The sequence below is a fragment of the Pipistrellus kuhlii genome, unplaced genomic scaffold, assembly GCF_014108245.1.
Source record: "Pipistrellus kuhlii isolate mPipKuh1 unplaced genomic scaffold, mPipKuh1.p scaffold_m20_p_6, whole genome shotgun sequence".
Classification (NCBI taxonomy): Eukaryota; Metazoa; Chordata; class Mammalia; order Chiroptera; family Vespertilionidae; genus Pipistrellus; species Pipistrellus kuhlii.
In genome coordinates this window covers 20,073,369-20,361,726 of record NW_023425562.1, presented here as the reverse complement: position 1 = coordinate 20,361,726, position 288,358 = coordinate 20,073,369, and the positions used below count along the sequence as shown (strand labels likewise).

General features: G+C 41.4%; 1 protein-coding gene and 1 long non-coding RNA gene across 3 annotated transcripts; one reads left to right on the top strand and one right to left on the bottom strand.

The window, feature by feature from the left end:
• Positions 1-82,376: 82,376 nt before the first annotated feature.
• LOC123651534 lies at positions 82,377-88,800 on the bottom strand. The gene is made up of 2 exons (XR_006740320.1): positions 88,356-88,800; positions 82,377-83,043 (listed from the first exon to the last, which is right to left on the bottom strand). It is a non-coding gene; the product is annotated as an uncharacterized LOC123651534 (long non-coding RNA).
• Positions 88,801-90,151: 1,351 nt separating this feature from the next.
• ASXL3 (ASXL transcriptional regulator 3) lies at positions 90,152-263,263 on the top strand. Of its 2 annotated transcripts, none has more exons than XM_036419042.2 (13): positions 90,152-90,328; positions 128,173-128,255; positions 131,564-131,566; positions 166,849-166,957; positions 168,335-168,443; positions 186,026-186,147; positions 198,134-198,251; positions 199,192-199,311; positions 210,495-210,658; positions 241,787-241,883; positions 244,414-244,519; positions 249,446-251,402; positions 254,545-263,263. In XM_036419042.2, the coding sequence occupies exons 1-13, from the start codon at positions 90,275-90,277 to the stop codon at positions 258,310-258,312; spliced, it is 6,810 nt and encodes a 2,269-aa protein (XP_036274935.1). In that variant the 5' UTR covers positions 90,152-90,274; the 3' UTR covers positions 258,313-263,263. The 2 variants fall into 2 exon arrangements, with proteins under 2 accessions (XP_036274935.1, XP_045430445.1); XM_045574489.1 differs by lacking the exons at positions 90,152-90,328; positions 131,564-131,566 and adding exons at positions 149,770-149,978; positions 162,238-162,240 and having other exon boundaries at positions 128,172-128,255.
• Positions 263,264-288,358: the final 25,095 nt, after the last annotated feature.

The window sequence follows — 288,358 nt, the reverse complement described above, 5'->3', positions numbered from 1 at the left end:
TGTAGCACTGTTTGTTCTGACTTTTTTTTTTTTAATAAACCTTGTAGGTTTTAAAGGTTGGATAAAGGTTGTTTTAAAGGTTGGGTCTGAGTGGATTCCAGAGTTTTCCCATAAGCGGTATTTCTAAAATTATATTGAGAATTGCTACCTAGTGTGATTTTCCTGTTCCTGCAAGAAGAATATCCATACATTAGCATGGAGCCTCCAGAGTATATCCAATTTTTATTCATCCAGATTCCCTAAATGATCTTTCCCAATATGCAAGCTACTGAATTAATGCAAAGCATATGTTACTAAATAAGGAAGAATCCTAGTTCATATGAGCCACCAAATTAAAATTTAATAAAAATGGAAAGACTAACTCTCCCTTGAATATGACCTTGCAAAGGTCATTTTTCTCCTCCTCTGGCTCTTCAAACACTAATTGAAAACAGGTAGCGCATGGCAGCCATTCACCCGCCACCCACTCTTCACTCAGCGTCCCTCCTCTACGTTCTTTCCCAGAGCCCAGTAACTTATCCAGAGGGAAAGAAAATATGAGACAAAAACCAAAGGAATATAAAGAAGTATAGAGTGGAGTTTGACAATAAAGCTTTATTTCCCTCTGACTACAGCTTTAGGCTGCTACTTGAGAAAATTTAATAAAATACTGAGGTTTCCTATTACAGGATTCATTCTGAACAGCAATGCACCTTAATAGATTCTCATTCCATGGTTGGCCAATAATTCTACAGGAATGAGTTCTTTGTATGGAAAGGTATACTTTTAAAAAAATCAAAATGGATGTCACTATGAGGGAATCATTGTACATAAGGGGGAAAAGTAAGTAATGCTTCCATTAATGATTCTATTTTTGAAAGATTTTAATGTATAAACGTTTGGATTTTTCAAATTACTATGATTTAGTAAAATCTCAATACCAGCAATAATTAGTATATTTTCTAGGAGTTGTATTATTTTCACTACTAAATTATTTGAGTTATTGATGTGCAGTAGAGAGATCAAAATTTATCCAGTGGCAAAGCTCTTAAGAAACATTAAATCACACTGAAAAATCAAGCTTTCCTCTAATTTCTTATTGTCCTTGAGTTACCAGTTAAGAGAAACAGTTTTTGATTGCTTTAAGATCAAACAAAGATATAAATGAAAATAAATCAATAATAGCACCCAGTAAGAAATCTGTACATAGAGAAATAACAGACAATTAGAGTGCAAATGTGTAGCCATCTGGAGAATAAGAAAAGCAAAAGTAATAAGCAGCATTCGAAATCTATTACAAAGGAATTATGCCAGGAGCTTCTTATGGCAGTTTTCTGTGGAAATGCTCAAATTAGTGGGTAAAGAAATACATCATATACTACATATATGGGTCCTACTGATATCATTTTATACATGATCTCATGGCATAATATTTGCTAACTGATCTACGTTAACATGGCTATAAATGTTGTCATACTGATTGAAAACTTGATATCATGCCACAAACAGCTAGTTATAATGAATGACACAGCTTCTTGGAATTGTCTAGAGCCAGAGGGATATGATATTAGGTCATCTTTGATATTATACTAGAGGCCAAGTGCATGAAATTCGTGCGTGGGTGTGTGTGTGTCCCTCAGCCCAGCCTGCCCTCCCCTGCCAGCCATCTTTTGTCCACATGGGAGCAGCCATCTTTGATCACATGGGGCAGCCATCTTGTGTGTTGTAGTGATAGTCAATTTGCATATTATTCTCTTATTAGATAGGATTACAGAATGCAAAAAAATTAATAAATCTGAAAGCAATGAGATATTAAGCAGATGCAAAATAGAGGCTTGAAAAGGGGTAATACATAACAAAAACTAAGTGAGTCAAATAAGCCAGCAAATGTTCAGCATCACCTTACTTCTGTGAGGTATGAGGGCATTGGACATGGTCCTCATCATCACAAGTATAATTCTGCCAATTCCACTCCCTGCACTAATTCAGGAAATAGGTGTGGGAGGAGGAAGGAAGAGAGAGGGAAAAGTAATTTAAAATGTTCTTTCCCATAGTCTTACCTCTTAAAAAATGTCCCCCAAATTTCAATATTTTAGAGATAAATTCCATTACCAGGTAGGTAGCATTTTTCTGCTGCATCTCTGAATGTACAAATTATGTGCTTATTTTTTCTTTTAATCCACAGTGCCTGGCAAATATTGAGTGCTTAAAAATACTTCTTAAATGAAATTATTTAATTCCATGTGAGAGAACATCTCCAGAATTTTTGTTAGAAGTGGTAATAGTTCTAATGTAACAAAATAGAAAACTTCTTTTAGTTTATTTCACTTAAGAGTTCATTCAACATGGTTTTTATATGGCCATTTCTGGATCTATTTTCTAGAGTTGTGTGGTCCTATACTATAGACACTAGCCATATGGAAATTTAAAATTAAAACTTCAGTTTCTCGACCACACTAGCCCGCTTCAAAAACTCAACAGCCACGGGTAACTAGTGGTCACTGCACTAAACAACCATTCCATTATTCCAGAAAACTCTTTTAGACAATATTATTCTCAAGCACGTCGATACCGTGTTACCATTTTCCATACATATTTTCTAAACTTTGATTCATTTATTCACTAAAAAAATGTATTAGATCTAGAGAATAGGCTAGATGCTGAGGATACAAAATTAAGCAAGCCTTCTTTTTTTTTTTAACACTTAGGATTGTTTGCAGGAAGACATTAATGAAAAAATCATCAGAATGCAGTGCCATGCCCTGCGTGGTTAACTGGAAGAGATGAAAATGATTAAGAAGAAGACTACTGAAATAATCAAGGTAAGTGGTAAGTGGTAAGTGTGAGTTTTTTGGTTTGTTTGTTTGTTTTGTTTTGTTTTTTAATTAAGCTAGAGGAAGTGGAAAGGAGGAGAGGAAGAAGAAGAAGGAACCAAAATGTATTTCAGAAGCACCAATAGCAGGATTTGGTGAGAAATTGCATGTGGCAAGAAAGGGAGGACTCTAGAATGACTCCCCTGTTTCTAGCATACCTGAGTGAATAGATGGCTCTGCCATTATCCTAAATTGGGCTTGTGTATAGAGGGTGCTTCTTCATGTTTGTAATATACGTGCGTCCAATATTCCTGAGGAAGTTTGAGACTGGAGCTAGAGGTTTGGGTATTACCCTTCTGAAGCCGGTAGTTGGTTACAACCACACAACAAAAACAAAAAAGGAATGTTGACAATGCAGAGCCAAGAAAATGAACATTAGCAATCTTTAGAGAAGTTGCTGGCAACACAGAAACTGAAATGAACTGGGCCATAGAAACCTAGAAAAAGGCCAGAAAGAGCCCAAAGAGCTTCCAAAAAGGTGACATAAGATAAAAGCAGTAGGCCATGGGTGACCTTAACATGACCGTTTACCTTAAGTCATGGTAGCAGAATTTACCTTAAGTCATGGTAGCAAGAAACTCAGAGTGAAGGAATTGAGGGGGTGGAGGAGAAAGGCATGGTCAGACCACATTTCTTGGGGTGGACAGAGCTGCACATGAAGTGATGTGTAATGCAGAAGGGGACGTGGATTTGTTTGCTGGTTCTGTGTGGAAAAGGCTGGAACATTTGGTTTGAAAGTTGCTGTGTCCATAGGCTGTGTGCACACTGGGTTCATCTTAGCTGGTTTGGATTAATTGCACTTATCTCTCGAGCTGCTGACCCTTGGCTAATGCTATGGAATGCATTAACTAAAGATAAATGATGTTTTGAAATCACGGGTCTGTAAATTATTTAAGAGCAGGATGTATCTCATCTGACAGCTCTGTTTAGTAGTGCTAATAAGTGGATTTATATTTGCAGCTAATTTTGGTAGAGCCTGGGGGAGGGGGACTTTCAAAGTCTGGTAATGTAGCTAGAATATGTCTATCTGAGGAGCTCATTGTCAGAGGTCTCAACTGGGAACAGACTTGGGCTTCATGCCACAGAGGTGCTGCAGAGGTGGACCAGTAGTGGTTACAGACCTGTACGGACCAAGAGCATCAGTGTGATCCAAAGGTGGGAGAACACAGAAACCTGTGCCTGAGCCTGCTGAACAATTTCCCAACCATATTTTTCTTCTGTTGTATCTGTGCTAAACCCTTTGCCTAAATAAAGTTGATCTGAGAACACAAACTGGGTTCCATAAGCATGGACACAGAAGATGATTAACACGTAACTCGCCCTGGCTAGCTATTTTATTAGCAAAAATACTCAGAGTTTTTAGTATCTTAAAGAATTTGTCACAAGTGTAATTAGGGGACCCAACAATTACAATTCCTGAGGATGTGTGTGTGTGTGTGTGTGTGTGTGTGTGTGTGTATGTGTTTCTCAAGGAAACAGAAGTAAAGTCTCATTTCCAAAAAAATATATTTAAAAGAAAGAAAAACTAATGTCTGTTTGTCCGTGAGGCATCTTACCATCAGCATAGGAGTATCTGAATAACTGATTTCCCATGCAAACTATCTGAGCAGTTCATTGAGAGAAGCAATTCATGTTAGATCCATGTTATCATACCCTCTAGGTTGTATTCTTTCACTGTTTTGTTTTTTTTCCAATCATGCCATCACCCCTCCACCTTCACTTCACATGCCCAGGCATCTCATTCATTTAGTTGGTTTGTGGGTAAATCCAAAACTTTTTCTGCATTCTAAAGGTAGGTTGAATCCCTTCAGTTCACAGGCAAGGTGTTTGTTTTTGTTTGTTTTTTTAATCCTCACTTTAATCCTTGAGGATATTTTTTTCATTGATTTTGAGAGAGAGTAGAAGGCAGAGGAAGAGAGACACACAGAGAGAAAAACATCCATGTGAGAGAGACACATTGATTGGTTGCCTCTAGCATGCACCCGGACTGGGGCTGGGGATCAAGCCTGCAACAGAGGCACACACATGCTCTTGACCAGAATTGAACCTAGGACCCTTCGGTCCACTTAACCAAACTAGCCAGGGCAAAGCAAGATCTTTTTGTTACCTTTGATAACACCAACATCCTATAAATACCCAGGAAAGGAGGCCAGATGGTAACGCTCATAGATTGGAACTAAGGTGAAATAGAGTGAAACAGTGATCAAAGTTGGAGTTGATCAGACAGTTTAATCAAGTGCCAAAAAACAGAGCTTTAAAGGCAGATGTGGGATTCAATTCCAGATGGCCGCCTTCCTAGCATGATGACCTGGAGAAGCATACTTACTGTCTTTGAGCACCGTCTCCTCCTCTGAAAAAATGGTGAAAACAGTTATGCCTCACTGTATGACTGTGAGGATTAAAATAACATATGCATACAAACCATTTAGTCCACTGACCAGCATATAATAAGTGCTTAATAAGTGGCAATGGTTTAAAGTCAGTGAATGAGGGCTCATTAACAAATTAAGTGTACGTGGACTCAATACTTAACCTGCCCACAGAGCTCCATATGTCAGTTTTCTAAAATAACTGTAACATTAAACGTAACCTAACAGAATTTTTATGAGCATTGGGAGACTGAATATACAAATGGACAATGGCCAGCATATCTATAAAAATACAATTCTAACCCACAGCCTCTGCACCAAGCAGGCCCGGAAGCCAAACCACAACCTCCACAGTAATCAGCCCAGAACAATCAGCACTTTGTCAATGACTGCTGGCTTGCCTAATATTCGCCTGTGCTTCTGACGCAGGACCCACCAGAGAAAGCCAAATGAGCTCCCAAGCCAGTCACTGAGAATGCCCCCACTGCTAGCCACCCCACTCCCGCATCCCCATGTCAACAGACTCCAGTCAGAGCACACCTGAAGCCTTCCCTTTTTCCGCTATAAAATTGGCCCGCTCCCCAGTTTGCCTTTGAATGTCTGCCAGACACAAGTGATGCTGGCTGACTTCGTTGTTACAGCGAGCTCTAAATAAGTTGCCGCTGTTTGCCTTCATTTGGGTGGTCTTTGTTTCTATAGCATTATAACTGAGGGTAAATGTGCAGCACCAATTTCAAAATGCCTTCTCCTTCTATATTCATTAGTAGTGTTCTTGTGCAGAAAACAGACATCCTGATCATTAAGGCTCACCCATGCAACCATCTGCTTGTGGACGTATAATACAACTTCTTGTCCAGGTACCTAACCCAAAGGCTTCTGAACAATCCAGTTCTCTCCCTGCATCCTCACCTCCGCACACATTCCTCTTCTACGTCGAGTATTCCAGCTTAATCTCTATGCTTTTCCTCTCTTATCAAACATCCTCTTTCCATGCTCCTGGACTCCCGTGTCCAGCACCTTGGCAATTCTGTAGCCAGTAGTCTCATGAAGCTCCAGTGTCATATGCCCCGATACACTCTAGAGACAGACAACTATTGTTGCTGACTCTCCTTCCTTTTAAAGAAAGAGGGCTCCTTTCTTTTGAGGAATTGTTCTCCTACTCTCTTCAAACAAGGTTTGATTGATTGCTGCCAATTCCAACAAGAATATTCTAGGGACAGGCAGGTGAACTGAATGAGGTTAAGGAGTGTTGGTCCCAGGACCCTTCTGGATTCCCATGTTAGGGGTAAGGTCAGGAATTGTGTGTCCAGAGCTCTTGGCAGTACGGTTCTAGCCTGGTGGAATTAACCAATGGGAACATGAAGTCCATATCCAAAAGGAAAGAGAATCATGTATGTAGGTACCATTCCCAGGGCTAGGGAATGGGGCCAGGAGAACAAACTCGGAGGACGTAGTGATAGGTCAGGTGAGTCTGAGGCAGGAACAGAGAGCAGGCCGGGCTGTGGATAAGAGCTCTGGCAGTAACCCATGGAATGGGACTCCTTCACCCGTGGAGAACGAGTGGATTTACTCATGATTTTTATAGTTCTGGTAATTATCTGGATACGTTACTAATAAAGCTTGCAACAATAAAATGAGAAGCACAACGTATTCAAGGGAAGAATGCACTGTCCTCCCATGCAAATGTTTAGATAATAATTCAGTGTAAACTAACAACTTTAAATCCTTCAGACTGTTGGATGTGTCTCACAACTGGTCAGCCATCCACTGCTGAGTTCTTAACTTGGGTAGGTGATGTCCTAAACCTGTTGCCATAGTATAACCCAGAAACAATGATCAGGGACAGGGGAGACCTTAATTAAGAATGCTACATTTGGGTCAAGATGGCCAGACTGATCATGCAATAAAAACTAGGCCTGGGAAGTCAAACCCCACATATTTATTGAACAGCCAGTGAATGTCAGGAAAGAAAGAATAGCAAATGCTTTGACTTGGGAGTCTGGAGACCTTAATGCCCCCAGGCTGCAGCTGGGTCAGGTGTCAGCCCTGAGCCTCATTTTCCCCATCTGCAGAAGGGAGGAGCTGTGGCTCAGTCCTCTCCCCTGGGTGCTAGAAAGCCAATAAAGATGCAAAATCCCCAGCCTCTCCCACAAGAAGGAGGGAAGTATTTGATGGGCAGATATGTGAAAAGTGAAATATCAGAAAGAAGAATTAAAGAAACGGTTCAAAGTAATAACGGGCGAGCCGCCACAAGGAGGCCTTCAGGCCAAATAAACGGTAAGACTAATAGTTTTAAAAAGCAGGCAGTGGGGGCTGCCAGAGGAGGCCAGAGGAGGGAGGCTTCCCATCCCTCCCCAGCTGAGGTTACCCCCAAACTCCCCTAGGGGCGCCCGCCTCAGCCCGCCTGCAAGGACTCTGAACCAAGGGCTTGATCCCAAGGGGGTGTGAACCCGGGAGGCGACCCAGGATGCTGAGGTCTGAATGCTGCTGCCCACCGAACCATACAGGAGGCCAGAGGGGCGGTGCCGGCTGCACCCTGGGCCAGGCACCTCTGACTCACCGGCTCCCCGGTCTCCCGCTGCGCCTGCCCACCCTGCGGGCTTTCCGGAGGCCCAACCGAGGCCCTGGGGTCCGTTACTGGTTGTCCAGGCAACCGCGCTGCCCCCCAAGCTCCAGGCGTGCGCTCCTCTGGCCTCTCAGGGTCCTGCCCTGTGTTCTGGTCCAGCCCAGGGCATCCCTGTGCCGCCACCTCGCCGCTCTTCTTTTCTTTCTTTTTTTTATTTTCTGTTCTTTTCTTTTCTTTTCTTTTTCTTTTCTTTTCTTTTCGTGTTCTTTTCTTCTTTTCTTTTCTTTCTTTTCGTTTCTTTTTTCTTTCTTTCTTTCTTTCTTCTTTCTTTTCTGCTTTCTTTCTTTCTTCCTTTCTTCCTTCCTTTCTTCCTTCCTTCCTTCCTTCCTTCCTTCCTTCCTTCCTTCCTTTCTTCCTCCTTCCTTCCTTCCTTCCTTCCTTCCTTCCTTCCTTCCTTCCTTCCTTCCTTCCTTTCTTTCTTTCTTTCTTCTTTCTTTCTTCTTTCTTCCTTCCTTCCTTCCTTCCTTCCTTCCTTCCTTCCTTCCTTCCTTCCTTCCTTCCTTCCTTCCTTCCTTCCTTCCTTCCTTCTTTCCTTCCTTCCTTCCTTCCTTCCTTTCTTTCTTTCTTTCTTTCTTTCCAAGAATGGGGACCAGTCTCCACCCTCTCCTACAGTTGTCAGGTTAGAATAGATAAGTCACAGGCTTATTTGAACACAGGGCAGAGGGACCTCATCTCTGTGTCCTTCGTGAAAGGCTTTCTGATGTCCACCCACCATCACTTCTCTCCAGAGGGTGCCTTCCTGCCTGTTACTGACTCTCAGGGACTCCGGGGTCAGCTCCCTTAGGTTTGGTTGCTGGTTCTAAGGTGGCTGGACAAAAATTTGGGCAACCGTCCAGGAGGAAAGGAAGCCCTTTCTGTGCGTCTGGAGATTGAGGTGGGGAAAGTGAAGCCTTTAGTCTAAGAGTCTAAAAACACCTGTTTGAAGCCTGATTTGTCTCAGAAAGTAGTAAGTGATACACAGTGTATTCCCAAACTTGGTTTCCTCTTCAAAGAATAGAGGATGTGATCTGCAATAGGCTTCAGAGAAAGACACTCCCCTGTTCTTCCCCCCTGCCTTCTGGGTGAATCCAAACCCAAGCAGAGGAACTGAAGATGGATGTAGATCGGGGCTCTCGCACAGACAGACCACACTTCCAGTCAACACCGGGGCCTGCCAAGGTTAAGCAAGCAGAATGGATTACCTTCCCAGGCAATTCAATTAGTCATCCTTTTTAATGGGGGACATCAGCAAGGCTGTACCTGGAATAAGATACTAATTTCAGCCAAAGATGTGAATGGGGAACCAATTACAAGCAAACTGGATAGAGTTCTTAATCTTAAATTAATATGTGCGGAAGCAGAACTCTCTCTGTGATTGAAAAAGATTCCAAAATGCACTCTCCACTTTCCCTTCTCTCTCCATTCATTATTTAAATTCGACATGTTAGCAATACAATGTTAAAATGTAAACCACATGAAAAGTTTGCATACTGTAAATATGTCATATATTCCTTTTATTTTTGGAACCTTCTAGTGTAGCTCTCTTTTCCTATTTTTTAAATTCTGTTCTGTCTCCTTACATTGACTATTGTAATAGTTCCTTTTATCTCTACCTATATCTCCATGTGGTAGTCCCTGAAACACTGCATTTAAGATTCTCACCCTGCTTTCGCCTCTTGCTGTCTCTGACAATTTTTAGTGTTTCATCAGTCATCCTTTTTGATGTTTCTTTTCTTTTTACTTCTGGCATTGTCTTTTCTCATTCTTCCCTTCTAATATTTCTACTTGCTGTCCACCGTTCTACTGGTTCTCGGTCAATTTAATTTAATGTGCAAATCTGTTCTCTACGTGGACTTTAAATCCATCGAGAATGTTATTTATGTTATGTTTGGGCACTTCAATTATTTTAGTGCTCTTCAGCTTTAACTCTAATGTTTGATACTAACAGTTTATGGCTGGTACCACAATCTGCTCCTGGTCTTGTCTTGGCAGTGAAAAAACATCTTCTCCAGCTCCTGCTTCCAATTACACAGTCTATTTAATTTCTGTATCGGCCATCTGGTGATCTCCATGTATACAGCTCGGTTGTGTGAAGCGTGTGTTGTGCTGAACAAGTTGTTGGCCTCAGAGATTCGTGAACCTGCTTCATTCTTGACCCCTCGTTCAGATTTCCCGATGACACCTGCTTGTATTCCCAGTTGCTATGGATGGACAATGAAGAAGGTTGATAGGACAAAGAAATGATTCATTTGAAGGACAGTACTGCTGGAAAGCTCTACAGATACACTGGGCCATCAGAAAGAGGAACAAATGGGCTCTAGAGCAGAGTAAGGCTAGGACATTGCTGAAGGCAAAAATGAAAAAACTAAAGCTGTTCTACGTCCTTTGGAAAATATAACAATGCTAAGAAAAATAGAAGGCAGCGGGAGAAAAGGAAGACAAAATATAAGGTAGACAGACTCCATCAAGGAAGTCATAAGACCGGTGTCTACAGGAGTTGAGCAGGGCTCCTGAGGACAGGGCATTGAGGACATCACTCATTCTTAGGGTTAGCAGGAGTCAAAGCCAACTCAAGGGCATGTAACTCACATATATATTCATGGGAGTTCAAAACAGCTGAGTGAACATACTAAAACAATGGCTAGATTTTTCTCCCCAAACAAAATTTTAACTACTAAAAATGTCATTATTCAACAATTTTCTCTTACTTAATTAGAACTCATGGATAATTGCTATACACCTTTTGTAGTAGGCAGAATTCTATAATAAGATGAACCCCAATGATTCTACTCCCTGGTAAATATGCCTAATCCTCTGGATTTGGGATATGATGGATTTTATTCTTGTGATTAACCTGTTATGTGATACAATTGACTTTAAAAAGGGATATTACCCAAATTGAGTTGGACCTAATTGGGTAAACCATTAAAAGGGACATGCCTCACCCTAGCACGGTTGGCTCAGTGGATAGAGCATCAGCCTGTGGACTGAAAGGTCCCAGATTTAATTATGGTTAAGGGCACATGCCAGGGTTGTGGGTTCAATCTCCAATGTGGGGCATGTAGGAGGCAGCTGATCAAAGATTCTCTCTCTCTCCCTTCCACTCTGAAATCAATGAAAATATCTATAATAATGAAAACAATATGCAAATTGATTGAATGCCCAAACAACAGAATGACCATCCAGATGACTATGCTATGACACACACTGGTGCCAGGCCAGCAAAGGCAGGTGCAATGCGATTGGGTTTGGGGCCCCACCGGCCAGTGGAGCAATGATTGGGGAAAGGGGCTCCATGATCAGGGGGCTCTGCAATCAATCACCCCAAAGAGGGAGGCCCAGGCCACTAACTGGGGGCTGTCATGGGTGGGTGGGGCTCTCCTCTGTAGGGTGAAGGATCACAGGGCTCCCAGACTGCAAGAGGGTGCAGGTCCTGAGGGACACCGCCCAAGTGCATGAATTTCTTGCACCAGGCCTCTAGTATTTTTAAAAAAGGGATATGCCTCTTCCAGGATTTAGAGAATTGAAGCATCAGAGGAATCTGACACCAGGGATATTCTCTGTGGTCAGCTTTGAAGGTTGAGGGACTGTGGCAAGCAATGGAGGCAGACTCTAGGAGATAAGAATAGACCCACCTGAAAGCCAACAAGGAAATGAGGATCTTAGTCTCATAATCTCAAGGAACTGAATTCTACTAGTGACCTGAATGATCTTGGAAGAGAACACTGTACCCCCTATGAGCATACATCCTGAGAGCAACTTGATTTCAGCTCCATGAGACCCAGAACAGACAACCTCATCAACCTCACCTGACCTGACCTACAGAACTGTGAGCTAGGGAAGGGATGCTTTGTTAAGCTGCTACATTTGTGGTGATGGATGTGGCAGTAGAAAAATAATACACCCATTAACTTCAAATAAACAAAAGTGAGAATTTTTGGATAAAGATGCATGGGAATCGCAGGAACTCCAAGGCAGGATTATAGCTGAACCTCAATTAGAACAGATATCAGATACCGCAAAATTAAATCAATACTAGATCTATTGTTATGAACAAGAGCACAGTAGATAGGCTATCTTATTAGCAACTAGGAAATCTGATCTTTTATAAAAATATAACAAATAGAAATAGCTTTTTTTCCTAGAGCAATAATAAAAGTCAAAGAGAATGAAATATTAACAGTACATAAAGGAAATAATGACTAAATAAAAATACATTCACTGCAAAACTATCATTCAAAAATACGACCTCCAAAAACATATTTTGAAAGAATAAAAAGCAAGTTAACCATTAGCAGAGCCATACAGAACTATGTATTTTTAGGAAGAAAGAAAATAGTAGATATTAATGGGTGGTTAAATCTAAATAACCTTTCACTATAGAAAAACATATCAGTTTTCTACTGGTGTTTCAATTGGTTTTGGCTTTCTCTTCCTAATTATCCCTAGCCAATTAGTCCTTAAGACCTGTGCATATGACAGCTTTAATATATTTCCTGACAGTGCTAGACCATTTCAAGTATTAGACTTAACAATGGAATATTCTGGGCCCCTTTTTTACTTACACAAGAATTCTTTAGAGCTGCTTTTAGATTAACTAAATGTATACCACACCTGCCATAGAGAATTAGCTGAATTCTCCCCTTTATTGATTGTAATGTTTTATTAAGATGCACCAGAAGGGTCCTCAGTAGACAATTGGAACTGGTATCTAATTATATTTGAAAGAGTGGCATGACATCAATTTCTCTAAATTAAAAATTATTGTCTTTGGCAGGCATTCTCCTAAATTCAATTTGCTCACATCAAATTACTTCTTACAGCAACTTAATTCATTTTATATTGTAAGAAATTCATATTGATGTTCAATGAAAGAGTAAGAAATTCCAAAAGAGCATTACTATTGTTTTTCTATAATGACATATGATTTAAAATATTCCAAGATCAGAACCATTTTGCTCTATCATTATGGTATGGAATTTTAAGATAATCTTAATGCCTTTTCATGTGCTAAAGATTATTATGGCAGCTTTCTAAAGAATATTTTAAATGATCCTCAATAGTAAAGTTCTTACAGATAACCCTACTGTCATCTTCTGTAAGTTGTAGTCATTATTCAGGCAAGTCCCCTGAGTGTTCATCATAAGATTCCATTCCTTCATCTTCTTGTCATAAAGTGTATGGATATGTTTTCAGTCCATATGCTTTATAGAATACCTGCAGTCTTGGACAATGTTCTATCGGCCCATGCACTGAAGGGTCATGTGTTCGATTCCCTGCAAAGGGCATGTGCCAGGGCTGCAGGTTCAAGCACTGGCCCAGGTCAGGATGCATGCAGAAGGCAACCAATCCATGTGTCTCTCTTACATTGATGTCTTCTCTCTTTCTCTCTCACTCTTAGTTTTCCTCCCTCTCTCTCTCTCTCTCTCTCCCTCTCTCCCTTCCACATTCTCTAAAAATCCATGGAAAAAAGTCCTCAGGTGAGGATTAACAAAAACAACAAAAAAGGATACCTATAATTTAATACTTCACTATAGTACAAACCTCAATCTCTCTCTCTCTCTCTCTCTCTCTCTCTCTCTCTCTCTCTCTCTCTCTCTCTCTCTCTCTCTCTCTCGGCAGTTTTATCAAAAGGAAATAGATGGAATACTCAAGTGAGGACACTGAGGAAAACATAAAGAAGGCACTATTGACCCAGCACACTCCCTAGGAAGCAGCACAGAGTATTTGAAAGTAGACTTAGGTTAGTTGTAAATTGTACCACAAAGTCTATGGCGACCCCTGAAAAATTTTTTAATTAGTATGCTTGATATCGTAAAAGATAAGAGAAAATGGAATCATACCAAATGATCAATTAACCACCTCCACAAAAACAACTAGGCAGAAACAAAGGGGAAGGTAAAAAAAAGAAACAAAGAACTAATTGAAAACTGACACTATCTAACTTCAAGACTTATTATAAACTTGTAATAATTAAGAAAATGGAGTATTAGTGAAAGATTAGACAAATAATTCAATGGTACAGAAAGAGAGCCAGCATAGATCAAAACGAAATGTAGTCAATTAATCTTTGACACAGGAGCAAAGCAATTCAGTGGAGAAAGATAGTCTTTTCAACAAATGGTCCTGGAACTTCCAGAAATACACATGCAAAAACAAAAAACAAAAACAAAAAAATGAAACTATAAACCAACCTTGGGCCTTTGACACAATAAAATTGGCTCAAAATTGATCCTAACCTAAATGTAAAATGCAAATCTATAAAACTTCCAGGAAATCACAGAAAAAAGATCTAGGTGACTTTGGGTTCAGTGATAACTTTTCAAATATAACACCAAAGGCATGATCTATGAGAGAAAGAAAGATGTTGGACTTCATTAAAATAAAGAGTGTCTGCTCTTTGAAAGATTATATTAAGAGAATGAGAATTCAAGCCACATATAAATAATTAAGAAATTATTTTTAGCCGAAGCCGGTTTGGCTCAGTGGTAGAGCGTCGGTCTGCGGACTGAAAGGTCCCAGATTCAAAAAAAAAAAAAAAAAAAAAAAGAAAGGTCCCAGATTCGATTCCGGTCAAGGGCATGTACCTTGGTTGCGGGCACATCCCCAGTGTGGGGTGTGTAAGAGGCAGCTGGTCGATGTTTCTCTCTCATCGACGTTTCTAGCTCTCTATCTCTCTCCCTTCCTCTCTGTAAAATATCAATAAAATATATTTTTAAAAAATTATTTTTAAAACACATATCTGATAAAGGACTCATATCCAAAATATACAAAGAACTTTTAAAACTCAACAATAAGAAATTAATTATGTGTGTGTGTGTACACACACACACACACAAACACACTGAGTGCCCAGAATATTATGATCTCTGAACACATAATAATCTGGCTACTCAGTGTACTTACATACAAGGGAAAGCTTGCAAATCTTGATATATCAAGGGACCAGGAGATAGTGGCCCCCAGCCTCTGGCTAGTAAAGTCCTCTGCTTCTTTCTAACTACCTAGAATGCAGTTTTATACATGGAAAAGCCTTATTTTAAAATCCCAACTCTATGGTCAGTCTACACTGAGTGGCCAGGTTATTATATATATTTTATGGCCAAAAGATCTGAACAGCGCCTTATGAGAGAGGAGAGTGGTGAGAGAGCCCCCGGCTGCAGTGCAGCTCTGAGGAGGTCTTAGACAGTGGGGCAACAGTGGTCCACTTTAGGGGTTCCATGTTGGGGAGCAATGGCCTGGTTCTAGAATCACTGCCATAGTTCCCCCGTTCTCTGTCAATGGCCAGGAGGAGGCTTGGGAAAGCATGGCCGTGTGGATGCTACGAGGCATCCTTAAATTGCCTTGATTAGAGGCTGCTAGGTATTTACACTAAGTAAGTACCCTAAGAAGCTTCCAGAGTATGGTCAAGCCCTTTCTCTCAGGTATATCTGAGTTGGGCATATCACATAATTGCTTGGTGTCCTAATTCAGATGTTCAGTAATAGTCCAGGAAATGCCATTCAAATAGATAATAGTTGTCAGCAGGATTGATCCTGACATTTTACAAAATGCAATATGACTTCTTGTGCCAAGTCCCCGAGAGAAGTCTCTGAAACTAACATGGTGTGATAACAGTAGATTGGAAATTTTGATAACGTAATTTCATGCAGAGATCATCTGAGAAAGTGCAAATGAAAATGTCCTACGCTCTTTACCCTCTTTTAAAGGGTTATGGGAAGTCTAAAACGGCTGACAAGAACCCGCAAGCCACCCAGTAAAAGCCACAGTAGGACTAACATATCCTTAGATGGCGGTGGGACTAGATGCTAATAGCCAAAGACCTAATTCCAACAATATATTTTATCCCAATGGCCCACTGGGTTCATCGGCACCATTCAGCTTAAACTGTGCAAGTGTTCTCTTCAACACACATATTTCTATAACTCAGTATCATCAAAAATATATCTTTAAAGCAGCAAGGACATTTACAGTTACTTTCTTTTATTTGTATCTGAGATTAATGCTAATCGATTGTACTTAAAGTGCATACATTTTACAAAAGGAATAGCACAATTACCCTAATGAAGCCCCTGTGGTGTGTCATTCCAACCAGAGACAATTTCCAATATTTATTTGGCCTTCAGATTTTCCTTCTGCCATGCCATGCTATTGCTAAGTCCATTATAACCTAGAATCCCCATTAAGTGTATGTGCATGTGTTGCCTTGTTGCGGTCTTTAAAAATTAATCATAACTTTTAAAACAAAAAATTTAAACTTTAAAAAATTGTACTTTCCACTGGAGTTTAATAAATTATAAAAACAAAACTACTGTTTTTACTGCTTTTCAAAATACAGCAATAAACATGTCTAACTAATGGAAAGCCAATTTATGCTTTAAATGAAAACAACACATGGCCACGTTTCAGCCCCAAGTTAATGTTGATGACCAACACATGAGATCCTGAAAAGAAATGTTTATAGTAGAAATGTTGCTGCTTAATATACACACAGTAGTTTCAAGGCCTTTGTTACATTAATTATTTTTGTTAATAATTTGGAGGCTCAAAAATTATTCTTGATTTCAGTCATGATTTTTATCTTTTATATCTTACTAGAGGCCAATGCATGGGGGGGGGGGGGGGGCCCTCAGCCAAGCCTGCGCCTCCTCCAATTCGGGACCACTGGCTCCTAACTGCTCACCTGCCTGCCTGCCTGATCATTCCTAACTGCTACCCCTGCTGGCCTGGTCATCCCCAACTGCCTCTCCCACACTGGCCTGATCATCCTTTTTTTTTTTTTTTTTTTTTTTTTTTTTTTTTAATATATTTTATTGATTTTTTACAGAGAGGAAGGGAGAGAGATAGAGAGCTAGAAACGTCGATGAGAGAGAAACATCGACCAGCTGCCTCTTGCACATCCCTACTGGGGATGTGCCCGCAACCAATGTACATGCCCCTGACGGGAATCGAACCCGGGACCCTTCAGTCCACAGACCGACGCTCTACCACCGAGCCAAACCGGTTTCGGCTGGCCTGATCACCCTTAACTGCCCTCTCCCCCACCCCCGGCCTAGTTGCCCCTTACTTCCCTCCCTGCCAGCCTGGTTGCCCCCAACTGCCCCCCCCTGCCAGCATGGTTGCCCCTCACTGCCCCCCTCTGCCAGCCTAGTTGCCCCTCACTGCCCCCACTGCTGACCTGGTCACCCCCAATTGCCACCCCTCCCTCCCCCCGCTGGCCTGGTCACCCCACACAGCCTGCTGCTCAGTCATTTGGTCACCCCTCTCTAACCCCCTGCCGGCCTAGTCGCCCCATGCAGCCTGTTTGGTTGTCCGTTTGGTTGTGATGGCTTTTATTATTATAGATTGTCTATTTTTGATCATAAGATTTCTGCACCTCGCTAAAAATACACACCAACAAAAGAAGTGCATCTCAGGCTCCATGGCCTAATGGCTTTCTTCAGGAAACCATTACACTGTAAAGATTCTGTTCTTCTTCATTTATTATTTAAAACATGGGGTGTTGCCATTGACTTATTTAATAAGTGGCTTGTATGTACAGTAGCTGTTGCTCTTTCTGGCATTCTTAAATTCTTTGCTACTCACCCCCTTGCTCTGCAAGCTCATTGAGGAGGAAGAATGAAATCTGACAACCACTTATTACATTTTACAAATATGTATCACAGACCAGACACGGTTCTAAATGCTTTACATTTATTTAATCATCACAACAGCGTCGGGCTGGTTACCATGATAGGTGAATAACCAAAGGCATTCTTCCCCAAGTATCACAACCGGGAGATGGTGGAGAAAGCAGTCATGTTCAAGCAGCTGTAATACTGTTACACTCTTAGCCACTCTGCTGTACCACCTCATATCTGAGAAAACACAGGAAAATACAGAATGTCTCCTCTGTTATCACGGTCTTCTAATAGTTAAGTACAAGTTACGTAATCAAGTCCTATGACCTCCCTCACCTATCTCTACTTTTTTCCTGCTTTAAGCTTCCATGCACCTCTACTCCCACCCACATTCCTTAGAGGTCCTCAAGGAATGTGTAAATAGATTAGTAAGTTCCAGGATAACTCCAATCCTGCTTGGTGAGGGTCAAACCTTTAGTTCCCCTAGAATTTTGAAATATGGGAAATGATAGCCCACTGTTCCATTTGACACAGGAAGAATAAGGAAGATTAATAATGAGTTAACTGAAATAGGTTGTGAAATCCAATCTCGAAAGAAACAAATAACGGCAGAAATTGGTTTGGCTCAGTGGATAGAGCGTCGGCCTGCAGACTAAAGGGTCCCAGGTTTGATTCTGGTCAAGGGCATGTGCCTTGATTGTGGGCACATCCCCAGTGGGGTGTGTGCAGGGGGCAGCTGATTGATGTTTCTAACTCTCTATCCCTCTCTCTTCCTCTGTAAAAAATCAATAAAATATATTTTTTTAAAGAAACAAATAACCAAAGAGATTGAGTGTTTGCATCTTCTAGTGCTGATTCTTCAAATATCTCATTGGAAAATAATGTATGTAAGTAAATAAATTTGTGACTATTACTGCACTCAGACAATTTTTTTCTGATTTAAAGATTTGGCATTCCTACAATGGCATAGAGCTTTAATTTACTCTCTTAAAATTATTAATGACAACATTAAGCATCATAAGGCAATTTTTTTAGTTAAAAGAATTTTAATAATTATATTTAAGTTGTTGATTTATAGCTAAATGTATTAACTCATGAAATTACTTTCACTCAGGATTAAAATAATTTCTTTTATTTAACATGTATAATACTTGAAAATGAGATTTTTTTTTTTTTTTTTTTTTTTTTTTTTTTTTTTTTTTTTTACCAATGTAGTCTGCATCAAAACTATTTGTGGAGCCCAACTGACCTGGATCAGTGGTTAAGCATCAACCTATGAACCATGAGGTCATGGTTTGATTCCAGGTCAGGGTACATGCCCAGGTTTCAGGCTCAATCCCCAGTGGTGGGCATGCAATAGGCAACCAATCAATGATTCTCATCATTGATGTTTCTCTCTCTCTCCCTCTCACTTCCTCTCTCAAATCAACAAAAATATGTTTTAAAAATATTCGTAGAAAAGGTGTCTATTATAAAAAGAAACTGTCCAAACATTGTCATAATTTTATTAATTCAATAAATGTTTATTGAGCACTTAGCTATTTGATGAATGTTTTTACTGCAGTGAACAAAACACACAAAGGTTCTACCCTAATGGGGCTTGCATTCCTGTGTGATAAACAGACTATTAATATATACAGAAATGAAAATATAATGTCAGCTGCTCAGAAGAAAGTAAAGAGGGGTTAATGGGCTAACCTAGCCACTAGAGTATCGAAGAGTGGGTGTTATTTTTTTAATATTATTTAATTGATTCCAGAGAGGAAGGGAGAGGGAGAGAGAGATAGAAACATCAACAATGAGAGAGAAAAATTGATGAGCTGCCTCCTACACACCCTCCCCACCACCACCACTGGGAATAGAGCTCGAAACCCAGGCATGTACCCTGACCTGTAATTGAACCATAACCTCCTGGTTCATAGGTCAATGCTCAACCACTGGGCCACACCGGCTGGGTGGTGGGTGTTATTTTAAATATGTTGGGTAAGAAGGTGTCTTGAAGAAGTTGTCATTTGAAGAGAGACTGAGTTCCCTTCATTGAGTATCTATTTGGGAATATTATTTACTGAATAAACCACACAAAAAAAAAAAAGCAGCAGCAGAACGAGGTGTGCCTGCTGTTTTAAACATTTATACTAGTTAGAGGACAAAACTATGTTCTGCAAAATAAAGGGGAATTAAGAATAAGAGAATATCATGCGAAATCTGTATAACTCTGGAACCAGAGAATGTAAACAGTCATTGATACCACAAACAGGGTCACCCACATAGGTAGTTAAGCAAGACCAGAGACCACCAACAGGAAATGTTCAAAGTTCCCCAAAGCAATCAATTAGAGATCAGTTGGCAATGCTTAACATCAAAACAGCTGAGAGAGGGCAGAAGGAAATGAAGTCCTAAGAACACCGGGCCCCAGTGAAGTGGGCTTCAATGACACTCCAACCATTGGTTGGCTGCCTCCTGCACACCCCCTACTGGGGAGCTGAGAGCTTTGCAAGGCTGTGGACACCTGGCTGAGGGGAGATGCTGGCACAGAAGACTTATTTCTTACAGTGGATTTTTATCCCAAGTGCAGCAGGTGAACAAAGTAAAACTTTCTCCTCCTGAAGTAGTTACACATTCTTCTTGATATTTTGGCTCTCTTAGGGAAAAATGACTGATAGACCCAGTGCAACTTTGTATTACACTATCATCATTACTCGGCTCATGGAATAGAAGCTAATCTGCATTGTTAAAACATGAAGACAAAGACAAAACTTGATGTGCTTATGGAAGATGGATTAGATGTGATTTCTGAGAAATAAAAGTCAAAGATGACTACAAAGTGATGATTGCTGCTCTCCCTCTCCCTCCCCAACACCTCTCTCTCTCTCTCTCTCTCTCTCTCTCTCTCTCTCTCTCTCTCTCTCTCTCTCTATCGCTCTCTCTCTCTCTCTCTTTCTTTTGATTGAATCAACTGGATATAGATGCCATTTATTAAGATGAGAAACACTGGGGAAGGAGTAATTTTAATAGGGATTCAGAAAGGAATCAACAGTGCCATGATGAACATGTTAACATTGAAATGCCAAATAGAAATTCAATAGGGAGTGTGGGGTCCCACATGAAGAAGAAGGGTTGGACTGGAACTATAAATCGCTGCACCAGAATTTGTAGTTATTATGGCATTTATAGTTATTATGGCATTTGAAAATATGGGGCTGGACTAGAGAGGAAGTGTAATGACGGAAGATGTCTGAATTTGATTCCTGGGAAAATAGATGTCAATATGATCAATAAGTTTGACAGGAGTGCAGAAAAAGATCCAGGAACGACTACATAGTGAGCCAAGGACAAGCAGGAGAGAGTAGTGTCACCAAATTGAAGTAAAGAAAACGTTTTATGAAGGAAAAAGTGACCAACTGTGTCAGAGGTTCTCAGTATGAGCAGAGGACTAAGAAATAATGGGTGAACTGAGATGTGTAGGTCACTGTGATCTTGACCTGCATGGTGTCATTGAGGACAGAAAGGAGGTGAAGAGATGGAGTTGGCCAGTACTGACAATCATTGTGAGCTGTGTGATGTGAAGCAGAATAAGCGTGTGAGTGCGTGCTGGAGGGAGATGTGAGGGGAAGGAGGGCGTTCAGTAAGATGGGCTATGTTACATGCTGCTGTGATAGTGGATAGTCCCGCACAGAGGGCCCTCGATGATGCAAGAGGGAGATTAATGTGGGTCGGAAAGAAGTGAGAGTAAAAAAGAAGGGTAAAATGCATGATGTATTTACTTTGAAAATACTACTAGGATATAAATAGAGGAAAGTTTAAAAACATAGCAGGCCTCACAAACACTAAAAATTTCTATTAGGTGAAAAAAAGAAAAAATGCAAAATGATTTTAGGAACCAGTATTATAAGTTTCCTGGGTTCCAGAAACCAACAAAAGTACCTGGAAATTAAGTATAATAAATAATAGGAAGTAAAGTTGTTTTTTAAGAGTCAGTGACCGACCCAGCTGGCATGGCTCAGAGGTTGAGTGTCAAACCTACGAACCAAGAATTCACAGTTAGATTTCTAGTCAGGGCACATGCCTGGGTTGTGGGCTCAATCCCCAGTGTGGGGTGTGTAGAGGCCGCTGATCAATGATCCTCTTTCATCCTTTATGTTTCTCTCTCTCCCTTCCTCTCTGAAATCAATAAAAAATATATTTTTAAAGATATGCAAATCAAAGATACAAACACATAAGGAAATATAATAAGAAAGAACCAACAAAATCAACAATTAGAATGGTCAGGAAAAAATGCTTCACATAAGTATACTTATCTTAAATCTTAACTGAAATTCAACGAATACCTATGAAATGCCTATTTGGTGTCAAACACAGTTCTAGATGCTGGGAATAGAGCCAATAAAACAAGAAGCACAAAAACCATTGCCTTCCTGGAGCTTAAATTTCAGTGGGTGAGATAATTGGAGAAATTAATCCATAAAAGCATGCAAGAAACTCTGAAACAAAACATAAAAAAATGAGTCTACATGAAATTGTTCGGTCGAAATGCTGGAAATAAGGAGTCATTGAATTTTTTAAATGCAAAAAAGGAATAACTCTAGATTGGACATTTTAAAAGAACAGATGGGAAAAATAAGAACATGTACAAAAATACAACATCGTTTAAAAAGATGAAGAATTAATTAATATATTTATAGTAAATGTTGTGTAAACACAGATTGATTACGTGTCCTTGAACAGAGGTCAGCAAACTTTTTCTGTAAAGAGCCAGATGGTAAATATTTTAGGTTTTGCAGGCCAATCTCCACTCTGATACTGTAGTGCAAACCAGCTTGGACAAATATAAGCAAACTAGAGGTCCAATCTACAAAATTCGTGCAGGGGGCTTGGCGCTCGCAGCCATGGTGGCTTGCCTAGGCCCTCCCAGCCCCAGCTTCATCAGGAAGGTTGTCTGGAAGGACGTCCGGAAGGACTTCCAGAAGGTCGTTTGGCTGTCCGGTCTAATTAGTATATTACACTTTTATTATTATAGATGGATGGCTAATACAAAAATAGACAATAGACTAGTTTGGATCTTGAGCTTAATTTGCCAATTTCTCTTTTAGAAGAAAAGGAGGGAAACTGGTAAGGATACAATATTTTGAGAGGTAAAAGTAAAGAATTTTGCAGGAATAAGGAAACGTATTCTAAGTACTCCATTCAAAAGAATTATCTGAGAGCTAAGCAGGCATAACAAAAATAAATCAACTTATGTAAACATAGTGTAACTGCAAAATATCAAAGATAAAGAGAAGAATCTGAAAAGCCAGCTGAGGAAAAAAAAAAAAAACTAATGACTTACAAAGGAACAATAATTATACTGACAGCATTCTTCTTATAGCTCAATCATGCCAGGGAAAAAATAGAATAATATATGCAAATTGTCAGTTACCCTGCCCATATTATTGTACAAGAAGGGCAAATCAAATCATTTTATAGTAAAATAGATGAAGGTAGCTTGCCAGTATCAGTTGCACACTAAAATCTAAAAAGCGTAAACTTCAACAAGAAAATTCAGTACAAAGTGAGGGAATGGAATTAAAAAGATACATACATGTTGATTCTCATTCACAGTAGCTCTGTCCTATAAAGTCAGTGTAAATAGTCAAAGCTGGAATTCTGAGCTATTGTCCTAGGAGAGATAGACATATACCTCAAATAGATTATAATCTTAAATCTTAAAAATAGCTCATTCTGGTAGATTCTGCTTTCTTTGTTTTACAAAATAAGAAAACAATGTCAGAAGTATTCAGTGACTTGCCTGAGGCCACCCCACTAACTGCCGCCAAAGTTGGGACTCTCAGCCAGAGCTTCCTGCTTGCACCACACTGCCCCCTCCTGTCATCTCTACATGAGCGCTGACACAAGAAGGTAGAGACAGGCCTTATTTGACCTCAGCTACAGATCTGTGCTGGTGGCCCTAGCTGATTTGGCTCAGTGGATAGAGTGTCAGCCTGTGGACTGAAGGGTCCTGGGGTCAGTTCCAGTCCAGGGCACTTGCCCAGATTGCAGGCTAGATCCCCAGGGAGCATGCAGGAGGCAACTGATCAATGATTCTCATTATTGATGTTTCTATCTCTCCCTCTTCCTCTCTGAAGTCAATAAAAAATATATATATTTAAAAACCACAAATATATGCTAGTGGACTCAGATTTCCCACCACTAAGCACATATCCACAAATGACCATGAAGGCGGAGGGTATGGAATGAGGGCTACAAATAAATTTTAGCACATAGGTGAATTCACAATGTGAAACCTGGAAATAATAAGGATTGACTGTATATTTGTCTATGTATATTCAATAATATCAGTATATTTTATTTGTATTTGCACAAATTTGACTTATTTTGTTCTTTAAAAACAAACTTAAAATTCTAGGCAGAGAAACAAGATAGAGCACTGACCAGTTTGGTTCAGTGGATAGAGCGTTGGCCTGCAGACTCAAGGGTCCCAGGTTCGATTCCTTCAAGGCCATGTACCTTGGTTGCGGGCACATCCCCAGTGGGGGATGTACAGGAAGCAGCTGATGGATGTTTCTCTCTCATTGATGTTTCTAACTCTCTGTCCCTCTCCCTTCCTCTCTGTAAAAAAAAAAAAAAAAAAAAAAAAAAATCAATAAAATATGTTTTTTTGTTTGTTTTTTTTTTTTTTTTTAAAGAAACAAGATAGAGGAGCATTGTTCATGAAATTGGTAGATCACGTTTTGTCTCTCCTTGGGGAGTAAATTAGAGATATCCAATTATGCAGGAAAGAGCTAACATAGTAAGCCTGAGACTGCTATTCTTCAGTACTAGCAAAGTTGACCATTGGCTGAGGTCTGGGGACGAACATTTGAGGAGGGGTTCTGCCATTCCCTGAATGATCCCGCAGCTCATGGAGCCCAAAGTGTTTGTGCAAGAACGAGGTTGGCGCTGAACACCTTTTTCCCTCCTGGGACTCTGAGGCTTTGATACATGCAAGGCAGAGGGCACTGAGTCTGAAAACCCTGGGCCCTGAATTTCCAATGAGCCTCCTGGGGAGGCAACATTTCAGTGGTGTTGTCACAGCTCACTGCCGGAGGGACCCCTGGTCCTGCGGGACTGCGTTGGGAGAGCTCTGCTGGAGCCTGGGGCCTGGTCTCCTGCCGTCTTTGGCCTCCACGCCTTTCCCTGTGCAGATTCCACTTTGCATCCTTTTGCTGTTATGTCAGGAAGTCGTAGCCATGACTTGTGAGTCTTCCTAGTAAATGGGCAATTCTGCAGGTGGTCTTGGGGACCTCTGCACACAAGTAAATTTTTATACTTAAGGAACATTTACTTGTTCAAGTTTTATAGTCTTAGGGGAAGTTGCTTTCAGTCATGATGGCATAGCTACTAAAGGTTGCCTTCCCACCATAAACAACCATATTAGTTAAGTAGACAAAATATACAAGGTGATCTCGCCTGGTCTGTGTGGCTCAATGGTTGAGCACTAACCTTTAGAACAGGAGGTCACATTTGGGCACATGCCCAGTTTTGGGCTTGATCCCCAGTGTGGGTGGTGCAGGAGGCATCCAATCAATGATTCTCTCTCATTATTGATGTTTCTCTCTCTCTCTCTGCCTTCTGCTCTGAAACCAATAAGACATATATATTTTTTTTTTAATGTGTATAAGGCATCTCACTCTTTGAGGATTATAAAATAGGCCAAGCAAAATCATATTCCATAAGAGAAGGGAAAAAACGTGAGGTGGGGTGCACATTTGCCCAGTTCTCAGCCTAGAATTTTCCCTCCTGTGCCCCCGGGGACCCAAAGCCCATGTATGAAGGCCAGAACTGGTACGAAGCTACTGAAGCCATTCAATTTGTGGATCAAGGTAGTAGAAAAAGCAGAGCTGCGTGGAGTGGACAGAAGTCTGTCCTTCCATCAGGGGCTCATAGGTTTTGGAGAAGGTGGGAAAATCCACCATGTAATTGTAATGTGATGGACATGACGACTCATTGCCAAACACAGAAGTCATTATTCAGAGTTCAGAGATTAGAGCTATGCATGGTCCCAAAGCAGTAAGGACTTAGCCAGGGAGAACCAGGAAAGTATAGAGCACAGAATGAAACATGATATGCCCTGATAGAAACTCTCCAGATATTGAAAATGCCTGGTTTTAATAACAAGTAATAATTGGCATGAGAGAAAGGCCTGCAGTTGACCGATGGGGAAGCCATCCTTTTTATTAAAAAGTGCCATCCTTGAATTCCATTTCTATATGACTTCCTGTCCGACACTAAAGTTTCTGTCTAATATTTCATGGTATTTCCTTTATTGTCTGTTTCCTTTATTATCAGCATCCATCTATGCAACGTATTATATAACAATTTGTTGAAAATATACCAGTTTATGAAGTTTAGTAAAGCTGTTCCCCTCCTCTGCTATCCCCCAGGGCCTGTCTTGAACTCAGATCCAGTGTCTAATACTCTGCCCAAACTGTTACATTGGGTATATTCAAAACACATTATTCTCCCTAAACTTGATGTCCTCTGCTCCCCTTTTGTAATGACTACAAGTTAATATTCATAGCACTCACAACTCAGGACCTGGGAGCCACATCTGAAGACTCCAAAAAAGTCAAAATCCAAAAGATCATGCCACCTCTGAAGACTTCTTGCTTTACCACCTCCCATCTCACCCTGCTCTGTATCCAATCAGTTACCAAGTAACGTAAATGCCACTCTGTGCTCCATCCACATCCTCACAGTTAATGCTCCTGCAGCACAGCTCTTATCACGTCATTCCCCTGCTCCCAAACCACTCCTCACCTCACGCACATCACTTCCATTGAAGAGGCGCCATGGAGAAAGAAGCAGTCCTGTAGAGTAAAATCATAGTCTTAAAGATAGCAAGGGCAGTGATGTTGTGAGAACCTTGAATCATCACAGCACTTTAGGTTCAGGAAAGCAGTGTGTATTGTAAAGTTACTAATGATGTTCAGTAGACAAATTCAGTTTCATCACAAAATAGCAATAGTATAAATAGCGGCAGCCTGTTTAAAATGTACATAGTAAATTTTGTCCCTAGGCAGACTATGGTTTCTATTTGTCGATTCCCAAAATCATCCAAGATAACATTTACATTATGTATGTGTGTATGCATGTGTGTATGGAGAAAAAGCGAGAATTTCATTTATTTTTAGTAATCTGTTTGTTTTTCACAGCAATGCCCATTGGCAGATTTAAAAATACAAAGCATATATCACCAGGCAAATCCGTTGGAGATGAAAGGATTGCTCTATGTATAATTAAAAATTTAATTCAACAGAGATACAATGTATGTTCTTAATCTTATGATTATAAATTCAGACTGCATTAGTGTTCCATGCTAAAGAAAAGGAGAGGAAGAGAAAAATGTGTTAAGAAAAAAAGGCTACATTTCTATTTAACTTTTTTATAATAATGTAAAGAAAGAGAAATCTCTCTAAGAGCAAATAATATAAGGGTTGGTGCTAATTTACATCATCGTGTTCATGTCAGCTGAGCACTCAATACCACTCAACAATGATAGTATTTATCCTTTCCCATGCATATCACCACGACTCATCTAAAGCTACCTCCAGGACCTATAATCCCTTAACTTCTTTACTAATTAATGGAAAAAAGGTGAGATTTCCAGTACAAGCATTCTCACATTTCTGCCACCTTCTCTCCAGAAAATTACCCACTCCTCCTCTTTTTCCTACCTACATACGAGAGGGAGGTAATGTTCCTGAGATCAAGCCCTCCACTGGAGTTTTTCTTTTCTTTTTATAAATAATTTCATTCTTATGGAAAAAGTAAAATATAAATGTTAAAATAAAAAATTCAAACTACACTGTAAATATGACCCCCATGTACAGCACACAACCATAAGATCCACTATTCAATCAATACATTTAAAAAGGGTCACACATTTTTGTGCTTTGAAAACCTGACTTCCTGCTCATTTTCCCATGACCTCCAAACAGTCAAAACCATACTTATTCTGTGTGCTTTTTCTGTACTTTACATTTTTTCTGCCATAAAAAAATTGCCATTGAAACATATCTTTTAATAAAATTATATAGAATTTTGTGGATAAACTTGTCTGTGAAAATGTCAAGAAGTCATTAGATATAGAGATAAAGAACTCATTAAATATAGATAGCCCATATAATAAAAGCCCAATGTGCAAATCAACTGAACAGTGGAACAACTGGTTGCTATGACTGGCACTGACCACCAGGAGGCAGATGCTTGACTCACGAGCTGCTCCCAGCCCACAGGACCCAGGCCAGCCAAGGCAGGTGCCAGCAGGGGGTCCCCCAATCACCTCGCCAGTTGCCCCACAGTTGGTGGCAGCAGCTGGGGGGGAGGGGGAGGATCAGTGAGCTGGCAGCACCAGGCTGACCAAGGCAGGTGCTAGTGGGGGGCCACCTGATCACCCTTCTGGTTGACCCCGGTTTGGCCCTGATTGCCAGCCAGGCCTAGGGACCCTACCTGTGGATGAATTTGGTGCACTGGGCCTCTAGTATATCTGTAATAAAAGAGAGAGAGAAATGTTTGATGAGAAGCTATTTTTCCTGTATATGTGCATACAGAGTACAGAGGTGTGTGTGTATATACACACACACACATTAAAGGCCTGTGGGGTCTCGCAGTGGACAGGGCAGGGCATGAGCATTACTAGCTATGAGCAGTGGAGGGCAGGGCAGCGAGCTACTAGCAGCAGAGAGCTACGAGCAGCAGAGGGTGGGGTGCAAGCTCCAAGCAGCGACAGGCAGTGTGGCCAGCTGAGGCAAACGGAAGCAAGTTACTCATGCACAATTTCATGCATGCTGGGCCTCTAGTGCATGCAGTCTCTTCCCCTCCACCCCCCACTGGTCATTCTGAAAGGTCATTCTGCCATCTGGTCTAATGAGCATATTAGCTCTTTATTATATAGGATACAGAGTTTTTATGCATGTATACATATATATATTTTTTTTTAAATATATGTTTTTATTGATTTTAGAGAGACAAAAAGAGAGGACGATAGAAACAGCAATGATGACAGAAAACCATTGATTTGCTGCTTCCTGCATGCCCACTACTATGGATGGTGCCCAGCTTGTGGAATAGAATTATGACCTCCAGGTTCATGAGTCAATGCTCAACCACTGACCACACTGGCCGAGCAGATATATACATTTATACTGGGTAGCTTTACAGTTATTAATATGGACGGTAATATAATAATCCTATATAATAAAAGTCTAATATGCTAAGTGTCTGGTCATCCAGTTGGCCATTTAACCAATCAAAGCGTAATATGCTGATGTTATGCCAAAGCCGATCAACCACTCTCTATGATGTGCATTTATCACCAGGGGGAAGACCCTCTGACCTGTAGGTGAGTTTGCAGCTGGGGTCTGGCCTATCGGGACTGAGTGAGACAGGCCAGGCATGCCCTGGAGCCCTTTCTAGGTCCTTCCCTGCCTGACCAACCTTCTCCATCCCTCCACAGCCCCAATTGTGCTGGGGAGGGCCCCTCAGCCTGGCTTGTGCCCTCTTGCAATCCGACACCCCTCAGGGGATGTCAGAGACCCAGTTTTGGCCTGATCCCAGAGGCTGTGCCAGGGGACCCCACTGTAATAAATAATAGGCCTCTAGTTAATAAATAATAATATAAGAATAAATTCTGTGTGTTTTGCATACTCACAACTATAAAACCATCTTCGCCCCACCCTGTAGAAAGAAAAATAGTTTCTTATTAAATATACATTTAATTTCTATACATATATATAAGTACAAATATATTTCATTTTTTGACATAATTAAAACTCTTGAAATAATTTCTTTAATTTAACACTTTGTTTTGTATTAAAGCCCAAATTGATTTTCACTCCCAAAATTTTATTTCCATAGTTACTAAAATTATGACCTCACAATTATTTTTATACTCACATAAAGTATCTATTATCTTTTATCATTCAGATTTAACACTACTATTTTTTTCAATTTTTCCTACTCCCCTGAACTTACCACTTGGGCTGCTCTTATTAATTAGCTAATCACATTTGGAATTAGTTTGTAAGTATGTATTTTTCTTTCACTATAGAAAAAAGACACTGACACTTCCTATATGAGCTAAGATTTGATCTTGGAAACAAAGAAATATAAAATAAAAAAATTGGAATGCAGAGAAATGTATATGATAAATGAGAGAGAGATATTCATCTACCTAGGGCTGAATAGACAATAATTCCAGAAAAAAAAAAAAAAAAAAAAAAAAGAAGAAGAAAAAAAGGAAGGGATATTAAGAAGAGTGATCTCTGATGTGATGTTTACAATTTTAACCAAAATATATCCTGGGCCCATTATAATAAAGAGAACTGTCACTATTATTTTATATTGAAAGCTCCTAATGTATAATATTTTAAAATTCAATTTAAAAAGAAATGTCAATTGAATTGCACTTCTAGCTTCTCTAAACATAAGTACTAAAGTGAAGGTGCTTTGCTTACCAAGTTATAACCAATATAAGGCTATAAAAGTTTTTCAGACTTTATGATTTGCTTGTTTTGAATACGTCAAAATATTGAAATATTTCAGTTTTAGATTCCTTGTTTATGGAATGATGATTAAATTTGCAACTGCCTGTTGAAATGTACTTGGCCTTGGTTGCGGGCACATCCCCAGTAGGGGGTGTGCAAGAGGCAGCTGATCGATGACTCTCTCTCATCGATGTTTCTGACTCTCTATCTCTCTCCCTTCCTCTCTACAAAATCAATAAAATATACTATTTAAAAAAAAAAAAGAAATGTACTTGGAATGTTGATACTCTAATGTGGTTTAGAGTCCAGTTGGTTAAGATAGTATATAAGTAGAAGAATAAGAAAGAACTGGAGGATTTATTTTTTACATCTACAGAAAAATATATATATATATTTTTTTTCAGCCAAATCACAAAGAGACTATTATACTTAGATTACAAAAACAATTCTTATGTTTAGGACAGAAAATACTGTTTTGTAGGGTTTTTTGGTTTAACTTTCTCTTAACTTCCTCTACAAATGTTGAGTAAGAAATATGGAATCTAAAATATGACCTGAGGTGTAACATGTAGAGTGTAATTTAATTGCTGAATGATTTCACGGGGGGAAATTAATGCTTGGGATACAAGGAGGTATTTTTATTCTAGGATGTTACTCTTTTGCCTGCATTCTACAGTTGATTGCAAACATCTCAAAGGAGCTTAGATCTGTATCAACAGAACCTTTAATGGGAGGAAGAAAATACACTTCATTGGCTCAAAATGTCTAAGAACTTTGTAATTTGAACCCTGGAAGGTGGCTTACCCAAGAAAGAAATCACAGAAAAAGCTTAGCAGAAACTATAAATTGTGTCCAGATAAATCTTCAAATGTGGTTGGCACCTCTGCCATTTGTTTACCTTCCTTGAAAATGTTTTTGTAAGATGAGAGTGACCTTGATGAATTATACCTTAAAAATAATATGTTGTAAAGTTTTCATCTTACACAGCAATTTTCATGTTAACACAAGTGCAACGTTATTGAAAGAGGAATACTAAGTGACTAAGGAAAAGAAGAAATTACCTAAATAAATTACCTAAAATCTTTAGTTAAAAATAAACTAGTGCAAATAAATTACCTAAAATCTTTAGTTAAAAATAAACTAGGAAATACACTTAGTAGCTCTTAAAGATGAAGCAATTTCTTCTATTTAGACTGTGTTCCCATATCCGGGAGGGAAACAAGATGCTGAACCATAATTAATCAGATTAACAAGGACCACATTTTAAATAGAAGCATGTCCAGTACAATAATTTGGAGATACTTATACCAAAATATTAATAGTTGTTTATCTAAAATTCTAATTTAACGAGTGTCCTTCATCGAGCAACTCTATTTTTAAGGAATTAAAAATACACACACATAACCTTCATTTGGGTGTATATGTATTTAAATTAAATTATTAAATTATTTTCATATTTTCTGCTAGTCACCGGCCACAGAAAATTTTACATATTCAACTAAGTGAGCATTCTTACAGAATAGTTGTCACAAATGCCTCAGAGCCTCGGCTCAATCTTTCGAATTAAGTATGAATCGGTATTGCCTGCTCTTCTGTAAAGTGGGAACTTTCTTGATCAACAAAGCAATACTTCCTTGAATCTCCTCACTAATCAAGTGTTAGACTCCATATCTACACATATAAGAATCACTCTTAAATAATGCAAATGAGTAACAACAACAACATCAAAAGAAAGCATATATACATCTTTGACAGATAGTTATAGTTAAGAATATGTACAAAACATGTCATTTCTTCAGTTTTGCTTTATATTTCGAACTAAATTCAACCTATGGGTTAGAGGAAGGATGTGAACGATCTGAAATTTCTCTTTAGTTCTTTTCAACTGAGAGTCTTCATATGTGAAGGTTTCCCTGTAGTCTCTGCCTGGACTGAGAGCACGGCTGTTATTACTACAGGTGCTGGAAAGCTGGGCCTTCCTTCCGGAATCTCTTCCTCTTCTCTTGGCCGTGTGGTCTCTGTCCCTTTACCACCTTTGCTCCTATTTGGAAGCATAATTTTCAAAAAATATTTTTATTGATTTCAGAGAGGAAGGGAGATGGAGGAAGAGATAGGAACATCAATGATGGGAGAGAATCATTGATTGGCTGCCTCTTGCACCCTCCCCGCATCCAATGGGCCAGAGCCAGAAACCTGGGTATGTGCCCAACAAGAAATCAAACCATGACCTCCTGGCTCATAGGTCAATGCGTAGCCACTGAGTCCTGCCAGTCGGGCTGGAAACAGGATTTTTATAGTGGACCACCAGCATGGGGGAGGCTTTGATTTTGTGAATAATGCTTGGATTACACAGCAAAGATTCTATATTATGAAGAAGGGCTCCTCCTTGACTATCTCTTTTACTGTCCTGCTAAATACTTCTAACTCCTTCTTTGTTTTGGCAACAATGACATAATGTTGTCATTGCCTTTGAATTTGCCTCCCTTGAGATGGAAGAAACAAACAAAAAAGTAAAAAGGTGTCACTCCCTAAGGATGCATATTGGCTTGTTATCCACTGAATATTTTACTCTTGTCTGAAGAATGTTCTGTGATTAGATAAACCATCAGGTACATCTCAAGCACTTACTAGAAATTTACAACTGTGACTTCTTTAGCAAATGCATGAACACTGCATTTCACAACAACAGAACAAAAAAGATAATAAACATGATGAATTCTGCTATTTGTGACCTTGAGTTTTGGCGCCAGATATAATATAGTGCCATGAATTTCATGTTACAACGATAATGGAAAAGAATCAAGACCTAACATGTTTATATTGATCTTACAGACTCATAGCAACTTATGTAGATCAAATTAGGAAGAGATGTTAAACATTAATTAAACAATGAGGTCATTGATTAAAGTGCCTACAGTCCCTTTGTAGTACCCAGGTAATTCCTAAGCCTGTAATTCCTCAAGGGTAAGAAATAAAACCCTTAGGGCAGCCTATCACAAACAGCCACAAAGGCTTTCCCCTGTAATGTGATTGGTTAAGCTCCAGCCAAGCAATTAACGTCCTTGCTATTCTCCCACCTCTTCCCATAAACGTCTTTCTCCCAGCTCCTCTCCATGGAGGGCTTCCTAACAGTTCTCATCTGTTGCTGCCTGATTCCAACAGACTTTTAAACAAGTAAACCCATAAAATTTTAATATGCCTCAGTTTATCTTTTAACAGGGAGAACTGTTTGTAATCCTTTAAATCCCCCAGAAGTGGGACTACAGCCATAGTAACTGCCAGAGGGCAGACAAATTCTAAAGACAGAATGAGTCCCAAGGACACTCAAATTCAAAACAGGCGCTGACCAACAGGTAGCAGGTGGGGAGCTCAGGCTTGTCCTCTGAGTTTGCATTCAGCTTGGCTAGAGGCTGCGTGACCTTGGTCAAATTATACAACCTCTCAGACCCTCAGATTCCTTAACTGTAAAGCGGGGTAATTATAGTACCCCTTTTATAGGGTTGTGAGCAATAAATGATTTAATTCATGCAGAGTAACTTAAAACAGTCTTAGCAGATAGTGTTTTATAACGGTTAGCTCTTATCTTTAGTTATAATTTTTATTTTTACTTTTCTCCCCCTCTCTCTTCCTTTCTCTTCCAACAGAGCTACTCTCGTGTTATGTCTGGCTCTCCTCTTCCTTACTCTTGTCGCCATAAACCCTGATCCACCGCTACTGACACTAGTGCAGCCCTGGGTGGGAGACAGTCCGAATGGGGGCGTGTCCCAGGTAGCCAGAGACTGTCACCCACAGATTAGCCAATGCATTCCCAGCAGGCCATGGCCAACCAGCCTAGTAGCTGAAGCATCTGGTCCTGCAGCCAATCACCTCCTGGGAGAGGTTGCTTTCCCAGCATGGGGGCAGAGAGAGTTCATGGTATTTTGCCTTTGAAATCCTACCCCAATCCCTCCTTCTCCCTCCTAAAGTTCATGCCAACAGCCTACCTAGACTCCCTGCTGGATCAAATTCTCTGCTTGGCAAGAACATTTTTCACTTCGTGGTCAGTGTTTGGTCTCTAATAGTTTTTATATTTTCTTTAACGGTCTGAGTAATAATACCAAACCCTTTGATTTATTGGATTTATTTTCTTTCTTGAAAGCTGTATTAGATTGGACTTGCTCTCGCAACAAATGTCCACAGAGAGTGGTTTCACATAGCACACGTGTATTTGCTTATGGTTCTGGAGGTTAGGGGTCTGAATCAGGTTCACGGATCAGAGTCCTCAGGACGGTTCCTTTGGGAGGCCCTAAGAGGGAGTCTGCTCTTTGCCTGTTTCAGTTTTTAGTAGCTGCCTCTCTTTCTCACCTCGTGGACCCTTCCATCTTCCAAGCACATCACTCTGCCCATCCTTACCTTATCTTCTCCAGCTCCGACTACTGCCTGCCCCTAGAAGAACCTTTGTGATTAAACTGGGCCCAGCTGGAGAATCCAGGGTTATCTCTCCATCCCATGGATTTTAATCTAATGACACCAACAGTCCCTTTTGCCATATAAGGGGACACTCACAGGCTTCAGTGGGTGTTTTTAGGTAGTTGTTAGACAGCTTACTATAAAGGTGCTTTACCAGAAAAAAAAATGAAAATGAGAAAAGAAGGGAGAAAAGAAAAAAGGGAGAGAGAGAAAGAGGGAGGGAAAAAGAGAAGAAGAGAGGAAGGGAGGGAGAGAAGGAGGAAGGGATAGAAGGAAGGAGGGAGGGGAAAAGAGAGAGAGGAAGGAAACAATAAGGAAGACTTTGTATCATATGGATCAAAGCAAATCAGGCACAGCCCTCTTTTGATAGAGCATTAAGAAGCAGCCCATCATCATAACCAGATGGATTCCATGCTTTAAAGCAGGGGTCTTCAAACTACTGCCCGTGGGCCACATGCGGCCCGCAGAGGAGTCTGATCCGGCCCGCCAGGTTTTTTGGGCAGTGAGCACAGCCGAGGTGTTACAGTAGGAATTAGTAGTTCATATAGTCCAGCCCTCCAGCTCTCTGAGGGACCGTGATCTGGCCCCCACTTTAAAAAGTTTGAGGATGCCTGCTTTAAAGGATGTGATTTGCTGACATAAAAAAAAAAAAAAAAAAAAGAACAGGTAGGAAGTGATTCAGTTGGAAAAGTACCACAATCAAGAAGAGTATGAATGACATAGGGACAGATTTTGGAAGGACCCCACCACAGAGGTTCAGGATGAAGGCGTATATAACAAACCCCGCATTGGGCTTGGGGACCTCAGGCCATGCTCCCCATCCTGGTGCTGGGCCAAGGGACCTGAGGCTTGACAAGGATGGGACTGGCCGGGTCTGGATCTAGCCCAATGGGGGAAAAGGGAGGCGGCCGGGTCTAGGTCTCATGCAATTTTGAGGCACATGTAGGTAGGTGGGGACTTGACGCTGGGTCCTGTGGTGCGTCCCAGACTCTGCCATGAGGAAGGTTTTTCATATATATTTTACTAATTTTCTTTCATTTCTGACACTTCTACTTAGAGAAAGGGCAAATAGCAATATTAAATTAATTCCTCTAATCCCCTTTTAATGTACACAAATTTTGTGCACCAGGCAACTTGTTTTCTTATAAAAGACTCATTCCTTCCCATATGGTCATGCAGGGAAATCATAGAAGTTCATTGGAAGGAATTACAGCATATATTTTAAATCCTGGCTAGAAATTATGTTTTTTAAGCTTGTGTTTTTAATAGAGCAACCGTGTTAATTATTTATAATACCTAGGTATCTGACTTGAGCTATCTTGTCATGTCATTAAAGTAATCATGAATCTGTGTCTGTGACATGTATTTGCAACGTCTCTCGTGATTTACAGATGCTTCTGCAAGTGCCTCTCGTGCAGTCTTTCATTAACATTGCTGAGCTAAATGCATGTGCAAATTAGAAGTCTTAAAAATAACATGAGATGTAAGTGAAATAACTTAATTTTAAAAGAACATTTTTTTAATGTTTTTATTAATTGTAGAGAGAGGAAGGAAGAGGGAGAGAGAGGTAGAAACATAAATAAGGAAGAATCATCAATTGGCTGCCTCCTGTATGCCCCCCACTTGGGATCGAGGCCACAACCTGGACATGTGCCCTGATTGGGAATCAAACCAGTGACCTCCTGGTCATGGGCCAATGCTCAACCAATTGAGCCACATGGACTAGGCACTAAACTAAATTTTAACACGGAAGTTTGTTAAATGAGGATTATGAGAAATATATTTATGGAGTACAAAATGGGAAGACTTTTATTCAAGTAAAGTATAAAGAGCTTCTAATTCTGTTCACAGAAATTTGCCAAAAAAAAAAAAAAGGAAATATTTGAAAGAGGAAAATAAAACTGCTTGAAGTTTTTCTTCTCAATAGAAGCAATAGTATAAGATCTAGGAAATGAGACACGTTGTTCCCATTGAACGCAAGTAATAGTCACAATTGTTAATAGAATGAAAGTGGGAATAGGGCAGTTAGAATTCCCACACAAGCACACAGTGCTACAAATTTCAGTTAGTAGTACCATTTGAAAAATGAGCAAGAATGATTAATCAGAATGTGTATTAGACTAGCTCACACTAATGCAGAGTATTTGGTTTTGATAACATGTCATTCATGTAAATTAACTTATTTCCAGGAGCCAAAAAGAAGGGGAGGGCACAAAATAGAGATGAAAATCTGAAAGTATGAGGTATCTGCACCTTTGTTTTCTCCATTCCTCAGGCCAGCATTTATGGGAAACCTGTCCTGTACTTACTATTGTAGATGAGCTTGTGAGGTTCCGCTCAGTGCAGGGGTTCAGTGCACCCTGGGAAGACTGTCTCCTTGGATTATCTGAAGGCAAAACCACAAAACACATGACACTAAACTGTGATAAGTAGTATCTCTAACAATCCAGATACCCAACTCCTGGGCGCTCTTCCCCCTCCCCCCACGTAGGTCAGGCCACAGGCTCAGGAACTTCCCTCAAGGCCCTTCGCAAACCCAGAGTTTGTAAATTTGTTCCATTTTCTCAGGGTCTTCCTATGTCACTGGCTGGTTCACTGGAAGATTAATTCCAGCTGTGAGGTGGTACGGACAGATAATACTGTGCTTGTTACATTGCAGTCTGGGTTTCGAGGGCAGGCAAAGCCACAGGACAACTATGGAGCATTCACCTTGATACTAAGTGCTCTCAAAATACTTCCATATACATCATCATAATTTTTGCCCTAGGAAAATCTTGTTGAAGACTGTGATATATCTCCTTTGGGAAAACCTGAATTCTATCTTACCTTTAATGCAATGCATTGATACCTGTGTTAGAAATAGTTATGTACTATAGCCTGTGATCCAAAATTATTTCAAGGACTTGTAAAATTATTATTTAATATAAAATTCTTTACTACTTAAAAAATAAGAAGTTTTATGCTGAGGTACCTATGAACTCTGAAAAAAAAGATATGTTTCTTCTAAGAGCACCAGGAATGATTGCTGAATTTAATCCTAGAGGAACCCATCAGTTGAGTGGTTCATCAAAATCCCAGGCAGAACAAAAGCCTACTGAAAAATAGGAATGTTCAACAAGAATGTTCAAAGATTGATAAATAATTGAAAAGTAGAATAATTTCTGCTTTATGAATATATTTGGTAGAATTGTGCTCTGAGAGTACAGATATTTTAAAGTTTTTCAGGGAAAAGTATAGACAACTTTCCCCCACATTTCAAGGAGAAGAGAGCTAAGATCCAAATGTGGACAACCGGGGCTGTTTTAATGGTCCATCCAATCCCAGCCTGCTTCCTAAAGTAGACTGTACCATATGGGATGGGCTTAGAAGCTAAACCAACTGAAAAGCAGTTGATTGGTTGGCATGGCCAGGCACAGCCTTAGAAGATACAGTCATTTCCCAGATTTTTATAGGGCTATTTCATTTAACAGAACCCCTAATACATAAAAATTTTACTAAAACCCAAATTGTGCATTATTTATGAGGAAAGGGCAAGCTAATCAAATTCACAGGTGAAGTTCCTAGGAATGTTTAATCTCTTTGCAACTGTAGTACTAACCCTTTGTACAGAGTAATTCATGTGCTAATTCCAGTGAATTCTCCTTGGAGTGGAGTCAGCAAGGCTCTGTCTGGCAGGCTTTCCACTTCCTTTAAAGAATTGAATGTGCTTAGAAAAAATACTGCATTTCCTTCCTTCCTTCCTCCCTTCCTTCCTTCCTTCCTTCCTTCCTTCCTTCCTTCCTTCCTTCCTTCCTTCCTTCCTTCCCTCCCTCTCTTCCTCCCTCCCTCCTTCCTTCCTTCTTTCCTGTCTTTTTTTTTTTAGCAAATGAGAAAAAATGCAATTTCATATGGCTGATTATTCCCTAGGTTTGGGTATCTCGCTCATCAAACTCACCCTGTGAAACAGCAGCTGCCTAGCACAGAGCCCGGTGGCACTATAAGTAATTTATAAAAACAGCTGAAATTCCTACTTTTTTATTCCTCAGTCTCATTTAAAAAAAGACTTCCACATGATTTATAATGCAAATGTTATGCCAGTTCCCTAATTGGCTAAAGTTTATCAAGCTTTACTGTATGAAGGGAAAATTGGTCTGTGGAATGATTTGCCCACAATCACACTGTTTATTTTTCTTAGCTTTAAATTTTTAAAACTCTGACCATTATCCCTAATGCTAGTATTTCCCCTAAGGTAAATAATGTCTTTGGTGCAAATTTCTAATATTTTAACCTTTTTTTTTTTGTATGTATGTGTGTTGTTTTAAATTGTTTTATAAATTTGTTTTTATTTTCTATCTACTGATACAATTTTCTATGTATTGAGCAATTTGTGACTTTTAGAGTAATATATTTTGATACCTGTGGACTGTATATATATTTTTTGAATAAATCTTTATTGTTCATATTATTACAAAAGTTTCTCATTTTTTCCCCTCCACCAGGTTCCCACCCCACTCTCTGCCCTTTCCCCACCCCCCATTGTCCTCATCCATAGGTGCACAGTTTATGTTCAGTCTCTTCCCACACCCCCCACTCCCCTTTTCCCCCGAGAATCGTCAATCCACTCCCCTTCCATATCTCTGATTCTATTATATTCAACAGTTAATATTGTTCTCAGGTTTTTTAATTCCCTTGGTTTTTAGATTCACTTGTTGATAGTTACATATTCGTTGTTCATAATTTTTATCTTTTTTTTTTTCCCTCTTCCTAAAGAACCTCCTTCAGCAATTCATATAATTCTGGTTTGGTGGTGATGAACTCCTTTAGCTTCTTCTTATTTGTGAAGCTCTTTTTCTGGCCTTCGATTCTGAGTGATAGCTTTGCTGGGTAGAGTATTTTTGGCTGTAGTTTCTTGTTATTCATCACCTTGAATATTTCTTGCTATTCCCGTCTGGCCTGCATGGTTTCTGTTGAGAAATCAGCTGACAATCGAATAGGTGCTCCTTTATAGGTAACTACCTGCTTTTCTCTTGCTGCTTTTAATATTCTCTCTTTGTCTTTTGCTCTTGGAATTTTAATTATGATGTGTCTTGCTGTGGTCCTCTTTGGGTTCCTTTTGTTTGGGGTTCTGTGCGCTTCCTGGACTTGTAAGTCTATTTCTTTCACCAGGTGGGGGAAGTTTTCTGTCACTATTTCTTTCAGTATGTTTTCGATATCTTGCTCTCTCTCATCTTCTGGGACCCCCATAATTCTGATGTTGGTTCGCTTGAAGTTGTCCCAGAGTTTTCTTACATTATCTTCAACTTTCTGGATTCTCTGTCTTCTTGCTTCTGTGGAGTAGTGTCCTCTGGCTCTTTATGTTCCATATATTTGACTTTATTCTTGTAATTTTCCATTCTGTTTTTAGGACTCTGTATAATATTTTTTATTTCAGACAATGTATTCTTTATTTCTAGTTGATCCCTTTTCATATCCTCATAGGTCTCATTTATTTTATCGGCCTTTTCTAGGAAATTCTTGAACAACCTTATAAGCGTGGTTTTGAACTCTATATCCAGTCGCTTTTTCTCTTCCATTTCTTTCGTTTGTGATCTGTTTCCTTGTCTAGGCATTTTTGCTGCTTCCCTGAGTTGGTAGGGTGACTTTTTGTGTTAAGGTGTCCTAAATGGTTCAGTGGGTCAGCCTCCCAGTTATCTGAGGTGGACACTCTTAGTGTACCCCTTTGTGGACTGTGTGTACAGCCTTTTGTAGTTAAGTCTTAATTGTTGTTGGTATCACTGGGAGGAACTGACATCCAGTCCAATTGGTAGTGAGGATCAGCTGTCTGGGCTGTATATTTTAATTCATAGATAATATTCTGTAAAATGTACATTCCATGTTTGATTTAACCTTCACTAAGTTTGTTTTCAATGTTTTGATAATTCAAATAATGCTGCAGTGAACATTATTTTGCCCCCAAGCAGAAACATCTAGAAATAGAATTACCAGGTCCCAGACCCACAGAATTTATTTTTAATTGTACTTCCAAACTTCTGCCAAAACTCAGTAAATCAATGTATTCATAACTTAAAAATAGCTTGGGAAGGGACCTGTTTTCCATGATTTTACTGACACTTTTTATTCTCAACCTCTTTTTTTTTTTTGCATAAAATAATTTCATTTTTACTTTTATATATATTTCTCTGATTAGACTAATTTAGGGAGGGCCAATATTTTCCTTATATTGAATATTGCCATTTATTAATGTTGTACAGTCTCTCTTTTTTGTTTTTTGGATTATTTAAATTATTGAGTAAAGGTTTATTATTTTCTCTATGAACATCTTGCATTTTATTAGTTTTTTTTTCATTTAAGCATTTTATGTTTGTAAGCTGTTGTAAACAGCTTCTTATTACCTAAAATAATTTTTATTTTTTACTGATGAAAAATAAAAAACATTATTTTTTCATGGGGAACTTTATCCAACCAACTTGCTAAGTTCTTTTATTATTTTTATTTTTATTAGTTGATTCTCTTAAATGTTATAGGAAGATATCCAATTTGTTAAATCTCTGAACCATTTTTTTTTCTTTGTTTTAGCTTTAGTCTTTAGGATATGAATCAGTGATAATAAATATTCTGTTATTTTTATATTACTGAGCATGTTTCTAATATTTCATTAAGAAATATGTTTGTATATTTTTATCAGATAGTTCTTAATGAATTAAGAAAGTATCTTTCTACTTCTCATTTTCAAGTAGTTATCATGAATGCATGTTAGAATTTATACAATTCTTAGCATTCACAAAATAATCATATAATTTCCCCCTTTTTTCTCTGTCAACAAAGAGAATTACCTTGATAGAATTTATCATATTGATCCATCTTGACAATACACGGTAAACCTTCTTTCCCGAACTTCAGTGCTGTCTGTGTGCACCTGGCCAGACCTTCCATGCCTCTGTCCCTCCTGCTAGTCTCCATGCGTCTCCACCTCCAGTCCTCGGCATCCCCAGCATGTCTTCCATTGATTATTCAGGAAGTTTTTCTGTATTTTAGTTGTAATTCCAGTTTGTTCCTGGGTGCGTGTCTGTCAGCATCCATGTTTACTCTGCCACCATGTCTAGTCTCTGATAAACCTTGAAGGGCATTCAGAGAGGCATACCAATCATGGATTCAGCACATGAGTGCTTATCGTTCTGAAACAATCAAGTGTCCAATAGAGCAGTTGCTGGCATTTGCTCAGCAATTTAAGGATGTAAAGGAGGAAGTCTCTGGCTTCTCTTGTTTTTTCCTCTTAGTCCCAAGACTACCACTGGCCATGCAGGCATCATCTCCTCATTAGATGCTGGAAAAATGAAAAGAGGAAAGTAGGGTGAGAGTGGGTTCCCAGAAGTTCTAACTCACAGTGTTTTCTTGCATTTCATTAGCCATCCAACCTCAAAAAGATCAAAAGGAATGTAATTTTTAAGCTGGTCATATTAGCAACTAGATTAAAAATAGTTGTGTGCTTTTGTTGTTATTTTGTGTTGTTAGTCTTCATACAAGGATGTTTATTTTCCATTGATTTGGTTGCTTCCCGCATGTGCCTGATTGGGGATTGAACCCACAACCTTGGTCTGTGTCTTGACCCAAAATCAAACCTGCAACCTCTGGGAGTACCAGATAATACTCCAACCCAAGAGCCATTTGGCCAGGGCTAACATGAGGCTTTTGTTACCAGGAAGTATAAAGCTGAGTGTTCAGTAGGTTACTAACTATCCTTGCCACAGTCATTCATAAAACATTGTTCTTTTCATGCATTGTTTGATTTAAATAGCTAGTATTTTATTTCTAATTCTGCATTGTCATCACTGATACAACCCATAGATATCACCAGTTTTATGTGTATTCATGTGTGTTTGATGGGTAGGAAGTATGGCTTTATGCAGTCCTATCACTTCCAGATCTTAAGTGAAGTGACCACTACCACAGTCAAGATACTTAATTGTACCATCTCCACAGGACGCCTCCTCGCTACTTCTTATGGCCACACTCACTCCAACTCCTCATCTTAACCCTGAGAAATTGCTAATCTCGTTTCCATCTATGCAATTACGTTATTTCACAAATGTTACATGAATGGAATCATGCAGCAATATACAATCCTGTTGATGTTAGCTTTTCCTCTCAGTATAATTTCCTTTAGGTTCTGCAAGATTTTGCAAGTTTCAATGGCTTGGTCCTCTTTTTGTTCCTGAGTAGTATTCTATGGCACAAATGGGTCACGTGTTACTAACCATTCACCCACTGAAGGGTATTTTCATAATTTCTAGTTTGGGTAAGGTGACCGGACATCCCACTTTGGGTGGGACAGTCCCAATTTTTAACAGTTTGTCCCGCATCCCGGGGTGTTTTTAAAAAATCCCGATTTTTGGAAAGATTCGGGACCTTTTTTTAAAACGTTGTGGCTCGCGGGACAAATTGTTAAAAATTGGGACTGTCCCACCAAAAGCGGGATGTCTGGTGACCTTAAGTTTGGGGCCACTATAATAATGTGACTAAGAATATTCACATATAAGGTTCTGCATGAAAAGAAGTTTTCAATCCTTTGGCATATATGTGCAGGAGTGGGATTCTAGGTACTAGGGTAAGCACATTTTTACATTTAAAAGGAATGACCAGACTATTTTCCAGAGAGCCTGTAACGTTCTATTGTATATTCCCACAGGCCAGGGAGAGATTGGCTTTCCACATCTTTGCCAACATTTGGTATTATCACTATTTTCTATTTGATGATTCTGAAGTTGTGTAGGGATAGTCCACTGTTGCTTCAATTTGCATTTATATAGTGGCTAGTGATGTTGAACCTATTTTATATGCTTATTTTCCATCTGTACATTCTCTTTAGTAAAATATCAGTTCAAGTCTTTTGCCCACTTTCAACTTTGATTTTTTAAATATTGAAATTTGAGAGTTTTTTATATATTGCAGATATAAGTCCTTTGTCAGATATATAATTTTCAAATATTTCTCTCATAAATGTTTTTAATGTGTTGTGTTTTTTTATTTGTTTGTTTTGTTTTTGTTTTTGTTTTAGAGAAAGGAAGGGAGAAGGAGAGATAGATGGAAACATCAATGATGCATGTCCCCTACTGGGAATGGAGCATGCAACCCTGAATCAAACTGTGGCCTCCTTGTTCATGGGTGAACCATCAACTGCTGAGCCATACCAACCAGGTCCATAAATATTTCAATGCTTGAATTTTTTTAAAAAAGTTATAGCATTTATTTTTATGTGAATAATTTTGTAAGTAAATACCAATGAAGTCAAACTCATTTATGCTGTCTAAAACTTTCAGAGTTTTACTTCATGTCTATCAATCTGCTAAAGATATTTTAAAACATTTTAATATGAATGGATTTGTCATTTTTTCATTGAATTTTATGAATCTAGTTATTTTGTAAGGATCATGACATATTATATTGAAAAGGCTTTCTTTTTTATGAAAAAAAAAAGTATATTCAGCCCTTTTAATGCTTTGTGCCTTGAATTCTTAATGTTGATAGGGTTCAACTATTTTTTTTTGGGGGGGGGAATTAGGATTTGCTAGAATTTTTTTCTTTCTGTTTCTTCATTTTCCAGCATCCTACATCACTTTGTCTTAAATATGTGTCTAGTATATAAAATATAGCTATTTTTATAATACAAAGAGCTAACATACTGTACCCAAACTCTATTCATTGTTATTGTTAATGTATTTTAACTTATTCCTGTAATATTATTTGATGTTTAATATTTATGATATTTTTGAAAGCATTTCTATTATTGGCTTGGTTACATTTTCATTGTTCCGTTTACTTCTCTATGCACATGGAAGTTTTCCAGTCTACTTGTAGAATAGTGATTTGCTTTAAATTTTTAATGCACATTCAGGATCAGATTTTTTAATACCATGGAGATTTAATCTGTTATTAGTCTCTTCATAACCTTAGTCTGCCATCTTGAAGCCAGATGTCTTTCCCAAATATGAGGTTATACTCCACTGAACTTTCTGGGAGATACATTTTATTCATATGTCAGCATTCATTTATGCCTTTAAAATTTCTCTTCTCCAAATCTGCATTTCAGTTTCCAATGCTTTGCTGAGTTCATGTTTTGGTTCCTGACTTAGTCAAAATGGCAATGAGATAGATAGGAGAGAGATTTCTCACTAACATACTGAGATAGGTACTCAGAGCCAAAACGTGGCAGTTCTACTGGTTGAAGAAAAATATAGATGTCTTATCTCTAAGGCAGTGTTTTCCAAATGTGGTACGCGTACCCTCAGGGATATGGAAAGAGTTTGCACTGCACCGTGCTTAGCTGCGTCTAATTCTACGTTCTCATGAGTACGAGGGGTACTCAGCGTTAAGAAAATTATAGAAAGAGTACACATATGTCAAAAGTTTGAGAAACACTGTTCTAAGGAATAGATTCCCTAGGGAGAATATGAAATTACATCTCGTTCCACACTCTGTAACTCCCTCCCATAACAGATTTGTGCTCATCTGAGTTACTGAAGGTACTTTTTGTTAATCCTCACCTGAGGATATTTTTTCTATTGATTTTTATAGAGAATGGGAGGAGGAAGACGCACACAGAGAAAAATCGATATGATCATGGAGAAACATCAATTAGTTGCCTCCCGCTGGAGCCTGACCAGGGCTGGGGATGGAGCCTGCAACCGAGATACATGCCCTTGACCATACTTGAACCCAAGACCCTTCAGTCTACAGACACTCTAACCACTGAGCCAAACTGACTAGGGTCTGAAGGTGCTATTTTTTTTACTAGTGAAGTTGCTTGCACCTGGCCAAAAACTTGCTAGATGTAAGTTGTTTGGAAATGTTTAGACAGAAAAACTTTCAAATAAATGACTGAAAACAGAAATGAATATAGCACTATTTGAAAGAATATTAAATTAGCAAATCAGTGAACATGAAACGCTGACAAGCGGCCATGCCTAGCATTGATAAAAAATCTGCTTCCCGAATGGGATTATGAAAATCAATGGAAAAAGGAATTATATATTCATCAACATGAGCAATTAATTAAACTAGTGTCATTAGCAAATAATTAAACCAGGAAAACTAAAGTTCATTAATCATTTTAAATTAATTATGACAATGACATTAATAACAACTTAGCATTTACATTTTTATGAACATGTTAGAAAAGAAATATATATTTATCAGAGACAGGAGTAGTGGCTCTCAAGAAGTAATATGAGCCTTAGCTGGTTTGGCTCATTGGATGGAGCATTGGCCTCCAGGCCAAAGGGTCCTAGGTTCAATTCTGGTCAAGGGCACATGCCCCTGTTGTGGAATTAACCCCCAGTAGGGGGCCTGCAGGAGGCAGACTGTTAATGATTCTCTCTCATCATTAATGTTTCCCTCTCTCTTCCTTTCTGAAATCAATAACAATATATTTTTTTAATTAACATGTATTAGAATCTTCTCAGGAGGGGAAACTAGTTAAAAATGTAAATTATTGGGTTCATTCCTCCCACCCCCAGAAATTAAAATTCATTAAATGTGAAAAGGGTCTATGACCTGCATTTAACAACCTCCCCCCATCACACATACACACAGAAATGGTCATTCTGATGCAGGTGATTGGGTAGATAACCCTTCAAAAACATTCCTCAGGCCCAGCCACGCTTGCTCACTGGTTGAACCAGGAGGTCACGGTTCAATTTCTGGTTAGGGCACATGCCCAGTGTTAGGTCAAAAGTCTCTCAAAGGATCACAGCATGTATATCATTTTACAAAGCTGAGAGGACAAAAACTCACTAGTGGGAGGGTCCCAGTGAACACAATTACCTATCATTGAAAAGCCCCAGAAAGCCAAACTTTAGTGAGAGGACAAACCAGAGGTAGTCTGAGCCTGATTAAAAATGTCGAAGTGAAGCACCAGCTCCTTCTGTTCAGCATTACCAAAGGAAACACTCTTGGGTCATGATAACATCACCAGAAATAGTCCATAAAAAATGGTTATCTGTGCCAAGAGACAAGACAATATGACCAAGCTAAGAAGAAATAAATAGACAATAATAAATGAATCAAATGCAGTCCGGATATTGGAACTAGCCACTAAAGACTTGAAAAGAATTACAGTTAACCCATTCAGGAGAGTAGAGGAAAAAGTTGTAGAAAATACATAAAAATATTGAGAGTTCTGACAGACAATTAGGCTATACTATACAAAGAAAGGCTATATAACTGAGATTCTAGAACATAAAATATGATATTTGAAACTAGAAATTGCTCTAATAGTTTTAATACCAAATTAGAAATAGCAGGAGACAGGATAATTTAACTGAATGATGATCAATAGAAACCAAAACTTAAGCACAAAGAAAAATGTGTCATACGAATCCCAGAAAAAAAGAAGAGAGGATGGACCATAAGTAATTCTTGAAAAACTTATAAAACTTTAAAAATTCTAGGAATCTCTAGGGATAAATAAGAAAATAATCATTTTGAGGCATGTCTCAATAAAACTGCTGGACAACAATGATGAATAGAGAACCTTCAAAACAGCAAGAGGAGGAAATGAATACATTATCTTCAAAGAAGGAAAAATAAAACTTACAGTAGAAAGTGGGATACAATGCAATGACACAATTGAGGAACCAAAAGAAAAATAGCCAACCGAGAATTCTTTACCTAGTAAAAATATTTTTACACTCTATGAAGGTAAAATAAAGATGTTTCCAGACAAAGAAACTACAAGAACATGTTGCCTAGAAACCTACACTGAAAATATAAAGCAATTAAAATTCTAGAGCTCTGTTATGTAAAAAGCTTAGAAGTTATCCATCCTATCCTTACAACGAAATACAAGCTGAAATACTGAACACCATGACTTTCCTTAGACTCATAAAAAAATGGGGTCACAAGGGCACACCCCCATCATGGAATCTGGAGAGAGAAGTTAATATAGAGTTACAGCTAAAATCTGCTTCCTTTAGCAGAAGCTGCTGGAGCCATAATCTGGTGGAAATACTTAAATGGCAATTTTGATGAAGTGTTGGAGGCTGAAGGTGGACTACTTTCAGAGGGAGAAACTCTTGAGGACCCCATACTTTCATGGGTTTTTCCTCTAGGAATTTTGCCAAGTTCTAATGGTAAAGATCTAAGAAAAATCCCCTTCAGTTTCCAGCTGAGGGAGAAGAAACATGTCCATTTTGAAATATACCCAGAGAATTCTGCATAAAAAGCTCTCCAAGGGGAAATACTTTGCCAATCTTTTCTGACCTGGGAAAATGGCAATTAGCCAACTCCAACCCTCTAGCCTTCCTGTCTCACTGGGGGGGTGGAATACTAGAAACATTTTTAAAGTTATAGCTCAGGGATTCAGGCCCACTAAAAGTCTGATTTTAATCAAAATGTTATAGAGAGCTTCCCTTTCTCCTCCCCTTACCACTGCATCAACAGTGCATTGCAGCTTAAATAGCTTGAAGACACAGAATCAGCTCATGAAAGAGTTCTTAGACTAGGGGTGTCGAACTCAATCAGAGAAGGGGCCAAACTCTAAAATCCAGCCTAAATCGCGGGCCGAATGGTTTACTGAACAGTCATAAACTGTCATTGTGATGGAAACGCAGCGGAGTGCAGTGATGACAGCTCGGTGCGGGCCACATTGCAAGGCCTGGCAGGATGGATTTGGCCCGCGGGCCTTGTGTTTGACACATGTGTCTTAGACAATAGGGCAGAATAAAGGGCAGTAGAAAAAAAAATTTGAAGCCTCTGCACCTACAGGTGCAGCAAACATAAAACAAACTCAACTTGGATCAACAAAAATTCTCACATTGAAGACCTAATTACCTTCAGTAATAGGCTACATCCAATCTCCATCAAAATTATAAAATATGCCAAAAGGAAGGGGAAAAAGTGTGAAGATATTAAGCAAGCATCAGAACCAGACTCAGATATGACACCAATTTTGGAAATTTTAGATAGGGAATTTAAGATGTCTATGATTAATATGCTAAAGGCTTTATGGAAAAAGTAGATAATATTTAAGAGTAGATGAATAATTTAATCAGAAAGATGAAAACCCTAAGAGTCAAAAGGTATACTAACTTACATAAAATGCTATAAAAGCCTGAGGAATGCCTTTGATGTACTCATCAGTAGACTGAACAAGAAGGAAACCACCAGTGACTTCTAAGATACTTCAATAGACACTTGCCAAAGTGAAATGCAAAGAGAAAAATGATAATAACTAAAAGAGAATTTTGAGATTGTGCTTCATTTACAACAGGTGTAACATACATTAATTGGAATACCAGAGGGAGAAGAAAACTGAGCAGAGTAAATATATGGCTGTGAATTTTTCAAAACTAGTGACAGATACCAAACTACAGTTCCAGGATTCTCAGAGAACACCAATCAGGATAACTAACAAAAAATATAAAACCTACAATTTTCATACTTAAGTTCAGAACACCAAAGACAAAGAAAAGCTTGACAAAAAGCTGGGGAATGAGGGAATACCTTACCTATAAAAGGAAAATCATAATATTTATATCATATTTCTTACCAGATGCAATGAGAGGAAGAAGAGAGAGGAGTGGCATATTTAAAGTGTTGGAAAAAAAGAAGAAAATACCAACCTAACAACAAAAGTATCCTTCAGAATTTAAGAGAAATAATGGTTTTTCTCAGATAAATAAAAATGATCAAATTCATTACCAGTAGAATTTTTCTGCAAGGAAGATTAGAGAAGTTCTTCCAAAAGAAAATAAATGATGCAGGTCAGAAATCCAGATTTTAACATTTTTTAAAAAATGTCACAGGAATAAGTGAAAGAAAAATAAAACCATTTATTTCCCCTATTCTTAAATTACCTATTAGATAACTGTTGAAAGTAATAATAGTAACAATGCGTTGGGTGATTACAGTTTATTATATTGGATATGAGGGAGAAATTGGGACTACTCATAAATATATAATATATTATATATATAAATAAATATACTATATATACATTATACCATATATGTATTATTATATTAATATATATATTTTTAAAAGGTGAAGGGATTGAGAAGTACAGATTGGTAATTATAAAATAGTCATGGGGCCGGGACCGGTTTGGCTCAATGGATAGAGTGTCGGCTTGGGGACTGAAGGGTCCCGGGTTCGATTCCGGTCAGGGGCATGTACCTTGGTTGCAGGCATATCCCCAGTAGGGGGTGTGCAAGAGGCAGCGGATCGATGACTCTCTCTCATCGATGTTTCTGGCTCTCTATCTCTCTCCCTTCCTCTCTGTACAAAATCAATAAAATATATTAAAAAAAAATAAAATAAAAATAATAAAAAAAATTAAAAAAAATAAAATAGTCATGGGATGTAAAGTACATCATAGGGAATATAGTCAATAATATTGTAATAACTATGTATGGTGGGTATTGGAACTGCCAGGGGGACCACTTTGTAAAGTGTATGACTGTATACCTGAAACTAACACAAAATAGCATTAAATGTACATTGTAATTGAAAAAAATATTTAAAATTTTAAAAATATTCAATTTAAACCAGAGAATGAAGAAAATGAGGGGGAAGATTTTATAGAAAGAAGAATCATAATGAATAACATATGCTTAGAAACACAGTGCATATTAATCCAGCTATATTAAGGATAACTTTAAATGTGAGTGGACAAAATATGTCAAATAGAAGACAGAGGCAGTCTAAATGGGGGAGGGGGAAAATTAAGACCCAGCTACATGTGTCTTCATATACCTATGTTAATATAGACACAGATGGGTTAAAAGTAAGAGAATGGAGAAAGATATTCCATGCTAACAATAATAAGGAATGTGGGAAATTCACACAAAGCAGACTTCAAAAAAAGGAAAATTATCAGAGATAGTGAGAAACATTACACAATGATAAAGGGGACATTTGACAGTGATAAGGAGACAGTCCCTCAGAAAGACAGATTCTAAGTCCAATTGTACACTATTCATATTTGAAAATATGTCAGGCAAAAACCTGGAAAACATATTGGTGGCCTAAACATCAACAGTTTTTTCAAAAGGTGTTCATGCACCTCCTTCAATAGCTAATAGAACAACACAAAGAGTCATCTCTCTTAATTTGGTTTCTACCCAAAAGACAAAACTTGAAGTGAGAGTAAGGGTGACGGTGGGTGTCTGGACCCCTGTAACCACAGACCAGATCTGCTCTCCTTCCCTGGAGATCGCAGTGCTTTCCCACCTGACACCTGACCTGCCATACCTCTCCAGGAAATCTCTTTCACAGAATGGAATAACAAGATATTTAAAGAAACTATGTTTTTAAAAAAGGAATACCCTGCATAAAGTCATTCAGAAATAGAAGCACTAGAATGGACAAATTACAGAACTAAATCTAATAGGCAAACAAAAGTATAAAAGATAAACACAGTATTTTAAATGTGAACCAGAATAAGAACACATGAAAAGAACAGAGAGTAACAATGATTTGAAAAGCCAGGTAGCTGGCATATAGGTCACAATGTTTATACAGATAGACATTGATGTAACTGAGGGGGAAATTCGTATTTGCAAGACCCACTTGTAAAAGCTAAAGAAAAATAACATATTTGCCCTGTTTGAGGAAATTGTTATAATAATAATAATAATAATAATAATAATATGAAGTAATTTAAAAATAGCAAATAAAGTTTCAAAACATAATAGAGAACTGAAATGCATAAATATGTCACAATATATATTTATACACTGTATATGAGGTCCTTAGAACCGTAAGAAATGCAAAAAATTCACTGTTAATAACTCATTCTGAATTACCCCCTTAAAAATAAAATTGCCCCATGTGGGGCATGTGCCCCAAATTGGGAACCAGTGGTTTAGGATGTTTGAAAAACGAGGGTTTAAGTAGTGAAATAATAGCCATTATACCACTAGAAAAAAATTAAGAAAATTTTTCTTAAATGTTAAGAAATATAGAAAGTAGATTTTAAAAAAAGAAAAATACAGATAATGGAAACCCAAAAAGGAAAGCATAATAGAAACTCAAAGGAGAGAATATTTTAAAAAATAATAGAAAAACAGCCCTGGTCAGTGTTGCTCAGTTGGTTGAGCATCATCCCATGCACAGAGAAGTCTCCGGTTCAATTCCCAATCAGGGCACATGCCTGGGTTGTGGGCTCCATCCCCTGTAGGAGGTGTGCAGGAGGCAGCCAATTGATGTTTCTCTCTCTCTCCCTCTTCCTTCTTCTTTCTAAAAATCAATAAAAATCAATTAATTAAAAAAATAATAGAAAAGCATTTCCTAGAATTAAAAATAAATTTCCTAGAATTGGGTTTCCATTATCTGTGTTTTTTTTTTAAATCTACTTTCTAATTCATATTGTAAGAGTTCATAGATTAATAAAGGGGATAAATTAGTATGTGTGTGGGAGGAGAAATACCTGAGAATTAAAGAATATATCCAAGACATAAAGAAACTTTTAAAAGCTTTAGAAAAAAAGAGCAGGTCAAGGAAAACTATCAGATCAACAACCCATTTTTCAACAACATCACTGGAGCAGCATGAAGATGGAACAGTATTGCAAGAGAATGGAAAGAAAAAAATTTGATCATGGATGCTTACACTCAACCAAACTAGTTTGAACATTAAAACATGATTTAAAAAAAATACTCGTGAGAGTGCAAAACCTTAAGCTTTACTCAAAAAAAGACTCTTTTGAAAATAAGTTTGGATGTTTATAAAATAACATTTTAAATAACATTTTTATCTTTCCATAAGTCTATGAAATGATACAGAAATATAAGAAGGTATTAGTTATGTCAGTGAAATTTGTTTTCTTAAAATTACAGTGAGTATCAAAGAAAAGAAATTCCCCAGAATTAAAATCTATATAACATCAACTAAAAAGGGAGGAAGAGTGATAGAGGGATGGGACAGGGTATCATCTTGTTGGAAATGAGAGCTATAGATAACAACAAAAGACAAGAACTAAAACAATTTTTTTTAAAGCTCTCACTAGTGCCAATCGCACGCATGTGTTTTTTTGTTTGTTTGCTTTTTAAAAAAATGTATTTTATTGAATTTTTACAGAGAGGAAGGGAGAGGGATAGAGAGCTAGAAACATTTATGAGAAACATCCACCAGCTGCCTCCTGCACACCCCCTACTGGGGATATGCCCTCAACCAATGTACATGCCCTTGACCAGAATCGAACCTGGGACCTTCCAGACCACAGACCAACGCTCTATCCACTAAACCAAACCGGTTTCGGGTAAAACAAATTTTAAAGTGGACATGAAAAACATGGAGTGAGATAACAATCCAAAACCTTAGAACTAGATACAAATATATTAGGAAATAACGTAAATGTACATTTTTTAAACTCAATACTTAAGACACATTTTCTGATGGGATTTTCAAAGAACAAAATCAAAGTGTGGGCTGTTTACAAGAGAAAGATCTAAAGAATAAAAACATGCAAAGATTGAAACTTTTTTTGAGAAGTGGAAGCATTTTATCAGACAAATAGCCAAGAGAAATCTGGTTTGGATAAACCACTCTTAGAAAACCTATGAATACACACTGATAAAGTATAATCTATCTTGCTCTGTCCTGCTGTCTCCCCAGCTTTTTGCCTGAAAACCTTTATGATTTGCAACACGGGGAAGGGGGCCCAGGTGTCTTCTTACAGAGGAGAGAGACATCCGCGTTCTGGGAGGCGTTATAACCAAGAGGAGGGAACCATGCCTGGAAAGGGCCCCAGAAATCATCAAGTCCATTCATAGAATGGCCCAGAAAGTGTAAATGGAATATTCCACAGAACTCACACAGAGCTGCACAATGTGTACTTCAATGAGCCAGAGAGAGGACCTGCAGAGAACACCTGAGAATACAGCAGCAGAAGGGGCATGCGTTAGTAGAAAGCTCAAGAAAGAAGAAAAAGCATATAAATGCACCACAAAAGTTTTAAAAACAATGTCCAATGGAAACAAAATTGAAAATCTGAATAGTTCTATGTCTCTTTAAAACATAGAACTTATATGTAAAAAGCTTTCACCAAGACACTGTCCCAGATGGCTTCCATGATAAATTCTGTGAACTATTTCATAAGAAATAATACCATTCCTGCACAAAATGTTTCAGAAAATAGAAGAGGGGGAGGGAATATGTGCCAATTTAATGAGAAAAACTATATTAGAAGAGAGGAAACATACTACCTAAGTGCCCTCATTGATATTTTAAGACTACCTCACCTGGCTGGTGTTGCTCAGTGGTTGAGCATCCAAGAGGTCACTAGTTCCATTCCCGGTCAGGGCACATGCCTGGGTTGAGGGTTTCATCTGGGGGGCATGCAGGAGGCAGCTGACCTGTGATTCTCTCTCATCATAGATGTTTCTACCTTTCTTTCCCTTCCTTTCTGAAATCAATAAAAACATATTTAAAAATAACTGAATAAAGGACACTCTCCTCCCACTTGCCCCCAAAACACACACACACACACACACACACACACACACACACATTATTTTGTATTGTCCCTTGTTAAATATCCAGATTTGATGACCTGGTGGTATTGCACCATAGTGAGATTCTGGACAGGTGAGAGGCAGGTGACAAATAAGAGTCTACATGATTTTAGGAAATGGTATATTTGGAACTTCATGGTCAGAAAGTTGATATCCTTAAAATTTTTGTTTCCTGTAATTAACTAAATAAGCAATCCCAAACCATATTGCTGGTAATATCGTACAAGTATCTATTTGCCTTGTTGCCTGACGGGATTTACAGATTCTCCAGAAAGGAGATGTGGGCTGCTTGGACTCTGTTCTGCTCTGCCTTTTCCTTAGTTTATTCACCTTCCACTTCAACTGGATCGTTTTTGCTCACCAACACAATAAGCACAAAGATAATTCCACTTTAGAAAATGTTTATATGATAATTTTATCTTGAAATATTTATTATAGTTGCTACTGTTCGTTCACTTAGGCACGTGAATCCCATTCCCCATCTGACTAGATGATTATCTGATCATGATGCTAGAATATTGTAGCATCTGCCTCCAATAAAAGTTTTATGCGAAGTACTTACCACAATTCCTTAAGGATCAAGAAGTGGGACTTCCCCAAGTCCAAAAGAATAGCTCATAATTTTATGTGTTGCCTGCTAATAAATATTTAATTGTGGCAGAAGTTGTCTGAAGACTTGAATTTATTATAACTTACAACCTGGTAGGAAGTTTGTGGGGAGGTCCCTGAAGCTCCCACTCACCCCTACCTTGGATTTTTGAAAAATGTCACAACTGTAGGTGGATAAATGGGCTTGGTTCAACTCAAGTGACAACAGTCACTCTGTGTGTGTGTGTGTGTGTGTTTCCTTTTTTTTTTTTTTTGCATTTTAATTTCTTTATTGATTAAGGTATTACATATTTGGCCTCATCCCTCCCATTACCTTCCCAATCTCGCTCCCCCCCCCCCCTTGTCACTCTTAAGGGCGAAGTCAGGTACTCTTCCTTCCTCTTGGCTGACCTTACTGATTGTTTCTTACTCCTTTCTGCTCCCTTGGATTTCTTCTCCTTCCTTTCCATGAAACAGATATTCCAATGTAGGCCTGTAGATATTCCCATGTACTTAATACCTATCAAGTCGTTTCTTAATGATTATTTCTGGCTTTAAACAACCTTCTAAAACATACAGCATTTTGATCATTCATATCTATTTCATTTTAAATTAAGTTTAAACATATTTAAGCATTAATTAAAATCAATTTTAAAATGTTGACTTAATTGCATTGATTTTCAGCACCTCATACATAGTCATTCTGCTCTTTCAAGTAGAAATCTTGAACATTTCTTTACATAAAAACACACACTACATCTATTCCTTTCCAACTGCAACCTGAGCTGCCAGCAGACATTCCTTGGGGATTTTAAAAACATCAATCAATTTCACAGCTGGAGAGAAAGTATTTTCTTAGAGAACAATTTTAGCTAAAAGAAGAACAAGCTTTGTCATTTCCGAAGGCACATTATGAGTTAAATTGAAGAAATTGCCAGAAACAGCTTTTCACTCACAACTGACTTAATTGGAATAGAATAAAAATAGAGTAAGCAAAGTGAGGAAACACTTTACATTTTAGTTATGTTGCAAACTGTGGTGATGGCCACTGGGCAGGCTGGGCTGGGGGCATGGTCATTCCAGTCCTACAGAAAGGCCTGGGGGTAGCAGAGCTAAGATGAAAGCAGTTATGCCTCCTGCTTCTCCCTGAGTTGAAAGGTATTTTAGCCTCCGGTCTGAATCTTGAAGGAAAAGGAAATCTAAAATCTCAAGGGACAGCATTGCCCTTTACTTAGACCATCACTTGGATTTTATTTTCCTCTCACTTGAACTAGATTATTTTAATTCAGAAATATGATACAGAGAGGTAATTTCATAAAGAGTTCTCCATTATAATGCCATCTTCAAGTAATTATTATAGTTACTATTAGTTCATTTGGGCCGAACATGGTAGTGAATTACTTGTATCTTCTTGGCATTGTAAAGGAATATATACTTTGGTAAAGGATAATTATCTGGCATATCTAATAAAACTTGGTTCAGAGTAACTTTGTAATTACCAGTATTTTAAATAGGATAATCTCTTTCTTTATGTCATTGTCATAATATTTTGATGAATATGCTGAGGAATCAAGGGGATACTTTTAATCAATTAAGATCAATGTAAAAATGTACTATTAAATAAAACGTTCATTTTTATTGGTTTATATAAATGAAAGACAACTACCATGCTGTTTAACAATTGAGCTAATAATGCTCTTTTAAAAATTTATAAATTGTATGTGCCAAAATGCATTCATCTATGTGGCTAAAACATCAAATAATAATTTGGTAATTAAAATTTAATTTTACCAAGAGAATTGTTTTAAATAAACTATTGATGTTTCCTTCAGAAAAGCCTATTAAGCTTAGAGGCAAAGAATACCTAATTTCTTTTGTAACTTTAACTTGCTTATATGTCTGAAAATGGGGAGAAATATAGCCAATTGTAAGGATGGATTGATGTTAATAAAATCATTAGAAACCTTAATTTTCATGTTTATTGTGCAAATATAAATTTATGACTAGCAAGGACTCAAGTGTACTGTGCAAGAACTGGTTGAGACTTTCAGTTATTTACCGCAGATGTTTGTTCATGTGATTTGTCTTGTGTTATTTGTTCTATTCTTTGAAATTATCCACTAATCTTTGAAATTATCCACTTCATCCAGAATTCATTTGCCAGAATTTCCTTTACAATTCAGATGTGCTATTTTTGCTGCTATTTGTTTAAATGGTTTACTTTTTTCATTAACAAAGAAAATACAGGCTGAATTGGAATAAAATAGCCTGATAATGAGTGGGTTCCTGTGGAGAGGGCAGGTGGAACAGCTAGCATTAGGAGAGAAAGTATCAGTTGAACATCTGTATGAAATGAATCTTTATTTTTAACTAGAGGCTCAGTGCACAAAATTCGTGCAAGAGTAGGCCTTCCTTCCCCCAACTGCTGGCATGGGCTTCCCTCTGGCATCTGGGACGCAGGCTTCCCTCCCAGCCCTGGCTTTGTCTGGAAGGTCATTCAAAAGGACATCTGGAAGGATGTCTGGTCTAATTAGCATATTATGCTTTTACTAGAGGCCCAGTGCATGAAACTCGTGCATGGGGGTGGGGGTTGTCTCTCAGCCCAGCCTACACCCTCTCCAATCTGGGACCCCTCAAGGGATGTCTGACTGCCCGTTTAGGCCCCCAAATTCTCTCCTCTGTCATCTCCTCTGCATTCTCTAACTCCCCTCCCCTACAGAATTGATAGCCTCCAACTGCCCTCCCATACAGTCCTGGTCCTTCCCAACTGCCCTCTCCTCCTGGCTATCTTGTGGTGGCCATCTTGTGTCCACATAGGGGGCAGCCATCTTATGTGTTGAAGTGATGGTCAATCTGCATATTACTCTTTTATTAGATAGAATAGAGGCCTGATGCACGGGTGGGGGCTGGCTGGTTTACCCTGAAGGGTGTCCCAGATCAGGGTGGGGATTCCCTTGGGGTGTGGGGTGATCTAGGTAAGGGACCTGTGGTGGTTTGCAGGCCAGCCACACCCCTGGCAACCCAGGCAGAGGCCTTTTTATGTGGAATTTATTTACCTTCTACAATTGAAACTTTGTAGCCTGGAGCAGACACAAGCCTCCTGCTTGCTCCTGGGCTGCTGCCATTTCTCTTTGAATTTGTTTACCTTCTATAGTTGAAACTTTGTAGCCTGGAATGGAGGCCTAGGCCAGCAAGGACAGGTGGGAAAGTGTGGCTTTCTCCATTGCCTGGGAAAACCAAACTTCCCTCCTGCTCTCTGTGGCTGTAACCATCTTGGTTGGGTTTATTTGCATACTCACTCTGATTGGCTGGTGGGTGTGGCTTGTGGGTGTAGTGGAGTGATGTTTAATTTGCATATTTCTCTTTTATTATGTAGGATTATTATAGAATGCTCACAAATATGTTATGAAAATTATAATTTTCCAGTTTTTATAAGTAAGGGAACTGGAGATCAAGAAGTTTAGGTAACTTGCCTCAGATCAGTTAATAAATACAGAGCTATGACATGCAAGGCCAGATCTAGTTGAACCCAAGGCCTATGAGATAACTAAATGCAATGTTTTGATCCTATAAAGGTGAGCTGGGAACTTCTCCTTTAAAAACTTTGAAATGGTTCAGCTGTGGTGGCTCAGTGTTGAGGATCAACTTGTGAACCAGAGGTCATTGTTTGATTCCTGGTCAAGGCACATGCCCAGTTGTGAGTTGGATCCCCAGTGGAGAGTGTGCAGAAGGCAGCCAGTCAGTGATTCTCCCTCATCATTGATGTTTCTATCTCTCTCTCTCTCTTCCTTCCTTTCTGTAATTAATAAAAAATATATATTTTAATAACTAATTATAATAATTTAAAACACAAAGAAACAAAAAACTATAAAGTGGACACAACTTTGATTTAGCGTCTCCAAGCTTTTCAATCTCTCTTTTCCTATACCATACCCCACATGTGAACATGTCCACTCTCATGTTCACCACCTGAGTTCAGTCATGCCATCCCTATCCCACCCATTTCTTCCTGCCATGTCCTTCGCTAGTTATTCATTGTCCATGCATTCATGTATGCATTCATTCACAATTGAGTGTTTACTATGCTAGACACTGTTTTGGCACTGAGGATACAAATGTAAATCAGAAGAACCCCGTATCGAAAGTAATTTACAACAGCCTTTATTTCCAAAAGTTATCCCTCCCTTTCCTACAACCTCTACTTCCTGCACTAGTCCAGTGCGCCCCTCATTCCTGACCTTTTATTGGTCTCTTGCATCTAGCCTCCTGCTCAAGCATTGCTCAGGACAGAATTCCATTCTCATCCTTGGGCCTCGGTGCTCTTTAGTCAGGGCTTGAGCTTGCCCCTTAGTTCTTCCTGCTCTTGGTTGCTTTGGATAACCATGACATTTAACCCAACCCCTAGCCCTAGAACTGTGTTTCAGCCAGCGTGACCTGATACTGTGCTCAGGCCTACCGTAACTCCTCAGAAAGAACAATTCTACTCACATGCCTAGACCTCTTTGAATGCCCTGCCTATGTGGGTGCACAGCTTGAATTTTGAATTTAAGTTGGATTCCGCTCTCGGATTCTCTCACTATGGATTAAGCACATCTCTGCTGTTGGACTCAGATGCTCACTTTTCCATCTTGCTCCTTTTCTCTCTTGAGGTCTGGCTTTGCTGAGGTCAGCTTGAGAACAGGTGTTTGGCTTTTTCTCAGAATTTATTTTTTATTTTATTTTTTTTTTTTTTACCACCATGAACTTTCTGCTTTTTAAACTCTATGCCTTAACATCCTGGAAAAATATCTGAAAAACCAATTGACTTTCTTATTAGATGGAGTGCAGTTGGCCAATATAGGATTTCCTCTGCCTAAGAATTTCTAGTAACTTTCCTCATCTACCTAGAATTATTCAAGGAAATGTCAAATTCTAGGACAACACCATCTCCTAGATCTTGAGAATTTAACCTTACCATCCCAGGGAAAAATTAGCCAAAACATAAACGTAGAGTAGGTTTTACCATTTTAGAGGAATATGAAGTTAGGCCCTAGAAAAGTACCTGACTTCTAGATAAAATGCATGCAGCTGGCGCCGGCTCTTCTCTCAGAAGGAAGCCTGTGATTCTCGGGTCACAAAGGACATAGCAAGCTTGCTATTTAGACATGGGAAGAAAACTTCAAATCATGCTAATAAGATTCAATATAGGAAAAAACTAAATGTAAAAAGGACATAGCAGAAATACTAGAGATTATCTTTGCCATGACTCTTGGTGAGTTGAATATTGGCCTGAATTCATTTTCTCTCTCTCTCTCTCTCTCTCTCTCTCTCTCTCTCTCTCTCTCTCTCTCTCTCTCTCTCTCTCTCTCTCTCTCTGTTGGAAATGGAAAAGAATCCACACTTTAGCTTTTATTTATTTCAGTGAGGCTAATACAAATTTATCAGGATGCAAAAGGTCTCCAAGTTCAAATTGGCACCAGGATTTAGGTATTTGCATTGTTACTTACCTGGAGGACTTTAGCAATAAAGATATACTTGCTTAAACAAACAAACAAACAAACAAACAGATGCAACTAAGTTTACCCAAGAGAATCTTTTATTCTTTTATTTTAAATTCTAAAAAATCTTTGTGCCAATGTTACTATTTCTTCACTACATATCAAAATATAAGTGTCCCCCAAAATGTATGCACACACTTTGACTAATTATAAAGACAGTGTTTAGTAAAATACATTTCATTTTCAACATTGAGCTATCAGCTGTTAAAGTGTGTGTACATTTAGGGGACCCCCCCCCCCATATATTTCTTTATTGCCTAAGGGAATACTATGCTTTTTCCTCCTTGGAAAATGCATATTTCGTTGTATTTATAAAAGAATAGAAGAACATTTGGGCCAGGGGAAAAAGGAGGGTATTCAAGGGTAAGTGTGACTTTCTGACCTGAGATTTATGGTCTCTCCTTGATGTGGAGACAGCTCTGCCCATAAATCTTTGTGCCCTGAGAAGGGGATCCGTTCCCTGTGTTCTTATTCGGTGGGGACGGGGAGGGGAGCTCAGCAAGAACAGATGTGACCATTCGCTCAGTTACCCAATGAAAACAAGTCATTTCCATGGCAACTGGAGGATATCATGTGCCACATGGACTGACCTCGAAGGCTCAGCATGCCTTATGCTATAGGAATCGCATCTATATCCAGGCTTGTCCTGTAGATTTTCTTCCTTTGGGAGAGCACCACCTTGTCAACGTATCTTGTTCCTTTCTCCCTCTCATACCCTCTAGTTTTATTCTGATAAAAAAAATAGGGCAGACTACAAAGAATGCATAGCGTTTGATGTCAGAACTGCATTACTACTAAAAGGAGTAAATAAAAGATGAAAACATGAAAGTGCTTCTCCTTGCAAACAGCCCAGGGAATACAAAGCTCAGGCTAAGCCTGAGAGCATCTCGGCTGCCCTTCTGAATTGCTGTACACTGACCCAACGCCGGCGTCTTAGCTCTATTTGTTTAATCTCCGCGCAGCCCAGGGCTTCTTTCAGGTGGAAACGTAGCACCAAAGCTCAATGGGTAAATTGACTCCATGACAAATGGATGTGTGTGTCTAATGTAGGCTCAAGGTGAGAGTAAATTATTGGGCATTTACAGCGTTCCGTGCTTTTCCACTCCCAGGAACCTGTTGTCAGGATGCGACTCAAAGAGGATAATGACAGTGTGAGGTCTCTGGGGTTAACATTCTCCATGCCATGAACAATATCCACAACTTAGCTAGAGCACTTGAAAGCTGGGATTAGTTCAGCTTTTACAAGAGGCTGTCTCTCAATGTGAGAACAGTTTTCTAGGAGATGAAATAGTTCATCTAGGCCCATGGTCGACAAACCGCAGCTCATGAGCCACATGTGGCTCTTTGGCCCCTTGAGTGTGGCTCTTCCACAAAATACCACGTCCTGGGTGAGTCTACTTTGAAGTGGTGTTAGAAGAAGTTTAAGTTAAAAAAAATGTGGCTCTCAAAAGAAATTTCAATCATTGTACTGTTGATATTTGGCTCTGTTGACTATTGAGTTTGCCGACCACTTCCCTAGGAGATGAACTTCTGCAGTTGCGTTAGATTCATTTCTGTTCCCTGCCACCTGCTGAATGGAGTCAGCAGGAAGAGCAGCCTAACCTTTCTCTTCAAACAGCCGAATTTAATCATTTCTAACCTTTCACACACCCATTAGAAAGAAAGTTGGTGTTATCTAAAATCTGAGCACTGACTGTCCAATGCCACTCATTGGAAAGGAAATGCTCGTTAAGAATACCGACTTTAATTCTGAAGAGAAAGATACAACTCTTTGTTCTTGGAGATGCTTTGATTGTGGTTCAATGGAATCTGACCCAAACGAGGAATAGACAGACATTGATTCTGGTTGTATATTTCCCACAAATACTGGGTCATTGGCCACAGCCTGCTCTGGACTTTAATACTGTCATGTGTAAAGTGAGAAAAAAAGGTGATCTCTAAGGGCACTTTCTGTGCTAAAACAGCAATTACGTGAAATTAGTATTTAATCGGTCACATATCTTGTAAGAATTTAAAGCTCATTGATGTCACTCATCAGAAAAGCATAATTATAATGTATTCCCAATGAGGTCTTTCTTTAAAATATATTTTTTTCTAAAAAAATATTACTATACTTCTCAACCTGAATGTTAAGTTATGGTTACAAGTCAAGAAAAATTGAACAAGAATTATTGATATTGTACTTTCATGGTCACTCAGAAGAGACATCATAATCTATATTTTAATAATTAAAAACAGTTTACAAATATAAAAATACCATTATCCAAGTTAAAAATAAGCAACATATTAACAGATACCTGCAGCCTACTAAATAAAGGTACTGTTTACATTTAGAATATACTATAAAGAATTCCTCCAGATGAATTAGAAAAAAAGATGTAATAAAACAAATAAAGGCTCTGAATAGGGGAATTCACAAAGGAAAAAGTCTGAATATCAAAAAAAGTGCAACTAATGTTAAGTGTCTGACATCATTACATATTGGCTGATAAGGAAACTGAAACTTCATTCACAGCTGGTGGGAGTGTGGATTGATATAACCTTGTTTTTGGACACTTTAACAAAATCTAGCAACAATGAAAATATCCCAGCCCTACAAACCAACAGTTTTCAGACATCTACCCTGACAGAAGAATACCTCCCACTTGATCATAAAGAGAGAGATACAAAATTGTTCACTGCAAAGATGTTTATAACAACAATAACATTGCTGTCTGTATAGAAATCTATAAAAAAATACAAAAGAATAGCAGAGTGAAATAGAATCAGAATTAAAGTCTATATATAGGTAAGGATAAATATTTTTTAAAGACAGTAACATAATGGACTAAATAATATGCCATTTATATAAAAAAATTTAGCCCTAGCTGGTTTTGTCAGTGGATAGAGCGTTGGCCATTGGACTGAAGGGTCACAGGTTCCATTCCTGGTCAGGGCACATGCCTGGGTTGCAAGTTCAGTCCCCAGTAGGGGGCATGCAGGAAGCAGCCAGTCAATGATTCTCTCTCATCATTGATGTTTCTATCTCTCTCTCCTTCTCCCTTGCTCTCTGAAATCAATAATATATATATATATATATATATATATATATATATATATATATATATATATATTTATTTTTTTTTAATTTAAATACCTACCAATTATATGTTCCACATACACTGAGTAGCCAGATTATTATGACCTCTGAACACATAATAATCTGGTCATTCATGTATATCCTATATAATAAAAGGCTAATATGCAAATTGTCCCCTGGACCAGGAGTTCGAACAGCAGGCAGGCCGCCCAACCGCCCATGTCCCCTCTCCATGGCCAGTCTAGCCAGACCCCACTCATGCACAAATTCATGCACCGGGCCTCCAATATATACATATATATACTGAATGGCCAGATTATTATGTGTTCAGAGATCATAATAATCTGGCCACTCAGTGTATATTTTATGTGAAAATATAAATAACTGATATATCTCAGATCAAATTCATATTAGTGAAGAGTGGGAGAGATAGGAATGGTGGACAATGGAATTTGTTTTTACAATGGAAAATTTAACTCTACTTACAATTTTTCTTTTATTACAATTTATGAACCAACTAGCACAGTATGCTAGTGTTTATTCATCCTAGTATGTAGCACATGTAATTGTTTATGGTATTTCTGTGTACTTTTCTCCTTTTAATTTTTTCAAAATTAATTTTAAAAATATGTGATTTACACATACACGGAAATACTTCTATCCTTCAAAGTAAGTATAAATATTTAGGAATCTAAAATATATTTAATAGAGTCATTCATAGGAGCTATAATTAAATTCTCATGCATTCATTGGTACTATTATTTTCTAATCATACAAGAGTGACAGTAAAAACTAAAATGAACACACTGCTTTCTTATTTAATTTAATGTTGAGTAAAATGACTTCATTCAGCAAAATTGATGGGAATTAGGCATAATCTAAAGAATGCCAAGAAAGTGTCAGAATTCTCAATTCCACTGACATGAGAGATGAGCCCTAGGATAATCTTCCACATACAGAGTGGGACAAAAGTAGGCTTATAGTTGTTCACATGGAAAACTACTTTTACCCATTCTTATTTGCACATTAGAAGACATGCTTACAATCTGAAGGGCCATTCCCTAGCCAGTTTGGCACAGTGGCTAGAGCACATGTGTCAAACACAAGGCCCGCGGGCCAAATCCGTCCCGCCAGGCCTTGCAATGTGGCCCGCACCGCGCTGTCATCACTGCACTCTGCTGCGTTTCCATCGCAATGACAGTTTATGACTGTTCAGTAAACCATTCGGCCCGCGATTTAGGCTGGATTTTAGATTTTGGCCCCTTCTCTGATTGAGTTCGACACCCCTAGGCTAGAGGATAGGCCTGCAGACTGAAGGGACCCAGGTTTGATTCTGACTAAGGGCACATACCTCAGTTGCAGGCTCAATCCCTGGCCCTGATTAGGCAAAATGATGTTTCTTTCTTTCTGTACCCCATTTCCCTAACACTCTCTCTGAAAATCAATGGGAAAATATCTTCTAGTGAAGATTAACAAAACAAAAACACTGAAGAACCAAAGAATTCATGGCCCGAAAAAATGAGTATTTCACATTATATTATTTCAAAGAATTGATACAGTAAGACACTGGCTTGCTTAAAATAACTGAAAGATTCTCAGTTGAGAACATTTAAAAGCATTATATATCACCCAGGGAGGGAAATGGCAGATTTATCAGCCCAGTCCTTCCTTGTAATTCTTCAGGTCAAGGAAGAGAGAAGCTAAATTCTGGGAGCTTCAAGTATCGCATGAAGGAATCTGTAGGGGTATGTGACATTTACATTGTCTAAGGAAATACAGAGAGAAACACCGTGTACAGCATTCGAATAGTAAAATAGCACATGTAAAATGTTTTAATTCTGATATTAAAACACCAAAATTATAGCTTTTTTTTATGGTATGCCCTTCAAAATAATCCAAATAATGTGTTAGAGAAGGGAGGAAAAAATGACCTTTACTTTGTAAAGAATGATAAACAAACATGATGAGAGATGAGTGAAAGCCCATTAGAGGATAGTTTTAAAGCTTTCTAGTTTGGAGAACTTACCCTCATAAAGTTACAAGCAAAGTGGGGAAAGGGCCAGTAGATGGAATTCTCAGTAGAGCAAAGTTTTTCTTTTCCTCGTTATCTGCAACCAGGACCAAAAGTCTCATTATTTTTAAAGTAACTATCTCACTGAATAGGATTAGTCCATTTACAAAAGTTGTACTTATTTGTGAAGGAGCCCATTTTTCCAAAATGGATCTTAAAAGAGTAAGGTTTCCATAAGTGGAACCAGCCAGTAGAGGACAAAGGAACCAGGAAAATACTAGGAGAGCAAAATGAAGTAGGTCAGAAAAAGAGGGAATAGAGAAATAGAAATTAAAGTGGGATAAAATGGAGAGGTAGTTTGGGAAAGAATCTAATCAGGGAAGAAATAAGAAACTTACCTGGGAAAAAATAAAGGGAGTAAGACCTGTTCACATACTTGGAAACTAGCGAGCATACCACATTCTGAATCACAGGAAAGAAAGTATGTCACTGTTCATTTCAGGACTTAAATTGAGCCTTGACGACCCCTCCCAAAAACGGTGGTGGGCCAGACTCAAGCAGAAATTTCTGAAGGGATTCCCCGCACCCATTCTTAATGACAAAATAAGCGCCCCTCTGAGTACTCTAACATTCAAATCTACTTGTGCTGTGTTTGATGCAGGATTCAACCGTGGTGGAAGTGGTTGGAAGTGTTGGGAGGACTGAGGTGATTTTTGCCAGTGGAATGAGTTTATTTTGGAAGTGTTTGACTGCAGAAGTGTCAACGTAAGAACGTCCAGACTCGCAAAGCATTTTTCATAAGATTTTATTGGCACCAAAACCGAGGACAGTTGCTGGGAAACAAAGTCTCAAGTGCTCCAGAAAATGGCAGTTTGGCATCTTTTTTTATACCTTTAGAATGAAGGCGGGAACATAAGGAAGATTATAGGAAGATGGGAGAAAATGAGGCTCGGCGAAGTTAACAGGACGATGTGCTTCCTTAAGGCGGTGACGCGCTCCAGAGGCCCGGGAAGGCGGATTTCCTCTGCTCTGTGTGCGGACCTGCCTGCACCGGAACGATGGACCAGGCTTGCTTAAGGCACAGGCCAACCTTTTCCTAAAGAAGTTCTGCCTGGAGCATAACCCACCATGCCCCACCCAGTTAGGGGTTTATGATCAGATTCCCTGGGAGGTTACTTTTCATAGAACTTCTTTTTTGTCCACAGAATTTAGCAGCTAAGCATTAAGTAATTTGTTCACGTTTACATAGACAGTTGGTAAGTGACACAACCAAGATTTAAGTCCATGTATGTCTGACTTCATAAACCACAATCCTAACTTCTTTACTTATGCTATTAAACATTCAGTTATGACAGCTCTCTGCACCCTCCCAAAGAAAAGCTAGCAGCTAAAAAGTGGCTAGCATGTGAAGATTTTCATTAATATACAACAGGAAAAAAATGTTTTCCAGATTCGGAACATTGCTATCTTTTTCCTAAATTTGATCCAATAGGCCAATGGGTGGGGAAACAACCATAGAAAACAAAAGTCCTTCCACATTAAAGATTATTGTTTGAAGGCTTGAGTCTGCATCAGCATGACCTGATTAAAACACTAGAGGTCCGGTGCTTGAAATCCGTGTATGTGGGAGGGGTGGGGGTGGAGGGTGGGTCTCAACCCGTCTCTCGCAGGAGCCCTTGGGGAATGTCCGACTGACGGCTTAGGCCCCCCGCTCTCCCACAATCAGACATCCTTAGCCCTGCTGTGGAGAGAGGAAAGAATCCTGCCCGTTGTGCTCACCAGCCTTGAGCCCACCTTCTGGCTGAGTGACGCTGCCCCTGAGGGAGTGCACTGACCACTAGGGGGCAGCTCCTGCGTTGAGTGTCTGCCCCCTGGTGGTCAGTGTGCATCATAGTGACCAGCCACTCACTGTTCGGTCAATTTGCATATTAGGAGTTTATTATATATTATAAACTCCTGGATCCCACTTCTAGAATTGCTAGTTCAGTAGATCAGTAGATGTCGGATGGGACCGAGAATTGTTTCCCATGTGCTGCTGCTTTAGCTTCAGGGATCTTACTTTGAAAACCAATGATGTATGAGATTCTCATAATTAAACATTGCCAATTTTGTCATGGAAATGTTAAGAATTTTACCTACATAGTTCAAAAGCATTTTGACTTTTCTGTTTCCAGCTCTCAATTTCTGGTGGTGGTAGTACAGGGTACCAGAGGGATGCCCAGACAGAACGGATTACAATATCAGAAGAGAAGGGTAACTTCTCTTCTCTGATAGCTATTCCAATATTTCTACACAAAACAGCCCTCAAAAGTCAAGGGCAGCCTAGTCAGCATGGTTCAGTGGTTGAGCATTGACTTACGAACCAGGAGGTCATGGTTCTATTACCAATCAGGGCACATGCCTGGGTTGCGGGCTCAATCCCCAGTGAGGAGTGTGTAGGAAACAGCCAATCAATGATTCTCTCTCATCACTGATCTCTCTCTCTCTTTCTCTCTTTCTTTCTCTCTCTCTCTCCCTTCCTCTCTGAAATAAATAAAAATATATTTTTAAAAAGTCAAGGACATTTCCTCTCAGAGCAGATTTACTAATCCAGGAAGACCTTCATCAGAAAGCCATTATTCATTGCTATGGATTACCATCACGCGTGGTCATCCAGGCCTGGCAGAGACAGTTCATAAGGAGAATGTGTAAGCTTAAAGAGGACAGTTTTAGTTCACAGAGTTGAGTCATAATTCAGAAACAACGTTTGAGACTGCTCTGACATCAGTTTAAATAAAACATGTTGAAAATACCAACTCAAGAGAAAAATCTTAAATTATTCTCTATTCCTGCCAGCCTAAATTATTTATTGATCCGTGTCAGAAGGAAGAACAATAACATGAGACCTCAAAAATGGATGTCTAGCGGGTAAGCTGTTAGAAGTCTATTATATCAAAGCTATACTTTTAAGGCCTGCTCTTAAGACATGCGTTATTGTTACTTGTGTTTGGGTCCTTTGTCCTTCTAGACCCGGAAAGAACAAAGAGCATGCCTGATTTGTCTCATATTTTTCCACGACCATAACTAAGTTCTGATTTTTTTTAAAAGGGAAACCCTATTTGCAGAATAAAGGGAAGATCTCCTTAACTCATTCAAACTCAGATAGTCCGGAGGACCCTGGGGCGCTTATCCTATTGTTTGTAGCACAGTGTTGACCAGATTCTCAGCTGACTGATCACTTCAGAGCTCCACTTCTGGCAGTTTTCTAGTAAAATGGGGAGAAGGAAGTATTCATCTCTGCAGTTTTACATTCCTCCGGCCTTACATTGGCTATGGAGGAGGTGAAAATAGAAAGTGACCCAGGAGAGATAGACAAGCTAATGTAAATCCAAAGCTATCTACTCCACTCCTCCTTCCCCAGATGCTTTTTCAGACCCTGGGAGACTTCCTCCCAGTGATGCGCTGGGGCCCAATCACAGGGCCCACCAGAGCTGCTTGTTTATAACTCTTCCCAACTCTGCATCAGTGACAGCCACGTGGGAAGTCTGAAATCCTCCGGGGTGGGGCTATTTACAGAACAGAGTTGGCAAAACCCTGCAAATCGGGACTTCTGGTTTTCTGGAGAGCCAATTGTTAAACATTGGCCAGCACTCAACTCCTTCCAACTCAGCACAAAAGTACAGCATGTGTTCGTGGCAAGTCAGCAAGTTTCTGGTCTGGTTATGCAGTGTGTTACTGTTTCTTATCTGTGCTCAGAAGAGTTCATGGTATTTGGTGAAAGTACCTATGCATGCCAACTAATGCACTGCTGAGGCCTACCCAGGCAGAGAACTTGAAGGAACAACAGGGAAATTTGCCCTTAAAGCATCTGTTGATTCCACAAAGGGATGGCGGGCTATTTAAAGAGGCCAGTAACAGACGTGTGTTTTATGCAGGCAGCAACAATCTATCCCCAGACCATTGAATGAATAAACTTTATTTTACATGGAAGCACTTTGTTTTATTGGGAAAGCTCAGCAATACTGGCAATATGATCTTATGCCCTTCAGCCTGCTCTTAGATGCTTTGTTTTCTTATCTTTAAAACAAGAAGAAAAGTCTTTTGTTTTGTTTTGTTTACCCCACTATTATTCTAAGAGTGCTATGTAAACTTTAAATCAACATGTAAATAGTGTGTGAGGCATGTCTTAGAAGTAGGACAGGTAGCCATGCAATTCCTCTTATTTCTAAATCCACTTTTTTTTTTAAATACAATTTTTTACTGATTTCAGAGAGGAAGGGAGAGGGAGAGAGAGAAGGAACACCAATGATGAGAGAGAATCATTCATCGGCTGCCCTACAGGGATCGAGCCTGCAACCCTGGGCATGTGGCCTGACCAGGAATTGAGCTGTGACCTCCTGTTTCCTAGGCTGACACTCAACCACTGAGCCATGCCGACCGGGCTCTAATTCACATTTGAAGATAGTATATGTATTTTCACAAGTAATATTAGTTAAAAGATGCAGCTTTTTCTACTATTTAGGATACTATTTGGATACATCCATTATTAAGGTTACATAGCAATTTTGTACGCTATCTATATCAGATTTAAGAAATTAGTGAAATCATCTTGGGCCAAAATAGCAATAGATACATTTATCAGTCTAATATTCTAGGATCTAAGGCAGAGAAGGATGTGATTAATGACAGCACTCTACATCTTCACTTGAAGGATTACAAAATACTTGGTAAACAACAAAATTACACCTTACACTGTTTATTGTGTTCATTCTCTTCCAACCTGCCTCCTTTAATGAAATAAGCCACTTACTTAGCTTCCTAGAGCACTTCATTAAATTAACTCTAAAATGTCTTGTTAGAGGTAATTTAGCCAAGAAAAGCTCAATATTGTATTCATTAACATCCATTTAGTCAAAGAGACTGTGGTGGATTTACCCAAAGACTAGTTCAGAATGTGTTGTAGAACTTCAGACAGAACAGTAAATTGATTAGGGGATGAGGCAGAGAAATTTGGTTTTACAACCTGAATTCCCTGGCCAATTAGCATAAAGTCAGGCTGTGGATACGACTTTTGTGATCAAATGCTTCTCTGTTCAATTTGCCAAAAGACAATGTTGCCTAAGGCTTAGTATTATAAATTTACAGCTTACACTTAAATGTAATTCAAATAATGGAAATGTATTTTCTTTAAAACTCCCATATGGATGATTCTATATGAAAGACAATTATGACAAGGATGTTCCAGAAATAAAATGAGCCCAGCCTGCGTGACTTAGTGGTTGAGCTATGACTTCAACCAGGAGGTCATGCTTTGATTCCTAGTCAGCACATGCCCTCAGGTTGTGGGCTAAATCCCCAATGTGGGGTGTGCAGGATGCATTCTCTCTCTTCATATTTCTGTCTGTCTTTCCCTCTCCCTTCCTCTCTGAAATCAATAAAAATATATTTAAAAAAAAGAAAATGAATAATTATTCTAACACTTCAAGATAGTCACTATGAAGCCATCCACAGTTTTTTATACATCAGCTGTGCTAAAAATTATAATTTTTCTCTAGTTTGCCATTTGTTTTTAGATGTGCTTAATTGCTTTGTCATGCAAATGTTTGCTTTTTTCAGATAGTAGAAATTACCAAGTTCTCAATGTTACACCTGGATTTTTTAGTCATTTTCATAAAGCTTTTTATGCATCCAGATCATTGAGGAATTTACACATACTGACTTTTACTACGGTACTTATATGCATTATTTTTTATATGTTGGCCCCTGATCCATATTTTTTCCTTATATGTGATGTGTGACATTGATCTTCATCTTCATCTTTTTCATAAACAGCCAGTTATCTTGACACCATTTATGAAAAAGCCTATCTTTGCCCAGAGATTTATGACACCGTCTTTATTATACATTTAATTTCCATATGTGCTCTGGTATATTTCTGAAATTTGTATTATCCACTGGCTTATCTATTTATGAGCAAATACTACTCTGTTTCTATTATGGAGACTATCTCATATGTATGACTATCTTCTGAGGCTAGTCCCTTATAATTTCTCTTTCTAATTATTCTTACATGATTATTTTCCCACATGAAATGTAGTATCAAGTTTTCTAGTTGCATATTGAATTGTATAAAGTTTGCATATTGCCTTTGGGAGAACTGACATCTTTATGAGGTTGACTGGTTCAATTGGAAAATAGGGATGTGTTTCCTGAGTACAAACTCACATTTGTGTCTCAGAAATATTCTAAGCTTCTCTTCATATTGCTTTTGGTCATTTTCTGTTAAATTTACTTCTAAGTATTTAAATTTCTTTAAAGATTGAAAATGGGGTTTCACTAACTTTTAACCGTCTAGCTAAATATTTATATAGATGAACATTATTGATTTCTATATGTCATTTGTGTATCCTGCTACCTTACTTTTTTATGATTTGAAAATATAATAATTTATTGTCTCAGGTTTTCTAGGTAAACTATTATATCTTCTGCTAATAGAGAATTTTTTCTTCTTATCTAACTGATAGGTCTCTACTTGGTTTACTTTATCTAATTGAATTGGATAATACCTTCAGGGCAGTGTTAAATAATGGAAGGGAAAGTAAGAATATGTCCCTTCTCCTTATTATATGTGATGTGTAGATAAGTGTGTGTATGTATTTGTGTGTGAAAGAGAGGAAAGAATAACCAACCTTGCATTCCTGAAATACCCCTTAGTTGTCATTACATAGTGGGTTTATCTTCATGAATATTTTAGTTTTAGGTTCATAAACTTCTTTCTGTGCTATCTTTATTTGGTTTAGTTGTTGATTTTAAACTAGCATTAAAAAATGGGGCATTTTTCTTTATTTACTCCTCTCAAAACATTTTACATAACATTGTGAATATCTGTTCTTTAGAGATTTGGTTGGTTTCTCCTGGGAATATAACTGGGCCTGGTTCTTTATTGCAGAGTGGTTTCATAGTAACTTTTAAGGTTTATTCTATAAAAATGAATGTGATTAAACAAGGTTTAATCTTTAATGGGATCAATTTTGATAAAAGTGACTCCTTTATTTATTAATTTAAACTCAGTTTTCAAATTTATTTGCATATAGGTTTTCAAAGTGGCCTCTTCCAGTATTTTTTTAAAATAGTCCTTCTGTTTCAATGTCATTATCTTCATGTCATTTCTTACTTTGCATGTCTGTGTTTTCTCCATTTTCTTTATTAAATTAGCTAAAAGTTTGAATATTTCGTTGTTTTACAAAGGAGCAGTACATTTATTCATGTTGGAGCAATCACTTTTATGCTTTATCTCATTAATTTCTTTTTCTGAAATCATTTTTATTGAGGGATGATTACAAAACCAAAGTTTGTACATATTTAATACATTCAACTCGATGAGTTTGGGGATACATATTCACCATGAAACCATCACAATCTATGCCATAAACACATCCATCACCAATAAAACTTTCCTCCCATCCTCTGTTTATTATTATCATTATTATTTCCTCTGTGTTCTCCATTCTGCTGTTTAGCCTGTCCACTCAATTTTTTATTTCAGTTATTATATATTTTAGATCTAACATCTCCATTTGGTTCTTATTTATATTTCTGCCCTTTGCTGAGACGTTCTACTTTTTCATTTGTTCCAAGTGTGTTCATAATTGCTTGTGGGAGCATTTTTATGATGACAGCTTTAAAACCTTTGCCAGACAATGCTCACGTATGTGTTACCTCAGTGTTGACATCCACTGATTGCATTTCCTCATTCAAGCTGAGTCCTGTGTCTCTCTGTTGTTCTGGCCCCAGTTTATTTGGCCTTTTAGAAAGAAAGACACAGAGGCAGAAGAGGTGAGCCAGCTGGGCTGCGTGGGCTCAGGAAACAGGCTACAGAGGCAGAAGAAGGGGCCTCAGAGCGCAGGAGAAAGAAAGACAAAGCTACACCAGAGGAAAGAAGCGTGTGTGTGTGTGTGTGTGTGTGTGTGTGTGTGTGTGTGTGTGTGTTAGGGTTAGGGTTAGGATTGTTGAGGGGAGCGTGAGAGTGCTCTAGAGAGAGTGGGCCCACCCTGAGTCTTTTTATGAGTGATTTTTTTTAATGGATACCTGAACCTTTGAGTATTATGTTAAGAGATGTTGGATCTTATTTAAATCTGTTTCAGAGCATCTCCTCTGAAACCACTCTCATGGGGCAAAGGAGGACTGAGCCTCCTTAGTGCCCAATGGTAGTGGAAGGTCTAGGTTCTCCACTCAGCCTCTAGAAGGCCTGGGTGTGTAGGAGGGGGCTCTTCGTTACTGCTGGGCAGGGTGGGAGTTCAGGCTCTCCCTGTAGCTTCCACCATGAGGGTGTGGCTATTACCCCTGAGCCCTGGTGACAGTTTTGATCTCCCAGAGACCTCTTCTGATACCTTGCTGGAAGGGAAGAAAAGGAAAGGAAAGGAGAGGGGAGAGGAGGGGTTGGGGAAGGAAGAAGAGAAAAGAAGGGGAGGTAGGCGAGGAGAGAGGAGAGGAGGAGAGGGGAGAGGGGAAGAGGGGAAGAGAGGGGAGAAAAGGGAAACTCTGAGGCTGAAGACCCAGGCTCCCCACTAGTCTCTATTAACACTGCAGAAGTAGGGAACCCCTTGAATACCTGGCATGGATGAAAGTTCCAGGTCCTGACTCAACCTTTTCTGACCAAACATGGCATGGGGCAGGGGAGTTAGGGGATGAGGGTGCTTGGGCACCTCATTCCAATCAGGAGAGAGTGAAAGTATAGGCTCTGCACATGCACACAGCCTTTGCTGGCGTGGGTGGGGATGTGGCCACAGTTTTTTTCCGGGGTATTTGGCTGGAACAGCATAGTGATGGGTTAGAAGTCTTCTGTCTTAGCAGACAGCGGCCTTTGGTTATTTATTTTTTCCTACACCCTTGGTACTTCTGAGTAGTCTACTTCTCCAGTACCCTATTTGGAATATGTGAGGCAAAATCATCATGTTGGGACTTAAGTCCCAAAGTTTCTAGCCAATATTCCTTCTTCTCTCCATCTCATGGAGGCTTCTTATATTTGTTTATATACAGGGTGAGGCAAAAGTAGGTTTATGGTTGTTGTTAGTGTGAAAAACACAGAATTTAATCTTGTATTATTGCTTATTAATTAAAGTGCTATTTTTCTGTATGAACAACTGTAACTCTACTTCTAAAAAATATATATTTTATTGATTTTTTTTTACAGAGAGGAAAGGAGAGGGATAGAAAGTTAGAAACATTGCTGAGAAACATCAATCATTGTCTCCTGCACATTCCCTATTGGGGATGTGCCTCCAACCAAGGTACACGCCCTTGACCGAAATTTGATCCTGGGACCCTTGAGTCAGCAGGCCAATGCTCTATCCACTGAGCAAAACCAGCTGTAACCCTACTTTTGCCCAGCACTGTAGAGTACCAGGGTTTTTCAGCTGTCCTTAGCAAGGGGGATAGGAAAAAGTTTATCAAATATATTCTATCTTCCTCAAATCTGCTGTGCTCAGAACTGTCGCCTTGTTTTATAAACAAGTTAGCATAAGCCTAATTAGGTTCATATTTATAACATTTTCTGAAAAAAAGAAAAAATACACACTGTCTTATTTTTCATGTGACTGAGATGTGTGTCACGAAGAGAATATTAAGTATGTGAAGGGAGAGAAGCAGAGACCACGTGACACCCAGGGCCAGAGGGGAGCTCTCCAAATCATCGGATTCTGTTTCAAGTTCTTCAGTGTCTGCGAAGTCACAGCTGATGCAACATGTGACCTTCCATAGGAGAGGCTTAGAGAACCTTGTAAAAACTCGGGGGCGATCATGAAGCCATGACACCTCTGTGTCATGCAAAACTTTGAAGACTGTTCCATGGCAAATACTTAAAGGTCATTGAGCCTAAAGATGTTACAGATATTTTTAGGAAAGATTATATTCGTTCCAATTTTGCAGGACTTTTATGTCATAATGCATGGCTGTCAATATCATGCTATCTGCAAAGATTAAAGTATAGAAAAGACATATACTTTGTTATGGCTTTAGGAGAGATACAGTTTTAACAATAAATGAGGGAACAGATCCTTTTTCAAAAGAATTTCATAGAATAAAAAAGAGGGTTGAAAATAGATGGTTGGAATGTTACAGTCATTAAGTGAATTTTGTTGTTGAAATAATGCTATTTCAACTCTAAAAGAGAAGATGTTCATGTTTGTTCAAATTAAAACAAAACAAAACTTGGAAACAGAATTTTTTAGCTTGTTAATCTTCCAAATGAAGAACTTCAGGAACTTATGTTTAATGTTTTCTACTATAATTAAAATCCAGCATCTTCCAATTAGTTTGCTAAAGCAACCAGTTGGCATTGGGAACATGGAAATATCTTAACTGAACTTCAACAAAAACATTGTCATTATTGGAGAATGGGGTTGAAAATGCGCATCACCATTTATAAATAGCCAATGAAACATTTTAAATCAGTTTTTGTACCTTTGTGAGGTATCTTTTTCAGTTACATGGCCATTAGAAACAGTACTTAAACCTAATTTAGAACTAAATTAGCTTTATTTCTAATTTAATTAGTTAATCGGTCAATTTAAAATTAAGCTAGCTATTTAAAAATAAGATTTCTTTTTTATTATAGTGTTCTCACTGAAAACCAATATTATTTGCTATTAGAGAACAAAAATATTAAGTTTAATTGATTAAGTGAAACAATAACAAATATGTCTAATTTAATATTTTAATTTTGTAGTTTTGTGTCTGAAAACATATAAATTTACTACTGTACTAATATAGTATACACTAGGATAGAAGCAAATATAGTAGATTTCTATATTTTTTAACTTTTTGATGTGATGCTAAGAAAAATATGTTGCAAAACCATTACACTTGACCATGTAGGTACCTTTTAGTTCTTCCCTGAGACTTATGGTACACTAGGATTACATACTTACCTGAACTAGAGACAAGAGAGAGCTCTCATCATATACTCACAAATTTATAGTTAAAGTTTTTTACACTTAAAGATCTAAACACACATACAGAGCAAATGCTAAAGTAATAATAATTTTTAAATCTAAGTGGACAATTTATGTGTTCATTCATTCAAATATTTTTAAAAATACATATTTTTAAAACCTTTTAAATTTTTTATTGATTTCAGAGAAGAGAGAGAGAGAGAAAGAGAGAGAGAGGGAGAGAGAGAGAGAGAGAGAGAGAGAGAGAGAAAGATAGAAACATCAGTGATGAGAGAGAATCATTGATTGGCTGCCTCCTGCACACCTCCTACACTGCAGACCATGCCCACAACCCGGGCCTATGCCCTGACCTGGCATTAAACTCTGACCTCCTGGTTCAAGATGCTCAACCATTGAGCTATGCTTGCGGGGCTGTTAAAACATTTTTAAAGTAAAAAGTTTCAAAAATAAAGCTCTTTATACACACATCTATTATGAAAAAAAGTTAATTTTTCTTTACTAATATCACTTCTATTCAACAAGTAAGTACTGGCCTTTCGTTATATGAAGACACTTATCTGAAAAGAATTTTTTCTGATAGTTGCCTTAATTTCCTACACACACACCTTGGGTTTAACTACAGATGGATTAGACCCTTCATTGAGTAAGAAATGTCAAGAGTATTTCTGCCCCCCATTCCCAGAAACCAGTTCTAAGATATGATGTATTCTTGGAAGAATACATTGTGCATCTGCTATTTATAGTCATTCCATTTTAATATTTTCCTTATCAATTTGTAAACGGGAGACCAGATGAAAAAGATGAAAAACTCGAGAGGGTTGATGTTGCCCGAAGAAAGGTGATGAATCCTCGTTCACGGTGGGAGCTATCCCGGAGACAAAATGTGCACAGATCTCTGGATCAGCCTTCCCGGTCTCCATGGCAGGAACGCTGAGCTGCACAGTTTCCTCCCTCCTGCATAGGTATAGACAGAATAGAAACCATTCCCTGGAAGGGGGTTTCTATACATATATCAAAGGATGCTAATGACATCAAGATAACCAACAGAATGAAGCTGGGGCAGTGTGTGATGGTTTTGGAATCCCAAGACATTCACTGCCTGTTGTAAAATATTGATGACACAGCTGACAAGCCCACAAAACTCTCAAGGAGCACATTCCGCAGGCAGGACCTGGGTGGACATCGATTTGACTCTGAGGTGGATTTTATGAACTCCCCTTTGAATGTGCTCCTGTTACATGTGTGTCAATTGTATATTCAAAGCTGAGATGTTGCACTTTCAGAGACCAGGCCTCATCCTAACATCTTTCACTGTGCTATTTTATTTGCTTTCGAATAGAAGTGATTTGCCTTGCAAAATGAATGTCCATACACTTCTGTTGTTTTGCTGTCAGGCATGTGTGGTTTTAAATTTTGATTGCTGCAACAATTCCAAGAGATGGTGCTTTCTGTTAGGAAGAAAAAAATAAATACCTAACGGTGATCAGAAACACTTTCCTCCGTGGGGGGAAAGGATGCAGTAGTGTACTTGCTGTGGCCACAAAGATTAGGGCAAGAGGCCGAGGCATGGCTGTTGGTATCTGAAAAGTGCTGGGATAAGACTTCCCGGCAGCAGGATAGTCTGTATTCTTTCCCTTTGGTTCTTCATGACCCCCTTCCCTCTAGCTCAGGGGCTGCGCTGTGGAACGGCAGTGACAAACGTAGCCTGCAATTCCACTGTACGCTGGGGAAGGACCACTGACTCCCAAAGGATTTAATATCTGTTCGGCTACTAACCAAGCACATTTTAACTGATCTTCTGGTTGTTGTTTTTTTTGTTGTTTTTTATTTTTTTTTATACTAACAGGGCAATAAAGACCTATCATTTTCACAACATGTGTTGTTTTAGTGCTGGATTTTAATACAGAAAGCTATTTGGGATATGTTCTCTCTTTAGAGGCAAAAATGTACATCTGCACATCAGTAGGCAGAGTTAGAGTAGAAGACTGGGGAATAACCAGCACCCAGAGGCACATGTGTCCAAGAACATTTTGCTTGTATGAATCCAAATTGCTTGAATAAGATTTAACTTCAGTATTGACTCCATAGCACCTTCTTTAGACAACTGAGTTAACGACACGCACATATTAAATAATTGTGCCTCAAATGATCTTTGACAAAATTTCAACCAATGAACTCATATGTGTATATGCAGAACTCATAGTTACAGACAATAGAATGGTGAAGGCTTAGAGAGTGGGGGAGAGGGCAATGGGGGAGAAAAGGGCATATGTAGTACTTTCAACAATAAAGATTTATATTAAAAACATCAAATTAAAAAAAATATTTAAAAATATTTCAATGGAGAAAGGATAGTCTTCTCAATAAAGAATGCTGGAATAATTGGTCATCCTTATAATAAATAATAAATCTACACCTTACACCTTTCACAAAAATTGACTCAAAATGGATTATAGGTCAAAGTGCAAAATGCAGTCGTTCAGAGAAAAATACCCATATAATGGAAAATCTGTATGACCTTGGATTTGGTGGTGAATTTTAAGTTACAATAACTCCTTAACCCACCCCCCCAACAAAAAAAATCACAGTTTGTGAAAGAAAAAATTTAGTGAATTTGACCTAATAAAATACATAACATTTGTGCTTTGAGAAAGACTCTGTGATACAGATCATGTATCAAAGAAATCTACACTTGAAACCTATAGAATCTTATTCACTAATGTCACTCCAATAAATTTAATAAAAAGTAAAATAAAATTAAAATCTGGAAAAAATAAAATAAAAATCTGAAACTGTTCTAAAATGTAATGTTCACTTAAAAGCAATGCCTTGCCCTAACTGGTTTTGCTCAGTGGTTAGAGCATCAGTCATTGGACTGAAGGGTCCTAGGTTCGATTTCGGTTAAGGGCATGTACTTTGGTTGTGGGCACATCCCCAGTAGGGGGTGTGCAGGAGGCAGCTGATTGATGTTTCTCTCTCATTGATGTTTCTAACTCTCTATTCCTCTCCCGTCGTCTCTGTGGGGAAAAAAAAAATCAATAATATATATATATTTTAAAAGTAATGTTTTGAAAGCCCTAAGGAAGTTAAGCGTGTGTTGGTTATGTCTTTCAAAAAGAGCAGACACACAAACATGAAGAAAACAGGGAGGCACATGCTTCTTTACAAATATATGTGAATAAATCATGTCAATAATTTAATGGACTCAGTATCTTTCTCTGTGGCATATTTTTTCAGCAGAATCCTAGATATAATCCTAACTAATAAAAGAGTAACATGCAAATTAACCATCACTCTGCTCAACCCACACTCCAGCCACACCCCAAGCCACACCCAACAGCCAATCAGAGTGAGTATGCAAATTAACCCCAACTAAGATGGCTGCAGCCACAGAGAGCAGTTGAGAGGCTTGGGTTTCAATAGAGAAAGCCAAGCTTCCCATACACCTTGGCCAGCCTAGGCCTCCACTCAAGGATACAAAGTTTCAATTATAGAAGATACATAAAACCAAACAGAAATGGTGACAGCAGATTGAGCAGGGGGCTTGGCTCCACTCCAGGCTACAAAGTTTCAATTGTAGAAAGTAAATAAATTCCAGATACCAGGGTGTTGGCTTGGGTCTCCCAGGTCATGGCTGGCCTGCAAACCACCACAGGCCCCTCGCCCAGGCTGCCCCATGCCCCAAGAGAACCCCCACCCTGATCCGGGACACCCTTCAGGGCAAACCGGCTGGCCCCCACCTGTGCACCAGGCCTCTATCCTATCTAATAAAAGAGTAATATGCAGATTGACCATCACTCCAACACACAATAGCTGCCCCCATGTGGTTAAAGATCCTGCCCCCATGTGGACACAAGATGGCCAGCAGGGGAGGGCAGTTGGGAGGAACCAGGTCTGCAAGGGAGGGCAGTTAGAGGCAATCAACTCTGTAGGGGAGGGCTGTTAAGGATGACCAGGCCGGCAGAGGAGGGAAGTTGGGGGCAAACAGGCTGGCAGGGGAGCAGTTAGACATCAATCAGGCTAGCGTGGTTAGGGGGTGATCAGGCTTGCAGGCAGAAGCATTTAGGGGCAATCAGGCAGGCAGGCAGGGGAACAGTTGGGAGCCAGTAGTCCTGGATTGTGAGAGGGATGTCCAACTGCCCACCGGGATTGGATCTAAATGGCAGTTTAACATCCCTCGAGGGGTCCCAGATTGGAGAGGGTGCAGGCTGGGCTGAGGGACACCCCCCATATCGTGCACGAATTTCGTGCACCAGGCCTCTAGTAAAATTATAAATGCAGCCTTATTTACACTTTCAACAAAAAGGGAATTTATTTTATACTAGAAAAATGTATACTATGATGCTGAGGCGTGCTAATTGGAAGAGGTAAAAGTAAGAAATCTTGACTAGATAGCCTAAAGTTTTATCTCAGTTCTGTCACTTGCAAGTTGTAAAAATGTTTGCAATTTACTTAATCTCTCTGCAATCTCGCTCCCTTATCTGTAAAAGAGTATAATAATCATATATAACTTATAATGCTCTTTCAAATAACAGGACAAATCCTTATAATAGCCCCTATGGCATAATAAATACTCGGTAAATGTTGGCTGCTGTTACCATTGGCATAAACCCAAGAACCACCCATTTGCACATATGCATTATCCTTTACATGGTCTAATACTTGAAATAAATGTAAGTCAATAAAATTTCTCTAAGTGCAGCCTTGTAGGTGTGAAGATCAGAAAATTCCATACTGGTCATTAAATCATTGAAAAGTGGAGTCCATTTTTTAAACTGAATTTATGGGGGAGACACTGGTCGATTCCCCCTTCCCCTCCTTTCTCTCTCAATTTATTTTTGCTTTCTTTTTCCTACTCCTTTAAAATGCAGGAGTAGCAGTGAAAAGAAATATAAGTAAAAATGGAGAAGGCATATTAGAATATCCTGGCCTGAGATGGTTAGACTTAATTAAGCAAACCTAAGAATTATATTAATCTTAACTGGTGGTGTATAATTGCTAAATGATGTCTAGCAATGTAGACACCCTGCTCTATCAAAATGAATAAGTAGGACAAATACTTTGTTGCTTGGAAATTCATGCATTAGTTCATTGGGATATTGGCTAACTAATATGCGCTAAGTCCTGGAATAATCATGGTGTACCATGCTGGCAATAAAGCTACTACCCCTTTCCTAGAAATAGCCAGTTGGTAGGGAGAGTGGTGAGGGTTTAATACTAAACAGAAAAGCCACTTGAAGATAGAATGGCTGGAATATTTACAAATTTGTTGAAAACTATACGTTTGGATGCAAGAAGCTTAGTGGACCCCACAAACAAGAAACAGGAAGCATTCTATATGAAGGAACTTGATAATGAAATCACTCAAAGCCACTAAGACATTTCAAAAAAAAAAAAAAAAAGATTTAAGTAGCCAGAGGACAAAAAACACCCCTTATGAACAGAGAAACAGCACTACCTCAGATTTCTCATAAAAAATAATGCGAGTGTGAACACAGTGGGTTGCTAACAACATCCTCTTCCTTCTGTGTCAGAAATTGATCCTCTGATTCTAACAGTTATGTGAAATTTGAGGAATCTTGAGTAGGAGAAACAGCTTCAAAAAAGGAGAACAGCCCTAGCTGGTTTTGCTTAGTGGATAGAGCATCAGCCCTCAGACTAAAGGGTCACGGGTTCAATTCTGGCCAAGAGAACCTACCTGGGTTATAGACTCAATCCTCAGCCCTGGTCCGTACTCATGCAGGAAGCAACCAATCCATGTGTTTCTCTCACATTGATGTCTCTAAAAATCAATGGGAAAAATATCCTCAGGTTCAATAATAACATTGTGATATTGGTGCAAGCACATGCATATATAAGTGCAACCTAGTAGACAACCAGAAAAATACCTATATCATTATGCTCAATTGATTTTCAGATGTATCAAGTCATTTCAATGAGAAAATTAATAAGTAGATTTGAATACATTACAGAAATTGGATTTGCTGTCAAAAATATTCACACACACACACACACACACAGCTTCATTTCTAGGGGGTCTCAGCAATAAATTGCACTAAACATTTAGGGAGGAAATAATGCTAACCCAGTAACAGTTCTGTCAGTATTTTGACATGCAAAGGGGAAATAAACTTTCCAAGTCATGTTATGAATTCATCAATACTGTGATATTAAGATATCTCAAAATACTAAAAGAAAATAACACTGAAGACCAATATTCCTCATGAGCATACAGACAAAAATCATTAACAAAATACTAGAAAAGTGAGTCAAGCCACATATCAAAGTGTAATGAAAGACAAAATCAAGTGGGATTTATTGTAGAACTGCAAGAGGAGTTTAATATTAGAAAATCAATCAATGTAACACACAATATATTAACAAAATAAGAGACAAGATCTTATCATTCCCTAAGTAGATGCAGAAAAGTTCTTGGTAAAATTTAAAACTCACCCCCAGAGGGTGAAAGGAGGAACTGTTAGCCTTTTGGAAAAGAAGCTCAATTCCTCAGTCAGAGGAAGGGCATCTACAAAAACCATACAGTTAACATGGTAACTACATGAAGCTAACATGATACCTACATGAAACACGAATCTCTTCACTCCAAAGTTTGGGAACAGGGCAAGTGTGTTTATTCTTGCCATCTATATTCAGAACTTTTCTAGAGGTTTTAGCCAGGGCAAGAAAAATAAAATGAAATGCATTACATCAGAAAATAAATAAAATTTCTATTATTTGTAAACAACGTAATTATAGACACTGAAACTATAATAACCCCAATAAGAGAATTCAGCAAGGTCACAGTATACAAGATCAACATTCTAAAATCAATGTCATTTCTGGTTTTCATCAACAAGTAATCCAATAATAACTTGTAAATACTATTTTCAAAAGGGGAAAAATATATCAAAACTTGGGAATAAAAGATAGGAGACAATCTTCTTGAATTTGAAGTAGGCAACCATTTCTTGTTCAATTCTCAAAAGCCCTATTCATAAGAAGAAAAAAAATATAAATTGGACATCATTAGGTATACCAGACACCATTACAAAAATGAATAGATAAGCCACAGGCAGGGGAAAATGTAAACAGTCCATTAACAGGCCAAACTCATCTATTGTGATTAAAGTCTGAAAACAGCTGTTTCTGTGAGGGGTGGGTAATGACTGGAAATAGCATAAGGAAACATTCTGATGGAAATGGTCCCTGTCTTGTAAATGTTACTGGGGTCTGTACAATAACCAAGCGCCATTGAAGGTAACGTGAGGCCTGTGCATTTTATTTGTTGTTAATTATACCTTACATTTTTAAAAGAATAGAAATTTTTAAAAAGAAAGCTTAAAAAAAAATGTTACCAAAACAAAATAGTTCTTGCCTGGGTAGAGAACTCTGTCTGCAATGAGCCTACAAATAGAGAGAAAAAAGGAATTCGTTTTTTTGCTTTAAAAAAATATATATGTTTTTATTGATTTTAGAGAGCAGGGAATGGAGAGGGATAGAGAGATAGAAACATCAATGAGAGAGAAATATAGATCAACTGCCTATCTAGCCGGAAACTCGGCATGTGCCCTTCCTGGAATCAAACTAGTGACCTCATGGCTTGAAGCTCAACCACTGAACCACACCGGCCGGCAAGAATTAGTTTTATGAAACGGAAATTATATAAATAATTGTAGGTTAGGCAGAAGAATTGTGGTCTAGACATTAGGGAATCTACTATAGACTTAATCAGCTTTGGGTCTAAAAAGCAGAAAATCTCCAGAGAAAAGAATTTTCTACTGAGAAATGCACATTGATCAAAATTCTAACCAGAAACACAATCCAGGGATTGTTAAAATGCATGATTCACTATTTTGACATCTAAATGTCATCACTGCCTTTGATCCTTTTCCTTGGGGATACCTTGCCTAAATGGGATGATAGAGGGGTAGGAAGTCAGGGGGAGTAGGTGAGCAAGAATTGCTCTCCCTGGATCTCTACGTTCTTGCACAAAAGGTAAACATGCTTCGCTCCACCCCCACCCAAGCCTCCCTAGGGCTATGAAAGTCCTGGGTGGAATTCAGACACTGCAGGGACATGGCTCTCCTTTCTGAAAGGCAGGCTGCTGCCTTTCTGGGCCGCCAGGTGTGTCTCCGAGTAGAGGTGGCAGTTCCTGCATACCCACACGCCACCACTTCTTTTCTCTCACCCCATCAACCAGTAGACAATCGGATGGCATTTCCTTGGCTACAATGGGCTCCTTAGAGATCTCCCAGTTACTCAGATCTCCCAGAGCAGGTCAGGCGTGGTTACTGGAAGGGTGTTGGCTGAGGTGATCAGCCGTGTCCCCTGCAATAAACTCAACGGGAAAGCAATGGGAATTCTTCAGTCACAAAAGGAGTCCTCTCTCCCCATCACTTCACCCTTGTAAAAGTCGCAGGGTGGCTTTACATATCTTCCTTTGAGCCTTTGTTGCTATGCATGGAATGGAGAGGACATTCCATGGCTAGGTTAATACCTACAGTGTGTACTCCATACACCTCACTGTGTAACCTAAAATAGCAGGTAGGTGGAAAGTAACTGGAGTAACTTATTAATGATTCCTTAAGGTTCTTTTTTTTTTGGGGGGGGGGGGGAGGTGGGGGGTAGGGAGCAAGCTCTCAATCACAGAAGTTACCCTTTTGGTAAACACAGACACTGAGGCAAGAAAGAGTATCAGCAGCATGGCCGGAGTCCTTGGCATTCCAGAGCCCGAGACAGACAGACATAGTAATCGGAATTCTAGTCTTCTCTTTTGTGCACTGAGAACATTCTTTCCACACAAAGATGAATTTAGCAGCATGTAATTTTCCTTCTTAACCACTAAATGTGAATTAGAGTTTACCTAGAGAAATCTAATTTGTGGTTTTGAAAATAAGCAAAAAGCTGTTAGACTGCTCTGTTGATATTCTGATCACATTACATATGCATAAGAAGACAGTATCAAGCAAAGCTTTATTTACATTTGCTAAGTGTTGTGCTTTTTTCCCCTTCTCATTCTGTATAAACTTAATGAGTGGTGCTGTTAGGGAATCTGTGTATCCCTCTTTGTGTAATGGATTAAGTGTGAGTCCTGTTAAAGGGGAGGCCATAAATCAGACTGTGTTCTCTATGCCCAATTAAGGGTTTAAAGGGGGAAAAGGTAAATTCTTGAATGAAGGGCTCTACTCAGAAGCAGAGTTTGTTATTTCCAAAAGGAAGTACTTAGATAAAACAGGAGAGAGAGAGAGAGAGAGAGAGAGAGAGAGAGAGAGGGAGAGAGAGAGAGAGAGAGAGAGATTGATTGATTTGATTTTAGGAAAGTGAAAAAGAGGAAAATAGTTTTGCCACCTTATTCGATTCCTCCTCAGAGTTAAGAAAGCTTTAGAGGCTACAGGGTTTGGCTGTAACAGGAAAACACCTATTTTTTAATTAATGCCCTGAAATGAGATAGTCATACAAGTTGACTGGAGAATTGAAACATGAGCAGTCTTACAAGTTGATCACTTACCTCCAATCAGCTCCAACAAAAAAGCTATATGCTTTGACAATGCCAGTAAAATCAGCTACCAAAAAAGTTTTGGAAATAATGTGTAAGATTTTTTTTTAAATATTTTTTCCTACTTATCTCTACAATCATAGTACACCTAAATCTTGACATTTTAAACTCTTGTAGAAGCCAAGTGAAAAAACAAAGTAACCACAACTAACCCACTCCTTCCCTAGTGGAAGGACTGTCAGGAGTTCAGGAACAATTAGTCTTGGATAATGTGACTAAAGCCCTTCTGAATGTTCCCGAAGTGCAGCTAATATTTATAGTCACAGTGTAAACCGGCTTTAAGAGACTATATTGAGACACGTGAAAAATGAGCAACATAGTCCACATGGGAAGAAAATAAGAGGGACCAGGCCAGCACTTACAGCCCTGGGGAGCATCCTTCAGTAATATCTGACTATGATCACTAACACCAATGCTTGGCTTTATTTTACTTCACTGGGTATTACCCCTGAATTGCTCAGTGAATTATAGGAAGAAAAAAACAACCAAAACATGGTGCTAGTAGGAGTGGGGGGAAAAGGAAATATACCTTGATTGAACTTTTATTGTGTTTACAATAAGAGGATCATATTACTGCATTTCCAATCGTTTATTTTTTACTCAGTGATTATTTACTGTGGCCTAGGTTATGGAAAGTCCTTTGCTTAGTGCCGAGAATTCAGTGAGTTGGGTACAGGACCAAGGAGACAAGGTGACCGTCTTCATCAGTTATGGAATTTCCTAATTGATCGGGAGAAATAAGATTATTAAATGTTCCTATTTGTAGAATTCAGAGATCCCCAGTTTGTGCATAATAAATGTATTTCAGAAGCAGCACTCACTGTTGCATGGTTATGCAGACCCCCTCGGACCCCTCCCATCTCCCCTGCAGCATTGCCTTTCTTCTCCCCTCCCCACTTTTATGACTCCCTGCTCACCCCACCTTCTGCTCAGAGTGGGGCCTGCTGGTGGGCCTGTGTGGGGGAGGGGGGGAGGAAACTTCATTCATTCCAGACTTCCATGGGGTGTGTGGGATGGCAATAAAAGCAGTCCCAGGCCCTTATTCCTGCCTAAACTTTCCCATATTTGGTTAACACTTTGATTACATTTTCCGACAGACCATGACACAACTTCTGCCCCTAATTCTTAGGTCTCTCTCTCTCTCCCTCCTACCCCTCACCCCCTTTGTCGGAGTCTCCTATGAATGTTAACCCATTTCTAAAATGCACCCTCGCCTCTGTTTTGTCTTATATTGCTGTCCGGGTTGCTCTGTATGGTGTGTCTACCAATCGTTAAACATCTAAAACTACTTAACATTCCAGGACAGGAAAAGGTCTGCTGGGACGTGCACCACAGGAAATGTTGAGTTCCAAACGTAGGAGCCAGCATTGGAGAAAGCCAGCCCAGGGATTCAGAGGAGGTGCTGTTTATGTCTTGTGGGTTGTCACCAAAGGAAGTGGAGGGCAGTTTTAAGGGAAACCTTGCTCCTCTCCTCACAGAAAGGAAGGCTTCCTGAGATGCATTGGCTCTGATAGGAACTTGAAAGGAATGCTATGGCACTTGATGGGTGTCGCCCATACATGTGAATATTTCCCTCGCCCTACACTGTCCTGACTTTGGCTGCACTTCTAGTGGGAACGTTTTTCTCCATTCCTACAAATTCAAAAGTTCAAATCCTACCATCTTTCAAATCCCACTCCAAAGGACATCTCTCTCTCTCTTTTTTTTTTTAAAGTATATTTTATTGATTTTTTACAGAGAGGAAGGGAGAGAGATAGAGAAATAGAAACGTCGATGAGAGAGAAACATCAACCAGTTGCCTCCTGCACACCCCCTACCGGGGATGTGCCTGCAACCAAAGTACATGCCCTTGACCAGAATCGAACCTGGGACCCTTCAGTCCGCAGACCAACGCTCTACCACTGAGCCAAACCGATTTCGGCAGGACATCTCTTTTTTAAAGCCTTTTAAAACATCTTCTCAGTAGAGAGTTATTCCTCTTATTAGTTTTCACATAATTTGACTTGTATATTTCTGGTGACATTTATCACTTTCTACCTCTTTTAAAAAAAGAGAGAGATTCGTGTAATTTCCCAAATATAAAAGATCAGTACTTAAGTCATATTTCCCTCCTCCCAACACAGACAATTACTGAGCTTGAGGGAGCCATAATGGAAAGGATGATTGAATGTACATGGGTAGGCCCATCTCTGTTCCGGCGCTCTATGAAGTGTGTGTTATTTTGGCATCAAATACTCACCAAGTCTTTAACCAAACTTACCTGCGAGGGACTATTTATACTCAAATACCCCAAAATGCATTCTAAGAGTCAGTTCATCATATTGATTATTTACGCTTGGCTCACTGTCATAGAATGGGTAATTTTTTTGTTTCAGATCGCTTTTTTTTTTAAAGCAATGAATTTACATCTGCTTCAGTATGATGATATATTTTCTCCTCTTTGATAATCAAGTTGGTTATTAAAGAATAATAAGTTTCTTTAGAGCAACTAAATATGCATGTTTCCCTTTAGCTGGCTCCAAAACTTCTTATTAAGCACTATTCCACAGAAAATAACAAATTATATGTTATGGTCTGATTGCTTAACATAGCTATTTCTGAACAGAGGAGAAAACATTAGAATGAGAATACTTTGAAAATATATCCATTACTTTAGCCATAAAGAGGATTCTTGAAAATAAAAGCAGATGTGAATGTTATTCAAATTTAATATATTTGAAATGTAAAGTAAAAATATAACACACCTGGATAGAGTTATGCACAGTGTCTGGGTAAAGTTTTCCCCTCAGGATAACTTCAGTGTGTTCTCAAATCCATTTAAAAAAGAAAAAAGTGAAGATAATCTTTTGATATTTTCTTAAATAGATGCATAGCTTTCCCTTATTCTAGTGCATTAATAATGCACATATTTTAAAATAATTAACATAATCAGCTCTTTATGATTATGAACTGCCACTGATTAAATGCTGGTAGTCAAATATTTTTATGACCTCAGTCATTGGACAGTGTTCTGAAAGGAGTCAGATTACTGTAATTGTTCCCATTCTCAGACATGTCTTTTCTTCAACGTAGACGTTCACTTCTAGTTAGGGCTATTTGTTTTTAAACATTGTCTTTTAGAATAATAGAGAGAATGAGGGCTTAGGGTCAAAAGATTTGGGTTAGGTTCTTAACACTGCTTTTGCAAGAGACCTTGGATACAATATAATGCTTTCAGCTTCATTTCCTCATTTTTGTAGCAGCGTGAACAAATAGGTTTAACTGCGATGTTTTGAGGATCAAATGAAATAGCGTAAATGAAAAAAACCCCCACGCAGTACTGTTTACATACCATTATTTTTGTATTCGGGAAATAACCTTCCATAAATAATCCAGTACGAGTGCCCTTTTTGTGTTTTAGATCCTCAAGGTAAAGGCACACATAATTACTGTGAGGGCCAGAGCCAAGTCTTTCTTTGCTTACAGTAACTTTATAGACCTACACCGTTCACCAGCGATCTCAGAGGCTGGGAAGGTTACAATAAACTCTCAAGTCTTCACAGTTGTTTGCGTAAGTGTGTGTGTGTGTGTGTGTGTGTGTGTGTGTGTGTGTGTGTGTGTGTGTTTGCAGTTCGCTGACAAGGTTAACAGCCCAACTCTCCACGCATCCCAAGCCTGGCAATTATCATTTTAAAAATCCGCGTTGGCCGCGGAGCTGTTTCCGATGCAGCACGTTTTGTGGTCCAGAAGGATGGCTGCACGCAATTTACAAATCACCGCGCTGAGGCCAGGCCGCCCCGCCCTGCAGCCGGGCTCTGGCATTGTGGAGGGTGACTGGGTGGCTCCGCGCGGTGTCCAGCTGCACGTCCAACCTTGGCTCGGGGTGGGCGGCTGCGGTGCCCTCTCCCCGGGGCTCCCCACAAGACTCCCCCCAAGGCTCCGGGAATGCTCCCAGCCCAGCGGAGGAGAGGGAAGGAGCCAGCAGAGGGGGTGCTGGGCTGTGTGCGCGGGGGGAAGAAAAGGGGGGTCTCGGGAGTGTGAGCGCCCAAGACGGAGGCTCTCCGAGTTGCCAGCGGACTCGGACCCAAGTTCCCAAGGCCCCCGCGCCCCTGGCTCTCAGCCTCCCGCGCGGCTGGGGCGCCCGGCCTGCGCCCCGCAAGGCAGCGCCCGCGCCGGCGGGGGGGCCGGGGCGCAGGGGGGTGGGTCTGGCCAGGGGCGCAGGGCGTGGCTGGAGGGGGGCGCGCGGCGAGTGTGCGCGCGCGAGGGCGAGTGTGAGCGGCGGGTGTGCGGCCCGTCGCCATTCCCCGTGACGTCAGAGTGTATTGTTGGGAGCCGGGCCGAGCGCAGCATCCCCGGAGCTGTCACCGCGGCGGCCGGGCGGCGGCGGCGGCGCAGCGCGAGCCCCGCACCGGCGAGCCCGGCCCCGCGCCGCCCCCGCCCCCGCCCCGGCCCCGCCGCGCCGCCCCCGCCCGCCCCCCGCGCGCCGCCGCCCGCGCGCCCCCAGCGCCCACCCCACCCCCGGCTCCCTCCCTCCCTCCCTCCCTCCCGCCGCCGCCCGCGCGCCTCCCCCCGCGGAGGAGCGAGTGCGGGTCACCGGGTCACTGGGTCATTGTCTCGGCGCCCGAGCCCCGAGCGCGCGTGGAGTCCCCCGCGTCCCCAGCAGCACCCTCAATGAGATGCAAACATGAAAGACAAGAGGAAGAAGAAGGACCGCACCTGGGCCGAGGCTGCCCGCCTGGTACGTACCGCCCCGCCCGCCGCTCGCCCCGCGCCGCCCGCGGCAGCCGAGACGGCCGCCCCCAGCCCGAGCCGCCGCCGCGCCCGGCGCCCGCTCTTTGTTATTCCGCGGGAGTGGGCTCGCCGGCCCCCGTGGGGCTGCGTGCGCGCGGACGGGGCGCAGCGATCGTCTCGGGGATCCCCGCGCCCGCCGCGCCCGGGACACTTCCCCGCACTTCGCCGTCCGCGCTCGGCGGGGGCCGCTCCGCGGGGCATTTCCGAGCGCACGGCCCGCCCGCTCCCCGCTCCCCGCTCCCCGCCCGGCCGCCCGGCCGCCCGGAGACCTTTGTGTGGCCGCTCCCCTCCCGCCGCCCCCGCCCCCGCCCCCGGAATTCCATCAATAACTCCGGCGCGGGCTGCGGGCCATGGGTCCCGTGAGTTCATGCATTTTCCACGTGCGTGCACGGTGTGTGTCCCGCACGGACTTGCGAGGCGCGTGCATGCGGGCTTGGGCGCTGCTGGGGTCTGTGTGCCGCGACGTGGGTGCGTTCTTGTCTGCACACCGATACGTGCATGTGTTTTGTGTGTCGATCAAGTTCGTTTGTGTGTGTGTGTGTGTGTTAGGTATTGTGCCCCGCTCGGTGTTTGTGTGTACATTCTGTGCACGTGTGTGCAATCCGTGAGCGTGTGCCGGTGTGTGTGTGTGTGTGTGTGTGTGTGTGTGTTTGGGGAAGTTGGGTCGGTGTCATGTGTGGGGCGAGCTTGCTCAGCGTGCAGGGAGGTGTGTTTCGCGGCCGGCTTCCTGGGCGGCGTTACTCGGCTGCTTTTCCTCCTCTGGAACCTTTCGGAGCTGGGCTTACATTTTAATCATCGGGAGAATGTCTCTATAGACATGCCGGCTGGCAGAGGGGCGTCGGCGCCTCGGTTCGACGCATGTGTATGTGTGGGTTTTTCCTCTTCCCTTCTCCTCTTAAAGGACAGCTGTAGATGGTTTTTAAAAAAGGATATTTCTGTACAGTGTGCCTCATGGGAATGCAAGGCTTATTGCATTTGGAGATCAGCCTTTCAGGGTCTCGGCTGCATAAATTAAATATTTATTCACCAACTTACTATCTGTTATAAATTGGCCTAAAGAAAGCAGACTGCATGCAGCAGGGGGTGGGTGTGGGAGGGGAGACTCCAGGACATGTTAAGGTTGGCTTTGTAAAGGTTGTGTTCTATAACCGTGGTCTGTTGGTGTGTTTTTTATGGTTTTGAATAACTACGTCCTGCTCAAGGAGAACATTTGTCCAAAGGCATTATCTGAGTTTGGTTGAAGGGCCTTCCCGGTATGCCTGTGGATTCCAGCAAAGGGCTTTCGATCACTGGTCCTATTGCCCTGTGAAGCAGTGACAAAAGTCCTTTTTAAAACGGTCATCTAGTTATTGGTAGCGAAAGGGGCCAGGCCCCTTTCCTTCCTCTCTTCATTTGTAAGTCATGTATGTCACGGTTTCTCCCCCCATTTGCGATCATATTAATTGCCAAATCACTCCCTCTCTGGGGAAGAATGGGGAGGTCATAGCCATTCCCTAGTGAACTGCCTGCAGGAGAGGAAACTTAGTGGTGAGAGATCTGTGGAAAGTAAGCCGGCAGTGTTCCGTAGATGCCGGGTTGGTGTTATCGCTGGGTTTTTGCTAGAGCGCAGTACATTACTTATTGTTTGCCCAGCCATTAATTCAGAATCGTGTGGGGGTGTGCAAAACGTATTATTCAGATTCCTTGGAGTGGCAATCAAGTATTATTATGGAGCTTCAGCGCATGCATTTTAAACAAGTGAACAATGTGTCGACTTATAAATATTTTCATGAATTAGCCATATTTGCCTGCAGAGAATGACTTCAGAACATCAATCTGATGGAATTTAAAGCTAACCATTTGCATTCAATCAGGGTACAGTTGCTATTCTTGAAAAGCACTGTGCTTTGTTTGAACTAATCATAACATATCTGTATTGGCAAATGTTGAAATAGATTTCTGAGTCGTGGGGTTTTTTGTTGTTAGAAGTTGTATTTTTTTTTTTTCTTGCAAAGTTCATTGATGGGAAAAGGCACACTAGGAGTCATCAGCACAAAAGAATTAATGACAGACCAGATGTCTCTATTTTAACCAGACATATTGAACTAGTAGTTATGGTAATTTTTCAATTTGGTTCAAGTTATTTTTCCCCTGGTAGTTGTACAAATGTGCATGTATTCAAAATGTTGCCGTTGAAATAAAATACCGAATAGAACGGAAAGTACTTGTACTTCAAAATTCCTTTTTCAGAAATTTGTGATTTGTAAAAGTGACTCTCGATGGTTCTTAACTTTGTGGATAGCAGAGTGATTTGGGTAATACTGACTTCTTTTCATGCTTTCTTTATGATTACATGAAAGCATAGAGACTTAAAACCTCTTCCAGACTTGCATGAAAGATATGTGTACCCTTTAAATTGATAGTGTTCATTTACACTCCGTGACAAAGGAATGCTTTCTTCTTGGCATTTCTGTGATACAAACACTGTCATTCCATATTTCACACGGCTCCCTGCCGGGTGTGTTGTTGTTAAGGACTTTTTTTTTTAGCCTTCCTTCATCCACTGTTAAACCAAGTGTCTGATTTTAAAAGTAAATACTCAGGATGGCCTGAAAATATACAACCCAGTATGTGGTTCGTGCAATATATGAACTGAAGAGAGACGATCCAAATTCACATTAAGAATAACCTTCCAGTTCATACAGTGTATACAGAGAGAGAGAGATTGGGAGGGAGAGAGAGAGAGAGAGGGAGAGAGGGAGAGAGGGAGAGAGGGAGAGAGGGAGAGAGGGAGAGAGGGAGAGAGGGAGAGAGGGAAAGTGATTTTCTTGAAGGAGACAATATTAAGGGAGAAGAAATGCAAAATAGATGTTTTGATCTGTGAACCAAAAGCTGTGTTTCAGGGCCGCTTTGTGTACATTTTGAAGAAAAACATACATGCAAGAACCATTCTGTCCAGAGTAACTAAGCCCTGCCAGGCGAAAACAGCATTTTCGTATCTTTTTTTGTTTGTTTTTTTCTTTGTCAGAGAAGTATAAGGTCTCCAAGCCTATAAACTCCTGAGTGGCACCTCCAGGGTTTTTTTTAAAGGGAGCCTCAGCGCCAAGCCCACCAGTTCCCAGGGAGTGAGCACTGTGCTCGGTCAGGGGAGAAGGCGGAGCTGGGATTGCCCTGTGTTTTCAGGAATGCAGTGATTATTAACAGGCTGCCATTTTAAAACAGTAATACCACATCTTTTTTTTTTTTTTTTTTTTTCTTTCTCCCTCTTTCTTTTTGCCCTGCATCAGTTGCAGAAATTTCAGCCCTGCGTCCCCTCCCCTCCCCCGGCCTTCTGCAGTTGGGGTGGTTACTTTGCGCATTGCCATTTCATATGCAGCCTGCTCCCCAGCCACATGCGTGTCCACCCGTGCTCCCTGCTCCCCCAAGGTGGGGGAGTCTCCCAGGAGCCCCCAGAGCCACATGCCAGCATCTTCTGTCTTCATGTTTGCAGACCGGCAGTGAGGAGAAAAATCAGAACCATGGCTCCTGGCGAGCGGGAGCTTCGACTTTAATCTTTCTGACTTTTATCTGAAGTCTTCCCTCTGTTACCTTAAATACAGTTTAAACCGCCGTGAAAGGATCTTCATGCTTCTTTGTAAAAAAAAAAAAAAAAAAAAAAAAAAAAATATATATATATATATATATATATATATATATATATATATGGTTTGACAGGACTCTGTTTTACAGCACTAAGGGGTTTCTTTGTTACTGGCTTAACACAGAACATACTGTTATTTATATATTTATTCCAGGTTAAATTTTTTTTTTTGACATGCACAAATGTTGCTTCGAGAAGTGCTTTTTGATAGTTTCATCACTTTGTTCTACAGGGAATGCTGCTGCTCAGATAGTGGTTCCGTGTATTAATTTGTTCCCCGAATGTCCTTCCATTTGTTTCACTCCTTAGCATCTTTGTTTGGCCTCGCTGGCACCTGAAAATAAATCTTAATCTCTAGTAGCTTTGTGCTTGGTAACATGGCTGATTTATTTGCTCACAGTTGAGATATATTCACACAGATAATGAATATCAGTGGGGCTTGCTTTTTTTTTTCTTTTCTTTTTTTTTTTTTTGTGGTAGTTCAAGGTGACCTTTGGAAAAAGATTTTAAATGGCAAATGTGCCTCCTTGTTGGGAGAAAGCTGGCACGGATCTCTGTAAGCCATGGCAGGACTGCTAGAGGTCTTGGAGAAATGGACATCTTGTAAATCACATTGTATTAAAAACTAAGTATCGAGTTTATTAATTAAAGGAGGTCTGTGCGAAGCGTTTGCAGAGGGGAGATTGACAATGCATTGCAGTCTACCTCAGCTGTCAGGGTAAGGAGACAACACTCTTTGGTAAGCAGACAACACTGAGTGGTGGTGGTAACCATTACGATTGAAAACTATTCATAATTGTCCCTTTATTGGTTGCCTGGCCTCTGGTGTTTGTGTTTTGGAAATAAGCATCATTTCTCCGGAGCGATGGACATGGGGACCAGGAGAGAGATAGGTTTTGCTGTTGGCACCTCACTGTGCTCCTGCCGCTGAGATGGTAGATGGTGACCAGACCCCACCAGCTGAGAGTACGGTGATCTGTGATTTGGAGTGATCCCCAAAGGTGCACAGGAGCATCCTGGTGATGTGGCGTACCAGCCTGGAAGTGTGGCAAGTGTATTTAGCAAACGGAGTTTGCTTTCCAATCACTTTCATTTCCTTTGGTTCCATTCAGCGGTTTTCCGGTACCTACATTTACTCTCTGTCTCATCTCTGTATGTCTATAGCTCATCATCTCTTCTTTCAGGCACGGGCCCCCATTTTCATTCTGCAATTTAAAAGATGGATGAGTTCAGCGATCTCCATATTTTAAGAAATGAGTTTCAAGTTGAAATAACATGTGTTTGAAATGATGAGAAATGTGAACTCAGGCCTCCTGTTTAGGTGGTTAATTTTTTATGTCTTGCTAACATGAAAGGGAATTTTAAGAAATGAGTCTTAACATTTTCCTCTTCTTTGACAAACTCTTTGGTAAGCAGACAGTTCCTTGGGTGTCAGAGACGGACTCTTTTCTCAGCACGCTCTGGCTTTTAGACTTGTAGAGTTATACCTGTAAAGGAATTTCACTACAGGAAAGCTAACTTGTATAGCAATTAAATTTAATATTTAATCATGTAATAGCTTCATTAGTTCACTGAAATGCATTGGAAAGGTGCATATGTTCCTTAAACATATTGAGGGCTCCCCCACATGCAGTTCAGGAGAGGAGACGAGGGAAAGGGGGTGACTGAGCGGACACCATCAGAGGTGCCCATGAACCATCAGGCAGGTGCGAGTTTACAGATGCACGCGGGGAGAGCTGAGTGGCAGAGAGTGATTGTAGATGGCTTGATGGGTTGAATGAAACTTGGTTCGTCCTTGAAATACGAATCAAACAGGTGACAAGAGGAGAACATTCTGAGAAAACCATGTGGATAAAGGTGTAGAGTCAGGAGAGAGGATGGGTTCAGGGGCCACTGCCCAAGACACGCCTGGAAATATCAGAAGTCTGGAGGGGAGGGGGCAGGGGCCCGCAATAGAGTTGGAAATTATGTGGGGCAGAGGGATTTGAAAGTCATTTTTAAGGCAGTTGGTCCTTGTCAGTTGTAGCATGGGACTGGTGAGGTAGGTGTTGGTAGAAAGAATTAAAACAACAACAACAACAACAACAACACACACAAAAAGCCCACACAAAACAGAATGACTGTCCCTTATAGAGAGGGAATGGATTGGCAAGGTCTTGGGGTGTCTCTGAATGCTGCCATTACTTGGTAATAAAGAGTCTGAAAACAAAATGGTGTTGGAAATAATTTATTTTAAATAACACAACTTTACGCTATAATAGCCTTTGCCAGATGAGGCACAGTGAGCATCAGTAAGCAGTATGCATCTGTAGAAAACACACCACCAAGGGCTGCGCTTCCCAAAAGGCTCTGAGATCACTGGGGGACCTCAGGAAATGGGGCTCCAGGTGTGATTTAATGAGGTGCCCAGCATCGCCACCTGTCTCCGAGGACCAGGCCTGGCACAGCTCCTGTTAACCCCTGTGCGGTCTTTCTGATTTAAAAAGGAACACGGGCATTTTCACAGATGTGACTTTACCTGACTTGCTGAATGGCAGATCCGAGCCTACATCAGCCTCTGTCTGTCTCTCAGTCTCTCCCTTCTCTCTCCCTCCCTCCCTCCCTCCCTCCTTTTTCTCTCTCTTCATTTCCCTCCTTAATCATCAAAAGTCTGCTTGAAGTTGTTCATTTATACTTCTCAGTTCCTCCCCCAGAGGTTGTCAGGGGCACACTGGCCCCTTCCTGACGGGCCGGGGCGGGGCCCCTGTGTGGGACCCCATTCAGCTGTTTGCCAGCCCTGAGTGCCTGGATTGTTCTGCCTTTGTCACCGCACAGCCGGGAGCTGGGGAAATCTAGCCTGGACTGAAACTTTCCCTGAAGAGCCCTTGGGGAACAAATAGGAACATTATATGATTAACCACATTGTTTTCATTATTATACAAGTCTACATAAAAGGGTAGCAATTAACAGCTTTATCAGCCTGAACTTCGACACCTATACCTCTCCTCATCCCTCAATATTCCCACTTGAAGTCCCAACAATTAACTGTTGCTGGTTTTCATGTCAGCAAGTGACAACACTCAATTGGGACTAGGCCCTTCCCGGGATTGATTGACATAGAGCCCTCTGACACTTGCTTGTGTAGTTGGAAGGCAAATTCATGCCCCGGGGTTAGAGCCAAAGGGCTCGTCAGAACATTGGTTTTAATAGCTCAGATATATAACTCCAACGACACCCAAGACCCTTGCTTTGGTGGGAACTTTTATCACCTGAGGGATTCTCCCACGCAGCGCCATTTATACTTAGTGGACATGCTTAGAAACGGTAAGATTATTTCAAAGTATACAGATATATAATTTACTGCTCGATGTAGTGAGATACCTTGGTTTATTTTGCATAGGTTTAGCATAAGTTGGTCCAGGAAAAAAAATGAGATAAGGCTTTCTAAAATAATTCCATAATTGGTATTTTGGGGGCAAGTGTTCCATTTTTCTTTAGTTGTGCAATAGTTGACTTCTGAATATATTACCAGTGCCTTACGGTAAAGAAGGGCGTAGAATTGACACTCTTCACCTTATTCAGGAGACAGGATTTTGTTAACATACTGTACTTTAACAGATCTTAATAATTTTATTTATTTATTTATTTATTCATTTATTAAAATATATTTTATTGTAAAAAAATCAATAAAATTGAAGAGAGAGGGATAGAGAGTTAGAAACATCGATGAGAGAGAATCATCGATCAGCTGCCTCTTGCACACCCCCTACTGGGGATGTGCCCACAACCAAGGTACATTCCCTTGACCGGAATCGAACCTGGGACCTTTCAGTCCACAGGCCGACGCTCTATCCACTGAGCCAAACCGGTTTCGGCAAATCTTAATAATTTGAAAGAGTTGGAATTTTGAGATTGGATTTTGGGGGCTTTTTCTCCAGCTCAGTCATAGAGAAGTCATGATATAGTGAGGCTGTTGTTTATTGTTCTTAGGTGTTTTGTTTTTTTTTAATGCCCATGTGATTTGTACATATATCAAAACCTTGTTGACATGATTATAGCACTAAAGTGGTAGCTGGACCATCAGAATTCTATTACTCTCCAGCCTCCTGGTATTCCCCCTCCCCTCCCGCTCCCATCATGCACACACAACAAATAATCTCTTATTTTAAAAAAGTGTTTTTGAGAAAAATCTTGTTCCTTTAAAATGTGTTAAAACTCTTTCAACATCTTGCAATTAGAAATAGTCTTTTCTAAATCCTTTCTGTTTAGTTTAATTTCTTATTTGTTTAAATATCCATCCTAGAAATTCAGTTAAAACAACTTGAATCAAACTTCTTTGATAGTCTTCCTGTTCTTTTCTATCACTCTTCTCACCCATTCCTTCTTGCTTGAGGGTCTCTTCCTGCAGCTTCCCTTTCGGCATTGATTCATCTCAGAATTCTCCCTGCCCTTCTCTTTATTATTTCATCGTCTTCCCTCTTTGGCAGTCTCACACCCTCCAATGGCGAGTCTCCCAGGATGAGGATTCCAGCCTTGATCTTTTCCCTAAATATATTAACAATTCCTGTGATTTATTTTTTGTGTACTATGAGTATTCCAAAGAAAACTTGTTCAGTTGTTAAGCAACTATTGCATACCTCCTACAAATGTGTTATGCGTTGGTCACAGAAGGAGAATGTGATGACATGCCTGTTTGGGAGGGACTTACCTATATCAGCGGTCGTCAACCTTTCGAACCTCAGGGGCCATCATTGGTCCCAGGACCACAGGTTGGCAACCACTAATCTATGTTACTGACACACATGGGATGTGCAGAGAGGGGCAAATTGTCTTCTAAGTATAGCTCACATTCAGAGCCTTCTGTTTTTATTCACTATGTTTTATATAGTTTTGACCTCCCAACTACTCTTCTCTCTAATCTCTTTTCCAACTCTTGCATACTAAAACTGTATTTATCCCCCCAGAACAGATCTGATTATATTGAGTCATTCCTGTGAAAGTGGTCAAGAGCGGCCTTTAGGGAGCATTATTCCCCCACGTACGTAGATTACAATCCAGAGGATCTCTTCACAAGGTTTAGCACATCTTTCATAAAAAAAAAAGAAAAAAAAAGATGGAGAAACTTAGTACGTAGGAAAAAAGTAATCAGAGAGATCCCATGTTGCCCTCACCTTTGCATGATAATTTAGCTAGTTATAAAAGTCTTAGTTGACTTTTTTTTCCCCTTAGTCCTTTGAAATGTATCTTTATTATGTTCTTGCATCAATGCTTATGATACCTTGTCTGTGGTGAGTTTTGTTTTTTTTTTAAGTGGTGATATGTTTTTTGAATCTGAGAATTGCTACATATCACCTTTATCCTTGAAGTTCTGGACTTTTAATACTCTTCCTTAATATTTATGGATGGGTTTGTTTGTACTTCGTACGTAGAGTACACTCTCTCTCTCCTTCCTTCCTTCCTTCCTTCCTTCCTTCCTTCCTTCCTTCCTTCCTTCCTTCCTTCCTTCCTTCCTTCTTTCTTTCTTTCTTTCTTTCTTTCTTTCTTTCTTTCTTTCTTTCTTTCTTTCTTTCGAGTACACTTGTTACCCTTTCTATGCTTTGAATTTTTAATCATGTTGTGGTATAGAGCTCATTTAGTGCTTTGTATTCCCACGAGGCCATGAATTCTTTGAATTCTTCTAAGAGTTCCTTCAACAGCTAGCAGATTTAGCATTTCTAGCTTTTGATTGAAAATGATTTAAGAGCAATGCAGGAAGGAGCCCCCTAATATTTAACTGGCTATAGCAATGAATGTGTTGGTGTTATTAATCAGAATTATGGGTTACAGGCATCTTGCTAACTTAAGTAGAAAAAGAGATTTTTGGAGGCCACAGAGTAGTTCATAATAATCATCAGGAAGTATCGGGGGGGAAACAGGATTGAAAAATAGGCAGAGCCGAAACCGGTTTGGCTCAATGGATAGAGCGTTGGCTTGGGGACTGAAGGGACCCGGGTTCGATTCTGGTCGAGGGCATGTACCTTGGTTGCGGTCATATCCCCAGTAGGGGGTGTGCAAGAGGCAGCTGGTCAATGACTCTCTCTCATCGATGTTTCTAGCTCTCTATCTCTCTCCCTTCCTCTCTGTACAAAATCAATAAAATATATTTAAAAAAACATAGGCAGAGATCAGTAGAGGCTAGGGAGCAAAAACATACAGTCACGCTTACAAACATAGTATATCATGCTACAGACAAACATAGGGCTATGGTCATTGATACCACTGCTAATGGTCACCATGGTGACTAGTGTGACAAGGGATGCTGTCTTTGTTGCTAGTGTGTCATATGAATGTATCACAATCTTCTCTGTCTTTGCATATCTCATTCAAGATTCAGATTCACAGGCAGATGCATCTAATGGTCAGAGTCTAGTTCCTATATCCATAGCTTCTCAACAAGGGACTGATGAGAAGGTATATATTGTCTCTTCATTACCGGAGTGGAAATATTTCATTTGTGTTTCATACCAATAACAAAATCAATAAGTTTAACACTGAATACATAATTTCTTCCCTGCCTCCTGATCCCAGCCAGTCTGCACCCCCTTTTTCTTCTCATTTCTCAGTGAAAGTCACCACTGTCCTCATTAATGCCTTTTTGTGTTTCCCCCCCCCTTTTTTTCATGATCACCAAGCTCTGCCAGTTTTATCTCCTTTTCTTCAAATCTCCAAATTGTTATCTTTTTATCCTAGACTTATATCCATTTCCACTGTAATTTACTTTGACACTGGCAGTGGATGAGAAAGTATATAGATTAATGATGGGCCTAAAAGTCAGGAAGATTTATGTCTGAGTCTCAATCCTGCCACTTACTATGTGTTTGACCTTGGGCAAATTATTTAACATCTCTCCATTTTAGTTTCATTGTCTATTAAAGGGGAATAATAACATGAAAGAGTGGTTGGAATATTTAAGTAAGATAATGTGTATAATGTACTTAGCAGAGTGTCTGACATTAGATCAGATGATGCCAGTTAATTATAGTGTCTGATCGTTTCCATCTTCTGCTTAAATGGTTACAGCAACTTTGTAACTGGCTTCTCTGTCTCTAGACTGGCTCCCACTTTGAATAATTCTCCTTCTTGCCTCCGTAACCGCTTCTTTAAAGGTAAAAGTGATTTATGGGGCCCCCTTGAGTTCCACTAAAGGTAAAACTGGTCCATGGTATCCTCTTGATTCTGAGTTCCCATAGGAGACAGATGGCTCTATCCCACTGGTCGGCAAACTCAATAGTCAACAGAGCCAAATATCAACAGTACAACAATTGAAATTTCTTTTGAGAGCCAGATTCTTTAAACTTAAACTTCTTCTAACACCTCTTCTTCAGAATAGACTCACCCAAGCCATGATATTTTGTTGAAGAGCCATATTCAAGGGGCCAAAGATCTGCATGTGGCTCAAGAGCCGCAGATTGCTGACCACGGTTCTATCCTAGCCAGCTGATTAAAGAAGGTAGGGCATAGTAAGGGAAAGAACTAGGACAGCGGGAAAAGCCTGGCTGGCACCAGCAGGAAGCTCTTAGCACCCTTAGCCCTGGAGGGCAGGGAGTGGTGACTGCAGTAATGTGGGCTGTGGGGGTAGGAAAAGGATGTGTGACAGAAACTGTGACCTTTTGACCTTTTATTTATTTATGCTTCTCCATTTTGCTTAAAACAACAACCACCTTAAATAATAACTGACAGTCCTTACCCCTCACATCTCCTTTGGCTGGGGGGTGGGGTATAAATTTAATGGGAGGTGATCAAATATAATGGGAGGAAATGGCCCTCATATCCCTTGGAGAGGTCATGGAGCCCAAATCCCCTTCCCAGAGGCTGGAGCTCCTGTGGTGTATGAAGTGGGGAGTTAGCAGGGCTCTTAACCTCTTCTTGTCCTAACATGGGAGCCCTTGGCTATCAGGGGTAAGAAGCACGTGGGGAGGGGATTCCTACCGCTCTTCTAGGTCCCTGCTCAGCCCCATCTCAGGAACTGAGGGCTGGGGAGCAAGAACGTGGAGAAAGGGTGGGTGTGGATGTTACACAAAGGAGTATTGGTTATTGATGGCTTTGGGATGCCCCCATTCTTCTCCATAGCCCCCTAGGGGAAACTGCTGGAGCTGCACCACTGGTGTTGCCTCAGGGACCTCACCAGATCCAGGGCCTCCCAGGACCTTCATGCCTGGGGTTATGGCCTCTTTCAACCCAACCACAGGGACCAGCCCTTCCTGGGTTCCCTACTGTCCACATTCTCTCTCTCTCTCTGGCTGCTGTGGCTGTAGCTGCGCCACTTCTGGGGCTCCGACGCCTCTTTGGAAATGTGAGGGAGATCTGGACATCAGTACTGACCCGTCTCTCCTTTCATTCTCTCATCATCAGCCGGTGCCCCCGTAGGCTGAGTCCATCGCAGGGCGTCTTCGTTGAGGAAATTCATAGATGTCAGGCTACAGGTTACAGAGTTGCATGGAGAAGGGTAGAGAATGAATTTGGTGTCGCTAATGAGGAATATACAAAATAGCTCCTTTAAAAATGTATATTTTTGTTGATTTCAGAGAGGGAGAGGGAGAGACAGATAGACACATCAATAATGAGAGAGAATCATTGATCGGCTGCCTCTTGCACGCCCCCTACTGGAGATCGAGCCCACAACCTGAGACCATGACCACCTGGTTCATAGGTCAACACTCAACCATGGAGGCATTCAGGCCTGGCCTTCTCAAACAACTTTTTTTTTTTTTTTAATTTTTAATTTTTATTGATTTCAGAGAGGAAGGGAAAGGGATAGAGAAATAGAAACATCAACGATGAGAAAGCATCATTGATCGGCTGACTCCTGAACACCTGACACTATAGAGACTGAGCCCATGACCTGGGCATGTGCGTTTGACCCGAATCAAACCTGGGACCCCCCCCCCCCTACCCCCCCTCAGGCTGAGGCTCTTTCCACTGAGCCAAACCTGTCAGGGCCAAAAACTTGTGCTGGTGTCTCATTCTTCTGCGAGTGCAATCATTCTTGTTTCAGAATCCTTCGGGCTTGTCTTTTGTGTGCTTGCCTGACTTCATTGCTTCACTCTCTTGCAGTTGCATCCTAAACATCCGACGTAGAAAAGGACTGTGAGAGCTTTGAGTTTATCATGCTGTCCCTCCTTTTTTGCCACGACTTTGTACATGTTGTTCCTTCTCGTCATAAAGTCCTCCCTCCCAGCCTCCTCTTCTTTTTATCTGGTACATTCCCACACTTTCTTCAGGGCTCATCTTTCTTTGAGAAACCTTTATATGTTCCCAAAGCGCTTTGTGGTTGTGGCAATATAATGAGTTGTTTACTTGTTTATAATTGTTTCCTGAGAGCCTGATGCACTACCTCATGTTAAGTTAGTGCCGATCACAGTTGAGTAAAGTGAATGAGTCAGAGATTTTCCCAGGGAGCCGTCAGAAGAAAGTCTCTAAAAGTTTTCAACAGATCAGTGGGACTATAAAAATTATGTCCTCATTTATTTCTGAGACATTGCTGAACTGTCACTATACAATCTAGAGAAGGGATTAAATTTCCCAAGAATCAATTGGACAATTGATGGATTTTGTAAGTGTGTCTACTTTCAGCTCACCAGTATCTTTTACTTCTTTGGGATAATAATTTAGCAGTCATCATGCTTAATAGCACTGAAAAGTAGTCAATTTCTGCCATTATGTTAGCTGACATGTGAATGAAATAAGATACGAACCTTGACCTTTGGGAAATTAATGTAAAAAAAAAAGAATAAACCACATAGGGCCCAAGAGATATTTCTCTGTAGATGTAAAGTTGTGCAGTGTAGTAATTTAATAACCTAAATGTAATCTTCTATGTTTGATTTTAATAAGGTGCAATGATGATCTATAAAGGCTTGCTATCACTTCCAATCCAGGAGAAGAATTACCTAGTGCATTGATTACAACACAGATTGGAAATGTTTGCAAAGTAAATAATCTCCTTTATAAATGTAAGTAAAATATTTATATGCTCGGCTATCAGAGCCTCCTTTTGAGAATGTAAGATTCTGATATAATGATGGTATAATTTTAGTATGTCAATTATCACAAAATGTTACTATTGCTAAAACAGCACTAATTAATAATAAGAGTAAGTACTTATTAAGTGCTTATATGCCCGACACTGTACCAACTTGTTATGCATTATATTGAGGAGATAGAAGAGGGCTGGGTAGTTAGGGTTGGGACTACGGGAGAAAAGGAAAAGCGGAAGTCCAGGAATATCAGGCTTAAAGCTTGCTGACTAGTTGCTAAGGCAACTTGGCCAGGTGAAAACCCAGCTAGGCGGGAGTTGCTGGGCAGGGAACAACCAACACCTCTAGACAGAGAGCTGCTGCTGAAGGACCAATCAGAAGCCAGGTGGGCATATATCTACCCCTAGACAGAGTGTGTTGGCAGCATCCCACTTGGGTCCCCTCCCTGCTGGAGGGAGGCTGTCTATCAGTAAACTCCGCTTTCCCTTACCTCTTCCTCCATGAATTCATTCTTCAGTCTCACGAGACAATGCACCACCTTTTGGTTCCAATATTGTTTAATCATAAGAGCAAACCTATGAGACGTGTTGTAATATTACACACATTTTTTTCCAATTAAGAAATTGATATTTAGAATGTGTAATACTTCAGTTTCTCTCCATTGCAACAGAAATTGAACTAAAACTAGTGTAAGCAAAAAGGCTCACACGACTGAAAAAATCAAAGGGTGGACTTTAGTTGTAAGTGGGTATGGAGACTAGAGAATGCCATCCAGGTATTTGCTTTCTCCCTTTTGTCTTTGTTTTTATCTTGTCTTCATCCTGCAGGTGGGGTTCAGTTCAAGTCTTGAGCAAGATAAGATTTGTCACTAGAACCCCAGAATGCACTCTCCAAGCTTAGCAAACCAACACAAGCAGAATTTCAACCTGTAAACCTACCTATCTACCTACCTCGCTCTCCTCTTTCTTCTTTTTCTTCTCCTTTTTATTATTATTATTATTATTACTGGAGGCCCGATGCACAAAGATTTGTGTAAGAATGGGCCTTCCTTCCTCTGGCTACCAGAGCCGCATTTCTGCCTTGCCACACTGCCCAGAGGTCTGGAGTGGCTGGGGGAGGGCGGACTGTATGCAAATTAACCTGTCATCTTTGTTGGGTTAATTTGCATACTTACTCCTGATTGGCAGCTGGGCATCATACAGGTATGGTCAGTTTGCATCTTTCTCTTTTATTAGTGTAGATGATGATGATGATGATGATGATGATGATGATGATTTAATGCCAATCCCAGAAAAGTTTTCACTTTGTCCTACTCAGCTGATGTACCTGTAACTCACCAACAGCAATGGCTGGGATCAGGTAACATGATTGATTGCCACACAAAGATTCCAGGAACAGATGAAAATTACATAAAAACACCAATAAAGGGCAGATCTAAAATATGCTGGGAAAACAAATTGTAATGCCATTACCTTTGCTACAGAGAGAGTAAACTAACTTGCTGAAGTAATAAGTAGTGAGCAATTGAAATCCATGTCTGCCCAACTTTGGAGCTCTAGATCTTAAGTGTATTAATGAAGATACTTCTCATGCATTATTTCTGGTATGATTTTTTGTGAGTTCATTTTACATTTAAAAAATGTTAAGGCCTCCTGGCTGGTGTTACTCAGTGGTTAAGCATCAACCTATGAACCAGGATGGCATGGTTTGATTCCTGGTCAGGGCACATGCCTGGATTATGGGCTCCATACAGGAGGCAGCTGATCAATGACTCTTTCATCATTGATGTTTCTATCTCTCTCCCTCTCCCTTCCTGAAATCAATAAAAAATATATTTTTAAAAATGTTAAGGCCAAAGATGCCATTGCAAAAATTCTAAAGATTTTGCTGGTCTGTTTCCTTTGAAATTTAACTACCCCAATTTAAATGCTAGAACAATGGATGATTTCTGTTCTGTTTACCCTCACAGACCAGCTTTTAAAAAAATATTTATTGATTTTATTTATTTAAGAGAGAGAGAGAAAAGAGAGAGAAGAAGAAGAAAAAAAAGAAGAGGAGGGGAAGAAGAGGAGGAGAGAAGAGAAAGAAAATCATCAGATTGTTGTTCCACTTATTGATACATTCATTGCTTGCTTTTTGTATGTACACTGACTAGAGATCAAACCCACAACCTTGGCACATCAGGACAATTCTCCCCAACCAATAGAGCTACCTGGCCAGGGCCTGACCAGTTTCCTTAGAGTTACATGTAAATAATTTATATATAATATTTATAACGTAGTTTAATGCAATTTAGGATCTGAATTCACAAAATACATAATTCTGAATGAAGCTTCCAGATACTTTCTGGGTGCAGGTAAATATTTGTATTCACTATCTAAATGCCACGTTTTCTTCACAGAGTTGATCATGATTCTCCAAAGATGTTAGCTTAGCAAACGAGAGCAAACTTTTCTTGTTCACAGGGTAAATCTACACTTATTTCTCTGAATGCTCCTTATTCCGTGTAGAATTCTATGGACATTTCCCTGTAACTTCCATCAGTTCTTGTTCATTCATCTAATGGAATTCTTTCCTCCTAGAGCCTAACTGAGACAAAGATAGTGCTTTCAAAATTTATTCTCCTTGTCCCCCTTCCCTCCTTTCTTTCTGTTAGCCTTGTGGGAATGTAACCATACCTTTCTGTTTGGATGATGGTGGATGGTCCTTAGAGCTGATGTTACTCAGGGTCTGCTCTAGGCAGCAATGCTATTGTGTCTGAAGAAAAAAATACATTTAATCCACCACAAGGTTGTGCATGCGTGCGTGCGTGTAAATCCTCACCCAGGGATATTTTTCAATTGATTTTTAGATAGAGTGGAAGAGAGAGGGAAAGACAGAAATATACATGTGAGAGAAACACATCGATTGGCTGTCTAACGCAGGAGCCCTGACTGAAAAGAGCCAGGGCCAGGGAGGAGCCTGCAACCTAGGTATGTGCCCATGACTGTAATTGAACCTGGGACCCTTTGTTCCGCAGGTCGACATTCTATTCACTGAGCCAAAATGGCTAGGGCCCACCAAGGTTTTCAATGAGGAAATGAGAAACAGAAATAAAGACACTATTAAATGGAAAAAAATTTTTAACTCTTTTTCTATTTTTCTCCAACTTTTATTATTTTTTACTTTATTTTCTCCCATCACCATTTATCCCCTCTCTGCCTTTTCTACCTCCACCCACTCCCACGATCACCACACTTGTGCATGTCCATGAGTTCTCTTTTTCACGCTTCAATTTTTATGTATTCAATTTTTATATTTCACTTTTTAGCTAATATTATCTTCATAAACCAAGTTCCAGTAACTAAATAGGAATAGCTGGACTTTGAGTCGGAAGTGAGCAAATACATTGAAAATTCATGTCTGATTTTGTCAGACATGTCAGATGTTGCATTTCCTTTTAATCTTCTAATGACTCTGCTTTTTATTTATTTTATTTTATTCAGAATTCACTACTGAGTTCAGCTTCATGGTAAGAAATGCAAGATTCATGGAAGTTAAACAGTTTTTCATTTGTTAAAAGCTGCAATGGAAAATGAGGCCCTTTATATTTTTAATTCTCACCTGAGGATGATTTTCCATTGATTCTTAGAGAGTGTGGAAAAGAGAGGGAAAGACAGAGAGAAATATTGATGTGAGAGAAACACATGAATTGGTTACCTCCTGTATTTTGCACTGACCCAGGACCCTTCCGTCCACAGGCCCACACTCTATCCATGGAGCCAAACCAGCTAGGGCAGCCCTTTCTTGATTAGACCGGTTTTCCCACTCCATCTGTTCTTGAATTTTTCTCTCTTATTCTCTTGGTGATAGTAGTAGGCAGCTTTAGGGAAAGAGGCAACTTTAAGCCTATTCAAGGTGTCATCCAGAAAAGTGAGTGAGGAAGAAGCAGTGTAGGGCTTTAGTAAAACTTACTGTAATGTTATATATTTTTCCCCTCTGAGTTTGGACATATGTCTTTATGCGGGATAGCGTTTGCAGAGAAAAATATATTGTCTTCTGCTAAGTTGTCAATTTATTTTTGTCTGTTTCTCATACATGGTTCACTGGATATTTTGTGATAGTCAGTAGGTTGGTGCACAGTTCATTCATTTTCCCTCCTTAGGGCTATGTGGTAGGGTGCACTTGTTTGACACCTTGAAGTTAGGGTGACAGTGTGAGTTGCCTTGTTCCTCCAGCCTGTGTGTGACTCCCTTTATTTCCTTCCCGGTTCTGTTGATCACAGGAGCTGGTGACAAGATGGGATTTTAGTCAGCCTGGTGCTTCGTTGGGCAAGTAGATGTGGTTGAGACATAAGTGTTTGTTTTAATCCACTGAGAGTTCAAGGTTGGTGTTCACTGTTTTGTGTCCCTGCTGATCCTGACAGGTAAAGTCCTTATGGAGAAACCTGTGTTTTCACCCCAGGGCACCTTTTTTCGTCTGTTTATGAGATACTAAGTGCATAATTACATGCTTAAGAGGAAAGTAAGACAAACAAGGTCCAGTCCCTCTTTTCTTCACTGTTAAATTAAATTGCTTTGTAAAGTCATCCTCTTCAGTATTTATGCTTCGATATTTTTAAACCAGTTAACTGTAGAGAATTTTCATTACAAGAGAATTCTGTCTGTTTTTGCCTTATAAAATAGTTGCTTTTTCTCCCATCTGTCTATTGAGGAGGAAGGTTTTTTAACCAGAGAGAGTGGAACAATTATTGTTAACAGGGAATTGAATTCCAAGATCGTCTAAGAGATAGGAAAAGGGCACCTGGACAGTTTAAATGAGTTCAAGTTCCCAAATCCAGACAAATTGTGTTTCATTGAAAAGGGATGGCCAGACTTCCACACACCATTGAGAAGAGGAAAACAGACACTGTAATAACACCTCTCTGCCTCCCTCCCTCCTTCCCTGTCTGTCTGTCTGTGTCTGTCTTTCTCTTGCCTAGAAGAGTACTGGTAGAAAGACACACCCCCATAGGGATTATATTTCCAAGTCTGTCTCAGGGATTCCTGTCTACATTTCCCTTCCTTCGAGAGCAAAGTCACCCTCAGGCTGTTTCCACCAGTATCCACTCTTCTCTACAAACAGCATTCAGGAACTCCCGATAGTCCAGACTCCCCCATTGAGCCCTGCACTTCATGTAGAAAAAGGGGGGGGGGGGGCATTTCACTTCTCTTGAAAGCCTGCAGACTTTCATTCCACAAGGAATGTGTTGACCATATGCATCTTAAACCAGATGAACAATGTTTGTCCAGTCCTTCAGCTCACTGGCATGTAGCCATATCTGCTCCATGCCTTAAAGCAAGCACTCAAAACTATCTTTCCTAGAATGCTCTACCAATCTTTTGCTTAAATGGGGATGGAGTTGTTAATGCACCAATCCCTTACATGTTAGGTTATATATATATATATCTTTATTGATTTCAGAGAGGAAGGGAGATGGAGAGAGAGCTAGAAACATCAGTGATGAGAGAAACATTGGTCGGTTGCCTTCTGCATGCCTCACAGTGGGGATTGATTGAGCCAGCAACCTGGGCATGTGCCCTGAATGGGAATCGAACCATGACCTCCTGGTTCATAGGTCGAAGCTCAACCACTGAACCACACCAGCTGGGTTATATTTTTCATTATGACATAATTTATCTGCAAGGGACATTCATTTTTAGTGAATTATGTTCAGTATTTTTTTGGCTGTTATATACAGGTGTAGGCACTTCGTTATAATTATTATAGCTGGGATCACAAAAGAGATCTTCCCCAGATTAACAAAAGAACTTGTATGCATAGATGTATCACCCATGGACACGGACAATAGTGTGGAGAAGGCCTCAGGGTGGAGGGAGTGGGAGGTATGAACTAGAAGGTGTTGATGGGGGAGAGGAGGAGGAAGGGACATCTGTAATACTTTCAACAATAAAAATTTTAAAATGATCTTTTAATTCCTAATAATATTGGGATGATATGTTTTATAGTTATGTCCCCTTTGCATGAGTATGCCTATAGAACAGTCTAACTTTTTTGTCTCTTACATGTTCTCTGTACTTGATGGCAGGTGTGGTTTTATAAAACCTGAATGTCAAGGTAGTTAGCAGAACTCTCAAAGCTTTTCCTACGTTTAGCTTTCATGAGGAGAAGTTGATTCCTTGTGGTCCTGGTGACTACTGCATGGAGTTGAGTGAGTCTACAGGGAAAACATCTGGCCTAATTTATCTTCAGGCATAATTGAATAATGCTGAATGGCAACCTCTGGGAACAATATAAGTGAGACTTTATGTAACTGCTAATTTAGAGTTGGTTAATAGGTAACTCCTCCTTGTATTTCTTTCAAAAGGATAGATATTTTGATCACATCAGAGCTAATCATTTTTCTTCATCCTGACATCTAAACATAGCATTATGGTATAATGAGCTCCCAGCCTGGGGTTGTATGCACAGCGCTGCTGGTAAAATCAGGACTGGGGAAAGCTAGAGAGCAATAGGGACGATCTGATTTCATAAAGAATCTTTTGTTGGCAAAGGTAAGTTTTAATGCTCCATTGCCTCCTTAAAGAGACTCAGCCCATATTTCATATCAACAAATATTAGCTGATTGAAGCCAGTTCTGTTTGCTTTGTGCCCTGATAAGTATGGCCTTCATTCCTCCAGCACATACTTAAAGAAACAGGGCTGAAAGGGGGTAGGATGGAGAGGGTTAGAAAACTTGAATAATCCTAAGGTGGATAGTATATCAAGTAGAACATGAAAGTAATTGCCCCAAGAATGTAGTTAGCATAAATCTTTAGGTAGATACTTCCCTTGTAATCTTAACTATTTGAGTGTAATAAACCTTGTGGGAGATCTTTAAGTTGGTTTTTAGTATAAACAGTTATGGTAGATTGTCTTTGTCTTTTTTCTTTATTTTATTTTAGTTATGGTAGATGTTCACACACAACTCCAATTAGAAATAGGGAAGCACATATCTTATATGCCTTTGACCTATAGAAGATCTCCCAGTCATACTGCTAAAATATTAACATACCTGATTCATATTTTTTTTTTAAAAAGACATTTCTCTTTCTAAAGCCTGGGATTCAGAAATTCTTAACTCATCAAACCTGAGTTCTAGGTAAAGACCTCTTACTGCTAGAATTATTTATATAATAATAATAATAATAATAATAATAATAATAATAATAATATATGCCTAAGCAACCATTCGATTGGTAGCTATGATGCACACTGACCACTGGGGGCAGACACTCCACACACAGGCATGGAAACATGGAACAGACTAATGAATCCTAGAAGGAAGTGGGGAGGGGGAGGGCAGGAACAGATTAACCAAAGATCTTATATGCATACTGCACGAATTCATGCACCAGTGGGGTCTCTTGGCCTGGCCTGCAGGGATTGGGCCAAACCAGCAGTCTGACATTCCCGGAGGGGTCCTGGATTGCTAGAGGGTGCAGGCCAGGCCGAGGTACTCCACTGGTGTACAAATTCATGCACCTGGCTTCTAGTTTTATATAATTGTTTAGTTTTTTAACTATTGTCTCTGGATGGGTCAAAGTTTATATTTGACCAAAGGCTACCCATATGCATTCCTACATTTTATTTCATTAAGAATTTAGTTTGCCAATGATGAAAATGTAAGTTTTACCACTAACCACTCTTCTATTCATCTTCTAAAGTAGTGTTTCCCAAAGTGTGGTACGTGTACACCCAGAGGTACGGGAAGAGTTTGGTGGGGGTATGCGTTGCACCGGAGTTTGGTGGGGATATGCACTGCACCATGCTTAGCTGCACCTAATTCTATGTTTTCATGAGTACAAGGGGTACTCAGCGTTACGAAAATTATAGAAAGGGTACACATATGTCAAAAGTTTGGGAAACACTGTTCTAAAGGAATCAAAATTTAACATCAGATTTGAAATATCATGTACTTTGTAATTTTTTAAAATCCTGTGAGAGGAACTAACTGAGGGCTTAATAATTAGTGTAAGGAACACATAGGTCGTGAGCACTTAGCCATGCACAGAGACTAAAATCCAACTCTAAGCAGTTTAGTGAGACAAAGAATTTGTTGGAAGACTTGTACAAACATCAACCAATATCAGTGAATAAAAGTCCTCAGTAACCCCTGGAAGAAGGAATGAATGTGTCCAGGATGCTCCCATCTCTGCTTCTCTCTGTACAGAAGAAGCCTTGTTGTCTGAACCTGGCTTCTTACTCATGGCTGGGAACAGCATCCAGCAAGTCTCAGGGCCCCATCACATGGGGTTATTGCCAGAAAGCAATGACATTTTTCTTTTTTTTAAAAAAAGTTTTTATTGATTTTAGAGAGGAGGGGAGAGAGTGACAGAAACATCAGTGATGATAGAGAATCATTACCGTATTTTTCGGACCATAAGACCCTCCGGACCATAAGACGCACCAGTTTTTAGAGAAGGGAAATGAAGAAAAAAAGATTCTGAAACAAATAGTGTCCTAAAATATTTTATGTGCATTAAAACCCAACATCACAGTCATAAACACATGTAATCAACCCTGTAAAGTAAACAGCAGCATTTGGAACCATTTTAGAGCCGGGCAAGCACACAGAGACCACACAGAGCCGGGCAAGTAAAAAAACTTTTTTTTTAAAGTATATGTGTAGGCTATATTTGGACCATAAGACGCAGGGACTTTTTACCCCCACTTCTGGGGGGAAAAAAGTGCGTCTTATGGTCCGAAAAATACGGTAATTAGCTGCCTACTGCAGATCCCCTACCAGGGATTAAGCCAGGGCACATGCCCTGACCAGGAATACCAGAATCAAACCGTTGACCTATGGGTTCCTGGGGAGATGCTCTACCTCTGAGCCACACCGGGCCGGTGTGAGATTTTTCTTGAGCTTTAGCGTAATGTATTCTGTAGATCAGCAATTACCTCCTTGTGTAAGCTGCCCACCCCCCTTCCCTGCCATCCCACCACCTCATTAGTAGGTACCGTATTTTTCGGACCATAAGACGCACTTTTTCCCCCCCAGAAGTGGGGGGGGGAAAGTCCCTGCGTCTTATGGTCCAAATATAGCCTACACATATACTTTAAAAAAAAAGTTTTTTTACTTGCTTGGCTCTGTGTGGTCTCTGTGTGCTTGCCCGGCTCTAAAATGGTTCTAAATGCTGCTGTTTACTTTACAGGGTTGATTACATGTGTTTTTGACTGTGATGTTGGGTTTTAATGCACATAAAATATTTTAGGACACTATTTGTTTCAGAATCTTTTTTTCTTCATTTCCCTTCTCTAAAAACTGGTGCGTCTTATGGTCTGGAGCGTCTTATGGTCCGAAAAATACGGTAACTCTTTTGGATCTATAGGAATATGACAGCTCCTATTCACATCAAAGTAGGAAAGGGTATTTTTCAGAAATAGAGAGTAAAGAGTTCACAAAAAACAATACGTCAGCCTTCCTTTGTCATTTGTTGGTCTTGTTTTCATTCTTTAGACAAGTTTTTATTAAATGCCTACAGTGTGCCAGGTACTGAAAATAAAGCAGTGACCAAAAAGATCACACAAAATGTGATGATTCTCACTACTGCCTGGAATCTGATTATAATACCACCCCTGGGACTAGCGTAGGCAAAGGTCATTGTTATGTAAGCAGCGTGGGCATTTTGAATGAATATGAAAGAAGGCATATGGCTTAGTCTCTTTTCTTTAATTTTAAATCTGTTTCTGAGTAAATTAGATGTTTGCTACCCTCCGCTCCGGTAGTAAACCCGAGGATCAGTGTCTCCAGAGATGGTGTTAACAAGCTTTATTGTATTTTGTTTTGGTGGATGCATCTACTTGGTAAATATTTGTTAAATCAATGAATTATTGAGGAGGTAATGCTGTTGTTTAACTATAGTCAGGAGGAAAGGCTGCTATTAACTCTGACAAAGCAAGCATCGTTGTCTTTGTCATTCTTCAACATTTAAGTGGTCAGAATCAAATAATTCCATGTAACAAAGTCATTTTCTACAATTATCTCAAGATCTATTTTGAAACTAATTCCTTTTGGCAGCTACATCTGGATGCGGTGTCATTTCAGGCGAGTCTGTGAAAATAACACTGAAGAATTTTCCTGACTCAGATTGAATGATGAGTAATATTTGCCTTGGAAAAAATTCAATATATCTTTATCTTATTTTCTGCATTGTGCGTGAGAGTATAAGGTGTAGAGCTGTTTCTTTTGTGGTTTGACTATTCATTTTTATTTTGTTCTGAAACTGAGTTTTGAATTAGTTACTAAATATTATATACTATGTGCTTAAATTATATAATGTAAGCATATATTATATGTATTATATCATATAGAGGTTATATTAATGTAGTTTAAAGATGATGAAAGTAATTTATGCTTCTAAATACAGAACTATTTTTTCAAATATGAAATTTCCTTTTTCAACTTTTTCTTTTCCACCACTCCCCAGGGTAACATTTGTTCACTGTTTGAATATTTTTATGGGGTGTGTGTTGGGGGAAGGATTGTGGGTATGGGTATAATATATGTACATCACATGAACATGAATATATGCTTCTTCTAAACATGTTGTTTTTAAACTTGCTTATCTTTACTACTTACTTTATCATGGACACCATCATATTAGTACCTGTTTTCTTTGTAATGGCCCTATATTAGTTTATGGTATGTATGTGCCTTCATTTATCTAACAATCTTCCTTTTAGATCTTTGTCTTACTGTTTTATTTCAAATAATGCTTCATTGAATATGTAGGATGGCTGTGGATTTCTATAAGAAAAATACCTAAAGATGTTCAAAAAATTTTACTGCCCACCTTTTGTACTTTAATAGTTGTGCTAAATTACCCTGTACATAAGGTAGTGTTGTTTGTTAAAAGGTACTATATTGTGATGGTGAAACACTCAGACTCCAAGGACAGGGGTTTAACCCAAGCTCTGCTTATTATATATACTGTGTTTCAGCTCTCTCAACTACAAAACAAACAAACAAACAAACAAACAAAACAACAACAACAACAAAAACCAATACCTACTTTGATATGTGATTGTGAGAATTAAATACATTAACATAAGTCAAATTATCATAAAAGTGGCTCCCCTATTTATTTTTATTTTATTTTATTTATTTTTTGCAGAGAGGAAGAGAGAGGGATAGAGAGTTAGAAACATCGATGAGAGAGAATCATCGATCAGCTGCCTCCTGCACATCCCCCATTGGGGATGCACCCACAACCAAGGTACATGCCCTTGACCGGAATTGAACTTGGGACCTTTCAGTCTGCAGGCTGACGCTCTGTCCACTGAGCCAAACTGGTTTCAGCTGGCTCCCCTATTTCTATGCTTTCTAGAAGTCTGTAAGTCCTACCTGCTATTATTAAGAGGAGCACCTTGTAAGGATTCCCATAATACTGAAAGTTTAGAATGTCCTGAGGGAAATGTTGGCTTTGCCCATGGATTTTTCATATGGATAGATTGTTTAGTCTCCCACATGTGGACAAAATTATACATTAAGCTCCTAAATTTTTATAATATTGTATTCTGTCCTCTGCAAGTGCAGAGTTATTATATCTACCTATAGTAATAAAATATGTACTCCAGATTTTATTATATTTGAAGATATAATCTCAATTTAATCATATTTGAAGCTAGGAAGACAGTCTACTTGGATTATTTTACCTAGTTATTCTTAATTATGTGTTTACTAGAGGCCCTGTGCACAAAAATTCATTCAAGAATAGGCCTTCCTTCCCTGGAGCCACCTTTCTGTCTTGGCTCTGGCCTAAAGCAGCCTTTTCACCTTCCCACACTGCCCAGAGGCCCAGAGCAGCTGGGGCAGTGCAGAATGCCTGTGTCGTCACCATGGTGATGATGCAGGCATCCTGCCCCTGGCCACTTGGTGCTTGTGTATGCAAATTGACCCACCATCTTTGTTGGGTTAATTTGCACACTCACTCCTGATTGGTTGGTAGGCGTTGTGAGAGTATGATCAATTTGTATCTTTCTCTTTTATTAGTGTAGATATTATGTTTAGATTTTTATGAGAGATTCTTTGACAAAATTTACATGTCCCGAGCTTGCTGTGTGAAACTCCCATTGAAGATCTCATTCATTATCACCAAATGCCTGTATAGAACTATCTAGATAAGACCATTATCTTAGTTTAGAACTAGGGAGACCTTTATCTGCCCTGACAACTAATGTTCTTTTATTTAGCTAATGAGTATGAACTGGCTCATGTTTGCAATGTACATTTTAGCTGCCATGAAATTAATAGTCACTGCAACTTTCTTCTCAGGCACGATTTCTCAGTTTTGAAATGTTATATTGTGTGTTTTCTTTCTTTTAAACTAGTGCTGATATTGTTTTTTAACAGGATGTGATAAGGAAAGTAAGGAAGAGGTTATATCCACTGTGTTTAGATTGGGTGAGAGATGAGGAAAGGTGAGTTAAATGACAGACACTGAGAGGGTCTGCAGGTCTGACCAGGGGCTCCTCGGAAAGTCCTGGGGAAAATCACAGCCAGTGGAGAGCGGTTGTCCAAGGATGAAGCCATGTGGGTTCAAATCTGGGCTCTGCTGCTTTGTAGCTGTGACTCTGGGAGAGTTAAATTAACTTCTCTGCTCCTTAGTTACCTCATCTGTCATCTGTAAAATGATGCAATAAAAGCCCCAATAAAATGATTGTTTGGGGGGTTAAGTGAGATTATATGCATGTTAGAATGATTCATGATACAGCATACCTGTTGTGTAAGTGTTTGTTATTATTGTTATTATTTTTATTAAAGAGGTAGGCCCTAGCTGGGTAGCTCAGTTGGTTAGAGCGTGGTCCCTGTACAGCGGAGTCGCAGGTTCACTCTCCCGTCAGGGCACATATAAGAATAAACCAATGAATGCATCAGTAAGTGGAACAACAAATCAACATACCTTTCTCTCTCTGTCATTTTTTCAAAAGAGGTTAAAGAACATTTTTGAATGTTCGTGATTTCACTTTATGTCAACTCTCAGTAAAATTCTAGAGTGTGTTATTAAGTAGATGACTGTGAGCATTTAGAAATGGAGCTAGTGATCCCTGGAAGGCATATGGATTCTCCAAGTTAATTCCTGTCACAATAAATTAATTTATTTTGATAGGATTATGAGTCCTACTCATCAGGGGGTTTCAGCCAGTCTGACATAGTCTATTACGAAACTCTTTTAAACGTGATGGACCCACATGAACTGGGTGACGGTATAATTAAATGAATCTGTGGCAGCTTGAACATCTATAGACAAAGTACATTGATTCACTAATCAGTGTCAGCCGGAGAGGAGATGTCAGCGGCTTCTGAGTAAGTGTGCTGCTTTATTCTCCATCACCCTGGTCAGCTGTCGTGAATAACTAGGAGAAATACAACAGCCATGTTGGTCAGATATGTGGCTATCAGGACATAAAAAAAAAAAAATCAAAACAAAAAGAAAAACAGAACAGTTGGGGAGGAGAAGAATGATTCCAGAAGAACTTTATTACCTGAACCTAAAAAGATGCCGTTGAACTCTTATCTGTATTTTTCAAATTTGTGTGCTCCACAAAGTATAGCTCTGGCCCCGGGTAATTAGATATTTGGGGACAATAAGACTTCAGAGGTTTCAAAAATACACTGAAACAAACATTGGTGCGTTAAACAAAGATGCACTGATGTCTGGCACGTTTGGAAAGTGCGCCACAAGGTTATGCATGTGATTTCGGAAGCAGGTGTTAGAGATCTGGGAGTTTCAGTGATTGACAGTGTGAGGACTGTTAACAAAGAGGAAGTGTCCCATTAGGCTGCCTCAGTGTAGTAGGGGGGGTTAGCAAAAGGAAAGGATACTGTTTTAGGTTTTGATCACACTGCATGTCATATATGTTATCAATGGCATTTAGATAATTTATATTAATTAGTATAATTCTTAAAACATGTGTTTCATAAGTGACACTTGTTAAACTCAAGGATATTCAAAGAAAGATGATTCCGGAGGTAGTGTCTGCAAGCTATTATATGTGAGAAATGATGGCAGAAACGGAAGTGCCATTAACCTGGGGGGGGGGGGGGGGGAAGGAGAGACCTGGCCCCTGATAATGTCTGGTGATGTTTTAAAACAGCTGTCAATATACTGAGTGGCCAGATTATGATGATCTCTGATCACATAATAATCTGGCCACTCAGTGTATGTCCTATATAATAAAAGGCTAATATGCAAATTGCCCGTTCCACCAGGAGTTTGACCAGCAGGTTGGCCAGCCAACTGCCCATGTCTCCTCCCCCTGGCCAGGCTTGCCAGACCTCACCTATGCACGAATTCATATATATATATTGGAGGCCTGGTGCACGAATATATACACACACACACACACACACACACACACACACACACACACACTGAGTGGCCAGATTATTATGCATTCAGAGATTATAATAATCTGGCCACTCAGTGTATATTGCTGGGAGAAAGTCTTACTGTTGGTATTCTCTGCATTTCCCCATGATTTGTAATGAGTACAGGCGGGAAATGTGTCCCTGTGGTGTGCTGTCCCCCCAGGTGACAGTCCTCTCAAAGAGCACGTTTTTTTTTATCCCTTATGTTAAACAGAAAGACTGTTGGATGGTGAGGCTAAGCACAGAGCGGTGCAGGGTTACCTGTGAGTCGCAGTGGAATAAGTGTGGCAGCAATCAAGCAAGCAATGAAGGCAATGTGGGGCCAACCTGATTGGAAGAACTCTAGTGCAGTTTATGCAGGAAATCTCAAAGACCACATCCAGTGTCTGTGTGTGTGTGTGTGTGTGTTTGTTATAGCTATCTTCTTTGTATTGAAAAAGATTTATCTTCCTAGGCTGTTGCTCAACATGGGCTGTTTCTCCCCCCCCCAGCTAGTAGTATTAGCAAATGATTACGAACACATATTGCTGTATAGCCATTTGTTATATGGGAATGATACATGCTTTACAGTCAATATATCATTCAGTGCTCACAACATTTTTATACATGAGGAAACGAAGAAGCTGAAGTTCATGGAGGTTGAGTATCTAAGATCAGACAGCTGGTGAGCAAGGGTTTCCTGGTCCCCCTGTCTCCACAGTGCATAACCATCTTTATTATTGTATAAAAGTTCCTAATATAGAGCTACTCAAAACATTTTCAAAATTTACTTGGTCTTTCCTCATGTCTACTGGCTTAGTGTCATGATCTAAGCTATAAACACAAATGAGGATCAGAGTCCTTGATCTCATGAGGTTTGCAATGTAGCAGGAAAAATATCATTAAGTAGATAATGATAATTAATGGCACTTTTGACAGCTGCTACCAAAGGAAAGTATGGTTCAAACCATTATATGAGAGTTCAAGAAAAATATCTGAGATGGCCAAGAGACATAAGACAAAACGCTTCATAGAGATATAAATTAAAATGATAATGAATCTGTCAGAATGGCTATCATCAGTAAATCAACAAATGACATGTGCTGGCGAGGATGAGGAGAAAAGGGAACCCTAGTACATGGATAGTGGGAATGCAGACTGGTGCAGCCACCATGGAAACCAGTATGGAGTTTCCTCAAAATATTAAATATGGAACTGCCATTTGACTCAGTGATCCCACTTCTAGGAATATACCCTAAGAAACCCGAAACACTAATCAGAAAGAATGTATGCCCCCCTATGTTCATAGCAGCACAATTTACATTAGCTAAGATCTAGAAACAGCACAAATGCTCATCAGTAGATGAATAGGTAAAATAATTGTGGTACATTTACACCATGAAATACTATGCAGCAGTAAAGAAGAATTGCTTACCCTTTGAGACAGCATGGAAGAACCCAGAGAGTATAAAGTTAAGTGAAATAAGCCAGTCAGAGAAAGACAAGTATCACATGATCTTACTTGTATGTGGAATCTAATGAACACAATAAACTGACAAACAAAATAGATCCAGAGACATAGGAACATGGAACAGAGTGCAGAATCTCAGAGGGAAGGTGGGGGTAGATGTGTGGGTGAGAAGAGATCAACCAAAGAACCTGTATGCAGCTGTGCGTAACCCATGGGCACAGACAATAGGGAGGTGGAGGCCTGGGGTGGGGGCCTGGGATGAGCTATAAAGGTCAATGGGAAAATAAAAGGGGATCTGTGTAATACATTCAACAATAAAGATTTATTTAAAAAAAAAATCTGATCTGAAGCCTGAGATTACAGAAGTGGGGATTATGAGGTAGATATTGTGTACAATATCTTTGATTATAGGCCTTCAGACTATAAGCTCCCATGCTGATGACAAAAAAAAACCACACACACACACACAAAACTTAACTTCTCAGGAAGAGCAAACTGCAGTGTCACATAGGCTAGACTGGGCACTTACTGGCTGCCAGACCTCCTAGGCACTTGACCTTCTTGGCAGCTGCTTTCTTCTGACTGAAGTTAGCCTTATTCTTAAAGTTCTTATAAAAAAAAAAAAATAGAGGCCTGGTGCACGAAATTTATGCACAAGGGCAGGGATGGTGTCCTTCAGCCCAGCCTGCACCATCTCTAATCTGAGACCCCTAAAGGGATGTCTGGCTGCCAATTTAGGCCTGATCCTATCCCTCTCACAACCTTTCGCCTGTCTGCCTGCCTGATTGCCCCTAACTGTTTCTGCCTGCCAGCCTGATCACACCCTAACCACTCCATTACCAGTATGATTGATGCCTAACTGCTCCCCTGCTGACCCAAATCACCCTCAACTTCCCTTCCCTGCCGGCCTGGTCCTCCCTAACTGCCCACTCCTGCAGACCTGGTCACCCACAACTGCCCTTCCCTGCCAACCCAGTCCCCCCCCCCCCCCCCCCCCAACTGCCCTCCCTTGAAGGCCTGGTTGACCCTAACTGCCCAACCCTGCAGGTCTGATTGCCCCAACTGCCCTCCCCTGCTGGTCTGGTCACCCCTAACTGCTAGCCTGATTGCCCACAACTGCCCTCCCCTGCCATCTATCTTGTTGTGGCCATCTCGTGACCACATGGGGCGGCCATCTTGTACGAGGGTGTGATGGTCAATTTGCATATTATCTCTTTATTATATAGGATTTCTGTCATTGTTTAAGTGACACATTCATAAATACTACTAAGGCATATAATTTCCCCACAAAAATTCATGCAAGTAAAATGGAAAAATTGTTTAAGTATCATTTTGAAACCTTTGCCTAGTAATCACATATGTTAGGAGTAGAGAGTAACCTCACTGAGTTTGAGGCCAGGTGCTGTCACTTTTTACAGGATTTATTTCCTCCTCTGAATTCTACTGGGATCCAAATTCATGTTCCATCAAAATGACATGGATCTTTGTGGTTTCTCAGGAATAGTGGAAACAGGAATGTTAAATCTGTGAACCCAGAATCTGTGGTATTACTAGTATCTGCACATTCTGTGGAGACTTAGCACAGAGGAGCTAATAAGTATTAGCTGTTCTTATTATGTGTAAACATCATCATCAACATCCTCATGAATGCAAGGCTCGTCCTTCCACTTACTAGTTTCTTGACCTTGGACCAATTGCTCCAACTTTGCGCATCTCAGAGAAAGTTGATTCTCTCTTTTCTATGTATCTCATCAAGTGAAGGTCAAGTAAAATAACATCACTGGATGAAATTGAATGACATAGTAATAAATGTTGTGTGAAAGCAAATAATACAAATTGTGTGGAAAATACCCTGTAATTGTAGAGTTCACTTGTGCAGAACTCAAAAATGGCCAATTTGCAATCCCAAAATCATTACACACACTCAAAAATGGCCAATTTGTAATCCTAAAATCATTTTCCCTGAGACACAAGACTTTACACAGTTAGATATTTTAATGATCTGCCAGTATGGATCCAAGGAAGGCATAATGCAGTTAAAGAAAGGGAAAGAGCCTGGTGTTTGATACTCATTTGGGATTTCACAAATTTAAACATTATCTTCTTATTTAGCAATTAAATAAGTTCAGAACATTTTATTTATGCCCCCGCCCGCAAATAATGATTTTAACCATTAGATGAACACTGGTCTCATGTATTTTTCTTAGGGATACTGGAAATGACATTTCTGTTTGAGAGGCACCAAGGAAATCTTGAGTAAGCCTTAAAATTTTGAAACATTATATTTATTAGTTTAGAATGTTGGAACCTAAACCAGAGAAATGCATTCTTAGCTTGGCCTGTGCCCTGGATGATTTGGCAAACCGCCCCTTTCCTTCTCTTGACTATATTCCTATCCTTTTCTGCCTGTTTTGTTTTTCCCTTCTTCATGTAGAAGACTGGGGGAGATGGTTTCTGAGATGAGTCTGCTTTGTCTCAGGTTGCATGAAATTAGATGCTTTTGGGGTGGGCTCTCATATAGTCAGTCACCTAAATAAAGAAGGTGAAAATCTACCCACTGGTGTATTTGCCAATTCTATACACCTTTTCACATCTTCTGAAAAAAGAAATACAAGAGGATCCCTTGCTAGGAAGGTAGTGGATTGTATTTATTTGCGTCCCTAGCCATGGAAACCCCCCTTACAAAGAGCCAGGCCTCATGGGAGACCTTGGGAGGAGGGGTGGTTATGTGAAGGAAGAAAGTGGCTGGGAATTGAAAGGACTTGAGGCTGGGACATGAGGTGCAAGACACAGTTCTGAGGGTGAGACTGAAGTGGGATCACACAGGCAGATCGGACACCGGAGAACGGTTTGTTTTGCACAGAAAGAGAGGACATTTTCTGGAAAGATTGAACCTTGATTTGTGGAAGAGAGACAGTGATATCCGTCCAGTGGTTTCCAATTACAGTCTTCTCTTGGCAGCTCCGGCCAGCTCGGCTAATTCCAGGGCGGATATTCTTAAGGAAGCTCTGTGGCTTTGGGGGCCTGTTTTTGAGGAAATAAATGACCAAGCAGCTCAATGTTCAGCAAAAGTTTTTTTGTTGTTGTTGTTTTTTTGTTTTTTGTTTTTTTGACAGGGACTAGAAAAGATCCCTTTGTAATCTAAAGGAAATAATGTCAGAAAGAGAAAACAGAGCTACTGGAAAGGAGACAAAATTCACATTACTTGTAGAAAATCTGATTCTGGGCTTCTGTACTATTGCCACTATTAAGAATTCAATTTGCTGTTCATCTAGATAATAATTATCACCACTCAATGGCTTCTGGATGTATTAGCCATAAAACAGGAGAATATTATGTGAAAAAGTGTATGCATAGTTGCAATTAAAAATATAAAACAATAAAAAGCTTATTACAGTTTGTGAAATAAAACTTAAATACATGGAACAATGTGCGTAAATTTCTTAAAAATTTAATTAGATGTCTCATTTAATTCCAATCTAAATTTCATCTGGAAATATAAAGACGTGAATAATTAAAAATTTAAGAAGGAATAATGAGAGCAGTGTCCTAGCCAGGGAGTGAAAAGAATTGGACTGTGACAGCGATTGAAAAGGGTGTGTTGCTGGCACCTGGTGGCTGAGAAATCAGGGGAGCTGAGCAGGAGTCCTGGGCCAGCCCCAGGTGCAGTGTTTTGCAGTTCATTTCACCCTGAAAATGCCCGGATGTTCCTTCAGCCATCAGCAAAAGCATGGAGCCTCTGAGCATTCCCACCTCCGCCTCAATAAGGACCGCTCTGCTCTGCGCGGTTTCTATCACGGACCCCGCACTGATGTATGGGTTTCACATTCAAAAGGGTTCTCATTGCCATCATGTTAGTAGGTGGTAGAGGAAACCTTGCTCCTCATGGCAGGCTTATCAAACACTGTCTTACTAACAGGAATGGGAGGCTAATGCTTGGTACAGAGGTAAATCCCTGATGAAATAAAAAAATACAAACAAAAGGATACTTGAAATAACTATTGGTAGACATTGGCATTCTCTCTGGATAAGAGGAAAATACTATCTAATAAAAGGATAATATGCAAATTAACCATCACTCCGTCACAAAGATGGTGGCACCCATAGACTTAAAATGGTGGCACCCAGTCCTCTCAGCCCCGCCAAAGTCCCTCAGTCCCACAGGAGCCGCCACTGAGAGTGAGGAGCGTGAATGGCCTGGCAGAATGCTTGCTTCATTGCTGCAGTGACAAGGCAAGAGTTCTGTGCCTGGCCGCAGATGGGCCTCTGGGTCATGGAGAGCCTCTGGGCTGCGGACATGGAGTGGCCAGGCCCCAAAGAGAGCTATTGGTGCACTGATTATGTGCAGGGCTACTAGTGTAAGCATAAGAGCAGTGGCTGTTACAATGGAAAAAATCTGATGGAATTGTTCGCATGAAAATGGAAAACATTGCATATCACCCTAAAATATCCAAAGATAAGCAACAAAAGGAATAAATATCACTACTATGCCAAGTAATGAATATTATTCTGACTGTTTAAAGAGCTTTTTCCACATTAATAGAAACAGAAACATCTCAAGTGTCATATCCTATACCACATGAGATACATTTGAAAACATCTCTATCTCATTGGTATTTACAGAAGTATAATAAAAATAACAACAAATTACCACTTGTTTGACCTACTAAGATAATGCTTCATACTGGCCAAGCATTCAGTTCTGTTTGGTGAGAGTATAAATTGTTAAAATCTTTCTGCAAGTATTTGTGTGTCAGGGGACATAACAGAATTCATATTTTTTGACACAATAATGCTCTTAAAATGTTACATTCAATATATTCTTTGGGTATTTCTATTTACTAACTGAATTTTTTAAATAATGCCTACTCTCAGGAGTGTTAATTATAATGCCATTTTGGAGAATTCAAATTACATCGAGAAAAGTAAGACAGATAATATACATGTATTTTACTTAATTATAATTATGTTAAAAATAATGTGTATGAATAGAAAAACTAGAAAGAGAACAAGAATTAGGCATGGTTAATATTTTTGGTTGCAGGCTTGTGGGTGCATTTTGCTTTCAGTAAAATGGGCATCGGGCTTGCATTTTTCTAATTTTTACTCTCAGAAAGCAAGATTATTAAAAATAATTATTTATGGCAAACTTTAAAATTGGACTTCCTTTGCAACAATTATATGATTTTTTTCCTAAGCCAGCTTGAATCTGTTTTGATGATCTGAAATATTTATTAGACCTATTTCTGGATAAAATCTTCTTGTTATAAACAGTCTTAAAACTTCTACTCCCTTCTCTGCTGTATTGAATCCTTTATCCCATTTTCTAAACAAGTAGGTACAAGGTGGAAAACAGTTATAAGAACATGTGAATTAATTGACCATGAAAACACATTCAAACACTAGTATTTGAGAAATGTCATGAGGGGTAATCCAGAGAGTACTGTTTTGCAGGACATCTGACACTGTAACAATGAGGAGTCATGGGGAGATGGTGGGGGATCTAAGGTAGGGGCCGGGGGGCTTAAGACTGTGCTCCGCCTGTGACCTCTTCCCACCGTGGTGTCTGAGTGTGGCTGCCTGCGAGTCTGGTTCTCGTCTCTGCCATGTGTCCCGTTATTTTGATGGTACCGGTGTTTTGTTCTGTGAAGGAAATTCCTCTCTACCATTGTCCTGTCCATGTTCACATGCCTAGGAGAGTGAGGTGTGCTCACACCAGGAACCCTCCTGTCTCCGCCCCCTTTCTCTGTCTTACAGGCACTGAGGGTGGTGGCTTCTGGCATGTGTGGCTCCATCATTGCCTCCCCGCCTCTCACTCACTTCGTGATGTAATTCTTGGCACTTTTACTTCCTTTGTAGAGTAGGATGTGATGTCATAGAGAAGGGGACAGGGCTATCCAAATTCCCTCAATTGCTGGGAGGCGCTGCCCAGGTGTGCTGAGGGGCCTGTACTCAGGAAGAGAAACAGGGAGTCCTCCACAGTGAGTAACCCCACTTTCGAGTGCACCCCAATGTCCCTTAAAACATTGCCCAGTGCCCGGGGATTTCTTTCCTCTTCAGCCCTTTCTAGTTTTAACCGGTTTGCCTTTTGGACATTCCCAGTTCAGCTCAATTTTCCTCCTTCCTCTCCTTCCTCTTCTAAACCCTTCCTCCTTTTATCCTGTGGCCCCCCCTCCCCCCAAGCCCCTCTTCCTCGCTTGCTTACTTGTGTATGTCTGTGTCTGTTGACCTTCGGCCCATACCTTTGATGGGAGCCCATTGGTGTCCTCAGCTTTGCCCATCACGTGGGGTGGTGCCCATCCCGGGATCAGCGTCTCCTTTCGTAATCCATCAGTGTGCACTTCTCTGCTTACAGTTCTGGTGTTAACAAGTCTGTCAGCTTGTTTGTTTTTGTGTCTATTTCTTTCCCTCCCTCCCTTGTGACCCAACCTCCCCCTTTCAGCTCTCTCTGCAGTTTCCTTCTCGCCTTTTTCAAGCAGTGTGTTTACAAAACGTGTTAGTCCTCCCTCTGCAGCTCTGCCTGAACTTCTCCCCACTTTCCCAGTTTTCAGCTCCGCTCCGAGTCCTCCTCCGTGAGGACAGTTTTTCTTTGTTCCCAAGGGGATGCTTGTTGCCATACCTTCTCTTGAGTGTCGCTCAGATGTCTATATTCTTTAAAGAACTTACCAACTCTTGAAGAAGGGACTGATCCAGGCTGGGGGAAATGGGGAAATATCCTGGGTCGTAGGAAGGGGAGACCAGGAAAGTGGCCCTAATGGGGATGTGGGGCTGCCTGTAACGCATGGGAAGACCCGATTGGACAGAACATTTGCTAGTGACTTAGTGGAAATTTGGCCGTTGATTGTAGGAGAGGCCACAGAGCTATTGTGAACAGATTGGGGAGCCTTTGTAATTTTGAGTTTTTAGAGTGCCCTGGTAGTCCTATATAATAAAAGGCTAATATGCAATTGACTGAACAGCGGAACAACTGGTCACTATAATGTGCACTGTCTTCCAGGGGGCAGATGGTTAATGCAGGAGCTGCCCCCTGGTGGTCAGTGCACTCCCACAGGGGGAGCGTTGCTCAGCCAGAAGCCGGGCTCACTGCTGGCAAGCACAGGGGTGGTGGCGAGAGCCGCTCCCACCTCCACAGCAGCAGTAACGATGTCTGACTGAGGAGAGGGCCTAAGCCATCAGTCGCACATCCCCTGAGGTTTTCCAGACTGCTAGAAGGCGCAGGCCAGGCTGAGGGACTCCCCAAGTGCACGAATTTTGTGCACCAAGCCTCTAGTTCTTAGTAATTATGATCCTTCTAGTAAATCCTCACCAGTAGAAAGCTATAGTCTTTCAGTTGCCTGGGGCCATGATGTGCAGAAGCTTCTGTCCAGAATCTGCCATTAGGGGCTGTCTTCCCTTGGAAGAAGGCATTGTGAAAGGTGTGCATTCTTGTTTCTTGTACCTGCAGGAGCCCATGTAGTCCCTGTTGGTGAGCAGGGAGGTCACTGCTGTGTACTGCTTTCCACACATGTAATTAATTCCCAGGCTACATAAAAGACCTTGATTTTCAGAATGGATGATCTAGCACTTGTGGAAATAACAGTGTCCCACGAATTCCCTGCATGTTGCTTAAAGTACTCCCTTCTACTAAAAAATAAGTAGGACAGAGAAGAAGGGGGGCCGTCAATGGGATCTGTTTATAAAATGGAGATGGGCTGAATGGGAAGAGGCAGGGGTTTCCTTGAAATCAACCGGAAAAGGCAAAAGAAAGGAAACTGAGCTGAACTGGAAAACACTGCAACTAGGCACTTGGGTTTCTGCGTGCTTCCTGCCATTTGGGTCATGAAGGGCTTTTTCCCCTCGTTTTCTTTTTCGTATGAAATAAGTGGATCAAAATGGGAATCCATTGAGGTTCTTTGCTCTGGGCTGTTGATAGTGTTCAGGCTCCATATTCCCAAGGCCTGGAAATTTAGGAAACACTCTAACAGCCTGACAGCATGTCTCTAACCAAAAAAAATACTAGTGATTTTTAACAAAGGGAATTGTATACATTTATTAACTTGTTTTTTTGTTTGTTTAAGTTTCACTTTTTTGTTGGTGTGTCCGCCTTTGTGAAATTTTTTTTCCTTTTTTTTAAAGAATGGCCCCTATTTGTTGCAGAAAATGCCATTCATGTCCAGGAAAAATTACATTCTTACTTTGGATACTTGAATTGCGTGATGGAACCTTATTTTGATATAATCACCCCTTTCCCCCTTTAAAATTTTAAGCACACATTGCATGATTCACACACGCTTTCATTTCGGATGCTCCCATGCAATCACCCATTAATCTTACGTTTATTTTTATATTTCAGGCACTAGAAAAACACCCCAACTCACCAATGACAGCGAAGCAGATACTGGAAGTCATTCAGAAAGAAGGGTTAAAGGAAACAAGGTCAGTATTTATACGTACAGCATTTCCCGTTTTTATTGACTAACGGTGGCCACCAGTTGCAAAGCACTAGCTGTCTCTCCATGTAGATGGTATAATTGATGGTGAATTAGGTACCTGCAGATACTTTTGTGTCCGCCAAGTATTTAGATGACCACACGTTTCCTTGGAACTGCCTGTCGGCTTAATGAATTACACCGGACGGATTAATATTGAACATACTTTGTTAGCAACGTGCAGTGCTGTGTGAATTAACTGCTTCCTGGAAGCTCTCCTCCCCCTCTTCCTTATGAGAGGAGATTGGTGTGTTTCAGAAAGGGGCTGGGGAAAGGGAAACCCTCCCCCGGTTTGTCATTCCGGTGCTGGGGCACACAGGTGAGCTCACTCGGATCAAGGTCCAGGTGCCCGTGAATGTGGTTGAAACTCCAGTCCTCGTGTGCTTAGCATGCCTCCCCGTGGAGCGTCACTCATTAGCCGTGGAGCTTTTTAAAAAAGTCGTCCTGAGCTGTGATCATACATCACAGAACTCACCATTTTAAATGTGCAATCCGGTGGTTTTTAGTGGGTTCGCACATTTGTGCCATTGGGACAAGTTTCTCATTTTAGAACATATTTATCATCCCCAAACGAAACCCTAACACCCATCAGCAGTCATTCACCATCTAAGTTTCACTTTTTTGGTTGATGGCCCTGTAGTCCCTGTTGGTAAGCAGTGAGGTCACTGCTATGGACTGCTTTCAACACATGTAGTTAAGTCCCAGGGTACATAAAAGACCTTGATTTTCAGGATGGAAATCTCCCCCAACCCCTGGTGGCCACTAATGTACTTGTCATATCTATGATTGGTCTATGGTGCGCATTTATTACAAGGAATTATGCAATATGTAGCTTTCTGTGATGGGTTTCTTTCACTCAGCCTATTTTTTTTCCCCTCCAAAATCTATCTATGTTGTGGCACTAATCAGTACTTCATTCCTTTTGTTTGCCAAATAATATTTCATTGTATGGATATACCACATTCTGTTGATCTGTAATGATCCTTTATTTCTATTTAGCATTAATTTTACAGTTTGGGCTTTAGCCAGCCTGTAGGACCATATCAATATGTTACTCAAGGAGAAAAGAAGATGCTTGTGAGTGGCTAACATAGCCATTGGATGTCACATATGTGCACGTACTCATGTGTGTGGCACAGTGTGTGTGTTTTGTATGAACCTCGTCTGTCTGCAAGCCCCTGTGCGTACAGTGGCTGTAACTGGGTGAAAGTTAAACCTGCTGAGCTGCCTAAATGTTCTGGCTAATACTGAGGTAGAACCGCTGGGAGAAGGGAGTACCCTCCCCCGGCCAACTCTCTTAAACCACCGGTGTTCCTGCACCTGCTGTCACTAAGGCGTGGGCCACGTCAGCCTCGCCCAGTTTATTTATTTTTATGTTTTATATATATTTTATTGATTTTTTTTTTACGGAGAGGAAGGGAGAGGGATAGAGAGTTAAAAACATTGATCAGCAGCATCCTACACACTCCCCACTGGGGATGTGCCAGCAACCAAGGTACATGTCCTTGACCGGAATCGAACCTGGGACCCTTGAGTCTGCAGGCCGACTCTCTATCCACTGAGCCAAACTGATTAGGGCCGAGCCTCCTCCTGTTTCAATGCAACCTTTGGGGGTGAGATCCCAACATCCCAGGCCAGGGAGGCACAGTACCCCCCGCTCTGCTTCCCTCGCTGTGCGGGGCTCCTGCTGCCTGAGGACAGAGCTGAGACGGGTGACCCCGCTGTGTCTGCAGGGACTCTTTGCCCAGAGTGGGAGGCAGCCAGGGAGGGAGGCCGTCCCGGTCTCACAGCTCCCTCAGAGGAGGCCTGGTCTTCCAAGCAAGATGCCAGCGGGAGGAGGTGAGGGGAGAATGGGCAGCGGGGAACTGACCCCCTCCTCGCTGCCGGTCAGTCAGAAGCCTAAGGCATGGATGCCATTCAGGAAGCAGGAACAGTTTGGGCTGCAGCCGGAGGAGAGCGGGTAGCAATCTAAGGATCTCACCGCTGCCGGAGGAGGCGGGTGCAGCGGACGGCCACGCAGGCACAGAAGCCCGCCCTGCATGTGCGTGGGAACTGGGTTCACAGACTGTTCCTCTCCCACCGGGGACCGTGCTGCCCTGAGCGGTGAGGCCCTGAGATACAGCATCCTCGCCCGGAGCCAGCTCTGTAATTACGTTTTTCATTATAACAGCAGCATCTCATATTTTTAAAATGCTGGTCTTCCCACAGAGGTGTATTTTTAAAAATATATATGTTTTATTGATTTTTTTTACAGAGAGGAAGGGAGAGGGATAGAGTCCACAGGCCGACGCTCTATCCACTGAGCCAAACCGGTTAGGCCCCGACAGTGGTGTATTAAAGGGCTGTAAGCATTTGTATTTATAGTTAAAAAACAAAACAGCTGCCTTAGCATAAAGAACAAAGGAGTTGCTCTGCATATAGCTGTCCTCCGCCCAGCACCACTGCTGTGTCCTTCTGGAAAGAGAAAGGTGTTCCTCACCTTGACCAGCAAGGGAAGCAGCAGGGAAAGTTTCCGCAAAGAACCCGCAAGTCCATCAGGCGAACAGAGAGGACAGTGCCGTTTAAGTCTCTCCTGGAAAACCAGCCTCACAGTCAGGGGCTCTGAGTATGACTTTTAGGTTCTAGCTGCTTTCTTCACCTCTATAATCTCCTCCCTTCTGCCCAGATGGCCTGCTCAGTGGCTGAGCCTCGACTTATGACCCAGGAAAGAGGTCAGGGCACATTCCTAGGCTTCGGGCTTGATCCCCAGTGTGGGGCCTGCAGGAGGCAGCCGATCCATTACTCTCTCTCATCATGGATGCTTTTTTCTCTCTTTCTCTCCCTTCCTCTCTGAAAGCAATATAAATATTTAAAATATAAATAAATTCATCTCCTCCATCCCATTGCGGGGCGTGTTCCTGAGGATTGGTGTACCTGTGTCTTCCCTTCCCAGGTATTCTACGGTAGTTCTAGTATACTTACTAGATCATCTCTAAAATAGTTGTCTAGATTCTGAGTGAGTTTTGGGGCTTTTCTACATATTGCATATGTTTTAGGGAGCAGGTTCTAACATTTGTTATTCCTACTTAATGGGCAATTTTGCTACCTTCCATGTCCTTAAATGTTTTCCAAATATGTAAGGCAGCCAAGTAAAGGAAGTGTAACCTTGTCTATTGTTCTTAAGTAGAGTTATGGTTAGGAACCCCATCGCCATATGGTCAGAGCTGTTTCACTCCTAGGTATTTATTAATGGTGTGCTGCAGGGGAGTGACCGAGAAAGTTACTAATGTGACCGTAGGTAACCCTTTGGACTCCTCTGGGCCTGAGAGGTCATGTTAACAGTCCTCCCTCCAATAGTCCAGCTCTGCACTGAGTTTCTAGAAAAAAGGAGATGGGGTTTGTAATTCATCATCATTAAAACGTGGCTTTAAAGTAATGCCGTTGGCTTCAGGCTACCTGGGAGGGAGGGGGATCTCAGATTCCTGTGCCAGGTAGAGCGTCTATGGCATTTACCTCACTGCACCAGGTGGAGCTCTGGCATTTACCTCACTGCACCAGACAGAGCTCTGGGGCATTTACCTCACTGCACCAGGTAGAGCTCTGGGGCATTTACCTCATTGCACCAGGTAGAGCTCTGGGGCATTTACCTCACTGCACCAGGTAGAGCTCTGGCATTTACCTCACTGCACCAGACAGAGCTCTGGGGCATTTACCTCACTGCACCAGACAGAGCTCTGGGGCATTTACCTCCCTGCACCAGGTAGAGCTCTGGCATTTACCTCACTGCACCAGGTAGAGCTCTGGGGCATTTACCTCACTGCACCAGACAGAGCTCTGGGGCATTTACCTCACTGCACCAGACAGAGCTCTGGGGCATTTACCTTCCTGCACCAGACAGAGCTCTGGGGCATTTACCTCCCTGCACCAGGTAGAGCTCTGGGGCATTTACCTCACTGCACCAGACAGAGCTCTGGGGCATTTACCTCACTGCACCAGACAGAGCTCTGGGGCATTTACCTCACTGCACCAGGTAGAGCTCTGAGGCATTTACCTCCCTGCACCAGACAGAGCTCTGGGGCATTTACCTCCCTGCACCAGGTAGAGCTCTGGGGCATTTACCTCACTGCACCAGGTAGAGCTCTGGGGCATTTACCTCACTGCACCAGACAGAGCTCTGGGGCATTTACCTCACTGCACCAGGTAGAGCTCTGGGGCATTTACCTCCCTGCACCAGACAGAGCTCTGGGGCATTTACCTCACTGCACCAGACAGAGCTCCTGGGGCATTTACCTCCCTGCACCAGACAGAGCTCTGGGGCATTTACCTCACTGCACCAGACAGAGCTCTGGGGCATTTACCTCACTGCACCAGACAGAGCTCTGGGGCATTTACCTCACTGCACCAGATAGAGCTCTGGGGCATTTACCTCACTGCACCAGACAGAGCTCTGGGGCATTTACCTCACTGCACCAGACAGAGCTCCTGGGGCATTTACCTCCCTGCACCAGGTAGAGCTCTGGGGCATTTACCTCACTGCACCAGACAGAGCTCTGGGGCATTTACCTCACTGCACCAGGTAGAGCTCTGGCATTTACCTCACTGCACCAGGTAGAGCTCTGGGGCATTTACCTCACTGCACCAGACAGAGCTCTGGGGCATTTACCTCACTGCACCAGGTAGAGCTGTGGGGCATTTACCTCACTGCACCAGACAGAGCTCTGGGGCATTTACCTCACTGCACCAGACAGAGCTCTGGGGCATTTACCTCACTGCACCAGACAGAGCTATGGCATTTACCTCACTGCACCAGACAGAGCTCTGGGGCATTTACCTCACTGCACCAGGTAGAGCTCTGGCATTTACCTCATTGGACCAGGTAGAGCTCTGGGGCATTTACCTCACTGCACCAGACAGAGCTCTGGGGCATTTACCTCACTGCACCAGGTAGAGCTCTGGGGCATTTACCTCCCTGCACCAGACAGAGCTCTGGGGCATTTACCTCACTGCACCAGACAGAGCTCCTGGGGCATTTACCTCACTGCACCAGACAGAGCTCTGGGGCATTTACCTCACTGCACCAGGTAGAGCTGTGGGGCATTTACCTCACTGCACCAGACAGAGCTCTGGGGCATTTACCTCCCTGCACCAGGTTGAGCTGCTATAGCATTTACCTCAATCATCGCACTGCATTTTGTCCTGCTATGTCTTCCCATCGGTCTGTGAGCTCTGAAAAGACAGGTACCAGCCACTCCTGGCTCTCAAGAGGTACTCAATCATTATTTGTTGCATAAATAATCTTTCTCTAGATGTTAATTTGTGGTGTCTAGCGATGATTTTGGCTTGCACTTAGATTTAGAAGCTACTTGCATTTTTTTTTTATCCTCTTCAATAGTTTGTTTTAATCAAAAGGAATCTCACAGTTTTATGGGAATCCCATTAAATATATGCATCCTAATAATCTCCAGCAGATCATCTATGAGCAAGCAGGGTTATTATACTGGTGCTTGTTTTCAAACACTGTAAGTGCTACCGGTTTAAACTTGTAACATCTAATAAAAAAATACACCAGTAATTTTGGCAAAGCTGATGTATTTGAAAGTGTTCGATGTATGTGATATTGTTAATTTATTTGACTGAGATGAAATTCTTGACAGCTTATGCAGTCCTTTTTCTTTCCAAGTGACACTTTAAATTACATACTTTTCATGTAGATATGATAAAAAGAGGACATCTTTTCTATATCGTGTTCTGTGTATCTTCTCCATGTTATTGATGAAATGTGTAGTGTATGATTAAATAGTCTTTGGAAATGCCAGACTGCAATACGTACTTTCCATGTGGTTTTAAAGGGTACATGAATGTAATAAATGGTTAGAAGAACAAATGGCTTTTATTGGGGGGAAAAAAATTCATAACATACTGACCCGATTTCCTAGCATTGCTTTCTTGATGAAAATATATTCTGGTAAGTGTTCATTTCCTTTGGTGTAACAGCAGAGAAGATTTTATCAATATAGTTTACTTCGGTCCATTTCCCACCAGCTCTTACTGACCAGAGTGATTATTTTCAGGCTTCTGCTACCTGGTGTTTATAAGTTGCTAATAATTGACAAAACATAGCAGTATGCGTGCATTTCAGAATGTCATCATCAGCCAGCTAGCGAAGCTGCTTCCGGAGAGGGGTAGCCTGCATACCCCAGCCTGCCGCTCTCGGCCGGTGTCTGATGCTCCTTTTCAGACTCTCCTCGGGGAGCTCTGTGCTGTGCAGACTGTGGTCTTGTCTGCAGTGATTAAAATAGCTGCAGAAACAGGAGTAACTCCAGTTCCCTTGTGGTTTGGCAAATTCGGCTTTTCTCTTCTATGTTTGCTTATTCAGAAGCGATCATTCCTTTGCAAAGAGGACTCGGCGATTTTTTAAAGCCTGAGACTGTGTTTGTCTCTGCTGGTATAATTGTTAGTGATGCTTCCAAAGAGATGTGAGCTCGGTCATAGTGACACATCTAGGTCAGAAAGTCAAGGAGCGAGGCTGGTAGCACTGACTAGCGAGGCCAGAACAGCGGTTCACTGGCCAGCATCACTGCTTGAGTGTTGGGGAGTATCATTACAAGATACCTGTCGTTAATGCCGCATGAACTGTGACATGATTTTCATGTTTTTTTTTTTTAATAATAAGTTAATAGTTCTTTAATAGAGTGAGGCATTCATAAAACAAAGGCCAAAAAATAAAAAAAGCAATAAAAGAACACATTTTGATTGGGTCAGGGCAATATTTATGAGGTAGATTTTTATAATATTATAGTTGCCTTAAAAATCTAGATTAGGTTTTATCAGCCATTTACAGAGCAGCAGCCTATAATTACATATCACAGGGACATTTGAAAAGGTTTATAAACAATCTCTGTTGTGTTTAGTGCTACTCAGAGTATGGGCATATTTTCAGTTTTGCAATGTGGAACATGCAATTAACAATCTAATATTTTGTCATTATTCTGGAATCAGTGGAAACTTTCTATTCCCAAATAATTCTGATAATAAATTTGTCTTTAGTTACTTGTCTTGAGGCTTTGCATGTTTCCTATTATGATGTGCTAAGATGAGGCTCTCCACTGGGCAATGGTTTATTAAAGATGCTGGATTTTTCTAGGGGAATAAAATGCCAGAAAATTCTATTATCACGTACAGTGACAAACCATAAAATGTCTTGGCATTTGTCTCGGTGAGATTTACGTTTCTAATTAATGCTACAGGAGATGCTTCCTTCTCGCTGCTGAAGTGTTTTGTCTAGAGATAAGACAGAAACACAAATAATTTCTACTGCAAAATCAATTCTTATCTCCAGACTCCATGTTGGCATTCATCCTTTTGTACTGACATGGCTGTTGAGGTTGTTTTTGTTGGAACATTTTAGAATTACAGTGTCAACACTCATGGCCATGTGCTAACATTTGAGCCTCTCAGTGTATAAAGGGTGTGCAAAGTCAGCTACCTAGGGAGAGATGAGTGAAGCATTGGTGTTACTAAACAGAAACAGGGCAATCTGCATATATTTCATGTGCGTGTAGGTGTGTGTGTGAGTGTGTAAACACACCTTTATAATAATCTGTCTCTTAGCTGACAAAAACTTGATTTGTCGTCATTACTCAGATGAGAAATCGAAATCAGAGTGATTCTGAAATCTCTTCTCCTCTATCACTAGTTCTGTTTCCCGAATACACTTTTTTCTTTGCATGCCCACTCTTTGCGATTCATTCTTTCTTTTTATAATTTTTTCTTGTTAATTAAATTGGCTGTGATGACATTGGTTAATAAGACCCTATAGGCTTCAGGTGCACAGACTTATAATACATCATCTGTATATTGCCTTGTGTGTTCACAATCCAAAGTCAAGACACCTAACCTTCCTTCACCATGTATTTAACTTCCTGTACCCTTCCCTCCCTCCCTCACACCCCTTCCCTCTGATTACCACCATACTGTTGTGCCTATGAGTTTTTGTTTGTTCATAAATCCCACATATGAGTGATTATATGGTTCTTGACTTTTTCTTTCTGACTTGTTTTGATATGATATTCTCAAGATCCATCCAGGTTGTTGCAAATGGCAGTATTTCATCTTGTCTTATGGCTGAGTGATATTCCATTGTATATGTGTGTCACATCTTCTTTATCCAATCATCTGCTTTGGTTGTTTCCATGCCTTGGCCACAGTGGATAATGCTGCAGTGGAGATAGAGGTACATATATCTTTATAAATGATTGCTTTTGAAGTTTCTTTTGGGTAGATACTAGACTGCTCTTTGCCACTATATACAAAAAGGGTCAAGCACTTATAATTCCTAAACTAGATTAATGCACTAGCTTTTTATTTGATCTTCTTAAACATGGTCACCCCTTTTAAAATCCATTTTTTCCCTTAAAAACTACCACTGCTAGTTGCATTTTTAATCCAATAGCCAGCAATATTCCAGAGAATAGATTGCAACTAGTAAACTATGAATGGAAAGATATTGTCAGTTGTACGTTTGGTGATAATTAGATAAAACCAGTTTGACACTTTTGTCCTAATCAAATGATATTGGAATAAATGTGTGATATTCTGATAATGCAGAGCTCCAGATGTGAATAACAAAAGCATACATTAATTATATCTTACAATTAGATGAGATTTTTACACTTCCAATCTGATCATTTTTATGTACAGTTAGTCCCTCCCCAAATATGTCAATATGTCATTGGTTGGCATTATATGCTTTTGTACATAAATAATTAGATTTTTTGTACATAATTAACTAGTCTTAATTGGTATGAAATTTGTAAGTAAGATTCATAATTTATACATGGGTATCACTACTTGTTTAAAAATAATTATGTAATTTGTCATAAATCAAACTTTTGTACTTGAAGTTTTTTTATTGACTGTGTGATTGACATATTACTTCAGGGAGATGATAAGATTATATATTATGGTGGAAGCATTTCCTGAGTTAAAAAATAGCTATATGAAACATTACCCTAAGAGATCAGTTTTGGGCTGCTTAGCACCCCCCTAATTAATCTGGACTTTGGCTACTTTGGCCTTTATGTTCAGGCATCTGGTATGCAGCCACAGTAGACAACTTCCTTTCATGATGAAGTTTCTCCCCTTATCTTTCCATGATGTGGAAAGCAGAAGTAGAGCCTCATGAGGCATTCATGGACTGTGTCATGAGTGTGTATGGGGGGTTGTGTATTCACACACACTCACATGCACTTCTGGTAGTTATCATACTGGTCCATTGAGGCTATGAGGTTGGGTTGCTGAATGGGAAGGAAGTACTGGGCACGTAGAATGCTTCACACTAATGCCATTGCTTTGGAACAGGACTTTTTCTGGTTCCCAGATGGAAGTCATATGCAATTAGCTTAGTCTGCTCAGGCTGCCACAACAAAACACCATAAACGGGGTAGCTTAAGGATAGAGATCTATTTCTCTCGGTTCTGGAGGTTGGCAGTCCCATATCAGGGTCCAGCAGGGCAGACTCTGGTGAGGCCTCTCTTCCTGGCTTACAGATGGCCACCTTCTCACTATGTCCTCATATGGCCTCTCTCAGGTGCTTGAGTGCAGAGAGAGTGGACTCTTTGAAGCCTCTTATAAGCAGGTGACTCATGTCAGATCAAGGCCACATCCTTATGACTTAATGCCACACTAATCACTTCTACAGAGACCCCGTCTACCGGTACAGCCACACTAAGGCTTCAACATGTGAATTGGGGTGGATGGGCAATACCAAAATTCAATTCATAACCATGATTTAGAATTTGGAACTTTACATTACCGTAATTCATGGTATACCGTGAGAATATTTCTAGAACATTGAGTATCTGTGTTATCTTGGAAGGTGTTCTTCTAAGAATATGAGCTTCCATTTTTACATAGCCTGGTATGTGTTTTCATATGCAATTTCTAACACAAACCAATAGAATAGTTGGGTTGCTTTGTGTTCAAATATATTGTGTATAGTCACATAACATAAATTGATTTGGATTTTATTTGAAGCTTTTGGTAAAAATAGTTGTGGTGAGTGCATATAATCCTCAAAGCATCAATATTCACTAAGGTATACAATTATAGCTATGGAATGGCCATTTTTAAATAAGCATTTTTATTTTGTCAAGCTTTCTTTCTCCATTCTTCCAAATAATTGAACAAAAGGGTGTAATTTAGGTGATTTCAGCTTTATCAAGATGTAGGTATAATTTACTCCAGAAATACTGAGCTCTCCCTAAATATTTCAGTGCAGAAATAGAAGCAGAAATGGATATAAAATTACATTGTGTGTGAGCTTTTCTAAGGAAGCTATGCAGATGGAAATCTTTGCAGAGGAATAGACACTTAACTGGGGTGATTTTATTTGATTTTTTTCCCTAAGTGGTGTTTTTATCTTTATCTCTTGTTCTCTTAATTGCCACATGCCTAAATGATTTTAGTTTTGCTTCGTTGTTTTGAACTTGACAACATAATTCAAATGCAAAATAGTTGATATGCTGACATGGGGACTTTTTAAAAAAAAATATTTTATTGATTTTTTTACAGAGAGGAAGGAAGAGGGATAGAAAGTTAGAAACCTCAATGAGAGAGAAACACCGATCAGCTGCCTCCTGCACACCCCCATTGGGGATGTGCCCACAACCAAGGTACATGCTCTTGACCAGAATCGAACCCGGGACCCCTCAGTCTGCAGGCCGACACTCTATCCACTGAGCCAAACCGGTTTTGGCGGGGTTTCTTTTTATAGTTGATTTGTTTTTAGAGGAGTGAAAATTATGACATTTTGTTAAGCCAGGGTTTCTAAAAGCTACAGTGTATAATTCCTAAGAACAAGTTTTAGTGCTGTCAGGACAACTAAGGACTATTTACCTTACACTCCTTGAGAGACCTACGGTACACAAAATCAGATTGACAATTATTGACTGGGAGTCTGTTTGACATTTAGGTGATTTAGGTTAACATTTTATTTTATTTTTTAAATATATTTTTATTGATTTCATATATATATCAATGATGAGAGACAATCATTGATCTCCTGCATGTCCTCTCCTAGGCATCAAACCTGCAACCCAATCATGTGCCCCGAACGAGAATGGAATCCACCTCCTGGCTCATAGGTCGATGCTCAACCACTGAGCCCCACCAGCCGTGCTATTAACATTTTTCTTAAGTGAAGGCTGCTCTGGTGCTATGCTTGCTTCTGTTCTGATCTGCTCTCCTCCATTTGTGGGCTGTCACCTGCCCAGGCTCACGGTACTCAGGTGTGTAGGTGCAGAGCTTTGCCAGGTGCTTAGTAGTCCAATTCAAGGATATCAGAGCAAAGCAAATAAAGTTGTGGAACTTGAGATGTTATAACAAGAAGTTGGTCCATTAGATAAGGTGTCTATTCTGCTCAGTGTGTACGCTCTGGGGGTTTGTGGAAGCTTTCATTCCGTGGACACGTATTCATCCCTTAAATATTTATTAAGCACGTGTTTTGTTCTCAAGCCTGTACCAGTTGCTGGATTAATAAAATGTGGCCCCTGCGTTTGATGGTCGAACAGCGGGGTGACAGACCATTCTTTTCCATGTCATTTCATGAGGCCTTCTCACCGCTCTCTGGGAATCATGCGTTCAGCCCATTGAATAATGTTTTCCTTTTTAGTTTTAAAATGTTTAAATTTAGGAATTTCTAAATTCTCTCTTGAATTCTGCATACAATTTGTTATTTTCCAACATGCCAAGAAGTGATGTCTTTCCACCCTAAATGTAAGCTCATTAGGCCAAGGAACCCACATCGTTGCCTCCATTCATTTGTTTGGCTTAAGGCTGATATGCCATGCTCTGGGCAATGTGTCTGTGTCAGCCACATTCAGGAGTGCACGCTGGTCATTAAAGACATGCCTAACATTTTTTATAATAATTATATTAGACCCAATGTTAAGGACCATATGTGAATTATCTTTTAAGCGTCTTTGAAGTGGGTTGATGATATTACATTTCCCATTTTACAGATAGGGAAGCTTAGGCAGTTTATCCAGCTGGCAAGTGATAGGTCTCTGGTTTGATGTTGCATTCAGAATCGGTTGCACTTGACCTTTTTAAATGCTTGTGGTGTGAGCCTAAGAAAATGTGTGCTCTTAATTGCCACATGCCTAAGTGATTTTAGTTTGGCTTGGTTCTATCCCCTTTGGGAGTTTTTCTGGCTAACCTGCAGGCGTAGGTGTGCTGAGACTCTCAGTGTATAGCCTTCTTGTAAATAGGGTTCAAGGATGAAAATGTTTTTCCATAACCCATGTAGATTTGGAGGATGCAAAGCCTTTGATGAACTCTGTTATTATGCCTGTCCAACGTAAGGATAGCTGTGGGTGATGCTCTAGGCAGCAGCAAGACATACTTGGCTTGTGACTTCTCACCGTGTGTTTTAGAAGGACATGCTGGGAGGCAGGGGAACTTACCTCCGGCAGTAGAAGAGCCAAGGACTTCATAGGATGCTTACCATTTTGTTGTTGATATTGAACTTACATATTGGGAATTGTTTCTGGGAAACTTGCTAACTGTGACTAGTCAAAGCAGAGTTGCTAGATCAGTGGTTCCCAACCTTTTTATGGTCATGCCCCACCTAACCATCTCTAAAATCCTGGTGTGCACCCTCTGTCCCCCCTACCCCCTTCCTCCCCATCCCTGTGACATATAATTCTTATTTTTCAAAAAGTGAACTCCTAGTCATGTGGTGGAAGCCTAAAAGGCCATTCACTTGGTCTAAACAAGTTTCCAAAGAACATGGCATCCGTGAAAGAGAAAAAGAAAAGAACCAAAGAAGAGTTGAAGTACTGAAGTATTGAGGAAGAAATCACTAAAATTTAGTTAAAATAATAATAATAATAATTATAATAATAATAATATGAAGTGATATAAGAAAATAGCAAATGAAGTCTCAAAACATATAATAGAGAACTGAAATACATAAATATGTCATAATATGTATTTATATACTTTTTGATGAACTCCATGCATTTATTGCCTACTGGAATTAGCCTTCAGCATATTCGCCTTATTTGATTTAATAAATTTAACAAGAATGTATGTCATTTGCAGAGCTTTTAAGATTTTTAAATTCAATGGAAAGGATAGAGTTTTATCACGTCCTTTTAAATTGCTGCCAAGCATCAAAGGAATCAGTCTGCCGTAAGCTCCTTTCTGGACCAACAGTTCTTCGAGTCCAACAGTTCTTTATGGGTTCCCTTCCTAGTCACTGTCCCCCGTGACGTGACAGCAATGAAGCCATTTGCAGGTCCAACCTTCTTTGGCTTGGTTCTGGGCAACCTGTAGCAACACACTGTTAGCATGGCAAGGGGTCTTCACTGTTTCCTATTTCTGGACTGTTCCTCTTCTGTCCTGTCAGTGTGTTGTTTGGGGCCACCACTGTCTGGAGTAGTCTGGTTAGTTCTTCTTTTGATCCATTGTTGCAGGAATCCACATGGGCTTGGAGGAGTTTTCTGAAAATATATAAGCATATTCTCAACCAAAGGTTAATAAAGGAATATAAAAACTAGACTCTGGATCTTTTCATTTTTCCAAACCATTTTCCTTTGGCTTATTCTGACACCATGTGTGTCTTGTCATCAGCATTAGAAAAAATTTCAAAGTGAAAAAATTTAAGGTAATTAAGGCTTGATGTAATTTACTTTCAAGAGATTATTCCACAATTTCCCCTTTTTTGTTTTAAATAATATTAAGAGGCCTTTGGAAGCATTGCAATGCAGCCTTGATAGCTTTTAATTCAATTTTTTTTGTACAGAAATACGACTGGTCTGAATTCATTGCATTATAATCAGCTTCTACTATGAGATGAACCATCAGTAAAAAATTAGTTAATGTTCCAGGAATAGGCTCCTGCCTAGTACAACTAAGTTCCCCTGAATAGTTACTTATTTTAATTTGCCAATTTAAATCAATCTGAAATCAGGCTTATTTTCTAACTTAATGATACTAACTGAATTTCTTCTAGAGTCTTTGAGTATACCTACATAAGCTTTATTCAAGGAAGCAAAATGCAAATTATTTACTTTCCTTTTTGAAGCCTAATATATTGACTTTTAATTACATTCCTCCAGGTGTTTGAAGGAAACCTTCCTTTATTTCCTCCAAAGTAATTTCTAGGCAACCTTTAGAGTTTCTTTTAAATTTTTCTTTCTTTTTTTTTTTTTTACACCAAGAAACTAACATGGTTACTCTTCACATACTGATTGATACTGTGATGCCTACATATTAAGTGACTCTCTTTATACTTATAGAGACTACTAATGATCAGATTTAATGCCTGAATAATAACCTTCAGTTTACCCTGTAAATAGTAGCGGAAGAGATTTCAAAATTTTTTAATTTCTCCTTTTTATTAAGCTTAAAATTTACTTTTAAATAGCAGTCTTTTTGGCTAGTGTTATTTGCATATACAGAGGGATCATGGGAGGTCTCAGGAATAGAAATTTTTATGTTGGCCTTTGTTAAAGCCAACTGCTTATAAAAACATTGGCTTCTCATTTAACTGAAGTTATATGAAACTTTGATTATATTTTAAAGAACTAATTTATTAAGTAATTAAAATAGGCATCTTTACTGAAAAAGCAATTTTAGTACACTTATCATTGATTTAAGAAGATCAGATGATGTCCCATCCCACCAGCCTATTTGAAGTGCAGGCTGCCAGGGCTTTTGTTTGCTTTTGTTCTTAAAATTCTGCTGCTGAAAATTTCGGCTTTACTTAAGAAATATTTAGCAACCTTGTTTTGCTCTCCCTTAGAAATTGAAATCTTTATAACATTTAAAATATATATGTAAATAAAATATAGTTATTAATTTTATTTGATAAAGCTTTCCATGTTATTTCAAGTATATTAAATTGGCTTAATTAAAAAATATTTCTTTTAAGAAGAGAGAATAAATTATTGAATCACCCCAGGCCTGTGGAGTGTTCTAAAATTATCTCAATTAAAGTCTTGAAATTTAACTTGGAAAAATGATCAAATATATATATATATTTATATATATATATAACTTTTTATATTAAAAATTTGATTCAGACCATAGAATTAATCCTCTTTTTTTAATTAGACCAATAAACAACATATTTTGAACTACCAATTTCTCTAGAGAAAATACAAGAATTATTTTCTCAAAAATAAATTTGTATATGCATTTTGTTACTACAACTATGTAATTTCTGCCTCCTTAATTTGAACTTTAAGCTCTTAGAAGCCTTAAATTTTAGGTGGCAAATTAAATATTTAACATTTCTAAGATTAGTAAGAACTTTATATTTTAAAAAATACAAGACATATTTAATTAATAGATTTAATTCTACCCACAGGATTTTTCATGAAGCAGATTCAGATTAATATTTCAGTATTTTGTCATTTCAAAATACCTAGATACTTAATAAATTTTATTATTTAATTCAGCAAACTTCAAAGTTTTAAGTTGCCAATGGCCTTGGAAGCAAGCCTGGTCTATCTAGATGTAAAATAGCCACACTCTTCCTTAGAAGTTGCTGCAGTGGGACAAGCCGCCTCCTTCCGAACCTAGCGAACCTAGTTTCCTCCCGGGGTACTTAGACCTTTACAGTTAATACTAGAGGCCCAATGCATGAAGAGATTCGTGCAATAGGCATTCCTTCCATTGGTTTCCAGCACCGGTTTACCTCCTGCACCCGGGACCCAGGCCTCACTCCAGCCAGAGTCTGCCTTCTCTGTCTTTGCTGCTTAGCTACAGACTCTGGCCAGGCTCTGCCATCTTTGTCTTCACTGCAGACTCTGGAGTCTACAGTCTTTATCGTTACTGTGGCCAGAGTGCTACTCCTGTAGATCCCTTCACCCCGCTCCCTCTCATAGCAGGTGTCCTGCCCTGCCCAGCCACTCTGCACCTGGACAGCTGGGCAGCCACCATCTTTGTCCTTCTAATTTGCATATTCCCTCCTGATTGGATGGTAGGCATAGCAGAGTGATGGTCAATTTGCATATTTCTCTTTTATTAGTGTAGATATTATTTATGTATGTTACAACAATTTTGAGATTTTAAAGCCAATTATTATTATCCAAGGTATTTACTTTGGAACAGAGATAATTTACTGACTTTCTGGTGACCTTAATGTAAACTTTTGAATGTGGTTCATTATTATTTAAAAACTGTCCTTTATTATGAAAATACCAATTTTGTTGCTTAGATCCTGCCTGTATTGTTTCTTTGGGTCATCTCTGCCATCTTTTTGAGGAAAATCAGCCTTAGATTTATTCTGTAGTATCTGTTCAGAGATTAATTTTAGCCCAAAACCTTGTCCAACATCGGATGTAGCACTCTTTTGTTTTAAGCTAGCTTTCTCTCTTTATGAATGCAGACATCCTAGACACATTCCTAAATTTTGCAAAACTTTTAAATGACGAACCAGGAAAAAAACATGGTGGAAATTAAATTTTTCTAAATTTCTCCCTGTTCTCCAGAAAATATAAAATGGATAACAATGAAATGTTTAGCTGTAACCACAATAAAATTGAGTAGTCTGAGATCTCCAATGGAGTAAATGAAAACGTTGGTAATTAATGTGGACTTATAGCAAAAATCTAGTTTTCATTTATTGATTCTTCTGGCATTAATAACTTATTTGGCTTTTCTTTATAAGTGGATTTCTATTACATAAATATAGTATGGAACATATGTAATGATAATTTTATGGACTAAAAGAGATTCAACCCAATAAAATATGTAGTTATCAAATACTTTTATAATGAATTCATGATATCTTGTCTTATTGTTCACTTATAACATAATAATATTGATCTCTGATCATTCTACTACCTAGCATGGTTATACAGATTAAAATTTAAAAATAAATTTGAAAGTATATTACACTTCTATATTATTGATGATATTAAATGCTTTGCTATTAATTTACATATTTTCCGATTATTTTCTCAGGTTTTGAGAATGGAGAACCAAGAAACTACTTTTAATTTGTATTTACTTTATAACATAGCCTATTTATATAAACTAGTATTCATGTTTGCATGGCTATAATGGAGTTCCAAAGTAAGTAGTTAAATTCAATAAAAGTTTCCATCTCATAGCACAGTCTCAAGCTAGATAGTCAAAGGAATAATGAAATAGCATTGCGATATCAAGATCTCCAGGGGGCCAGGGTCCTCCTTCTGTCTGCTTGCTCTGTTATTCTTAGAATTTCTTCCTCATTCCCATGGTCTAATATGACTTGCCACCAAATCTGTGTCCTGAGCAGCAGTTGGAAGAAGGGGCTCAGCCATCCCTTCAATATGTTCTGAATGTTGAGTGCATCAACCTTCTGCATGCCGCACTCAACTTAATGGAAAGCTGGAGAATAGTCTATTACAGGAGCCATGTTCCCAGCTAAAACATGGGAGTCCTAGCTGTAGGGAAAGGTAGTTATTGGGGAACAACTTGCAGCCTTTTCTGTATATATTTGTAAATTAAATTCATGTTTGAGCTTGAATTAGGTTAAATATGTATTATCATTTTTGACATTTGAAAAAAAACCTGTTTATTTGATTATATGCAAATATTCCACATATTTCTCACTCTGCTCAGCCTGTAATGACCTTCACCATCTCGTTTCACACAACGTACCTCCAAAACCCAATTCAGATGTCATATAACACCTCCTCAGTAAAGAAATCTTTAATGCTAGCTTTAACTCATCCTTTTACCCTTGCTATTCCATTATAACACAATATGGGTGTTCCTTTATTGTAGTAGCTAGTAAACTCTCTCAACTTTCTCTTGTTATAATAAGACAGCAATTTCCTTAATAGTAGAGTTTCTGTCTCATTGATCCTTCTCTTCTCTATGGGCCCTTCATTTAATAGGTTGATGGTATTTTCTGACTGAGTGAATGGAAATTTGAATTCTAGCTCTGCTCTGTTTGTAACATAGTGTATAATCCTGGATAAGTCACTCGGTCTTTTTTTGGTCTTTCCAGTAAAATGGGGAAAATTATAACTGTTTATCCACGTTATAAGGTTCTTATGAAGATAAAATTATTTGAAAAATCTGCCAATTTTAAGATATGTGATTTATGAGATTTTACTGTTTGCTGTATTATTAGGAATTTGGGGAAATGAATCAAGATTGAATGGGTTGTTGAGTCAAATTTGTATTCAAAGATATTCCACAGTAATATTTTGGCACAATGGGCCAAAAGGTTCATATTTCAACTAGAAGTAATCCTGCCAGGCTAGCATGGTGCAATGGTTGGCCATTGATCTATGAACCAGGAGGTTATGGTTCCATTCTTGGTCAGGGCACATGCCTGGATTGTGGCTCAATCTCCAGTGTGGGATGTGCAGGAGGCAGCCTATCGATGATTCTCTCTCATCATTGATGTTTCTCTTTTTCCCTCCCTTCCTCTCTGAAATCAATTTAAAAATATATATTTTTAAAAAAGAAGTATATACTATTGTTTAATAATTATCTTTTATCTAAAATTTCCTGAGAAGTTGAAAAAGGGATTCTAGTTAGTTTTGATTCTTGGCTCAGATTCAGTGATAAGATTTAAAACCATGGTTACTTGATGAATCAGAGCCCAAGTTGTTTCACATATGATATCTGCTAAGGACTAATGTTGGGACTCTAGTATCAGGTACTTTCCTGATTTTCAATATACAGTGAGTAAATTATTTTCCATTAAGTTTGATGCTTTGGGGAGGACCTTAATTGTAACTCAGAAGGTGTATTTTTCTAGCTAGCTCTCATACTTAGGCCACTTGAGCTTTTTGAATGTCCACTATTGATGTAGTATTTCCTTGGCTTTCTCATCTTCCAGACTTGGTTATGTTAACTTATAGTAAGTATCCTGACAGTAATCTCCTGCTAATTACCTAATTGGGTTTTTTTTTTCTTGGGGTGGGGGTGGGGGGCGGGGAAGATGTGTTTCAGAGTCCTACGTAGTTTTACTGTCATCCAAATTTTGTCTGAAATTTTATTATGAAGCTTCACATACACATAACGAATTTTTGGAGGACAGACTGTAGTGAACAAAATCACTTTGCTTCTCTGAGGAGGCTATATATTTCAATGTGTAGGTAACAGTTAATTACTTGGAATATTTATGTCACTATTTGTGTGCTCTGCCATGAAGGTTCTCACATTTTTGGCTTGTGTAATATTTATTGTGTGTTCACAGTATAGTAGGAGTTTTCCATCATACTGAACTAGTTTTGCTGTCTATTAAACTAAATGTAGGTTAGAATATATTTTACTTTTGAGTAGTGATCTGATTTCCAAGATTCTTATAAATTACATTTATGCAAATGTCTTAGTGTTTATGGTTATTACCTCTAATATCTCTATCATTTAAATGCAGATTGCCATGTCCCCTGGGAAAGTTTCCCTACAATTTCCAGGTGTAAATCTGGTTCCTTCTTTCATATGCCAAGGGAAGTTTTCACCATTTCTTTGTCATAGTTCTTTTGGTTTATATGTCTTTCTCCTTACTCACCTCTGAATTCCAAAATAGCAAGTGACATATCATACTCATGTTTGTATACACTGTATAGTTCCTAGATCATAGCAGACTCTCCGTAAATGTTTATTTTGTTGAACATAAATTAATTACAAACATCTTTAGCCAAGATCTGCGTTAAGCATGGTTTGAGGAGACTCTCATATCACTGTCCTTAGTCAGACCCTTAGGTTATGCAATAGAGGGTCAATATGTCAAACATGAGGGCGTAAAACTTAAGAAGGAAGCACATTGTATATCACTAAGCATCCAGCGGACTGTAAGTTTAAGCTGAGGTACTGAGTGATCTGTTCCTTTAAGTGTAATATTTTCTGAGTCCTTAGCCTAGGTCCGTGGTTGGCCAACTGCGGCTCGTGAGCCACATGCAGCTCTTTGGCCCTTTGAGTGTGGCTCTTCCACAAAATACCGCAGCCTGGGCGAGTCTATTTTGAAGAAGTGGCGTTAGAAGAAGTTTAAGTTTAAAAAATTTGGCTCTCCAAAGAAATTTCAAATGTTGTACTGTTGCTCTTTGGCTCTGTTGACTAATGAGTTTTCTGACCACTGGCCTAGGTGATCTATTCATTTTTTGCATTTTCCTTGTGGGAGATGGGTCATGTTTTATGAGATGCATTGAAGTTAGTGGAGAATGTCCAGAAAAACATAGTGAGTACTATATGTAGTAGAAATCTCAGACCCAAATTTGTCTAAAAGGCTTTTGGGTATTTGGCATCTGTGAATAATTGACTGAGAAGCCATCGCGTATACGGGGCGTGTAGAGGAGGCAGTGTCCTAGGCGACATTACCAGGCTCTCATTTCATCACAGGCCGAGTATAACTGACAAAAAATGGAGGAGTCTGGCCAGGAGAGCAAGAGAAATGGAGACTAGATGACAGAATTATGTTAACCTTAAGTGGAATTACAGATGACAAGCAGTCTTAGAGATAGCCATTACTTGAAGCAAATAAACATATGGGCTAAGAACACAGAAAATAATGCCATAGTGATGTAACCCATTTCACTTTATTTTAGCCACATACTGGAAATACAGAACCTTAGTAAAAATTCTGTGCTGGGGTTGAAAGCTTCCCTTTTTTGTAGTATTGTATTAGTTTAGGAGAAAGGGGACATCAGAAAGGAAATGTACCATCTTTAATCTTGTAATAGAGGCCTCAAGAAGGTAAAAAAGAGTGAATTCTCTAGTTCAACTCTGAAAACTCTATAAAATGTCTATCACCTTGTCTTTAAAAAGCCTATTTGTTAGCAGGAAAATGGATATATTTTAAGTTCATTTGTTCTTGCCCTTTAACAGATACTACCTCTTGGGGCTCCATTGATATTATTATTATTATTATTATTATTATTATTATTATTATTCCTACCACTTGCAGTTGTTATTCATTCAAAGGTCCCCAGCCCTGTCTGCTTGATGAGCAAGGGCTGTGGGCCTGGAGCTCCGCGGGCGGCAGAGCCTGATACGCAGTTGTGTTTGTTAGGAAACGCGAATGTGGTGTGGCACAGTGGGCTCCAGGGAAAGGCACGTTTGGTAATCCCGCTGGGCTTCAAGGGTTAACCTGCCATTGCCTGCCCACAATGCCCAGGGTTTTCTTTTTTCCGTTTTAAACCACATGGGAACCGTTAGACCCTGCCTACCACGTGCCAAAGGTGACCCGTGGAAACCAACACTGTGTTTTCTCTCTTCCCTTCAGGACACAGTATGTTCCATTTGGGACCGCCTCAACTACCTTCCCAGGCAGCTCCAGGCCTTCCTGTGCTTTCAGTGTGCCTCCTACTGTGGAGAGGAGCTTCCCTTGACTGTTCCTATTTTCACCCCGAGAAGGCACTCTGTTTCTGTGCACGTGGGATGGGTTGCGCAGCTGTAAATAAGGATGACACAGCAGAAGAGTGGTTTGTGGAGTGTGACTATATATACACGTATGTAATATTTTCCAGTCTGGTTTCAGACCCCGGCATGGCTTGGAGACAGCGTTGGTGTGTATGAAGGCTCTTCCTCGAATGAAGGATGTGGGACACCTTTCCATGATGATTATAGTAGAGCCTCAGCTGCTTTCGTGTTGGTCAGGAGGTGATGCTGAACCGAATGCTTGAACTAGCAGGCGTGGCTGGGATTGCATTGGCGTGGTTCCATTCCTTCCTTCCGGGTAGGTACCAGCTAGGGACGTCGGGTGAAAACGGACAATGCAGGGGGGGTCTCCCTGTACGGAACCCCACACAGCTGTCACTCATCCCCCTGCTCCTGCTCAGTGGGTTTGAGGATGCAGCCGGACCCTGAAGGCCAGGCGGTGTGATCTGAATGACAGGCTAGAAGGGGATCAGGGTGGTTCCCAGGCTGATGTCGCTCACATCAGCATCCTTTCTGCTTCATCCGTGTGACAGGGAAGACTGGAATCAAAACAGAGACAGTGTGGTTTGTCGAAAAGGGGACACCTGGGAGGCCTTGGTGCGCTTGCTCACGTCTCTGTCTGAATGACACAGTCTGTGTAAACTGTGGCCGTATTTCCACTACACGTTTATTTACCCGTGAAAGTTCTGTCCCAGTGTCAGATAGAAATGTCTTGTTTTCCTTTCTAGCCTTCTTCTCTGTGGATGCTGACTGCATCTTCACGGTCTTTCTTGCTGAAGTCGTGTCTGCTTCCCACCCTTTTGCTTGGGGCTCCTTTAAGCAAAGCAGCCTGACTCCATGAATAAATATTCTCGAGGGTGATTGAGCGATTTTCCCCCAGAGAATGTTTTGCTTTGTCGTCAGAGAGGACTTCATTATTCCAGCCCCGTTTTACTAAGAATCACATTGGGTTGCACCATCAAGGCCTTTTACTGCCTCTCCTTCTCTTTAAACGGCTCAGGCATTTTAAGATTTTACAGAGAATATGCTAGAGTGCCTTCAATTTTGAACATGTCCCTTAGCAACGTGATGCCTCTTCTGGCTGTTATTTATGTAATGTTATTCTAGTTATTTTCCTGGAGGATAATGAAAAGCTTGATGTGTGTTGAACACAAAGGGTGTTTATTAGGTCCAGGGGTAGAATACAGGTAAATCACGGAAACAAAGAAACATAGATTTATGTGTCTATAAATGCCCGTCCATTGAATGCCATTTTGGCAAAAGGGCAGGCAATGAATATTTCTGCAGTAACTGGTCAGCGTCAGGCTCTGAGCCAAGCAGTTTCTGTTTGTTTGTTTTTTAGAATATTGAATCCACACAATAACATCAAGAAGTGGTTGTTGTTTCTTTATTCTAGAGAAGAGGAAATGGATGCTAAGAGACTCGAGGTATCTTGTTAATATCACACAGCTTTAGTATGAGGAGAAGATCTGCTATTTGAGCCAGGGTCTGGCTGATTCCAACGCTCCGTCTTTCTATCACGGTCAAATGTTAGGCAACAGGAAAATGTTAAGAGTTGAAGTGTGGGATGTCCCAAAGGGAGAAAAATAGAAGAAAATTCAGAATGCCCATGAGAAGGCATGAACCAACCAAGGAGGAAAGGAGAGGCACAGAAAGAGGCTATCCTAGCATATGCTTGTTTTGAAAATGTCCTGAGTTTTTAAAACTCGGTTTATCAAGCCAAGTGATAAAAGGAACAATTTTAGGATCACCAACAACTTACCATGAAAGGGATTGAACAGGTTTAAAATTTCCGATTGTATCTCTTCGTTCATTTTCTGTGTTGACACCCCATATTTGAATGATACCCCACATTTGAATCCTAAGCAACTCTAAGGATCAGTATATGGAAGTCCATCAGGTAGTTAGTAATTATTGGGGGAGAGGCAGCATTTGACGGCCAATATCAGGGGCCTTCTGTTTAGGGAAGCTTTTAAAAACATACGTCTATGTCTGTGAAACCTTTCTCTGTGGAACCTCAGCTTACCTCTGCCGTTCACCTATAACAGGGCCGGGGGAACTTCTTTCTGCCAAGGCCCATTTGGGCATTTATAACATCATTTGCTTCATACAATTCACTTCATGTAAACGCATGCTGCTTACGAAAACGCCTAGACGTATTGGATTTCGAGTCCCGCCTGCAGGTGCCTTGGCGAGGCCAAACCAACTGGTTTCTTGGACCGTATATGGCCCACAGGCTGGATGTTTCCCACCCCTGCTATATAACACCAGTGCTGAGGATGGAGACTAGGGTGGATTTTCGTGTTCTGCTTACATAGTAACATATCTGGATTTCAGCAAATACTTGTTTTCTTTTCTCTCCAAATAAAGTTTGAATCAATCTCACCAGCTTTCCTTTTTGTATTGGTGGACAGCTGTCTCCCACAATCCCAGTAGGTTCACTTCAGGCACAGCCAGAAAGAACGTTGTTTCATTGCTGATAAACTGACACCCAGGAATAGCAAAGTGCTAGATCACATGTTGAAGTGGTCATTGTTACCCTCACATGATACGCTGCTGTTCATTGTGCTCCCGGTATCTTAGAAAACACCCCTCCCCAAAGAGGTAAACCTATTTAACTGTAATGATTTTCGGCTCCACTGCTATCTATTATCTGCTAGCAGCTCAGGAAGCCACAGTCCTAGTTTAATTCATCACTTAAGATTTCCTGACTTAGCTTAAGTGCGATATCAATTTCATGGAATTAGGTGGCAGATGCATCAAGGAACTATTTCCTGGAAGCTTTAACACCTCGAGAATATTCATTCAGGTCAAATGAGTGGATTGGAATTGTTCTCATTTAAATAAGACATTCGTCAAATGGCCAGAAGTCATGATATTCCACGTTTTGAGTTTTTTAAACATTAAAAAGAATAAAGAACAGTTCTCTTATTTTTACATAAAAATAGTTCTCTATAATTTTAGCAACTGTTTAATCAGTTACCATATAGTTAGTTGATTAAATAGGGCTTCAGTTTTAACATTTTTTTTTCTTGACTTATTACCTTGGCTCACAAATTCTTTTCCTTTTCACCCTGATTTCATTTACATATTTTCCTCTCCTCCTCCCTTTTTTATTGGAGCTGTTGTCTGAAGGGTCTCTGTCTGCCTGTTGGGACATTGGTATTGCTATAAAATAATGTCCAGGAAATCTCGTTTTGTCTAAAGATACATTTGGGTCTTCAAGCTGTACATTTTTTTCCTAAGGAAGATGTTTATTTCTGTAAATCAAAGGTAATACATATATAACGTATTAGAGGCATTACTTTTGGAATTTATTAATATGTATATATGTCTAATTTTATAGATTTCCAAGACCATTAGCCTGAAGCCCTATTAATTATTCTCTCTTCACGTTTGCATCGCTGCTAGCCATTCTTACCTTTGTTGTTCTGTTTCATTCTGTATGGAAGAGTGTTAAAAAGGCTGATAGCAAACATCAGCATCTCTGCCGCTCCTGCTCCCACCTTGTGTCTCTCCTGAATCCTGGGCTCGGAGGGGGAAATGAAAACAAGAACTAGGTGTATACGTTTCTCTTAGGCCTCCTGCCTGACCCTTAGGTGTATGCCAGCTTGAGGAAGGGAAAGATCCTTCCTTCATTCACCTGTCTTCGTATTGTGTTTCCTTCCTCAAAGTATATTGTTTTTCACGAAGGATCCTACCTAGCCAGGAAGCCTTTTTCAAAGTTTGCTTTTCCTTTGTAATTCTTCCTGACTGTTGCAGCTGCCTACCATGCCACCCCAAGTAACTGATACTTGAATTTCATGAAACTTGTGTTTTAGGGTGAGGAATGATGGTCATTAAATATCTTTATATGGTAGCACTTCTAATCAGAGGAGTCGCCTACCACTGAGCAAGGGAAGAGGAGAAAGCAAGGAGAGAAGAAAGCTACACTAAATTGACATTTGTCCCATGGTATGAATGCCAATCTTAACAGCTTCAGTTGGTGAAGTTAATTTTAGACATTTCCTTTATCAAACATTTAAAGGTAAAAATTTTCCCAGAGCCAGCAGAACACTGAGCTGACTTCTGTTGACATTTTTGCTGATCAAGGAATTTCCAATGAGCAGGGCCGGAATCTTTTGCAGAAAAGGGGCAGGACGATGAATCAGAAAAGCAGTAATGGACGAGGGAACGCTGCTCCTTGCTGTGGGCCAGAGGAGGCTATCAAACATGATAAATGTTTACTGGGCATTGATGTGCTCATTGTGTTTATATCAAGGAAGACAGAGACGTGATGGGAAATTTTAAGGAAGATGCAGACAAGATGGGAGATTTTAACATGAAAAGTCATACCATTGGGGAACAATTATAAAAATTCAAATCTAACATTTCAGTCCACCTTAGAGACATGACTCTTCAGAGTTAGAAGCTGTAAAATAAATTACAAAGAAAAGATGGGCATAATTGACTACATGAAGTTTTATGTGTCTGCATAGGAAACCCAGAACCTAAGAGACATTGGAGAATATCTTTTGTTAATCTTCAGGGATTATATACAGAGATTATAAAAACAATACGAAAAAAAAAGTAATAAGTTTAGAGCATTGTGGAAAAGGCTATGAGCAGAGGAGCTCCAATCCATAAAAGGAAGGAATGAACAAGTTTGTGAATAAGCATTAGATCTTACCAGCAGTCATAGAACTGCAAGGTAAAGTCACCATTGGAGGGTGTTTTTTAACTTATCTACTACATTAATCAGTCCATGCACTTAACCCTGACTCCAAAGGGTTCTTCTTGCTTATATACTACTGGCGAGAATGTAAACCGAAACACCTCATTTAAAAAGCTACTTGGCACTATTTGCAAAAGGTCATTACATAGCTTATGATGCCTGAATTGATAATGCCTCTTCGGCAAGCGTATCTTAAAGTATTCTGGAATAAAAGAAAAAAGTATTATGTGCACTTGGATTGTCCTATCAGTGCTATTTCACATACACATAAACGACATAATTTACATGTCCCCTGGTGGTATCAGTGGTTCTCAAATGTGGCTGCCTATTAGAATCACTAAGAAGTGTATGAGAAAATGCTGATGCCAGTTCCACAGCCAAAGATTTTTATTTAATAGGTTTGGAGTTGCCTCAAACTTGCATTTAAAAGAATTTCCCTGAAAGTTCTAATATACAGCCAAATTGAAAACTGCTCGCTTGAAACGAGTTGATAAATATTTTTAACCATTTGAAATATTCTTGATAGTTTCATAGCAGTGTGGAAAGGGTATAATATAAAATAGACTATTGTAACTCAATACGTAGATGAAGGATAGCTTTAAAATAGAAACACATCAGAAAAAAGGCTAGGAGAAATTTTATAAAATGCTCAGGGGTGCTTTAAGGAGTGGGATCTTGAGCGATTTTTCTCATCTATTTTTCAATTGACAGATATTTCATAATGTTCTTACATTAAAAGAAAAGCCATATTTACAGGAAGGGTTCCTGCTGGCAAGATATAGGTAATTTTCTACTTAACAGTTATTACTGCCTATGAATACGGAGATTTATTCTGACTTCTAAAATAACCATAGCCATTGTTATAATGAAATCCTTCACAGGGTTCCCCCCGCCTCCCTTTTTAAATCCCAGAAACATTTTTCCATGCAGTTTTCTAACTTGTGGAATTTAATAAGCTCAAGTCAGTCGTTTTTCCGAGGATAAATGTAAAATACCAAATCATAGAGTTGAATGCATGTATATGCACATGCAAACTAGGAACAGCTCTAGAGGAAACAGGATAAATCTTCAATGGCCATTGCTTCTGAAGGAGTGGGCTCGGTCGGGGGAAGTTGGGAGGGACTTTGAACTCCTTATGATGTACCAGTGCACTTCGTAAATAATTTCCGTGTAGGCATTTATTTGCTTGCATAAAAATGTCTAGACACGAACATCACTTGAAACAAGGGACAAATCTGATAGACTAGAGAGCAGCGATTTCAACCTTTTCCATCTCATGGCAGACATAAACTATAATTACTAGACTTCTGTGGCACCCGCAATATACATTGTTTGCCTACCTGACAAACACTAGGTATAATTTTGATTCATTCACACCAGTGGCTGTTGGTGTGTTGGCTGTTGTCATTTTGCTATTTGACACTATGAGGGAAAGGGGTCTGCGCCCTGCCTCAAAGGGCAGGTGTTACATGTTTTAAATTTCCTGGCGGCACATCGGTTGAAAGTCGCTGGAGTGGAGAGAAGCCAAACTGGGGGTAAAAGAAGAAAAGCATCAACAGTTTCCATTTAGCCTCGGAAGGTTTTCAGTAATTAGCATAGACGAGCGACCACCATCTGAAATCAGCAGTTGTGGACATGTTGTCAGAGTTGCTCTGAATTTCTTTTAAAGAACGTGTAGCAGGAAAAGCTGGTTTCTTTCATTTACTTCTATTCTCAAAGGCAACAAGTGTCATAGATGTGCAGTGTACTAGCATAGTTCAGTATATAGAGTTTCCTGTGACTATACAGGGAAAAGTATATTGTAGAGCTGTAACTGTTGATGAGCATGTAGTTTATTGACAGTGCTTGCTTCCCTAAAACATACTAACGGTGTCTCTGTGGGTGTTAGTGTTTCTAGAGTCCATAGCAAAAAGCGGAATTGCTGATCCACAGAGCATGCACACTCCCGCCCCCCCCCCCACACACACACACTAGATATTGCCAGATGTCTTTCCAAATGGGTTGTGTCAATTTACATTCTCACTGGAGTATTTCTTGGTTCTACTTCTGAACATTCTCAACCAGTCATTGGTACTGCCAAGCTTCAAGCTTTGTTCCTGTTCTGTAAATTGTGAAATATTAGCTTATTGACAGCCCTGCATGAATCCAAGGCTGGCAGGGCCTCTGAGGGGGCACAGAGGATCTTAAGGCGGTCGGAGTCCTCGGGAGCTGGTTGCCACCCAACGGTACAGTATTAGCCAGCGCAGGACTAAATTCTGTGATCATAGGGCAGATATGATGTTGCAGAGGTTGAGAGAGTACCCTCGAGTGCTAGAGGGGTTATTAGAAGGCATGGGGACCTTGACAAATGGGTAGGAAGAAAGGAGAACAAAGAAGTATCAAGGCAGGCAGCGTGGCTGGCATGAGCAAGCCAATAGCCAAACCATTATTAATTGCCTTCAACTCTAAGCCAGAAAGGGGCAGTAGAGCTTCTGAGCAAACCTGTATTAAACTCATTGGACAGATGAGAACATTGAGGCCTAGAAAAATGAGGTAGGTGTGCATAAAACACGTAACCAAGTGTCAAAACTAAAATAAGGCTGAAACTGGTTTGGCTCAGTGGATAGAGCTTGTGCCTGCGGACTGAAAGTTCCCAGGTTTGATATCGGTCAAGAGCATGTACCTTGGTTGTGGGCACATCCCCAATGGGGGGTGTGCAGGAGGCAGCTGATCGATGTTTCTCACTGATGTTTCCAACTCTATCCCTCTCCCTTCCTCTCTGTAAAAAAAAAACAAACACAATAAAATATATTAAAGAAATAAAATAAAATAAAATAAGCAAAAAACTTTCTGGTTTAATTACCACGGACAGCCAGTAGGGTGGTCTTCAAGGTGACTCGATAATGCAGAGTTCACGTAATGACCGTTTTCCCCTCGTTCCTCTGTCACTTTGCTTTCCCTTGGTTAGCTTTGTTCTCAGGAGTCAGTCCTCCTGGAGGCAGAGGTCGGCACCACCGGCTACCCCCCCCCCCTTTTTTTTCTTCTTCTAACTTTTCTGTTTATGTTTCTACTGAAAATAATGTGTTCCCTTTTCCTTTATTTCTCCATCAGTTCCCCAAAGATATTGCCACTCCCAGTGCTGGGGATAGCTCAAACTTGCTAGCCTTCCTGCTGGGAAATCAGGACCAGTTCGTGGATGGCTGCCCCGAAAGCTTCACTGAGGAAGGATGGAGGCAGGGCATGCAAACATCAGTCTCCTAGCCTGTGTCCTCCGCAGGGTGATTGGCACGCGTGATTGTAGTCAGGAGTTTGCATGGGATATAGATGATATTCATTGCGGCTGCTGGATGCCCACAGATCCATGATTGTAGTCATTTTTATAGCAGTGTTTAAATTCACTTCAGCCGACACCTTTCGAGTAGATTGAGATTGCCTGTCAGATACTACAGAGATAAATCAATGTATGCCTAACCCATGTGGCGCTCCCAAACTTGTTGGAAGCCACAAGGGTGGGAAGATTAGGAGTGTAAACCCTGGATGAAAAGAAGCCCGGAAAGAGAGGCACTGCGTTGAGGCTGCAATACAGGGCTGTGACTAAAGGTGTCGCCATCCAGGGGCAGTTTGTTCTGAGCAGTATATGGAACTGGGAGTGGCATGCATTTCCCGGAGGACAGTTTCCCGTGAGCCAAAACGGAGATGGGACACCATGGAGGCGCGAGGTTGGCTGCATGGGTTCGGGTCCTGGGAGAACAGTCGGAGAGTGGGCGAGGAATCGGAGAGCTGGGGAAGGTGACGATGAGCTAGGTGCCAGGTGCACTGTAATGCCAGGACCCAGATGACGGTGGAGGAGTTTGTGCTTCCTTTGTTTCAGGGACAGTGAAAACCACTGATTAAATAAATAGAGTCAAACAAACAAATACATACATAAAGTCATTTTAATAAAAACCCAGTGTATGGCATAGCCTGAAGAGCCTGAGCAGTATTTTTTTTTTTTTTGGGGGGGGGGAAGAGGGGTAATTTTGTTTTTGCTTTTGTTTATTATTTGTTTCTAATAGGAACATTGCTTTGGTACAGATGGATGAGCTGAATTGGGGCAAGGAGGTCTGAAGGCAGAGGTAGCGTGAGTGAGCTTCTACCGTGTTTCCCCGAAAATAAGACATCCTCTGAAAATAAGACCTACTTACAGGTTTCCTTCTGAGTGAAATATAAGGCATCCCTGGGAAAAAAAAGCCCCCCACCCCCACCCCAGGGCTAAACATGAGAGTTTTGGTCCACTGATTCTGAAAGAAATGGAGTCACAAGAAATCCACCAGGAAATTCAGGAATTGGGTTGTTATGATGATGTTCCAGAAGATGATGACATGATTTTCATTGAATAAATGAGTAAATTCTTGATTCTGTAGGATTCACAGTTTGTCTGGTTTGTGTTGACGACTACTGTACTACTGTACCGTATACAGATAATAAATTTCCTTTCTTTTCATTTAACAATAAATGTGTACCGTATTCTTCTTCATGGAAAAATAAGACATCCCCTGAAAATAAGACCTAGCGCATCTTTGGGAGCAAACATTAATATAAGACACTGTCTTATTTTTGGGGAAACGGGTTAGAACTATCTTTGTGATGTAAAGATTTTTGGAGGAAGAGGATATGTAAATTAAAGATTGTGCCCAGCCAGCCAAAGATTCAGTGATTCAGTGAGCCTGAGGGGGTTCTGCAAAGGATTAAAGAAAAAAACAGACAAAGAATACAGCTGGAGCTTGGTGGATCTTCCTGTGCCTGGCTGAGGCCACAGAGAAGGAGATCCAGAGGCAAGCTGATGCTTTATTTTATAGCCAGAGGTAAACAAGGTAGTAGTCACCACAGTTATAATGTTCCTGTGAGTTTCATTTGTTTTGGCAGCACTTCTGCACCTCCCACAGCCCATTAGCTACCCAGAAAGGATCTAGGGAAGTCATAAGGTCAAGCTTAATTATACTAAGAGGACTGTGCCCTCTAAGTTTCATTTGTGGCTTTGCCAACAGGTCAGTCCGAGGCTTAACCTTATAGCCACTCCCTACAGAAGAGGAACTTTGTTGAGGCAGAATAATTGGGTGTGTGGGAAATGCTTCAGCCCTCAGATGCTGAGGATGGTGGCCATCACTGATGAGAGGAATAGGGACTCAGGAGACACGTCTCCCCTAGTGGGGGGAGAGCTGGGGTGGTTTTTACGTTGGTAATACAATATTGCAAATATACAGTGCTTTCAATTACATGTGCATACTGTTTATAACATTTTCAGTGCTATTTAGAGTTCCTGGACATGGTTTTTCAGTTTTATGAATTTACACAGGAAAAAATAACCACCACATAGCATTATTATTATTTTTTTTTCATAGAGAAACAGATATTTTGTATATTTAAGTTTTAAAAACATTTGGCTGATAAAATTATACATTCCTGGGAGTGTAACTACTAGTCACTCTTTCCTAATGATCCTAATCATAAATATAGCATAGCATTTCCCCAGGTATATTTCTAGGCATAGGGAATGTTGTCAAATATTTTAATGGGGGATATTTTATTAAATATGCTTAGGAAACACTGAGTTATGCATGTTTCTTGAGTTAAGCAGGGTTTCTCAGAGACATCAGTATATATTTTTAGTGTTTCGGTGAGTTTGCAAGGAAAGGATGCAGCGTGCTGCTTCTCCGAAACTCATTTGGTAATTTTTTGTGGGCATCACGTGGGACTAACATCCCATAGAACACATTTGGAAGTACTGCGGGATTAGCCACAGCTCACAAGGTGGGAGAGACCTGGTCGCTACAAGTAGTGCACGGAAATTTACATTTTTATATGAAACTAATTGATCATACCAAATATAAGTACAAGGCCTCTTCCTTAATATCTGAAATTCAGTATTGTGTTTTGGAAGATACATAGTTTGTCCTAATTGAAAGTATTCTCTCTATGACTGCAATGGGGGAGAATGTAGCCTCTAGTTCCTAGGAGCCAGCCATGGCCATGGTCTGGCAGCTTCTGGAATCGACATTATAAATGTGCGCTGGGTCCCATCCCATCCCAGTCATGTCGGGATAAACCAGGGATAACATTTACATTCCAAATGGCTGTTTCTTGTTGTGCTCCCTGCCTCAAAGCTCTCTTCCCTGCATCCCTTATCTCTTCGTATGTGTTCAGAGAGTGCCAAGCCCTTGTCAGAGGGCCAATTTGTTTCAACATCAGCTTGACATATATAATGTGCTTAATAAATGATTACCCATTTAGTGGATAGTGTTATTTCCTGATGACTCAACTCTACAAAGAGGCATCTCATTCGATTAGGGAATCTCAATTCTGTCCATCAGTCTCTCGGAATCCTTTCTTCCTTAGTTTCCAGATGAAGCATCACCTGAAGGAGAGATCCCACAGTAGCAACCTCTGCAGCCTTGTGCTTTCTTTAGGATACTAGACATGTATCCCGGGGGGAGTCATTGCTGAAGGCATCATTGAGGGAGGATGGAGCCAACCACCTGACCATTCGCCAGCATCTGGCTTTCCTTAACATCTTTCCTTCAAGGACTAATATATATATATGTATGTGTGTGTGTGTGTGTGTATATATATATATATGTATGTATATATATGTATATATGTGTATGTATATACACACATACACACATATATGTACATATGTATGTGTGTGTGTGTGTGTATATATATATCTCCAAGGCTCCTTAATTGGGGAAGGCAACTCTGTGGATCTGTGGAGTGAGAACGTGGGATAGTGGGAGGCTCATTTGCTTTGGAATCAGAGTAGAATCTGAATTTTAGCTATTTCAGTTAGTTGTTATTTGACTCCAGTAATATTATCAACCTCTCAGCCTCTGTTACACCTGCAAACTGGATGGGAATCATGCTTATGTTTTTTGGTGCTGTAAGGAATATTGATGATAGTTGTAAAAGCTCAGTCACATTAGAGATACTGAATAAACGGTAGCTATAATATATATATATATATTATTTTATTCTCTTTTCTCTGTCTTACTGAATAAGTTATTTTCAGTTTTATTCATATGTGAAAGGCTATATTTTTAAAGACCACATATTTTAGTTGGAGGTCTTTGAAATTATAATTTAGGTTATATGTTTTAGTTTATACTTTTATAGGGCTATTTCTTAATTTTCTTATAGATGCTACTCTAAATTAATACTAACCAAACTTTTGTCCTTGTATTTCTGTTTAGGAATTGTCTCCTGAAATGAAAGGTCAATTTAGTGACTAAGGCTGTACTAATCACTGCCATTGAGCTAGTGGTAGCTTTGTAATGTCAATAAAGTGAATAAAAGGTCTAAGTTCAAATGTCTTTATATTCAAGAAAAATACCTTCTTAGAATAATTGTTCAAGCCAATCAGAGATATATTGCTTAGGTTTGGAGTCTGTAATTGTTTCACTGAATTTAAGACTTGTACAACTTATGTCCTTGGGTAATTATTTTTTGCCTCCTTATATCCAACTCAGAAAATACTGGGATTACATTTATAACTTTACATTAGAGATGTATAGAATATTGAAAATCACGTTTATATTCTTAACATAGAAACGGGCAAAATATCTTTCTTTAAAATATGACCCAACTCTTGAATTAATTGGTTATTCCTATCTACTTTATGGTTTTAAACTTTAATTTTTGTTAATCCTTATATGTCAGTGCTTATTTAAAACTTTTATTAGTTACCTTTTTAGCAGTCATTTTTAGGTTAACATTTTATGTGCTAGGATTATTCATGTAACGTATATAAAGGATTGTAGCCTTTACGTTTTTATTTTCAGTCATTTTAGGGAGTTCCAGACTAGCAGTCATTTCTATTAAAAGTAAGAAAGTAGTTTAGCCTTGACTTTCTAGGGTTGTTTTCAATGATTTATCAAGTGATATATACTGTGTATATATGCATTGAGGAGTCTTCCACATTTATTGGTAGAAATAGTTTAATTTCCTCCACTAGTAATGACATGCTTATTAAATATGTAAATGAAAAGATAATCCAAGTTGATTATTCCTTTCCTAACGTTAAAATTTGTGTATGTGTGAAGTCTCACATAAAGTTAAATGCACAAATCGTAAGTAATTTAATTTCACATGGTGAACACATCTGTAGTAAGAGCTAAATAAAACATTACTTGCACCCCAGAGCCCTACATAATTTCCTCTTAAAATATAATTAAGGTCCTTACTCTAAGCTATCTTACACTGGAAATACTTGAAATGAGATATTATTAATTTTTTTTGAAAGGAGAGTTGAACATATACTTGTATCTATTAATTTATATTAGTAACATTTAGTACAGTAACTGTCTAATAATGCTTCTTAATAAGTTTCTTGAATTTTTAGACTTACCTTGTTCAGGATTAGATTTAAAAAATGTTTTCAGGGAATAGTTTTCATCTGAAACTTTTATTGAGATACTTAATAAAATAAAGTAATTTAAGATTTGTGTTACTGAAATACTGTGTGAAAGCATTTTTATTTCATAGACAAAGGGAAGGAAGGCCAAAACATGATGTATTTTGGTTATGTCTGCAAATATTCCTCCAATTTCATTTCCTAGGTATTCTTCCCACTTCTTAAAATTAGTGGCATAGATAGGCCATTCATTGCCTTTACGAAGTGTGCACTATTAGTAAAATTTTATGAGCTCCGTCATCAACCCGATGTAATAAAGCCATGGTTTTTTGGTATTTCACACAGCACGGGTCTCTGCCAAGCATCTCTGGGGGTTCTTTGATGTCTAGACACTTTAAATTATGCCTGCTCCCCTGACTCCAAATTCCACCTCTGTTCTGCTTCAGGGGTTGCGGGAAATGAAAACAAGCCAGAAGGCTCCACACGCTATAGTCGATGAGGAAAAACAAACACGTAGAGTGAGCTGTATGTGCACTCTGGCAGGTGCACGGGGAGGCACCCAGGCATGGGCAGTGGCAGGAAGAAAAGCATTAGGCACAAATGTTCTCTCTCTTCCTTATTTCTAATGATATCACTGTGTGGAAATGCCCATGCTCTGTGGACAAAATGGAAATGTTCCAGAAGTGTTGGGGAAGAAAGTCAGAGCCACCTTTGACCCCAGCCCTTCGGTATTTCCCTCCAGATGGCAGCCCGGTCTGAGCTGCTGTGTTTCTTGTATGTTGTTCCATTACTGAAATGATAAGATGCAAAGTTGCATTTTAAGGTAGAAAACTAATGCTTTTTTTCTTCTTCTTTTTCCCTTGTTTTCCTTTCATACTTCGGGATGATTCTTCCAATTCATCTTTTTAGAAAGTAAGTAACTTTTGAAATTTCAGATATATATTTTTTTGGTTTAAATTATTGGTTTTATTATTTCATATGCACACACCTATATGTTACAGCATCTTTAACTTTTAAATTCTGACTGAGTTATTACCCCTTACATTTAGTGTGAATAAAAGGTTTTAATTAAAAATAGGAAATGTCACAAAGAAGGTGTTCATGCTAAGACTTTTAACACATATAACACATCTTTTATACCCTCAGTAAGTCATTGAGATATATATATCACACACACACACACATATCTGTTATATATATATGTATATTTTTTCTTAAAATAGGCCAAGCCATGCTTGCTAGCTCTGTTTTTTTTGTAAATATAAAAATATATAAATAATACTTTTATTTACTCCTGTACAATTGGAGTTAAAATTCATTTCCAAGAAAAGCATTCCCGATTTCCTAGGCTTTATGGGAATTGTTGAGAAGAACGGCTATAGTAAATGGTCTGAAAGACTTTTAAAATGCACGATTTTATGTATATTCTGCACATATATGCTAATGTTTTACTGTTTTAAATGAAACAAGTTATATCAGGTTTACTGTTCTCTAAAGAATTGCGATTGAGATGTGTAAGACTAAGTGACCAAGCAGCCAGTGATTTGAGTTGCCAGGTTTGCCTTTGTAAAGTATCTTCTAATTCTCCTAAACGGCAGATGTTGTAGGGTTTGGAAATAAAACAAATTTCATGTTTGTTTTAGGAAAGATTTGGGAAAAATCTGTATTTTTGCCTGAAGGGAATAATGATAAAAAATATATGTACTAGTATTTTGAAGTATTCAGTATAACATGCATAGCATCATTTATCTGGAATTTATTCATGAACAGATCTTTCTGGGAAGATGAATATATTTTACTTTATAAACTAGGCCTGGCCTACTTTAAATATGAGCAAAAAAAGTCATCGAGACTTTTGGAGATTGTGAATTACATATTTTTAAACATTTCTATAGTGAATCTTGAGTTTTTTGAGTTAATAAACAGTATAATTAAATAATATATTTATGCTCAACAGAGCTTATTATTTATCTGAAACTGGGTGCTTACCACTTATGGTTGTGACAAGCATAGCATTAAACTGCTATTTAATAGTCAATTTATCTTCAATTATCTTTTGTTTACTGTACCTTAGAAAAAATTAATACTGATGTTCAATTATATTTGTTCTGTGTTTTTTTAAGCTATCTTCAACGCTAAGTTATTCTCTCATATTTTAAATCTGAGCTCTTGGGATTGTGTGTGCTGAGACCTTAGAAATAAAGATCGGGAAGAATGTGCATGAGGGTGGATGTTAAAAGGACAATTTTATTAAGTTATATTTTTTGAAGTCTACATTGCATCATTTTTATGTATTGGATTCTACTTCACTTGTAGTGTTAACATCCTCTTGCCAAGGCTGCACAGGAAATCTGTGTTTCTGACAGTTTCACTAAATTAAAACTCCACAAATCTGGCATCATAATTCCCGGCTTCCAATAGTCCGTGCTTTTGCCTGGAGAGAATAATGATAAAATATATATGTATTTTGAAGTATTCAGTATGAACATGTGTAGCATCATTTATCTGGAATTTATTCATGAGCAGACCTTTCTGGGGAGATGAATGTATTTTACTTGACAAGAGTAGGCCTGGCCTACTTTAAATTCGAGCAGAAAGTCTTTTGTAAGGAAAATAATGAGGCTGGGAGCTTGCTGACGCTCATGAGAGAAGACATTACACAAACTCGCAGCATCCTCACCATGTGGACTTCAGCACTGCAGCCGCATTGTTCTGCGGCCACGTTTATAGGGCAGCTCTCGCTTCCTGCCAAGCCCAGCGGAATCGTACTGACGGGTTGGCACAGAGCGCTGCTGTGTAAAGTGATAAAGATGCTCTTGTTATTATAATACTTAGAAACCGTTAGGACCGGGATGTATGTGTGTATGCTGACTAGCTATTAAGTGTGTAGTGGCAACTCAGCAAATATGGCTCTTTCATCTTACTGGTGGCGTTCCATGCTGAGTAAGAGATTTGATCATGGAGGCTTTGGGGAAACTTTTCAATCAGTAATGCAAAATTATGTTTCTATCACAGAAAATTTTAAAAAAATGTAAACCTTATTATCTTAAAGGTCCTCTTGTCCCCAGATATTTCACCTGAGAGATGAATAGGGTGGGGTCGGGATTCTAATCAATATTGGCTCAACCATGTTTTGGTCTTTTAGCATATTAGGGGGTAAAATGTATATGGAAACCTAAGTCAATGGAAGTAATAAGTCTGGCTCTAAATTCTGGTTTGCAAAGATAGCGGTTTGCAAACAAAACACAAAATATATCTCTGAAGTCTAACCCAAGAAATACATATGTGTCTTACATTTCATAAACATCTCTCTGTGTAGATGGGTACTTTCCAGTAATGTTTGCACATATGGGCTTCAGTATTTTTAATCACTGGTTTAATACTGTGAGAGTTCTTTTTTTAAAAAACAAAATAAAACCCTGTTGATTTCACAATTGAGTCACTTGCATCTTCCCTACAGAACATGATTATTAGCTGGGCAGAACTCCCAAGCGCACATTTGTTTACGTGACAAATTTGAGAAAAGGATATTATTGTTGAAGATGTGTCAGAGATATAAACACAGATATAAATTTTTATTTAGCCTTGTGAGAAACGCAATCCCACCAGTGACTTAAATGTTTATAATTTCAAATCAGTCCTTCCAGGGTCTCTTATTATTCTTTTGTTGCTTTTCAACCTATAGGACGGAACTGTCCTTGAACTTGGGGTTTATTTGATCATTCAAGTGCAACCATCAAGTTGTCTGTCATATTTAAATACCGAGGCTTCCTGGTATTATTTGCAAAATAGCAGCACATAAACGTTCGGGCTTCGGTTTCTTTGAAATATAGCGTCGGTTGCTTTATGAATAAGAGCATAATTTCAATTCAGGAGACTTGCCTGGAGCCCATAAGACAGATGCATCCGATTAAGTTTGGCAAACTGGACTGGCCCGTTATTGTAATGTAGATGTTTTCGGGGTTGGGAGGATATTTTTAAAAGGCATGCGAGAGGATTTTTTTTTTTTTTAAGAGACCAGAGAACAGTTCTGCCACGGAAGCTGCGCCTCAGACTGCTTCATTTTTGCGCACTTTTGTTTTCTAGTGGGACTTCTCCATTAGCCTGTCTGAATGCAATGCTCCACAGTAGCACTCGGATAGGGGATGGAACCTTCTTCAAGATTCCTGGAAAGTCAGGCCTCTATGCTCTCAAAGTAAGTCGCATTGTTCTGCACATTATGTCTGTTATTACTGTGTGCCATGCATTCTCTGCCCTCTTTCTCCTCCCTCCCCCCCCGACATGGGCAGGTAAACAAAATTAGATTTGGGTAAAAAGTTAGAAGAATGCCCACGCTGCCCCTTAAACGTTTTCAGATGTCTTAAAAATGATTTCATATTAAGAATAAACAACGGCATTTTTCTTTAAGGAAAACATATCTGTGGTTGCAGCCTAACATATGGTAATGGAAAATAGCTGTGGCTTTCTTAGCATTCTTGATTCCTAAAAACCTACATGGACGGGTGCCACGGATCATCAGCCTAGAGCTCAAGATGATCGCAGTTGCCACAGACTCTTGGACTTCATCGCCGACGGAGGAGACAGAGCTTCACACCTGAGGCCTTCCCGTCTTTCATAAGAAGAAGGAATTTCTCCATTCTTCTGGAAAATGTGCTGATTTAAATAAATGTTACTTGGTCTTTAAAACAAACAGGGATCTCCACTCAGGCTTACTCCCAATGCATATTTGTTATGTGAGAAGAAGAGAGAGCTGCAGATAACCGAGTCCTCATTATCTGAGCACAATTCCCATTTCCACTGGCACGGGAAACGCCGTCTGAGCTGCAGAAATCCCGAGGACGAAGCCGGTGGTCTCCCAGCGCCCGCGTGCCCTGCGTGGAGTAAAAGCAGCGCATTGCTTCTTACAGATTAAAAAGAAGTCACCGCTTTCGTAAATGATGGATTGCGTTTAAAGTCCATTCATTTCCTGGGAGAAGGTTTCTTTTTGAATGTGAAAAAGTTATACCTGGCAAAGAAACGGAGATTCTCAGCTACTCAGCATTAAGCTCTTGTTACTGTGTGTGTGTCTCAGACAATAACTGCAGGTTAACCTTGCATCATTTTGGCTGCTTTTTGTAGCTACTTGGGTGTTTCATTTAACTGATTAAAATTCTGAGTTGTGAAGTCATTGCCTAACATCATTAATACATTTTCTTTTTTTAAAAAATTACTGATTTCAGAGAGGAAGGGAGAGGGAGAGAGAGAAACATCAATAGTGAGAGAGAATCATTGATTGGCTGACTCCTGCATGCCCCCCCCCCTTAGGGATCAAGCCCCCTACCTGGGCATGTGCCCTTGACCAGATTTGAACCTGGGACCCTTCAGTCCACAGGTCGGCGGCGCTCTATCCACTGAACCAAACCAGCTAGGGCCAGTTTTGTTTTTCTAAGGTGTGCTTTTGCATGAAACAGTGAGTCAGTGTTAAAATTTCAAATGACAGGTAAATGTGATAACGCTTTAGGATTCTGAATGTATGCTGAATGTTTTCAGTTGCTAATGCATCTCCGTAAATCATTTTTTAAAAACGACACAGAAAGAGGAGTCGTCCTGCCCAGCTGAGGGGACGCTGGATTTAGGCTGCGAGTCGGAAGTGGATGGCACAGAGATGGCAGAAGCCAACGCCCGGGGGGAAGGAAACGGAGGTCAGTGCGATGGATTTCAGGATGAAAACCCTGCTCCCTTACAAGTTATATAGAACGCCGACAGCTCACTAACTGAGCTCCCTATCCCTGTAGATACCATTTTCTTCTAAGCCGTTACCACCTATTTAGAGTTATCATCAAGCACCTGTGATTCAAAAGGTTAGTACCTCAGACAAGTGAACGGTTTCTGGCTTTTTGTTTTTATTTTGTTTTCATTTTGGATGTATTTCCCCTGGGTAATCTTGAGTGTTATCCGCATATTTCTCATGCAAGGTGAGAGGGTCGCCCGAGGGTACCTGGTGGTTTTAGTCTGATGTGAGGCTTGAGCATGCAGGGGGGTTACGTCTGATGGTGCTGGGCGTTACAGTAGTTTTGTAATAGCTTCCTTTCCAGGTTTGTCCATAATCGGCTTAGTGCTAACATTCCTCAGAGTGTCACAAGGACCAAATACCGTATTTTTCGGACAATAAGACGCTCCGGACCATAAGACACACCAGTTTTTAGAGAAGGGAAATGAAGAAAAAAAGATTCTGACACAAATAGTGTCCTAAAATATTTTATGTGCATTAAAACCCAACATCACAGTCATAAACACATGTAATCAACCCTGTAAAGTAAACAGCAGCATTTAGAACCATTTTAGAGCCGGGCAAGCACACAGAGACCACACAGAGCCGGGCAAGTAAAAAAACTTTTTTTTTAAAGTATATGTGTAGGCTATATTTGGACCATAAGACTCAGGGACTTTTTCCCCCCACTTCTGGGGGGAAAAAAGTGCGTCTTATGGTCCGAAAATACGGTAAGTCCTGTTCTTGGGAGACGCTGTTGAAAAGGAAGCAGCCCTTCCAGTTCTTAGGGGGCATTTCCAGCCCTGAGTCCCCTCCAGGTGAATTCCCTGTACCTTTCTCTAGACATGTGCATGTGACTCTGCTGTCTGTGTGGTTTCTGAGTTGCCATTTTGGCAAAGTTGTGTTCCAGAAAAGCTGCTATAATTATTTTTCCACTCGTACCCGCCGGTCCCGCAGGTGGACCCTGGTGGTGATTCAGGGAGGAAGGTTGTTGTGTCCTTAAAGGCCCTGACAGTGGACTCAGAGAAATCGGTCTCTTTTCCTTAAACAGACAAATCTTAAGGGGTCCCTGTGGGAACGATGTGCTTCACCAAGAGCCAACGCCATGCGTGTTGTTATCGGCCACGGTGTCCCTTTGTGTGGCGCAGGGCACCCTGCCTCTAAGCTGGTGTGCTCTCTGCTGGTCCCCTGCCATGGAGTCTGCCTCCTGCCACGGAGTCGACCCGCCCCGTCAACTTTCATTGAATCTTATACCTTTTGAAAACTACCCACCACCATTGAAATGTACTGTGAATTTTGGCAGGTCCTGTGGTTAACCAGCTATGCTCAGCAATGTCGGCTCATGGAAGGGCTGGTGAAGGGGGCAGACTCTCCTCCTTCAGCAGAACCTTAGTGGGTCACCCCTCTCGTTGTACTGCCCATTTGCATCAGAGCTGGAATGCTGTCTCTCTCAACATACATACACTAAGCTTTTACTGAGTGCCAAGGACGGCTCTTGACATTGCAGTCACAACAGAGAAAATCCAGAACAGAAAGAGACTGCTCCTGGATGTTCATGTTGGTAAAGAGACAGACGGTTATCATACAGATGTGTAGCCCAGCCAGTGTTGCTCAGTGGTCAGGCATTGACCTCTGAACCAGGAGATCATTGGATTGATTTCCTGGTCAGGGCACATGCCTGGTTTGTCAACTCAATCCTCAATAGGAGCATGCAGGAGGCAGCTGACCGATGTTTCTCTTTCATCATTGATGTTTCTATTTCTCTCTTCCTCTCTCTAAAATCAATTAAAAAATCACTATTTAAAACAAACAAACAGATATGTAAAATTATTCAATGCTGACAAGTGATATGGGGCAACATAAATAAGGAAATAAAAGTGGGATTGAGGGGGACATTTGAGAAAAGACCCAATGGGAGTGAGGGAGAAGATAATTAATGGGAGAGAGTTTTAGGTAGAATCATCAGCAATTATAAAAGTCTTGAAGCAGGCAAGTACATAGAATGTTCCAGAAACATCAAAAGGCCAGTGTGGTTGGAAGCCAGAAAGAGCAAAGGAGGGATGGGGGCAAAATATGGTAAAATAAGAAGTAAGAGAAGTTGTAGACCAGACCATATAGGGCCTTGATGTTGGCTTCTGTTTTGAATGAGATGTTAAACCATTTTAGGGTTTTGAGCTAAAGAGACAATCATCTCCTTTAGGATGACTCAGTACAATATATATATAGATACAGGCATATAGATATCTGTCTTCACCTCTATCATTTATATATGCATGTAGGTAGATATAGGTGTATATTAACCAGGTAAAAAGCACAAGACTGGTTAAAAAGCTATTGTCATATTCTAGAGAAGAGATGGTGGTGGTTTGAATAAGACAAATAGCAGTGCATGTGATTGGATTCTGGATACATATGGAGATAGATCCAATAGAAGATGCTGAATTTAATGCAGTTATGAAATAAAGAAGAGTTAGAGACGACTCCAAGGGTTGAGTATGAGCAAAGAGAAGAATAGCATTGATTTTAACATAGATGGCAACTCTGCAAGAGAATCAGTTTGGGGCAGGGGTTACTGATCTTTTAAATATGCTTTTATTGATTTTAGAGAGAGAGGAAGGAGATGGATAGAGAGATAGAAACGACGGCTGCCTCCTGCACATCCCTACTGTGGATGGAACCTGCAACCCTGGCAAGAACCCTCACCAGCAACCACAGGGAACCTTTTGGTTTGAGCCACACCGGTGGGGAAGGAAATGGGACCTTTTAAACAGATGAGGAGATAGGTCTTACTTAGTAGTATGAGAGGTTCTCTAAGGAAGCAGTCGGAAATGTTGGGGGGTTTGGCAAGAAATAAAGGTAGGTGAGTACATGTGGGAGACGGCTTATAGAAGTTAGCTTCTTTTTCTCAGTGAAATAGGAAACACACCCATCAGTTAAGGACGAAGAAAGGGATGATAGTTTTGTAGAGATTTCAGGAGAAGATATGAAATGTTTGTCTAGAATCTGACATCATTAAGGATACCCTTAAAGCTACTAATCCTGAATTGAATGAGACCCGTCAGCACGGCTGTGCATTTTTCTCAGTCAAGTTCATGACCGGCCACTGAACGTGTCCAGAGTAGGCACAGAGTTGGATTTGACTAGAGTTGGGATTTTGCCAGGCGTCAATGATTAAAAGAGTGAGGGGTGAGGGAGGTGAGGGTGCATGAAATTAGGGAAGTTAAGATCAGTCTCCGTGGAATTGAAGCTGGTTGAGGGGGTGGGTGAAGCCCTGTGGGGGAGGGATGGTGTGAAAGGGGGAGGCATCTTGGGGCGGATTTGTTGTTTCAGAGAACATGAGTTAAAAGAACGGGTGATGGGAGAGGGGAGTGTATTCAGGTGTATTCAAGTTGAGTTCGGGGCAACGTTGTGGAATATGTGTCTGAAGTGAGAGGAAAAATGGAGGCTGGGTTTCAGGCTGTCCTGAGGGATCAGGCAGTGTGTGCACTTGCTTTTCAGAGCGGCCTGAGTGAGGGGGCATCCGTAGCTGAAAGTCAGCAGCCCGCCATTGCCCCACCTTAGTCCTGGAACAGGGTCCAGTGGGAGGAAACTAGATGTTGTAAAGCAGGGGTGGGGAACCATTTTTCTACCAAGGGCCATTTGGATATTTATAACATCATTCACAGGCCATACAGATGTATCAACATAACCATTAGCCTGCTCTCTTGAGTCAAACATTTAATTAACTCACCACTAATGCCTTGGGAGGCAGGGCTAGACCAAATGATTTCTCGGGCCTTACGTGGCCCATGGGCCTGGGGTCCCCCATTCCTCTTTCAAGGGTGTGCCTACCATACAATATTCCAGGATTCCCTGTGTGGGTAATTGAAACAGACAATTGTGGTAGAACTAGCATGGAGAGGGTAATGCCGTTTAGGAGCTAAAATTTTTACACAGTGAAGGGGGGTCATGCAGGAGTTCGTTGGTGGTAAGTACAATGAGGAGGAGCAATCGGCACTCTAGTCTGAGGACATGAGGGACAATGCTAGAGGCATCTAAGGGGCAGGAAGGGGAATGGATGCCGCCTGCCCCATTTCTAATCCGGTGGCACAAACTGTGTGGAAAACAGAGGGGCTGCAGCCTGAGAGGGAGGAAGAGGAAGCAGTGTCCATAGGAACGAGCCAGTTCTGTAGATTAAGATGCAAAGGGAGTGAGCAAAGAAAAGAAGGGGCTTATGGGAGGTTTTGCGAGTGACGAATCCTGAATGTCAGAGGAAAGAGCGGGAGGATGTTAGACTCTGGGACGGGGTCGGGGAGAGGGAGAGAGCACTCAGCGAATAATGAAACCGAAGTATGATGAGCAAACTCCTCCAATTGAAAATGTGAATGAATAGGTGCTCAGCAGAAGAGCACCTCCCCACACAGCTCCGGCTATCTGACCCAAACTAGAATCTCCTGGGTTCTCCTCTGACACTGCATTAGGGAAATTGCTTGGGGCAATCACTGGGAGCATAGTAAATAGCTTATTTCCTTGAGTATTCCTTGATTTGCCCACTTTGCATCTTATTGCAAACCACAACCGTTTCTCGTAGGACAAGTATATTTTTCATCCCTGTAAATACGATATGCTTATATGTATAGTCCATTAACCTAGCCTTAGGATTCGTTTTCAAAACCTAGATACTGAAAATAGTAGTATCTTGAATGCTTATAATGCCCAGACTTTGTAAGCTCCGTACATGTATATTGTTTAATCCTCACAGCAGCCTGTGAGATAGTCGCTCCTAGGCTCTGTGATATTATTTTTTTAGTGGTGAGCAAACACACTCAGAGAAGTTCCATGTCTTGTCCAAGTGACAAGCCCAGGTAGACGTGTGTAACCCCGAGAGCCTGCTGGAACCGCAGGGATCACTGTGAGCTAGGAGTCATGGATGTAGTTTGCCTTCACAACATTTGTCCAAATCTGTTCCAGTTATAGACCTGAGAACTTGACAAAGGAACCCTGGGCTTATCCACATGAAGAAGAGGGATGCCAAGTGATTTCTCACAAATCTATAATACATTCCCGGAAACTGAACTGGTCTAGGTGATTTTCTTGCTTACTCTGTGTAGAATACATATTTGAACCAGAAGTTAGAATGGATATAATACCCATACTTCTTACAGCTGTACAAATATACTTTGAAAATATAATCAGAGGGGAAAGGTGGGGCTTGTATGTGTGTGTGTGTGTGGGGTGTTGTGTAGACTTGGAAAGAAGGGCCGGGCAGGAGGAGGGGGAGGAGAGAAGGCCACCAGCATCTGTTTCTTTCTTTTTATTCTCATCTCACCCCCCTCCTCCTTTTCCATTTCTCCTTTGGAATGAAATATGGGGAGGCATTGAGGTGCATACTAATAACTATCAATCTGTAATATCCCCTTGTGGCACTTGGAAGACCAAACCTCTGCTACCATAAGTTATTTCAGATTAACAAAGATTAATTGACTTTGGCTGCACCCTTCATTAAAGGGGGGCGCCGGAGAAGCATTTGAAAAGAAAGCACTTGACGGAAACTGGGAAGAAAAAAGAAAAAGAATCCTAGCAGCTTAATTCCAGTCGGTACACGGGAGCCCCCCCGGCGAAGGAAGATAGAAATAGCCACGCCTCGGCCTCTCTGGCCACCAGCGGCTGGCTTTTAAGTGGGAGTCGCTTTGCCAAGACGTTTTGTTTTATAGTTTTGTTTAAAATTTTTACAGTGTGCGAAAAGGGGCATAGTATCGATTATAGAATTTATAAGACACAGAACTACAGTTATGTGTTGTGTTTCTTTGACTCCTAAACAGTTTCTCAAGTTAATAAGGAGGAGGCTTACAGACTCGACAAAGTAAACCCTTCACATTTTACAAGCCTAGCTCTCAAGATCGAAGAGTGATTTAGGGGAATCACTTGATATATCTTTGTTGACAACCCATGACCATTTATGCCAATATAAGTATAGATCTGTGTCACCCAAAGAAAATACTTAGAATTTTATTGGCTATTTTAGTCAGAGATTTATGGTTGTGTGTGTGTATGTGTGTGTGTCTGAGTTGTTTTCTGAGCATAATACATTGGTGCATCATAAGTTTGCTCACACATATTAAATTGACTTATGGCATGCTGCTGGCTTTGGAACCCGTTTATATTTCATATAAAATGATACCATCAGTATATAGTCTTCACCTCCTCTTTATAAATTATTTCATTAGCAGGAAAATGAGCTGCTCCTTTTGTGGCCCTAATGTATTTCATGTTTAAACTCAAAAGCAACCATTCATTCTGTTTAAATTTTTTTTTTTTTAATGAGGAAATTGGAGATTGTACAGTTCTCATCCACAGAGATCAAATACGCTCCTGTGTGTTATTAACCCTAATGGCTTTCAGGGAGGAAGCAGCAATCTGGCGGGGGGATTAGCATTGTAAGTCTCTAGTTAGGGGGGGAAATTACAGAGAACATGCATCCTGCGCCTCAGCCCTGAGGTCTCGGGGTAAGTAATGACTCCCACAGTTGAAGGATTTTCTATGGTCCTCCTTTCACTGTTCTTCAGGGCCCGTCTGGTAGGGGGGGTTTCTGGTTGTGTGATTCTTGGCAGAGTCCTGTTAACTTAATGAAACCTTACTCAGCCCACTCTTTGTTTGCGCTGCCTCCGAGGCCCCGCTCGGAGGGGGAGCTTTTCAAAAGGGAAAAGTGCTTTAAGATGGCCCGGCGTGTGTGCGGGGCTCTCGGCGGAGACATCAATTACACACAGATGAGGCGCTTCCTGCAGGAGTGGCGGTGGGACTAACGAGGTCTGGGCGTCCGCAGGGGCGGCCCTGACGGTGTCTCCTGGGCAGCGTCCTGCACAGCCGGGGAAGGACCATGCAGGCTGTGCATGGTGCACGGAGTGAGCTCAGGAACTTGCTTGCTTTCTTTTTATTTTAAATATATTTTTTACTAATTTTTTACAGAGAGGAAGGGAGAGGAATAGAGAGTTAGAAACATCGCTGAGAGAGAAGCATCGATCAGCTGCCTCCTGCACACTCCCTACTGGGGATGTGCCCGCAACCAAGGTAACATGCCCTTGACCGGAATCGAACCCGGGACCTTTCAGTCCTCAGGCCAACACTCTCTCCACTGACGTAAACCAGTTAGGGCTCTTTCTTTCTTTTAATGTCTTTTTTTGATTTTAGAGAGAAAGGGAGAGGGAGAGAAAGAGAAACATCAATGATGAGAGTCATGGATTGGCTGCCTCCTGCACATCCTCCCCTCCCCCCCACTAGGGATCTAGCCTGCTAGCCAGGCAAGTGTCCTAACCCAGAATGGAACTATGACCTCCTGGTTCATTGGTTGATGCGCCACCACTGAGCCACACCAGCCGGGCTGTTCTGAGTAACTGAACAGCCGGCCCAGGGGAGGCTCACTCCCCGTGGCCTCCCGGCCTTGTTTCGCCGGAGGAGTTCCAGGAGCTTGCCCCGTGGCCTCCCGGCCTTGTTTGTTCCAGGAGCTTGCCGGTGCTCCTGGCGGTTTTCCGCAGGATGGTGTGAGAGGTCACGGTCAGTTTCTACCTGGCGCCCACTCCCGGGTTATAGGTGAGGGCGGGGAATCCTGCCAGGTCCCCCCTTTTCTCAGGTGAAGCTCATTGTCTCGTATCCAACATCTGCATTTTCCTGGGCGGCGCTGTTGTTCTCATGGAGACACCTGCTCGGCGTTGGTGGCCTGGAGGCGCCGGAGTCTGGGAAAGGCACGTTGGCTCCGTTACACAGGAAAGCAAACGCGGAGGAAGGAGGATCCTGCTCGCCCTCAGCAGTGGCCACGGCAGGATGTAAAGCTTCCGCTGCCCACTCTCTCCCCCTCCCTGCTTTCATCCCTGCCCACGGTCCCCACAGTTCACGGGCAGCATTCGGGCCTCGGAAGTTCATGGAGACCTGTCCTCTCCTGCCAGCCTTTTCCTTAACCCGGTGGACTCAGTAGACACGATTCTATAGCACGTGTCCCGGGGCTGGGACTCACAGTCCCTTTCTACCTGCCTTGCTGCATTTTTTATAACCTTTACAGTCAAGCATTTCTTCCTTCAGCTGAAGTCCTTTGTGCTTTTATTAAATGAATTTTCTCCCTCCCCCTTCCTCCTCCCACCCCTCTCAGGATGGAGAGCAGCTGGACCTCATCTGGATCCCACTCCCTGTATTCTCACTCTCCCAATGCCTCAGCCCCGCTCTCTCAGACATGACTTCTAGGTTACGATTCTGAACTTCTGTTACCCACCAGGGACCTCTTTTTCTTACATATTTCCCCTTGAACTGCAGCCTCTGTTCTTGCATAATAAGATTTATACAAGAGTTGGGGAAGAGAAGAAAGTTTTCTTGTTAAGTGCAGATAGATTAGCCCAGTTAAGTGTACTTTCCCCCTCATTTTCTGGGCTGCGAGGGAAATATTTCATCATGTGGAGATAAGGATTGGAAAGAGACTATGATCTCATAATAAAAACAAACCTCCTCTCAAATAAAGTCAGAGTTAAAGGTGTTCTCGAAATCACTCAGCTTAGCCAGCCCAGCTTCAGTTTGATGTACGATATGTAGTTTGTGATTAATAAAGTTTTTAAAGTTGATCCCAGGTCATCCTTCTCTCCTTTTTGTCGCAAGTGACAGCGGATAACCGTTTCTCCGACAGCTGGCGGCCTGAGCCCACCTCTCCCTTCCCTGGCTGAACCTGGAGTTCCCTTTCCTATGTTGGGTGTAAAGTACAGTGACAAGAAATCCTGCTTTTGGCGGGACAGTCCCAATTTTTAACAATTTGTCGCATGTCCCGCGACGTTTTAAAAAAGTCCCGATTTTTGGAAAGAATTCCTGATTTTTGGAAGGAAAGATTCTTTCCAAAAATCGGGACTGTTTTAAAACGCCGTGGGACAAATTGTTAAAAATCGGACTGTCCCGCCAAAAGCAGGACATCTGGTCACTTAGTGTAAAGCAATGACCAGCAGTGCCCGTGAGGGGAGCACTTACCCTGGACCTCTACCAACGTTTTGGCGATGCTCTTCCGCATTTTTCTGTTTCCCACTTTCCAGGTAGGCTGCTGTACTTCCGAGTACATGTTTCGGGGGCCTGACGCACTGTAGACCGGCACAGGCGTTGTGTGGTGTAGGAGAAATAGGTGCTAATGTTTTCCGCACGCAGGCAGCTTATGGTGATCCTGTCTGTGGCTCGGAGAGGAAGCCGCACCGCGTCTGCGGTAGGAGGGGTTAGGTGGCCGAGGCTAGTACCCAAGAGATATGTTTTTCTATCTCTGATTTGGGTGTCTCCTCTCCTGTCTGAGTGTACAGGATATTTTTATGGTATCCGTGGGACCGGTGGAGTGTGTTCAGTAGGTTGGGCCAATGAAGCAGGCCATAGACACAGTAAAAGCTTCAGTTACGTTAGGTCTGTTTTATTCATAGGTTATATGGTACTAAGTATTGTCAAGTATCAATACATATCATGCTCAGATGCTTTCTCCCTGGAAAACTTGTTTAGGGAAGATTTATTATTTCCATTGGCTTACCTATTATTGCTCTATTTAATTGGCCTGTCTTGATATCTCATACCCTTTGAATGTTATCTTTATTGCAACAGGGAAATTACTTAAATCCAGACACTTATATCTACCTTAGAATAGGAATGCTTTGGGAGAGGGCACTTTTCCTTAGTCTAGATCAAAAGAGGATCTGTTGCTGTGTATTTCCAGAATATCTGATGTGCACAATCTAAAGTGTAACTATGATGTATTTTATATATATGTGTGTGTGTATACACACACAAAACACACTGAGTAGCCAGATTGAATGCATAATAATCTGACCACTCAGTGTGTGTGTGTGTGTGTGTGTGTGTGTGTGTGTGTGTGTATTAGAGGCCCAGTGCATGAATTCCTGCATGGGTGGGGTCTGGGCAGCCTGGCCAGGGGTAGGGGACATGGGCAGTTGGCTAGCCTGCCTGCTGGTCGAACTCGTGGTCGAGGGGACAATTTGTATATTAGCCTTTTTATTATATAGGATATACACCAAGTGGCCAGATTAATATGCATTCAGAGATCATAACAATCTGGCCACTCAGTGTGTGTGTGCGTGTGTGTGTGTGTGTGTGTGTATATATATATATATATATATATATATATATATATATATATATATAGTGTGTGTGTGTGTGTGTGTGTGTCTGTATAAAATATGGCCACTCTATACACACACACACACACACACACACACACACACAAACACACACACAAACAGAAGCTTTTTATTTTTTATTTTATTTTTTTATTAGGGATACTTTCAAATTACCTGCTTGTTAATCTTTCAAAACAAATTGTAGTTATCATGATTAGGCTTTTATAGACCTGGGCTTTCTCAGGTAAAGTTAGAGTTCTATACCACTGTTTTTGGAAAGTCACCTTTTAAAAAGCTGTGGTCTCAAAGTTAGTACTTGAGTCTTATTCACTGTGTTCCTCCCTGCATTTTATACAGGACTTGGCATGAAAGTGCTCAATAAAAGTTTTACAACTGAATGAATAATTAATAAAAAAATAAATGCGGTCCTTCTAAGGCCCAGTCCTCTTTTAAAATGTGCCACAAGTGTTAGAATTCATGTGTGGTCGTTGACTTAAGTTTTTCTTTAAGAAAATAGTATTAAAGCAATTGTGTGTATCAGGGTTATTTCCGCAGATACCTGTGTTGATTTGGGAGCATCTTGTATGAGTTTTCAGAAATGGGAAAAGGGGTCATCGGAGGGGGAACTGATAGAAATGAGGTTGACCCAAGGATGTCCCCTCTCCCTGCCTCAATTGGACCTTTGAACACCAGTTGCCTCAGGTAGCCTGTTACTATGCAGCCTAGTAAGACACACGAATCCTTTTGTGGGATGACTGTTATGGGAGATCCAGTCTGGTTGGTGGTTCTGTCCCCATGCAGCTCCTGCTATTCCAAGTAAGCATCATGATATCTAAATTTGACTCTACATTTATTTTTATTTCACTCTGTGAAACCTCTAAACCATGACTGTCCTCTTAGATTAGAATAAGGTGGTGAGTAAGGGCAGCAGAAGGAAACAGATCGGCAGTTAGTGGCCGGCCCTGCATCTCCCACAAACTTGCACAGGACGTTCTGTGCTTCCATCTCTGTATTTGCCCGAATAGACTCCAAGATCATTTAAACATTTTCAGAATGGGGCATCTGTTTCCAAAGTGAGCCTGGGGTGGGGCGGGGGGTGGTCTAGAGAAGGGGTAGATCGGGCTGGGGGAAAGGGGACATATGTCATACTTTCAACAATAAAGATTTAAAAATATATATATTTTATTGATTTTTTTTTTCACAGAGAGGAAGGGACAGGGATAGAGAGTTAGAAACATCAATGAGAGAGCAACATCCATGAGCTGCCTCCTGCACACTCCCTCCTGGGGATGTGCCCACAACCAAGGTACATGCCCTTGACCAGAATTGAACCTGGGACCCTCAGTTCGCAGGCTGACACTCTATCCACTGAGCCAAGCCTGTTAGGGCAACAATCAATATCTTAAAAAATGAGTGAATAAATTCACCTTTTATGTGTGCTTTTCCATAATGAAAAACTGTGTTTTGCTGACCTCCCCTTCCATGAATTCTGAAAAACAGTGATTGAAAGTTAACTATCGATATGAAAAGCGATTAGGTAAATTTAATGAAAATCAAATGGGACACTTAATTTCATAAACATTCAAAGGTCAACATGTATAGATCTGAACATACATCAGTCCCTGAGTTGCAGAGCCTGTGGGTGGGGAGGCAGACCCCCCCCCCCCCCCCGGGACTGGTGAATCGGTGCACTAAGTTCCGAGGGAACACGATTCGGGGAGGTTGAAGCCCGCCTCAGAGCCCAGGGTGGTCAGGAAAGGTTTGGGGGAGGCTGTGTGAGTTTGGTCTGTCAAGATGAGTTTGTCCAGTCACCTGTTGAAGGTACACTTGGGTTGTTTCCATGTGTTGGGTCTTGTAAATAATGCTCAATGGAATACTATTCGGCCATAAAAAATGAAACAGTTATTTGCAATGACATGGATGGATCTTGAGGGTGTTATACTAAGTGAAATAAGTCAGATGGAAAAGGACAAGAACCCTATGATTTCACACACATGTGGGATATAAAACAAAAAGCAACAAGTGAACCAAAAAGGAAGTACCAAAATACCTCAAGGCTACAGGCAACAGAACAGTGGTTACCAGAGGAGAGGGAGAAGAGAGAAAACGGGGGGTCACGTACATGGAGCCAGAAAGAAACTAGACTTCTTGGTGAGCACACAATGGAGAATACAGATGTTTATTACAAAATCGTACATGTGAAATGTATATAATGTTATTAACCTATGTTACCTCAACACATTTTTTAAACATATATATATTTTTTTTATTAATTTCATAGCGGAAAGGAGAGGGAGAGAGAAATAGAAACATCAGTGATGAGGAAGAATTATTGATCCGCTCCCTCCTGCACTCAAGGCATGTGCCCTGACAGAGAATCAGAACGTGACCTCCTGCCTCAGAGATCGTTGCTCAACCTCTGAGCCATGCCAGCCAGGCTTACCTCAATAAACGTAATTTTAAAAAATCAGCTTGCCAGGCAGAGAGATGGAGAAAGGGTACATGGGATAGGGACAATCAGAACAATTGCAGCAAATGCAGCATGTGTTCAGGGAACCCAGCCGGCTTTCTGTGGCTGCATCAGAGAGTGGGGTCCGGCAACTAAGAGGTGGGACTGGAAGGAGAAACAGAGATAAGATTGCCCTCTGAGCCCGCCCTTCTTTGCTTGCCAAGTTCAAGGTCAAAGACCTCTTGCATACCTGCCAATGCATTAGTAATGAGATTGGAGGGAATGGCACCATCCTGTCTCCTAGCACCCAACTTGAACAATATGAGACCTAACCCATGTGTTCCAGCTCAGCCACATTTTCAGGATGAATGGGGAATGAACAAGAGGAGAGAGAGGGGTAAGCTGGAGACCCTGCGGACAGAGGCTGAAACCCAGGCCTGCAGGGACCCAGTCGCCCACTTCTCTGCCTTCACTTCTGCCCCAGGATTCTGTCACCCTCCACCTTCCTTTGCTCCCAAATCAGAATATTTTGGAGGAGGGCTTTGGGAGTCTGAGAGGGAAAGAACGTAGAGGCAGATGAGCAGCCAATGCCAAGGATCCATTAATGGCTTGAATTTAAAAAGAGCAAATTAGCTTTGCACTATGTTTGAGGCGTGCCGAGTTTGGGCAGTCAAGCCATATGTACGCAGAAATAGTGTTTCTATCGCTTTAGAATTGTGTTCCTCATCCATGTGTCCATCCATGGAGGAGCAGGCAGTCCTGTGGGGTTTGGAGGGATGAGACCCTGGCATCCGTGCTGTGATGGCACCGGGCACGGTCAGCAAAGAGCTCCCCTCCTGTTCTGAATGCCAGGAGGCATCCCTCTCGGAGCCGCACGTCCCTGTCGGACACTCACTGGCCAGAACGTCTGTCCGGATCCTTCAGTTGCCTGGCTCCTAGTGCCACTCTGTGTACGGGGCTTTCCCCCATGTCCTTCCTTCAACATGTGTTTTCTTTGGCTTGGATTTCAGAGGCCAAACTCAGCCCCTTAGATAAATACTCGGGCAGCTGTTTAAAACAAACCCTCTGTTATTTATTTGTCATGTCTGTTACTGAGAAAGCGACAAGAATAAGTCCAAGTGGAAACCATGTGTGCTGTCCGAATAGAAATCTGCACAAACCTGCACAGTCCAACGACATCGTGTTTTTAGAGCTAGCCGCCCTCAGCACACTCCTGGCACAAGAATGGTCTATGCCAGACAGGCCCAGGGTGACAGCCCCTGCTGTCCAGGCCTACATGCAGGCATACCCTAGAGACTCATTACACTGTGCCTCACCCATATTTCTCTCTCTTTTTCCCCTTAAAGGTGTTTTTAACCCACAGGAACACTCCCTTATAGATTTTATGGTCTATTACATTTACATTCTTTAAGATTCCACAGTTATTTTATCAGAATTTACTAATTAGGGAAAACAATTTGACTCAGAAAAATAGGACTCAATTCCAGAAAAAAGGACTGGAGAAAAAAGTGTCCCAGTAGTAAAGGAATTCTTGTAATCCTTCCCTGGGATCTTGGAAAGTCAAATAAATTAGACTAGAGTTGGTTTAGAGCAGTGGTCAACAAACTGGAGCTTGAGAGCCACATGCTGCTCTGTTGACTGAGTTTGCCGACCGCTGGTTTAGAGGAAAAGGAATCATCTTGGAGGGAAACATCATAGTATTTCCTGACAGTGTTTCAGTTTGATGGTCCTGCCTCCTGTCTGAAGTTCTAGACCCAAAGTTGAACAAAATCTTTCTTGGGAAACACCGTGTCTAGACCTGCAGATCACTATTAACACTGTGAATGTAATACTGAACTTATACCAGGCGATGCAGCATACATGGTGATGCTGGAACAGGTATCATGATGCAGAGGTTTCCCGAGTCAGAGAGAAACAGCACAGCTTGAGTTATAAGTTAGGTATCTGTTGCCCTCAGCAAGGCAACCGCTGGTGGTCCGAGCTTATGGGAGCGTCAGAAACCAGGGCACCAGGCTTTCACTCCATGCACATGGATGGAGCGGCTGGTGGTGTTTGATTCTGCTGCATGGATATTTACCTTTGAAACACTACGAAGAATATCATTTCCTAAGAAAACTGGTAAATTTGTTTAGATGTCCAGTAGTCAGAAGCACTCTCATATTTTCTATGAAGTCCCTAAAATCTATTTTGTTATCCATTTCTATTAACTAATAAATTTCCCTTTTTTTTTTTAATGGAAATACTAGAATGCCAAAGTAATCCTATATAGTAAAAGGCTAATATGCAAATAGACCAAACGGCAGAACGACTGGTCTCTATGATGTGCACTGACCACCAGGGGCAGATGCTCAGCGCAAGAGCTGCCCCTGGTGGTCAGTGCACTCCCACAGGGGAGAGTCACTCAGCCAGCCAGAGGCCAGGCTCACAACTGGTGAGTGCAGTGGTGGTGGCAAGAGCCTCTCCCTGACTCTGCACAAGCGCTAAGGATGTCTGACTGCTGGCTTAGGCCCACTGTCCTTAGGAAACAGGCCTAAGCTGTCAGTCAGACATTCCTCCCCCCACCCCCTCAGGGCTCCCAGACTGTGAGAGAGTGCAGGCTGGGCTGAGGAACACCCCACCCCCACCCCCTGAGTGTATGAATTTTGTGCACTGGGCCTCTAGTAAAACATATTTGCTAATGCTCACTTTACTTCTGGCTAGGTTCCTGTAACATTCGTTTAGGTCTGGCCAACTGATGATTATTTCTAATATTTTTGAAGAAGTAAGTCTTGTGAAGGTGCTACAAAGTCCTACTCCAGCTGTCATTTCAAGGAGAGAAGCATAGGAGCCTGTGATTTATGCCAGCAGCGTTTTAAATTGTTTCTTACCTGGAACATTTAGACTGCTTTAAGGAAACATTCCATTTAATCAAACAGAAAAGGTCACCTGATCTTTAATTCAAGGACTTCTCTCCTATCTCCATGGGCAAATCTTTTTGCTACTTCAATCGTAGCATCTCCTGGGCCGCTCATATTCACCAACAGCTCTTGATTTTCTCATGTCAGGGCTGAGTGAGTTGTTCCCTGGACGTTCACTTCCTATTTCAGGATAGCCAATGTGATGCAAGGACACCAGGCTGCCTTAGACATTGCATTGTTGGCATCGATTCTTGGCATGGACACCAGGTAGTTTCAGTGGAACATGGTGGGCCTGGCCTGGGAATCCAGCTCTGCTGTTCCGTTGGCTGTGCGACCAGGGGCAGGTTATGGAGCCTTTTCCATCCTTCCTTTTCTCTCTCCGGTATGGAGATCATACCTGTCCATTGGGCAGGGAAGCTGTGAGGCAGAAACGGATCACATATTTTATGTACCTGGCATTAATAACTAAGCATTATTTTATCTTCCAAAACGTGTTCAGTTTGGCTTGCTTATTGCTTTCTATACTAAAACCAAACTCCATGAACTCTTTTTCCCCCACAAACATTCTCTTTGATGACCCACATGTTCATTTTTGGGCAGCATGCTCTTGGGTGTCTCCAAAGCTACTTGGGTGTTCACAGCACTGGGTCCCCGAATGCTCCCGGGCCTGACCAGAGTAATTCCCACTCTCCCTTGTTTGGTGTGTTTCTGACACTAGGGTCAGCGGCTGCCTAAGCTGCTGTTCCTTGGAAAACTTTCTTGGATAAGTGTTAACTCCTTTGTCCTTAAAAAAGCCACACATTGAGCTTTTGCAGTATATTCTTAAGGTACTTTCTTCCATCTGACTTCCTCTTGCCTCCTGCCTTTGACCCAGGCCTTCCTTCTGCCGGCCACCATAGTGCTGCCTCACTGCCATTGTCCAGGTAACTCATTCCCCCGTGTGTGCACAGGGCGGGGCCCACCCTGCGCTCCTGCAGAGCCAACCATGTTAACCTCATCTTTTGGTGGAAGGTGGGGGCGGAGGGGTGGAAAGACATGCTCTAGCTCTCCCAGGTGTCAGAGAGCTGGAGGGGAGCATGGGCCCATGGGCCAGCCATGCCAGCCAGGCAGATGTTTTTCTGAAAAGCAGTCTTCTTGAAGGAGGTGTCTTCTGGAACAAATGGCCGGTCCTGTTGTCATCTGCCCAGGGTTCCATGTTCTTGGAAATCATCATCTTCACATGACATCCAGCACCTTGCATTTCATTTTTTCTTCTCCGTGCTATGTAACTGGGCCCCTCGGGGGAAGTGTACATGCCGCGGGAGGCAAGAGACTGTGTAGAAGGAAGGATAGAGGAGTTACACCACCTCCAAGGTTGATGGATTTAACACACTTGCATTCATTCGGATTGTTTCTGCAAGATACTGTGCGTGTCCTCGTCTCCATGCTCAGAATTGTGAAACCTCTACTGATCCCTGACTCTGGAGGGAGCCGTCGTGTTTCTTTTTATGACTGTGCCAGGGCCATGTGACATGGGGCTCGTCATCAGTCAGGGGTAAGGAAAGGGAGACCCGGTGACATGGAACTATGCCCTCACAGATGTTCAACGATCCCTTGTCACAAAGGTCGTGGCTCTTGCACTGTGCTCTTTTCCTTTATTCTAGGAATCCATTTCAGCTGGAGAAATGCTCTGGTTAATGACAATGGATATATATATGAAAAAAAGAAAGGAAGGAAGGAAGGAAGGAAGGAAGGAAGGAAGGAAGGAAGGAAGGAAGGAAGGAAGGAAATCAGCCCTGGCTGGTTTGACTTAGTGGATAGAACATTGGCCTGTGGACTCAAGGGTCCCCAGTTCCATTCTGGTCAAGGGCACACGCTCTGGTTGTGGGCTTGACCCCCAGTAGGGGGCATGTAAGAGGCAGCCGATCCATGATTCTCTCTCATCATTGACGTTTCTATCTCTCTCTTCCTCTCCCTTCCTCTCTGAAATCAATGAAAATATATTTTAAAATAAAAAAATAAATTAAAAAAAGGAATTCAAATTAGTAATACCCTTCTCTCTGTGTGTTTCCAGTCTGTGCCAAGCAGGTGCCCGACGAAGCATCTTGCACTCGGGATCCCAGCCTTCCTAACGCGGCCGCGCCCAGCAAGCTAATGTCCTCCTTTCAGCAGCACACCAAAAAGGCCCTGAAGCAGGTGAGCCGGCGGCCGCGGCCTCTGTCCTGTGCTTCTGCCACGGAGGCCCCGGGTCTTGTGTGGAGAAAGTAAAATAAATAAGGACATAGCCACCAGAAGGCAATACAAATGCCCGGATCCAACCACTTCCATAATAGTTAGTACAGTCATTTTAATCAGGCCCACAGCTACGAGAGGCTTGTGTGCACACTTTGAGGTGAAAGAGGAGAGGAAGATATGCCTGGAAACATATAAAAAAAAAACTTTGTATTAAGATTTTTGTGTGAGTGGGAAGCATATTGGGTTCATAAATGCATAGCTTGTTTTGAAAATAGTGTCTCTGTTCATTGTCTCACTAGAGGCCCGATGCATGAAGATTTGTGCAAGAAGCCCTTTCTTCCCCTAGCTGTTGGTACTGCCTTCGCCCTAGCAGGAGCCCCAAGAGACAACAGATCAATCATTCTCTCTCATCATTGATGTTTCTCTCTCTCTCTCTCTCTTCCTCTCTGAAATCAAAGAATGAATATATATATATATATATATATATAAACAAAACCCACAGATAACTTCCTTCTCATTACTGAGATGCATTGTTACAAATGAAGAAAACAGTAATTGTGGCTCACTTGCATCTAGAATATCCGTCTTCAGTGAGTGTGATTTGGTGCTGAATAGAGCTGCAGTGGCATATTGTCCTATCACATCAGGAGTCTTGACCTGTGTGTCCTTGTGCAGAGATAATGGTGAGAGGTAATGGTTACAGGGTTGAACTCTGGCCTCTGACAGACTCTGGTTTCCATTTTTGCTACTTTCTTGTGTGACTCTGGGCAAGCCACTTGTATTCCCCAAATCTCAAATTCTATTTCTAGAAAATGTGGTAATGATCTGAGGACTGAGTGAGGTGGTGCACTGGCAGCACATTGGCGAGTGAGTGTCTGGCCCACAGTAACCCCTCAGTAAGTGTCAGCCACAGCCGTTACACTGCCCCTGCGCCCGGAAGGAAAGGAAAGGATGCTCTGGTTAGATGGGGACCTTGTGCAACGGTCATCCTAATGATGTTAATGAGTGCAAGGCTCACATGTTAAACCCTGCACTCCTGGTTTTCCCCTGGGTGATGGCTTTACTCTGACATTTTTATTTGGGTCCTTGAATGATGCTCTCTTCCACCTCACCTCTTGTGGATCCTGACCAAGTCAAGTGTCACTCTAGGGATACAGTATTTATGACAAGAAAAGAGATACCATGTTTGTAAATAAAGTTCAACATTTTTTTAGAAGCTCCATCAATCATTTTTTTTAAAAGTTCATTCAATCTGTGAAACTCATATTCACATCCAATTCCCTAGATTTAGACGGTCTCTACCTACTTTTCCTCTACTTCAAACAAAGCAACTTAATATTGTTTTACTGAATTATGTTACCTGTCATTTTATATTAATTACTGAAATTTCAAGTATTTCCATTCATGGGGATTACATCTGTGGTAGCAACATAGGTCAAATAATCTTGCCGTTTATATACTTGCTCTTGTGAAATGGTATAGATGCCAAAGAACAAACTTGAATTCAGTGTTGAGGTCCCATGTCAGTAGCTGAAATAAAGGGTGGGTGATGGTACGGAAGCCTAGGTAGGGCTCATTGAGGTAATAAAATGCTGACCAGGATAGAGCAAAAGACACATAATAGGGTACTGGTAGTCATAACTTTTAAGAAACGTAGGCACGGTCGTAAGTGGAACTCATGCTTCCGAGGAGCAGTGATTTAGAAAAAGTGCACACCATGAAACCTTCCTGTGTGTGAATGGAGAAGGAAATTCACATCCCTGCACTGTCATGTCTCATTGCTTTTTACTCCCTTCCTTTCAGTTTCATATCATTTGAACATTTTTTACAACGACTGAAATACTGAGCAGCTCTGACTTAGTGGTGTTTTATGTTATTTTATTGCAGAGCATGTGCTCATGGGAAGTTTTTTGTTTTATTTTTTGGTAGAGCATGCGTTCATGGGAAGTGGCACTTGCTTGCTTAGGCTCTAAGCCTCCTCTTAAGAAAACGTGTTGTGAAAACTTCTGAATACCCAGAAAGAGCTATTTATTAATGTCCCAATACGTCCTATTGTATAACCAAGTAACAAATGAGTCGCCAGGGGAATTTGGCCCGCTGCATAGCAGCTATGCTAATGTTTGGTTAATAATCAAATTCCTATCAGAAATACGTTTAGGAGAAAAGCTGTTCTTGCAGAATGCTGCTCGGATTCCCTGTAATTGCTGACTTTCTTCAGGCAGCATTTTATGAGTTGACTGAACACGAGGCATTGTAAATTGTAGCAGCTCAGCAAACACACAGCTCACCTTTCTTTTGGGTAGTTTACGGGCCCTAAGGATGTGGTGTATTGCTGTTATGTGTCCACCGATAGCCACATATTTGTGTTCTGTGTTTGTGAAGGGATGTTTTGTGTATATCTTTACATGCACAAATCATCATTTCGTGAAAGTAGGGCCAGCTGAATGACCCTCATAATAGTCTCATCAGCTGACATTTACTTTTCTGAATCCTAGACACCATGCTCTGCATTTCACACATACTGTGCCGTTTATTCCTTAGAAGCAGGGACTAGCATCCTCATTTTTCAAATTAAGAAACTACATTAGGTAACTTGCCTAAGATCATCCAGGGAGTAAATCTTGGAGATGACATTTCAGCCCAGAATCATCATTTCTGATACTGCCCCCTTATTGCATACTGCCTTTTAGCATCCTCCTATATAATAAAGCGCTAATATGCTAATTAGACCGAACAGCAAAACAACCTTCCGGAAAACATTCCGGATGAAGCTGGGGCTGTGCATCAGGCCTCTAGTATGGCATATAATAAGATAACAAATGTTTGATAGTATTCAAGAAAATTGACATTTTTGAATATTCGTGATAGTAAGGAAAAGAAAATGGTATAGTCATTAAGAATTTTATTTCTAGCCCAGCCAGTGTGCCTCAGAGATTGAGCATTGATTTGGGAACCAGGAAGTCACCAGTTCAATTCCAGTCAGGGCGCATGCATGCCTGGATTGGGGGCTCGATCCCCAGTGGGGGCATGCAGGAGGCAGCTGATGGATGATGTTCCTCCTTCATCAATGTATCTTCAATCTCTCTGTCCTTCTCCCTCCCTGTCTGTTTCCAAATACAGACTGTTTATGGTTAGAATCAGCATGTATTAGTGGTAGGCATGCAGATATATTAGCTCTTATCATTTTACTAGACATTTATTCTGAGTCAGGAGGACTTTGGAAGTTTAATTCTATATTCACTAGTGTAAGACTCTTAGAAGTAGGTAGGAAAAAACACCACCACCCAAATCTAATCGCTTTATACTCATAAATACAGTGAAACATAATGATGTAAAGCAAATATCCCCACAAAATAAGCCAGATAGATTTCCCAGTCCCGAGCCCACACTGCCACCCTAGTCTGTCACTGTAGAGGGTTTTTACTGGGCAGTCCCTTGGACGGCAGTGTATCTATAGGCTGGTACTTATGGAGACATAATGCCTCTTGGCTACTGACATCGATTGTCCTCCCTGTTCCTAAATACTTGCGACCCCTTCTACTTCTTAATCATCGAAATGCTAGTTAGCATCACATGTTGGGTGAAATCACATGAACAATGCGATGTTATATCGGCATAAGCACCGTCAGGAGCTCCTGGAGAGAAGCTGATTGCTGATGATGACCTCCTTCCCTGCCTTGCTATTTCAGTTGTAATGATCCCAAAATGTATGAAATTAATTCAGTTTTGAATTTTGAAGAAGGTTAATAAAGAAAGAGTAAGCTGTGAAAGTTTGTAAACAGAATCAAAGGAAAGCTTGACGTAGGATGAGGTCTGCTATGGGAGGTGACCTGGTGGGGAACAGACCTCTCCCTGTGGCTCCCCAGGTTTGGCTCCCAGCATTATTTATTGGGTATAGGATTTATCCATCAAGTTGCACATCTGGTTTCCCTCTTCACATCCCAAAGCAGATATATTCTTGGCATTTTGCTTTAGCTTTGTACGTACAGCCAATACTGTGAAATTCCAAAGGTTTTGTTGCCTGATAGCAGTTTCTGACATTTAACGCACTAGCAACAATGCGAGTTGGTGGTGCCTGACTCAGCCAGCTGTTTCGTGGGTGTGCGTGTCTGCAGTGATTTTAGCATTCGCAGCATGTGGTACTTTGGGATTTTTCAGGGAAGGGCTCATTACATTCAGTGCATTTGTAAGTTACATTGTCGGAGTTGTTTTTCAACTAAAATAAAGCAGGTGTTGCTTGTTTATGCAAATCCCAGCTAATACAAGAGCCCCTGGCTCTAAGTTTTATTTTTCATTCCAGAGGAAATGAGAACTGTGTCATGTTTGCATAGTTATCTGACAGCCTTTCTCTTTATCAATTTAAATATTTACTAGGTGTACCTGTTAATAATGCAGATTTTGTAATCAAAGAAAGCATGATAATTTCAAGGGAAACATCAAACATGCTTTATTCAAAGTAATGTCCATCGCTAGCTACACATTTCCCCCATCTTTCAGGTAATTTGTGGATACTGTCCCAATAGAATTTTTCTTGTTTTGAGGCAAATCATTCAGAGACCCAATTTTCCACTTCTTTCTATGTTTTAAAGTGCTGCTCAGAAAGGGTGTGTGCCGTCGATCAGAGCAAGTGGTAATCTGAAGGATCAAGGTCTGGTGAATACAGTGGGAAAGTTAATACTTCCCAGGCAAGATCTTTTAACGTGTCTTTGACTGGTTTTGAATTGTGTGATGGTGTGTCATCATGAAGCAAAATTACTTTGCCTTGTCTTCTGGCCCATTCTGGTAATTTCACAATCAAAGCATGGTTCAAATTGATTATTTGTTGTAGGTAGCGATCAGTGTTAATCGTTTCACCTGGTTTTAGAAGCTCATCATATACCACACCTTCCTGATCCCACCAAACTAAGAGCATTGTCCTCTTTGCGAAGCCATTTGGCCTTGCAGTCAATATTGATGGTTGACCTGGATAAACCCATGGTTTTGTGCATTTGAGATTCTCAAAATAAATCCACTTTTCATTGTCAGTCACAATTCAATGCAAAAAAAAGACTTTCTTTTGTGCTGTTAAAGCAACATTTTACTGATGACTTTTCGGTTTTCCATTTGTCTTTCATGTTGATGTGGCACCCATTTTCCTTCCTTTAAAATCTTTCCCATTGCTTGTAAATGATAGAAAATTGTTTGCTGAGCAATGTTGAATCTTTCTGCAAGTTGTTTGTGAGTTTGACATGCATCTTCATCCAATAATGCTTGTAATTGTTGGTCTTCAAACTTTTTCTGTTGACCTGGACATTCTTTATCTTTCACATAGAAATAACCACTTTTAAAGCATTTAAACCACCATTCACAAGTATCTCGAGATGAAGCATGTTCACCATAAGCCTCTCAAAGTATACGATAACTTTCAGTAGCACTTTTCTTCAAAATAACGTAATGAATTAAAACTTCTGCAAATGCTCTTTTTTTTGGCATGAAATTCAACATTTTTAAGCATAAAAATATGATGTTAACACCTTCAGAAAATTTGACTGACATACGATGTTTTGAAGCTTGCTGTCGATACAACAAAATAGCATATATATAAAATCGGATATATATCAATATATGTGTAACTCCACCTATTGAAAAAAGTACTAATTATTAATTTGTACACCTAGTATCTAAAGCAAGCATGTCAAACTGTCGGCCTTCAGGCCACATGCTTTTTTTATTTGGCCTGTGCTAACCTTTGAGTTTGACATGCGTGATCTAAAGGATTTGGTGTCTCTTTTTAAAATTGAATTTATTGGGGGTGACATTGATTAATAAAACTATACAGTTTTCAGGTATACTAGTACAATTCTACATCATCTGTGTTGTCTCTTGTTATAAGAGAATACTGGGATGCACCTCTAGAGAAAAGCATGCCGAGTCAGCATCTTTTGGTTTCTTTCTTTGCACACCAGTCTAAAGCTGTAACTAACGTCTGATGGGATCTTTCCTTTTCCTAGACGGGTTGAGCTCTGTTATGTTTCCTTGAAATAGTACGTTTGTTTCTAACCTGTGGCCTGTTATTGTCTCTCCTATGGACTAGTACCTGAAACATTGGACTTGGCAAGTCAAATAGACTCTGTAGTTTGGACATGAGAACATTTACATGTGGGCAGCATAGTAGACTGCATTTATGCTTGCCATCTGCTTGTTTATTCAGGTTTTGATACTGCTTTCTGGGTTTGAAATTACAGGATTTAAACATTAGCATTTTAACGGAGAGCTCAGACTTGGGTGCCTTGGGGATATCATCCCCCCAAATGCATCTAGACTAATACAATAAGTAGCATTCATGTCAAATAGAAGGGTATGCAGATGTGGAATAGAAAAAGCTGCATCGCTTTCCCCAAGTTGTCGTCACCACAAAAATTTCCTCTTCATTGCACCCGCGTGCAGAGCTAGCCTTCCAGGATCCGCTAAAGTGGCCTTCCTCATCCTACTTTCTTAGTCTATTACATGGATTTCTAGGCTGTGGGATACCTAACCTTAGGTGATTACAAGTCAAATTGCATTTAACTTCTATTATATTTGTATCAATATAAAATAGAAACTTTTGTCTTGTTTATTGTAGCTAAAGCTCAAAGTGAGAACAGTGGGATACAAGCGTACCCTGCTGTGAAGAGAGGTGCAGAGGCCCTACTGAGAGAAGGCATGGGGCTGCTGACCACCCCCGGAGCCTGTATGCAAACATCCTGTATAGTATACAAAGAGTCAATACAAGCAGCCTGTATGTAAACAGCCTGAATACAAACAGTCTGAATACAGACAACCTGTATTCAAACAGCCTGTGTACAAAAAGACTGAATACAAACAGCCTGTATTCAAACAGCATGAATACAAACAGTCTGCATACAAGCAGCCTGTATTCAAACAGCCTGTATTCAAACAGCCTGTGTACAAACAGTTTGTATTCAAATAGCCTGTATACAAAGAGTCTGAATATAAACAGCCTTTGTACTAACAGCCTATGTACAAACAGCCTGAATACAAATAGCTCTGTGCATTTCCTATTTATACACCTTAGCAACACTATCTCTGTTTCACAGGGACATGTACCAGATAATTTACTCTGCATTGCTCTTCTCGGCACTCTTTCTCTGACTCCACCCTCGCTCTGAACCATGGCACCCCACAGTCTTTTTAAAAAATATATATTTTTATTAATTTCAGAGAGGAAGGGAGAGGTAGATAGAGATGGAAATATCACTGATGAGAGAGAATCATTGATTGGCTGCCTCCTGCACGCTCCACACTGGGGATTGAACCTGCAAACCCGGCAAGTGCCCTGACCAGGAATCAAGCCATGACCTCCTGGTTCATAGGCCAATGCTCAACTACTGAGCCACACCAGCTGGGCATGGCACCCAACTGACTTAACCAGGGCTCTGCACCCACAGTTATTGCCAGGGCTCTGCAGCAGCCCATATCTTGACCAGGAGGTAGGTTACTACCTCTCTTAGGCATGGTCAGACTCATTTATTGGGTGAGGTGAGGAGCATTGTTAATGGTGTCAAAGATCAGTGCCCTCAAGCCTACTTAGGTTCAGAATCAACGCTGTTTTGTTTGGCACTCTGACTGGGGCCGGATATCAAACTTGCAACCCAGATAGGTGCCCTTGACCAGGAATTGAACCAAAACCCAAGACCCTTCAGTGTATACACCAATGCTCTAGCCACTGAGCCTACCGGCCAGGGCAGCTAAAGGTTTTCATTGTTTTTATACTATTACTGCTGTCATGGTTTCTTCTTATCCAACTACTAATTTTTGTATGATAGAGTCTTCTCAGCTCTAAAAATTGAGGATAGATTTATATTACTTTATTTTTTTTTTGTTTTCTTTTTTTTAAAATTTATTTTATTGATTATGGTCTCACATAATTGTCCTTATTCCCGCATTCCCATCCCAAACCCCTCCCCAGATATGCCTCCCATCCCCCCACCCCCATTGCCCATGGCCACTGGCTAGGCCCATATGTATGCACACAGGTCCTTTGGTTGATCTCTTCCCCTTACCCCCATCCTCCCCTACTTTCCCTCTGAAGTTTGAGAGTCTGATCGCTGGTTCTCTTTCTCTGGGTCTGTTTGTGTTGTTCATTATTTCCTCTAGATGTGTGGGATCATGTGATCCAAGAAATACCCTTGTAAGAACCGAAACTGCAACAAGCCATAATGGTTATGCTGAGAGGCAAATGAATCAGTCTGTAGTGAGTTCCTTTCTGGGCCAACAGTTCTTTTGAGTCCCAATTTCAATGCCAGATAGTTCCTTATGTGTACATGCCAGCCATGATATTTCAAATCTGGTTGGTGGACAAATGGTGGTAATACAGGTCTGCCCATCTCTAGTTTGGTCCTGGGCATCCTTCAGCAACCAGAAGCTGCTGTCTGCTGGTATGCTGAGGCGTTGTCAGCTTCTTCCATCTCTGAATTGTGTCTCTTTTGTCTTCATGGCTTACCACAAGATTCTGTGGAAAGGCAGGCCATCTTTGACTTTATGATTCAGGCTGCTAGGCCCCTTTATATTTTATCTCATTCTTTCTTCTTTCCAACCAATATTTTCCAAAATACACCTGACATAGAATGAATATTTTTACAATTTGTTTATTGATTAAGGTATTACATATGTGTCTTTATTCCCCCATTACCCCTTATCTCTCATTCATGCCCCCCCATTGTCTCTGTCCATTGATTAGGTATATATGCATGCATATAAGTCCTTTGGTTGATCTCTCCCCCTCACCCCTACTATCCCCTACCTTCCCTGAGGTTTGACATTCCAATTGATGTTTCTCAGTCTCTGGATCTATTTTTGTTCATCAGTTTATCTTGTTCATTATATTCCACAAATGAGTGAGATCATGCGATATTTATCTTTCTCTGACTGGCTTATTTCACTTAGCATAATTGTGTAGATGTACCACAGTTTTTTAATCTACTGATGGGCACTTAGGCTCTTTCCAAATGGTGAATTGTGTTGCTATGAACATAGGGGTGCATATATCCTTTCTGATTTGTGTTTCTAGTTTCTTGGATTATATTCCTAGAAGTGGGATCACTGGGTCAAATGGGAGTTCCATTTTTAGTTTTTTGAGGAAACTCCATACTGTTCTCCACAGTGGCTGCACCAGTCTGCATTCCCACCATCAGTGAATGAGGGTGAATGAACATTTTTTTTAATATATTTTTTATTTATTTTTAACGGAGAGAAACGGAGAGAGATAGAGAGCTAGAAACGTTGATGAGAAACATCGACCAGCTGCCTCCTGCACACCCCCCACCGGGGATGTGCCCACAACCAATGTACATGCCCTTGACCGGAATCGAACCTGGGACCTTTCAGTCCGCAGACCGATGCTCTACCACTATGAATGAACATTTTTAAATGCCTGTTTGAACTGCCAAGGGGAATGGTTTAAATCTATTATGTAGAGCTTCCTAAAAACCTGTCACTCTTTGTAGATTTTATTGTTTTGTGTGTGTGTCTCACATGGTGGGCAAAGATGGTCTTAATTATAATGGAAAGGCCTGTGTTGCCTCATTCTGCTTTATTCCTGGATTGATGGGTTAATGTCTGTAAATTGCCTTGTGTTCATACACAAGGCAAAGGAGAGTTATGTATACACCTTGATGAAAAAGAGCAAATGTTTTAAATATTTTATACCACATGCACTCTCATTAAATATATTATTGAGATGCCTAGCCGTCATCGTCCAGTGGTTAAGCATCAACCTATGAACCAGGAGGTCATGATTTGTTTCCCAGTCAAGGAACATGCCCAAATTGTGGGCTCAATTCTCAGTGGGTGTGTCTGTAAGAGGCAGCCAATCAATGATTCTCTCATCATTGATGTTTCTATCTCACTCCTCCTTCCCTCTCCAAAATCAATATATATATATATATATATATATATATATATATATATATATATATATAGTAAAAAATATATATATATATGCATATCATTAAAAGAAAGAGAAAGGTGAGGAGGATGGCATCTTATTCATTTTTATATCTCTTGCCCCCCACCACAGTACCTGGATCTTTCCTGGATCTTTTTTTAAATTTTTTATTGTTTAAAGTATTACAAATAGTAGTACATATGTCTCCTTTTTTCCTTCCAATGACCTCCCCGCAGCCTCCCTACCACCCAGCACATGCCCTCCCCCCACATGCCCCAGTGTCTTGCTTTACAAAAGCTCAGAACATCTAAGAAGGGAAGATGACATGTGTAATCATTAGCAACAGAACAATCTATATATGTAAAAGCCTAAGCGACCAGATGACCACCCAGTAGCTATGACACACACTGACCACCAGGGGGCAGACAGTCAATGCAGGAGCTGCCCCCTGGTGGTCAGTGGGCTCCCACAGCGGGAGCACTGCTCAGCTAGCAGACACACCGGGTTCACAGCTGGCAAGCGCAGTTACGGTGGCATGAACCTCTCCCAGGGGTCCTCCCCCTGAGCACCCCACTGGTGGCAGCTGGCACAGCCTGGCCTGGATGAATGGGAGCGGCACAGTGCCTAGCCTGGGTTTGGGCTCCTCCCTGGCTGCCTGCAGTTTTGCACACTACTTCATGCTGTGTGGGATCGATGCAGACAGCAGGCTGGAGCCCAATGAGCGGGCAAGTAAGGCTGGGCTGCAGTGGTGCGGAGGCCCACTGATCCCTGCTGGCCAGGCTGAGGGACCCCCACTGGTACACAAATCCGTGCACCGGGCCTCTAGTTTGTAATAGATTTCTCAAGCCATTTCCCAGTGGGTTACATATATAATCTGACTATGCCTCCTCTCATTTAAGTGGCATTTAATTTTTCACATCTGTAATTATTGGATTGCTAAATCTTGTGATCAACGAGTTGGACATTCAGCCAAGACTCTGCAAATAGAATGGCATGGTTTCTGACAGCGAAGGAATATATAGTCAGTGCAGTGTTTCAGCCGCCTGAGACAGCTGTTGGTCGAAGAACATTAATCAAGTAACTGAGATGTTAGAAAATTGGAAGAAATTACACAGAAACCAGGAACGAAAAGGTCTGAGACTGTCTGGGGCCAGCCTTTTAACCTTGCTGAAGAGCCTTAGCATTCCTGTGAGTGTGAATTTAATGTGTCTTCAGTTCCGTGTGCCTAAGACCCTTTTCCTTACAGGCCATTTTTGGCATAAATCCATCAGCTAGATACGCTGTATTCCAGAACTTTCAAATGTCTTTTGTCCCATCCTCGGCACCGTGGTTGATTCATTTGTGAATCCCACAACACTCCCACTTGGCAGGGATTGATTGTCACTGTTTATTTTTTCTCCTGGGTCTGCCAGAAGGCCGTCAGGCTCGTGTCCTGAAGGTTAATGCCCAAAGTCAAGTTAAGCCCACAGAGCCACGTGCGCTGCCAGGTTTTCGAGGTGAGGACTGGCTCCCTTCGCAGACATGAACGATCACTATCGTGTCGTGTGGCTCTGAGTGGCCTCCCCGTGGCTGATCGAGCACGTCAATACTGCGTCCCTCCCTGCTGTGCACACCGATGCCACTCGCTGTCCGCGGGACGGACTGAGCAGCGCCGAGCGCGCACCTGCCAGGGACACGCAGACACGTCACTTTCCATCGCAGCCTCGAAACATCCCTTTGGCGTTGGTTTTCCTTGGGCATCACGGCGTCACATCCCAGGGGCTTTCCAGCCTCTGTAGGGCTCTGTTTTCTGAATGATCCCCAAGAGGTTCTCGGGATGATACCCTTGGCTAAAGCCTGACATAGGCTTTGGAGGGGAAAATGACGTGAAGGTGGCTATTGTGGATCCTGACAAATGAGTAGCTCTGCGCACTGAAGTCTCATCAAAGGCTCTCTCTAATGGGCAAGTGGATCATTCCATTCAATCACGGGGAATCAGTCGGGCTGTATGTTTATGTTCTGTTTCATTGCCACGTTTCCCAGGCCCTGAGGCAGCAGCAGAAAAGAAGAAATGGAGTCTCCGTGATGGTCAACAAGACCGTCCCTCGTGTGGTGCTGACGCCCCTGAAGGTGTCTGACGAGCAGTCGGATTCGCCGTCAGGTAAAGAGCCGGGAGGGTCCGAGGGCCAGGTTCCTCCCGGGGACCCCTCGCTGAAGGGAGACGCCGGGAATTCTCTCTGCACCTGAGTGATGGCTCCACTTGAGGCTTTGTTTAATGTTCCTATACCTTTGATTCTTTCCCCGATTATAAAACACGGAGTAGTTTGCTCCTTAAGCAAAGGTAGCAGCTCACTCACCAGCAGAGGGCTTCCTCTGCTCCCGTCAGCAGGGGTAAGAGAGGGTGCCTGGGGCGGGTTTTTGCTGTGGCTCAGGCCTGTGTGTGGGTGTGGGGCTTGAATGGCGGGCCACGTGCTGGGGGCAGCGCCCGCAGAAGCAGCTCTCAGGAGGGCGTGCGTTGCTTTGCGGTCCTCGGCTGTGACACCGGGCATCCTTGGTGAGGTTTTGTGTTCTGGCAACATCCTTCTCCCCTCGGTGCAGCCGCGGCCTTTTCTAATTTACCTCCTGTCACTTTATCCGCGACCTACCGTTCTGTCTTTATGATAGACCGATGGCTGCATTTTCTGTGCCTACTGCGGTGTAAAGTTATTTATAAAAGGTACGATCTCTCTCTCTCCCCCCGAGCTTCTCTTCTTGCTGCTGCTTTCTGTCTTGCATCGTCTCTAAGTGATAAAATATTGTTGGAGCTTACTGGAGTATTTTTACAAAAGATCTCAGTGTTTCTTTTCTAAGCTGTCAGATCAGCAAATGTGTTTTTGACTCTACTATTAGGCCATCTGTCCTTGCTTTTTGTTCTGTGTGATTGATTTATTGGGCTTTCTCTTTGTAGCCAGTAAAGGCATCAGATTGGGGCCCAAGGTAGTGAATTAACTCTTAGAAAAGGAGATTATATCTATAGCCTTTTAAAACAATTTGAGATTTTTTTTTTCTTTTCAAGGACAGCAAGAGGAAGATAATGACCTAATAACTATTTCCTTTTTTAGGATCTGAATCTAAAAATGGTGAAGCAGACAGTTCAGATAAAGAAATGAAACATGGGCAAAAATCTCCCACTGGAAAACAAACAAGTCAGCACTTAAAACGGTTAAAAAAGTCTGGTTTAGGTGAGTGTTCAACGGACGATGACATTTCACTGTCTAGAGATTTCTATCTTTTGTGTGAAACTATGGAGAGTCTCAGAACATTTTTTAAAGAGTAAAACAAACCTTTCTTAAATCATTCCAATTTATCTAAATCAAAAGGGTACTAAATAAGGAAATGTAGCTATAACGGAATGACCTTAAGCATTAAGATGATTAAATATTGCTTAAAAATAGCTAAAAATCTGTGAATGACATTATTGTATGAAACAAAGGCTAAAGATAAGATATTTAAAATTATGTATATTATATATGTATATGTATAAAGTTATATATATATATATATCTTAAGTACTTATCAGCCAAGTATGATTCTATTTGATGTATAATATTTTGTTCCCACCACTGGATTTCACTTGATAGGAATATATCATCTGGGGCCAGGGGGAGATGCAACTTTATAGAGACTTCACTGAGCTGAGGGTACATGTTCGGGGGTGGGGGGCGCTGCAGTAAGCCACTGGGCCTTGCTTTTCATCCATGCTGCCTCAAATAGTCGTGCTTGTCTGAAAACTTGTGTGAATTTGCTAAGCAGTGTAAGAGACGCTGTCCAGGGGTCTTTCAAGTGTCTTCTGAAGATCTCCTTCCTGATACTCTCTCATCAGGAGCTCCATGGCAGCAGCCAGGGGAAAGGGATGATGGGCCGACGAGAAGTATAAGATGAAAACGAACCGCTCCTGGGCTGAGCATTGCCATTTTCGGCCTTGCTGGAAGTCTGGACCAAATGGCTTCATTTCTCTTAGTTATTTCACCCCGAACAAGGGCAAAGATAATGACCCTGTCATTGCAACATTTCGTGAAATGATAGAAACTGCTCATTTATTGACCTGAACTTTATTACTGGTTCTGCATTTATTTTCTTGGAAATTTAGGATAGTTCTTATTTGCAAAGTTTTTTTCTGGTTGCAAAATTCAAGCAAGATTCTGACGCATTTATTTTTAGTTTCTTAGTAACGGTTCATTGATTGCCTACTATATACCAGGAATTTTGCTAACTCCTTGGCACATACTTTTAATAAAAAGCCTTTCTATATTTTTTTGATATCTTCTGGGAAGCAGAATTTATTTTTGTTTTAAATTTTTCAATGTAACATAATTATCTCTTTTGCATTATTTCCAAAGCTAAATAATTTTATAGTTTTTGTGTAGCCTCAAACATATGCGTTTGTGTTTGTGTATAACCACACTTACGCATATATTGATGTAGTTTTTATTTTTCCATTAGCCTTTTGGGGGGTTGTAAAATCAATTCTTTAACATGAGTAGCTTCTGAAGTAGAAAACTATAGTGGGAGAATGATATGTAAAGAATGTCTAAAAAATACCCTATTATGATTATATTAAAGTAGTTAAAAAGTCATTAACCTTCATTTAAAAATAGTCTGCCGACAAACTTAATAAATTCAGTGTCATATCATAAGTTTAAGAAAATTCACCCGGCCCATGTGGCTCAGTGGTTGAGTATCAATCTATGAACCAGGAGATCACGGTTTGACTCCCAGTCAGGGCACATACCTGGGTTACAGGCTCGATCCTCAGTAGGGGGTGTTCAGGAAGTAGCCAGTCAATAATTCTCTCATCATTTATTTTTCTATCTCTCTCCCTTTCCTCTCCTCTCTGAAATCAGTAAAAATATATTTTAAAACATTTCAAGGCACAGGCCTTGCTGTTTAGTTGCTTAGCTAACTTCAGGACTGGAAGTCAAGGCCATTGTGTGCTGGAGATCAGCATCCTCCCAGGCGCTCCAGCCTGCAGCCAGAACCTCCTATTATCTAATGGTTGCCTAGGAGTCCTGCATGCCAGTATGAAGCTCACTTGTTAAAAATGGTTGTATTGTGAGAGTATTTTCGCTGACTTGTTAGCAAATTAGAAAGGCAATAAAGGAGATTGCTGTGTTCTTTTTAACCTGCTTTCTTTTAGACCTCAAAGTGCTCGAAATAATGAAGCCCCTTAATGAAAGAATGGCACAGTAAACGCATATTCATGCCCATGTTGAATGCAGTGGTCTAGGTGTTTTGACAGAGGATTCCTCATTTAGTCCCTACTTCAATTATGCACAGTAGAATTATTTCCACTTTCTTCAGCTAAAGCAACAGGCCCAGAGGATTAAGGAGGTTTGCCCAGACCCATAAATGACACAGCTAAGATACAAGCGAAGGCACAGCCAGCTCCAGTCTCAACTGTTCATCTTGGGTATGGTCTGACTGTCCAATCCTCTAGCCGACAGAGCAGACCTATGGACATCCCTGAGGAGCAGCACGGCCCTCGGTCACATGAGTCTGCCAGAGATGTTAAAGGGCAAGTGCACTAGCCCTGGCTGGAGTGGAGTGTCGTTTCCTGCAGGGTCTCTGGTTTGATTCCCAGTCAAGGGCACACACCTGGGATCAGGTTCCATCCCTGCCCCAGTAGGGGCATGTGGGGTGTATGCGAGAGGCAACCAATCTCTCTCTCTCTCTCTCTCTCTCTCTCTCTCTCTCTCTCTCTCTCTCTCTCTCATGTGGGGTGTATTCGAGAGGCAACCAATCTCTCTCCCCCCCCCTCCCCGTCCTTCCCTCCCTTCATCCCTCCCTCCCTTTGTTCTTCTATCCTGCCTCCCTCTCTCCCTCCACCCTCTCCTTCCCTCCCTTCCACTCTTATCCTCCCGTGGGGATTAAACAAACAAAACATGCAGGCACACTAGTTACTCTAACATACAAGGAGAATGAGCAGCTCTAAGATTTCTTGGCTGTAAAATGAAAGAGATGAGGAAAAAGGTGGGATTTCAATTAAGTCAATTAAGGTAAACATTTGTCAAGATAAACTGAAGATAATTACAGGAAGGAAGTGTGACTGACTCTCTAACCTAGCAAGCAGCTTAGGGGAATGGCTTATTTTGTGCTAATGAAGTCAATAGTACTTATGAAGCCTGACACTCTAGAGCAGTGGTCGGCAAACTCATTAGTCAACAGAGCCAAATATGAACAGTACAATGATTGAAATTTCTTTTTGGAAAGCCCAATTTTTTAAACTTAAACTTCTTCTAACAACACTTCTTCAAAACAGACTCACCCAGGCTGTGGTATTTTGTGGAAGAGCCACACCAAAAGTGCTGCATTTGGCTTGAGAGCCGCAGTTTGCCGACCATATCCCTAACCTACTGAAGCCATCTAGAATAATAAAAGCACAATATGCTAATTAGACCAGCCAGCTGAACAGCCTTCCAAAAGACCATTCAGAGGATGTCCTTCTGGACGACCTTCCGGGGCTGCGAGGGCCAGTATGGCCGCCGTGGCCGCAAGGGCTGAGCCCCTTGCATGAATTTCGTGCATCAGGCCTCTAGTTCTAAATGAAAACAAATGCTACCAGTCTTTTCTAACTTCAGGTGATTCTGAAACTAAACTCGGTAAATATCAGACTTTAGGGTATTAACCTAAATTTTCACCCTCATTGCGAGATTCCCCGAACAGGATATGAAATACTTTCCATCGTCCCCCATGCACTTGCTTTGGGTCTCTGGCCATGTTAATTTGTCAAATTGCAAGATAGTCACCATTTCAAGGTGGAGATTTTGCCCGAGTCTCAGAGCCCAACACACAGTATGTTTCCCTGAGCACCCTGCAGTGGAGGGTGCCCCCCAGGCTGCCCCAGGCTGCTGCTGAGGCCAGCTCCCTGGAGAGGGCTGGAGCACACCATGAAAATAGATGCAGTGAGTGCCGACACCCCTCAGGTCTGTTCTTGAAATCTGTGAGAAATATATCACAGCCTAGGGACCCACTACTGATGACATTGGTGTTTTGTTTTATCTTTGTTCTGTTAGTTTTGTTCTTCACCAGGATTATTTATGGGAAGTAAAAGGATATTTCTCTGAGTAGCTCTCTGATGGAATAGACAGGAGACATGGGTCAATTGAGTGCAGTTGAAAAAACACACACACAGATCTATAGAATATTTTTCTGATGATGTTACAGCAAACAATAAAACTTTTGTTAGCCCTCTCCCACTTTTTAATCATGTGTAGTAGGAAACGCTATTCTGTTATGGGTAAAACAAATGCTAACAGTGTCTTCAAGAGCTCTTTTATATCATATGTCTTGCAGGTTATTATGACAGTACATATTAGACTACCACATAATCAAGCAGTCGAAACCGCATCCAGTGAGCAGCTGAAAATGAGGTTTACAGTACACGTGCTTCTTGCCTAATCAGTTGGTTTAATATCCTGCCTGCTTATCTTAGCAAAGGATGAAACTCATTTAAAAGCTCCCCTGTGGAGTCTTCAGAGATAACCCTGGTACATTATCATCTGGTGGTCTCCAGGACACTCAGAGGGTGGATTGCATGCATTCAAAAAATTGTTTAATGCTCTTCTCTCTTACCACTCTCTTACAAATTAATTTCTCACATTTTCCCTTCACTAAAATTAGGGGTCATTTACCTAAACCAGTTTTTCTAATGATAGCCCTTCTTACCCACTCAGAAGGAGTTTACAGAGTGCCTGCCAAACTCGTCTAAGATTGTAATGGATGTCCCTGAGGGGTTTGGAATAAATGTGCTTGCTGAGCCCAACTTCTGGGATTCATTCCAATGTATTTTATTTGGTTTAATCTTTTTTGTAGTGAAGAATGATAACATTACTGGTTTCATAAAATGTTATATACTTTAAGAATAAATCAATGCAGAAAAATAAGAATTGAAAAATAAGCCTCAATCTATCATCCAAAGTAATCTCTCCTAGTGTTTTATAAACAGATTTAACATCTCTTCATGTGTAAGTCTAGCCAGAGGTCATCATTGAGAAACTGTATTATGCCTATTAATTTAAAAGTATAAAATTTAAGTGAGCCCAGGCTGCCTACTAAAGAAGAACAGAAGTAAAATTTAAGAGGAGCATTGCTAAACATTGCCACGAGATCTATTTATAGCTAAAAGTCCTCTCAAAGGTATTAAATAAATGAAAAATTGAAAGAGGAGTGATTATCTTTGTTAAGTACTCACTTAATGTTGGACAGTATATTGTAAACGACAGGGAAATAATTACACACATAGCCCCTCCTGCCTTCATGTCTTGGTTAGTTTTATTATTTTTTATACATCCTTGTTAACATTTATATTCTGTTTGGCAGTCAGCATTCCCATAGTTCATGACCCGGTGCTATATTTCAATGGATTCAGTGCTCCCTGGTAGACTGCTTAACACGGTTTTTCATGTGTGAAGGCTGCGTGGATTCTCATCATAGAAGGTGTGATTTTGACCTCAGATACACATGTATCCCCTTAGACTTCGCTCTTCCAAAGCCTGTGTGTCTCCTCTGAGCTCTTATAAAACCTTTGTCTCAGTTCCTTTGAGGCAATGAAGCGCTCTTGCCGTCCTGAACTCTCTTTATTTTCCTCTGTCCCAATCGCTCTGGTCTGCCCTGACGTGTGCTCCTGCCCCGGTGTGTCTCAGGGGTTGTGTTTTGTGTGTAAATCCTGTGTGGGGTCCCTTCTGGGAGTCTGAGTGTTTCCTCTAGCGTTCTACCCCCTGGTCCACGAGAGCACCGACGCCTCAGATTGGTGCTCTTTCAAGCCCCATTGGTCAACCTAACAGACTTGCCCTGGCCCCGTTTGGACACAGGTCCATGGTTTTTATCTTGGAATCAACCTGGTGCTTCTATAGCAGGCACTCTCACTGTGGCTTCTCTTCCTCCTTCTAAGGCCATCAAATACTTAACACTCTCTAGTGTCAGTAATTAGACACTAAAATGACTGCATCTTTCCTTCCTCTGGATACTGTTAGGAGACGAGGTGCCAGCTTTAAGAAGCTAGGGCAATCAGATATAATTGGATTGTCCTTAAGCCAGTTAGGAGTAAGCGCATGAGGAGAAGTAAAAAGGAATTAAGTATTCTGTGTGGCAGCAAATTTAGCAAGCCTTTCATCTGTTCTGTTTTTGTTCCAAAATGATGAAACATGCTTTTGCTTAAATTGACATCTTTGAACCAGGTCTTTTGGTGTTGCCATAAAAGACCATGTAGCTCTCTGGATCCTTTTTCCCCTATGATATTCTTAATGATTTCGAACCAAACTAAACAGTAACTAGCAGCGTAATCCATGCTTCTCACATGGCTCATAACCTGTATTTCAAAAGTGTTTCAGTTTTCTCATTTCTTCATTGCCCCCTCTCAGTCAGAATTACTGTTGGTAAGTAAGATGGAGAATATTGAGAATCTGTACCACATAAAAAAACAAGCAAATTCCTTCCCTATGTTTCCAACATTTCTGTCTCTAGATTTTACCTTTGCCTCTGATAAAGGTAAGAAGCTTCTTCCCTGTTCTCTCCCTCTTGCCATTTTGTTTTAATTGTCAAGTACTTCAAATGTATAGAAAAATACCGAAGCTAATGAAGCAGATATGTATGCATCCACACCGTGACTCAACAAGTATTAGGCGTTCATGAGATTTGCTTTAGATTTTAAAAAGATAGATACAACTTTTGTACTTTTTGTGTTTCTAAGTGAGTTGGCCAAGAAATTTTCTCTCATTCTGCTCTTATCCTTACTTTGGAATAAAGGTTATGTCAATTACATAAAGTGAATTAAAGCACTTTCTTGCCTTACCTAGTTACTGGGATATGTATAATACGAAGTCATGGGAACATTTCTTAGTGTCCTGGTCAAATTTATCTTTAGAGCTATTTCTGATAAGTGCTTTGTGTGCATGTGGGCTTGGGGGTTACCTATTTATTAATTTTTTAAAAGATTTTATAAATGTATTCAGGTTTTCTATCATTAAGTTAAATTTGAAAGTTTATAAACATGTAACCATTGGTCTTCAAAGATATTGGCTAAAGTTGTAGTATTATTTGTATTTTTTAACTCTGTGTAACTACTTTTGCCTTGTAAACCTATAGCATATCCCAAACTATGTGCCTACCTGTCATTCCTATCCATGTTTATTAATGCTATCTCTTTCTAGAGGTATTATGCCTATTTTATTAGTCTAATAAAAGAAAAATTATTTTGTCCTTTTTTATTTCATGAATCCTTACCTTAATTTTTACATTTTTCATATTTTTTTTCTGTCTCAAGTTTTTATTCTTGGGTTCATGCATTAGCTTCTTGATTTGTACCTTTAATATGTGAATTTTCAACATTTTACCCACTCTCTAATATATACACTTTCCCTTTAAAACCAATTGTGCTTCAATTTACAAATTTTAACATTATCATTCAGAATCAAAATATTTTGTCAATTTTGTTGCAAATTTTTTTCCTTTAACTTATTAAATATTTAGAATTGTGCTTTTGAATGTGCAAACATATAATGAATATGTGAGGACTGAACAGTTGCTGTGTTCGTGTTACTGATACCTATTTATATTTCTTTATATAAAGAAAGATGAGGTTTTATATTATGCTCCAATATTTGTTGAGACTCACAGGTCAGTTTTTTTTGTGTGTGTGTAAGTTTTCTTACTGTCCCTTGAGTGCTGCCAAAAACATTGCTTTCTCTGAAGGGTTCAGTGCAGTGCCATAGGTTAAATTCATCAGTAGAAGATGGATTATTGAGTTGCTGATATTCTTTGTATTCTTAAGACAAGTTTTTTGTCTGATATTGGAACTTCCAATCAAATATCTTAAGACTTCCCACTAGCATTGTGTCATTCCAATTTCTCTTTTCAATTATCTCAATTTTTAGATTTGGAATGCTATCCTATTTAAATAGAAGCAGGCTTAAGGGCAATATATTTACCAGTGAATTATTTCTTTTACACTTAAGAAATTATCTTTTTTATGTCCAATAAGGTGTTTGTTTTACCTTTGACGGTCTTGTCTGATGTTAATATGTTAGCATTGCTTTTTATTATTGTTGTTTTGAATCTCTACCTAGTATTTCTTAGTTTATCTCTCATTTTTATCAATTCCATGTGATTTTTAGTTTAAATATGTCTCTTGGAAGCATCATATAACTGGATTGTAATTTTTAAAAAATATTTTAAATTACATTTTTATTGATTTTTTACAGAGAGGAAGAGATAGGGATAGAGAGTTAGAAACATCAATGAGAGAGAATCATTGATCAGCTGCCTCTTGCACACCCACTACTGGGGATGTGCCCGCAACCAAGGTACATGCCCTTGACTGGAATCTAACCTGGGACCTTTCAGTCCACATTAGCAAACTGCAGCTAATGAGCCACATGCGGCTCTTTGGCCCCTTGAGTGTGGCTCTTCCACAAAATACCACAGCCTGGGCAAGTCGATATTTTGAAGAAGTGGCGTTAGAAGAAGTTTAAGTTTAAAAAATTGGGCTCTCAAAAGTAATTTCAATCATTGTACTGTTGATATTTGGCTCTGTTGTCTAATGCGTTTGCTGACCATTGTGTTAGTTTTTTAGTTGACACATGGCTTTTGCTACTCGCTCATTCTTTTTTTGATTTAATTTCTTTATTTGTTAAGAATATTTACTGGTTATTTTAGCAAAATTCACTAAGGGTTAGTTTCCATTTTGGATACTGAAAATGTTCTTGTGTCATTGCCATTTGGAGAGACTGTTTTCAATGAAATTCTAGATTGACACTTATTTTCTCTCAGCCCTTTGAAGATTCGTCACTGCCATCTGTTATCTGTTGAGAATAAGCTTTCTCTCTTATTGTCATCCCTTTGGAGGTAATCTATTTTTGTTCAAAACTGTTCAAGACATTCTTTTTTCTGTTTTGTGATTTCAACATATCACATGGATATTTGTCCTTCAGAGTTAGAGTCTTACTTTATCTGAGGACTTGTCATTTTTTTTTTTCAATTCTAAAGATTTCAGCCATTAGCTCTTCAACCATTGCTTCTCTGACAGCTGCTGTGTGTTTTTACTCAGAAACTCCTACAGATAAGCACTCAGACTGCTTATTCCATTCCCTGTATTTCATTCTCTATCATGTTTTTTTTTCTCTCTCATCATTTTATATGCTGTAATCTAGATATTTTCACCAATTCTTTATTTTATTTAATAACTAGATTCCCGGTGCACTGATTCCTGCCCATCGAAAGGAAATTAATTAGAAGAAATATTTTAATATCGCTGTTCACCCTTTCTCTATAATAGAAGTGTCAACCAAATTCATGATTGACCATGACAGATTGAAACATATGCGTGCGATTGGTGCCAAAGGATCTTTATCAGAAAGTGGCAACTCCCTGGACAAACCAGGTTGTATTGAGAGAGGATCCAAAGGAGCTTTATCTATACAGATAAACTTGCTTAATTAGGCCTGCTTTCTGATAAACTTGCTTAATTAGGCCTGCTTTCTGATGTAGCTAAACTTTTCCCAGCCCAGTGAAGCACCCCAACTTCTCTTTCAGGTAATTGTTAGCAACACAGCAGTAAATATCAACATGAAGCAGATTATTATTGTAGGTCACACAGGGAGAATAAAGGGTGAAATGTTTAACTTCATCAGTGTTTGACTATTCTGTGCAATGAGAAAACCTGAAGACATTTTCAAGGTCTTTTCAGTCTGGTCAAGTTTCTAAGCTTTCTAAATCTTCATTTTCTGGCTAATGAAAAGAAACTAGGATTCTACCGAATCTCTTATCTCCAGGACTTCTGTGAGGAGCAAATGAGATGAGGCACGTGAAAACACTTCACAGACATTTGTTTAAAGTGTAAAGTATTAGCACCTGGCGACAAAGCAAGTTGTGATCCTGGACTGAAGAAACTGCCAGGAGGCTAGTCACTAGGGAGAGGAAGCTAGGTGTTGCTACATGATGTCATTAACCGGCGCCCACAGGGCCCATTTCTGGGCTGGGCTGGGCTGTTGGCCGCATTTTACCCCATGTGTTCTTGGCAGCATTAGCTTCGATTTGGTGGGGTGTCACTCTGGGGTGGTGTTGGGGCCTGTGTCCCACTTGGGGGAAGCCAAGTGTTGCTTGTGAGTGCGAGCTCCTCGGTGCTGTTTATTTTTAAATGGCCAGTGCACATCATGGCAGCTCCTCCTATGTTGAGCATCTGCCCCCTGGTGGTCACTGAGCATCATAGCTACCAGTTGGATGGACACTTAGGCTTTTATATATATATATATACATATATATATATAGATATAGATTCTGTCTTCTACTGTGTTCATTGAATAGTTTTTAAAATTTTTAAAGTACTAATTTTGTTAGACATTTATATAGTCATATTTCAAATGTGTCTATGTTTTTTTTTTTTTTTATCATAATGTCCTATTTTACATAATGGTTTTTATTCCTTCTTTTGTCTCTAGTTATTTAAATCAAAGGCCAGCAAATTTTCTATCAGAGGACAGAGAGACAGTGCAGTAGACTTTGCAAGTCCTGTGATTTCTGTCACAACTATTCAGCTCTCAATTGTATTGCAGAGGTAGACCTAGGGAATATAAACAGTTGGACTGGATATAGCTCATAAGCTATAATTTACCAACAAATGATTGAAAATACACTCCATTAATATCACATTCAAATGGTTCTCTTAACTCAAGTAGCTAAGGGTGGACATTCTTCTGTTTTTTGCATCAGCTGACTATCCCTTGTGGTAGGTTACTCTCTTGTGTCAATATTTCCACTTGTGAACTCTAAATATGGCCTCCCGTTGGAGGCCAGTGTGCCTTGTGTCATATAACTATCCTTCAAAGCATACTGCCGTTGCAGACCATGCAGCTAGTATATTTATAAAGTTGCTTTTTATATTATTGCTTTCATACTACCCTGAATGAGAGTCTTCTGAAATAATCCAGTGCTTGGTGCTCTACCTGACACATGGGGACCACAGAACTACTAGTGCTACCAGTGTCTCTATTAAATTCCCAGCACTATTATTAGTTGTTCTGTGAATTACAGAATCTAGAAATATTGTACTTGCTACCACTTATGCTCCCCCATTTAAAAAAAAAAATTTTTTTTTAATTCTGGTGATTGGAAGACCATAAGTACTTCTTTATCTAGAACTGGGCTTCTTTGAGACAAAAATACGGACACATTGAGTGAAGTATGCATGATGAAAATTAAAGACAACTTAGGTAAATAGGAACACAAAGAAACTTTGGATATTTCCTTTTGAAATACCATTCTTAAAAGGGGTAGAATTAAATATGTGCTCAATATATGCATATATTTGTGTGTACACGTGCATGGTGTTTCCAGTCCGTAGTAAATTCATGCCTCTTGCTCTTTATCACAGGACACTTGAAATGGACCAAAGCTGAGGACATTGACATAGAAACCCCAGGATCTATTCTTGTCAACACTAACTTGAGGGCATTAATCAATAAACATACGTTTGCTTCCTTACCTCAGCATTTTCAACAGTACCTCCTGCTTTTGCTCCCAGAAGTGGATAGGCAGGTAAGTGGAAGTTTAGACATTTGTTACTAGTCACTAGTTGTATTTATAAAGTGGCAAGTCTATTCTCAAAGGTGACTGAGAAGTGGACAGACCGTTTTGTAATATTACAGTCTTATTTGTGCATTTTACATGCTATTGCTAGCATTGGTGTATTTGTTTCATCTGCCAAAACAAAACCATTTTTTATTATCAGGAGTGAGCCAATTCCAATTGTAAGATACAGCACATTGCAATAGAGTGAGAACAGTAGACCTACCCGCCATGCGAAGGGGAAACAAAGAAATCAAACATTCCATCATCAAATACATCTTTGAAGTAGCTGCTGCCTTGCCCGGCGGGAATAGTGAAGTGTAGCAATAAAAAGCCAGGGCTTCTAACAAATTATGTAAATGTTTTTATTTTCAACCCTTTCCAAAAAGCATTTAAAATTTATGTTTGCCGTTGCCTTCTGAGAGTCTATCATCATGAATACAATTGCCTATAAATAATCACCTTTTATCTTTCTTTTAGTACAACTGGAAATGCTTTAAGTGTATTTTAGTATTTTTGAAAGTCCTCTAAAATAAGGCAATACAAAGATAGACCCACAATAGCAGGCATCAGTCATCTTCTAAAGCTGTTTCCTTAGAAAAGGCAAACAAATCCATCACATAATCTTTTATTAAATATCACAAAAATTATTAAATGGTAAATAGGAAACATTTCCTTGTGGCTCTTATTTCAATAAATTTTGACACTGTGTATTGTTTCCAGTTGATGGATATAGTGTGTGCATATTTATGAATTTGTATCTCAAAATGAATTTGTATCTCAAAATGATAGGTACATGCATAGATTGAAATGGGCAAAATTGATTCTGTATTTTAACATTACTATGAGTAATTTTTTTTTTTTTTACCTTTTTATTTGATTCTGTATCTGCTAACTTATCTCCTTTTATACATACTTAAAATTTGTTGAGCCACCTAGGTTTCTTATAGATCTCTTTTTGGTAGAGATTATTGTTCATATCTGGAAAAATACTACTTTCATTTTTGGAAGATTTGTGTTTGGAAGTTTGCCTTCATTCTATAAAAATTGTTTAATATTTATGAAATCAATGATTACATACACTCGAGTTGGATGCATCAGCTATATTTCTAAATAATCAAAACATGATCAAGAAACAGATAAGTTTTAGGGGAAGGCAGAAAGTATATTGAGCTTTCATATGCAGAAGGGAAGAATTGGAGACAAATTTAAGATTGGGCCGAGAAATATAGGCAGAATTTGAAAATAAATGACGGAAGGTGAAAGGTTCAGGTACAAAATCAAGAGCTAATTTTGTGGGAGTCTGGATTTTAGGTAGAACTGTACAAATGAATCTGGGGAGACAAAGCAGAAGTTGATTTCATAAGATTCTTGCGTATAAAGGCTAAAAGGTCTTGGCAAGCATTTTCCCTGTGTTTTCAGTGCAGAGCCTTGAGGGCTTTTGAGCCGAGCTAAAATGTACAATATTGCTGCCCTTTAAGAAACTTACTGTGGCAGTGATGAAAAGGAATGCTAGAGATGGGAAGCATGAGGGTGGGAAAAGTGGTTAGAAAGCAATTTTTGTTGTTTCAAAAAGGCAAAATGAGGGCTTGAATTTGGAAAATAACATTGAAATCGAGGAGGAGGATAATGTCATCATTATCTTCATCATCATCCAGTGGTAGCAATTTTACATTTTGTCAAGTAGCAGTTGCAGTAAGCTATAGGGAGAAGCTACTGATGACTCTTAGATTGCAAGCTTGTGTGATTGAGAATTGAGTGCAGGAATTAAGAAAAAAATATTACTTTTTTGTGGTGGTGAGGACTGATTTTTTAGTTACACACTGTTTCCTCCATTTCAACATCTGTGTCGTTTATCTTATTGGCAATTCTGTCTCCAGCTCCTAGAATAAGATTTGGCATATAAAGGATAGTCAAGACATCTTTTTAGAATAGAGAAATGACAAGTTGTCCTCGGTTTAGACAAATGGCTCAGTAAGCCAGGAGGCCAGCCTAGGCAGTATCTGTTACTCGGCTTTTTCTAGTCATTGTGAGAAATACAGATGAGCAAGGCACCAATACCTGTCCACAGATAGCAGTTAGTTCATCAGGAAATTACTTACTCAAGAAATACTTACTGAGCAAGTAGTATGTGCTTCTTATACTTTGTGAAATACAGAGGAAGTAAGAATTAATCTTCTAGAGCAGTGGTCGGCAAACTCATTAGTCAACAGAGCCAAATATCAACAGTACAACGATTGAAATTTCTTTTGAGAGCCAAATTTTTTAAACTTAGACTTCTTCTAATGCCACTTCTTCAAAATAGACTCACCCAGGCGTGGTGTTTTTGTGGAAGAGCCACACTCAAGGGGCCAAAGATCCGCATGTGGCTCTCTAGCCGCAGTTTGCCGACCACGGTTCTAGAGAAATAACAGAAAAGAAAGACAACCTCGTGTTAAAATGCTATACAATATACTCTTTGTTCATTACTAGGAATTAGGTCTTAAAAACTGGGTGGATGGACACCAAATTTAGCATAAGACTGGGGAAAGTAATATAAATGCCAAAATGGAAGAATAAAGAGCATCCTCTGAGTGTGCAGAGGATAAAGAACTTCAGTCTGAAAGTGGTACTGGAGACGATTTCATGGTGAAAAGGATAATGGAACCTTGAATTTCCCATCGGTGTTTCATAAGCAGAATCAAGGGACAGTGACTCTTACAGAGGAAGAGCGTGCCACTTACAAAGACCCGCTGCTGTGAGAACCAGGAGACGCGGCAGCTCATTGTGCCCAGATGCGGAGGAAAGGGTCATGTAGTTGGCCATCTTGATGACCTGATTGCAGACTATGCTCTTTGAACTCTTTCTGAAAGGAATGGGTGCCATCAGAGATTTTTTAAAGGAGAAATGGCATGCATGGAATAATTTATACAAATAGTTTAGTGCCTGGACAGAAAGGAGGGGAAGAAGATCCTAAAGGATGAGTAAAATACAGTCTTTATTTTCTCTTAAGAGCCAGTCATCCTGTGAATGATGGATGGGACAGGCAGAAAGTTAAGACCCAGAGCTGCTGGTTAAGAGACCATTGTAGTAGTAGAAAGCGGAGATAAGGGTCTGACCTTGGGCTTTTGGCCTTGGAAGTGAAAAGAAAGAACTGAATTCCAGGCATATTTTCAACCCTGATGAGTAGGAAGAAGTGGGAGATTGCTTGGGGGGTGGGGCTGTGAAAGGTCTACAAGGCAGTGGAGATTTTTATCTCGGGTGACTTGGGAGGACCCATGGCTCTGTGATCCTATCAGCATTTGGTACCAAGGACTTTAGAGCTATTCTGTCTCTGTCTCAAGATGAGCACAGCCCTCTCTCCTGCTACCAAACTGCTGATGTTTCAGTGTAGCTAGCAGATACCCAAACGGGAATGGGCACCACTACTTTCTGGGACAGAATCCAACCCATAGAAAAGGCACGGGTATGGGAATCTGATTGCATAGATTTATTTGAGCCAGTAGGAGGCACTCTAATTAGGTGAAATACCTGAGAATTTCACGGGTATGAAAGCTGTCTTCACATATTTTTACAAAATTTGAGATTCCTAGCTTTCTTGTTTCCTCCCTCAGATGTTCCCAGGTCTCTGCCTGATTTCCCACATAGTCCTCCTTGGTCGCCTCTGGGCCACTTGAACCTGAGTTCATCGCGTTATGGCATCTTCAAAATATTATACAATCTAGCTTTCCCCTTTCTCCTGTCAGTGCCCGCTATCTTTAAGCAAGCCTGTCTGATATTTTGTTTTCCTATATTTGTGCTTTCCTTTCTTTTTAAGAAGGTATTTTTATCTTCGTTTGCATTTTTTGTTTCCTCCCAGTTTCATAACATCGCCATATTTAATTTTACTCTCCACGCATTGTGCTGCAAGGAAGAGAAAATTGAACTCTAACTGACTGAAATATAAAGGGGTGGGGGACTTATTGGTCCAAATAATCAAAAGAGAGAAGTTCAAGGGGGCTTCTGGTTGCTGGTCCTGATTCCAGTGTTTATTAAGGACCCATTTAATTATTTATAGTGAGTTAATTTTAGAATTGACTCTCGTTGTTGGCACTATTCTAAACCTGAATCAAACGATAAAAAGGGTACTTGCCTCTTAGTTTCTATTCATGAAGAGAATACTTCTATTTCAGTATGTCAAAGAGGACCTAGGATTCACACTGAAGGTACTGCTTAAGCCACATGGTCACTTCTAAAACAATGATGCTGGTAGCCAAGGCAATAGACCATGCACAGCAGTTTAAAACAACCAGGCCCGCTCTTGCACCTTAGAGGTAAAATGGTGCACTGTGGAAGAGGTCAGCTATACTTCATAAATCTGGCTTCTAGGAGGTTCTATTAGAAGGATATGTAATGGGGGTGGGATGGGGCAAAGCTTTCTAGTCAGTTAACAGTGCCTGCTGTAGGGACGGGAATAGGTGTTGAGTTGAGTTTTAACATGTTGGGTTGAAATGATTCTATGATATGAAATGTCCAGGAATGGTTATATGTTCAGGTTTGGGGACTGACTAAAATTCAGTTAGTGATAAAATCTGCGTAGATACCAGTGTCAGCTGTGGGATTTGAGGAGGCTGAGAGGCATAGTTATCCCAGAAGAATACATGTATTTATGAGAGAATGTAAGAAAGAGTGTGGGAAGGAGCCACGAGATACAAATCCATGAGAAATCGTCAGTGTGGAGGTCACATACAGGCCATAGGGGCAAATGGACCTTCGGAGGTCATTGAGGGATAAGATAATGCCTTTCCTTTGTTCCTCTAGATCCATCCTTCAGCCTTCTGCGCTCTGCTTGGCTCTGGCAGGCTAGCTCATGCATGGACTACTGCACCAGGAAGACCTATGCCTCCTGCGTTTTGTTTTTGTAATTTTTGAAATAATTATAAACTTTTAGAAAATTTAAAGATACATAGAGAATAAATGTCCAGCCTGTTGACCCATCCTGTCCCCCCTCCCAATATAGTGACTCAAAGGTGGTATTTTCCACAAACAAGGATATTCTCTTACATATGCACAATCTGAGCAATCACTATCAGAAATTTAACAGTGATCATTATTACCATGGGATTCTTTGACTCTGTTTAAGTTTAGCCAGTTGTCCCCTAATGTCACTTTTGAGCAACAAGATCCAGTTCAGAATCTGTCATTGCATTCAGTTGTCATGTCTCCTTATCGCTTTCATTCTGGAACACTTCTTCAGTCGTCCCTAGACTTTCATGATTTTGACACTTTGGAAGTGTGTATGATGTTTCCCTGTGATTAGCTTCACATGAAGTATTTTGGGGAGGAGCATTTTGATAAATGATGCTGTGTTCTCCTTGTAGCTATTATGTGGCACACAATTTTGATTTGCCTCAATACTGATGATGTTCACTTGATCATTTGATTAAAGTGTATCTACCACGCTCCTGCAGTGTAAAGTTACAGCTTCCCTGTGGTAATTAAGTCATATTTTATAAGGAAGTCCTTTTAAACTGTGTGGATATACTGCTCTTCTTTAGACTCTCCATGTGTCTATTTATTTATGCCTATACGGTTTCACTATTTCCTGTTTTCTCAGTAGGTTATTTTCTTGACTGTCCCGCACTTGGTCTCTGGGAGCCTGTTCAAGGGGCTCCTATGTCTTCGGACATGGTTCTTTGAGCACTTTATCACTTTGAAGCTCGTCAGACAGTTCCAGTCACCTCTGCATTTTATGTGCCCCGGCCCTGGATTGTATAACTTGTCTGAGGGGCCATGTTGCCTTTAGTAGAGGATGGTATTTAAAAATCAAGATTTCCCAAAACATGTGCTCTTCACTGTGAGGGCTATTGCTGCTCCCAGATCTAGGACAAAGCAATGAAATATCTGGATTTTTTTTTTTTTCCCCTAAGACCGAGCTAGGACATCTGGATAGAATATCTATATACACCAAGTGGCCAGATTATTATGATCTCCAAATGCATAATAATCTGGTTACTCAGTGTGTGTGTGTGTATTAGAGGCCCGGTGCATGAATTTATGCATGGGTGGGATCTGGTCAGCCTGGCCAGGGAGAGGAGACATGAGTGGTTGGCCCAACTGCCTGATGGTCGAACTCCTGGTCAAGGGGACAATTTTCATATTAGCATTTTATTATATAGGATATACACTGAATGGCCAGATTATTATGTGTTCACCAATCATATTAATCTGGCCACTCAGTGTATATAAAAGCCTAAGTGACCAAAAAGCCATCCGACCGTTCGACCGGTAGCTATGATGCACACTGACAACCAGGGGCAGACTCTCAATGCACAGGCATGGAAACATGGAACAGACTGATGAATCTCAGAGGGAAGGAGGGATCGGGAGGACAGGAAGGGATTATATGCATACTAGAGGCCTGGTGCATGGATTTGTTGGCCTGGCTTATGGGGATCAAACTGAAACTGGCCAAGTGCACGAATAAAGATGGGCCAGACATGCCCTGGAGTCTCCCGCGGTCCCTCCAAGCCCCGATAGGCCCCAATAGGGACAGGCCGGCCCCTTTGGGGGTCAGGCTAAAACTGGCAGGCCAACATCCCCTGAGGAGTCCTGGATTGCAAGAGGGCACAACTCTTGCAATTATAACATGCTGGAATTGACTTCCTGCACAGTATACTGCATATGCACAGACTTCTTTGGAAAGGTCAAGGAATAATTAGGGGCGGTGAGGGGGTGGGGGGGAGGGGATGAGGGGGCACCTTCAAAACTCCCCTAAGTTGGAATTCCAATAAACAGGGCAGGCGGCCTTCCACACACTTCCTTTTTCTCAGAATGTCCTCCTTACAACTTTCCAACCAAGTTTCCTGTGCTCTCCCCAACACACTATCTGCCTTCCTGTCCCTCAAACCTAATTCTCTTGGAGCCTCCATGCTTGCTATCAGCTCTTCCAGAAATGCTTTTCTGGTATCCTCTGACAAGGCCAGCTCATTCTCAGCCCCTAAATTAGTCTCCATGACATCTCCTCCCAAGGTCTCTCCTCCCCTCCCCTCCCATGGAACATTCCATCTTCAGTTGTTTTCTGACTTATTTTTCTGTGTATGCCCTTCCCTGTGCTTTTCTCATGAGACTAGAAGCCCCTGGACAGTAACTCTGTCTCTTCTGTTCACGGTGCCTGGCATGTAGTAGGTGCTCAGTAAATGCTTTCGGAATGAATGAATGAATGAATGAATGGGTACAGGCTGGGAAACCACATATTAGGCTAGTTTAGTATGTCCTGTATACGTAAGTACTTCAACCAAAGCCATTATAGAGTGAGAAGGGAAGGCCTACTGAGGCATTGCATTAGTTCACTGGGGGTGCCGTAACAGAATGCAGAGTGGGTGGCCCCAAACCAGACATTTATTTTCTCACCTTTCTGGAAGCTGCAAGTCCCCAATCAAGGTGCTGGCAGCTGGACTCTCCTGAGGTCTCTTTCTCTTGTCATCGGGTCCTCACGAGGCTTTTTCCTTGTGCAACCCTATCCCAAAAGCCCCTTCCTCTTTCATAGACACCAGTCATATTGGATTCGGGCCTCACCTGTGAGACCTCGTTATTCTGAATCACCTCTTTAAAGGCCCTGTCTCCAAACACGTCCGGGGTGATGGTTTAAACATGCCATTTTAGGAGGACAAGTTTAGTCCAGTGCAGACATTTCAGAAATAAAATCAAGACGTGGTGCCTGCATCTGGAGAAGCAGGGACCGAATACGTATTTTTAGTCAGTGTTTATTGTGCATTGAGGACAGCAAAAGATGGGTGCTTTTTAAAGCGAGGGTAGACTGACGCATGCTTTTGCCCTCAAAGTTGAGACAATTGCTGGGAGAAATTAAAGAGAGAGGATCTAATCTCTCGACCAAAGTTTTAGACTAGTCGGGAAGGAATGAGAACTGGAGAAGAAGCTGGTTCAAATGAGAAAAGGGCCGATTCCCGAGGACAGAGAGAAGAGAAGCAGCAAGGGATGCGTGAAGAAATAACTAACCATGTGGAGTGCGGTGGGAAGTGAGGGGGCTTCGGCAGGGGAGGGGTGAGTGTGTGATCAGACATTAGAAATCTGAGGTTCAGGGAGTGAAAGGCCTTGGAAAACAGTTCCATGGATGGTCCTGTGATTCATCTTGGGAAAAGTTGTTTCTGAATGGCATTGAGACCTCAGTTGAGGTCAGGGGCAGCGGGCACAGTTGGCCCGCTGCTGTGTTTTTCACCGCAGCAATGCTGAATGTTCGTGCATTCGGCTTGGTAATAGCTCTGCCAGAAGTTGGGTCTTGCAGGGTTGAAGGTTACAGAGGCTCATGGGGAAGGAGCCGAGAGATTTCAGAGGACTTGTGAGAAGCTTGAAGACATGGTTGATTAAGGGTGCAGGTTGGATGAGGAGGAGAGGCAGATGTGTGTTTAAAGGAAGAAGTGCAGGTAATTGAATAGTACTCTAGAGTCTCAGGATATGGTCAGCTCAGGTCGACATGTGGATCAGAAGCCCTCTCCTTGGCTGCAGCCCTTAGGTTCAGAATCAAAACCAAAGACACAGGGCAGGTAGAGTTGTAGCTAGCTCTTCATTCAGCCCCATGCAGGAATGCTGGTTTAATAAACTCAATGCTTGGGTTTGTAGCCACACAGGCCTTTGTGCTCTGCTCTCTACAAGATCTGCTTGGAGTATTTCTAGAATCCCCTGGATTATACAGAGCAGACCCTGCCTGCTCAAACTAAGGATGTGTACTTTATCCACTGTGTCTACACAGAACAATCGTGTGACCTTTTAAAAATCTATGACAGCTGGTGGAATACATTTCAAGTAAAGTGGAGTCATATTTAGGTTTTTATTACACTTTCAAATGGAGCATCACTGATGAATAGGTTGTTGTCATTTCTGTCATCGGGATCGTTTCTAAGTGAGGCTCATTTCTGCCTCCATTTGCTGGTATCAGGGCCATCAGGGCTGTTTCTCCAAATATGAACGAGACCATCCCCATTTACTTATTGCTTCTAAGTAAATGATGCCTATTATTATTATTATTATTTGTCCAAATGGCAATTGCAGCATTTCAGTGCATTCTTACTGATCTCCCACTTTTGTTCTGCATTTATATCTGTGTGGCTGTGGTCTGTTAAGGGACCAGTATGGACTGTGTAGGAGCTTTAAAACCCTATCTCCCTCTGTGCTCTTCAGGTTTCTGCACTCACTGGCAATAATGCACATAATTTGAACGGTGAATGTCATTAAGCTGAAATGAAACATTTATACAGTCCCCTTTGCAGAGAATTTGGGACTAGGAAAATGAATGTGTGTGTCAGACATTTCACAGCACACGGCGGGGTGTGTGTGATTTATTGATATCTGTTGGCATCAGTGTGTATATTTAACGAAGTCACGCAGCCTTTATAAATGCAAATGGGAAATGACTTTCCGTCTTTTTCCTCGATGGGAATAGTTCAGATATTTGCAATAACTCAGACTCCTCTTAGAAATTGCTCTATGTACCGTATATATTGATTTAAAAATTATACAGTTATTTTATTCTACAAATAGCGTATATAATGAAATGTCAATTTGCCTAACAGATTATAAAAATTCAGAGGTGTTAAGGATATGAAAAAAAATACTAGGATCGTAAGCCTTTAGGTGAAAGTAAGTATGTGCTTGAGATGTAATTATTTTAATGGAACTGACACTCGGGCTTTTCCCTGCATCTGAAAGCATAGCTGAAAGTACTTAGGAAAGCCCACATTCCCTCCAGCCCAAGCCGCTTCCTGGGATCGATGGGCAGTCATTTGGGGCCAGAGATGTCCTTTTAGACCCCACCTGGAGGTCTCCATTCTTGGCATTTGGGCTTTATTCTTATGAAGGGAAGTGACTTCATTTGAATAGTATTCATTTCTTAACTAACTGGAGAGTGAACCTCAAATCCTGTTTGTCGGTATCTACTTCAATAAATGTCAAATGATGAATCAACTAGATTGGATTACAGATGAACAAGTCATTGCATGTAATAGGCAATCAGACGAACAGAGCTCATTCCAGCCCTGTACACGGAGGAGCACATGCTCACTTAAGCTGGGGGAGCACCCCGCTGTGCACTGAACCACTTCTTTCTCTTTTATATCGGGCTCCTAGGAGGGAGTGTTTGATCAACTGCCACCCCTCCCATATCAGATTGTTCATATGTAATATTGGCATTTCATATTTACACCAGAGGCCTGGTGCACAACCTTTGTGCATGGGGGTGTGGGTGGGAGAGACTCCCTCAGCCCGACCTGTGCCCTCTCTCAGTCCAAGAGCCCTGGGGGAGGGGGGATGTCCAACTGATGGCTTAGGGCTGCTGCTATGGAGGCAGGAGAGGCTCCTATGCCAGCTGTGAGCACTGCATTAAGCGTCTGCCCCCTGGTGGTCAGTGCACATTATAGCAACCGGTGGATCTGCCCCTTGGTTGATTTGCATATTGGCCTTTTATTACATAGGATAATTACCTTTGTTATCTTATATAATGTAACTTAATGATATATGTAAACGTAACACTCAATTGTCAGTTTATGTGAGCATGGAGAATAAGGAACTTTAACCTTATTTTATCAGATAAATGACAAATGACTAGAATAGGAGGAAGGGAGTCATGCATGGGGCAGATTATATGTAAGTGTGTGTCACTGAAATAAAGGACATTCTTGAACCACGTCCAGCACGGCCAGTGATGAACCTGAGGAAGGGCGGTAAAGGGTTAAAGGAAACAGACAAGAGAATACAGTTGGGGCCAGATGGATCACTGGGCCTGGGTGAGGAAACAGTGATACAGCCTGTAAACTGAAGCTTTATTTATAGTCAGATCACACAAAGCAAAACAAGGGCAAGATGCTTACAGTGTTCTTGTGAATTTCAAATCTTCTTCTTTCCTGTTGTTGCCCTTCTCTGAACTCTGTCAAGTTTCGTTTAGGCAGCGCTTGCTGCACCCTGCCCCCGCGGACCACCTCCCTTAGCTACCTAGGACTGAGGGGTTGGACTATACGGTCAAGCTTACAACCATAGCCTTCTGGCTATAATTGTGCTGAGAAAAGCCCTCCAAGCTGAGGTGTATATGTGAGTTGGCCACAAGTCAGTCTGAGGCTTGGACCTGTCCAAACGCTGTAGCCGCTCTCCACAGTTCTAATGCCAAGGTCACCGGCAGCCTTTAGGAACAGGTGTCATGCAGTGACTCACCCCTACGTCAGGCTCAAGGGTAAGAAAGAAGAAAACCGATTTCCGTATTAAATCACCTTCAGAACTCCTTGTAGGTATGACAGACTCTTCAAAAATAGTTGCCTGAGAAAACCCTTGGGTTCCCTTTGTACCATTTATTAAAGACCATTGCCAAGGAATAAAGAGTCAGCTGTAAGCTTGCGGTGAACGCTGCAGTAATGTCTGAATGTTTGGACTAAGGTGGTGCTTAACTATGCATAGTCAATTCCCTTTCTGGTTTCTAAATTCTCGTGAAAATGACACTGGCTTTTTCTCATTACTCTGTTTCTTTATTAGTCCTGGAACCCAGGGGAAGAAGCCAATTCCTGTGAGGAATTTCTGCAAGAGAAAATGGGGGAGGTGGGGACCAGATTGAGCTAAGAGATTACTGAAATGAAAGTAGGTGCCTGACTGAAAGGATTGTGGGTTTGGCCCCCTTCCCCCTTAAAACCAACTCCGGGTGGGCGGGGCCAGAGGCAGGGTGAGCCTCCAGCTCCTGCTCGGGGAAATGTAAGCAGAGGGCACACTGCAGAAAATGCTCCTGTCTTTACTGGCTAACGGGCCGCTGTTTTCTGTGTCCAAAGGCTGGCTGAATGGTTAGCTAAAGGAAGGCCTAACCTCACCGATGGATCCTTAAATATGTGGTGAAGTCGGTCTTTGTTAGAGAATCCATCCCTTCTCCTCACAGATAAACAAACCTTACTTGGGCAGAGAGCATCTATGGAGCAAACAAAAGCCCTGATCCCTTAGGTGAGCCTGAAAAACGTACACAAGGCCCAGGAGTTTTGACGGAAGCCATCTTGATCCCTAACACAGAGGCAGCCCATGCTGCATTTTTAGGGCAGAGGCTTGGCCGTGGTCACAGTCTGCTGGAGGTCTCTCTGTTCCTTTTCCTCATCTCTGTTAAACCGTGTGGTGTGACGTGGAGTTAGGGTGTAAAGTATTCTTGCTTAAAGGAGAGCACTTTTCATTGTAATTTATCATTATTTAGTGTAGTTTTGTTGGTATTTGCCTGGGCAATGGGGTAGTAGTGTCAGTGGGCACTAGGTTTTCAAAGTACATTTGCCATTCATGAACACTGTAAGCCTACTTCTAAGAGTTTCATTTCCGGCTAATCAGTGATCTAAGATTAATGGGGCGTTAGAGTGACCGCATTCCAGAACTTGACAATCTCATTTGGATCACACCCAGCCCTTTGGCTCTATCCGAGGCTGCCTGTTGGCTTTATGTTTCAACCAAGCCCCGGGGCATAAATGTCTCCGCGGTGGGACTCAGTTTCCCCTTCTCCCTGGTGAAGGAGGTGGCCTGCCGGTCCGCCGGCTGCTCCCAGCTACCAGCCTCCTCTTGATCGTTCTCCAGCAGAAGCCCCATTCCTCTGAAGAGCACCCTTTGGCTTGAATTTTTCTACACTCTGCTTCAAAAAGTAGTTACTTCGGGGAGGCCATCGTAGCTCTCTATTCTCCGGGCTCCCTTTGGACCTGAGACAGACCTAGAGCACGTCCCAGAGCTGGTGGCAGGAGCAGTACTCCGACTTTAGAAGCAGAGCACCGGGTGCAGGTGGCAGCCTTGTCTGGCCTTCTCGTGTTGCCTCTGCCCGGATGGAACCCTCACCCTGTGAGTGAGCTGGAGCAAGAGCAGCCGGGTCCCGGGACCCTCGGCCTGCCACTCCGGGCCAGAGCCACCACCCTGGGGAGCCCCGGAGCTCGCTGGGTAGAGAGAAGGCGCCCGGCCCTCCTGGCTGTGTTTGCAGGGTTTAGCCTCTGCTCTTCAGGGCTGGAGGGGATGAGAACTGCGCTGGCCCGCCTCTCCCATGAGGCACTGCCTTCCTTAGGGGGCGCTGAGGGAGTGGGAGCCCCTTCTTTTGGGGCACAACCACCTCGGAAGAAATGGGGGTTAGGGGGTGGGGGGTGGGGGGTGGGGGGAGAGGGAAGGGAGTGGATTTGGGCTGAAGTTGCACAAACTCTTGTTGTGGTTACAGAGATTTCGTGGGTTTTTTGAACAACTGTTTTCTCATTGGCTGTATTCCAAAAACTTTAAACGGTGTTTTTAAAAAAAATAATTTTCACTATTATGGTTGCTTCACTGATTTCCTCACATCACCCTTCTGAAAGTGGAGCTCTGCTACCTTTAGAATTTTAATGAAATTTTATATATGCTAATAAATAATTTATTTATAGTAAATAGTCTGTAAAAATAAATTTGTTTTTCTGCTGGCTTACTGGAGCATTTATTAAATAAACCGTCTTTTTCACAAAAGTGACATGTTAGCAAGGCATGGATGTTTTGATATGAGCCATTTGTTCATAGTAGATCATTTTTTTCAATAAAATTTGGATTAAAATCTTATATATGAGTAAACCACCTCAAGAAAACTGCTTTATAGTCTTCCTATCATCTTAGGTTACATTTTACACTCAGACTTCAAAGAGAAGAGTTGCAGTTTTGCTAAGACGTTTTCTATCACAGAAGGTTGTAAAGAGAGAGTTGTATTAGAATATAGATAATTTGAGAAAACAATACATAGAGTTTGACAGTTTCCATTAGTAATACACTTAGCAATTGTTTGAATACTGTTTCCTCCTCGAAGGATATTTCTTTTGACTGTACACTTAACTTATAGTTACTTTTAGTAATTTTGAGGAGTGTGTACTTGCTTTGGAGAAAGGGATAATTTATATTAGATTTTCAATGGTGACAGTAAAATTGCACTTTGCAACTCATGACTATTGAGCCTTTTTTAAAATACCTTAATTCTTTGATAGCCACTAGGAATAAAATTAATGAGTTGAAGCCTGTATTTGAGCACTTTACAATCTTGAAGAGTCTGATATACAACCTTTGAAAATAGTGTGAGAAGTTCTAAATCAGAAGCATGTCATTGAATTGGGGGAGTTCAGAGTTGTAGTAGTACGTAGAATATGTTTCATTTATTTTTCTTGCTTAGAGTAAGTTTGCATCAAAACTTTAGAGATTTGTTTTTATTAATTGGTGTTATAGTGCCAAATTCAGGTTAAGTTTGATGTTTTGTACATAGTGATATCATTAAATAATTGGTACGTGAAAGAAAAAATTCACTAATGGATAGCTGATGACATGTTTCAAGTGGTTCAATTTCTCTGTTTTCTTTCATCTCCTCTTGGGATTGTGTCCAGAAAGTTACTTTTGTACTTTGTATTTTCATTTAAATTATTCATCTAATGTTTTTATCTGTTCAGAGATTCATTGAAAGGAAAAGAAGGAAGCTAGAAAAAAATCTGTTAAACAGGATTGGATAAGCTCTTATTGATACTCAGATATAATTTGATATGTTTTTAATATCTTAGGTATATTTATTATATTAATATAATCCAAATATTAATCTACATTTGGTTTTTAATAAATAAAGTATATTTTTTGCTTTTGGGGGTATCTTAAAACATACATATATATATTTCATATTACAAAAGATAAAACAACATTATTGTGTTTTTAATATCTACTAAATATGTTTCATTGGGGAAAGAAAAACATTGGAATACCATCCCACTGCTTTTATACAGATGCATATCCAAATCCTGAAGATATGCTTCATTTTAGAAAAAAAAATTTTTGTTGATTTTAGATAGAGGAAAGGAAAGGGGTAGAGAGAAAGAAATATCAATGAGAGAGAAACATCGATTGGCTGCCTCCTGCACCCCCCTCACTCTCCACTGGGGATCGAGCCCTCAACCTTGGCATGTGCCCTGACCAGGAATCAAAGCATGACCTACTGGTTCATGGTTCGATGCTCAACCAGCCAGGCCATATGCTGCATTTTAAAAAATTGAACTGAACATAATTCCCTTATACCAAATGCATGTGACAACTTTATTTACATTTAATGATGTGGCCAATTAATTACTGTAAGCTTTTACTTTACACAAAAGGAGCCATGTTCAGCAGCAAGGTCATATTTCCACTCTAGATTTTTAAAAACATATGCCACATGACAGGTACTTGTAGAAAATGTGAAGCCTGTACTATTTGAGCAAGCTCCCCAGCTTACCTTGGCCGTGTCCGAGTTCTTTGTTGGCTGTCACATTCATTTTTCTTCTGGTCTGTAGGTCAGCTATTTCTTACCAGGAGGGAGTACTGGAAGGGAAACAGAATTGTTTCTTGATTTTTATATAAATGTTTTTTGGAGTATAACATGTATACAGATAAATGCCCATCTGATAGTTCTATAGTTTTATGAATTTCCAAAAAGTGGCACACCCTTGTAACTAGCATATAGGTTTTTTTGTTTGTTTGTTTGTTTTGTTTTAAAGAGGGACCCTATCCTATTGGGAACCCTTTGTGAGCAGCAGTCACTCCAAGGAACCCATTATCCCAACTTGTGCTGCCATCAACTAGTGTTACCCGTTTTTGAAGTTTATGTAAATGAAGACATTGCATACCTTATTTGTTTCATTAAACTTAATATTGTTTCATTAAACTTAATATTTCATTAAACTTAAAACTCAAAAAACTTAATAGTGAGATTCATATATCTTGTATGTGGCAGTGATTAATGTAGTATTCTCATTGCTGTGTAGTAGTTCATTGAGGAATTATAATTTCTTTATTGTTTCTTTTGGTGGACGTTTAGGTTAATTTTATTTTGGAGCTATTTTGAGTAGTATTGCTCTAAACACTTTTTTTCTCCATGTTTTTTATTTTTTTATTTTCCTAAGAACAAAATATTTGGGTTGATACCTACAGGTCGAGAGTTGTAGAATTTGCACATATTTAGCTTTTAAAAATAGTATTCAACAGCTTCCAAAAGTGGTTACCCCCATTTCACCAGGAATATATGAACATGTAGGCTATTTCACATTCTTACTAGGACTGGATATTGTCAGTGTTTATAATTTTTTATATTTTGGGTTTAATTTGCATTTCTCTGATGACTAATGCAATTGAGCAACATTTTATATATTTATTATCAAAACATTTTGGTGACTGCACCTAATATATAGATCAATTTAGGAAAAAATTGAAACTTTTACCACATTGAATCTTATAATCCTTTAATATTGTTTGTTCTTCTGTTTATGTCTTCTCTAATTTCTCCCAATGTTTGATAATTTCCTCAGGAAAGGTCTTATACATCTTTTAATAGATTTGTTCCTCATATCTGCTGATTTTTGCTACTATTCTAAATTATTTCTATTTTTTGTTAATGATATAGAAATACATTTTTGGTATATTGGTTTTTCTCAGTGAACATGCTGACTCACCTGTTAATTATAAAGTGTATAGTTTCTTTTGGATTCTCTGCATATACAATTATATTGTCTGTAACAATTACAGCTTTGTTTATTCTTTTAAAATGTTGATATCTTTATTACATGATTTCACTGCATAATATCTTCAGTACAGTTTTGAATAGAAGTGGTAATAGCTTCCATCTGTATCTTATTTTCAACCTCCGGGAAAAAGATTGTATTGTCTCATTTATACACAGGAAGCTTACTGTAGCTTTTTTAAAAAAAATAAAATAGAAGCTTTTTATCATATTAAGGATGTTTTATACATTTTCTAGTTTTCTGAGTTTTAAGTGCAAATGATATTTTCTGCATCTACTAAGATGATTGTTTTCTCCTTTATTATATTAAAGTGGTTAATGATCAGTTTCTTTTTGGATGTTAAAGAAGCTGTATATTTCTGGAATAAACAAAACACACATACATATAAAAGGCAATTTGCTACTATTTTGCTTAGGATTTTTTTAAAAACATATTTTATTGATTTTACACAGAGAGGAATTGAGAGGGACAGAGAGTTAGAAACGTCGATGAGAGAGAAACATCGACCAGCTGCCTCTTGCACCCCCCCCACTGGGGATGTGCCTGCAACCAAGGTACATGCCCTTTACCGGAATCGAACCCGGGACCTTTCAGTCCGCAGGCTGACGCTCTATCCACTGAGCCAAACCGGTCTCGACTGCTTAGGATTTTTAAATTTATGATAGAGGGAGTACTTAGCCTATCATATTCCTTTGTGATAACGTTTTGTCAGGTTTTGCTTAGTAAAAGCAACGTTGGCCTCTTAAAGTCACGGAGGAAATATTCTGTTTGGTGGGGAAATCTGTGTAAGATTATTGCTTTTTCAAAATAGGAAGATTCACTTGTAACGTCTTCAAGGCCTGGAGATCTCTGTGTGGAGAGCTTTGAATTACAGATCCAGTATCCTTAGTAGATGTAGAACTTCGATTCAGTCAAGGGCATGTACCTTGGTTGTGGACTCATCCCCAGTAGGAGGTGTGCAGGACGCAGCTGGCCGATGCTTCTCTCTCATCAATGTTTCTAACTCTATCCCTCTCCCTTCCTCTCTGTAAAATATCAATAAGAAATATATATTTTTAAAATTGCACCCATAATTGGAAAAAAGTATTGTCTAGACAGAGTTATTTTTTAGTTAAAAACTTACTTTTTTTTAGTTTTCTCTTTCACTTGATTGTGGTTAGAGGAAGGGATGCTGGGATATATGGGAATATATGTTCATACACCCCGTTAGTCTAATTGTTAAAGACATATGTTTCTGTATTCTTTTTAATAGTATTGATTCGAACCAATATTTTCTTGAATCTTTGTCCTTGATTCGATTATCTAATTTTGAATTACCTAATTATTTATTAATTACCAATTAATCAATTGGTGAATATTTTTTAAATTTATTTTCTCTTTTGTATCTTTCAAACATGAAAAGTGTGTGCATTGAATGATTGCCTTTAACCATCTGATGAGACATATGGATTTGCAGTTTACCTAACTTTAGTAAACTCTTGATAATATTTCTTTATTGAATATTTGGGAATTTTTGTTTGATTGTTTTTGGAAAAGAAATATTTTACCTAGCTTTGATTTTATAAAATATGTTTTTAAATTGATGATAAAATAAATGTATATTTAAATCAGTGTTGTTTAGGCATATAAGTATTATTTTTACTAATGTTTTAAGATATCCTTACTTTTTTCACTTTTTCAGCTTTATTATTCATATAGATTTTCTGTTTAGTTTTTTGTCTTTTTGCCCAACAGAGCAGTTTTGTCAATCCATTTGTTGGATTGATTTCTAAATGAACTAAATTACATCTTATTTTGTAAACAGATGTTTGGATTTATTTTATTGCCACAATTTCTCTATTCCTTTTGGTAAAATAATCTTTTTTATTTATTTCTAATGCCGATAGCTTTCACATTTGCTCTTTATATGCAAATCTGATGAATATTCTTCCCATTTAATTTTTTATTTGATTCTGTGCCATATGCTTCCACTGGCTTTGAAAATATACACGATTTTCTTCCAGAATTTAGTTTGGCTCCGCTTCCCTAATTTTATTCAGTATTTATGTAATTGCCATTTATGAGGTAAGAACCTATTATGGACGCTCTGAACTCCCCAATGAACTAATTGTTAACTTGTCAGGATATGGTTATTATTTAATTGGATGGACACATTTGTCAGTTATTATGATAATGGATTGTGTCATCGGCAACTGATCTTTAAACAGCTTGGGTTCTTCAAAGCCATTCATTCCCTTTGTCACGTGAATAAAATGTGGTTGTTGAAGTGATTGTTTGCACTTGGGTCGGAAGGATCCTGTGGCTGAGAGCATCTGGTGGGATTGGCTCAGCCTGTGCTGGGGGGTCCTGGGGTGTCCCCTCGAAGGCAGGGCCACTCTTTACAGGGGTGCTCCCCTAAAAGCCCCTTTCAGGGGTCCCACATTCACAGATTGTTGCTCTAGCAGCCGCTTGTGTATCATTCCGCAATACAAAACTTCTGTCAGAAAGATTAAAATTCTGCCCACTCCTGCAGCTGCTGGAAAAACAGCAATGCAGCCATGAAATGTGCAGCCTCATTTTCTTGCTTCTTCATACTGTAGGAAGTTAATTAGCTCACGCACTCCTGCACTTTTTTAGTGCAGGGTCAATGGGTTACTCTTTAGTCATTATTACTTGCTTGCTAAGAGGTGAATAGAAATAGATCATGTTGTTTGGGCAAAAATTTGGAAATTATTGATTCTGCATTTGCTGTTTGTGTAAAATTCTAATATTCTTTTTAAAGTGTATTGGTTCGTAGTGGTTCATCATAGAGTATGGCTTTAGCTCTGTGTTTCCCACTTTATTTATTGCAAGGTATTTGTTTTTGATATTTACCCTCTATTAATGACAGAATGTCTTTAAAATTAGGGTTTGCCCAGCCGTTGTGGCTCAGTGGTTGAGTGAATAGACTCATTAATCAAAGGTCACCAGTTCAACTTCCAGCCAGGGCACATGTCCGAGTTGTGGGCTCACACACATATATTTTTTAAAAAATAAATATTTTTATTGATTTCAGAGAAGAAGGGAGAGGGAGAGAGAATCATTGCCCAGCTGCCCCTGCACGCCCCCTACTGGGGATTGAGCCCACAACCTGTAGAAAGGTTTCCCCTGTTTTGGGCCTTCATAGTACCCATGCTCTCACACGCACGGGCACGCTAGCCTTTTGCGTCTCTGCAATGTCCGTTCCCGTGTTTCAGAGCAGCCACCTTCAAGGACAGATTGCCTTCGGTGCAGGTGGCCACCAGCTCATGGAATCACCCCACGTATTGCATGTGTCAGCACCCACTTCCATCCTAACACGGCTCCACCCTCTTTCCATTAAGTGGTGCTCTTTGGGGCCTGATCTTTCAACTGCTTCATGGGATCACTGTCATTTCGCTCCTACCTCTGCCGTAGACTCTTGGGTCTGGAAGAAACATTAGAGATCTTCTATTTTAATCACTTGCTTTTCCAGGCCTTTTAAATGAGTTTCACATGGCTGCCTTCACTTGCCCAGGGACATATGGTTTCTTCTAACTCTAACTCTAACTCGGGCCAAGGATCTTTCTTATTGCTCCCATATTTCCCCCGGGAAGCAAGCATCCTTTTTATTCCGTCCAAGTTTCCTCCAACTCAGCTTTTGACCACAGCTCATTTCCTGAGCTGGTGGTGTTTTCTAGACCCCTGGTGTATATGTCTCCATTCCGCCCACCCCACACGGGTCCCCCATGCTCCCCATCCTGGTCCTTCTCTCCACGCGGCTCAGGATGAATTCATACTAGGAGGACCGATGCCAGCTTCCCTGGGTTTCTGTTCACTTACATGTGCTTATTAGTGCTGAGTCCTTTCGTTCCTGGTAGAGACCTTTCAAGCCCCTCGTTCATTTTTTGATGATGAGTTTGGTTAAAATATATCATTGGTCAATCACTTCACTGGGGACTAGTTGAGTGTGATGCTTTCAAATAGAATGAAGGAAGGCGGAGGTGCTTGCACGTGCGAGCAGCGCCCCCTCTTCCCTCGCTGCCTCCCCAACAGTAAGTGACTCAGGGTAATGGGCATGAAGGTCAGGGTAGGTTCGGTGTTTCATTTTATCTCAGCGATTTTCTTTCTTTCTTTCTTTCTTTCTTTCTTTCTTTCTTTCTTCCTTCCTTCCTTCCTTCCTTCCTTCCTTCCTTCCTTCCTTCCTTCCTTCCTTCCTTCCTTCCTTCCTTCCTTCCTTTCTTTCTTTCTTTTAAAATATATTTTACTGATTTTTTACAGAGAGGCAGGGAGAGAGATAGAGAGCTAGAAACATCTATGAGAGAGAAACATCGACCAGCTGCCTCTTGCACACTCCCTACTGGGGATGTGCCCGCTACCAATGTATAATACATGCCCCTGACCAGAATTGAACCTGGGACCTTTCAGTCCTCAGACCGACGCTCTACCACTGAGCCAAACCGGTTTCGGCTATCTCAGCTATTTTTAACTGGTGTGCCGCGGCACACTGGCCTGCTACAAGAATTTTTAAAACATGCAGTACCCGACCTTAGTCGGGGCACTGACCTCTTTTCCCTTCTCTTGCCAAAGAGCAAAATGACAACAACCAGCACAACTGCTGTTCGGTGTGAATGAATCAAAATGATACTTTCCTGGGGGTCAGATGTGTGCGCCACAGAACTTCAGTAGTTTGTTTTTGTGCCATGAGAAGAAAAAGGTTGAGCACCACTGCTCTGTTTCTTTTATGCTTCCCAGTGGAGCATTGCATGGTGCCCACACTGGGCGGAGTGGCATGTTGGAGATCCTGGTCAGAGCCCTGCCCGCGTCCATCCAGCTTGCTACCTGAAACATGTATGTTTTCAGTGGAAATTCTGGTTCTACATGACCTTGCAGGAACTTCCTACACTCCCTGTTTTCTCTGGGGTTTCTTTCTTTTTCCTGCTCCTGAACCAGCAGGTTCTCTTTAAAACTGAGCAAATCCTTTTCTCAGCATACCCTTTCCTCCTGCCCTAAAACCAGCCTGGCACATCCAGATCTGCCATGCGTACTGGCATCTTACCAGGAGAGACATGACCTCCCATTCTGTCCCGGCGCTGTCTCTGCTTCCACACTAGCCTTCCTGAATGTCACTGGACATCTTATCACATCCAGGTCAGCCTTCTGCTGCCCCTCAGGCACAGCCGTCATAGGAAGAGTGTGTTTGCTGTAGGAAGCGGGCCAGTGTGGACTTGTATCAAAAATACATTGATTAGTGCCTCATGCATCCTCTTCGCATGAGTAATATTTTCTCATTAGCAATGATGTTTCTATTTTTATCTTTAGCTTGAGCAAGAACAATATCTATTTTTTCCATATTTATCAAATCTTTACAGGAAAACCAAGGATCTTAAAGCAGGTTTTATTTTTTTATGACCTCTTTACATTTCAAAAGCAGCGGGCCAATACATATGATTAAAAAAAATTAAGATTTTTGAGATATAGGTAAAGAGATCCGTAGCAGCCAATAAAGAGATAAGAATGTAGTCATTATATCAAAACCCACCCCGAGTAAAGGGCCTGCAGTGGAGGACACAGTTTATTTCAAAGATTCCTGAGGTCAAAGACAACAGTCAAACACAAGAAGTCACACAAACCTCTTTTTTTTCTTTTAAGGAATCATGAATTCATGGGTGGGAAGAACCAGACAGTATCTGAATGACATCTCAATGGCAGTTTTGTAAGCATGGCCAAGACACGGATCACAAAGGCCATTTCGTGCTCTGGCCTCAGACAGCAGGTCGAGAATTCATTAAATTAGAATTTACAGCCCGGGTGGTATGGCTCAGTCATTGAACTTCAACCTATGAACCAGGAGGTCATTTTGATTCCCAGTCAGGGCACATACCAGGGTTTCGGGCTCGATCCCCAAGTAGGGGTGTGCCAATCAATAATTCTTTCTCATCATTGATACTTCTCTCTCTCTCTCTCTCTCTCCTTCTCCCTTCATCTCTGAAATCAATCAAAAAACATTTTTTTTTTTTAAATTGGAAATTACAAAGTCCTTCCTTCAGGGACAGAGTGTAGGGGTTTTGCCCTGTGCTTCTGGGGTGCGCCCATGTGGCCCAGACACTGTGAGGAGGCATTTCCTATGGGAGCACAAAGTACAGAACACGCTTCCCACAGGACATGCTTTGGAGAGCCGTGTTCGGAGCTCCTGGGAGCCTGAGGGATGTTGCTCTCATTTACATGATAAAGGCCCCAGAGCTCTCTAGGGAGGGAAATTATTGAACTGGCTGTAAACAGTGTTTCTCAGCCGAAACTGGTTTGGCTCAGTGGATAGAGCTGCAGACTGAAGGGTCCCAGGTTCGATTCCAGTCAGGGCCACGTACCTTGGTTGTGGGCACATCCCCAGTAGGGGGTGTGCAGGAAGCAGCTGATCGATGTTTCTAACTTTCTAACCCTAACCCTTCCTCTCTGTAAAAAAAAAAAAAAAAATCAATAAAATACATATTTTTAAAATGTTTCTCAAACTGAAGTGATCATAAAAGCTGTATTTCCCAGGGAACACCTCCTGGATTGCTGTGGGGGTATGTGCTGGAGGAGGTGGGGAAGCAGAGCTGGCCCTGATCCCTGACACCGTATTTCACAGGTCAGGAGAGGACGCTTTCTCATCACCAAGGACAGGAGAGCTGCAGTCTTGGGGTTCGTCCGAGATGCTGTGTGTCCGTGGGGCTTGGGGGGCTCCCTCAGCATTTCCTTATGAAAGCGGAAAGGTGGGAGAGAGTCCTCTCCCTGTGAACCTCTGCCCCTGCGGGTGCTGCTGTCCTCGAGCTGCTGGCTTATGATGTGCACTGACGGTCAGCCTTCTCGTGGCCTTTGGCTCTTCCTTGGCAGCTGGAATTTCCTCCTCCTGCACACGGTGCTCCCTCTTCACAGGAGAAAGTGCTTGAAGATTGCTCCGTGTAATACCTTTTAGCCGCATTCGCTCGGCCCTGGTCAGGTGGCACGAATTAGAGATCTGAGCAGGGAAACCACCCTTCAGTAGTTACTGGAGGGGGCGGGGAGTTTGCAGGTGCTGCCTCCCTGTTCCTTTGCTGGGTGGTCCTGGGGCATCTCTCTGGCAGTGGGTAGTTCACACCTCACCTCTTCCTGAGACAGGGAGGGGCTGATTCACTGATTGTTCTGTCCTGGGATGTTGCTTTGCTCTGCTGCAGCTTTGGCTCCAGCCGTTGTCAACTTGCATATTAGCCTCTTATTATATAGGATGCATTATAGCTATTATGAACAGTTAAATGGATGGGGGCCACTGGGTAACTTGCTAAGCTCTTGTGGCAGCAGAAACTGTACATTTCACAGTTTTTGGCACGAGGTAGATGCTTATGAAATGTTTGTTAAAGACACAAGTGACTAATAGTCACTTAAACACAGCTGCTCAGCGTATTTCAAGTGGAAACAGTGATTCATTGATTCCCACTACATGGTAACATAACCTTATTTCATCTGTACAAGAACAAGAGCTTGATTTGCACTAAATAGAACATTCGTTTTCTGTTTCATGGTTGGGTACAAAGAAAGTTTGCTTTTTTTTATATCCTCCCCGCCTCCCCCCCTGAGGAAACATTGATAAAAATGCAAATTATAAGAGAGATTTTCTTTTAAGACGTACACATACTGTCAACATGTTCAAATTTTATTTATATGCATTTGGATTTAAAAAAATCATTTCTCATCAAGGCGGATCAGATTGTCCCAATATGTGGCCGGGGGCTGTCCACAAAGTTTAATGAACAAGATGAATCACAAATACCAAAGCATTCTTCTTCCATTTTGAGCAGTTGACTAACCCTTGATCTGACTCTTTACTTTTGCATTTAGATGCCTTTATTTTGGTATTCTTACCTATTTCACCACAGGCTACACGTCTTCTGAGCAGGACTGTTAAAGCATCGGGGGCATTATGATACTATGAATAGAACTTTGAAATTTGAAAGCAGGATGTCCTTAGGAAAGGTGGCAGGATGTAAAAGTGAAGACTAAAGTCACGGGTGGATGATTGTGGTTTTTAACATTGTAGAGCAGTGAAGGGAAATCCCATGAAAGTATAGTAAATGAAGCTCAATCATTGAAACCTTTTCAGAATCAATGTCAAGATTGTCTTTTTATGGGTTATTTTCCCCTGTTCATGGGGGTTGGAGAAATCCCTTGCCAAGAGATCTTGCTCAAGAGCATGCCTTCCACCCACTAATGCAGCGGTTCTCAACCTTCCTAATGCTGCCACCCTTTCTCACGTGGTGACCCCTGACCATAAAATCACTTTCGTTGCCACTTCATAACTGTAATTTTGCTCCTGTTAAGGACTTGTAATGCAAATATTTGTGTTTCCTATGGTCTTAGGCTCTACTGCAGCGGTTCTCAACCTTTCTAATGTCGTGACCCACAGGCTGAGAACTGCTAGCAGGGTTGCCTAAGAGCATCGGAAAATGCAGATATTTACTTTACAATTCATTAACAGGAGCAAAGTTACAGTTAAAGAGTAGTAACAAAAATAATTTTATGGTTGGGGTCACCACAACATGAGGAACTGCACTAAAGGGTCGCAGCATTAGGAAGGTTGAGAACCACTGCTCTAATGGAGCATCTCCTCCAAGACTTGGGGGCCTGAGCAGGTCACCTGGTAGAAGGAAGAAGGCTTCTCCTGGAGATGCAAGAGATTCATTCCAAAGGAGACCTTCATCTGTCTTAGCCAAGATAGTTAGCTGGCTTACAAATGGTGTTTCCAGAATAAGAGGAAAATTTTGTGTATGTGTGTGAGTGTGTGTGTATGCATGCTCACAAATACATGTACATGTATGTATATATAGAAATAAATAAGGATATATGGCTATGCACATAAATATGTTTATATGTATCTTTTTAATGAGAAGGCTATAGTCAGTTCCCACAAGACTAGTTCTTATTATTTAAAAATACGTTTTTGTTGATTTTTGTTTGTTTTAGAGAGAGAGGAAGGTGAGGGAGAGAAATATCCATGTGAAAGAGAAACATCTATCTGCTGCCTCCTGCGTGCCCTCTACTGGGGATCAAGCCAACAACCTGGGTGTATGCTCTGACTAGGAATAGAACTGTGACCTTTTGGTGCATGGAACGATGCTTAATCCACTGAGTTACGCTGGTGAGGGCAAGATTAGTTATTATTATGTCATCATAGAATCTTTGATTTTCAAAGCCCTGTGCAATGTACATACTCACAAATCTCATTTAATACTTCAGTGTTGCTCTGTAGCCCTCCTGTCCACTCCTCCGCCTGTAGAACTTTATCCTAGGGAAGGCTTATAGCTGACATCATTCTGAGGATGGGAGCTCCCCGTCCTGCAGGCAGGACTTCGTTCCTGGTGAGGCTGCACTAGAGGAAAAGGAGAGGAAAAGAAGCCACAAGGAGAGAAAAAGAAGGAATCAGCTTGGCTCGGAAGGGAGGCTTTTATAAAAGCAGCTTTGAAGCCCTGTAATAACAGCGAAGACACAAAGCCTTCCACTTGTGTGTCAACATGTTGACTTTTTGGGGGTCATATTTTCTCTCTGAATTTCCCTTTTATAAAAAAATATTTTTAAATTGATTTCATAGAGGAAAAGAGAGGGGGAGAGAGATAGAAACATCAATGATGAGATTTCCCTTTTGTTCACAGTAGCTTAGTGTCATGCATATTATTTTAATTAGATGGATAGAAAAAGTTCCTGTAGCTTTTTTTCCTCATGAACATCCATGTGATTCCTGACGGTCTTTATTACCAATCAATAATGACAGTCTCTGATTTCACATGCACTTAGATTTTGATACAGTTTTTAAGAAGGAAAGTCAAGCAGTTGCTTCAGGAAGTGGGCTTTGAGACCACAGTCATTTACATTTGTAACCAAAGCTTATTCAGTCACCCTTTGCAGGTTTTTACTGTTTTATTTATTTTGAATATTTGGTTTTTGCAAGGGTCCGAACATTATTCTATATCTAGATCTTAGAGATTGTCATTCACTTATTCAACGGGGATTTAATATCTAGCATGTGCGAACCATTGTGCTGGGTTTTTCTCGTTTCACTGCTTCTGACAACGACACTTTCACAACACTGAATGCATCGTTTCCCACAAGGCCTCTTGTTCTATGACATAGTGATAATTTTCCTGTGAGAGGGTCACAAGGTGAAAACATTTGGGAAATACAGAATGATAAACATATTCTTAGGGGCTTAAAACAGAATCTAGCTTATCTAGCATTACATGTAGCAAAAGAAAACCATTTGGCCATATTTAGTAAGTAAAGGCTATATTTATTGGGGTTTAGGACAGTTTTTCTTTTGGATAGGTTACCCATTAAAATTAAAATTTCCTATTAAAATTCCTATTTTGCAAAGCCCAGGTTAAGAAATATTGTCTTCCTAGAGGCCCAATGCATGAAATTCATGCAAAAGTAGGTCTTCCTTCCCCCGGCTGCTGGACCTGGGTTTCCCTCTGGCCTGGCTTCATCTGGAAGGATGTCTGGAATGACGTCCGGAAGGATGTCTGGTCTAATTAGCATATCACGCTTTTATTATTATAGATTGCAACATTTGGAACAGTGCTGAAAAAGTATTGGCCAGATTGTCTCTAGGATACTGTTTGTCCTATCTCCCTTCCTGGAACTCTCAGCCATCCTCTATTATGTTTATGCCTCACTTTATGCTTAAGGAATTACTTTTTTCTCTTATGGGTAAAATGGCTCAGACCCTGAGATCAGAATATAAGAGGGTCCATGGTAACAGTTTACATAGTTCATCTGCTCCTTACCCTTTTGTGATTGTGTTCAGCTCCTGGATGGACTCTTACTGCCTAGGATGGCTTTGCTCGAAAGACCCTTATGATTGCTTTTGTTGGACACAGCAGCTAACGTGGTGCACTGCACAGACTGTTGGTCTAAATCAGTGTTTTTCAACCTTTTTTGGGCAAAGGCACACTTGTTTCATGAAAAAAATCACGAGGCACACCACCATTAGAAAATGTTAAAAAATTTAACTCTGTGCCTATATTGACTATATATAAAGTAATTCTCTTGAATAGGAATCAAATAAACACAAAGAAAGTATTTTATAATTACTTTATTATGAAATATTAAGTAAACAAAATAGTGAAAAATTATAAAATTCTTGTCTTGTCTGCACCTACGGCACACCAGGCAACAACACTAGTGTGCCGCGGAACAGCGGTTGAAAAACGCTGATCTAAATAATCCTACCCGGCAGGATAGACATTAGCACGTATGCCAGACAGATCATCTTCTTGAAGCACATTCTCTCCTTGCATCTGAGATGCTGTTTGCTCTGATTTTCTTCCTGCCTCTGGTTGCTTTGGCTCGGTCTTCCTAACAGTATGAATTTTTCTGCCCATCCCTTCTCTGTTGGTGTTCCTCAGGGCTGTGCTTCAAGCCATCCTCTTTTGTGGTCATTCTTCCTGTGTGTGATCATCCGCATCCATGTTGTCAATTATACTTTCTTCGCTAATAATTTAAATTCCTTTTGAGAGCCAAATTTTTAAAACTTAAACTTCTGATGCCACTTCTTCAAAATAGACTCGCCCAGGCTATGGTATTTTGTGGAAGAGCCACACTCAAGGGGCCAAAGAGCTGCATGTGGCTTAAGAGCCGCCCTTTGCCGACGACGGGCTTAGGAAATCTAGGCATCCTGTTACAATTTACGGTAGCCAGTTTTTCACCCTCCAGCATGCCACTCACTGTCCCTCTAAGCAGCTTGAATGCCTCGCTCTCTGAATCACTCACAAGAAATCCAAGCTAGGGAACAAGTGATAAAGAAAATGGTGGAGGGTGAAAGGATGCTATCAAACATAGTTATATTCTTATACAGAAGTAACATTCATTGACCTTTAAACATTGGATGTTATGTAAACAGCCACATTTTAACCCTTAAATCCCACTGACATTCATCCTATAAAATGTATATTCACATAATCAATACTAAAGGCAAATGATACACCCACGGTTTAAGCTTTAAACTTATTCTACTTGAATAAGTTTGCCTGTACTGATATTTATTCTCCTCTGTAGCCATTGGTATGATCAGAGTTTTTCTCCTAATTTAAAAGGAGGCATACTTATCAATAGCTTAGACATTTTATTAGAAGCGAGAGAGGCGAGGGGGAGTTTTAGAATAAACATTTCTATTAAGGGTAGTTCAGGAAAACAATTTATAGCTCAGTGATAAATAAATAAATAATCATTTCAGAAATGTTTATTGTTCCAGCTCATTAAAATGTATGTCTCGGACAGTATTTCTTAAAGGCCATAAAATTAATAGTGTATTTTTAAAGTTTTATTGGCCTCTATTTCCTAAGTCTCATTTAGCCCCAGTGTTTAATTGTGCCGTCTCCTACCGGCCGGGGACCTGGCGGTCATATGACTTCTCTGTCTTAAAGGACAAACATTTCCTCCACGGCCAGCTTCCGTACTCTCGAATGTGTTTATTTCACAGCACCTCGCCTTTTCAGACTCTGTCAGAGCTAATCTGGAACTGGTATTTCTTTGTGTCTTAAAATAATGCGGAAACTTCAATGAACAGCTAATCATGTCCCTGGCCCGGCAGAACACATGAAACTAAAACCTTGCTTACCAGCTCCTGGAGTTAACTTTTTAAGTCTTTCCCTACAGAAAGCCAGGGCAGGGCCATAGCATTTGCTGAGTGCCTGCATCATTCTGGGCCTCGCACGGACTGCAGCGGGGCAGGTGGCACCTTGCATCACCTCAAGTGGAGAAGAGTCCACCTTGGCCACCTGCACTTCACAACAACTAACTCCTTTGCCCTTTGAGCGAATGTGCCTTCCACTCCTAGTCTATTAGAATCTGTGCGATAAGAACACCTCTTCCTCCTTAGTCTTCCCAAGTGGAGTTGCTTTGACTCACCTTGCCCAAACCACCAGGACGAATATTCAGAGTCAATATTCGCAGAAAACATTGGACTCCCTGGAGGCCTTTCTTCTCTATCATCCTTATTGTTTGCTAGCCATCTTGATCACAATCCCCTCGGACCTCTCACCAGCCTGGCTGCCTTTTTCATTCACCCCATTCCCATCGCCCAGCATCAGCCTGAGCATGGGTAGCATCTCCTGCAAAACTCTTTAAAATATATATTGTTACTGATTTCAGAGAAAAAGGGAGAGATAGGAACATCAATGATGAGAGAGAACCATTGACCGGCTGCCTCCTGAACATCCCATCTTTGGGACTGAACCTGCAACGCAGGCATGTGCCCTAACAGGGAATCGAACCATGACCTCCTGGTTCCTAGGTTGACACTCAACTACTGAGCCATGGCAGCCAGACCTGAAATACTCTTCCTGTGCCTTTTCCTCTTCGGCCGTGAAGCCCTTCACCCTTCACCCCAACCATTGGTTCAGTACATATTCTGGTTCCAGAGAACAGTATCCTAGAATTGTCCAGTCAGAAGATGGGAAGGCTGGGCGTTTATGTACTCACATCTTGGGGCTATGGTGAGACCATTAGGTGGGATGCTGGCTGGTAATACAACTATACTGTCCGGCTGTGCAGGATGCTGGTGGGCGGAAGAGATGCACAGAGACCAGAAGCATCTGCTGTATGTAGGACATACCCAGAACACAAGGGCAGGGGCTTTTTCCTTATTGCCAACACCCATTCAGGTTCCAGTATGTGGCTTCCTGAGTGGCTTAGTGTCTGCTGAATACAGATGAAATAATTGAGTAAGTAAACAACGAGTGAATGAATGAAAGTATGCTGAAATTTTCCAGGGGTATTCAATATGTTAGTGTTTCTTAGATGAAGAAACTTAGAGTGAAATTTCAGTGAATGTTTTGTAGATCACAAATCTGTACCTTCCTATAGATGTGATGGCAGCCTTTGTCATATCGCACATTTGTTCACAATGTCACTGTTTCTGGATTTGACTGGTTAGGATCCAGTTTAGAGTAGCAAATATATATTTACTTTTAGAATGCGTGTTCTCCTCAGCTTCTGCTTGGTGGTTTAGCTGACACATTGCTGAAGGCATTATTTGAGTTAAATTTTAAAATAGGGATCATGTGTCTGTGGGCAAAGATGGAGCATAGAGAAGACTACAGACAGAACAAACATGGGGATTAGAAACCTTTGAGTGTGTTTCTAGATAACAGTGACCAATAAGAGTTTAGGATGTATGAAGTGTGCCCCCTGGGAGAAAGGAAATTTGTGTAAATGGGATTGGAGCTACCGTGTGCAGGGCCTTGGAGTAGCAGGCTTACCTACAGCATCCTCACACCTTCATACACAGGCCACTTACTGACTGACCACAATGCCCTGCCTCCACAGTGCAGCTCACACTCTCTGACAGTCCTAACCCCACTCTGTCTCAGTCTGTCCTCTCTCCAGTCCTTGTACCAGGGTCACCGCTGGCGTGAAGTTCTTCCCACCTGTCTAATGCTGGCATTGCCTCTCACACTGGAGGATCCTCTTTCCTTGGTTTCCTTTCCTCCCTCCTCCCTACCTGCATATTCATCCACCCCCCCCCCCCCACCCCCAGTTTTTGCTTCTTTCCTGCATATGTTGCCTTTGAATTAGTTCTCATGGAATCTTGTTTTTTCGGCTTATTTTCTAGATGGGAAGTGATGGAATTTTACGCCTCAGCACTTCAGCTCTGAATAATGAATTCTTTGCATATGCGGCACAAGGATGGAAGCAGCGGCTGGCAGAAGGTAAATGCCTATTTCCCGTTCTTACTTGACATATTTGAGTACATGCTGTACTGAGCTTGCACCTTCCTCTGCTTTCCAATCTTTTTACCCTACCCCCCTGGAGTCTACTTTAATTTAATAAAAATTCACATTCTATTCCAATGGACTTCACAGATTCTCTTGTTACATTTGGCATCTTTGATATCAGACATATTTTAAGAAAGCGTGATTTTATCTGGAACATAATAAAAATGTTGCTATAGTAAGATATTGGGGGAAAGTGTTAAACTCAGTTACTTGTTTGGTGCATTTTGTATTCTATTAATGGCCTGGGGCGGAAGGAATCTTCTTTTAATACTTTCTTCCCTTGAAGCCACCACTTTGCCTTATCCTTCCTTCTGTCACCAGGCTTCTTGAAAGACTAACAGTGTTGGTGTGATCACCACACTTGATTCCCTCACCCCTTCAGCTTGTCATGGTTGGGCATGGCCCCACTGTACACAATGGAATCATCTTTCCTAGGAAATACGGATGGTTTTCTAATGGCCAAGCCCAGTGTCTTCTCCTCAGTCCTTACAGCTCATGTTCCCTCTCCACTTTCTCATGTGCTTTCTATCCCATCCAACTGGAAACCGTCCCCTGTTGGCATTCATAATATACGTAGCATCCCTTCCTAAAGCTGCCTTTCTGACGGCCATTCCTCGGCTTCTTTCCGGATCCCCTCTTTTTTCCTCCGAAGGTAACTGTGAACGCCTCTACCATTCTCTTTCCTGACATTTTCTTTTGTAACTTACACATAGTCTCTACCCAGCCTCACTCCCCTCACTATGGCCCGTCTGCTGAAAATGCCCACATCTGGCTCTCACTCCTCTTTCTTGTTCCTTGGTGTTCTAATCCTAGGGCCTATTTGATCTCCTAGCTCCGTGGTCGGCAAACTGTGACTCACAAGCCACCTGCGGCTCTTTGGCCCCTTGAGTGTGGCTCTTCCACAAAATACCAAGGCCTAGGCGAGTCTATTTTGAAGAAGTGGCATTAGAAGAAGTTTAAGTTTTAAAAACTTGGCTCTCAAAAGAAATTTCAGTCGTTGTACCGTTGATATTTGGCTCTGTTGACTAAGGAGTTTGCCGACCATGGCCTAGCGGATACCAGGCACCTTAAAACCAACAGGCCAATGCTGAACTCCCCATCTTCCCTGTAATATCTCCGATTTCTTCTGCTTTCTCGGGGTTGATATTGCCATCCTCTCCTCACAGCTCTCACTTTAAACCTTGACAGCATCTTGGATCCTCTTTTATCTCCCCAGGTCCGTCTGGCCATGAAGTGTTAATGGTGCTGTGAGTAGGAGTCCCCTTCCCGGTCCCCCAGCTACCGTCTGACTGCACTTTCCATCCCCCCTCTGTGGTAGTCAGTGGGCTCCTAGGGGGAGTCCTTCAATGTCTTCACCCTGTTTCCTGCTTCTTTGGCCAGATTTCTCCCTCATGGACCATCGCCAGGACCTCCCTCTGGATCTGACGGCAAACATTCAGAGCTCTCTTTAGAACACACATTGGGGAACTGGCCGCAGCCTGCCTTTCCTATTGCATTTCAGCCTATGTTCTATTCACCATTGTCTACTCAAAAGAACATAAATTTTCATATTCATATCTCTGTGCCTTCTGACTTAAGTACTTTATGAAGCTTGATCATTTTTGAGAAGCTAACTCAAGAGTCAATTCCTTGCCGAACCCGGTTTGGCTCAGTGGATAGAGCATCGGCCTGCGGACTGAAAGGTCCCGGGTTCGATTCTGGTCAAGGGCATATACCTTGGTCATGGGCACATCTCCAGTAGGGGGTGTGCAGGAGGCAGCTGATTGATGTTTCTCTCCCATCGATATTTCTGACTCTCTGTCCCTCTCCCTTTCTGTCTATAAAAAATCAATAAAATATATTTAAAAAAAAACAAAAAAACATCAGTTCCAACAGACTGTGGAATCTCAGTGGGTGGGAAAAGATCAACCAAAGACCTTGTATGCATATATTCATGACCCATGGACACAGACAATAGGGTTGTGAATGCCTGGGGAGGGAGAGTGGTAGGGGCAGGCCAGTAGGGGTCAATGGGGGAAGAAAGGGGACATATGTAATACTTTCAACAATAAAGAATTTAAAAAAATCAGTTCCAGCACGTGGCCTTCTCTCATAGATTTAGGCAGAGTTAAATGCTTTCCCTTCTATACTTTTAGTACGTTTATCCTCTCCAGGGCTTTTGACATCATGTTATAGCCAAAGGTATGCCTGCTCTCTCGCCAGACAGACTTCACTAAGTTCAGTGGGTCCCCCTCATTCCTAGCCCTGAGCGAGCAGGACATGTGCTAAATGCTTTAGATTCATCTGTGCTTCAATGACTGTTTGAGTGGTATTCATAAAAGGAGGAGCTGTAGAAACATTACCGGTACTCTGCTTTTAGTTTTCAGCATCCATAAACGTACACTCAGATTAATGGCATGTTTTCTTTATTAATTGGCAAGGAGATGTGGCCCTTTGACTCAATATATAAGCCTTTTCTTTCTAGGAGAGTTTACACCAGAAATGCAATTGCGGATAAGGCAAGAAATTGAGAAGGAAAAGAAAACAGAACCTTGGAAAGAAAAATTCTTTGAAAGGTTTTATGGAGAAAAGTAAGTGCTAGAGCATTTTTTCTCATTTCTCTTAGAAGGAAATGAAAATGTAATTCTCTGCTTCGCATAGCATACTCATATGCTGTAAAACTCAATAAACCTGTGATAAACTGCGGTAGTCCGTGTAAGAAACTGCGGGGAAAATTCTAGTGGCATATCAGCACTTAAGTTATTAAAAATGCATTTTCAAGGGTTTATAACTTGTCCATGAAAATTCATTTTGGACTGAAAACAGCATGAAATCCCATGGAAGTCAATTTTGGCCTTCTAACTGGATTTTAGTAAATCCAAGTTATTTTTATTAATGAATACCTTAGACTTAATTCTCACATTTCCCCCCAAATACTGACCATGCATATATCTGTTTAGTCTTTATTTCGAGGAGAGCTTGAGGTGTTACCCTTCACTCTATCCATTTTTCTCTTCCGGTACAACCCGTTTTACATTTTTATCCTGTGTGTTTCTTTTTAAAATAATACTGGCCACAAATAGCGTGGTAGTGATGGAACTAAATTGAAAGTATTTCTCCATTGCTTCAAGGTTAGTGAGACATACATATTGTACTTGGGCAGAATCGGCATCTCGGAGACCATCCGATCCCTAGAATGAAGGAGGGATTAAGAAGCTGACACCTGCCCTAGGCAGTTTGACTGGGTAGATAGAGTGTTGGCCTGCGGACTGAAGGTTCCCAGGTTCGATTCCGGTCAAGGGCACATGCCCTGGTTATGGGCTCGATCTCCAGTGGGGGGTGTGCAGGAGGCAGCCAATCAATGATTCTCTCTCTCCCTCTTGTTTCCTCTCTGAAATCAATAAAAATATATTTAAAAATTTTAAAAAGAGAAGCTGACAACTGACAGGACCTTGAGATCCTTCTAAGTTGAGGAATTTGAGCTTTAACTCCCATGTACACGAGTAACACGCTTAGATGAATGCTCCAGTGTTATTTTGTATAAAAGATACTGAGATCATGTAGGTAACAAAATCTGTACCTTTGGACTCATTTCACAACCACCCCGCTCCTGCCCCCGTAAAAGAGGAAAAAACGTCAGAAGGGACATCACCTGGGCCTTCTTCGGGGAAAGGAACCCCAGGCCTGCCGGCCTCCTTATGCAGTTGCCAGCCTTTGGCGACTGGCCCCAAAGTGGTGCTCTCCAGTAGGAAGGCCTTGGATACATAAACGTGTTTAAGCAAAAAGTAAAAGGAGATAATTACCATCTTTTTCTTTCAAAGAGCAAGAACTGTGGCAGGCTAGTTGTATGCCTTCATAGGTAGTCTCTGGCAGTGTTACTCAAGCCTGCCCCTATCTGGTCCTTACTGGAGCTTTGAAAATCAGGTACAGGTTTCCAGAACCCACCCCAGACATAATGACTGGGCATGTCCAGGAACCCTCAGCACCCTTGTCTGACGAAGGGAATGTTGGGAACACTCTTTTCTGTAATGGCAGAAGCCTAACTGAGGCAGTTACCTCCAACATGTTGGTCCTGAGTTGTTATTGGTGTTGGGCCCATTCTCTTACAAACCTAACACTTATCCAGCATCTCCATGGTGTCAGACACCGTCTGAGGTGCCAGAGGTACAGTGAGCTTCCTGGCTCCGCCCTCAGAAGGCCTACTTTCCAGAGTCCACATAGCTTTCCTTCCTCCAACAAATAGTCATTGCACATACTCTGGCTTTGACATGTTCCTAAGAGTTTGGCTAATGTTACTTCTTGTAATTCTCCCAACAATCTTGTAAGGTGGATAGCATTATTATCCTTATGTTTTAAAAACTAGAGCAGGGGAGTCTCAGCCCAGCCTGCACCCTCTTGCAGTCTGGGAGCCCTTAGGGGATGTCCGACTGATGGCCAGCAGTTGAACGTCATTAGAGGTACCTCGTAGACGGGAGAGGCTCCCACCACCACTGTGCCACCGCTGCTGCACTTGCCAGCTGTGAGCCTGGCTTCTCACGAAGTGGCACTCCTCCTGCGCTGAGCATCTGCACCATGGTGGTCAGTGCCTATCATAGTGACCAGACATTCTGCCATTTGGTCGATTTGCATATCAGCCTTTTATTATATAGGATGGTGTCCAAAACGGAAGGACAGTGAAACTTAATTTTACCTGATTTATAAGGCACAGCTAAGTAGTTTGCTCAGTGTTTTAATCCTACAAATTCTTCTCAGAAAATTTCATGCACATACATTTAAAATATATATTTTTTTTATTGATTTCAGAGAGGAAGGGAGAGGGAGAGAGAGGTAGAAACATCAATGATGAAAGAGAATCATGGGTCAGCTGCCTCCTGTAAGCCCTCAATTGGGGATGGAGCCCGCAACAAAGTCATGTGCCCTGACTGGGAATCGAACTGTGACCTCCTGGTTCATGGGTTGATGCTGAAGCACTGAGCTACACAAGCTGAGTCACATACATTCTTTTACATGGAATTGGGGGTTTCACAGACTCCCATAGGTTGATCAGGCTAAGGGTCCCTGCCCCAAAGGGTGACAGCTACAATACTGTAAGCAAAGCTCCCATCTCCACTCCTGAGCTCCAAATGCAAACAGTTCTTTTTAAATGAACCTTTTTCTTGCTATAGTTTTCCATAGAGTTCCTGTCTCTTAAAGTGACTGGACTTCTTGCTTGCTTTTTCCTGTCTTTGATTTCATATCAGATGACAGATGTATTCTGGACATTTCTTTGACTGCCCTTATAGTTTTGTTACTTTCAGATTACCCACATTTCCCCAACTTGTGAGGGATTTTTTCTCTAGGATCACACATTTTCACTTGACTGACACCATGTGCCTTTTCATTGCTCTAAGACTAAGTTTTTCCCCAAATGTTGCTATCCAAATTCACTTCTAGTTAAATCTGTCTGATTCCATTTTTTTCTCTTTGTTTGAGGTCTTTATGATGGTTCTTACTGGCTTACTCTGCTTGTGATATAGTGCTGTAGTATATTTGTCTTAGTTACTTAGAAATCACCCAGTATATGCTAACTCAGAATTATAGGAGTTGTTCTGATTTGCGGTTTAGATTTCTGAGGGCAGTGTTTCCTTTGTGTGGTTATGTGGTGTGGTCTAAGCCTCTTCTTTTTATGCCTTTTACCATCTTAAATCTATTTTCCCATGAAAATAAAATGTTGATATAGGCATATTTCATGCAGTGCTGTTTTCTTTCCGATATATATGATTTGTACATGACCTGTATGATTTATAAGTGTATATACACTTTTTTTCTGATAGCTCAATTGATGTTTTTTTTTTTTAAATATATTTTATTGATTTTGTACAGAGAGGAAGGGAGAGAGATAGAGAGTTAGAAACATCGATGAGAGAGAGTCATCAATCAGCTGCCTCCTGCACACCCCCTACTGGGGATATGCCCGCAACCAAGGTACATGCCCTTGACCGGAATCGAACCCGGGACCTTTCAGTCCCCAAGCCGACGCTCTATCTATTGAGCCAAACCAGTTTTGGCTCAATTGATGTTTTTTTTTTTCTTTCTTTCCAGATTTAACCCATTGGAATTCATAATTATTCAAAGTAAAATATGTATATATTTTTGGGACACCCTATATATCATATGCATACATATATACATATATACATATAGTAATGTTAATATATTTAATAACATTATCAGTAACCAACTAGCAGAAATTTGGCTGCTAGTCAATAGATTCTGTATGTTCTACACTTAATTTAGTATCTAGCCTGGTATCCCTGCTTGACCTAGTCCCCAAATACCTTATTTCTAGCTGATGATTCTGCTTTAAATTTGTCGGTAATGTAGTTATTCTGTTCCTCTCAGTTACAGTATCGTTGTAAATGATAGCCTAGTTTGAACCCATCATAGGGAAAGCTGAAAGAAAAGAAACTAATTATGAAAGCAGCATCTTCTATCTTCTTTTCAGAGAGTTTTAGTAAAGAAGGCAATGATCAAACACCCACAAAGTGTATTCAGCTGTTTCCCCTTTCATGTAGAGGATTTAATTTAAGTAAAAGGTTAAGATTTCTCAGAGGCATTTTCCTGGATTGATAATATTAGAGCTGTATTTCAGCCGTGTTTCTTGCTCTGGAATGTTCTTTCTCCCGCTTATCTCTGTAATTGCCCGTAGTGCTCTCATCTAATGCACTCAGATCATCCTATTCCCCTGCTAGCTGATGCTGATCTGGTAGCTTCGTATGACAGGAAACAGTGATTCATAGTACCTTTGATTGTAATCCTGATTAACTTTGCCTTCTGACCTGGACATTAGGCTGGATTATTTCTTAATCTTCTTTTCTTGTGGAGTATTTTTACAGTAAGAGATCTACATGAAAGAGTTCATCTTGCCTCACACAAATGTAACCTAGCAGAATCCACTCTGATGACCCCCCAAATATGGTTGTTATTCTTTAGTGAAATTTCCATGTTGTCTTAGGTTAGATGCTTAGATTCTAAAATAAGGTGATTGAACAACAGCTCTTTAATTGGTTTCAGAAGTCATTTCAATGTCAAGATTTTACAACTATCCATCTTCCTTGGACTTAATTATTTGGTTATGGTGCATCCTTTGAAGGCTGTTATTTTCTTCTATAGTGACAGATTTCTACTTTATGACTTAAGAACTCTTAAATCTTATACATTTTTTTTTATTTTCTGCCCATATTTTCTAATCTTTTGTAGTATGTAATTTTCTTATTCCTTTTACAAACAGTTGGTAAGGTTCATATCTCTTTGCTTACAGAATGAAAATCTATATTTGTCTTAACCAGAAATAGTTATGACTATAAAGTGGAAAAACCAAGTCATTATGAACTAATTTAAATAAATTGAGCATGTTACTTAGTGATCATAAAGTCCACTTGATGCATTTGCTTTTATTAAATAGTATATTTGTGAGAGATTGACTTGTACGTCTTGCATTTTGTGGTTGAACAACCATGTTTCTAATTTCTGTGCAGGTTGGGCATGTCAAAAGAGGAATCTACAAAGCTCACTGCTGGACCAAACAGCGATGGAGCTGAAAGTAGTTCTTCATGTGGGACCTCAAGTCTTCCAGGTCTTTCTTCACAGGCCCCCTCAGAAGAACAACAGTCAAAAATCATGAAAAGTCCAACTTCTGTAGAGCCCGAGTTCTGTGCCGGGCTCTGCCCTATGGTAGATGTAGGAAAAGAGGTCATTGCAGAGTCGGAATCAGAGGATATCTTGATCCCTGAAGAATCTGTGATTCAGGAGGAGATTGCAGAAGAGGTAGAGACCAGTATCTGTGCATGCCAGGATGAAAATCATAAGGCAATACCTGAATTTTTGGAGGAGTCTGAAATTCCAGCCAGTGCTCACGAAGAGCCCCAGATAGCAATTCCTGAAGAAAACTTGGAATCGTGTGTTATAATGAACGATGCTTTAGACACTGTGCCTCATCTTGAACTTAAGGTGGAAGAGAAATCCGAATCTCCCCAGGAAGAAATGTCAGTGGTTATTGAGCAGCTGGAAGTCTGTGACTCTCTCATTCCTCCCACTTCTTCTGTGCCTCACCTCCATGTCACAGAACATAAGGAGCCAGAAGCTGAAATAGAGAGCAATGCTCCAAAAATGAAAACAGGGTCATCTCCTTTAGAAGGCCAGTCTCCAAAGGGAGGGGTCGCTGTGGATATGGAGCTGCAGAGCGATCCTGAGGAACAGCTTTCTGAAAACGCTTGCATCTCTGAAACCTCCTTCTCCTCTGAGAGCCCAGAGGGAGCCTGTACCAGCACACCCTCCCCTGGCGGGGAGACCCAGTCTACTTCCGAAGAATCGTGTACTCCAGCCTCTCTTGAGACAACATTTTGTTCTGAGGTATCCAGCACTGAAAACGCAGACAAATACAACCAGAGAAAGCCCGCCGATGAGAACCTTCATGCATCTCTGACATCAGAAACATCTCCCATATCCACTTCACCTGAAATATCAGAAGCATCTCAAATGTCCAATTTACCTTTAACCTCGGAAGCATCCCCTGCATCCAATGTCCCTTTGACATCGGAAGCATCACCCATGTCCGATTTACCATTGGCATCAGAAACGTCTTCCGTGTCTTCCATGCTTCTCACCTCTGAGACTACTTTTGCATCCAGTTTGCCACTTCCTTCAGAAACATCTTCAGTTTCTAATTCTTCCCCGAATGAAAGAACAGTGCATCAGCAAAGAAAGTCCCCTTCCATAACCGAAGAACCACTCTCTCTGCAGAAGGATGAAGGTCCTGCGCCTGCCAAGCCCCTGGGAGAGAGCCTTCTCTCCCAGCAGAAGACTCTATCAAATACCCCGGAGCCCACCAGCCTGGGCCCTTCTGCCATTGCTCCCGAAGCATTTCCATCCAAAGAACTCCACAGCAAACCCCCGACTCAGCAGCCTTGTCAATCACATGTTGAAACAGAGAAGCCCTATCCTGCTTCCATTCCCGAACTTCCTCCTGCAGAAATCGTGAAAGGTAAAACTCAGAACGTCATGCCGAGAACAGAAAAGAAAGGGGCGTCTTCCCCATTGGAACTGTCTGTCTTTCCGGAAGAGACAGAGAGTCAAGGAAATGAGCTTCCACCAGCTAAGTCCCAGGACCAGCAGTATGGCTCCCCGGGGGAGAAGGCTTCATTTCCAGAAGGCTCCAGAAGTAAAACCCATAAGCAAGGGAGCTCACAGAACCGGTTGGAGACCCCGTACACTTCCAAGCTGTCCGAGCCCTCCAAGTCCCCTGATGGCGGGAGAAACGACAGCAGAGAGTCTGAGATCGCGAAGAGGAAAACCGCAGAGCAGCACAGCTTTGGGACCTGCAAGGAAAAGAGGGCGAGGATCGAAGATGACCCATCCACCCGGAACGCATCAGCCGGCAGCCCAGCGGAGAAGGAGCAGCCCCCGAGAGAGGAGCCCAGGGTCCCTCCTCTCAAGGTAGGGTATTTTACAGAAATGAAGAAGAGGTAAAAGAGGCACTTCCATACATAGGCTTGCCCTTCTTAGATACCGAGATTCCCCAACAGAAATGAGATTTTGTCCCTTCTGGGTGTTACATAGCAGTTGATCATCGGACACTCCCAGCACCACCCTCATATTAAGGGATCCTTTATAAGACTGTGCATTGAGCCAATAGGAGTTTAGATACGTGTATGTATTTAGGCCTCAGCATTTAAGGGAGAGGAAGTGGAGAGGGAGAACAGGGCCTGGGACTTTTTTTTTTTTTTTTTTTTTTCCAAATGCTTATTTTCAAAATGATACACACTTTATGTAAAGGTAGATAAGTAGGTAGACACTATAAGTGTACTTAGTGTTTGTTTGGTCTTGAGGTCTTTAGTGTATCGAGGCTTAGGTTTTTTTGTGTTTTTAAAAAATATATATATTTTATTGATTTTTTACAGAGAGGAAGGGAGAGGGATAGAGAGTTAGTTCCACAGGCCACTGAGATGCAGAGTCTTTGGATATGCCAGGGTGTAGGACAGAGCACTAAAGAAACTTGGGAACATTTGAAAGCTAATTTCGTGGCCTTTAGAAGTTCAGAAGAACTAGAGAAAGAAGTCAGAAATTCAAGGCATGCACTAAAGAGATGAAGGTACTTGTTATCCCTTCGTTCATTTTCCAACAGACATTGAACTCCACCATTGCCTCGCAGAGAGGGACCTGGCTTTTGGAAAAGCCTCATTAAATTTCCTTCAACAAATCAATGAAATTGCTCTGTGAACCCTGAAGGGGAATGCTGTGGATATATAGGTGTACAAATCCTTTTTTTTTCTGAGCTAGTAAAAGAGGTATTTAACTTCACACAAAACATAAAAAGCCTGTGGACACACATTTCTATGTAAATATTTTCTTTTGGTCCCAGTAGATTTTAACTCGTGGAAAACAAACCTTTTTATCTAAGTTGGCTCTTCCTGGTAAACTGAAAATTAAGTATAATTCAAAGAAAGTCTGTTTAATAAAAAAAAAAAAAATTCTACCCACTATAATTTAAACTTATTTGGTGCTTTTATCTGAGTCCATTTATATTGCTCTACAATAAAACGGATTATTCCACATAGGATTGGTCTGGAATCATAAACACAGTCAAGCTTTGCTTTTCATAATTTCTTTTTATTTGCTGTGCTCTGACACCTTTTTATATGTGACTCATGATCTCCATCAGGTTGGCTTGTAAGAGTGTGGCTGTAGTTATTGTTTAATAAAGCAGTCCCTAGTAAATGAGATTCTAGAGGTGTAAAAGATGAATATAAAACACTGCTGCATGTTTTAATTTCTGAAGCAACAGAAAGAAAAATACTAGCATGCTTTTCATAAGAAATATTTTTATTTTTTTATTTTTTGCCAAATGCTTATTTTCAAAATGATACACACTTTATGTAAAGGTAGATAAGTAGGTAGACACTATAAGTGTACTTAGTGTTTGTTTGGTCTTGAGGTCTTTAGTGTATCGAGGCTTAGGGTTTTTTTTTTTTTTTTAATATATATTTTATTGAATTTTTACAGAGAGGAAGGGAGAGGAATAGAGAGTTAGAAACATTGATGAGAGAGAATCATTGGTCAGCTGCCTCCTGCACACCTCCTACTGGGGATGTGCCCACAACCAATGTACATGTCCTTGACCGGAATCGAACCTGGGACCCTTGAGTCCACAGGCCAATGCTTTATCCACTGAGCCAAACCGGTTAGGGAGAGGCTTAGTTTTTTAATGTTCTAAATTTTTTAGACTAAGGGAAATCTTGGAAAGGAAACACTGACTCCCCTCTCTGAATTCACTTTCACTTTGGAGCATTTGAATTAGAAGTGAGACATCACAAGCTTGAAAATGAGAAATGAGGTAGCTCAGGAAGGTAATTCCATCTGCCAGCATTCCCCAGCCCAATTCCAAAGTGACAGGACCCTGTAGTGTGTGTCAGGTGTTTACAAATGTGAATATACAGTTGTTAAGAAGAGAGATGCTTTCTCTGAAAGCTTCTCTAGGCGGGGAAGGAGGACATGTAGAGCATGTCAGTAGCTCTGAACGGGGAGCCCAAAGGCTCTCCCTGAGGCTCAGTGATCTCTGGCCCAATGGCGATCTACATTACCTCCAGTTTTTTCCAGAGTAAAATGAGGCCTTAGCCAGGTCCCTTCCAGCTCTACCAGCCTATGATCTAGGTTGTTCTCCATGACTGGAGAATCGCAGGCGTTGCTATGGTGTGTGGGTTGTTAGGTCTTGTGTCTCCTGATTGCCAGGACTGTTGTCTCCTCATTAGCATGAGTAGGTGAACAGTGTGGGTTGGGATATTTACGAAATTCAGCAAATTGTGGATTACCAGGATCAAAAGAAACCACCTGACTCATACTTCCTTTTAGAGGCAGAAAACCAGAGTCCCATCTTTCAAACAGTCCTGTGAAGGAAATGGACCGGAAGTAACTCATTTCACTTTGCATCTGAGTTTAAAAACTTTTTGTGTGTGCTTATTATTATACGTATGTGTACAGCAGCAGGCTCAGCAATACAAGGATGCATAAAAACGACGTACAAACCAGGGTCTCTGGCTCAGGAAGGGTACTGGAGACACTGAGGGACACAGTGATTTGCGTAGCATCACAACGTTTCTCTGGATAAAGTCAGGATGAGAATTGGTCTCCTGACTCCTGGCTAGAGGTGTGTGTGTGTGTGTGTGTGTGTGTGTGTGTGTGTGTGTTTGTGTGTGATTAAGACAGATAAACTCAAGTAGAGTTAGCATCCCAGATTTTCATGGCAGCAAGGAAGATCATTTAAAAGCTAAATCTCTCTATTAGCTAACCTCACTGTCTTGTTAGCTAGCCTCATTTTCACAGGCTGGACTTGGTTTCCAACTATAGGAAATGCTTCATTTCCTTTCCAAATGAAATCACCAGGTTGCCATCTTCATAGTGTCAGAGATTAAAATGTTGAATTCTCATATCCATGCTGCATGTCATGTCCCTTTGTATCCTGAAGGCCCACCGGGGACTGAGGGGCAGCCCCTGCCACCTGAGGAGGAAGTGCAGCTGCTATGTGCCATGTCTCCTCTGTGACCGAGGACCAACCTTCTCTTTCCCCTCTCCCTCCCTGCAGATCCAGCTTTCCAAGATCGGGCCGCCTTTCATCATCAAGAGCCAGCCCATCTCCAAGCCAGAGTCTCGAACCTCCCCCAGCACATCTGTGGGTGGAGGCAGGAACACGGGGGCCAGGACCCTGGCGGACATCAAGGCTCGGGCCCAGCAGGCGAGGGCTCAGCGAGAGGCAGCGGCGGCTGCGGCTGTAGCTGCCGCAGCGAGCATCGTCTCGGGGGCCATGGGTGGCCCGGGAGAGGGTGGCAAGGCCAGGACGCTGGCACATATCAAGGAGCAGACGAAGGCAAAGCTCTTTGCAAAGCACCAAGCGCGAGCCCACCTCTTCCAGAGCCCAAAAGAGGCCCGGCCGCCGCTGCTGCTCGGCTGCAAGGAAGGCGCTCAGAGCTTAGAGGTTCCTTCCACCCCGGAGGCCAAAATCGAAGGACCAACCGGAGTCATCATTGTCAACCCCAACTGCAGGTCTCCCAGCAGCAAGCCCACGCACCTCCGGGAGGTCACCCCTGCCCTCCAGCCAGCTCTCCAGCCAGCTCTCCAGCCCACCAAACCCCCCAACGCGGCCACTGACGTAGCCGTGCATGGCGCCGCTGAGGAACGTGTCCCCGTGTCCCACGTCTCTGAGAAAACGGTTCCCTCTACCTCTTCCGAAAAGAGCGACATGCCCGTGCTGTTTGCTGCCAGTGCTGTCCCCGTGTCCGTCTGCAGCGCCGCTGTGTCGGGCGCCATTAAAGAGCATCCCTTCGTGAGTCCCGTCGACAAGCCGTCCGTCCTGGACAAGCCGTCCGTCCTCGTGTCTGTCGACAGTGCCAGCACTACCGTTTCAGCCTGCAATCTAAGCGTGCTCACCGCCGTCCAGGGCACGGATGCTCCCTGCATCGCCGTGATACCAAAATGCGCCGAGAACACAGCCCTCCCCGCCGCCCTCCAGGGCGCCGGCGCCACGGGCTCCTTGGAGGACACGCAGGCGCTCACGTCCATCAGCTGCGCCAGCGGCTCGGTCTCCGGGCAGTACCCCTCTGTGCCAACCCTCTCCATCGCAAAGAACTTGCCAAACCACCTCGCCACGGCTTCTGTCCTGGTTCCCTCCCCGGGAATGAGTCCCTTGTTCCCTCCCGAGAAGAGAGCCGTGCCTGGGGGTGACGAGCAGGCTGTGCCCGCGGGGACCCTGGGGCGAGCGGCCCCCGGCTGCAGGGATGTGGGGGTCGTCACGGACCCTCTGGTGGTCCGCCCGCCCATCGCCGTGTTTACCGGAAGCATGTTGACCATCAACTCTTACAACTGTCCCCCCAACTTCAGTGCCGAGAGCTTGGACAAAACTCCGGGGCCTCAAAGCAGGGCGGAGGGCTGTGGGAAAGCCCAGCCCCCGGGGGCCTTCGCCCCGGTAGCCATCAATAGGTCGATCCCCTGTAAGGTCATCGTGGATCACAGCGCCGCCCTGGCCTCCGCAGTGTCCCTGGCGGTGGCCGTGGCCAGCGCAGAGGCTGGCGCGGATGCCCAGGGCAGGTTGGGGAGGACAGAGGTCACCGTGCAGCCCTTGGTGGCCTGTCCCCAGGTGTCCGTGATCAGCAGGCCAGAACCGGCTGCCACCGAAGGCCTGGATCCCGGGGCCAGTGTCATCGCTGGGTCTGCAGCCAAGCCAGACTGTAAACCGCTGCAGGCCCCCTGCCCAGGCCTCCCCCTGCTCGTTCCAGAGAAATCACACGAGGCGACGGCGACGGGCAGCAGCTTTGCTGAGCCGGCACGCGGCCCGGCCGCCTTCAAAGGCGAAGCCGACACTGCCGTTGGCAGCCAGTGCCCCACCGGAGGCCGGCTGAGCTGGAAGGAGGAGGCTGTGAGGAGCACGGGGCCGCCGGGCGGGCACTCGGGGCCCAGTAAACAGAAGGAGTGGCCGGAGCCAGGCTGTGCCAAGGCCATCAAAGCCGAGCGGGCCAGCTACCCGCACGTGGTGGCAGAGCTCCACCCTAGGAGCCTCCTGCCGGGGGCCCCTCTCCCCACGAAGCCTGAGCCCCACGCAGTGGACAGGGGCTTCCGAGTGGACACCGGGGACCTCCCCGGCCCAGAGCGGCCCCCTCCGGCCAAGGAGGCCGCCCCAGCGGTGCAGCAGACGCAGACCAGGAAGGTCCCCATCTCGGGCCCCGGGGACGAGGCCGTGTCCTTGGCGGGGGACACCCTGAAGAGAGCGCCCCACGCGGGCGGCTCCAGCTGCCGTCTGTCGTCCGTGGAGGCGAACAACCCCCTGGTGACCCAGCTCCTGCAGGGCAACCTGCCTCTGGAGAAAGTGTTGCCGCAGCCCAGGCTGGGAGCCAAGCTGGAGATCAACCGGCTCCCGGCGCCCCTCCAACCTACCTCAGCCGGGAAGGCGGCCACCGCGGAGAGGAGCGTCGTGGAAATGCCCTCCAGCTCCCCGAACCCCGCGGGGAAGGGCTACCTGGCGGGGACCCTCGCCCCGCTCCACATGCGGAAGCGCGAGAACCACCCCAAAAAGAGAGCGGCCAGGACGGCGGGGGAGCACCCTCAAGTCAAGTGCGAGCCGGGCAGGCTGCTGGCGGAGCCCGAGGTCAAGGCCATGCCCTGCGTCCTGGGCCCCGGCCTGGCCCCCCTGGGCCCCGGGCAGCCCTTCCAGCAGGAGTGGCTGGGCAAGCAGGCCCCGCCGCCGGCCAGGGCGGCCCCCGGCCCCGACGTCAAACAGCAGAAGCGGCTGCTGCCCGCCTGCAGCCTCCAGCAGAGCCTGTTCCACGCGGACAAGAACGGCGGCTTCCACCCCCATCCGGACGCGGGCGCCTCGCACCGGCAGCAGTTCTACCCGATGCCCGTGGCGGCCAGGGGCCCCGTGCCCGCCGTGCCCGCCGCGGCGCTGCTGCAGGCCCCCGCCAAGGCCCCCGCGGGCTGCACTGCTTTCGTCTTCAATCGGCATCTCGAACAAAAGGGACTGGGGGAGGCGGGCCTGGCCCCGGCCCCCCACCAGCTGAGGTTGGCCAACATGCTGACCCCCAGTGTGCCCGTCAAAGAGGGCGATGACGTGGGGGGGGCCGCGCACGCTGTGCCCAGCAAAGCGCCTGTGCTGCCCCCGCCGCCTCCGCCGCCCCTGGCCCTGCCCCCGCCGCCGCCGCCGCCGCCGCCGCCCCCGCCACCTCCACTACCTCCGCCTGCACCTCACGCCGAGGCCCCCGCCGAGCAGAAGCAGCCTCCGCCTCCCCTGGAGACCGCCAAGCGGCTGGGCTGGCCGCCCGCGGGCGTCTGTAGCAATATCAAATCCGAGCCTGTGTCCTTCGAGGAAGGCCTAGGCGGCAGCTGTGACCTGGGCCCCAAGCAGGCCCCCTACGACCAGAAGGAGGTGAAGGAACAGCTGAAAGCATTTGCGCTGAAAAACGCCGACTTCCCCCCCTACCTGCTGTCTGAGCCACAGAAGCCTTTCCCCCCACTGGCCGCGCAGAAGCTGCAGGTGCCGCCGCCGCTCTGCGCCAACTACCCAGCCATACACTTCGGCGGCCCCAGCTTCAAGCGGGCGGCCTCCGCCATCGAGAAGTCCATCGGGATTTTGGGCAGCGGCCCCGGTGCCAGCGCCAATGCCGCCAACGCCGCGGGCCTGCCCGGCCAGGGCGCCCCGATGCCCGCGCAGAACTTCGCCGACAGCAGCAGCGCCGAGGAGCTGGAGCTCAAGTGCTCCTGCCGCCTCAAAGCCATGATCGTGTGCAAGGGCTGCGGGGCCTTCTGCCACGACGACTGCATAGGGCCCTCCAAGCTCTGCGTGGCGTGCCTGGTGGTGCGGTGAGCAGGCGTGTGCGTGGCGTGCCTGGTGTTGCGGTGAGCAGGCATGTGCGTGGCATGCCTGGTGGTGCAGCGAGCGTGAGTGTGTGGCGTGTCTGGTGGCGTGGTGCCTGTGCATGCATGAGAGCCTGGTGTGCCTGAGGGTGTGGCGAGCATGTGTGTGTCTGGCATGCCTGGTGGTGCAGTGAGCATGTGTGTGCATGGCATGCTTGGGAGTGCAGTGAGCATGTGTGTGCATGGTGTGCCTGGTAGTGCAGTGAGCATGTGTGTGCATAGCGTGCCTGGGGTGCGGTGAGCGGTGCGAGGTGCAGTGTCCCTTTTCCCGGCGATGCCCAGCAGCGGCAGCCAGCAGAGAACACGGAGCTGTAGGTACACTCCCTCCCTCCCTTCCTTCCTTCCTTCCTTCCTTCCTTCCTTCCTTCCTCCGAGCCAGCTGACCTCTTCCCGGGGGCTGTTCCTGTGTGTCTCAGGAAGGCGAGAAGGCCTCCCATCCGAGGTGCTCAGCGGCATGTCTGTCACGTATGTACAATAGTTGGCATCCCCAGCTTTGGACAGTTTCTGCCCATGTTTGTTTGCTGTTTGTCCCCATCCAGGGCAGTAGGAAAAGGACATTGTCAGTTACTCAGCACTGACCCCGGAGCAGATGGAGACGGGTGGTGGGGGGGAGACAGCGTGATGTGAGGCGGGCTGTGTGTTTCCTGTGGATGAGCCATTACAGCGAGGCTGGGAGGGTTTTCAGTTGGCTCTTCCAGCACCACCTTTCCCTGCAGGGAAGTCACAGTTGGAAAGGGCACCCTGACTTCAGGGTTGGATTCCTTGTCTTGAGTCCCATCACAAAAGATGCAGTAAAGGAGGTGTCGGCGGATGAAGGCCACTGTCCTTCCTCTCTGCTCTCCCTCCCCTTCCTTTCGGAGATGGGCAGGGTGTCTGCGTGGGCCTTGGACATGGGCACACATTGTCCTGACATGTGTCATGGTCTGGACATTGCATTGCAGTAGCCTGGCCCGCGCCCTTTGACATCTGACCCCGGAGGATCGGTTGGCCACCAGAGGACCCTAGGCCCAGAGGATGTCAGAGCTTCCTACGTGGGCATTAAGAGCAAGTATTGTAAAACTGCCTTAACATTAAAAGAAAAATGCTGTGTAAGCCAACACCTACACATGGGTGGATCACGTAAACATCGGTCCATTCTCTTCACTCCTTTATGATGACTAGATATTAACATTGGGGGGAAGTTATCACAGACCCTGTGCGCGGCACCAGTGCCTCTGGCTTCCAGCTCTGCAGAGGTTGGCCACCTCGTGTTTGAATTAAAGTGTCCTTGGTGATCAAAGGGACTACAGAAGACTGAAGGGTCGACATTTTTCTGAACAGCTTTTTCCTCCTGATTCACAATCTAGACGATTCCACTTGACTCTCAGATGGCCCCCGTTTTTGAAATGGTTCCGGGCCTTGCGTGTTCTGTGTTCTTCCCCCTCAGGTGAGTCCAGTGCCATCTTCCTGTGTGGGAGTGGAGCGGCTTCGGGACAGGGTGCTGCTTCTGCCACACGCTGCCCGTGTGTGCCCAGTGAGTCTGAGTGTTGCTGATCCGAGCTCCCTCCCCCGTGCTTTGCCCGCCCTCGTGCCAGAGAACAGCTTTAGTTCCAGAGGCTCTGTGCCCCTAAAGCAAGTTCAAAAGCACACGCATGTTGTGAGAAGATGAAAGGCAACAAAAGCCACGCCATTTAACCTCCGATTACAGAGCACAAAACGTGGAGTGCCATTAACCCGTTGATGGATTGAGGCTGTAGAATTAAAAAAACACACACACACACACACACATGAAACATGGGGGGAAATAGCATCCGCCCACAGGGAGAATGACGGATATTTTTACGTGGGATCACCCTAATCCATGTAAACTTTTAACATTCCCTTAAAATACGTCTTAAAAATTAACTGGAATGAACAGAAATTGCATTCTGGAGAAGAAGAAAAAACAAACAAACACTTGCGATTTATTCGTGTTTTTTTTGTTTGTTTTTGTTTTGTTTTTTTTACAATAATCAATTATGGTGTCTGTTCCCCCTGCCCCTCCATATTTATTACTGTGATGTTGCCAAATTTTGTTAGGTGGCAGAGATGTCCTTATTATAAACGCATTGCTGATTATTTTATCTTCCAAATCAAGAAAAGCAAAGAAGGGCCTGCTTTGTGGCCTCCATTTGGTGCTTCAGTACTGTCACTTCTGTTTTTCACACGAAAAGGAACGAAGTCAGCTCACCCCCAAGAAAAAGAGCAATGCACCGAAGCAGCCCTTCCCGGGGTTGAGGGGTGCGGTGGAGCGCCCGCGAACCTCACCTCTGCTCCCGGTGGCCCGCAGATGGCATCCTCGTCCCAGCGTCTCCGTGGTCAGCTGGGCTCTGATGTCACCCCGGGTCAGAAGATCGCGCTCTCTTGGAGAAGAGAGCTCTCAGAGGGGCACCCCTGAATCGAGACACGTGCATGCCAACTCCCTCCAAACTCACTTGCTGCCCTACCAGTGTCAGGTACTGTCTACACCAGCAGATTCCAGTCTATCCTCTCAGTAGCTGACACGGTGTGGAAAGACACTCCAGCCTACAAAACCTTTGCACTCTGCAGATGAGGTACGATCGAGGCCGATGTGGTGCTGAGCCCATTGTCCGCCCCGTCCTGGTAGAATCCTGCCTGCAAGTCACTTACTGGGAATAAAGAAAAGTGTCCTTCTGTATGATTTGAGTTTTCACAGAATAGGTGGGGGAGATCAATCGTTGACCACGCATGGATTCTATCCCCTGGTCCAAAGAGCATAATTTCCTCCTGCCCTTGCTGTTGTTGCTTTTGTTTGTTTGTTTTTTGCCCCAGTTCAAATTCCTAATGTTGACATACGGTTTTTATTACTGAAAAATTAGTATCTTTGGGCTAAAAACTATGGAAAGAAAGGAACAAACTCAGAAGCAGTAGGTCCGTTGACTAGATATACAAACGCCAGTCTGTCTGGATGAGGCGAGTAAGTCCTTAGTTTCCTCACTCACACAGGTGTCTGCCTGTGTGCACATGGAATATGTGATTTCCTACATGGTTATTGTGGTGTAATGTGCAAATCTTAGCATGTGCATTGTCCTGATCCTTGGACACTATGCTGTCCTCATCGGGAGTAGAACTTGCACATGTGACATATAATAATAATAAAATTTTTTATCACAAAGGATTTATTTCCGTAAGGAGCACTTTTGGAGCAGGGGACAGAGGGATGCGCTACTCCCCACCCCCCTCCTATATGATATGCATATGCCTGAGGTGTACAAAGACATTCAGGTGGTCGACAGGCATGTTCATAAGAACGTCCGGATGCAGATTCATTTTCAAAATGAAAAGCACGTCCTTCCCCTCAAGCAAGAAGTGCAGGGCTGCTGCTGGTCACCCAAGCTCTGTGGTGACCGTGCTTCCCTGCTGAGGTCTAGCGTGAAAAAGAAAACTTGAAAAGCCTCTGAGGCTGAGCCTGGTTGCTATAAAGACTTTGCGGAGATACTAGGACGAGCTGTAGAAGGTTTAGTTGACTTCCAGACCTTGGAGAGTCATCTTCTTCCAGAATAAACAAGGACACAAGCAAGCTGAGGCTTACAGCTTCAGGAGGCAGTCAGGGGTAAGCACCCAACATGCACCAGTGTCCTTGACACTCAGAATTTCAAAAGGGAGGGAGGGGTTCCCCCCTGGCCTGGGTTCCTCCTTGGTCTGGTCAAGTCCCAGTTACAGAAGCCGAAGCCAAATTAGGGTTGCGTCGTCTCTGGGGTCAAGGCCAAGCTCCATGCTGGCTGCCCAGTGGGCAGGAGCCCACGGAACATGCAGAGCCCAGAGCCACTGTCCATGTGTTTGTGTGTGTGTGTGTGTGTGTGTGTGTGTGTGTGTGTTTGCAGACAACAATGTGACGAGTCCGGGCAAAGGAACTCTCCAGACTGTCAGGAGCCTGCGGAGCCAGAATGTTACTCAATAGAAAACCTTGTCTTCTTCAGTCCTCGTGCTCTGTCACTGTAAAGCGAACAAAATGCATTTTTACGATAATTTAAAGGAGCTGCTTTTTTTTTTTTTTTTTTTAAATAGCACATACTCTCGCTTTGTACTATATTTGATAGTCACAGAAGAATTTAGGCGGTAGGAAAACCTGGTTGTATTGTACTATTCATGAATGTTTCCAAGAAAGTGCTTTACTTGGTTGCCATCATTTTCTGGTACTGCTGTAATTCTTTCCCCCTGCTTCCTGGAAACCTAATCCAATTCATATTGTTCACTGCAGTTTGTTTTTATATATGTGTTTGTGTGTATTTTTTTCTCTCTCTTTGGTCAGTATTCTGAATGTTTACATCTGTTTGACATTAGCCATTTAATGCCTTTTTTTTTAAAGGTGGTATTACTCTTGCAGTGTAATGGGAAAATGTGAAATCGCCCCAACACAACGTGCATGACAAACACAGATTGGGGGCTCAGGCCCTCGACAGACACAGACATTTTTTATCGGCATCCAGAGAGGGACAGCCCCCCTCCGGTCCTCTACCAAAGAATATATTCCTCCCACGGGGAAACTCTGCAAAGGAGTGGGAAGCCCTCCGAAGCGGGGGCAGTGGGTTCCGTGAGGCGGCTGCAATTTGAAACTGGTGTGCTTGCTTGGATACCCGGTGAAATCTGACTGCGTGCAACAAGCATTGAAACAATTTTTAGACGGCATTTTGTTTGGAATTCAGGGATCATGCATTCTTTAATGGTGCTGTTTGTTTTTTATTTCTTTTCTACAAAGAAGAAAAAAAAAACTGTTGCCTACAAAAGTGACTGCTCACAATACCATAAGTTAAACAAAATGTTTGTCTTTTCATGTTTCTCGATTTTTCCCTTTCTCAAAGTTAACAACTTGGGTTTCAATATTCAACTATTCTGGCGAAAATAAAGAAATTCAGCATTAAGTAGTTGTCATGTTTAATTCTTTCCTGAAGCGAGGTAGTTTGTATGCATAAAAGGCACTGATTTCAAAGGAGCCTTGTCCAGTTATTACAGCTACTTGCCCTCAACTTCTAAGTCATTATGCAGTTTTAACACATTGAAACAATAATTTTGCCCTTGTGACTGTTTATCTCTGGTATTCATCTGTTTGGTTTTGACCATCTCATCTGTTATGTTTGGGTGAAGATAGACGGTAACAGATTACTCTGATAAGTACATTAAAAATTTTACTCAAGAAAAAATTTATAGGGAAGACAAACCATATGCTGTTAAAATTCTCTGCCTTCTCCTTGGTGTGGTGAGTTGTGAGCATATGATTACAAGTATTGGTACATCAGCCAAAACCAAACTAAAACCTCTTTGAGATTAATTATATCTACTATGCTTATCATTTGAAAATCTATTAGGATCTTCCCGTTTGCATAAAGAGCTTGTTCATTCTTTATGCTAAAAGGCATTCAGTTCACGTAAAGTTACTTCCCCATTTTCTTTTAACTTTCAAAATGAGTTAACTTTCAAAAATTGTTTTTACGTTGCTCATTAGTATTTTTATCTTAGATTAGCTATTATAACTAGGGTGATTTGAATAAAGTGCTGGGAACCATTAAAGCAAACCTGCCTCCGTTATATTTACATTGGTTAAAAATATGCATATCTTTACAGTGAGATGAATCAGAAGCATTAAACATAATTGGCTGTTACCAGAGTTCAACTGTTTTCTTCCACATGGAAAGTGTCACCTTTAGCCACCAGAGGGCGGAAGAGGATGTTTACTTTTGAAAAGAAAAAGAGGAGACTAAAGCATTCTTTCTCCTCTTAAAACTAAATGAGATGCCTATAATAATGAGAGTCCACCTCACCCACGTAAGTCAATGGGAGATAGATGCTTCTGCATTTCACTAAATTGTTTTCAGTACAGGATGACATTCCTTTTTTTGTTCTATTAAAATATTTACAAAATACTAATTTTACTTAGTGTTACGGGTTTTTTTTGTTTGTTTGTTTGTATTACTCCAGTTTCTTCCAAATTTTATATTAGAGAAATTTGAACAGTGCAACATTCTTTATTTTTATTTTATTTTTTTAAAATATATTTTATTGATTTTTTTTTTGCCCCCCTCCTTCCCTCCCACACATTCCCTCCCTCCCCAGAGTTTTGTGTCCATTGGTTGTACTTATATGCATGTATAAAAGTCCTTCGGTTGATCTATTATCTCTCCCAGATTTTCCTCCCCTCCCCGCTGTAATTTGACAGTCTACTTGTTGATATACTGTCTCTATATCTATCTTTTGGTTCATCAGTTTATAATGTTCTTTATCATCCACAAATGAGTGAGGTCATGTGGTGTTTCTCTTTCATTGATTGGCTTATTTCACTCAGCATGATGTTCTCCAATTCCATCCAGGTAGTGCAGCATTCTTTAAACTGGCATTTATTGAAACTGATCGGGCCCTTGCCTGTTTGGCTCAGTGGTTAGAGTAATGGCCTGCAGACTGCAGGGTCCCAGGATTGATTCTGGTCAAGGGCAAGCTCCTGCCAGGCCTAGGCTCTGGTCAGGGTTCATGCAGGATGCAACCAATTGATACGTTTCTCTCACATCGATATTTCCCTCTGTCTTTTCCTCTCTAAAACTCAAGGAAAAATATCAGGTAAGGATAAAAAAAAAGAAAAGGAAACTGACTAAATGCCTTAAATGTTTTAATTCATTTGTTCTTATAAAATAGATACAATTACATGATTTTATATAAATACTAGAGGCCCAGTGCACGAATTCATGCATGGGTACAGTCCCTTGGCCTGGCTAGTGATTGGGGCTGACTGGGGCCCATCTTGCCGAGTCCTGATCAGGGCCGATTGGGGCTGGCCAGCTGTGGGAGGTTGGCTATGGTAGCGCACTAACCACCAGCGGGCATCTCCTGCATTGAGCATAGCTACCAGACTTTCAGTTGACCAGTCATAACAGTCACTTAGGCTTTTATATAGATAGAAACCACTATTCTTCATATAATATTGTGGCTTTAAAGAGTCACAATTGCTCTTAGGATCTAAAGTATTTATTTGTATCCATCATAGTGCTTATCTGAGGACAAGTGACATACCCAGTGATCGATCAGTTTCCACATAGATATTTCATTGTCATCAATAGTAAGATGCTATTGTTAAAGAGCCTGGCCAGAAGAGTGGTTGATAAAACATTTGGGAGTTTCTTTCTGCAAAATTCAAACAAACAAAAAACATAAAAAACAACAACACAATTGAACAGGAATCCTAGAAAGTGTTTCTCCACAAAAATCATTCAAAGACTTTAGTTATACATTGCCTAGATTTAATATTTCAAATTCAGATCACACCCAATTGTCCACAGCGATACGCAGAAATAGGAAGTTGGAGTAACCCAATGTCATAGCTAATTTGGAAGTCTAAATTGTACAATGGGTCCCTCTTTTTTATGGAAACTTTTACCCAAGTTGCCAGTTTAATGAGTTACCATTCCTTTCCACTAAATGGGGGAAGTTCACATGATTTGCAAAGTAACGGATGGGTATTTTTTCCCCCATTTTATTTAAAACAAACAGTTTTGTTTTGCTTTTCTGCTACATTAAGCAATACCCTGACTATACGTAAAGCCGGTGCTGTAAGTATTTAGTAATCCTGCAAAGCATCAGCCAGTCCACACAGATGCCAAACAAATCAAAAGAAAAGCTCCTCTTACAACAAACCAGTGACGACGGGCTGAATTCCAGCTCTCTGAACAAAGGAGTGCCCGGATCTACTTTTATTAATAGTTGGGATTTATCCTTAGTCTATCCGTTGCATGTATGGGAATGCTTGTTTCTGAGGTACTTTTCCCAAGCGAGAATTTCATCTGCAATCTCATTTACATTATTTTTTAAGGAAATCATTAAAAGGTGGTTCAAAGGTGAGCTTTAACCCAAACAATAAAATATCCAGTAGTTTCCCCTTTTTCCTTTTTCCAGGTACCCTGTTGAGTGGATACTTCCCACAAATAGCAAAGGGTAGGAGCACCAGGTGCTGGGCACTTGAAGACACGTAAGATCCATCTTATTTCCTCTGGGCTCATCAGAAAGTCTCTATTATACTTTTTATTGATTTGAGAGAGAAAGGGACGGGGGGGGGGGGAGAGAGAGAGAGAGAGAGAGAGAGAGAGAGAGAGAGAGAGAGAAACATCAACAAGGAGAGAGAATCATAGAAGGGCTGCCTCCTGCACATCCCCTGCTACTGGGGATCAAGCCTGCAATCCAGGCATGTGCCCTTGACCAGAATCAAACTCGGGACTCTGCTCTATCCACTGAGCCAAACCAGCTAGGGCAGAAAGTCTTGATTATTTTATAAGCTTATAAATTAAAAAGAGGTTTTACCTTTGACCCTAACTTAGCTCTCTAGTTTTAAAATGTGGTTTTATTTCAGGAAAACACTACGTTCCAGATGCAGTGATGGAGGGAGCCTGGAAGGGTTTTGAAATGCAGAACTGTCGTTCTGTTTTCCTTGATCCGTTTGGCATTCAGTATCCACTTCTGGGTGTCACGGCTTCCAGGTACAGGAAAGTGAGGCTGGCCTCAAGGACGACAGTAGTAAGCTTTTCCCGAATGTTCTCTTTCTGTAGAGAAGTTACAACACTTATTCACGTCCACTTACACAGAAATAAAATCCGTGAGTTCTTACTGTAATAGAAAGTTTACTTGCCAACTAGTTTAAATCTCAAAATGAGGAATGTAAAGGTTTGTGGGATGAGCAGAGACAGTTCTCCATAATGGTGTCTAAGCAGAAGCCACTGAGATATTTTATACCTTGTCTTTATTTAAGATGTGAGCTCCGTGTAGATTTGAATTTGTTTTTTTGTGTGTGTTTTTTGTACTACTTGTTTTTTGTTAAAATAATCTTTAATCTTCCAAGGGGAAAAGCTATATGGAATGAGTTGTCATCTTAAAAAAAACAAACAAAAAAACCCAGTCAAATTGTTTTTAATGTTTTTTAACTGATTTTAGAGAGAGAAGGACATAGAGCTGACATGATGGATCGATCGGTTGCCTCTGCACCCCCTGAACCCTCTGCTGAGCATCAGGCCCACAGCCCAAGATTTGAGGGATTTGAACTAAGACATCCTGGTGCATGGGTTGATGCTCAATCACTGAACCACACCGGCCAAACTCAAAAACACTTTTTAAAACTACATTCAGAGTAGGACTATATGTATTATAGTTTGGAAAGGTTTTGTGGAATTCTTGTCCAAAAAGCTTTGCTTGGCAACAACTGAGAGGAATCAGACACCACACTCTGCAGTCTCGGTTTTCTCATTTTGATTCTCTCCTAAATAAATCATCTCTAAGTCTTGAGGCTTCGTGGCCTGAATATAAAGAAGTGTTTTCTGAATTTCCTTCATGTAAGTAAACTTGTAGAGATTTAACTCTATTCTACACCAAATATGGCTTTTCCAGAGTGGTTCCCCACAGGCAGGCTGTCTTTGACAGAAAATAAAATAGATAATGCTTGTGAGCTGCTGTGGACCGCGTGCTGCAGGCATGTCATGGGCAGTATCAGACTTACCATTAGAAAACGCCTCCCGTGCAGGCACTCCTCGTTTACCCGAGTTATGCATGAGGAACAGAGGTGTAGAGAGCTTAAGGAAAAGAGCACCCAGCTAGGATGTGGAGTGAGAGGGTTTACAGGGGCCAACACCCATCTTCTTGTTTACTACAAGACACGAGACTGCTCCACCGACCGTGGGCACTGGGCATTCGGAGAAAAATCGGAGGCCCAAACCGTGAAAAAAGTCTTACACTTGTGGGAAAGAAGTAATTAGAATGTGACCAGAGTGAGTATAGCTAGGGTTTGTGCAGGTGCAGAGGGACAGACAGCCACCATGAGGGTGAAACCACAGAGGCTGCCGCTGGGAGGGGAGTGAAGGCTCCCGAGGCTCCTCACCGGCACCAGCCAGGGGTCCAGACCGTCCACTGAGGGGCGGGCATGCTCTTCCCTGTCAGCGTCTGTCACCTCCCTGGAGCAAGGCTCATGAGTGAAGACACAGCCTTGCCAGGCCAGTCTGGCTCAGCGGATAGAGCACTGAGAGGGTCCCCGGTTCTACTCCAGTCAAGGGGACTCAATTAGTTGCAGGCTCCATCTCTGGCCCCAGTTGAGGCACCTGTGGGAGGCAGCCAATGGATGTGTCTCTCTCAAGGGGCCAAAGAGCCGCATGTGCCCTGACTGGGAATTCATCTGTGACCTCCTGGTTCATAGATCAACACTCAACCCCTGAGCCACACTGTCTGGGCATTTGTAACTATTTTTTTTTTTTAAAGCAAACTGGCAAGCTAATATTTTAAGTATTTTGATAAGTAATTGTAGACAGACATGTCAAAGTAATCATAAATTTATTTAGGAGGCTAGATTTGTGAGAAATTACATTTTGCTATTTCCAAAGAGAGGTGTTTAATGTCCCTTCCTACGTAAAGGAAGTGTGTCATCTCAGGGACTAAGCAGCACTTACCTTGACCCTCAGGACTTCTGAGGGGGCTCCAACAACCAGGGCACTTTGGTGCCAAGTTTCATCCATCATCCAATGAGCAAGCATTGTTTGGATCATCACTTCTTTGCCAAGGGCTGGGTTATAGGGGAGATAGGGTTTTACTGAGGACTTGATTATTCAAGAAACATGTTACCAAACCCTTCTGTAGTGTCCATCAGCATTGCACCATGAACATTGTCATAAAATGGAAGGAATATTCTCAACACTGCAGTGAAGGAGTGCCTTTCTAGAAAGCATTTCTATTTCCCAGAAAAGCTTGGGTGGGAAAGAGGGAATAATTGAGGACATGGAAGTTTTGGAAAGATAAATCTCCTTTGAAGTCATTTAATTTTTTGACTAATTTGGGTTCAGAATAAAAATATTTACGGGATCTAGCACAAGAAGCAAAGTATGTTTCTACTGGAGAAGGTATACCTTCTCACTTAAAATCTCCTATATATTGTAATAAAAGGCTAATATGCAAATAGTCTGACTGGTGGAATGACAAGTCATTATGATGCTCACTGACCACCAAGGGGCAGATGCTCAATGTAGGAGCTGCCCCCTGGTGGTCAGTTCACTCCTACAACAGGAGCATTGCTTAGCCAGAAGCCGAGCTCATGGCTGGTGAGCCAGCAGTCAAACATCCTCCGAGGGCACCCGACTGGGAAAGAGAGCAGGCCGGGCTGAGGAATCTCCCCAGGTGCACAAATTTTGTGCACCGGGCCTCTAGTAGAAAAAATAAAAAAGAGAAACTCTTTTGTATGGAGAAAGGCATATCACCACCTGTGGCTCATCTGGAGAAACAGCACAGATGGTCTGGTTTGTGCCGGGGTTGTGGTTTTGCGTTCTGTGTGACTTGCTAGGGCAGGGGACGCAGCACCTGCTCACTACATTTGGGTTGCACTGTTGCAGTCATAGGTGGCAAGCAGTGGGCATTCACATTCTTCTGTCACCAGGCCTTCCCAGCGAAATGAATGTTATCTTCCAGCTTAATTAGAGATTATTTTCCCCATGGTTTTACATCCAGATTAATAAAGGGATGCTTACAAAATACCTTAGCAATCGTAATAAAAGGGCTTGACTTAGAAAGCCCTTTGGTCAAGATCTAGTAAATCATTTTTTAAAAAGCGAATATCAAACTAATTTATCAAAAAGGAAAACCTGGGCTCTGCAATCGGCTGTTCTTACACTAGGTTCTTTATTAAAATATTGTCTCAGGCTGCTTCGATGTGTAAAATTCCTGTGAGGACGGATATTTAAATTGTACTTCAACCCATAGATGTGGTCTGTTCTCACGGTTTGCAGTTGGCTCCTGTAAATATTACAAAAATGAAGAATAACTTTAATAATGGGAAATCTGATTTCTTGACCCGCAGTTCAGCAAATGGATTTATGCAAATCTGAGGAGGTTTGCTCCTGCACGGGAAATGAATGTCCCCCTGGCCTCTGCGCGTACGTATTTCTCCGTTCCCTTTCAATCATCCACCGAGTCGTCGTTGACGGTTATGGAGAGTCCTGTGGTGAGCCTCCTCCATGTACCTGGCTGAGACCTACTGAAGAGCAGGTGTCGTATCGCATCTATTTGGGTATTTCTAGCAGCTTCCATAGTGCATGATGCAGGGTCGTCTCTTCCTGTGCACAGCAGTGTGTGTGTGGTTGGCTTCCTCTGTGCTAGGCTCTGTCCTGGGTACCAGTGTCCCACAAAAGCAGTCAAAACTCCCTGAGCTTTTATTCATCTATCAGGACACAGGTAGCAATAGGAAATGCATGACATGTAAGCATGCTTGAACTGGAAAGTGCTATGAAGCGGTGAAAAGGTATAGAAGAGCAGAGAGAGAGTGGTGGGTTGGAGGGCGTGGATGCACGCAGGTTCCTGGGGAAGGGCTCCTCGAGGCAGTGCTAAGCTATGGATTGTCAGCTCCAAAATGAGCACGTAGAAGCCCTCATCTTGAACGTGATACAAGCGTTCTTCCTCAGTGCCTTCCTCTTCCATGAGAGGACACAGTAGGAAGGGGACATCTGCAAGCCAGGAACTCAACAGGAACCCAACCGGCCAGCACCTGATCATGGACTTCTGGCCCCCAGAACTGTAAGGAAATACTTTTCTGTCCTTTAAGCGCCCCCCAGTCCCTGGTCTTCTGTTGTGATTGCCCACCCTGACTCGCAGGGAAGGTGACAGTGAAGGTTGAAGTGTGGGAGCTCGCCAAGGACACCGGATGGAGAGGCCTTCCCGGTCTGGACAAGAGCAGGCATGAGGCCCCGAGTCTTAGCACGCCGCTGTGGTAGACGCGTTACATAAAGTCACCTCGACTGTCCGAGAAGGGGGACATCTACACCAGGCGACACAATGAACTTCCAGGCCTCCCACTTCCCAAGACGCTTGCTTGCCCGATGGAATCAGCTATTTCCAAAGGTCCAACTTGAGCAGGAAGTGTAACTTTCCCAGTAAATGATTCAGATCACGTATTTCCCCCCATATTATGAGGCTTCTAAAAGAAATTGGATTATTTATTCACTAAGCAAGATATTAAAAGGGCCTCGTGTATCAGATCATCGAATGCCTGGCTAGGTCAGAAGTCCCGCTGAGAGCTGAGGAATGGCCTGATCCCCCATTTCCTGAAGTAACATTCAAACGTGTTAAGTCACCTGGAAAGGGCCTTCCCTCTCCGAAGGCCAAGCCCTTTTCAGACCATGAAGTTCTAGGTGCCTGTTGGCATGAACAAATCGCTCCAGGATTACCTTCTCCGGCATAGCCCGCTTCTAGTTGTGAGTAGCTTTAAAAATGTCTGTAAAATTTAAAAGAAACTCTCATTAGGGACATGATTTTGTCTTTATGACATAAAAAAAAAACCTCTGAAAAATGTATACACCACCCTCTGACCTTAGTTTACGGTGACCAGACATCCCACTTTTGGTGGGACAGTCCTGATTTTGAACAATTTGTCTCGCGTCCCGCGGCATTTTCTATGTTTATTTTCTCATAGTTTATGTTAGAGAGCTAAGTTAAATTAATAGTATCTATCAAAAGACACTTTGTTGGAAATGTTCCTTTCGTATGCTAAACAGTAAGAAAGAGCATAAAACGACAAGAAAGTATACTTATCAAATTTCTGCTGCCACCCAGTGGGACTTTTTTAAAACACTGCGGGACGCGGGACAAATTGTTCAAAATCAGGACTGTCCCGCCAGAAGCGGGACATCTGGTCACCTTACCTTAGTTGATACTTACACCGTTTACAATGCGGAAGCTTACAAACAAAAGGACAAATACATCCAATGTTCTCCTCTCGGGGAACTATGATTACCACAGCATCAGCTCTGACTGGCTCCCTAGCCATTTGTCAGCAGCCTGGGGAAGAGTGAAGTGGTAGCAGCACACACATCTCACCAGAAAAACACACGGACACATGCTCTGTTCTGTCCATGGCCTGACAGAGCCCTAGAGTCACATCAGCACAGGCCACTTCACCAGAAAGACTTGTTCGAATTCAGATTTTGATATTGACAAACAAGGTAGCATGGGGTGATTTTTAAAAAAAAGAATTTTTCACTTCCGTGTCCTTGAAAAATGGATTCCTTTTAAAAAGTCACCTGAAAGCCTCATCCCAGGGTGTTTAATATGCCAAAGCAATTTTTTAAAAGAAGAATTTGAATGGGAACCTGGCAGGTCGTTGTGAGGGGACAACAGCACACAGGAGCTGCTGAGCCTGGGCGTGTTGAGTGACACTGACTGTAAATGAGTGTACGACACAGTCTGGTGTTCAAGGAGGCGTATTCTTCCCCACAGCACTTCCAACGCCTGCATGTTAGAGTTGGAAACAGACTCTTGGTAAACACCACATTCCCTTGACATCACTTAACCTTTCCACGTAATAAAGGCAGCCCTGGAGAGTGAAATGTCAGTTTCCCCACGTTTGTGTCTTTCCGGTTAATATTGCTGAGGTCCTCTGACTACATGTGCCGGTCTGCTTATGCCTGGGGACGCAGTCAGAGAGCACAGTAACTTACTAATATGCAGAGGCCGAGGTGACAGCTGAGGTCCTGACTTGGGACCAGTCCAGGAATTCTGATCAGGAAATTCTGCTCGGGGAGCTAAAAGCCCATTGCACCAGGACCTCTCTGTGTGCGCTATTCACTTACCCCTTAGCCTTATAGGGCTGGGAACCTGCAGTGACCTAATCCTTAGCCCATTGTATACCATAAGCCCGTGCTTAGCAAACTGCGGCTCGCGAGCCACATGTGGCTCTTTGGCCCCTTGAGTGTGGCTCTTCCACAAAATACCACGGCCTCGCGAGTCTATTTTGAGAAGTGGCGTTAGAAGTTAAGTTTAAAAAAGTTGTTTCTCAAAAGAAATTTCAATTGTACTGTTGATATTTGGCTCTGTTGACTGAGTTTGCCGACCACTGCCATAAGTGGCTGTAGACGCCAGAGGCCGACCTTCCCAACACATCATGTGTGTCTAATAAAAAAAATGTTTTCCTTAAGTGGTGGCCCTGACCAACTTTAAAATCTTTTTTTGTTGTTGAGAATTTTCAGGTGAAAATATTCAAGAACACCTGAATTGTGGGTAATATATTTATTTTTATAATATTGATTGCAAATTGATTTTTTAACTTAAATTTCAAAATATTGTGGCATGTGGGGATGGTCTCCATTTTGGAGACGTGGCAGTTAACTATTATGAGTCTAACCATGTAACCGGAAACTCATACAAAACTGAGTACACACTGTAATTGACGATAAAATAACAAATAAGTCAAAATAAATAAAATGGAGTGGGGATGACCAAGTCACTTAAAAGTACTTCTGTGATTGAATACCCTATGTTTTGTTTTTTTTTTAAAGTAGATATTACCCAAAAATGGTAAATTATTAACAATTGGGAATCGATTTTACATTGGCCTAGCCATATGATGGAATATTATCCAATAACTAAATTTAAAATTATAATAGGATATTTAACAACACGGGGAAATAGTTCACAGTATATTAACTGAAGAAAAAAGTCAGCAGTTTAAAGAGTTATGTAAAAAAGACATGATTGTTGCCTCATCAGGTTTGACTCAGTCTATTGAGCTTCATCCCATACACAAAAGGTCACTGAGGAGACACATGCCCTGGCTGCTGGCTCAAGCCCCACTGGGGGCACACAGGAGGCAGCCCATAGATGTTCCTCTCTCCTCCCACCCCCTTTCTCTCTCTCTAAAAAGAACAGTATTTTAAAAAACCATTATTGAAAAAACAATTATATATGAGAAAATGCAATAGATATAATAGCAAGTGACTATCACTGGTTTAATTAGGTTTGGGACTTGGGGTAATTTAATGCTGTTCTTTGTATTTTCTTTTCTTCAAGATTTTTTCTTTGCATATATATGACTTCTGTTAGCAGGTTTTTAAAGCTATTAAAAGTAATGGAAACTTTTAATTGTTAGGGAAACAGCTTATGTCCATCTACAAAGTCATTCTGAATAATACTGAAAATGTATGTTATATTCATAGACTGTTGGTGGATAAGGTTTAATGTTTTCTATATTTGTTTTCTCATAGTTGAATATACTAGTTTATGTTAGAGAACTAAGTTAAATTAATAGTATCTAACAAAAGACATTTTGTTGAAAATGTTCTTTTCGTATGCTAAACAGTAAGAGAGAGCATAAAACCACAAGAAAGTATACTTATCAAATTTCTGCTGCCACCCAGTGGCTGCCCAATCCGTTTTACATGCATTGCTCACCTAGCTAATGGACCAGTCAAATTGCTCTTGAAGAATACATCATTCATAGGTAAAATCAGCCTGCCCTGAAGAAGCCAGGGTTTTCTAGTCCTAAGCTGACCCTTAAATCATATCAGGTAACAGAAATGATCTCTCTCTCTCTTCTCTTCATCTCTTTCTTCTTCTTCTTCTTCTTCTTCTTCTTCTTCTTCTTCTTCTTCTTCTTCTTCTTCTTCTTCTTCTTCTTCTTCTTCTTCTTCTTCTTCTCTCTCTCTCTCTCTCTCTCTCTCTCTCTCTCTCTCTCTCTCTCTCTCTCTCTCTCTCTCCTCCCTCTCTCTAAACAAAAATATTTTTAAAAAGAAAAATCTTGCAATAGTTGCAATAGAAGAGTCCTAAGATATTTGGGGTCCACATGAGTAAGTTGCCAAACAGGGTTGTTAGTTCCACAAATTCTAGAATCTCTTCCTTGCTATAGCACAGTCATATGTTTATGGATTTTAGAGAGATGGGGGAAGGAGAGAGCAACAGAGAAAGAAACATTCATTGCTTGCCTCCTTCATGCGCCCCAACGGACAAGAATCAAATCCTTTGAGTGTGCATGGGGGATGACACACCAACCAACTGAGCCACAAGGTGGCACAGTTCTTAAGCTACGGGGCCATGAGACCTGTGCCAGGGAAGTTGCCACGCAGTAGCAGTCATTAACACTCACTCAATGAATTGGGTCCAGTCACCTGTGACTCTCAAAGAAGAGCAACGGTGAGGATGAGGCCCACTTGCTCTTGGACATCCCCAGAGGGCAGCCACCTGCAGTTCCACGGGGACACAGACAGACAAAAAGGGGCTGGCAAGTTTGCTACGAGCTGAAGCAAAGTCCCCAGAGCATGGTTTGAATGAAACCAAGTAAAATCGTGAAGGAAAAGGAGTAAAAAATGATATCAGAACAAGGTCCAATTCCAGTGCAAAGCCATTTCAGAAAACCGGCCACATCTAGAAGGCCAGATGAGAAGTGTGGGGGTCAGACATGTGAATCGGTGCTGGCATCGACTTGCAAAAGCCCTGAGATAAGAATGGAGATTCAGAAACCGGTTTGGCTCAGTGGATAGAACGTTCAGCCTGCAGACTGAAGGGTCCCAGGTTTGATTCCGGGCAAGGGCATATACCTTGGTGGTGGGCACATCCCCAGTGGTGGGGGTGGGGGTGTGTGCAAGAGGCAGCTGATCGATGTTTCTCTCTCATTGATATTTCTAACTCTATATCCTTCTCCCTTCCTCTCTGTAAAAAAATCAATAAAAAATATTAAAAGAAAGAACAGAGAGATACACACCAAAGATTACCATTGGTTACATGAAGTGGATGGACCGAAAGGGGAAAACGACCTTTCCTTCATCTCTACTTTTTAAATTGTCATAGGGAGTGTACATAGCAATAAGTTTACATATGCTTTAAAAGCCTATGAAATGTTTATTGTGAAATCAAGGAAAATATAATAAGAAGCCGTGGCCTACTGGCCTCTTCATGCATTTCTTTGGGTCCGAGGAGAGAACAACAACATGGAATTGTCCTCAGGGCTGTCAAAAGGCCATTTTCCCTGAAGCAGACATAGATGGCATAAAGGGTGAGGATCCGGAGGCCTCAACACCAAGCCAGGCAATGTAAGGACTCAGTAGCCACCAGGTCAGGCAGATGTAGAATGGAGGCATCAAATCAAAAGTCAACTCCGGAAGCTGAAGCAGATACTAAATTCAACTTTTGAAAGGGCAATAGCAAAACTTAATTTAGGAGCTAAAGGAAAATGAATTTTAAAAAAAGCACTTGTATGGAACAATGGCACATTTACGATTGGGAGTGAGCCACTGTGACCACCAATGTGTGCTCCGTTCAGGGCAGGCTGGGAAACCCCTCCGCAAGGTGAGAGGGGACTTACGGCGGTGCCCCTTGGGGATTCATTCTGCACCAGGGAGGTCGGCTCTGAAGACTTGGGAGGGTGACCAAAGGCTAGTCAGTTGTAGAGACGCAGGCTGCAGGCCCTCATTCCTGCAGGGGTCTTTATTAGACCAGGTGCTAAGGGCTTATTTGAAGCTCAAAGGAATGGGCACGATTTTCACCTGAGTTTTGTGTCCCAGGCCTCTATTCGTATGACACCTGTTGGTAGGATCTTGCTCCTGGCAGGTTTGGACAGTGGTCATCTGTGGCCTCAATGGCATACGGAGTTCTGTGTATGACTTGTCTCCTCTTGGAGAATCAGCAAACCTCAAAGAGGTAACTTTTTATTGCCTTCCATTGACCAATGTAGAAACATAAGTGACTTCTATTGTTGAGAACATATGAAAGGATTGAGCACATGTTTGTTTAAATTCTATCATTTGCAATAACATGGAGGGAAACGGAAGAGTATTATGCTGTGAGATAAGCCAGTCAGAGAAAGACAAGTCTCACATGATCTCACTCATAGGTGGAATCTAATGAACAAAACAAACTGGTGGACAAAATAGATCCAGAGACATAGAGGCATGGAACAGACTGACGAATTACAGAGGGAAGGCAGGGGGTGGGGAGGTATGCCTGTGGGGAGATTAGCCGGGAAACCTGTATGCATAGATGCATAACCCATGGACACGGATCACAGTGTGGTGAAGACCTGGGAGGGGTGAGTACTGGGTGGAGGGCTTCAATGGGAAAAAAACACACACAAAGGGGCATCTGTAAAACTTTCAACAATAAAAATAAATTAAAAAATAAAGTAAAAGTCAACAAATGATGTTTCTAAACTGGTTGAAATTTAATCAAAATTTTATCTTACCAGTTTCAGAACAGTAGCGGTTGATATATTACTGATGAAGCTACCCATGTTTTTGAAAATCCACTAAGACCAGTGAAAGAATTTGTTGCCATGCCTTTATAAGACTAAGTGCTGGTCTTCCCCACTCACCTTTCTCTCTTCCCCTCGCCCAATGTTATTTTCCTCTCTATAGTTATCATCATCAAAGACAAAGCCTGTAGAATAGCTCGGCAGAAATCAATTATATAACTTATATGGTGCTTTTATATTTTCCTGGTTTCAAAGTCAGCTCAAATGTTGTTTAGATGTTTTATTTATTTTTTTTCTTTAAAGAAAAAAAAGAAAGAAGGAAGGAAGAAAAAGGGACAATTTTCAAACACAAAATGTCTTCAAACAGGGCTGAAATCTATTTGAGATTTGATCTACACCACTGTCATTTCATTCATCTTGTAATATTTTTAGAGATATTCTTATTTAACATTGTAAGCAAATAAATCAGGCATTAGGTCATTAAACCTTTATTTTTAATGTTTTTAGTCCCCTTTCAATAGTTACATACTGTAATGGATTATATTAGCTTGAAGCAAAGGTTACTAAATATCAGTATGCCCAGAATCAACATGAATGCTTGTTGAAAAGATTTATTTGCTGGGTCTCTGGCATGGAAATGGGTACATCAGGAGTGGGACCCATGGACCTCTCTGGGCAACAGGCAAGTCAAGTGACTGACATACGTGGCGTAGAGATTTAGAGTATGTGGTTACTATACCCTGACATTTAGTGCAATCCTAATCATCTCTTTTGGACTTAATTCCTGAAGAAACGTGGGCAGTGAATACCTCTGACCTTGAGAAGGCTGATTTGCACATTGGTGGGAAACCTTGTGACCTGGGACTTTGCAAACATATGAAATGAGCTCATGTTGCACAAAGATCTGTTTCCCTTTCCTTGTTTTTTCAAATTCACTTTGAGCTTCAATGTTTCTGTTTCTCCTGTTTTCCCTTTTTTATTCATTTGTTCACCCCATAGGCGATGTGAGAGGATCAAAGGAAATTTTTGACAAATTGAAATCTGCTCTGTGAGTTATCATGTACTTAATAATAATCTCCTATTTTATTCGAAAAGCCAGGGTATCTTTGCGTTGATTTATTTTCTCACTTGTAATCAGCCCTTATGCTGAATCAACTAGAGTTATGTAATCATTTTTCGCTTCTTGTAGAAACCTGAAGTATACATTTCTTGACATTTCCATCATCAAACAAGTATGTGTTATTCTAAATTATCTTGTATCATCTTTGTTTACATATATGTGGGACCATATACTACACATTTAATATGGCATTAATTTTATTGTACTTCATTCCTGGATTAATATTGTAGTCAAAATATCCTCCAGCTATTTGAGTTTGCGCAGCTCATTACTGAATAAGATTTGGGATAATTGGGTAACACTTGCTTTCATAAGTGCTAACACATAATTTAACAATTTTAAGTTTTGTCTTATCTACTTTTTCTATTCATATATTGGAAATAAATACTGATGGTCAGAATTTTTAAAAAAATATATTTTATTGATTTTGTACATAGAGGAAGGGAGAGAGATAGAGAGTTAGAAACATTGATGAGAGAGAGTCATCGATCAGCTGCCTCCTGCACACCCCCTACTGGAGATATGCCCACAACCAAGGTACATGCCCTTGACCGGAATCGAACCCGGGACCTTTCAGCCCTCAAGCCGATGCTCTATCCATTGAGCCAAACTGGTTTCAGCTGATGGTCAGAATTTTAAGAGAGAATATTTCAGATTTGGGGTAATTTACTGCTATAGTGTTAGGAACTGGCTGTTATAAAGTGAACTAATTACATTTTTCTTATCTTCTAGGTTATAAAACAGTAACAAACCATAACAAATTAGATTATAGGTGAGGTCGTTAAGCTTTTGATCCACAGTGACCAAATGACCCAAAATAAAGCTCATAAAAGACAGAGCAATAAAGATTCTTTTGATGTGAACAGTTGCATTATCCTGGTTCTCATTTTATTCCTAAGTATGGTTCTTTGAACCCTTATACACACACATGTGACTATATATCTTTCTTGATCTGTATCTCCATGGTGGCTCTCTCTATATTATCCTCCTGAAACATGCCATCTGGCTTCCTTGGGCTGTGGGAATTTACCTATTTGCATGGATTTGGCATTCGTAGGAAGTAGCCTGAAAGGAAAGAGCCAGCCTTATTTTTGGTTAACTTCCCACCAAGCTTTTAAAAGGTAACGTAGAAAGCACTTGCACTCTGAAATCTCAGACTTGGGGCTTGAGTCACAGCCCTGCAGTTGGTTGCTATGTAATTTCCAATTATCTGATTATTAATTTTTTTGCTAATTTACATACATTACACTCAGGAGGACTAAGAAAATATTTCATCTTTATGTTCTGAGAACAGTAGGAGGGGGATTCAGAAATTACATGTAATCAAACCTAGTCAATCCTGATCTAATGATTTAAAATTACTTTTTAAAGTAAGGCCCTCTTTAAAAAAATCAACTTTATTTTTAGAGCAGTTTTAGATTTATAGAAAAATTGAAGCTACAGTAGAGTGTTCCCATGTGCCCTATACTTAGTTTTCCCTATTAAGAACATCTTACATTAGTATGGTATGTTTATTACAGTTAATAAAACAATATTTATGTGTTATTATGAACTAAAGCCCCTAGTTTATTTATATTTCTTTAGCTTTCCCTAATATCTCTTCTGTTTCAGGATACCATTGAGGACACCACATTACCTTTGGTTGTGTCTTCTTAGGTTCATGTTGGCTGGCCAGTTCCCTGGCCTTCTGGTTTGTGATGGCTGTAAGTTTTGCGGAGACCGGTAAGGTATTTTATGGGATGCCCTTCTGTTGGGATTTGTCTGATATCTTTCTAATGATTAGATTGGGGACATGGGTTTTAGGGAGGAATAACAGGTAAAGTGCCATTTTCATCACATATCATTCCACTTCTAGGACTATATCCTAGGAAGCCATAAACACCAATCAGAAAGAATGTATATACCCCTATGTTCATATCAATAGCAGCACAATTTGCAATAGTGGAAAGATGTGGAAACAGCCCAAATGCCCATTAGTTATATGAATGGATTAAAAAGCTGTGGTACATCTGCACCATGGAATGCTATACAGCTGTAAGAAAAAAGAAAGATCTATTACCCTTTGAGACAGCATGCAGGAACCTGGAGAGTATTATGCTAAGGGAAATAAGACAGTCAGAGAAAGACAAGATCACATGATCTCACTCATAGGTGGAATCCAATGAATAAAATAAATTGATGAACAACTTAGATCCAGTGACATAGAAGCAGGGAGCAGACTGACATATTTCAGAGGGAAGGGGGTGGGGCTGGAAGAGATTAAGCAGTGAACTTTGATGTATGCATGCATAGTTCATGAGCAGACAATAATATAGGGGCAGCCTGGGGAGGGGAGGGAACAGGGTGAAGGAGGTCAGTGGGGTGGGCGGAAGGGGACATTTGTAATACTTTCAACAACAAAGGTAATTTATTTTAATAGATAATACTATCACCCCTTAGCACTGTTGACATTGACCTTGATCCCTCAGCTGAGGTAGTGTTTGTCGGGTTTCTCTACTTCAAAATAGCCCTAAAACATCCCCTTCCAATACTGTGCTCTCTGAAAGAGTCATTATCACATCCCACACTAAAGGAGTCTCCATGTGGGTTCCTGAGGGCGGCAGTGGCAAATTATCACACACTTGGTGATGTGAAACAATGGAAATGTATTGTCTTACAATCCTAGAAGCCAAAAGTACGGAACCAAGCAGTGTCACGTGCAGCTAAAAGGGCCAGTAAAAGTCATGATCAAAAGATGTCCTGTGTATTTGGAACTTTCCAAAGTATGTTGTGATACTATTGAGAGAGAGAGAGAGAGAGAGAGAGAGAGAGAGAGAGAGAGAGAGAGAGAGAGGGAGAGAGGGAGAGAGAGAGAGAGAGAGAGAGAGAGAGAGAGAGAGAGAGAGAGAGAGGGAGAGAGGGAGAGAGGGAGAGAGAGAGAGAGAGAGAGAGAGAGAGAGAGAGAGAGAGAGAGACTGAACAAAGGAAGTAATAAAGTTCAACAGTAATTCAGGGTGTTTTTTTGAAGGGCCAACACAAGGGTTTGGGGAGTGAATTAAAAATGAGAAATTGAACAGAGGAAATACAGACAAAAGTTCCAGGAAATGCAGAAAAGGGGACCAAAGAATCAACAGGAAGAGGGTGATGGTAAGTTAATAGGGTTTTGTTTGATTTATGTTTTTCTTTTCTTTTTAAGTGGAAGAGACTTTTAGTTTGTCTGTGGATTGAATTTTCTTTAGTTGGTGAGAGAGATGTTGCAGATATAGGGAAGTGAGAAAATATTGGAAAGATGAATAACTCAACAAAGCAGTGTTAGGGGTTGAAAACATTGGATTTTTGAAAGGACCAGATCTGAGGGGGGAAGTTGGGATAGCTGCTATACAGACAGAATGCGGGCCTTATCAAAATCATTCCATTCACTCTTGGGGAAAAAAAGAAAGAAAAAAAACCAAAAATAAAAAAAAACATGATCTGCTGAGAGAGGGGATTGACATTGAGTAGACATGTCCATTTTTCATGAATCTTACCAGGCCAGGCTTGCCTGCTACAGCATTTCATTCGAAGAGTTTATTGAATCAATGCCTCAGAGCCTCAGAGCGGCAAGGCCTTGGGTTCTGAGATACTCCAAAGTAGAGCCTTTTATCTGGACTGTCAGGCAGAAATATGAAACCAGCCACAATATTGACTTTCCCTCTGATGAACTGGCCATGCCATGCGGAGGGAGGAAGAACAAACACATTGTTATTGTCCAGGGCTCTCCGGGCCGCGGGGCCATCTGCTTGCCTTCCTGTGTTTCCCTCTAGAGCGGCATGGTGAGTGGAGGATCGTGCGCCAGAGCCTCAGACACTGGCTGCACCCTGCCCTTCCCCTGCCTTGGCTTCGTGTCCGTGGGCAGGTTCTTTGCAACCCCAAGCCTCAAGGTCTTCCTCCATGAGAGCAGGTCACAGGTCTGCGTGGGTTTGGTGGGAGACACGCACTGAGTATGTGGCCCAGGGTTTGGTCTGAGGTCCTTTTCCAGGCTGCTGAAGGGCAGGGAGTGGCTTGGTCCTGGATTCCTAGTTCTTAGCACAGGCCTGGATTCATTCATTCCCCCCCCCCTCTGTGTATGTTGAATGAATTGGGACTTTTTAAAAATGCCACGGGATGTGGGACAAATTGTTAAAAATCATTACTGTCCTGACAAAAGCGGGATGTCTGGTCACCTTAGTATTGCCTGTGCTCTCCATGGGCAGCTGCAAAAGGAAAAGTCCCTCCATCTTCATGATCCTCCAGTCACGCTTGCATCCAGGGCAGGCCAAAAAGCCCCCCCCCCCCCCCCCCCATGCTCAGTCTCTAATCAAGGTATTGTTGACAACACAGAAAAGAAAACTAGAGCAAAGTCCCCTTTCCTCATCATCTTCAAAAGAAGGCAAAGGAGGGGAGGAGCTGAAAGGAACTGTTCAGAGGCAGATTTAGTTACTCTGATTTTCATGGGGGGAGGGGAGGGTGGATTAAATGCCCTCAGGAGGCAGCCCGGGCACGTATCACCTCTCTGAGGGAGAGAAGCCATGCTGCTAATCTCCCAGGTCCCTGGCATTCGCTCAGGCTGCCTGTGTTACCTACCTGACATCCCCCGTGGCCGGCCTCTGCCCCAGCAGGTGCCAGACCTGCTGTTTACTTAGCCCTGTCAGGGCGCAGCTGCTGCTCCGGGCTCCAGGCCGTTAGAGAGGCGGTGCCAGGGCCTTTGCCAGGTGCGGCTCCCCCACGGGCTGTGACAGGTGAAGCAGAGTCTCGGGGACACCTGCCAGCCCGCACGCCGGCCGCCGCTAACTGGCTGGCGGGCCCGTGGCGTCTCCTCTCCGGCTCGCCGACCGGGCAGGGGACATGGCTCCGACTCCCCGCACCCCGTCTGCAAGCTGGGAGAGGGGGGCCCTTCTGGCTGGCCCTGGACATAGCGTGGTGGGGGCTCATGACCTTTCCCGGCTGCGCGTGGAGAGCACGGGCGACACCCGAGCAGAAAGCAGGTGCTCGCCAGAGACGTAACGCGCTCCTTATTGATTATCATTACCGGACGGGTGGATGGAGCGACCCAAACTGTCACGTTCCTCCCCGTGCTGAAAACCTCCTCCGTCTCAGACTTTAGCTCTCCGGTGCTTCTTGGAACAGTGAGCGGAGGAGACATGCTTTACTATTGGAATCAGACCTGAGCGAGTGGAGAGAATCAGGCGGGGGCTGGGGTTCATGTGGTCCTCGGGGACACGTGTGTGACCTGGGTCTGCAGGCTCCTTTTCACACGCGAGGGGAGACTTCTTGGGGAAGACACAGAAAACGAGAGGTTTCCCAAAGCTCAGACCGCAACTCCTTTCTCTTTGGTGCAATAAGCCCAGGTGCGCTCAGGACACACAGACAGTAATCCGTCTGAGGGGACCTGCTGGCTCCTGTCCACCGCGGTGGGGCCCATCTTGGCTTTCACGGTGGGGGTACCCTCCATGGGGGGCGGTCATTACTGTCTGCGGAAAAGGCTTTTGCATGGATGTGAGTCCCTGCTGCTCTCGGCCGTCGTTCAGGGAAATAGTTCAGAGCCGCTGACCCCATGCATGGAGCTCGGTGCGGCAGCTCCGGGGCGCCCGCCTCCCCAGCGTGGGCACAGGCCTCGGGGAGGAGCACCTGTGGCTGCGGAAGCACAGACACTGCCCCAGAGTCACCTGGCGTCATCAGCCCCGAGAAGGAAGGAAGGGCCCTGCTCCCGAGCTTCTCCCAGGCACCCATAGCCGCCCCATCGAATGTGCGAGCCACCACCGGCAGCTGGTGCTGTAAGTCCAGACAGGTGCCGGGCGGCCGAGACACATTCTTGTCAACTAGGCTGGCTGCTGGCCCTGGCCGCCAGGAAACAAGAAGTAGAGGGTGCGAAGCCCAGCAGATGGAGGTCACTCAGGAAAGGCTTCTCCCTTCCCCTTTTCCCCCTGCCCCTCCCGCCAGGGGAGCCCAGCAGGAGAGTGACCAGAACATGCCCAGGACCTAGCAGGAGAGTGACCAAGACCGAGTGACCAGGACACACACGGGGGCAGCCGAGCTAAAAGGGAAGAAAGCAGGAGGTGCCTTCGTAGGAAACAACATAAAAGAATAAAAACCATTTCCTATGTAGGGTGTCAGGAGGAAAAGAATAACAAGGTGAACAAATGATTGTAAAAAATATATAGAACATACGTATCTGAAAGAATATGAAAATATAAAACTGCTAAGGTTATATATTTACAAATACTAGAAATAAAAGGGAAATTGTTCTATGTTTACTGTAGGTTTTGTTTTGTTTTATTTATTTATTTATTTATTTATTTCAGAGAGGAAGGGAGAGGAAGAAAGAGATAGGAATATCAATGATGAGAGGAAATCATTGATTGGCTGCCTCCTGCACGCCCCCTACTGGGGACCGAGTCAGCAACCTGGGCTTGTGCCCATGATAGAATCAAACCCAGGACCCTTCAGTCTGCAGGCCAATGCTCTATCCACTGAGCCAAACTGGCTAGGGCTACTTTAGTCCTTGAGAAGGACTCAAGGCTTGGTATGTGTTGCGTTTTGATGTTCGTACTACAATTTTAGGTGGTTTTGTTGCTTGACTGGCAGCGGCTGCTGATGAATCAGGATCCTGGTGTGAGCAGGATGCCGGCACACACACACTTGATGTGATCAGGGTGTTGGAAACAATCATGATAAGATCAAAAGAACAAGCTTGAGCTAAACTGTCTGGTTTTGATTTGCAAGCCCAGCCGTGTGCTCTGGGCGAGTTACTTTCCCGGTTTATCAGTTTTGGCCTTAGTAAAATGAGATGAAATTTTATACCCATGAGGTTACTGAAAAGCTTAAGTAGATAATGCAGGTAAAGCATTTAAATAGAGCCTGGTCCTCAGTAAATGAGCACCAAGTGCTACCTATTGTGGTTAGGTAGTAAGATTAGATTTTAATGCATTTATTTTCTTCTCAAAGATAATTTCGTCTGAAAAACTAATTCCTACAAAATGTGAAGTACAGTTCTTTCTTGTTTGCTTTCTGACCTCTAGGAAGTACATTTTATTTTATTCTTAGATAGAAATGAATAAATAATTATGAGTTTATACATATTGCAAATGTATAAACTCATAATTGTTTTTCTGCTAATGTAACCATCAATGAAGATGAAAATGGACTCTCCAGTTCAGGGAGTCAATAAAAACAAGCAAATGGGTGTTGAGAAAGTGATGATCATAGTTAAAATAATGAACGAATGAGGGAGCACCTGTGGGTATGGATAGAAAAGAGCAGCCCATTAGATCTGATGCGTTACCTCACCATAAAGAAATCACCACCCCAGTTAGCTTAAATCGTTTTGATATACAGAATAAGGAGATAACTACAATTATGCTAACACACACCTGGGGTGGTTTTGTATATGATTGTCAAGGAACTTTGCACCAAAGTACAATGTGGTCCGCTCTTGGCGCTGTTAAATTTTATTAGAAATCTTTAGGAAAAAACTAGACCCAGGGGTCTGTATTTATCTACTGATGCACAAGGTTGGTCCGTTCATTTTCAACTTGTGAAGATACTGCCCTTTCTGTAACAAATACGTTCCGTGGGCAACACTGAAAATACAGTGTTTTACCTGCCTCCTGAAGGTGGGGAGTTCCGTGTCTTGGAGATGAAATAGGAGCTACTTACTGTCCCAGGAAAAGCAAGCACCAAACTAACTTGCAATTCCGTTTTCATTATCATAACTAAGACCTAGCCAGGGACAGAGCCTTCACACCTGTAAATAGAAGCTTCACTCCCTTTATGATTTTCTCTACTGTGCACTTACATGGTTTCCTTTGAGCCTCTGATCACTGAATATCAATAGTCTAACCTTGTGGTCTGCAAACTGTGGCTCCCAAGCCACATGCGGGTCTTTGGCCCCTTGAGGTGGCTCTTCCACAAAATACCAAGGCCTGGGTGAGACTATTTTGAAGAAATGGTGGTAGAAGTTTAAGTTAAAAAAAAATGGCTCTCAAAAGGAATTTCAATTGTGTACTATTGATATTTATCTCTGTTGACTAATGAGTTTGCTGACCACTGGTCTAACCCTATCATCATGAAACTTTTAAAATGTCAAGTATTGGCACATAATATTCTTTCCTCCAAGTTTATAAAACCTTTTGTGACCTCTGATTCATCTTAATTGTAACAACACGATCACCATTTTAAGGTTATCATTCCTAATTTCAAAATGTGAGCATTAAACCCTCGTAGAATTTTAAAATGTTATGCAATCATTCAAGAGCATAGACAGCTATCTAAGGAAATCTCTGTTCTTTTCCCAGACAAAGCCAAAGCAGAGACTCAATGCCAGGAGCTGCCAGTTTTGAATCACAAGGGAGCAATTAGGAAGTTCCTCTTTGAGGTTTATTAGCCAACTACAAATGAAGCAGACCTTTTGCAGATGGCCCTTTCTCTCCCTTGGGAGACTCTTTGGATGAGGTGATCATTGGGTGATGGGATCATACCGGGTGAATATGCACGGGAGAAACCCATTGGACTTCCTAAGGGCACTCTACTGTTCTTCCAGGAATTTCTCTTCTAAAGGTTTCAGGTTCCAGGGTCGCTGAGCCATCATTTCCTCTACCTCTCTACTTCCTACCCGCAGGTTCTAGACTCGAGTCTGCTCTCCCTGGACACGTCTGCTGCGATGACTTTCAAGAAGAGATTCCTCACCTTAAATCCAGTTTGGAACGTTGAGTATATGTTTCCCTGCTTCATCTTCTCACCTTCTCCTCTGGTCCTTCCTCCTCATTACTTTCTCTTTCTCACTTACCATAGGTAGAGTTTAAACATTGAAGAAGAGAGAAACAATGCCATTTTCTTCTATGGCCTTGATAAATAGATTCCTTTGTAAAGGTGTCAATACAGAAATAGGAAAATCCAACATAAATACATTTTTCTTCCTTTTTCATATTGTGAACTCAGACTGTCCTCCTCAGAGGACATTACTAAATGTTTGCTAAGTAAACTTTTATGTGTATTGCACACACCTATACTCAGTCGCAAGCATGCTCATCATTTTATTCATATGCTGTGTGCTTGCCTTGTTAGAACAATGTTTTGGGATCTTCCCTATTTTGTATACCTAGTTCTACTTCATTCATTTTTCTACTTATAAAGTACTACAAAGTATGACTGTTTATTTATTGTAATAGCTATAGAGATAAAAGCTATGGAGATTGCTGCTTGTGAAATCACTGCCAAGCCTAAGAAATGACATACCAGCACTGTTATGGAAGCCTCCTGGGCGACCCTCCCTGACTCCAGAAGTCACACCCATTCCCCACAGCCTCTTCCAGGAGACAGAGCAAAGGGAGTACTTTCCAACTCTTCTGTGAGGCTGGCATTAGCCTCACATCAAAAACAGACAACGACATTGAATGAAAGAGAAAGTAGAGGCCACCATTGCTCATGAACATGTCAAATTCCTAAACAAAGTGTTAGCTTATCTAATCCAACAATATTAACAATTTTCGCCCCACGACCAAGTGAGAATGAATCCTGGTAGATGAGGCTGGTTCCACATTTGAAAGTCAATTAATGGAATCCACCACATAGGTAGGCTGAAGAAGAAAAATTATATGATTTAATACAGTGTTTCCCAAAGAGTGATATGCGTACCCCCAGGGGTATGGGAAAAGTTTGGTGGGGGTACACATTGCATTGGAGTTTGGTGGGGATATGCACTGCACCGTGCTTAGCTGCGCCTAATTCTACGTTCTCATGAGTATGAGGGGTACTAAGCGTTACGAAAATTATAGAAGGAGTACACATATGTCAAAAGTTTGGGAAACACTAATTAGATACAGAAAAAAAATCTGGACAAAATCCAACACCCATTCATGATGAACATGATGAACGGAGTTTAGGAGT

Excerpts from the sequence above, each read along its gene's own strand:
- ASXL3 (XM_036419042.2), top strand. The coding sequence starts at position 90,275 with ATGAAAGACAAGAGGAAGAAGAAGGACCGCACCTGGGCCGAGGCTGCC. Across the intron at positions 166,958-168,334 it reads CAGGCCTCTATGCTCTCAAA|AAAGAGGAGTCGTCCTGCCC; the intron begins GTAAGTCGCATT and ends AAAACGACACAG. Across the intron at positions 198,252-199,191 it reads GCAGTCGGATTCGCCGTCAG|GATCTGAATCTAAAAATGGT; the intron begins GTAAAGAGCCGG and ends TTCCTTTTTTAG.